General features: G+C 42.7%; 3 protein-coding genes, 1 non-coding gene and 6 pseudogenes across 21 annotated transcripts in view; 3 read left to right on the top strand and 7 right to left on the bottom strand.

Moving 5' to 3' along the window:
* The window catches only part of WDFY4 (WDFY family member 4), a 280,147-nt gene extending 256,129 nt beyond the window's left edge, over positions 1–24,018 (bottom strand). The window contains exons 1-2 of the mRNA XM_039870919.1: positions 23,716–24,018; positions 6,149–6,399 (exon numbers count right to left, since the gene is read on the bottom strand). Coding sequence (XP_039726853.1) covers positions 6,149–6,382 — 234 coding nt within the window. The 5' untranslated portion in view covers positions 6,383–6,399; positions 23,716–24,018. The remainder of the gene's footprint in view (positions 1–6,148; positions 6,400–23,715) is intronic.
* A 23,022-nt stretch (positions 24,019–47,040) lies between these two features.
* On the top strand, positions 47,041–233,834 carry ARHGAP22 (Rho GTPase activating protein 22). 13 transcript variants are annotated; one of them, XM_039872338.1, is made up of 13 exons: positions 47,042–47,362; positions 49,889–50,053; positions 50,565–50,623; positions 50,918–51,082; positions 118,205–118,404; positions 139,136–139,223; positions 202,938–203,114; positions 221,798–222,005; positions 224,649–224,781; positions 225,643–225,716; positions 226,310–226,431; positions 228,391–229,276; positions 233,284–233,834. In XM_039872338.1, the coding sequence occupies exons 4-13, from the start codon at positions 51,031–51,033 to the stop codon at positions 233,510–233,512; spliced, it is 2,169 nt and encodes a 722-aa protein (XP_039728272.1). In that variant the 5' UTR covers positions 47,042–47,362; positions 49,889–50,053; positions 50,565–50,623; positions 50,918–51,030; the 3' UTR covers positions 233,513–233,834. The 13 variants fall into 13 exon arrangements, with proteins under 13 accessions (XP_039728281.1, XP_039728272.1, XP_039728271.1 ...); XM_039872337.1 differs by lacking the exon at positions 50,565–50,623; XM_039872342.1 differs by lacking the exon at positions 50,565–50,623 and having other exon boundaries at positions 47,043–47,362; positions 202,938–203,066.
* LOC120609881 (uncharacterized) lies at positions 75,924–76,042 on the bottom strand (annotated as a pseudogene).
* Positions 113,680–113,798, bottom strand: LOC120610009 (uncharacterized; annotated as a pseudogene).
* LOC120609858 (uncharacterized) lies at positions 130,453–130,571 on the bottom strand (annotated as a pseudogene).
* LOC120609938 (5S ribosomal RNA) lies at positions 135,186–135,304 on the bottom strand. The gene has a single exon (XR_005654856.1). It is a non-coding gene; the product is annotated as a 5S ribosomal RNA (ribosomal RNA).
* LOC120610015 (uncharacterized) lies at positions 166,956–167,073 on the top strand (annotated as a pseudogene).
* LOC120609973 (uncharacterized) lies at positions 205,883–206,001 on the top strand (annotated as a pseudogene).
* A 9,238-nt stretch (positions 233,835–243,072) lies between the features above and the next one.
* Positions 243,073–288,358, bottom strand: part of MAPK8 (mitogen-activated protein kinase 8) — a 93,452-nt gene continuing 48,166 nt past the window's right edge. For 2 of the 6 annotated variants that reach the window (XM_039872332.1, XM_039872331.1), the window contains 11 exons: positions 285,390–285,557; positions 284,573–284,702; positions 279,601–279,659; positions 279,370–279,508; positions 260,605–260,770; positions 256,716–256,787; positions 255,236–255,418; positions 254,816–254,940; positions 254,214–254,277; positions 251,311–251,388; positions 243,079–247,598 (listed from right to left, as the gene is read on the bottom strand). In XM_039872332.1, coding sequence (XP_039728266.1) covers positions 247,453–247,598; positions 251,311–251,388; positions 254,214–254,277; positions 254,816–254,940; positions 255,236–255,418; positions 256,716–256,787; positions 260,605–260,770; positions 279,370–279,508; positions 279,601–279,659; positions 284,573–284,702; positions 285,390–285,511 — 1,284 coding nt within the window. In that variant the 5' untranslated portion in view covers positions 285,512–285,557 and the 3' untranslated portion in view covers positions 243,079–247,452. Of the gene's footprint in view, positions 247,604–251,310; positions 251,389–254,213; positions 254,278–254,815; positions 254,941–255,235; positions 255,419–256,715; positions 256,788–257,145; positions 257,218–260,604; positions 260,771–279,369; positions 279,509–279,600; positions 279,660–284,572; positions 284,703–285,389; positions 285,558–288,358 lie in introns of all 6 variants that reach the window. The other 4 variants (XM_039872334.1, XM_039872336.1, XM_039872333.1 and 1 more) reach the window with 4 other exon arrangements.
* Positions 274,573–274,691, bottom strand: LOC120609786 (uncharacterized; annotated as a pseudogene).

Here is a 288,358-nt window from a genome sequence, read left to right as displayed (position 1 = left end):
ATTATCTCACGTATACCCAAGTAGCATGTGCATGTCTAAGAATTTTATGGCTACCACCTGGAAATCAGCTACCATCCGGAAACTTTAATCCCTGGAAAGAAAAAGTCCTTTGGTTAGGAACTTATGTGGTAAGATTCATTTTCCTCCCCAGGAAAGAGAACTCTGCTATGATGTCTTCCCAACAAATTCCTGTGCCTCCTCCCTGCATTGGCAAACCCCTCAAAGACCAATTTGCAGGCAATTGACTCAGAAGCATCTAGATAGTCTTCATGCAGTGGGACTTCAGGAGGCACTCTACAATAAAGCAAATTGGGCCACTGTGAGCTGAACAGTAATTGTACACTCAGCTAGATCCTCCCAAGGCTCACAGTCCTTCCTGGGACCACAATAGGCACTTCTGGAGGCCACATTAACTCTTTCAGGCCACTCGGGTGCTATTTGACACACGGAGGCAATCATTTACTGAATGATACCATGGAGACCCCAAAGAGTTAAGGCAGCTTCCAAAAGGACCTAATTTTTTTCCCAAACTGGGACTTGCATGCTGGGAGAATATTGCTCAATATTTTAAAAAACTTTTATTTACTCACATTATCTAAGCTGCACTATCATGCCTGTGGCTGTCCCCTTACATGGAAGAAAGAGAAAGAAAATAATGCTCCAGTCTCCAAAGGAAAATAAGGAATAACAAAAGCTCCTGAGGAGATGGGAGAAAACCCCAGCTTTTGAATGACAGAGAGCCTGGTTGGTTTCCAAGAATGACAGCAATATTACTATTTCTCCATTATAACAGAGTTTGGTGGTTTGGTCATTAAGTAATGAGCTCAAAACATTTCAGAGACTTTACGTGAATTTCTCCTGCTAGTACAACTCAATTGAGTCTCTCCTTTGTAAATTTAAAAAAAAATGGTGCACCAAAATTTTGTTAACACACTAAAAATGTTGTTTCCTTGAGGTGGGAATAAACCACATTGCAGGACCCACTCTGAGGAGGTAGAGTCGGAGATGGACAAGGAGGGATGTTGACTCTCACCATCCCCTCTGGACTCTACGCATGGAAATAATTGTTGGTCATCTTTATTATTATATTTAAGGTTACTTATCTCTTATCCATTGTCAATTGGGTCCATGCTAGGTTTTTATGAGACTGATTGATCACACATAATGGCATGAACTCTGCACCACTGGCCAGGCACTTAGCCTAAGAGCACACAAATGCACATGCACACACACTAACTTCCGAGTGCAGTCAAGTGTTAATTTCAATCCCTCCACACTAAGAAATGAATGAATTTCTCCCCACATTATCCACTGTTCTGGTTACCTATTACTATATAACAAACCACTCCAAAATTGAGTGGCTTAAAATAACAGCAGTCATTTATTTTTCCTGGACCTGTCAATGCAGGCAGGGCTCAGCAGGAAGAGATTTCTCTGCTTCACTCAGCTCAGGCAGCTAATCGAGACTAAGAGAACTACCTCCAAGATGGCGCTCTCACATGGCCGGCAAGTTGGCGCTGTCAGCAGCAAGTGCAGCTACAAGGTCAGGGGCTTTGATTCCTCTCCACATAGGCTTTTACATAGGGCTGCTTGGTCTTCCTCACAACATGGCAGCAGGGTTCTAAGAGTGAGTATTCCCAGTGACAAGAAAAAGCTGCACGTCTCTTGAGACCTGGGCCTGGAAATGTTGCTTCTGCCTTATTCCATTAGCCAAGTCATCACAAATCCATTCAGATTCAAGGGAAGAGAACATAGATGCCACTTCTTGAAGGTAGTATTGTGAACCCATTTGCAGCATCTGTAATCTACCACATCCAAAGATCTCTTTTTTTTCCCCATGTGGTCCGAACCCCCTGGTTGTCTGACCCGGGGGATTTTACACTAATTCCTGGGAATTTCCTATATCACAGCCTGCTTTCTGTCAAAGTACATATTCTAAGAACAATATTCAACAACTACATCTATGGGTCTAGCTTCCTCCATGTCTATTATTATAAAATATCTTTAGGCAACATGAGGACCTGAAGTGGTTCCCTTTGCCTTAAAGCAAACTGAGCTGAAGGCCAGCAAGATCTGCCCATGCTTGCTAGAGGAATACCTTCTCTTGGTGTGATATCCTGTGATAAGAAGGGCTCTAGAAAGAACAAAGCCCAAGGCTCTTGGCAGAAAAATAACAAAAGTAAAGTTAATCCTTCCTGAAAACACTGCCCTGCACACTGAAGTCATTGTCTCTGTGCTGCTTCTTGTGTGATGCAATAAAACCCCTCCTTGTCAGAAACCTCCTGGAGTCAGCTATCTAAACATCACATGTGTAGGGAGAAGGATTCTTTTTGTCCCCAAAAGGAATGTAGGTACTAGCCAGGCAAAGCCATTGTCACGTGAATCATGGGGTAAGGAAAGAAACCAGATGTGCTCTATTCTACAAATCCCAGCACTTTCTGAGGGAGCCCGGTGATTAACTGCCTAGGATAAGTTCTGCTCCCACTAACAACTTAGTGACCTTGGACAAGTTATACAACATCTCTAAACCGCTCTTTCCTCATTTATAGAGCTGGGATAAAAATAACACCAATTTCACATGGTTATTGTGAGGGCTTATAAACACTAAACAAAATGCCTGGTTTAGTTAGTTAGACCTTGGTGAATATTACTAGCTATCATCAGTGAAATTGACCATTTTCTATGAACTCCTCTTTGACCAATGAAAGGGAGTGATGAAGCCTGGTGGAGGAGAAGAGCCTGAAGTTCTGGAAGAGCACTCTGTTTCTGATTCATTCCCTCAATGCAGCTCCCTGTTGGGGTTCCAATGCCCTAAGACTCCATTAGGCTCTTCTTATTAGCAAGACAGAAACCACAATGTTGAGTGGGTTTACTCCTTAAAAACCCCGGACATGAGACAATGAGGCTAGAATTTAATATAGAACCGACTAAGCCCATCTTCGTACTTGCCTAACAGTTAATGCAAATTTATGTATAAACAATGACAGGGATAAGGAAAAAGTTCATCCCTGCTATCGATTTGGAGGAGTCAGATAAGAAAGAAATCCAAAAAGGCTAAAGGGAAGTTCTTTAGGGAGAAGGTGCCAAAGAAGCAGCTCTGAGGGAGTCTGCTACACAAGACAATGCCTATCGCCAAATCTCAAAACTTGCTAGGTCAAGGCAGGTGATGGCCACTGAGGTGGGGCACACACTGCTATCAACTTTCGCTAGAACCCTGACTACAAATGAACCACCCCTTCCATGCTGGGTCTGACTGATAAAAAGTCTGATCCAGTTAGATAAGATTCCACAACCCAGGAACATAACTTTTTTCAAGCAAGGGCAACAATTTAAAATCTCTTGTGTGCATTATCTTACAACAAAGAATATTCCAGATCTTCTTAATTTTCCTTGGGCCCAAAGTGAAAAGAGACAGTTATAGAAAGTTGAGATTCACCAAACAAAGTGTTCCAGGACTCCTTTAGATGCACTCGGGAGACTCAGAGCTCAGTTGGGCCATGGTTTCCATGACAACCAATACATGCATAAAGCTTTGACATTAATAGCCACATCTATAGGACATGAAATAACTTTTTAAGTCCTGGTATTTTCAAGGGTGTTCTTTGTAGAAGACCTTGAAGAACACTCTTTTATGATTATAAAATTCAGAACAGAGTGAGCACAAGCTTGACTTCTTAAACATTCCAATGGATGTTTCCAGTCTTCGTCTACAGCTCAGATTTTATCCGCATTACACCCAGAAAAAAAAAGAACCTCCCACTTCCCCCCACCCCGTATTTCTTTTCACTTCCACCTCTTAATGACGAAGCCTGAGGCTCCGGCTCTGGTTCTAGCAGGTTTTTTAGTCAGAACTTAATAGGAACAACAGGCTTACAGACATGTAGGACTTAATTAAAAATGTAGAATTTAAGAAAGTGATTAAAAGCCTGTAATATTCCGCTTCTCCAGAGTTTATCAGACATGGAATTGATCCCTTCTCCAGGGATTCAAACATAGCAGGTTGTGTCAGTAGTTTTGGGGATCATGGTTACAGGATCTTCAACTACATATGAGCAGGTAGTATCCTGGAGGCTGATGAGAAGGTAATAAGGGCTGTGTCTGTTTTCCATGTGCCGTGGACTTTACAATTATCATCTTATCTCACCTTCACGGTCTCCCAGCAAAGTGTTATTAATTCCACTTTACAGATGATAAACTGAGGTTCAGTAATATTTAGTAACTTGCTCAAGGATCCACAGCTAATAAGCAGTGAATCCAGGGCTTAAGCCCTGATCTCTTTGACTTGGATACGTATGGACCATTAAGCATCTAATTCCCAGGGCAGTGTTTGGGGGAAAGGAAACAATATCAAGGTTCAGTTATAATAGCAAATGCTTGCTATCTATAGAGTTGCAAGCTCAGATGCTTATAGGTCAGATAACATAAATGAGTAAGGTGCCCTGTGTTAAGAATATTAGGAAGTGAGGGACTAGGGTAAACCAAGAGAAAAAGACCATCTCCTGTCTAAAAGGGGTGCCCTTAACCATCTCCATCTAATTACTAGTATTATAGCTATCAAAATTTTCAAGAGAAACTGGAAATCTGATTTTCAGGTGAAACTTTCCATTTTGAAAAATAATGGCCAATAACTCATTTTTAACCCCTACAACAAAAAATATTGTTGTAGGGGTTAAACAACAAAACAAAGCATATTCTGGGTGCTATTCAGTATCCTCTGCTCTAAACTAAACACTCTATGAGGGTGAAATCTCTGTCTTCTTTAACCTCATAGCCGCACTATTTGTACAACAAATGAAGGAATTCTCAAATCAACAACCTGGACAGAGGCGAAGAAGTACCAAGCCCTGGCTCACAGATGCAGAGTACCTTCCTCAGAGCTAGGCTGCCCAGAAGAGTGGGACAGACACAATGCAGTGGATTAACCCATACATATTCCTAGTAAATTTCAATCACGGCAGAGGGCTTCTCACATTTTGCCTTTCATTGGGCAATGTTGGTCTAAGAACTGGGTGAGACTGAGCTATTTCCTACAACCCACTGGGGTTGTCAGGGTAGGGAGGTTAGGAATGAAAAACCTGAGCTAGCTCTTGTAACCTGGATTCTCTTTTCCGGCACGTTCCCGATGCCCCAGTTATCCAATCTGTGAAAGGGGTATACAAGTCCAAAACATGGAGGAAAGTAATGAGTTAAAGAACAATAAGTTATTTGGCATTTTTTTTTTTTTACAGAAAAACATGCCCTAAGTATTCGATGCATCTTATAAATATGATCCCAAGAAGATTCTGAATTACCTTTGGAAATCCTTAAATATTTCTGGTTAGTAAGTTAGATGAAGCATTCACAAAGGGGTTTCCAGTAAAAACCTGCCTAAGTCTCCATCTGTCCTACTCTCTATTTTCAAAGTGAAAAGTATCTCATATTCTTTGTGTTTTGATTGTATATATATATTTTTTAATAATAAGCCAAAACAATATTGAAGCAAAAATTAAATCTTCACAAAAAGATGAGTTTTCAATTCTACAACTAGCCTTCAATATATTCAACTATAAGGCAGACCTCACTGTCAGAAGCTTTGTTCCAAGACAACAAAGAAAATCCCTTGTACTCATGCTGTCACCAGCTGCTACTAGCCGGAGTGTGGACCCAGTGGACAGGCTGGACTTCTCCCATATGTTTGTAACCAGGGTAGGGAGCACTATTTGGTGTGTCTCACTGATTATACCTCAGTTTGCATTATTGATACATTTTGATGTCCTGGCTCTTCTAGGCCTTGGTTTTGGCATGTCTGGTGTTTGAGTCACAGCCATCCCTGTGACTCATGTCTCAAGACACACACTCCTTTTTTAGATCCCAAAGGAGCTTGTCTCTTCTCTAGCTTCCAAGCTGGGATTGTGGCTGAACAATATAACTTTTTTAGCTAAAGAGACAGTATTACTCAAGAGCCAGCTGTCCATCCATTCTAAGCCCTTCCTCATCCTGGAGATGAGCCTTGCTTACCATCTTTATTAAATAGCAATGCACTCTCCTCTAAGCCACCAGAGACCTCTTGTGATTATATTAAAACTACCAACTCAAGCTTCCAATCATTCCAGAAGTGTCCCCAGAGCACTATATCATCTTCTTACAGTTTCAAAAATAAGATACCAACCTTTAGGAAAAGTGGGAGAACACTCAACAGGCTCTTCTGATGTTCAGCAGGGCTCATACAAGCCAACTGCTGATATTCCAGAAACTTCCTTTCTAGCGTCTCCCAGAGAGCTGTGGGGGACTGGCACTCCCCTCCACATGGGAAGTCAGGCTGGGCAACATCAGACTGGCCTTCATTTTTGGAACCTGGGTCCTCGGCTCTGTCTTCAGCCTTTGAAACATCTTCTGCCTCCATGCCTTAGCAAAGCAGATCTGAATTCAGAACAAAAAACAAAAATGAAAAGTCCTGTCACAGCAGTTCCTGATGAAGCCAGTTGTGGAACAAGATACTGTACTCGCTCCGTACAGTTCCAATTGAAGATGGTTCCTCTAAGAATCTGAAACTGACTAAAATAGGAAGGCTTTTTAAAAAAGAGATTCAGATTTATAGTAATGCATACATATTGACAATCCAACATGTGCCGGCCTTTTTACACAGACTCTCTTACAGAAGAAATGGATGTTTTGATTTTCTCTATATAGTAAGGAAAACAATTTGGCCAAAGGCATACAGCAGCCAGATGTCCAGGTGAAATATAAACCTTTAACACTAAAGCCTGTTTTCTTATTACTTGATGCTGCTCCCCCTTTAAGAGGCTGAGTAAATAGAAGAGACATATGTAAATGTCTTACCAATATTCGTAGAAGCATGTAATTCTGTATCTTCAATTCTAATGTCCTTCTGCTCTACAAGTCAAAGCATATAGGCTCTTCATCCTCAGCATTATTTAGTTCACACCATTTTTAGAGGACTTTGTCCTCAAAATGACTTCATAAACCCCACGCTAACCTAAAAGTGCTTCTCTATTACTGCAAACAGGAGCTATCTGTGTACACCAAAGATCTCAGGTCAGTAGGTGTAAAGACAATAACTCATGCGATAAAAGTAGACAATTATTGATTTACCATATAGGTAATCTCAGGAAGGTACCTTTATCTGTGTCCTTGACTTTTCCATTGCCATACTTTTCAGGTGAGTCATGACTGACTCAGCATAGAAAAAAAAGGTTTGCTTGTTGTTGTTGTTTAATTATCAAGAGTGGAAGAAGCTCCAAGTAGGAACCAGACTGTCCAGGCCCCCTGCAAGAAGCCGCCAACCAAACCACAATGTCACCATGTAAGATTTCATCCTAGAATCTGGCCAGCAACAAACCACCACCAACCCAGAGTAGCAACCAGATAGAAGAACACACAGAGTGGGTCTACCAGTGTTTTGCTCAGGGCATGAGCAGCTGAGGGCCTACATCACACTTTGTTTTCAGCCCAAACACACATCCCTTATAGGCTGGAGTGGGAATTAACTAAGGATCCTGTGGCCAGACTAACCACTCCTATTTGAAACTTCCTCACTCTCTATGTACAAAACTCCATGTGTCCCTGGATCTTCTTTTATCACACATGCTTATTACTCTCAGACTTCGTTTTCAGGGATCGTTTTCCCTTTACAAATGCCATGTAAGTTCAGTGGCAAAAATTGGGAAGGAATAAAATATCCAAAAGAATATCAAGCTTGCCCATACTCAGATTATCTATGAAAATATAGTTTAATAAAAACACACTAATAATATTGTTGAGGAAAACTTTTTATTTGTATTTTTGCTTTTGTTGGTTGGTTGGGCTGGAGGTTAGTGGGATTTTGCTTCCTTCTTAGGACTGCTCCTCAGGAACAGGTGGTGGGTGCCTCACATTCCTCTGTCCCAGCACAGTCTCTTCTCTGATCTCGGCCAGGCTCTTTTTTGGCTTTGTTAGTTTATTTGTTTATTCCTTGGACCCCTGTTCCCCACTCCCATTCTCTTCTTTCCCACCCTGTCCACCGCACCTGCTTGATAGTATGGGTCCTCATAAAACATGGTACAGGTGCAAGATTTCTGAATGTTTGCGTTTAAAGTTCCCCAAATGATCTTCTGTATCTTTCTTGCAGCTCACTTTTTCACTCAGCATTATGCTTTTAGACCTAACCATGTGACTCTATGTTTGTCAACTTCATTTCCTGTAACTTCTGCCCCGTGTTACAAAGTGGGAATCATGTGCCTATTTACTTGTTCGCTCTGCAGTGATAAAGCACAGATTGCCCATGACTTCCCATATTGCACTCGATCCTGTCCTGGACATTCCATGCAGGTCTTCTCATGGGCTGCACGTGATTAGCTCTGAGTATGAACACCAGAGCAGGAGTACTGAGTCAAAGGTATATATCTACTCAATGAACTACATACCAGTAGCCAATATGCCTCCAGAAAGCTGGCAGTAGACCATACTCTCCGAACAGAGCACTTGAAGGCTCTTCTATCATCTCATCCACACCCCTGCTTTCTAATGTTTGCCAATCTGACTGAGGTCAAGTGATCTCTCATTGTCATTTTAATTTGCATTCCTCTAACCTACTAATGAGTCTGAGCATCTCTATAAGCCTGTTAGACTTTTAGATGTCCTCTTCTACAAACTGACTATTCATAACCTCTCTTTATTTTTTCTTGTCTGTCTTTTCCTTATTGCTTTGTAAGTTTATTCTAAAAACTGATCTTTTGTTGGTTTTTAAAATCGCAAATATCTTCCCTCAATCTGTTCTGTTTTTCTTATAAATTAGTTCATACATTTATTTTTTGTCAAAAAACATAATGTGAATATTTTCCATGTTGTTAAAGATCCTCTGCGTCTTCATTCATAATGGCTATGTGGTGGCTGTAGAGCCATATCGTTTGTTAATTTAACTAATCCTCTACACTTAGGCATTGAAGTGGTTTCCAATTATTCATTACTATAAACAACACTGTAATGACAGGCTTGTGTCTAAGCCTTTCCATATATTCATGATTAAACAACAGATTGTAATACATTCCTAAATTCCTAAAAGGAAATAGCTGGACCTAAAGGCAGGCAAAATTTTCAGGTTCTTGACACACATTTATTTCCAAACAGCCTCTCCCAAAACACCATATCAATGTATAGTCCTCCTATTGACAGTGTATGAGAGTTTACATTCCTTAGTTACCTTTTCTTTTTTTTTTTTAACCTTGCTAATCTGTATATTTTACTGTAATATGAGGAGTTGAGTGTGTTTCTGTCTGCCTAATCTCCTTTAGGACTCCCTGCAGTGGCTTTCTGGAGTCAAACTCTACCTGACTCCATGAGTTCCCTAGAGGAAATCTCAGCTACTTTCCATGGCTTTCATTGCCACTGAAAGCCACATATTGACTAAATGTTAGCCCTTTAAAAAAAGCCTATTGTGCCCATATCAGGAGAAGGCACAGTGTAGATGCTCAATAAAATGCAACTGAATAAATGAATCTCTCTACCCAAATTTCCTTCTCTGTAGCCCAGACCCCTCTTCTGAACAAGTTTTTTTTCCTCACTCTAAAATTTCTACTTGAATTTCCTTCAGACTCTTAAAGTCACTATGTCCCAATGAAACCATTATTCTCATTACCCACAGAACCAGCTCCAAGTCAGACATGGACATCTCAACTTACAGGATGGCTACTAGAGCCAAACTAAGTGTTGTCTCCATCATATAAAAATCATTTTGTGGCCAAATCTGTGATGTTACCAACTGATTCTTTCAATGAAATGTGTCTGAGGCCTTGCCAACACACACATTTTTAGGATAAGCAGGTGAAAAGACAAAGTCAACATCAGGTCAGAATGTGAAAATGTGGTCCTGGGGAGCACAGCTGGATATCAGGGAAATAATAGAAACAGCCTCAGATCTCTTCTGAAATTAAGAAAACTTGTTTACTGAAGTGAAACATTGAATCAAGTTCCCTTGAATAGACTGAGATTTTGGAGAAACAAGAATTTCCATGAAATCCCCTGGAGAAGTTATCTGACTCTAATGTCAAGCTGTGTTCTCCTCCTGTTTCTCTGCCCATCATCCTAGGCCTGCTTTAGTTTTATTTGTAAAAGGAAGAAAACAGGGAATAGCCTGTCAGAACTGTGTGAAGAACAAGAAGAAATCATTATAATCCACTTCATTGTCAAAAGTGCCCTCTGTAAGTGGCAGTACTTTCTTATCCAGAGCAAACAGGGTCAAGTCGGAGGTGAAGATCACTAGGGGTCCAGGGTAGGGCTGGGATTAGGGTGAGACAAGTAAGACACTCACCTTCGGCACAGATTTAAGTCGGGGAGGGTTCCAAAAATCTCAATAGCCAAGTTAAATAACATTTTAATGCAATATTTTTGAAAACAAAAATTAACACCAAAAAATTGCACGATGAAGAAAATATCAAAATTTTAAATGCCACCTTCAGGCTTGGACTTCTGCAGATTCTACTCTAATACACAGTGTAGTTGCCACGAACACGGCCTCAGGAGCCAGGCTACTCCGGTTCAACTCTAATGAAATCAGACCATTCGACCAAGTGACAAAACTCATGCCTGTCTCAGTGTCCTCATTTGTAAATTGAACAATAACAGGACCCTCACAGGGTGCTGTGCAGATTGAGTGAATGTTCAACACATGTCATTGCTAGGATTGGGAGATCGGCATTTATTGGTTCCTCCTTGATGAGACATTTGCATATGCCACTTCACTTAATCTTCCTATCACCCAACAATATCAAAGCTAATGGCCTTCATCAGATGGTACCGAGATTTGGAGCAGAGAAACAACCTACGCAGCATCCTATTGCCAGTCAGCAGCTGAAGCAGAGTCCACTTCATTATGTCAGCAGCTTTGGTTTTGCTGTCCCAGAGCATAACCTGCAATACACAACAGAGGCTGAGCTCGCCTGGGGCCCAGGGTGGAGAGAGGGGCTTCAGACCTGCTTGGCCAGGTAACATGGGCCGAGGGAAGGCTTACCACCCCAGAACGTTTTATTGGAGAGGGGGGTGGAAGAGAAGGTAGCCTTGGCAGAACCAAGAACTAGAGGCTGTGGTGAGGTCTTAAGGCCTCCAAAAGAACACAAAACCTTCCTCTTTGCCAGCAAGCTGTTTCCCAGTTTGGGCCAGGCTCGAGGCATATGACACACAGCCCAGGCAGACTAGAAGCCCCGCTTTCATGCTGCCTGCATGAGGGAGCGAGAGGCAACTGTGCAAGAACCTGCTCACTCATACAGCCTCCAGGCAGAGGGGAGCCACGAGACAAAGTCCAGTCCTCACTTGCATCATCAGAGCTCTGTTTCATAATGTTTCAGAAGCAGAGCACCCAGGGCATCCTGCTCAAAGCTGCCACTCTGGAGGGTGACATCTGGAGCCTGAAGAAATGGCTGTGTTGCTGAAACTGGGCTGCTGAGCCAACATTCCAATTGATTGTTTCATCCCTGACTTTCTATCGAGCTGGGACCTGGTGACAGATTTTCTATAATAAAAGTCAAGATGAAAGTCTCCTCCTCCTTTCTTGTCAGCATGTGTGGATTTTCCCTTTTCTGGATAGTATGTCTCAGGTGCAGATGCAGATCTGTTTGCCATCTACATCATGGGCAGTGGCCCCCAGGCGCCAGGGCTGGAGGAGCCTCTATACTAGATGATACAGAACAGAACAGCAACTTCCTCTGTTTCCCTTTCCATTCAAAAGCCAGTGCCTCATTGCATGTCAGCAGATCCAAACTCTGTTGCTCCTGTCTCAACCTGGAGCATTCAGGAAAAAAAAGGAAAAAAAAAAGCATTCTTGTTCCAAAAACATGTGCAGGGTGGATTAGGCCTTTCTTCTCCACTTAAATGTGTTACCTAAAGTAGTCAAATTCATCTAGGCAGAAGTCGAATGGTGATTACAAGGAGCTGGAGGGAGGGAAGAATAAGGAATTAATGTTTAATGGGGACAGATTTCCAGTTTTGCCTCTCCAGTTTTGTAGATGGATGATGGTGATGGTTACACGGCAATATAAATGCACATAATGCCACTGAACTGCACACTTAAAAGTGGGTAAAATGGTAAATTTTGTTATGTATATTTTACCACAAATAAATAGATGATAGATAGTAGATAGATAGATAGATAGATAGATAGATAGATAGATAGATAGATAGAAGATAGATAAATGTTAAAAGAAGAGGGTATAATTCCTCCAGTTTGATGACTATAATAAAATAATAACAATAATAGTATCTATTGAATTTGTACTCCACACTGGGCCCTGTGTCGAGTGCTTCACATACATAACTTATTTAATTATCCTTGAGGCTCCTGGCATGGGGCTACAGGGACTGTTCTGATCTCCCTTAGAGATGAGGAAACAGAGTTATCATTGAGTTTCAGCAGCATCCCTAGCATAACACACCTGGTGTCTTCAAAGAGGGGACAGGAATTCTCCTTTGACCCAAGACTTTGGTCAATGTTTGCTACACACACAGTTGTGTTGGAAGGACAAGGATGAATCAATTATGGAGGTTCTGTGTCCACACCTGGGTTAACTCTGGAAAGAGAGGGCAGACATAGGATATAAGGGAAGAGGCAAATGAGAGCAATGAAATCAGAGGAAATAGGAGATACAAGTGGCTTGGACAACATAGACCCAGAAAGCTCGGACACGTAGCTCTAGGGCAAGGACCAAGGCTTGGCCAGAAATCTCCTTGGTGCTGCCCCTCCAGTCATTCAGCGTCCCCACCGCCTACATCCACCAGGGGCTAAGGGTGCCTGCAGGCAAAGAACAGCCAAGCCCAGGTCTCTACATCCTGTTTCAAACGGCTCAAGAGAGAGAGAGACAGCTCAGGTTGTTTCCAGAAGTTTAGGGATTCCCCTGAGGACTGAGATGGGGACTACAATTGTCAGGAACCAGGCAGGTTGAGCAACATCTTTCGTGGCCCTCAACACTTCCTTTTTCTGATTCCAGTTCATGCACTCCTGGCCAGCACACACCTCTGTGGTTTTTGCAAAAGTAACAGAATATAGGAACTCAAAATATCCTGCGGAAGAGGCCCAGTTTTGTATCTCAGTATGTGTACTGACTTCCACATTGCCAAAAATGTCCAGGGAACAGTTCCTCTGGGCAGACCCTAGAAGCTTAGCTGCAACTGACCTATCACTTCAACACAAAGACATGGACTGGTGATAGCACAGATAACAAAAAGCCCAGCCCCCATAACCTGGAGCCTTTCCAATGTGGGAGCTAATCCATGGCTCAGTCTCCACTGGAATGTAAGGAAATGATGCTTAAGTCAGAATGGCCATAACTGAATGAGCGTCTACTAACAGAGTCATCTATGTTCTCTAATCTTAGAAAACTTGTAAGGTAGGCATTATTATTCTCGTTATACAGATGGGAAAGCAAGACTCCGAGAAATTGAGATTCAGAGAAAATAGTTTATCTGGAATCAAACAGTTAATATGCATCAGAATCAAGGTCAAATCCAGACTTTTCTGACCCTACAGCCCCCTACCCTCAAATAAACCCCATATAATAGCTCGAAACTCTTACAGCCAGCAGCAGTGCAGGGGGCCCTGGCTGGACTTGCAAAATTGTTGCTGACTCCTGGCCATAGGAGGTTTAGAGGCAGGCCTGCTATCTGGCCCCAGTTCACACTACAAACAAGGAGGCATAGGACAGGCCCCTGTGGTCTCACCATTTCCTCAGGGAAGAGCTGATCCTTGGGTGCCACCAGGCCAAGGGTTTGCTAAGCCCGGGCACAAGGTAAACAGCAGCTGGCTAGTCACTCCCTGGGCTGACACTAGCTGCACATCCAGTGTTAGTCACCCTCCAGGGTAAGTCACCAGAGCTATAGCTTTACTTGGCTTTCTTTGAGTGGTGAGTCTTTTTATTTATTAAATGTGTAAGCAGCAGAATTGCCCCTGATTCACACCCTGGACTTGAAAGCTCACAGTCAGGGGAGCAGGGGGACCAACAAGGAAGCAGAAGTGGGGTAGGTGTTGAGTAGAGATGTGCCTGGCTGTGAGGCACAGAGGAAGCTCGTGGCCCAGCCTGGGAAGGGGTGTGGTGGTCTCAGTATGTGTACTGACTTCCACATTGCCAAAAATGTGGGATGGCCTCTCAAAAAAGATGGTGCCCATAATGGGCACGGAAAGAAGAGAAGGAGATGCTCTTAAAGTCAAGAGGAGAGAGACTGTAGGCAACGTGGGTGTTCAGGGATGTGGGTGGAGTTCAAAGACAGGAAAGCACTAGAAGGACGGTATACTTAGTGAAAGGACCATGGATGACAGTACCAGACATGACCCTGTTTCATGCAGTGGTCCTGGGAGTCACTGCGGGGCTCTCAACAGGAAGTGACATGGATGGTGAACAGTGGCCCCCTGCTAGATACTGGGCATTCCCAGAGGGTCCAACCCTTGCCCCGGGTGCTTATAGCCTGCAGGGAGAGGGGCAGGAAAAGAGTTGCTGCAATACAGTGCCTGCCAGAGCAAGAATCCAGCACTAAGGGGACAAAGGGAAGGAGTTGATTATTGAGGGTGAGATGGGGGTGGTGGTGAGAGTGAGAATGGTAAGAGGGGCTTCACAGAAGCAGGGTTTTTGGAGAGGGAGCCTGCGGGGAGGATATGAAATAAGCCCCTGAACAGATTAGAGAGAAGTGTTCCCAGTAGAAGGATACGCAAGAGGTAAGAGAGGTGAGGTGGGTACGCATGTGGCTTTGAGCCACTGTGAGGGATGTGAGTGCCAGTAGGGTGGAGAGCCTGGGCAGAGGCTAGGTCACAAAGTTCTCCAGATGTTGAGCCACTTGCAAACCATTCTTCGCCCTTCCATCCCAGGAGGATGAAAACCATCAGGAACTTTGCATCATCCTTTATACTTCTCAGGCTATTTGTTAAGGTGCAAGAAATAAAAAGATTTTCAGCATTGCTTAGTTGACACAATCATCCTGGTTAGCTTATTAAATTTCACTATGATTTAGTCAGAAAATGTGCACAAAAATCATAAAACTTTCAAATGCATCTGGAACTATGCATTCCTGGCTTGCAGGGAATTAAATACCCCTTAATTCTCATGGAATTAATTACTAAATTTAAAAACTAATTTAAAAATTTATTCTTGATTCTCACGGATGAAAAAAAAGAAAAAGAAAACATCAGAGCAAAGGCACAAACCACCTACATCACACATAGAGTTAATAGTTTTCTTGGAAAAGGAGCCCTCATACACTGCTGGTAAGACTGCAAATTGGTACAGCCACTATGGAAAACAGTATGGAGGTTCCTCAAAAAAAAACGAAGAATTGATCTACCATATGATCCAGCAATTCCCGAAAGACTTGAAAACCCATATCTGAAAAGATATTTGCACACCGATGTTCATAGCAGCACTATTCACAGTGGCCAGGACATGGAAGTAACTGAAGTGTCCTATGATAATGATTGGGTAAAGAAGCTGTGGTACATATATACAATGGAATATTACTCAGCCATAAGAAGAGATGAAATACTGTCATTTGCAACAACATGGGTGGACCTTGAGATAATCATGCTAAGCGAAATAAGCCAGACAGAAAAAGCTGAAAATCGCATGATATCACTTATATATGGGATATAAACCTAAAAGCAACAAATTAACAGGACAAACAGAGACTCAGGGACATGGATAATGGACTAGTGGTTACCTGAGGGTAGAGGATGGGGGAGGAAGGGTAGGTAGATGGAATAAAGGGGGTCAAATATAGGAGGGTTGGGGGAGGGTGATGTGGGTAAAGGGGATCAAATATATGGTAGCTAAAGGAAACTGGACTCTGAGTGCTAATCATACAATAGATTATATAGATGTCAAATTATAATGTACACCTGAAAATTATATAATTGTACTAACCAATGTTACTCCAATAAACTTTTTAATAAATAAATAAATAAATAAATAAATAAATAAATAAATAAATAAATAAAAATAAAATAGTTTTCCTGGGCTTCTTGTCCTATACTATGCTAGGCAGAACTAGATCCAGAAAACTTCTTTTGGGTTAATGTAAAAAGAGACCCTTTCAAGTGCAACTTTGCACATGATGCTTTTTCACTGAAGTGCAGAGGAAAGAAACACAGTGCTGGCAGTGAGGAGACAGGATCATTAGCCCCTTGGCTGAGTCTCTTTGTCTCTCCCTGACTCAGTTTCCACCTGTAACATGAGGTTTCTTAAGGATCTATCCATCAATGAAGGTCTACTTTTCAAATGAGCCTCATATTCAGAGCCTTCAAATTTCTTCTCTGAGACCTGTTTAACCAGAATGAGTCTCCTACATACTGGCAAACTTCTCGATGTGTCATGAATATATTTAACCCAGACCTTAATTCTTCTACGTGCCCAGAAGATGGGAATATGGCACCTAAAGATACTCAAAAGGAGTCAAGGAACCTCAGAATGCTACACAGTGAGTGAGACAGGTTCTCAGGGTGACTGCCCTCTATGAGGCTTCTCCTAGTAGCCTAGTCATCCCCCACTGCTTCTTCATCTCTCTACCAGCCTTCCCACAGCAGGCTTCTCTGCTTCCAGTCTTCACTGCCTCCCACCCCACCCCCACATTGTCAGACTTGGCAGCACAGCTCCATCATATCACATCCTTGGTCAAATGTTCTTCAATGGCTCCCATGTTCTTCCCAAGCTCTTGGCCCTTGATAATAAGGTCCCACCTCCTCTTCTGCTTAATTTCCCACTATACCCCAGTAGGGTCTGGTTGAACGAACTGTTCACTCAATCTCTGACCCTTTGCCTTTATTCGGGTGACTCTTCTGCCTAAGATGCCTCTCCTTTGATTACACATGTCCAAATCCTGCTGCCTTCCAAACACAGCTCCTGGCTGCCTGCTAGGCGCAGGCTCTCATGATGCCCCAATCAAAAACAACCCTTCTCTCTCAAACTTCCAAACTCCTGCTGCCATCATGGGGCTAACTGGTGATTAGAAAGCAGCCACTACCAGCACATGACAGCACTTTGCAGTTTTCAATGCTGCATCCACACAAGATCTCACTTAGTAATTATACCAGAATGTGCAGGGTTATGATCATCTACTCACCCCGCCCCGCTCCCCGCCCCCCACCCCATAGGAGTGAAAGTCACTTGCCTGTGGAGTCAGGCAGAGTAAAAGTAAGAATTTTGTAATTCCTAAATTTGTCATTTTCCTCCAGTAACTACTGCCTATAAAGTGAAGTGCTCATCACTTTCTTCCTTATGTTATCATTATTCATGTATATGCTTTAACTTTCTCATTCCTGTATTTCCTCAATTCTAAGTTTTGATCAATTATAAAATGTTACAGTTATTTAACAAATTTTCGTTCTGGAGAGGATCACCACATTAAACACACATGTCAAAAATAAGACTGTTCTGACACTTTAAATTGGGTGAGTAAAGAAGTACGTTTTGAAACGAAGGTGATATTTTAGAGTAATGATGGTGGAAGCATCCTTTCCCGAAAAGGGAAGCAGTAGAATGACTCTGAGTAGTAACTGCCCCTCGCTTACCCCTGTCCCAAGACTAAGCTATTGTCCCATTTCAGTTACCCTGAAAAAGTAAATGTGTCATTTACATAATGAAATGTTTCCTGGAGACAGGTGCATGAAAGTAAAAACTAAAATAAACTAAGATTCTGGGTGCTTTGGGATTTCAAGGTATTGCCCCTGGTTTGTTGGTTTGTTGGTTTGTTGGTTTGTTTGTTTGTTTGTTTTCTTTTGAATATCTGGACATTTGCCCATCCTGATTCTTCTGGCTCTTTTCTCATCCTTGCACTCAGAAACTGTGGCCCCAGACCTGCGCAGTTACTACGCATGCGCTGGATGCAGTGCACCCTGGTGGGAGCGTCCAGCACGCTGTTGCTCACTGCTCCCCATCTCGTGCGGTAGCACAGTCTTCGTCGCTACCCTTCTCCGGCTCCTGAAGGACCTGTGCTCTCAAGGCAGACACGAGACAAAGAGCTGCAGAGTTATTCAGCCCTGCCTTTGTTAAACACATCTCTCTGCCCACTGCTTTCTGCAGGAGAGGCCACTCTCTGCTTGATCTGGTCCACACTCAGAGACCCAGGGAAAAGCTCTGTGAGCTCGCTGTAGCCTGTTTCAATGTTACTAACTCCAATATGCTTTGACCAACTTCTTCAAATAACACAATTTCTTTAGGTGTACATATTTTTATTCATCTTTAACTGTATCTCATATTTTGTGCATATTCTTTAAAAAGCTGATATTGGAGTGCTATTTGGGCAATTTTATTATTATATCAAAAACATAAAAATAAAGTATTCCCTTCTTTTTTTGCATACTACTTTTCATATTCAAGCATATTTTACTTATAAGTGATATGTAGATAATTAATTGCATTAATCATCCATCATCATATCATAAACATTTTGTTTGTAACTTTTTTTCTTAAATTATCAGATTTGATGACCATGAAACATCCTCTTGATCAGTCTCCCATAATTGACTCACTCACTCCCTAATAACTGGACGCTGAGGTTGTCTCCATTGCTATTACAGGCAATGCTGGAGGAAAGGACAAACACAATCATTTAGCTTCCTGTGAATCATCTGTGAAGATGAATTCTCAAAAGAAGGACTAAGCATTGAGCCCAAAGGGAAAAGCAGTTTTCATACTTAGGCCAAATGTTGACTATTGCTGTCCAGAAGTATTTCAATTCTTTAGTGGTAGCGTTGCCAAGTGCAAAGTGCACGGCCTTTAACGCCAGGTGCAACTAGGTTGAAATCCCAGCTCAGTTACTTACTGTCTGAGGAAAGAAAGGCCTTACCTCTCTGAGCCTCCATTTTCTCGTCTGTAAAATGGGAGTAATGAATCTGATTTTACTGTGGAGATTAAATGAGATTCCAAATATTGTAACTGTGCAAATCTTCACTTCTTTAAAATGACTTTTCTCTTCTCTTTCTCTTTGATTCAAACTGGCCTTGGACTCACTTGCTTCTTTTTTCCTTCTCTTTCTGCCTACTGCATGACCACTCCCTTAATCATTAAACCCATAGATCAGCATCAAACAAAACCTCAGATGTGCTGACCACAGAAACAGAATTTCAGTCAAACTAAAGATAGTATCTTGCAGTTTCAAACCCGTGAAGGCAGAAGGACCCCATTGGCAACCCCTAGAAACCAGACAGAACTACACCATGACTGACATCAGGACCTGATGCAATGAAGCTGCCTCCTACCCTAGCCCCAACCAATTAGTAGAGCCCATGACCCCAAATCCTTTAGCTACCATAACTAATGAGGTTTCCCCTATGTAACCTATCCCTTAGAGGCCATCAGAGAGCCAGGTCTTTGAGAGCTACCTCACCTGTGTCTCCAGGCTTGGCACCATTTCCTTAAATAAACCTTTACTTTCTTTGCTGCAAACTCCTGTTCATGTCTCTTTTTGTTTTGATTTGTGTAGGCAAAACAAGTTTGATAACAACAGAAGTGCCCTACCCAGTTCCTGGTTTATTGTAGGGGCTAAATCCATTCTTCTTACCTCTGTACTTTCTTTCTCCTTGAAATTATTTGAGACAAGAGGCTTTTCACTTCCCTAACTTCCCATCCTTCTTGAACTTTGTTCCCCCCAAAAGCCTCTGGCCATGAAACAAGACATATCTTACTCTGAAGAGTGCTGCCCAACCAAAAAAATTAAAGCTGCATGTGTAATTTGAAATTTTCCAATAGCCACATTTAATAAGTAAAATTAAATAGGCTAAATTAATCAAATCTATTTATTTAAATATATTTTAAAATATATTTTATTTAACTCAATACATCCAAAATATTATATTTTCAATATGCAATCAGCATTTTTAAAGATATTTTATATCTTAAATAAGATATTTTATATTTCTTTGTATTGTTTATTTGTAATATCTTTGAAATCCAATGCACACTTTACACTTACAGCACACTCAATTCAGACTAATCACATTTCAGGTTGGGCTACAGGCTACTGTATTGGGTAGCCCAGGTCTAGACTTTAAGAATTAGCTTTTAACAGGTGTGTAGATGCTTCAAATGGGACCATCAGCCAAGGATTTGAGAATGTTGCCCTCAGGATGCAATTTCAGATGCAAAATGCAGGTGCATTTTGATGGTTTGCATCACTTGGAGAAATATAATAAATGCAAGGCCCCAGTTGTAAACAAAATGGGTAGCACCTCTATGGCATGGCTCAAGGAACTCTTGAGGAGCTCATCTTCCCCTTCCCCTTCCCCTTCCCCTTCTGTACAAGACATCTCCCCTCTCTCCCCCAGGTGGTCAAGCCGTCTTGCTTTTCCACCATTAAGGACCCTTAGGGGCACAGGGAGCCAATATTTCATTTCTCCACTTAATGTCTAGTAGGCATCTCCACCTTTATATGTTCAAACCTATATTCTGGAATAACTATCGCCTTGCAAATATGCCTTTGAACCAGCTCAGTAAATGACAACTCCATTCTCCCTGTTGCTCTAGAGTCATCTTCAGCTTCTCTTCCCATGTCTTACACTTAAAACATCATCATAACCGGTTCTCAGAAAGTATGTAGAATCTTACCTCTCATTATCACTACTACTATCACTTTGAAGCAAGCCACCATTACCTCTAGCCTAGATTATTACAACAACCTCTTAACTCATAGTCTTGCTTCTTCCTTTGCTCTCCATAGAAAAACTAAAATTATTCTTTTTAAAAATGAAAACATACATCAGCAATAGTAAAAAATAAAATATTTAATGACGATTGAAACGATATAAAAATAAACTACTTAAGAATAAATCTAGGCAAAATATGCACTACTTTTATGAAGAAAACTATAAAATTTTATTTAAATACTTTAGAGAAGACTTAAATAAATGAGAAGACAAAACACATTCATGAACTAAAGGAGTCATTTTTATAAAGATATAACCTCTCTACAAATTACATTTCCAATAAAATCTGAACATAACTTTTTTGTGAAGCCTGAAAAGTTGATTCTAAAATTTATATGAAAGAAGAAAGTAAAAAATGTCCAGACATAAGGAAAGAAGGAAAAAAGAGGAGACTCTTCCCAGGTATCAAAATTTATTATAAGCCTATAGTTACCAATATTATATAGTATTGGCAAAAGGATAAACAAATTGACAGAATAAACAGATTCTGTCACATATATTTACAATTTGATTTACAACAGAATTACTGTAGATTAGTGGATAAAGAATGACCTTTTTAATAAATGGAGCTAAGACTCTTGGTTATCTACACGGGAAAAACAAAATAAAATAGAATCCTCCCCCTATCTCACACCATACGGAAAAATCATTCCTAGGTGAGAATGAAAAATGTGAAAATCAAAATTATTTAAAAATTTTTTAAATCATGTAAGACAGCAGTCCCCAACCTTTTTGGCACCTGGGACTGGTGCTCTTATAAGAATCTGATGCCTGATGATCTGAGGTGAAGCTGAGGCAGTGATGCTGACACTGAGGAGCAGCTGCAAATACACGTGAAGCTTCACTGGCTCCCCCACCACCCACCTCTTGCTGTGTGGCCCAGTTCGTAACAGGCCACGGACTGGTACTGGGCCATGGCCCAGGAGTTGGGGACACTTGATAGAGAATAATTTTATAACTTTACAGTGAAGAATTTCTTAAAATACATAACAAGAAGTGTAAACTGTAAAAGAACATATGGATAAATTAAGCTCATTTAGAATTAAGAAATTTGGTCATTAATAAGAATCACAAAGAACATAAGGAGACAAAGCACAAACAAGAGAAAAATATTTACAACATACACAAATGACAAAGGATTAATATCTGAATATGTACTGAATTACAGCAAATCAATAGGACAAAAGACAGATGACCCCATAGAGAAATGCGCAAAAGATCTGAACAGGAAAAGGAATACAGAATGACCAATAAACATATAAAAAGATGCCCAACCTTAGTAACTGAGGAATGCAATTTAAAACATAGTTTGATTATTTCTCATTTTCACTGGATTGGCAAAAATTAAAACTTTGACAACATCAAATGTTGGTGAAATGTGGAGCAATGGAAATTTTACACATTGCTGATGGGTGGAGAAAATGATACAATTACACTGGTTTTATCCAGTGAGGCTGAGATACAGACCCTGTGACCCACCAATTCCACTTCTAGGGTATACATGCTAGGGAATTCTTGCACACATGCCCCAGGACACATATGCAGAGAGTCCTAGCAGTGCACACAAGTGCTAGAGCCCCTAGCAGCTTATAATAGGAAAAACGAAAACCAAGAAATATCCTAAGTGCCCATTAGCAGTAGAGAAGTATATTGAGATATATTCCTATATAGCAGAATACTATACAGCAGTAAACATGCATGAATTAGAGGCACATGCAACAATATAAAGGAATTTCAGAAACTAATTTTGAGCAAATTAAGCAAGTCTTAAAAGAATATTTAATTCCTATATACAAGGTTCAAAAATATGGAAAATTAACGCATAAATAGCAATTTAAATATACAAGGTAAAACTATAAAGACAATCAAGGAAACAGTAAGCCATAAATTCAGGACAATAGTTTTCTCTGATAAGAGTGAGAGAAGGACAAGCACATGGAAGACTTCAAAGATGCTAATGATCTCTAAAACACCAAGGTAGCAGCACGCATGTTTATTCCTTATACTCTACACACTTTTTCTAAATTTTCTTTGTTATCTAATCAGTATTTAAAAGCCTCCTGAGTCAGGGGAAGAACAGCCCAAGTTGTCACACTGGATAGGAAAGCCCTCCTTGACTTTACCCCACCCATCTCTCTCTGGCTAGTCACCTGCACACCTACACCTCTCACTGCTACACTGGCCTCCGCCAGGCCTCCACCTCTGCACTTTGGCCTTCTCCATCCTCCTGCCAAGATCACTTCCCAGAAACCCACAGAGCTTGGGCCTTCCCTTCCTTCAGGTCTCTATGCAGAAAGCAAGTACATTCTCAGCCTTCTGGCCCCCATACCCCACCTCCAGTTCTCCATCCCACTTCAGCCCGTAGCACCAAGCACCACTGACCCCTGTTCTCTGATCATGTCACCTTTAACAGTGCCTGGCAGTAGCTTTCAATATATGTTTGTTGAATAATTAAATGTATGACTATGCAGAATGTCGTATTAAAATTGAAATGTTCCATGGAAAGGATAATACATGAAATCCTTGGTTACCAGATTAGCTCCTCATCACTTTAGAGAAGTTGAGACAGAGGATTGATTCAGCATTCTCTAAGGTGGGATTTCAAGAGGAGAGTAGGAGAGTCAATGAATCAGGTGGTCCTGCTTATTCAGAAAAAAATTTCTAAAGTTTAAAGTGGTAATTCAGATGAAGAAAGAGAGGTCCAAAGAGGCACCTACTTACCAGACCCCCAGGAGTGACCACAGGGCCAGCTCTCTCAGTGACCAGTCTGAAGTGGCCCCCACTGCTTGCCACTTTTCAGAGTCTTATGTGGGGCTGGGCAGGGGAGCCTCACAGCCAGCCCCCTCTCTTCATTTCTGAGCAATTGGCACAGACAGGCCCAGTCCAGCTTCCCTAGGCATGGCAAGTCACTGTCTTTAAGCAGAACTGTGAGAAAGGGCTTGACCTGAAGCAAGAGGTTGAGCAGTGGTGCTGATGCCTGGCCTGGCTCGGCAAACTCCAGCAACGGCATCAGAGTGGCCTTGACCACGTGCACCGCCCACCCTGCACATACTTCCTGCTCATCGGCTTACCTCCTCTCCCACATCCACAAACCCAGATCAGGCACTGATGGTCACATGTGCTCCCACGCTTAGTTTTCCAGGAAGCAGCCAGAAGGTTCCGTCCTGACAGACAGGACTCTAATGCCCACCTCTGGGCTGGCCTGGTGTGGCCAAGACCAAGGTAACCTACCCAGAGGTATGTCGGTCAGGGCCTGCAGAAGTCAGGTGGCATAGGCACCCTCATACCCAGCCACAGCCCCTCAGGCTTAGGGGAAGAGGACCGGCCTACCATCACCAGCCTTTAACGGCGTTTCACTATGAATCACTCGAGCTGGGTCTCTGCTCATTTCCTGGAGAAAGCAGAAGTGGAGAGTCTGCAGATGCCTGATTCTGCCCACTCTCCAGCCATCAACAGAGCTGCCTGAGTTCTAGTGGGTGACTCGGGATCTGCAATAAGGCCCCTTAGGGCAGTAGCTGAGTGGTTAGTCAGTGCTAGGAGTCAATGCTAAGGACAAAGAGGAAAGGCTTATGAGTATTGGACATAGACTTCAGCTATTGGACTGGACTTCTCTTTTTCTAAGCCCTACCTAGCTTCTCTGAGCCTCCAGTAAAATAAGGATAATGATGGTGTTTGGGTGAATTTAACTAAAGGTGTGCATCCGTAGACATTGCATGGGCTCATCACCCCATTCTTTGCCAGCCCAGAAAGAGTTTTTCAGTTAGATCCCTTTCTGCTGCATCCTCAGACCTAACAGGTACCGCCAATGATGGGAGTCCTCTAAGATCAGATAGCCAACCATGAGTAACAGTGAAACAATGATGAAAGAAAAGTTTAAATAATACAATAAAGTTCTCGAACTCAGTATCGAGATTCTTGTTCCTTTGGGTTTATTAGGTTGAATCATTTCATATCACATATCTATAATATCATCCATGTCAGACCAGCCAGCGTGTCTTTTCAAATGTAATACCTCTTTATGCCACATGAGCAAGAGCAGTCATTGGCATACTTGCCTGATCCTTAGAGCTAGCTCCTCACCTGTTTCTAGCTTACAACCAAATGACAATCTATAAATAACTATTAGCAAAAGGCAACATCGCCTGTCATGGGAGGCAAAAAGGCTCTGTGATTGGTTCAAATATGAAGACAACATTTGTAATGAAACCTCAGCTCTCATCAATGCAAACTTGCCAGTAAACAGCAGCAAAAATAGAAGACTTGTCCAGCCTAAGACCTGGGCCACCTGGGTCACCATGGTGACCCCTTGTGCATTCCCCAACAGAAGTCAGCAGTTCCAACATTTCTGCTCAAGTTTCCATTTGTCTTTCCACTGTTCATGGGTAAAAAGGAAGTGAGAATGGAAGATGGAAGGGTACAGAGTACAGTATGGCATTACAAAGCACCCTGAGGCATGCAGTGGGTGTATGCAGCAGCACAAGTATTACCTTGTCAAGCCAGAAGAGGCTCCAAAATGTTTTTAAGAAACAAATTAAAACCCATGGTTATACTATTTCCAAGACCCACTGTGCTATAGTGTGTACCATTATAGGAGAAAATATTAATTTTTTTGGCAGGTGGTACAAGACTATTCTTTAGGGAGACACCCGCTTTTGTTGACTAAAGAAGATAGGTTAGTAGAGGCTGGGACCTTGGGTTGAAAATCTGGGTTGAAATTCTCATTACTACATTGAGACAATTAACATCTTTAAGTCTGTTTCTTATACGTGGAATGGGACTAATGTGATGTTGTAAGGAACAAAAAAATCAATGTTTGCAAGAGGATTTTTAAAATTAAAAAGAGCTATATAATGTCAGTTATTATTGAGAGAGTTACTCATGCTAAGACACTAAAACAGCCAGGGCAACTATGAACTGCTGTGTAAACATGTTTTTTTTTTTTTTGAGCGGAAATGTGAGATTCTGTGATATTTTTTTTAATGTCCAAAAATAACAATTTTACTTCTGCTTCCAGTTACACCCTCCCACTGAAAGCAACTCTAAAATAGAACAAACATGTGAGACAACTGTTTTCAGGCATTGAATAGTAGGCAGCATAAGACTATGATCTTTAAGACAAGAAAAACATACAACTGCTCTGGCTTTCTTCCTATGGGTGCTTTTCTGCCATGGTACAAGAAGGTAAACACCCAAGGGCAATTATCTCCCAGAACTAAAAAGGTATAAGTCAAATAGTTTCAGGTTTCTGAAGGGGCTGAAATTCTCAGGGCAGGGTCCTAAAAAAGTGTGTTTTGTGCAAATTCATTGTGTGTGTTTTTAGCCAAGGGTTGCTTGTACATGCATGGGGTGAGACTCCAAGGGGCCCAGGAGAGATCACCTGCCCCAAGGCTGAGAACTGAATGGAGGTAACAGAAATTAGGCAGCATTAGGAATGTTGGAGCTCCATCTCGTACATAGTGGAAAGACTTCATTGGGCATCTTAGGATTTCATTTTATACCCCCAGAAAAGCTACACATAAGAGCTACTACAGGTCAGAACCCCAGGTGTCGAGCAGTAGACTTGAAGAAATAAAGAAGCTGCCTCTCAAAGCCGCAGGAGCTACCTGTAGGAGGAGCGGGAGGGGAGAAAGTGCAGTGAGTTCCCTGAACAGCCCCACCTGGGAGAGTTGTGAGTTCCACGCATCTGGTAGCAGGGTCCAGTCATCAGGGCAGAAAGCAGAGAAGCGGGACAGCAGAAAAACAACAGTTGATTTTTACTGGCCAGTGTTGCAAAACCGAGGCTGAGCTGCAGCCTCAAACTCCCAACTCAGAGGGCCCCTCCCCTCATACACTCCGAGACTGAACACCACAGAGCCCCAGGGAAATCTGAGCAAACGCTACCGAAACTGTTACTAATACTGACAGGGACTGAAACTGAGGATACTGAACGTAATTAAATATTTATCAGAAAATAAAAGGCATTTTTAAGGCTTTATGTAAAGCAGGGATCCAAGAGACTTAGATGCCACCTACTGGAAACCAAACGAAAAGCACCATCCTTGCAGCAGGCTAAAGAGAAAACTTTATACAATAAATCTTTCAGGAAAAAAAAGCAGAATACATTTCCATTAATGCCCAGGCGGAGAAATAGTCCATTAAACACCATGAACAGCCAAGGTGACAAGGCATCTCAGAAAGAAAGAGAAAAATCTCCAGAAAATAAGCATACAGACAAAAATATGCGACTAAAATGACAGAGAATTCAGGATGGTACTTCTGAAAAAACTCAGTGAGTTTCGAAATGAGTCATATCAACAATTTCAGGAATTGAAAAAACACTTAGATGAGCAGAGCGAGGAGATTAAAACCCTCAAAAAGAACCAACTAGAACTTCTAGAGATGAAGAACACACTGCAAGGGTTGAAAAATGAAATAGCGAGCTTGGGAAATAGAGTCAACCAAATGGAGGAAAGGATCAGAGATATCAAAAGCAGAAATCTAGAAATAAATTAGAAGGAAGAAGAGAAAAACCAAAGAATGAAAAATAATGAAAAAGAAATTCAAGAACTAGCTGATACCATCAGGAGAGGAAACATAAGAATAATGGGCAATATCGAAGGTGAGGAAAAGAAGCAGGGACTAGAAAGCATTTTCAGACAAATATTTGACGAGAAATCTAAGAATGAGCTGGAGCTTGGAATTCAAGAAGTCAACAGAACATCCATTTATCTCAACCTACAAAGGCCTTCAACAAGACATTTATTAAAATTTTCAAAAATCAATGACAAAGACAGAATTCTTAGGGCAACCAGGGAGAAGAAAACAGTAACTTATAAAGGAAAATCCATTCGATTTCCCTTGGACTTCTCAGCACAAACCTTACAAGCAAGAAAGGAATGGAATCAAATATTTAACTATTAAGTGAAAGGAACTACCAGCCTAGAATAATGTATCCAGCTACACTCTCCTTTAGATATGAAAAAGAATTAAGACCTTTCCAGACATACAAAAATTGAGGGAATTCTCCACTATGAGGCCTGCTCTACAGGAAATACTGAAAGGGGTCAGCTCACCTAAAACAAAATAACAACAAAAAAAATACATAATTAGGAGTAAAGTGACTATCAGGTAAATAGAAGCAGAGGAGTGCAACCCTTATTAAGAACAGAGCATTATCTTGCTATAGCAAGATAGTAATGAATGTTCAGCATACCTAAGGACAGATTGAGACAACAATGACTGAAAAGGGACATTGAGACAACAACAAGACAACATTGAGACAACAATGACTTCAAAGATCCAAATTTGCAAAGGGGGATGGAAATAAGGCATCTGCAGAAGAAAATGGATGACTGTATATACACAACTATCCTTTACATATTCATAATGGTAACCACACACCAAAGATTCAGAATTGAAGTATATAACATAAAACAAAAAGAACCAGAGGCAAAACCCACAAAAGCCAACCAAAATAAAGAAAACAAAAACACAAAGACAAGAAAGCAATTGAAGCATCAAACTACCAGAAAACAAAAGATGAAATGGCTATAAGATCTCTTATTTTAATAATCGCTCTAAATGTAAATGATCTGAACTCACCAATCTGCACAGAGTTGCACATTGGACCAAAAAAACAAAACCCAGCCATATGCTGCCTCCAGGAGACACATCTCAGCTCCAAAGACAAATAGAGACTCAAAGGGAAAAGGTGGAAAATAATATTTTGAGCAAATGGCATTCAGAGAAAAGCAGGACTAGTGTCACTAATTTCAGACAAAATAGACTTCAAAATAAAAAATGTAAAGAAAGATACTGAAGGACATTTCATAATGATAAATGGAATTATGCACCAAGAAGACATAACACTTATTAATATCTATGCTCCCAATCAGGGAGCCCCAAAATATGTAAAGCAATTACTCGCAGAACTAAAGGGAGAAAAAGACCAAAACACTATTGCATATGGACAGATCATCCAAACAGAAAATAAATAAGGAAATAACATCCTTAAATGACACATTAGAACAACTGGGCATAATTGACATTTACAAGCCTTCCATCCCAAAACAACTGCTTATACATTCTTCTCTAGTGCACATGGAACATTATCAAGAATCGACCACATACTGAGACACAGAGATAGCGTCAACAAATATAAGAGGGTGGAAATCATACCAATCATATTCTGATCGTAATACCTTGAAACTGGAGATCAACTGCAAAAAGAAATCAGTAAGAACCACAAATACATGGAGATTAAACAACACACTACTGAAGAATAACTGGGTCGGATAAGAAATAAAAAGAGAGATCAAGAGATACATAGAAATGAATGATAAGGATAGTACAACATATCAAAACTTTTGGGACATGGCAAAAGCGATTGTAAGAGGAAAGTTCATATCATTACAAGCCTGCCTCCAAAAACAAAAACAAGAATGAGCCCAAATAAACAACCTAATGCTTTATCTTAAAAAACTAGAAAAGGAAGAACAAATGAAGCCTAAAGTCAGCAGACGGAAGTAAATCATCAAAATTAGAGCAGAAATAAATGAAATTAAAACAAACAAACAACAACAACAACAACAAAAACAATAGAAAAGTAAATTCAACAAAAAGCTGGTTTTTTGACAAGGTTAATAAAATTGACAAACCCCTGGCTAGACTTACTAAAGAAAAAAGAGAGGGCACAAATAAACAAGGGATGAAAGAGGGGAAACTACGACTGACATAGCAGAAATACAAAGGATCATACAAGAATACTATGAAAAAGTATATAACGCCAAATTTAATAACCTAGAAGAAATGGACCAGTACTTAGAAAAATACAATTTTCCTAGACTTAATCAAGAAAAACTGGAAAATCTAAATAGTCTGATCAGCAGTATGGAAATTGAAATTATCATAAAAAACCTACCAAAAAGTAAAAATCCAGGACCAGATGGCTTCACCATTGAATTCTACCAAACATGGAAAGAAGATTTAATATCTATTCTCCTCAAACACTTCCAAAAAATCAAAGTTGGGAAGGCAATACTTCCCAACTCATTTTATGAGGCCAATATTACTCTGATACAAAAACCTGGTAAGGATAACACAAAAAAAGAAAACTACAGACCAATATCCCTCATGATCACAGATGCAAAAATTCTAAATAAGATACTGGCAAACCGAACACAGCAACATATTAAAAAGATTATATACCACAATCAAGTGGCCTTCATCCCAGGAGCACAGGGATGGTTCAACATATGCAAATTGATTAATGTGATATACCACATAAACAAATTAAAAAATAAGAAGAATATGATAATATCAATAGATACAGAAAAAACCTTCAACAAGATACAGCAAACATTTATGATCAAAACACTTAACAAAATCAGTATAGAAGGAAAGTACCTTAACGTAATAAAGGCCATATATGACAAACCTTCAGCCAACATTATACTTAATGGTGAAAAACTAAAAACATTCCCTGTAAGATCAAGAACAAGGCAAGGCTGTCCACTATTGCCACTGTTATTCAACACAACATTGGAGGTCCAAAAGAGTGCAATTGGACAAGAGAAAGATATAAAAGGCATCCAAATAGGAAACAAAGAAGTCAAACTGTCACTATTTGCAGATGACAAATAGAAAACCCTAAAGACTCCACAAGAACACTATTAGAAACAATAAGCAAATAGAGTAAAGTTTCTGGATACAAAATCAATGTTCAAAAATCTCTAATGTTCCTATACTCTAATAATGAAGTGTCAGAAAAAGAAGTGGAAAAAATAATTTCTTTTGCGATTATAACAAAAAGAATAAAATACCTAGAAATAAATTTAACAAAACATGTGAAGGACCTATATAATGAAAACTATAAGACCCTATTAAAAGAAATCGAATAAGACACAAAGAAATGGAAAGATATTCTGTGTCCTTGAGTTGGAAGAATCAACATAGTTAAAATGATCATATAACTTAAAGTATTATACAGAGTTAATGGAATCTCCATCAAAATTTCATCAGCATGTTTTAAAGAAACAGAACAAAAAATTATCAGATTTGTATGAAAGCACAAAAGACCCCGAATTGCCAAAGCCAGCCTGAGAAAAAAGAACGAGGCTAGAGACATCACTCTGCCTGACTTCAAATTATACTACAAAGCAACAGTAATCAAAATGGCATGGTGTTAGTCGCAAAACAAACACATGGACCAGTAGAACAGAATCAAGAGTCCAGAAGTAGCCCAAATTTATATGGGCAAATAATTTTCTACAAAAAAGCCAAAAATATAAGTGGAGAAAGGAAAGCCTCTTCAATAAATGGTGCTGGGGAAACTGGAAAGCCGCCTGCAAATGAATGAAACTAGACTGTTGTCTATCACTACACACCAAAATTAACTCAAAATGGATTATGGACCTGAATATAAGACCTGAAACAATAAAATGCATAGAAGAAAACATAGGAACTAAACCCAAGGACCTTGGATTTAAAGAGGATTTTATGAACTTGACCTCAAAGGCAAGGGAAGTAAAAGCTAAAATAAATTAATGGGACTGCATCAAACTAAAAAGCCTCTGCACAGCAAAAGAAATCATCAACAAGGTAAAGAGACAACCATCCGAATGGGAAAATATATTTGCAAGCAACACCTTTAATAGAGGCCTAATATCCATAATATACAAAGAACTCATATAACTCAATAACAAAACAAACAAACAAACAAATGATCCAATCAAAAAATGGGCAGATACCTGAACTGATACTTCTCCCTAGAGTACATATAAATGGCCAACAAATATTTGAAAAGATGCTCAACATCACTAGCTATTAGGGAAATGCAAATCAAAACCACAGTGAGATACCATCTCACACCTATTAGAATATCTATAATCAACAGGACAAGTAATAACAAATGCTGGAGAGGATGCAGAGAAAAAGGAACCCTGATACACTACTGGTAGGACTGCAAATTGGTACAGCCACTATGGAAAACAGTATGGAGGTTCCTCAGAAAACTAAGAATTGATCTACCATATGATCCAGCAATCCCCCAAAGACTTGAAAACCCATATCCGAAAAGGTATTTGCACACCAATGTTCATAGCAGCATAATTCACAGTGGCCAGGACATGGAAGCAACTGAAGTGTCCTATGATAGATGATTGGATAAAGAAGCTGTGGTACATATATATAATGGAATATTACTCAGCCATAAGAAGAGATGAAATACTGCCATTTGCAACAACATGGATGGACCTTGACATAATCATGCTAAGCGAAATAAGCCAAACAGAAAAGGCTGAAAATCACATGATATCACTTATATATGGGATATAAACCTAAAAGCAACAAATGAACAGGACAAACAAACAGAGACTCAAGGGCATGGACTATAGACTAGTGGTTACCAGAGGGTAGGGGATGAGGGAGAAGGAGGTAGGTATATGGTTAAAGGAGGTCAAATATAGGGTTTAAAGGGAGGGTGAAGTGGGTAAAAGGAATCAAATATTTGGTAGCCAAAGGAAACTGGACTTTGGGTGGTAAAAACACAATAGAATATACAGATGTCAAATTATAATGTACACCTGAAAATTATATAATTGTATTAACCAATGTTACCCCAATAAACTTAATTTAAAAAAAATAGAGAAAGGAAATATATATAGGGGAACAAATGTTTTATTAGAAACAATGGAAGTCATAAGACAATGGAAAGTTATCTTTAACATACTAAAAGAAAAAAAGAAAAAATTGTTAACCCATAATGCTTTAGCCAGTGATATCCTTGAAAAAATGAAGATGAAATAAAGTTATTTTCAGATAATAGCAGCTGAAATCATTCATCTCCAGAAGACTTGTACTACAGGATATTCTAAAGAAAGTATTTGTGGTTGAAGGGAAAAACACCAGATGAAAACTTGGCTCCCCAAAAAGGTAAGATCACTGTTAATGGCAAATGTGTAAGTAACCAGAAAAAAAACTATGCACTTTTTCCTATCTTAATTTCTTTAAAAAGACTATTTAAAGTGAAATTTGTAACACTGTATTTTGGAGTTTATTCCATATGTATATGAAATATATATGACAACAATTGCACCAAAGATGAGGGATTTGATGGAAGCATATTGTTGTAAGCTTCTCACCTTTTACTTGGAATATACTATTTTACTAACTCTAAGTAATAATAAAATTGTGATAAATTAAATATACATGTTTTATGTATAGCTTTGTGTCAAAGACATAAGGAAAGTCAAAGTTCAGTTCTAATCAACAAACCCACACTAAGCATCTATTCTATGCCAAATCCCAGCTAGACTCCAGAGAAGCAGATGAATAAAGCAAATTCTCACTTTGGGTTATTTCCTACAATTCAAGTGGGCAGGTGGTTCTCCCTCATATAGTGATTTAGAAACACAGCTTCTTTGTGCCTTAGAGTTTTGTTGTCATCTGCATCCAGTCAGCAAAAGGAGAAAGAGAGCAGACAAGGCAGACCTCCACTCATAAAAGCCCAGCCTATAAGTGACATGTATCACTTCAATTTACATCGCATTGTAATTGCATGGCCATATCTAATGTCAAGGAAGAATGGAAGTTCAGTGCAGCCTTGTGCCATCCGTAATCCTGCAATTAGGAGAGAATGCACTGTTGTAGGATATTAGTCTGTGCTGTACTCTCTTCCAAACACTCAAAAGTCACAAAGGAAGTCACAAAGGTCACTTCAGAAGTCACAAAGGAACTTTCTGAGGTGACAAAAATATTTCATGTCTTGATAAAAGTTTGGATTACACAGGTAGAACAACTTTTTAATCATGCAGTTAAGATTTGTGCATTTAAATATACATAAAATTTTACATTAAAAAGCTATAAAAATAAGTGGGGAATGGGTGGAGGCATAAATGAAACAAAAATGGCAAAATGTTGATCAAGGTTGAAGTTAGACCTTTTAGCACATGGGTTCATTATATTATTATGTTTACTTTATATATGCTCAAATTTCTTTCATAATAAAACATTTTTAAAAGGAAAATGAGAGCTAGAACAAAAAAGGAAGGTTAAGTTTACCAGAAATTAAAATATATTCTAAATCTTCTGTCATGGAAACAGTGTTCACATGAATAAACTGAACAATGAAACAGAGTAGAATATCAAGAAATAGACTCAATTACATATGCATATTTATTATACTCAAAGATGACATCTCAAATCAGTGAGAAAAGATGGACTATTAATAAGTATTCAGATAATTGGATATATACATATACATATATAAATAAAATTAGATCTGTTCTCATAACTCAATAAAAGCCAAATGGATTCTTTATTTACACATAAAAATCAAAATTGAACAAATACTAAAGAAAAAGTAAAGAGAATTCATGCATCTTTAAATGGTACTAGTAGGGACATAGTTCTGGAGAAGTGGCCACCAAGTGGATCAGTCCCAAGGAGATTCCAGGCTCACATCTAGGGAGCCAGACCATGAGTGAGAGCTTGAGGATGGGTCAGTGTGGAGAGCTACAGGCTGGGGTGGTTCCAGCAGGAGCAGACAGAGCTGAACAGTGGGGCATATGGCAATAGAGGCTCCTCACAGCCTTGGGGCAACCATATTAAACCATGAGTACGGTTCACAGGTTCATAGGGCTTTGCCATGGAAGGATAGGACTGATCACCCACCAAACCCAGTTTACCGCAATTACAGCAGCTGCTTAGTGAGGGGTGAGGAGGAAGGAAGGAGAGAGTGGGCAGAAGGAGAAGAGCATACTGCATGTATAGTGCCCCATGGCAGGCCCCAACAGAGTCTTGGACAAAGATAGCAGCAGAAGTTTGCCACGGCAAAGCCACAGGAAAGAGGGATCAAGATCTTTAAATGGTGGCCCTTCTAAAATTATTCCTAATCTGGGAGAAGCTGCTTTTCCATTTCCAAAGGCCATATTCAGCACTTAATAGGTACAGAGACTTTCCTCACAGGGAGGACCTGAGAAAAATTTATTTCTGAATGGAAGAAAGAAAACACCAATAGCATCAAGCACTTTGAAGACAGTTGGCAACACCTTCCCGCATCCCAGAGAGGATGGAGAGTGCTGAGAGATGGCTCTGAAGGAACACAGGAAAGATGGACAGGAAAACATCCTGAGGGAGCTGTGCTGGAGGCCGGCCTAGAATATGCAGGCAAGCTCAGACAGGACACAGAATGTACTGGATGGTGCTGTGCTCAGCTTTCCCGGGTTGTAACTAGGAAGATAAAGTAGAAAAAATGCACGCAAGAGCCTGATATACACCCTCAGAGGTCTGGCTGGAAGTTACAACTGACTCCCTGGTCGAGCAGCGAATAGGCACACCTACAGGAGGTGCTGTTCCTCTTGTCCCCAAATCTAACTGTCCGCGTCATTTCATGTGTCAGACTCTTCCAGCTCCTTCCTGGTTCACGACAGCACTCATGGCAGAACACGGCCAGCCTGGATCCTGAGAGTCATCTCTCATATGAGGTCTAGCCTCCTGAGAGAGATGCTCTCTACTCTCACAGCACCATTTGGACCAGTGAACACCTGGACCAACCAAATGTGGCCTGAATGGTACCTAAGAAGTGACTGTAATTGGGTCACTGTGGGTAAGTATGGGTTGGCCCCCCCAATCAGAACAATCACTGGTGGCAGGGATGCCCACCAGACTCACACTGAGTGAAGCCAGCTCTTTTGGCTGCAACCCCATGGGGGGCTGGGAGAGGAGGGGACACAAGGAAGGTGGTCTCATCCATATATCTTACATCTGACCTGGCTCATGCTCCAAAGAGGTAACCTTGCAGTGGTCATTGACAGACCACTAAGCATGTCCTCTTCTTGAGCCAAAGGAGAAAAAAAGGAATGAGGGTATGTTGAGTGAGATGCTTGACTCTGGAGGAGGGCAGAGGGAACCAAAGTCCAAGGAGCCTATGACTGGTGAGTTCAAAGAGCTACATGGGTTTAGTAGGCCTCCCCAGGAACCACACAGAGAGGCAGGGTGCTGGAGCAGAAAGAACAAAGCAGCTTGGCTTCTGTTCTTGGATGTGCGAGTGAGTTTGGTCAAGGTTAGTTGCCTCTCGGTGGAGGAACTTCCCTTTCAGCTCCTGTCAAGATGAAATGAGATGCTGTAAAGAAAGGGAATCACCTTTCTCCTTGTCCCTGGGCCGTTCACAGGTGCAGGCTCCCCCATAGCCATCCTGGGGGCCTCTTTGCTTTCACACAATCTCTTCCACATGGTGGCTTTTAGTTGACAGGGAAAGCAAGGGATCACTGCAGGTGAGCCAGCTCCACGCTTCAGTAGCCACCTTGCCAGCTGGCTGGTGGCCCCTGAGGGTCTCCATTCAGGCATGGCTCCCAGACACGCCCTGCTGAAAGAGACAGTGTCAGAGGTCAATGTGAGAAGTCCAAACATCAACAGAGCAGGGTTACCACGGTTCCCACCAGAGGCACTGAGCCCATGTGGTCAGAAAGGCACTACTGGATCCTGCCATCCTCCCTGCCAAAAGCACCGTTCCCGGTAACCTTGAAGCCTGACAAAGGAAGGAACAGCTAGAGGACCAGCCACACCTTGCTGGTGTGCAGGTTCAGGGGACAAGTGGTGGGGCAAGCAGAAGGGAAAGGGTGATCTCGGGCACATTACTTAACTGCAAGAAGACTGTTTTCTCATCTGAAAATGAAGAAAATTACAGCCATTTCACAGGGATTTTGTTTTAACAAAAATTAAATAGATTAAGTGTCTAAATCTGGCAGGTCAGGGTACCCTCCCCTTCTCACTACAGCCTTGCTTGGAAGCACATCAGTGACTTTCTGCAGTTTGAGGTCCCTCAAGGGACAGACAAGAGGGAGAGGCCTCCCCGCCCTACACTGCACCTGAACCGCTGGGAAGGAAACTCCCTCTGCAACCTGAAGACTTCCCCATCCCCCATGAGGGGCATGTGAGATATGAGGTTATCTAAAGTGGGAGCCTTAGGCACTGACTTCCTCTTCGAGGACACCACATTTCCTTGGGGCAGCGGGGAGATGATGCTCTGGCAAATATTGCTTTATCTTAATTCTTTGCTGCAGAGAACAAAATCTGCCCGGTTAAGCCACTAAACTATAAGAGTCTGAGTTTGTCATCTAGCCTGGCTGAGCCTAACATAAATTTAGGATAATGAGGATCAAATAATAAGAAGGTGTCATATGACCAAGTACAATGTTTAGTCCACGTAAATGTTTGTGATATAGACAAGCACAAAATATGACCATTCCCAATGTAACTGGAGAATTCTCCTGACTTTCAGAGGGAAGGAAGAAAGTCATGAGAACTGGAAACAGGGATTTAAATGTGACTTTCAGGACATTTACACATGTGGTAGAAAGCAAAATATACTGTAAAAAGGATTACTGCAAAGTATATGGGGTCTGGGTTGAAGGAAGCAGACGTTTTTAATAGTAGTTATTTTTTTCTTAACTAATACAACATTATACCTGTACATGGATGCAAAATTCAGTGTGTAAGAACATAAAAAATAGCTTCCCTTTTGGCCATGACCATTTCCTCTTTGGCCAAATAATCACTAAGAGTGACTGCTTTTAGATTTTCTGGTGGTTATCATTACAACTTTAACTAAATCTTCTATTTGAGGATTGAAGAGGAATTTTCCACTCAAATGGCCAACCTTGTAATGAGCTCTTTGTTCTGCTTCTGTAGACATGCCTGCCGCATAGGCCGAAGGGCCGGGTGACCTCGAGATCAACTGAAGACTCACCCTCCCCTTTGCTTGTTCTGTCTAGATGACAGATGTATCTCCTTTGCTTGTTCGCAGGTAAGCCCTATAAAAGTAAGGTTACCCCTGAGCTTGGGGCCCAGATCTTCAGAGTGCTAGCTCTTCTGGGACCATTGGCGTAATAAACCTGAGTTCTCCAACTCTCCAAGTGGTGCTTGGTTTCTCGCCAGTCTGATTTTTCTGCAATAGGATTAATTTGAGACAGTAACTTTAGACCTTCAGACAAGAAAAATAAGAAAATTATTGTTTACACTATTTTCTTCTTTCTCTCCCAAATTCCTTGATTTGTAATTTTATTTTATTCTTTTAAATGTTGCCTTTCGAACTTTGTTCATTATATTTTTATGTTCCCTTCTAGTAATTGCTTTCATGACTTTTAATAGTATATTTGCTGAACTATGTGCTAAATTAAAATATTACTTGTTGCTATGAAAGATGAGGATACTAGTGTAGTTATCCTTTCTCTTCCCCATCTTTGTTTTTTAAATTATTGTTTTCACATCATCATGGTTTAAAATATTGGTGTTAGCAAGTAAGAGACGGCAAGTCTCTTACTTGCTTTGTCAATAGGTTAACTCTAAAAACAGAAAACTAATAAACAGCATTGACAATATTGTGGTCTCAAAGATAATATCCACTGCAGAACCAAGAAAAATGACCTAGAGAGAAGAAAAATACTCCTGTGTCATTAAAACTTTTAAATTATATAAACTTATCTTTAAATAAATTATATTAAAAACAAAGTAATAAATACTAAAAAATTACTCGTTACTTTGCTACATTTACTCTTGTGCTCTTCAGGTTACTAACACCTGTTGTGTCTGTGTGGTGGAAACACTACATACTGATGTACATCTCCCAGCTGAGTTTAGTGCGGACATGTTGGTAGTTTAAAATTGGCCATGTCAAAATTGGTGGGAGAATTTACACTGTGGAAAATAGAAAATGCTACAAACAAGAGCTTGATTGATTGTTTTGTCGATTATACTTAAAGTGTTGAAAATATTTATATTGTAGATTAAATTTAAATTGTGCTGTGTCTACAGCCATTACATTGTGAGTAGCACGAAACACTGAGTAAATATTTTCCAGTGTTTGAAAACAATAATCCAATTCGACAGAGTCACTCACACCATTGAAAACCAAGTAAAGTTCTAACACACATGGTGAGAAAACTGAAAATGATTTCAGTTTAATGAATATAATCTGTATAAAGATGAGAAACAGTTTAGCAATAGATTATATATTAGATTTAATAACTATAAATTATTGGGTAAAGTATTATAGGTCAGGATGCAACTCCATTTGTTAAATCATGGTTAAATTGAGACTACAGGTTGACTACACATTCAAGAGTTCGGCTAAAGGTAAGGAAAACATTCTGTAAGAATCGATTGGCTGCATGGAATTGCACGTTTTATTATTATTTGAAAATTATGTGCTACACACTCTTTATATAAGTAAAATTTATAATAAACCTACATACATAGGTGGAACGAAGGAAGGGAGGGGGGAAGAGAGGAAGGGAGGGTACATTTTTGAGAGTCAGTTGTTAATCATTCACCAACACACCATTGTCTGAGAGGCAGGCTGACCTTACCATCACATCACATAAGGGATTAGGAGAAGATGAGGGAAAACATCTTTCTCCTCTCTTGTTCCAGGGCCACTATGGTCCCAAGGACTACGGGACTCATTAGGTGGATAATTAGGACTCATCAACCAGAAAGTGGAAGCAACAGCTGGGAAACAGTATGGCTGACAGGGTAGGTCACTCCTTAGAGCCTTCCTACACACATCTTTATAAAGGGGCTACTGATCCCTCCTCTAGCCCCAGCTTCATGAAGCAGTTGTGAGACTCAAGACCATATTATGGCTACAGGCCCAGTGTCAATACTTGCTCTATAAGAGAGGTGACCCCGTCCCTACCACCGATTACCAACAGAACCATTGCTCAGACAACCCATGGTCACCCACTACCAGGCTTACACAGAGCCCCTGGAAGCTGCTAGCACAGGAGCCATTGCAGGGACTGGCCCAACTCCGAAGTTGGGGAAAGGGCAGAGAAGCAAAGCCACTTCTGCTTTCTGCTCACACTGCGGAGGTACCAGCCCAGGGAGCACATTTGAATCCTCAAACCTCAGCCACAGGTTCACTTCAAGTTTTGAGGGAAAATGTATGAGCAGTTTCGTTATAACTCACTATGTCTAAATCCTCTGCAGAAGTACTTCTCTGTGTTTCCAGAGAACTACTACATGTGGGAATAATTGCTCTAAAAATGGGTGGATGTGACTATCACCCACAGAGATTGAGTGCCTCTTTGTTCCAGACATTTCTTGCAGAAAACCACTAGGGGGCAGTTTGTGACATTTCATAATAATAAACAGCATTGGGTCACTGGGTGGAGGAACTGGGGGAGATGTCTCTCCTGGTTCTTGCCTTTCTGGGGTACACTCTCTCTCCACCTCCCTTACTGCTCATCCACATGCAAACCGCTCTGTTAGAGTTGCCTCCTTGAAACTGTGAGCTCTTGAGCCAAGGACCACTTTCTTCTTTATTTCTGTAGCCCCAGCCCCCAGCACAGAACCTAAACAGTAGGCGCTCAGTCAAACATCTGATTGTCAAAATTTTCAAGTTTTATTGGAGAGTGTTGTGGATATCTACTGCTTTATAACAAAATACAGTGATTTAAAATAGCACCAGTTATTGTTTCTCATGGTTCTGTGGGACGGGAAGCAGACAGGGCTCGAGTAGGCTGCTTCCCATAGTATGGGCTGGGGGCTAGAAGCTGCATTCCCTTGGAGACTGGTGCCTGGGAGGGTCCCCACATAGCCTTTTGTAATTCCTTAGATTCTCACAGGCCTTTAACAACATGGCGGTTGACTTTCAGAGAGAGAAGCTGCCAAACTTCATAAAGGCTGGTGCAGAACTGTCACAGATCGCGTCCACCTCATGTGAGGAAGGGCACATGTGCACAGGGAATGGAGAAATTTGGAGGACTATCTTTGGAGCATCTGATATTGATGGGGTGAAAAAAAGAAGAAAATACATGTTTTTAAAGTAACTCTAAGCTGGTCTGGAGAAGCATTAGTGGAGATTTTTGCTGTTTCTTTTCCAAGTGCATTGAGTCCCAAGCATAACTGCAGCAGCAACTCCCTAACCAGGAGCAGCAATCTCAGAAGTCTCCCTTCAGGTGGCTGTGCTCTACTTCATAGCAAGTGACCACAGAGTTGGGCACTCAGTGGGCCCTTGGAGAAACCTACCCAGCTTGTTGCCCCCAAAGCTCCTGAGCCACAGCACTTGTGTGCCATGTCCTGGGCAGGGGAGACTGAGGTCAGCTGGGCAGCCTCTAAGCCCTGTGACAGCCAGTCTCTGCTGGAGGAGGAGGGACCCTGATAACTCCTTGCCACTGAGACACCAGCATTTATGTGCTCCATGAGTGCTGACAGAAAGCACTACATGTTCAGAAGGAGGGGGGCCCTGCCTTGGGCCCCATGCTTTGAGGGCCCACAATATCCCAAAGATACACAATCTACATGTATTAAAGGATACATGGGCACCTCAGTGCTGGCCTAGTGAAACCCACAGCCCTGACCCTACATATCTGCTCACTGATAGAGATGAGCTCCATGTAGATATGAATGTAGCACTGTCTAGGAGCTATACCTCTTGCCTGTATCCTCAAAAGAAAAAGCAACTGAACTGAATGTCATGATTCAGTTTTTGTAGGTTCAGGTTTAGGTTTAGAGATTGTGCCGTCGCCAACATGGACACAGCTGTAGCATATAGGGAGGAATTGAGTTTGGAAACAACAGAAAACATTTAATTATCTTTTCAAATCCTCTCTCTCAGATCACTTGAAAGTAGAAGACTCTCCATAGCAAAATCTCATTTCCCCATAGTACCAAGAATCCATTTTCTAGCTTCTCTTAGAGTTCAAATTCATAGTCCCATAGGTACTTGTACATCAGTGCGATACTCACAATGGTTCTACATAGCAGCTTGGAAATGTTTTATAATGTTAAACAATTCGCTTACTCTTAAATGCATATATGTAATCTAGATACAACATTCACAAAGTCTGACATCGATCCTTCACACTGACCACTAGAAGAAAATGGACACCAGAATTGCCAATAGTTTAATTTCTATATTCATATTATATTTTTTAAATCACAATAAAAAATTAGTTTTGTTCAAATTTTTTTAAATTACTATATTCATTAATTATCATATACATTTTGCCTTTTGATCTTTTAGAGAAATCTTTAAAAGTGTAATAAGAATATATATTAGTATAGCCTCAACATCCTAAGAAGATTTTTCTATATGTATACATAATAGATTCAGAATGTATATAGTTGCTATTACTGAGTATTCACTAGCTTATATTCTATGTTTTAAATTTTTCATTTTGAAGTTATTATAGATTTCCAGAAAGTTGCAAAAATGGTAGAAAAAGTTACCCTTTACCCAGTTTCCTCCAATGGCTACATCTTAAGTAGCAATAGTGCAATATCAAAACCAGGAAAAACTGACATTGGTACAATGTGTATCATTCTATAAGTTTTATCACATAGATAGATTTCTGTAGCCACCAAGTTACAGAATTATTTCATCACTACAAAGATCTCTGTCATGCTACCCCTTTATAATCACACCCATCTCCTGACCCCTTGGTCCCTAACCTCTGGCAACCACTAATCAGCTTTCCATGTACACAATCTTGTTACTTTAAGAATATTACGTAAATAGATATATGACCTTTTAAGACTGGCTTTTTTCTCTCAGTTAGAAATTGTGTAGAGTATGGACGACCCACTTCCCAACCCTCTTGAAAGCTAAACTTGGAATGAAAAAAATCTATCATCACATCCTACCTTATTGTTAATGCCTTTAGTTGATGCTTAGTTAATCTGCAACCTTTTTTGTTTTCTAATATACACATTTAATGTCATAAATTTCCTTTGAGGTACCATGTTAGCTACATGTAAGTCTTGAAGTGTGTTGTTTGTATTGCTTTCAATTCTAAATATTTTGTAATTTCTATTCTAATATCTCCTTTGAGACATAAATTAACAATTTGTTTTTCAATGTTTAGATGTATGTCCTTTATTTTTAGCTGTCTTTTTTGTTATTGATATTTAATTTTATTGCCTTGAGGATAAAAAACTCTAAAGAATATTGAATCTTTAGTGTTTATTTGTTGAACCTTCCTTTGTGAAGTGGTACACGCTCAATTTCTATAAGCATTCCAGTGGTAAAGGCTTTTATGTATATCTATAATATCAGTTGCTTATTGTGTTATTCAAAATTTTTACTTCTCTACTAATTTTAAGTTGTTCCACTTATTTACAAGTTTTGGGAATGTTGTCATAAAATTTCCACTAAGGTTATGAATTTGTCAAATTCTCCACATTACGTCACAGATTTGTGTTTGCTTATTTTCTTCTTTTCGAACTTTGTCATTGGGTATTTACAGGTTCAAGACTTTTATATCTCTGAAAATTGTTCCTTTTATTATCTTGTAACAATCATTATCCTCAGTAAAATCTTTTCCTTAGTCTATCTCATTTCATATTAATATAACTACAGCAATTTTCTTTTAGCTACTATTTAGCTGGTATATCATTTTTGATATTTCTGTGTTCTTGTAATTTAGATATACTGGCAAACAGTTATAATTTGATTTTTTAATCCAACCTAAGTACCTCTGTCTTTTAATATGTGAGCTTCATCTATTAAGATTTACTATGATTACTGTTATACATATTTTTTACCTTCTCTTTTGTGTTTCTATTTACCATGATTTTTCTTTTAATTTTTTTCCTCCTTTTCTTCATTATGTTGAATTTATTAAGTACTTTGTTTTGGTCTTTATCTCCCTCTACTGGTTTGGAAGTTTTACATTCTCTATCTATTCTTTACTTGTTACTTTTAAATTTTAACATGAGTACTTGACTTTAAAAAGTCTAGTGCTGTACTATGCAGTATAGTAGGGCTACTAGCCATCTGTGGCATTTGATCATTTGAAATAAGATCAAGGGAACAATTAGGTTTTTTATTTTCATTAATTTTTATTTTAACTTAAAAATTGATACACAATACAGTTGTCGAAAAGTTTTTACATATGTTTGGAACAATTTGGGTAGGTAAATTATCTTTTTCAACTCTAAATTTTGTGAAATCTAAATAGAGATGAAATATTTCCAATGGAAATTTAGCATCTAAATGGAGATGTACTATAAATGTAAAACACACACCAGATTTGGAAGACTTAATATAAAAAGAATATAAAATGTTTTCATAATAATATTTCTATTGATTATAAGTTTCATATAATGAATCGAATAAAATATACTGTTAAAATTATTTCTTCTTTAATGTGGATCCTAAAAAATTTTTATTTACTTATGTGGCTCACATTATATCTCTACTAGTCAGTGCTCATCTAGAGTTAAATCTTCAAATACCCAGCAGTGTGGATGCTCTATGTCTCCTAACTCTTCTCTTTCATGTTATTATATTCAGTATTTAATTATTATGTCATATGCAGCATTACTTTCACCTTGTTCTCCATGACCCCACCTTAATTCATTACTCTCATTTCTTTTATACATGATGATGTTTTAGATTTACCACCCGTACACCTGGCATCCCATGCCTTCTTCGCAGTTCAGCTCTTTCGTCCTGCTTCCAGGCCACGCTGCAGACTGTGTTGGCTCTCTCAATGTCACTAGTGATACAGAGGACCCAGTTCCTGAGCAGAGACCCACCTGTGCAGGTGCAAGGGCCTCTATGCCTCTGTTACAGTACAGCTGCTCCACTGTTCCACTGGGACCCCCTCTACCTCAGTGGAAGCTACCATGTGCAGGAGCCACAAATGCCTGGGGGAGCCCGAGCTGCAGACAGGAGAAAGGCCTCCAGGGTGGCACTCTGCTCTGGTGTCACATGTTACTGGCTTCTCTGTGGCTGGTCACCACGCTCACACTCACTTCTGACTCAGAGTGGGATTGAGGATGGGGCCATTCCCTTCCTCCTCGGTCCATTCCCTTTAATCTCTTCCCAGAAAGTTCTTTTGCTTCTCCTGGCCACATACTCTAGGGCAGATGAGGGGCCTTACTGCCTCTGCTATGTGAGCCGTACCTGACTAGGGCTATGGTCAAAGCATCTTCCTTTCTCCCAAAGCCTCAGGGGGACATTCCCCAATGTCCCTGCTATTTTTCACAGACACATCCCAGCCCAGTAGCCCAGGGCCTGGACTAGGTGAGGACTAGGTCCGTGCATTGCCTCCTTAAAATTTACACCGTAGATGCCTCACTTGCCGCACCCTCGTAGCAGCCTTGAATCTCCCAGACGTATGTGTTTCCCATGAGTGCCATGCAGGTGACTCCTCTGAGCCCCCTGAGACCAACAGAGCCACTTCTCATAAGAGCTTCATCAGACTAGTTACAATGCACAGCTGGAAAAACAACGCCAAAGTAGTATGCTGAGTTCGCCATCTTGTGGTCATAATTGCCAATTACAGTCAGGGATTGCTCAGTACCTGTATTAGTTCAGTGTTTTTTTATGTGAGAATGTAGAATAATGGAAAGCCCTCTTCAAAAGAAGGGGGAAACGATTCTTGGGCTCCAGAATCAACTTAAATATTTACACACATAAAAGAATACCTAACCTTCCAATGCTTATAACAACTGGAAAAAACAAAACTTTTCTGTGTAAAAACAAAAAGTCCCCTGTGAATTCAATTAAATGTGATCTACAGTGTGGTTCTGGCTGAATTTGTGACTGCTGGGGTTCAGGGGCTCATTGAACAGAGGCCTCCAGAGGGTTGTTGTGACCATCCCAATTTCTGGGGGCTTCTAAGCTGCTTGAGCCCATAATTTCAGGGAAGCCAGTGAGCCCATTGATGGTGACAGGCTCCTGGCTAGGGTTGAGGATTCCCACCTAGTCACCTGGGAGGCCCCAGACAAGGCCCAAGAGGTAGCCACTAACTGGCTGCCAGCTCCCCCAGAGACTCACTGTGCCAGGGCCCAACATATTAAACATTAAAGACAGACTTTTACTCTATGACTTGCTGCCAATTCAATTTTAAATACAAATGCAAATTCAGGTACAAACACTACCTAGAAGCATGTGATTATAAGGTAGTTATCTGACCTTATAAAAATGGTTTACTCTTTAACTTATCACTAAGTTAAATGCAGAATTTATAGAAATGTGCAGGAAACCCAGTTTGAGAACCAAACACCACTGCCCTAGCTAACGTTGCTGCTAATGATGGGAGAAGGTGGAGGAACAGGCACTTCCTAAGCCATGAGAACAAGTACAAAGTATTTAGCTAATTTCTTTGCACAACTTACCTTACTCAATCCTCACAGCAGATCCCAGGAGTCAGCAGTATTATTATCCTCATTGTACGGGTGGGGAAAGGAGCACAGAGAGGTGGTGTGATTTACCCAATGACCCAGCTAAGAAGTGACCAGAGCAAGTGTCGAACTCAATGTGGCCTGACTCCAATGCCCTCATTCTTTCTGCTGCAGTTTTCACCGCCTCCCCCGCAAGACTGGGTGGAGAGTTCACCTTCCTTGGTGCATGCACAGGGAAGGCCTAGTTCGCTGCTTTCTAATCAAGTCCACAGTTGGAGTGGGGACTGACAGGGTCTAAAAACAGCACACTACACTTTGTTTCTTAGAAGCTCTGTGTTCTGGCCCTACAGCAGGATTGTGCCCCCTTATCTTTTCAAGCGATTCCTCTCCACCACAGCCAGCCCCGCCCCACTCCCAGGGGCCTCCAAGGGCTGGTGAGAGGTTACTACAGTGCTTAAGGTGGATAATTGGCCCTGTCTCTGCCATCATCATTTCCTTGAGGTTGGACTGATGGAGTCTCCATCCCAGCCCCCATTCTGCTCAGATGCCAAATCAGGCTTTTCAAGGCTAACAGTCCACAGCCAGCCATGCCTACCTATGTCAGGGAGGACAACAGCAAGGGGCCGCACTGAGCCCAGGTGAGAGGGAGGCCCACCCACCCTCGGAAAAGGGGGCTCTCTGCCCAATAGAGCCCCACTGGAAGCCCAGGTCAATGGGGCCACCTGCCTGCTTCTTTCCTTGGCCTTGGCTTTCAAGAGCTTTTCAATCAGCTTCCCTTGGTTTCAGATCTCAGCAATATCACTTGTAATTTGTCCCGTTGGGGAATTCGCTGAACCTTTCTGACCTCAGTTTCCCAATCCACAAGTGGCTCAGAGATCCACTCTGTAAAGTGGCTCAGATCCCTACTCTGTACCGTGAGAGCTCCTCCCATGCTGATGACTTCTTCAGCTCCATCTTACTCCCCATACTGAAAGCCCATTACTGGGCCAAGGGTGAGGATTCAGCTGCTCTGAGGAAGACTCTAGAAATACCCAGGAATCCCACAAACCCTACCAGGCACACGTGGTCCCAGGGAAGGTGAGGCTACAGGGGAGGGTGGCAAGCCAGAGCTTGTGGATCTGGAGGCTGGGAGGACGCGAAGATGGGGCTGCGAGGGAGGCAATGAGAGGCGGCGCCTGGTGGTGCCCGCCAGGCGGCGCTCTGCACCAAGTCAAACTCTAGGCCGGCGTCTGGGAGCGGCCCTGTCCCGGCCCTTCCTGGCAGAGGTCAGCTTCAACCGGGAAACATTTCCTGAGCCGAGGCTGCTTCAGGCTTTTAGCAAGCCAAGGACAACGGCCATCAACTCATCATCCCCAGAGGCACCGAGGAGCCAGGGAGCCTGCATCTGACTAATGATGGTCAGCCTGGGGCAGCTTCCTCCTGGTCCTGCCTGCCTCCCCTGCCCACTGGTCGGTCACATGGGGGACTTGGGGGCAGGGCCAAGGCCATGGCCACCGAGTGGGAAGAAGGGGTAGGGAGCCCGAGCGCTCCTTCCAGGCAGTGCCCTAAGAAGGATCCTTGAGCAGGCTCCAGGTGGCGGAGAAGGTGTCCGGCTCCCCGTACCAGGTGAGCATACCCCGGTGGGGCAACACCCAGGCAGCTTTCCTGGGTGCCGGGCCCACCCATGCTTGCCACGGTCCAGATACCCACCCTGTGATGGGGTGCTTATCACCCCTGCTCACCCAGGGCGCAGCTGGGGCCCCTGTAGGAGATTAATAAGGAGCTATAGTGTAAACACGTGGCTAGGCCAATCCAAGACAACCGGGGCCATCTTCCCACACTTCAGGGATGAGGTGGCAGTGAATAGAGCAACTTGGGTTTGAATCCCCACTCGCACCATGTTAAACTGGGTGACTTGACGTGGCTCACAATTCCACAGTAATACTCACCTCAGGGTACTTTTAGGTGTATGTGTTTGGTCCATGGTCAGCACCTACTAAGTGCTAGCTGTCAGTATTGATAAGGTCTGTGGTGGGGTGATACCCGTTTCAGGGCATCCTGGCCTGAGTTCAGGAAGACCTAGTGTTCCGGGAAGTGCCCCTATGGTGAGCCGGTCCTATTAGCTGTGATTCTAGTGCCTGCCAGAGCTGCTCCTGGCTGAGTCATCCCAGCTTGCTCTCCATGCTGCTCTGCAAGCCTGGGAATTTTGCTCCAGTTGTGCTGAGCTTAGGTAGGATATGGTCGGCCCTTAAATACCTCTGCAAAGAAAGGTGGGTGAGGGCAAGGTAAGGGCTGCCGTTTTCTTGTTCCCTGTTTCTGAGGTTGCTGTCTCCTAGCTTGTGAGCAGAGCCTACCATACCTATCCTTCCACCCATGTTCTCCCCAAAGTAGATGCCCACGCCCTGGAGCCTTCTCATCCTCACTACAGGCTGAGGTCAGCGAAAGTCACTGGTCCAACCAGAACCCTCCCAGAACAATCATGCCCCCCCTACACACACACACACACACACACACACACACACACATATACACCCTGCCCCTCCCCCACAATGTAGTGGGGCCAGTGAGGGGCGAGGACCTGCCCAAGGCACACACAAACAGCACAGCCAGGACAGAGGCCCAGCTCACTGTCTCCCAGGGAGGCCTCTTTGCTCTAAAGCTGAGCTTGTATTGTTGACCTGGCCAGGAAAAGAATAGGGGCTGGGAAAGAAAGTAAGGTCAGTCAACGTGTCCAAGGGGAGGAACTAACATTGTTACCACACACACAGCACACACACACACACACACACACCTGGAGGTCAGTCTCCTTTATCTTACCCTTAGAGCAACCTGCAGTGGGCATTGTATTTTTGGAGCCCTTCTCCCCTCCCCTTCATCATAGTGCCCTGGCATCTATTCAAGTATCTACCTCTTACGTATACCAGCCCAGATGCCTGCAGAAGCCAATTCCACCCAGTTCCTGAGACAAAACCAGATTACTTTAGTTAATCAGCACATCTTAATACCCAGCCATCGGGGATGGTTCAGGGAGAGATTGGTTTTCCAGCCAAGGCCACAATCCAAGAGATGTTGGGAGAGTAGAGAGGGAAAGCGTCCCACCCCTTCTAAGAGAGACAGAAGATATGTTCTTCCTTACTGTTAGACATGAAGGAGGAAGTATTAGCTCCTGAAGCTGGTGTCTAGGATTTTTTAATAATAAGGCAGCCTTATTAGGATGAAACAGACACCCCAGGAAGCAAACAGAACTAGGGGGGCAAAATAAACTTGGTTAACTTCATCAAGCTACTGGATCCAGCCATTCCTGAGGTCCATATTATGAGGATTTTTCTTACTAAAGAGCCAATAAATCTCCCCTTATGTTTGAAGCCAATTTTAATTGTCTTTTTTGTTTCAAAAAACTGAAAGTTCTTACCTGATTATCCTCTTTGACCAAAGGTAAAATGGATACCCAGTATATGACTGCCAGATAAAATACAAGACTCCCAGTTAAATCTGAATCTCAGATCAACAATAAGTATCTTTATACTGGATGTTATGTCTGTGCAGTATTTGGAACATACTTATACTAAAATGATAACTGGGCATGGTGTATTTTGATTTGCTAAATCTGGTGATCCTGTTTCAGAAGCATGTCCAAAATTTACACTACTAGAAAAAAGAAAAACCTGGATATGGATGCATAGTTTTTAGTTCTAAAGCTCCTACTATACCAGGTCATTTGACAGGCTCCTTCCTCTCATTCTCCATTCCCTTTCATAGCTCTCCCATTTCCATGTGCTTAATAAACACAGAGAAATGTCACTCTGGGTCCTAATGATCCCCAAGTTCTGTTCCAACTCTGTTCCAAGGTTCTTGGGCTCGATGTTCCATTTCTCCTCCTTTTTTTTTCCCCCCCTGGCTCTGGCCCCATCTCTGCTCTGTACTTCAGGGATCCACCTCTTTTCACTTTGCACTTTGCACTGGCTTTCCTTTGCAAGCCAAACCACTGTTCACTCGGGGCCCAAGGACATAGCAGCATCTCTGGTTTGGGGCTTTGCTGTTCTCTTCAAGCAGTTAGGCTCTTACCCTCAGGCTTCTTCTGCTCCCAGCTGCTCCAGGTGACTCTTTAGAGGCACAGTTTAGCCCCTCCTCTGTACTCTCTGCTCCCCTTAGAGAACACCAGCAGCAGGGGCTGTCCACTGATTGCCAAGGCCTGGAGCAAGATGACGCTATATCCACACAGCCTACTGACACTGCTGTCCAGCAACCTGTGGCAGTGACAGCCTGAATCCTGCTTTCCTGCAGACCACAGCCAGATGGTGAAAGGATCCGACCACCGTGAGTGTTCACTATGCTTGTTTTATCTGAATAACAGTGGTTGGTTCTGTAATCACAAATGTGGTACAAGTTCAATCCAGCAGAGGCAGGGGAGCAAAGGAGACAAGGGAGGTGGGCGAAAGAACATTCTGGTGATGTCTTTCCAACAGCTGTCCCTCCACCTCTATAAACTCCATATGTACATGTTTAAATGGGATAACACTGTCCCCCTGAAGTTGCCTTTCCCTTCAATTGCCACAACCACGATGTCAATGATGGTGATGGCTGCAGAAATGTCACTTGGCTGTTTCATAATTGGGATTTTTCTTTTTTTGGTTTTCCACAACTGTAAAATGATGCTGCATTTCCAGAAATGGAACAAGAAGCCAAGCCATTAGCAGCCAGTGGACCAGACAGCATGAGGCACTGCTGCTGGCTGCTGCTGGGGCTTTGTCTCCCCACTAACAGGATGGCAGTACACGCCAGATGAGGGTCGTGTATGACATCTGAAGATCATGCTGTTGATTTGCAGGTCGCTGTTTGTGCCAGTTTTCGAGGCCTTCCGGAAAACACAGCTCCTTCCAAATCCAGGTCAGCTGATTGAAAAGATGGAACATAGTACCTGACATGTGTGGAGGGCTTGGCATTTTAACCCCCACCACCTCATTGATCCTCCATTCCCTCCAAGAGGTCATTGTCATCATTGTTCCCATTTCACAGATTTGAGGAACTGATACCCAGAGGCCCCGTGACTTGCCCAAGGCCTTTCCAAGATCTCTGGGTGCACTTGCATTTAAGGGACTAATTCCTCACAGTGAAGCTTCTTGTTTGAAATCAAAGAAAACACCAGATAAAGGGCATTCTAAATATATTTCTTTTCTATAGATGCTGATCTCCTATTACTGGAAAACAGGAATTAGCTTGTCTGCTTGAGGATGTGGTTGGGTCTTTATAAAAACGATACACAAGAAAGTTGTACATAGACTGCTAGCTTCATCATGCTGCCGACAGCCTCCAGCAAAAGAAGAACGTTTGCATCCAAATATTTTGGTAAGAATTTTATTTTATTCTGTGTGGAGTGTGATTACCTTTGTTCTTGGCTTCTTATTTGAGGAAATGAGAGGCCACCCAAAGGAGCTATCATGGTTTTGTGGGCTGAGAGCACCTAGGGGCATCTGTGGTCGGGGCCCAGGCACTGGCTGATGGCACAGCCCTCACCCCTGAATTAGGCGGCTGTTCCGTGTCTGCCTGAAAAAGAGACTTCAGTGTGACCACTATTGTTGCAGCCTGTGCTCCAGTGATTCAGGGCTCTGAGGACATTCAGAATCTGTAAGGACCTCCATGTCCATGGACCGCGATTGCCTGAGGCAAGGCCTTTGGGGGTGGGATGGGGGTAGGGAGGCTGTGCCTCCTAAGGCTGCTCTGCACCTGGCTTGGAAACTATCCAGCCAGGCACTTAATTCAGAAACAGTGAGGATGGGTCAGTAGCTCCCAGCATAGTAGCCCAAGCGGTAACTTCAACAAAGTGGGACAACTCTCTGTGGGTCCCATGAAGGTGCTGGCTGTCTGGGTGGTACAGGTGTTGGCTGGTTGGTTGTGCCATCATGTTTCGTATTCTATGGATCTGGGCACCTTCTGGTGATGATCAAAATTCCAGATACTAGTGGAAGAACCGCAATCAGTGATCCTCAACCTGGCTGTGCATTAGAATCATAAAGGAGCTTTTTTAAATCCTGAGGTGCTTTTATACTGGAAATTTGGGTTAATTGGTCTGGATGGGTCCCAGACATCAGCATATTTTTTAATTCCCGGGTGAACCTAATGTTCTGCCAGGGCTGGGAACCACCAGACAGAGCCCAGAGCAGCCTCAAACTGGATACTGCAGCCTTTCCTAGGGTCTGAGTAAGTATTTGTCGTGGTGAGGAGCCAAGCTCTATGTTCACAAGCCAGGTCGTCTGAATCTGACTCTAGGCTGAACAATTCTCAGGGCGTTAAACCTCTCTGTACCTCCTTTTCTGTGGTAGGGAGTGGGGAGTAGCTAAGATTGGCCTTTATCTCTGTTTAGTCTTAATGTATTGGGTGTCTGCAAAATCTCTAGGCATTTTCCTCTGAGCTGGGTTTATAGCATCATCTGGTTTGAAAGGAAAACTCACTTGCTTTTGTGGAAGGCTCCAGCCACCAGATTTCCATGCCCCCTGGCTTCAGGGTACAAATGCTAATTCTTTAAGAAGACAAATGAGATATTGCACAAGATACCTGAATTTAAAGAATTTGATTAGATTAATTTTTATTGTAGTGAAATTCACATAACAAAATTAACCATTTAAAGTGAACAGTTAATTCAGTGGCAATTCGTACACTCATTGTTCTGCAGCCACCACCTCTCTCCAGTTCCTAGTGTTTTCATCACCCCAAAAGAAAAGCCTGTACCCATCAAGCAGTTGCTCCTAAACTCCCCGCACCATGGCACCCACTAATCTTTCTGTCTCTAGGGACTTCCCTATTCTGGTATTTTATATAAATGAAATCGTACATGTGTCTTTTTGTGACTGACTTCTTTGACTTAGAGTAATACTATCTTTAAGGTTCATCCACACTGTAACATGCGTTAGTACTTCATTACTTTGGACTGAGTTTTTAAATCATTAGCTGACCACAAACAGCTTAGCAGCTTTGTAGAAAAGAGCCATCAGTGCTGTTCTGTGGAAGGAAACGGGAGAGTCAGCACAGGAGAAGCGACTTCTCCTCCCACCCCAGCCCTCCCTCTCTTCTCCCTCTCTCTCCCTTTCTGTTTCCCTCTGTCTCTTTGTCTGTCCCTGTCTCTGTCTGACTGTCTCTGTCCCTGTCTGACTGTCTCTGTCCCTTCCTCCCTCCCTCCTTCCTCCCTCTCCCTTCCTCTCTCTTCCTCTCTCCCCATAGATTATGGAGGTTATTGAGGAAATTGAGTGTGTTTTTAACTGAAATTTTCAGGGAATTAGGGCAAATAGAAGATTCTTTGGAGTAAATTGTGCTGCCATACTTCACTGTGCTCAAAATTTTGTCAAGCCCAGGACCTTGCAGCAGGAAGCCCGAGGCCAGTCAGTACAGGTCTGGGTCTCTCATTCAGAAGGCTTGTGCTGAATCTCTTACCCAGCCATGGGCACCCTTGACTCCAGCTCTTGTAGGCTTTTCCTGTGGCACTATCCTGCCTGTTCAGACCAGCTATGCTCTCTTTGCTCACCAGCTTCCCAAACTTCTGCTCACCGGCCTGCCTAACTCTCTCCCAAGGGCTGGTGGCTTCTCCCTGTAGCTGACCCTCCCGGGCTCTCCCCACCCTGAGTAGCCACTGCACATCTGAATCATAGTGGGAAGAAAGATGGTGGCCTCTGCCCCTGCCTGGCCAGAGTGTCCAGAATGAAGGAAAAAGCAGCTCTGAATTTAGCCATTCCTACAGGTCCCCAACTTCCTGGACCACAAGCTAACCCTTCAGGACCAAGGCCAGGGGGCAGCTTGGAAAGGGCATCCTCCATCAAACCCCTCCCTTATGCCTTCCAATGCTGTGGCTTTTCACTTGGCCTTTCTCTGGAACATACCCCCTCCCTCCCTGCTGTGAGTGGCAGGGATGTGAGGGGACCACGAGAACCCAGGTAGGGTGGCAAGAGTATGTCCTGGGAGAATAGAAGACTCAGAGAAGGGAATTGAGGTAGTAGGAAGAGGGGTGGAAGTTGACAAGAGTGGAAAGGTAGGTTGATGTCATGTGGAGAAACTTGGACTCTTTCCCGTGAGCAGTAGGAGCTGTTGAAAATTGTAAGCATAGGACTGATCAAGTCAGAATTGCTTTTTTATAGGAAGAATGACTGGCAGCAGAGTATGAAGTCAGCTATCACCTCTTCGTTGGTCTTGCTGCTCCCAGGGCCCTTCCAGCCCTGCTGGAACAAGGTTTTAAAATCTAAAACTGATTAAATCCATCACTGGTTGAACACATCCCAGTGGATTCCCATGTCACTCCTCTATCCAAACCACCATTACCCATCACATCATCTTGTACATCCCCCACTACTTGGCACAACAACACAAGCCTCCTTGCTATTCCTCAGATGTGCCAGGTCTTTGCCTGTGCTCTGTCCTCCCTCTAGAGCACCCTCCCACAGATATCCACATAGCTCGCAAACTCGCCTCCTTCAGACTTTTACCTTTTTTGTCACCTTCTTTTGAGGCTTTCACTGATGCCTTTTTGCATCACAATGGGATAGATAGTGATTGCACAGTAATGAGTCCCAGGTAACCTGCCCATCACAGTGACTCAAAGACCCAGGCTGATGGAACAACCATTATTTCAAGTGGAGCTGGTGGCCAGGATAGATAGCAAAGGGAGAGATTGAGCTCTAGAAGGGTCTCACATCAACAATGAAATCCTTGGCCTGAAAGTCACACTCCACTTGCAGCTCATTGTCCCAATGACCCACCAGAGGTCCAGGAAATACAGCCCTACCACATGCCTAGAAGAAAAAGATTGAAAGTATATAGCAAACTGTACGAATGACTGCACTAATTGCAATGCCACCCCAACATCCCTATCCTTCTTTCTTGCTTTATTTTACTTCATAGCACTTGTTATTACCTCATATATTTACACATTTAATAGCTTTATTGAGGTGTAAGTTACGTATGATGAAATTCACCCATTCTAAAGGTACGATTCAATGATTTTTTAGTAAATTTATAGAGTTGTACAATCATCACCATATCCAGTTTTAGGACATTTAAATCACCCAGGAGTGTCCCCTCATGCCATCGCCATTAATGCCCAGCCAACGTGCAGCCCAAGGAAAGCACTGATTTGCCACTTGTGTCTACACATTTGCTTTTTATGGACATTTTCTATAAACGGAATCACATGCTATGTACTCTTTTGCATCAGGGTTCTTTCATTTAGCATAAAGTTTCTTTTGTGTTCTCATGTATATCAGTAATTTGTTCCATTTTAGCAGAATAATACTCCATCATATGGATGTTTATCCATTCACCAGTTGATTTACAATTTTATGGCCTAGTATATGGTCTATCCTGAAGAATGGTCCATGTGTACATGAAAATAATGTATATTCTGCAGTCATCATAAGAAATGTCCTATACATATCAGTTAGATCAAATTGGTTGATAGTGTTGTCCAAGCATTTTATGTTGTTGCTGATAGTCTGCCTAGTTCTATCAATTATTGAGATTGGGATATTGAACTCTCTAACTCTTATTATCTGCTGGCAGTTTTTGCTTCATGTATTTTGAAGCTATCTTGTTAACTCTGTGTATACTTATAATTGTTATCACTTCCTAATATATTCACTCTTCATCATTGTGAAATATACCTCTTTGTTGTAATGTTTCATTTCTTTTTTTTTTTTACATTGGATAATTCAATGATTTTTTTTCAATTATAGTTGGCATACAATAATATATTAGTTTCAATTGTATAGCATGGTAATTAGAGATATGTATAACTCACAAAGTGATCATCCCTAGTACCCCTCTTCTCCCTTACATATTTATTACAACATTATTAACTATTTTCCTTATGCTACACTTTATATCTCCATGTCTATTTTGTAATTATCCATTTGTACTTCTTAATCCCTTTGCCCTTTTTCGCTGTCTTCCACAAATCCCCTCCCAATATTCAAAATATTCTCTGTATCTATGAGTTTATTTCCATTTTAGTTGTGGTTGTTTATTTTGTTCTTTAGATTCCACATGTACATGAAATCATGTGATATTTGTCTTTCTCTATTTGACTTATTTCATTCAGCATTATTCCCTCTAGGTCCATCAAGGCAATATCTTTTACCATCCTCTTCCTTTTAGTCTGTGTGGATCTTATAATCTGAAGTAAGTCTCTTGTAGGCAACAGATGTAGGGGTCTTGTTTTCTTATCCATTCAGCCACTCTATCTTTTGGTTGGAGCACTTAATTATCTTCCTGTTGAGGTACTTGTTGATAGGAATGTAGTTATTACCATTTTTTATTCATGTTTTTGATACTTCTTTTCTTCTTAAAGATGTCCTTCCAATAGTTCCTGTAATACTGGCTTGGTGTTGATAAATTCCTTTATCTTATTTTTGTCTGGGAAGCTCTTTATCTGTTCTTTGACTAAATGATAGCTTTGCTAGATAAAGTATTCTTGGTTATAGATCCTGGGTTTTCATCACATTAAATATTTTGTTCCAAGCCCTTCTGTCCTGCATAGTTTCTTTTGAGGAATTAGCTGCAAGTCTTATAGCCTAGTATATGGTCTATTCTGAAGTCTTATAGGTGCTCCCTTGTAGGTAAAATAACTACCTGTCTCTTGCTGCTTTTAAGATTCTCTCTTTGTATTTAACCTTTAGCATTTTAATTATAATGTGTTTTGGTGTGAGTCTTTTTGGGTTCATCTTTTTTGAAACTCTTTGAGCTTCCTGCGGCTGTATATCTATTTCCTTCACCAGGTTAGAGAAGTTTTCCATCATTATTTCTTCAAATAGCTGTTTGACATCTTGCTTTCCTTCAGGTACCCCAATGATATGGGCTTTTTTACATTTAATTGTGTACCATTGTCTCCTTCAATTATTATTACAGTCTTGGCTTCTTTTTTCTTGCTGTTCTGATTGCGTGTCCTTGACTTCCCCATCCTCTACATTGGCTATTCAATCCTCTTCTTTATCTATGCTGTTTACGCCCTCTAATATACTCTTCATCTCAAATAATGTGGTCTTCATTTCTGACTGGTTCCTTTTTATAATTTCCATTTCCATTTTTATGTTGTTTTTTTTTTAATATGGTGACATTGGTTAATGAAATCCAGTAATTTTCAGGCATACAATTCAATAGTAAGGCATATATATACATTGCATTGTGCTTTCACTGCGCATAGTTAGATTTCTTTCTGTCACCACATATTTGATTCCTTTTACCCCATCTACCTGCCCCCTCACTCCCACCCTCTGGTAACTACTAATCTATTGTCTGTGTCCATGAGTCTCTTGCCTGTTTGTCCTGTTCATTTGTTGCTTTTAGGTTTACATCCTACATATAAGTGATATCATGTGGTTTTCAACTTCTTCTGTCTGACTTATTTTGCTTAGAATTATTATCTTGAGGTCCATCCATGTGGCAAATGGCAGTATTTCATCTCTTTTTATGGCTGAGTAATATTCCATTGTACAAATGTATCACAGCCTCTTTATCCAATCATCTGTTGTAGGACACTTTGGTTGTTTCCATATCCTGGCCACCATGAATAATGCTGCTACGAACATCAGTATGCAAATATCTTTTCAGATACGGGTTTCAAGTCTTTGGGGTAAATACCCAATAGAGGGATTGCTGGATCATATGGCACATCACATCTTAGTTCTTTGAGAAGCCACCATACTGTTTTCCATAGTGGCTGTACCAATTTGCAGTCCCACCAGCAGTGTAAAGAACCTTCTCTCTGCATCCTCTCCAACACTTGTTATTACTTGTCCTGTTGATAACAGCTATTCTAACAGATATGAGATGGTATCTCATTGTGCTTTCAATTTGCATTTCCCTAATAGCTAGTGATGTTGAGCATCTTTTCATATAAATATATGAAAAGACATTTGTATGTCTCCTCAGGAGAAGTGTCAGTTCAGGTATCTGCCCATTTTTTGATTGGATCATTTTTTTATTATTATTATTGAGTCGTATGAGTTCTTTGTATATTTTGGATATTAAGCCCTTATTGGAAGCATTGCTTGCAAATATATTTTACCATTCAGATGGTTGTCTCTTTACCTTGTTGATGATTTCTTTTGCTGAGCAGAAGCTTTTTAGTTTGATGTAGTCCCATTAATTTATTTTTGCTTTTACTTCCCTTCCTTTGAGGTCAAGTTCATAAAATCCTCTTTAAATCCAAGGTCCTTGGGTTTAGTTCCTATGTTTTCTTCTATGCATTTTATTGTTTCAGGTCTTATATTCAGGTCCATAATCCATTTTGAGTTAATTTTGGTGTGTAGTGATAGACAACAGTCTAGTTTCATTCTTTTGCAGGCAGCTTTCCAGTTTTCCCGGCACCATTTATTGAAGAGGCTTTCCTTTCTCCACTTATATTTTTGGCTTTTTTGTAGAAAATTATTTGCCCATATAAATTTGGGCTACTTCTGGACTCTTGATTCTGTTCTACTGGTCCATGTGTTTGTTTTGCGGCTAACACCATGCCATTTTGATTACTGTTGCTTTGTAGTATAATTTGAAGTCAGGCAGAGTGATGTCTCTAGCCTCGTTCTTTTTTCTCAGGCTGGCTTTGGCAATTCGGGGTCTTTTGTGCTTTCATACAAATCTGATAATTTTAGAGTTGGCAAGAGTTTGAGAGTACCCCAAGCCCTTTATGGTCTTCATTGCACATGCATGCAGCCTATGCCAGAAACATGTTTGTGCCCAAAATGACTGTAGTCTCAGACAGAACATCAGTTCTCTCCATTTACCTGCTGCCAAGATTGGCTATTCCACTGTCAATGTCTCTGAATGTGAGCATCGCCCACCACTCAAAATTTAATGAGCCATTTTTGACTTTGTTAGCAAATTTGCTGGTCCTCATGGTGTGCCCTACCCTGGTAGAAGCTTTGTGATGCCTGAGCTGGGGAAAGTAGGATAGAAGCATCTTTAGGCAAGAACAACAAACTCCCACTGTTCTTACCTAAAGTACCCCAGTTTTTCAAGCATAATTGCTTTTCAGATTATTCCATACCTTTGGTCAACTTCCAGAGAATGAAATGGTTATTTTTGTCAAGTTTCCCCAGTGCAACTATAAGTCTAGTTGCACTGGGGAAGATGAATTGCTGACCTCATCAGTCAGGCATAGCTAGAAGTCCTGCCTCCTTATTTATTTCATCTATTATCTGTCTCCCCTTTGCTCTTTAGGTATAGGCTCTATTCTGCAGGCTTTATTGCCACTACCTTTTTAGTCACTATTCAAGCACCATTTAGATGGGAAGGCGAAGATTAAGGTTAGACATGGTTTCACAGTGTCTAAAATGATGCCTGACACATAGTATATGTTTAATAAATGTTTTTTGAGTGAATGAATGAATAAATAGCATGGAGAAAGGCCTGATAGAGGTCAAGTGGCCTTACTGAGGACTCTAGTACATAAGAATATAGAGGGGACAGTAGGTTCAAGAGATATTAGGGAGAAAATATGGACAGTGCTTTTAGTGTTAGATAAGAGAGGCATTGAAGATGTCTGGGATTTCCAGCTGGGTAACAGGATGGAAGTACAGAGTAGTCTTGCAGAAACCAGGTTCTTCATCACAGAGCTGAACACACACATACCTGGCCCAGGAGTCAGAGAAACTGAAAGAGGCTCCATGGGAAGATGGAGCAATGGTAAGCATAGCTGCTCCTTCACACCAACGATGTAAATCATCTGATCAGTGACAATGTGTGTGTGCTATAAAATGGCCTCTGTTTCTCTTCCATCTCCCAAGTCTTTTAAGAATCTCTCTGTGGCCCAGCCTAAAGGGAGTCACTGAAACTGTCCTTCAGCCTAACTAAGTTGCATTGTAAAGACATCATAAGTCCTTATTCTCTGGTTTGGGTTATGGGAAGCCAGTGAAAGCTGTGAGGCCATTCTAAGATTCCAGCAGAATAGCTCTGAGAAGGGTAGCTGATGGGCAGGAGGGAAGTTGGTGCAAAGAAATCAATGAGGTAGGAGGTCATTTCAACAGTCCAGGGAAGGACTAATGAGAAGCTGGGGCATAATAGTGGCGATAGAATACTCTAAGAAAGTGGAGCATAGAACTTGCTGACTGGCTGCATGTGGAAGGGAAGGGAAGAAGGAGGTCTAGCCTCTGGCTTGGGCAGCTAAGAGGGTGGAGATAGATTATTGGGAGAGGGTACAGAGGAATGGACAGGTATGGGGAAGACTGCTTGGTGCCCTTGCTGACCGACCCTTCCAGTATGCTGTCCTCTCACTTTTTCATCTCACCAACTCCAACACTATCCACCCATCTATCTATATATCATGTATCCTCTGTGAGCTGCTCAGAGCAACAGCTCTGTGAGTAAAGGGTGACGCCCACTGCCCAGCTTCACACAAATAACTATCCATGGCACTTGCCTCCCACCCCACACCATAGATATACTCTTCATCTGCAGCCTCAGAACTGATGGATACTCAGAGCAGGGGACTCTTGGCAACATTCATCTAGAGGCCTGGGGGTGGGTCAGCTTCTTGGGGACTGATCTGGTAGGGATGGTGGCAAAGTATGTGTAGAAGACAGCTTTTCTGACTGTCCTACTCACTCACTCTGGTCTTTAATACTGGAGGAGCTCTCAGAATTAAGCAAAAGTCCCAGACAACATGAGGAAGCCCCTTAGACCCTTGCCTACCCTGACACTCAATCTCAGCATTTTGCTTTTTACTTTTATATCCTAACTCTGTGAGCAGCTCTGTCCCTGTTTTGCCCCTTCTGACTTCCCTCCCAGTGCTCTGGGCTTTGTGTGCCAGCCTAAGTTTGGCTTTACCTGCCCACTCCACTAACCTCTTAACCAGTTACATTGAATGAGGACTCCCTGCTTGCTTCCCACTGTACCACTAGGCATGACTACAAAGCTGCACCACACACTCTGAGAGTTCATCCCAGCTCATCCCCAGGCTTCCTGCACAAGCACCAAGCCCAACCTTCATTCAGGCCCACGGACAATACCAAAGTAGTCTGGGCTGGAAAGATCCAGCCACCCCGGTGTCTCCTCCATGCAGTGTCCTCTCGGCTAGCATGCCTTTATTGAAGTCCATTGATAAACGCTGATGCTGTTTGGGGAAGGAAAGGGGAAGGAGGAGGAGTGTCAACTCCTTAGCACCCATTTCTCCCCAAGGATGTTTACCTGCACCTGGTTGCACAGGGCCCCTAAGAAATGAGATGAAAGGTAAGGGTTTTTTTCTTCTCCTTTTCCTTCTTTTTTTAAATGAAAAAAAAGCAATGGAGGAAGGACCTAATGCTTCAAGATGGTCCTAAAACTAAAAATGATAAGTAATAGCATTGAGATCATCTTATACAGTTTACAACTCACTTCAACATGACAATCTCATTTAACTCTTGTAGCCAGACTGTGAGATATTAATATCTTCATTTTACAGATGAACAAATTATTTCATCCTGCTCCCCTAGTCAGGAATGGTGAAGCTATATCCAAGTTTTGGTTCCCCAAAAGCAGAGCCCAAGACAAAGGCTTGGATACAGGTGGCTTATTTGGGAGGTGATGCCATGAAGCAGGAATGAGGGGGCACAAGAGTAAGACAGGGAAGGAGAGAAGGCCAGTGTAAGAGGCATTGTCCAGGCCACTGCTGTCAGCAACAGCAGCTTCTGTACCAGTTTTGAGAGGAATGTGAAATGCCCCCCAGATGATCCCGGAAGGATAAAGGCTCAAGAGTTCTCCTGCTCCCTTCTGTCTCAGTGGAAGACTGCCCCAGAGGTGTGGATATCCAGCACTTTTAGACTTCATGTATTTGCATGGAGGCTATGGGACCCCTATGGCTTCAGAGAAGGCCCTCAAAGCTGAGAGCCTAGAGTGGGAACCTATCAGTGGGCAGGAACTTTTTATAACCTCTGTGACTGAAATCAGAGCTGGCCACAGTAATGGGACATGGGGCACCCGAAGCTATGCTACAAGATATATCTGATGTCCCCGATACTTCTTCCAAGCTAGAGGCAGTGTGTGAGCTGGACAGGCCTGGGGACACACGGAGTCGGAGCTCTGGGAAACCAAGTACATAGATGGAGGGGTGGAAATGGGGGCAGTAAAGAAGAGAGGGGACCAGAAACAAGATAAAGCATCCTACTTCATGGTCCCAGAGGGGTCCTTGACCCCAAGGCCCCCCATGGGAGCTGGAATTCTCAGTTACAGTGAGAAGGAAAGACAGGTTTATTAGTCCACTCACCCTGCCATAACAAAGTACCACATATTGAGTGGCTTAAACAACAAATTTATGTTCTTATAATTCTAAGGCTAAAAGTCTAAGCCTAAGGTCTAGGCCAAGTTTGTTTCTTCCAAGGCCTGTCTCCTTGGCCCATAGATGGCTTCCTTCTCCCTGTGTACTCACATGGACTTCCCTCTGTGTCGTGTCCTAATCTCCCCTTCTTATAAGAACACTAGTCAATTTGAATTAGTACCCACTCTAATGACTTCACTTTAACTTAATTACCTCTTTAAAGACCCTATGTCCAAATACAATCATATTCTGAGGTACTAGGGGTCAGGACTTCAACATGTTAATTGGGCCTGGGCACACGATTCAGCCCACAACAACAGAGAGAGCTCTCTTGCTTTCCTGGGTTCTGAGCTGTTAGCCATGAGGTGTCTGTGCCCGAGGAACAATGAGGCCAGGGACAGGCTTGGCAGAGCCCTCAGCCAGTGTCTAGACAGAAGCTTTGCCAGACACACTGTCCTCTGGGGAGCCAAGCGGAAACCCACACTTATCCACCCCCAACAACTGAACCAAATAGGGACTGAGTCAGGGGCTTTCCTTAGGGAACCGTTTTCCTGTGATGATTTCTGTTTCTGCACATCTTGGAGAATGACTTGGCCCTGAGAGTGGTTGCAAAATGGCAAACTGCAGTAAGGGCTCACGGTCCTGCATGCTGCAGTTTTCTCACCCATGCAGTCTCCTCTAGTGCTGCCCAGCTCTGAGAGGTGGAGGGGCTCTCCCCTTGGCCAGATAAGGAAGTTGAGATTCAGGAAGTTAATTAACTCCCAAGAGCAAATAGCTAGTGAGCAACTGAAATAGGACTCAAACCAGATTTGGACTGACCCATTTCTACTGCTTGTGTGTTGCTGTAACTACGCCTTTAGGGACATTGACTGCATCCCTTGGGCATCATCTTCCCTACCTGAATCAAACGTACCCATCAGGCTCCCCATAGTATGACTGGGCTAGTGGTACAAACTGGCTTCTCTCAACATGTTATATGGCTGGCAGGTTAAGACCACCAGCCTGTTACCCTAGAAACAAGGGTGGGAGGAAGCAATATCCTGGTGGCCTGGAAGGAAGGTAAGGATGAACATGGGAACATAGATGCCCATGGTGCTGATTTTCAGATACCTGCCCTAAACATCATCCAATCAGGGCGTCCTGAAGACCAGCTCAGCCCAGTGTTCAGTTAAGAAATGGTCCCTCTCCTCTGCCGAGATCTCTGCTCTCTTCTCCTCTTAGTCCCATGGCATGATCCAATTCCTGTCAACTTTTGAGTGCACAGGGAAAGTCAACCCTCCTGCACTGCCATTGACATTATAAGGGTTATATATCTAATAAAAACTGAAATTCAAGGAAGGGCACAGGGTAATTCCTGAATGAATAGGAATTCCCTTCCAGACAAACCATGGGTCCTGCTGTTAATCTCTGGCTGTGAATCATTGCCTTTAGGATTATTTTTTGGAAAAAAAAAATAGTGAAATGATCAGTTTGTTCTGATAAAGCCTCTTTGTAGGGACACTGGGACCTTATACTTGGAGGCAGGCACCAAGTCTTACTTCTCCAGTATCCCAAGGAATGCAAACTCATGACCAGACAACTGAGGGTACCAGAGGAAGGTGGGCTATTGTAGAGACGAGAGCTAGCTGGGTCTATTAAAGGTGGATAGGCCTGGGAAGATGACTCAGTGGTTCCTTAATGAAGGATTGAACATTCATTTGGTCACTTAGCACACATTTATTTTGCCAGGCACTGTTCTAGGCACTGTGGTACAGCAGGTAACAGACCTGGAGCTCACATTCATTGCTTGTTATGATCCAGCAAAAGCATCTGAAGGAAGCTGTTCTCTGAAGTTCCAAGTGGGTCATAGGCCTCTGGGCAGTGAAGCAGGATCTTCCGGGGGTGGGGACAGGTGGTACAGTAGGAATTTTTTGAAAAAGAATAGTCATTATATACAGAAGTTGTAAAAATTTAAACTCCCCGGCTTTCGGTTCCATCTTTGACATGTAAAAAAGCTTAGAAATTATTGTTCCTGCCCTTACAACAAGGGAAAAGCTTAATAAACTTTAAATCAATGACTTTTCTTAGGCCCATCAGAGGACTGAGGTCACAGGGCAAATCTAGAGATGTAGAGAAATTCAGAAAACAACAGCCAGGAGCAGCTTCCTAAAGCAGAAGCCACTGAAGCCATAAACTGGTCAGAACACTTGGTAAATTGACTACTTGCTGGAGGCTGATTGTAGATTATTTTGAGGAGAAATTCCTGGGACCCATATTAGTGAGGAGGCCTCCCACATTTCTGTGGGTTTTCCCTCTAGGAACTCCACCAGATTCTCAAGATGGAGAATCAAGAAAAATCCCCCTGTATTTTGGGCAGGCGGGAGAGGAAAAGTAACAATTTTGAAATAGGATCAGAGCGTTCTCAATAACAAAGTCCTGCTCTCCAAGTTAAACAACTTACCAGATTCGTAGCTACCTGACATAAGGGCAGTTAGCCAACTCCAGCTTCCTCTAGACTTCTTTCTTACCTAAAAGGAGAAGAAAAAAAGCTGTGTAATACTCCTGAAACTAATATAAAATAAAAATTTTATAAGAAGCTATATAATACTTCTGAAGGTCATAGCCCAGGAACTCAGGCCCACAAAAAGAATGATAATTGGTCATAAGACTATGAAATGATTCCCCTCCTCACATCCACAGGGCTTTACTATAGCAGTACAACTGAAAATGCTGCAAGGCACAGACTCTGTTTAAGGAGTTCTTAGGGAAACCCATAAACAACAGAAGAGGGAGAAAAAAGAATACTAGAGAAAACTGAAGCCTCTGGCACTTACAGATACAATAAACATTAATCACAGCACAGCTCCTAGCAAGACTAACATAAAACCTCAAAGTCCTATTCACTCTAGTTCCTATTATCCGATACATTATGTATGGCTTCCAACAAAAAAAATTACAAAACATGAAGGCAAGAAAAACACAACCTGAAGAAGTAAACTAAGCATTAGATCAGCGGTCCCCAACATTTTTGGCTCCAGGGACCAGTGCTCCTATGAGAATCTAATGCCTGATGATCTGAGGTAGAGCTGATGCTAGTGCTGGAGAGTGGCTGTAAATACAGATGAAGCTTCTCTGGCTTGCCTGCCGCTCAACTCCTACTGTGCCACCCTGTTCCTAACAGGCCACAGACTGCTACCGGTCTGCAGCATGGGGTTTGGGAACCCCTGCATTAGACAGTTCCACATATAAGAAGTTTAGAAGTCATCTCTCTGTCTTAACAACAAGTAAAGAGCTGAACAGACTGAAAAGTAAATTCTTCTAGAATCCATTAGAGAGGAGAGCACACAGGACAAACTGCTGCCCCCAAAATTAGAGACAGGTAAATACAGGCAGCCATGACTTACTGGAGCAGAGACTCATGAGTGGAAACCACTATGGGAATGAAAGACAGGTAGAAAAATCCGAGCTGCAATTGATTAATTGCTGGAGAATTAAAGTGGACAACACTGAGAGTTAAAAACTCCAGGGGACCGAGTCATAGGCAGGCCCCACAATATTGTGAGATTTACCTCCAGGAGCTTGACCAAGTTCTCACAGTAAGTATCAGAGAAAAATCCCCTTGTGCTTCTGGCAGAGGGAGGGGACGAAGAACAATTTTGAAATAAGCCAGAGAATGCTCTTCTTCTCAACAAACCCTGAACTTAGGGGAAACTAGTTAACCAGAGCCTAACATGCTGGGGTTATTGGAGCTTGAATGATCTGGGGAAGGGAAATACCCAACTTCAGTCAGTTCTAGCTTTTCATGTGGGAGAAGAGAAATCCCCAACTCCAGCCCACACTAGCAAAGCATCAGAACCAGACTCAGATATAATGGGGGTTTTAGAACTATCAGATAATTTAAAATAACTATGATTCATATGTTAAGGACTCTAATAGAAAAAGTAGATGACATGCAAGAACAGATGGCTAATGTAAGCAGAGAGATGGTAACTCTAAGAAAGAATCAAAAGAAATGTTGGAAATCAGGCACACCATAACAGAATGAAAAATGCCTTTGATGGGCTCATCAGTAAGGAAAGAAGATACACCATTAAAAAATTCCAAACTGAAATACAAAGAGAAAAAAAAGAACCAAAAAACAGAATATCCAAGAACCGTGAGGTAATTTCAAAATGTGTAATAAATGTACAATTGGAGTACCAGAGGAGAAAAAAAGAGTGAAAAGAACAGAAGAAATATTTGAAGTAATAATGACTGAGAATTTTCCAAAATTAGTGACTACGTGGTAGAGAATTTAACCTTACATGAAAAGAGAGCCAGTCTTCACCCCTGAGTCCTTTCATAATCTCTGTAATATCTAATACGAGTGTCTTCATTTAGGGCAAATGCTGGCTATACCAGACCTTAGAGGGTTGCCAAGCGCACCTGATAATCTTAGCATAGAAGCTGCCCAAGCCAGAAAGACCAACTGTGTGATTTCAGGTGAAAGCTTTGAGTCATGAGGTATCAGTCAACCTGGAGGCTGGAGATCACCCAAGTGGACAGTCAATCAATCAAGCCTATGTAATAGATCTCAAATAAAATCTCTGAAAACTGAGGCTCAGGCAAGCTTTCTGGTTAGCAATACTCCATGCATGTTGTCACATACTGATGCTGGATGGGTAATATAGCCTGACTCCACAGGAGAGAACAAGGGAAGTTTCACATTTAGAACTTTCCCAGACTCTGCTCTATACATCTCTTCTTGGCTGATTTTAATTTGTATCCTTTCCAGGCAATAAACATGACAGTGAGTATAATAGTTTTCAGTGAGTTCTGTGAGTCTTCCAGCAAATTATTGAACCTGAGAGTTTTTGGGGAATATCCCCAAACTTGCAGTTAGTTCAGAAGTGTAGGACTTGATAATTGACTGTAAACTTTGCGGTTTAACCAACTCCAGGCAGTGACAGTCAACAAACCACAGATCCAGGAAGCTCAGAGAATACCAGCTAGGATAAAATTTTATCCATACTTCTTTAGAATCATCACTATAGACATTATGGCATGCTAAAGGAAAGCATTTAAACATTATAGAAAAGTGTAAAGCAGAAAGCAAATACTCTAAACTTCCATTTCTACTCTGTAGAGATAACTCCCGTTAGCTCAAAAATATTTTGACACCTACATGCCTCTTTCCTTTTGCGGACGCAGATAGAATTAGAACATGCATACAGTTTACGACAACCAGCTCTTAAGCTGTATAATGTCCACTTTATGACTACACCGTTAGTTATTTCACAATACATAGTGGAGTCAGGATACAGGACTGAGCAAAGGGAGAAGATGGACTGCAATGCAGGCACAACAGTGTCCTCAGTTGACTCTACACTTAGCTGAGGCTCGGGTAGGCTTTCAAAGCTGTGCTCCATGGGTCAAGGAGGCCAGGCCTTTATACCCCGAGAATCACCAACCTTTGGTGTCACTGCCCTCAGAAAGGGAGTGTACCCTAGGAAAGGAAATATCCAGTTGAGGTGGAGGCTGAGGGCTACGTGTCAGCAGCTGGGAGACCAGACCCTTTAGTCCTGGAGTCATCTGGGTGGCACAACAGAGCCCACTCCAGGTTGTCTCTAGAATTTTGCTGTTACAAACAAGGCTGTGAATGCACCTAACTCTGCAAGGTACTGTATCTGCAAGATACACTTCCAGGAACGGACAGGGGGTGTGCATTGCATTCCTCCCTTAGTTGTGGTGCATTAGGGGGTGTGCATTGCATTCCTCCCTTAGTTGTGGTAGCGGCTGCCCCATCATCAGGCCACAGCTGCCTCTCAAGCATGGTGTTCCCCTTTCTGCTCAGGCTCCTTGAGATGATATACAGGAAAGCATGCTTTTTCACCTCCTTTTGAAACAGGTCACCGTTGCCCCTCATCCTACCTGCACCAAAGAAAGTAACTACAAGAGGATGTGTGGAGAATGGAAAGGGATTTAGGCCCATTTGTGATGAAATCCTTTTGGTCATGATGTGCTTTAATATATATTACTGAGGCCATGACTCGACAACTTTCAAAAAGTCTTTATCCTTTAAATCTGCTAATGGGTTATGAGGAGGAATCAAATGCCTTGAAAGCAGATTTCTGGACCTATCAGTGCTTTGGGGGCCTTGCGGGTAGAAGGAGCAGCTAAAAGAACAGAGATACCATAGGATAGACCCCCTCACTCTAGAAATGGATGGGATCACCTGGTGTTACAAACTCTAGCAGGCTGGGGTTGAAATGCCAGCTTAGCCTATGCTAGCTGGTGAACTAGCACACATCACTCATTACCCCTGAGCCTCACTTTCCTCTTAAAACAGAACAAAACATCTTTGAGTGATGATATACATGGACCATAATATCTGAGCGTGGCACATGGTGTGTGTTCAGCAAATGGTAACTGGTAAAATAACAATTGCGACAATTGCACTAAGAGGAGATGCTGCCACCAGGCACAGTATGCTCCTTGCCACATCAGGAATGTTTCTTAGATTACATGAGTGCAGGGCTGGGAAGGCAAGGCCATCCTGAACAGAGAGGTGGCTGGTCAGGCACCCTGGGGAGCCCCAACGCCTGATTCATGTGCCCACTGCAAGGAAGAGAAATAGGCCTGATGTTAGTCCCCATGCTGCCATCTCTGGCCATTGCTCCCCTGCTTTTGAAGCCCAGAGTACTGTGTTCAAGCCTTTTCTTTGGATTAATTCTCCAGGCAACTCACAGTGCAGGGCCAGAGTCTAGACAATGCCTTTCTGCAAATAACAAAGGTGTTTCTTCTTTCAGAGTGAGCCAGCCCCAGGCCCAGACCTATGGCTTGTCAAGCAGAGCACCACCTAAATGAAGCCAGCCCTCCACCACCCCATGCCTCTTTGGCCACGCATACAGTGGGTAGGGCCCAAACTGCCCAGGCCTACCCACAAGCCCTCATAGTGTATGTCTAAATTTTTAATGTTGAGATCTTTCATAAATCCCTTAAGATAGTAAAAAAGGACTAAAATTCAAAATTGAAAATTTGGAAAGAGAAGGAGCTTCTCCCCGTTGCCCTGCCCTGGCACAGATCAGGACCCTACACAGTCCCTTGTTCCCTGCTCTCTCCCACGAGCCCAGAAGGAAATGTGACAGGCCCTGCTCTTAGGGCTCACACCTAAAGGCAGGACAGACAGCCTCGGATATCTGCCTTAACATCTCTGTTTCTCTGACCCAACTAAGTATCCCACAATTCCATTTGATTTAATTCTGACACCGACCATCCAGAATTAAGGCAGACCATTCAGGTTAAGGGCTCAGTCCCAGAAGACTGCCCTCACTTCAGACACCAGTTGCAAATGTGGTGCCTAGGTCACCTGCACTTCTGCACTTCTTGACTACAAAGTCAGAGGTTCTCATGACCTTTTCCTCAGTTTTGATAATTCACTAGAATGGCTCACAGAATTTAGGAAAACACTTTACTTAATATTACTGGTTTATTATAAAGGATACAACTTAGGAACAATAAAATGGAAAAAATGCATAGAGCCAGGTATAGGGTGGAAGTGAAGGTGTAGGGTGCGGAGCTTCCATGCCCTCTCTCGGTGTTCCACCCTCCTACCATCTCTACCTGTTTACCAAACCAGAAGTTCTCTGAATCCCATCATTCGGTGTTTTTATGGAGGTTTCATTATGTAGGCATGATTGATCAAATTGTTGGTCATTGGTGACCAACAGGACATCAACCTCTGTTCCTTCTCTCCTCCCTTGAAGGTGGGGAGTGGAAGTAAGGAGCGGGGCTGAAAGCTCTAGCCCTCTAATCATGCCTCAGCCTCTCTGGAGGCCAGCCTCCATCCTGAAGCTCTCCAGAGGCCTACCAAGAGTCACCTTAGTAGCATAAACTCAGGTTTGGTTGAAAGGGACTCTTTATGAATAATAAAAGATGCTCTATTACTCAGAAAACTCCAAGAATTTTAGGAGCTCTGTGCCAGGAACCAGGAACAAAGAACAAGCATATATTTCCCAATACACACACCCTCCATACGATGGTCCTAGAGATGAGGATTATGTCTCTCCCACACTGGGTCCTTGCAGTGCTCAGTGCTGGGGTTTGGGTATCATTGATTATTAACAAATATGTATAGAGATGAAGGAATCAAATATCTGCCACCTTCCATGAAGCCCCAGCGATGTTGCCATGGAATAGAGCTTTAATTCTAAAGGTAAAAACTTAACAAATGTCATGTAGCACCTCCTAGCAGCCACCATTTATTGAAAACCTACTCAGTTTCAGGACCATTTAGAGGAAAGAGTCATGAGAACCACATCTATTTCACCAGTCTTCACAATGGCTGTTAGTGGGTGATATCACTAGTCCTGATGAGGTCCTATGAGGCTAAGACGAGGGGTGTCAAGATTCAAACCCAGCTTTTTTTTTTTTTTTTTTTTTTTTTTGCCAACTCTTTGTGGAGTCTCCATGCTGGGCTTCTGGGCTGGAATCAGGACACAAGAAAGACAGAACCAAAAGCCTGGCTGGGTGAGTCTGTTATAATTGGATTTGGGGGTGGGGTGAGGTTGACTACTGCAGTGTAACACATCACTGTCAAACTCAGTGGCTTCAAATGATGAGTAATTACTCTTACTGATGAGTCTGTCAGTCAAGCTTTCCTGGGCTCACGTAGTCTTCTACACTCAGCCAGCTGCTGAGGATGGCCTCACTCAGCATTTGTGATGTTGCTGGCTGTCAGGATGGACAACCACAGGGTTGATGGAGCTACATGTCTCTCATGGATTCAGAGAAGCGTGAAGAATTTAGGAGATCCTTGCAGTCTATCACAGGAGGGTCATGGCAGCTTTTAAGAATTGGAGGCTCATTTGCCCAGGTCTCTCTCAGGGCTAGATTTTCTGCTGGTGAGCTAAGCATTTGGAAACACACTTCCTGTTTTAGGTGACACACTGTGTACATATAAATCGCTCCTTTGCTACAATCACAGGGTGGTTGAGTGTGAATGGGTGTGCAGCATAGGTGGGAGACTATGACATGAGAACTCATGTTTCTCAGAGTTGGCTCAAAATAGTGATCTGTTACCTAGTCATGTTCTCTCAGGTTTGAAAGATGCCATGAAAGTTATCTAGTCTTATTCCCAATTTTTCAAAAAAGAAAGCTGTTCTGTAGAGGGGAATTGCCTTGGCTGATTGGAGCAGAACACTGAGCTGGAGCCTAAATTTCAGGAACCAGGTGTTTAATGGCTACATCTTCCTGGTGTGCCTAAAGAGATGTGCATATATCCTCTCATTTAATCCTCTCAACAACCCTTGCCAGATGATATTCATGTCCCCATTTTAAAGAAGAGGAAACAGATGTGAAGACATCAACTGATTTGTCCAGGGTCAAGCTCCTCATCAGTGGCTGAGCTGTCTTTGAAAACCAAGTGTGACTGCACAAAGACGCTGATTCAAGAAAACTGACTGAAGTATACATATGCCTACCCCAATGTTAGGGAATTTTATTTCACATGGAGAAAAAAACATTAACCACAAGTTGTTTCAAGAAGTGGTATTTTGCAATCAGTTTGGCTTCCTCTTAAGAAATGTGAGAGCAAATGATTCACAGTGACCCTCTGCGCCAGGTTCCTCTTTTTGGGATGTGCCCCCAAAACACTCTCATTGTGGCAGTTTCCATGTCAACCCCAGGACCAGGAACTTGGTGGTGGGTTCAGGTTTCTTTAATGTCAGGGCCACCCCTTTGTTCTGAAGGGTCCTGAAGGGATAGAATTGTCCCTTGAGCTGGATGAGTGGTCTAGTAGACTGTCTGTCACTCAGTCCATTTTATTGTGTTTGGAGCCTAAGTGATGCACCCTCTTTGCACAACCACTCCCTATCCCAACCTTCCGCCAAGGCACCATTGCAGATGTGCCCAAGATAGCTCAATCATTCATCCAACAGAATTATTAAGGTCCCTGGAGACACAAAGCTGTACAAGGGATGGTGTGTTTTCTGGAAGAATCAGTAGGAGAGTTAAAACATAAAGAGCTAGAATTAAAGCTGTTACCATGCAGCTTCCCCTCACATTGCCACACAGAGACCCTAGGCTGCTCTGGCCAGTGCTGGGTGACCAGCTGGGGGCAGCAGTGGGTACTTCTAAGGCCCTTGAGCAGAAGTGGCCAGGGAGGTCTCCACTGGCTGGTTGAGGGCAGGAGGGGAAGGCAAAGCTCATCATAAGAGGACTAGACAGGACTAGGCAGACTCCAGAGGTGGCCAGGCTAGGTTGGTGGGCTGGTAGTCCCTGGGGGTTGGGGGACACAGAGGCACAGAATGTTTGAGCCTCTTACAGAAGGCAGTGACATGCTGACTAGACTTTATTATTGACCAGAATAAAATATTATGAGAATAAACATTGAATATGGGGAAGAGCAGGGAGATATGCCACCGGTAGTGATGAGGAGCTCACCCCCAGCTGGTACAGCTCCCATGCTGGGCAGCAGCAGACAGTGATGGAGGAATAGGGCTGCAGGCAGCAGGGCTAGAGCATTTTTCCAGGATTCCAGGCCTGTGACTCTGCGACGATGAGCATATTTGTGGGAGGGGAGCTGGTGAGTATGTGGCATTCTGCACGTACATATGCATGTGTGAGTGATACAGTCAAGCTCGTGGGGGAATATGAGCCTATGTCTGAACCTGAGTGTGATCATGTGCCTGGGATAGTGCGTGTATGTGTGTGAGAGTGTGTTTGTGACTTGTGAATGTGTGCGAGTGGAGTGTTAGCAGTCTCATATGTCTACCTTCCCTCTCTCACTAGATAATAGGCTCTTAGAGCAGTAGCCCCACTTCTCCAGTTATCTGTTTACTCACTGGCATAAAAGAAGCCACATACCTATATTTTGTGGAGAGTCAAATATATACCAAGCATATGCTGTTTTAATTCCCCATCTCATTTAATCTCCATAGCAATCTTAGCAGGTAGCTCTGACTGTCCCCATTTCGCAGGTGAGGTGACTGAGGCACCAAGAGAGGAAGAGGCTTGTCCAGTCCACTCAGCTAATGCATGTTGGTGCCAGATTTTGATCCCAAAGCCCAGGTTCTGTTCGTGACACCACACCACCTCCCATACTATGACAAACAGAAACCAAGAAAGCAAAAAGTTCATCAGATGGTGGAAGCTAATCAGAATGTTTGTATCTGCAGAAGACTGATGGGAGCTGTGACCCTGGGTGCTAGTGTCTTGTGTATTCTAAAATGTACTGGCTGCATGTTATGAGCAGTGGGCACAGCAAGTGTTCCTGCCATCTCACTTCCTAAGAAGCCATCTCCCCAATCTGCTCCCCATTATATTCACACCAAGAGACTGCCTAGTGAGCTATGCAAAGCTATAAATAGAAAAGTAATGTTTGGAGAGGCTTGAAATTATTAACCAAAATGCAAATCTCACATGCCAAAGGGAGCAAAACAAATTGTAAGCTAGTGAGCAAACTCTTCTTGCGTGCCGGACAATTAAGTGTGTTACCTCCATCAGTGAGAACATAGATTGCATTGCAGTTGTGCCTGAGGAGATGTAATATTGCAGGACTATCTCTTTACCTAAGGTATGAAAATACTGCTTTCTGGGCCAAAATCTTGGACAAGAATGAACCAGTGGTGGGTCTTCCCAGAGTTTATTGGGTTGTCAATGCTCAGCTGGTTCTTGCCATGGAATTTTATGCTTATGCACACTCTCGTACATGTCCTTATATAGTGTTTGGCAGTTTGCAAAGAGCTTTGACATATGCAGCTTTCCTACCTTAGCATTGCCCATTTGGGATAAGTAGGGCAGAAATTATCATCTCCATTTGGTAGATGGAATAACAGGCTTAGGGATGTTAAGGGACTTGCTCAAGGGAACTCAGATCCAGGAGTCAGACCCAGGTTTCTTGTTCCTCATCTATTCAGCTCCCCACTGTGAGATGATCCGGGGCTCTTTTCACTTGGCCATCGAAAGCATTTCCATTTTGCTTTAGTTGAGGCCTTAATCATCTCTTGTCTAGACCATCCCAAACCTCCTGCTTGATTCTCAGCCTCTAGTACCCTCAACAGATCCACCTTGCACTGCTCAGAAGCCTCCCAGGGGCATGAGCTAGGCTCTAGGGTAGACCGCTACACTGGGGCTTGATGGCCAGGTGACATGTTTTAGCTATTCTAGGTCCCTTACAATTCCATATAAATTTTAGAATCAGCTTGTCAGTTTCTACAAGAAGATCATCTGGGATTCTGATGGGGATTGTGTTAAATCTGTAGATCATTTGGGGGAGTACTACCATTTTAACAATGTTAAATCTTTTAATCCAAGAGCAAAGGATGTTTTTCTACTTACTTAATCTTTTTAAATCTCTTTCAACAATGTTTTATAGTTCTCAGATTATAAATTTACACTTGTTTTATTAAATTTATCCCTGTATATTTTACTCTAATGTTGTTGTAAATGGAATTGTTTTCTTTTTTATTTCATTTTCAGATTATTCATAGCAAGTATATAAAAAATGAAATTGATTTTTGCATATTGATCTTGTACCCTACAACCTTGCTGAACTCATTTATTAATTCTAAAAGTTTTTTAGTGGATTCCTTGGAATTTTCTATATATGAGATCATATCATTTGTGAACAGAGACAGTTTTACTTCTTTCTTTCCAATCTGGATGACTTTATTTATTTTTCTTGACTAGTTGTCCTGGCTAGAACATCCTGTACAATATTTACTACACGTGATGAGACCAGATATCCTAATAAGTCTGCTGAGATTTTTTTGTGTGGCCTACTGTTTGGCCTGTCCTGGAGTATGTTCTGTGTGCACTTGAGAAGAATATATATTCTGCTGTTGTCGGGTGGGGTGTTCTACAGATGTTTGTTAACTTCAGTTGGTTTATACTATTGTTCAAGTCTTCTATTTCCTTATTGATATTTTATCTATTATTGAAAATATGATATTGAATTTTGCAATTATATTGTTCACTGTCTATTTCTCTCTTAAATCTATTTTTGCATCATGGACTTTGATGCTCCGTTATTAGGTGAATATGTTTAAAATTGCTATATCTTCTTGATGGATTGACCCTTTTATTAATATATAGTCCTTTCTCTCTTGCAATAATTTTATCATAAAATTATTTTGTCTGATTTCAGTGCAGTCATGCCAGCTCTTTTGATTATTGTTCATGTGTAATATCTTTTTTCAATCCTTTCACTTTCAACCTGTTTATGGCTTTGAATTTTAAATCTCTAGACAGTATGTTATTGGATCTTGTTTTTTAATCCATTCTGCCCACCTTTGCCTTTTAATTGGAGAGTTTAATCTATTTACATTTAATGTAATTACTGATAAGAAAGGGCTTACATTATTTTGCTATTTTTTTCTAAATGTCATTATTTTTTGTTGTTCCTCAAATCTTTAATTACTACTTCTTTTGTGTTAAATAGATATTTTCTGGCATACTCTTTTAATTCCTTTGTCATTTTTGATTGTGTATTTTTGGGTATTTCCTCAGTGGGTGCTTTGGGGAGCACATCTTAATTTATACCAATCTCGTCTGGATTAATACCAAGTTAATATCAATAGTATATAAAAATTTTTCTTATATATCTCCATTATCCCCTTTCCACTTAAGTTGTTATCATCACCTGTTACATCTTTATATGTTGTGTGCTCATCAACTAGATTTATCGTGTCATTTTATGCAGTTACTTTTTATATCGGATAAGAAAAAAGAGAAGTTACAAAGAAAAATACATTAATAGTGTTTTAAATGTTTACATATATCACTATTTTTACTGGTTCTTTATTTCTCTGTGTGGATTTGAGTTACTGTTTAGTGTCCTTTTATTTCAGCCTGAAGGACTTGCTTTAATAGTTCTTGTTGGGCAGGTCTGTTTTTATCTGGCAATGTGTTAATTGGTCCTTTGTGGGTTTTTTGTTTTGTTTTCTTTTCTTTTCTTTTTTTTTTTTACGCCTACAACACCTCGTCTTCCTAGGTGGTCTCCCATCCAAGTACTAACCAGGCCTGACCCTGCTTAGCTTCCGAGATCAGACGGGATGAGGCATGTTCAGGGTAGCATGGCCGTAGACGGTCCTTTGTTTTTGAAGAATAGTTTTACTAGATGTTGAATTCTTGGTTTACAGTGTTTCATTCAGCACTTTGAATATGTCATTCCACTGCAAACTGAAGTAAGACAGTGTGTACGTATCACATACTCACAAATGGCAGAGGTGACACCCAGGCAAGAGTTGGACTTTGAAATAAATGAGGACGAAGTAAAGGTTAAGAGGAAAGGATTGTTTGAAAGCAGAAGGGCCTCATCTAGCCCCACCTTCTGAGTGAGCTGAGATTACTTTCAACCATGGCCAACATGAGCCTCACCCAGGAAATATGATAACAGGCTGTAGAAGAACGGAGCCATGGTCTGGAAGGATCGCCTGTGGTTTCCAGTCTGAAATATACAGTAATTAGTGGCATAACTGGGGAAATAAGGAAGGAAATGCCATCTGTGAGAAAATGGACAAGTGGAAGACTGTACCATCTGTGCTGAGTTAGATGTACCATCTGTACTGAGTTAGAATGATTAGGAAGTGAGAGAGAACAGGAATTTGAAAACATTGACTGAAGATGTGATATAGGCATCAGAATTTTATGGATTGAAGCAACCCAAATCAGCTAAAGCCAGAAAAGAGAATTTATTGGGAGTTTATTGGGGATTTACAAAATCCTTTGGGAGCTGGGGAACCAGGCTTGGAAAATGGACGAGAATGATTGTAGTTCCAGAGGGCCTATAAACAAGAGATGCAAGGATCATCTAGAAAATGCATGGTCAGGACACCCCTGTGGATGCCTCCACCTTGCCTGAAGGCACCATCATCACTGCTGGACATTGTCACTGCTGCTAATTCTTTAAAGTCTAATCTAACCATCTCTCAGTCTTTTCATGACACTATCAGATTAGATCAAATCCAGGCAGGAGCATCTAATGGGTTGAGCCTGGATCACACGGCCACATCAGACTGCCTGCAAGGACAGAGCTGATCTGTTCATTATGGCTTCCAAAGAGGGAGATGGTGGCAGATTGCTCCAAAATAGGAAGCAGCTAGGTATTTAACAGCCCAAAAGCAAGTTCTGTTCCACTATACAGATGAGATGAAAGGAAGGTGTAGTTTTGAGCACAGGGGACACTAACATGTGTTTGTCAACTTGGAAAAGAGAACCAGTAAGAGAGGGAGGGATTAAAGATGTAGAAGGAAGAGAAATGATTGGAAGAACAGATGGAGGCCATGTGCCCACAGAGGGCTGATTTCTCCAAAGGAGAGGAACAGGAGAAGAATCTTGACCTTGGAGAGAGGTATGAGTTGAGAGAGAAGGCACCTGGGAAATTTACATTTTTTCCATCTGTTCTAGACCCTGTCTTTCCACAACAAGCAGGTGTTTTCACAAGGGAGAAGATTTGTTTTTCAATAATGCAAAACTGACCAAAGTGATGATTCATCATTTTCTAAAATCTGACTCTTTGGGATAGAGGAAATCATTTCAGACCTGCTTCCTTGTTGGACCTGTGTGAGGACAGAGGTTGCCATTTGAGCCTGGCAGGCTGATGCTGACCGTAACCTGGGTCACCCAACCGCTGCTTTGGGGGAAGGGTGGCAGCTCCTTGGAACTTCAGTACATCATATTCCCAGGACCCAGAAACCCACTAGTGAGGTCATATTTATCTCTGTCCTCTCAGCCTCTGACTGCCAGAAGTAGGAACTCAGAAGGGGACCCTTCCTAGCCCAGGGTGTCAGGCCTCATAGGCTGAAATCCTTCCTGCCACCTCCCACAGTTCCCTGAGCAAATCCCACACACTCATGGCATGGCCTATACCACTGCCTGTTCCACACACTCTCTAATAGAAGCTTTCCCTTCTGAGAAACCCACAGTGAGACTTCACAGCAAAATAAAATCTTTATCTGAAAGCTGCCCAGTTAAATGTAAAGTCTAGACAGTTGTCCAAGTACAGCAAAGATTCTTAAGTGAATAGTATTTATCTGAACCCAACATTTACAGAGGCTTAAAAATTAAGCTTATGTACTCTGTAGAATCCCTGTGTGGTACACACAACTGAGCTGCTCAGAGCTTCCTTCAAGAAAAAACTCACTGCCCAGCTGCAAGGAGTGGGGTCAGCCACCAACTTTCAAGCCAACTTCATGCTTTTCCTGGGTGGCCCCCAGCCAACGACTTACGCAAGGCAGTAGTGGCTAAGGTCATTCTCCCTCCCCAGCCAATGACTGTGAAAGGCAGTAGTACACAGGCCTAACCACCTCTCATCAAAGCCAGACCCCTCTTCTGAGCCATCTGCTTCAGAGTTCCCAGGTATGCTGGCAGAGACACTATCAGGTTTATACAGCACTCTGACACTCCCCTCCCACCCTGCTCTTACTTCCGCCCCTTTCACGAACAGGTGTTAATCCCTAATAAAACTCTCATCTCATCATCTGCCACCAGAAACCCAGCTGGGACCCCACTCATTCATCCATTCAACACAAAGTAAGTATGTCCTAGACTTCAGCTGCCTGGACACTAGCTGTCGCAAAGTTAAAAGTGGTATGTGACAAGTGCTAAAATGGAGGTTAGAACAAAGGTTATGGTATCTGAAACAACTCGGGACCCCTAAGCCACCTCCCTCCCACCCCCAGACTAGGGCTGCAGGAAGGAGTCTAAAATACATGCCTGAGACTACAGGTCATGGTTCAGGGACTTTCCAAACAAAGCCTGCATATTATGGTCTGAACTCTCAAAGCCCAATCCTATATTCTGCATCTTTGTCCTTCTGACTCTCTGCCCAGGATCCCAAGACACAAAAGACCCTAAAAAGGAGTCCAGGGCTCCTCTTTTCTGGGGGCCTGGGCTACGTATGAGAGGGTAGATTGTACTGTGTGGACAAAACTAAAATTAAAAGCTAAGCTAAGCATCTGGAGGAGGAATTGGGCAAAAGGACAGAAACAGACTTTAGGCCTAAGGCAGTAGGATTGAGGCCAGGAGAGCAGCCCTGTCCTCTGGAACACAGCAACTTGTAGTACCCAAGGGCCCAAAGGTGAAACCAAGGATATGCTCAGTACTGGCAAGGCAAGGCCACCAAAAGAGCAGAAAAGTTCACCTTTGATGAATCCCACACATTTTACAATTTAAAAATCTAGAAAGAATATTTTAAGTTCAGCATACTATTAAGTTTTGTTCATAGTTTATATTAAATTAAGGGCTGTAATATTTAAATTATGGGTTAACTTTTAAGTTATGGGTTAATTATGGGTAATTTAAATTTTATATATTTAAATTATGGGTAAAGTCTTAATTGGGTTTGGAAGGAGAACTTTTAGAAGGTCCCTGTGGCCTCAGGCAAGAAGGAAGGTATTAAAGGTGCCAAACTCTAACCATGGGGTACTGAGCAAGGAGGTGATGTTAAAACAGGGTCCAGAGGCTGCATCAAAGTTTGGTAGGTGAAGAAGGGCAGGCAAGTGTTTATCTGGAGGGAAGGTTAGCTATAGTAACAAAGAAGACCAAATATCTAATGGCTCTCCCTCTCATAAACAACTTGAGATGTTTCCAGGTTGACAATGGGGGCTCGACTCCATTCAATCATTCAGGGACCCTGACTATGGGGCCTCTGTCATCTTCTCCATGGGACTTCCAAGGTAGTCCCATTCTAGTCCCCTAGAAAAGGGAGACACTCATGGAAAAGTGTTGAGGAGGAGTCCTGTGGGCCAGGCCTGGCCAGGACACGTCACACCAGTCTGCAAGGAGGCTAGGAAATGTTGAGCATCTAGATGTGCCAAGGATGAAGGAGAGAACACATTTAGGTGGAGAGCTAGCACTGTCTGCCCACAGCAGGGAGTCAGCAGTGACTGGAGCACACAGATAATGTGGTAGGGAATGACCAGGGGCATGCTGGCAAATTTCTAACAACCAGATCTCCAGAGGAAAAAAAATTCAAGTTCTGATTGATAGCATTTTTCTATCTTCTTGGTGTACATACCCTCATTGCTATCAATTTCAAACCACCAGAATGACCACTGAACAAGGAGTTGGGAAGAGATGCGCAGTAGCAGCCTGATATATAGTTATATTAGGGTTCTTTAGAGAAACAGAACCAATAGGAGATAGATGTAGATGATATAGATATAGATATATAGATAAATATAGATATATCTTTATATATGTATGTGTGTGCATGTATGGAATTGGCTTACATGATTATTGAGGCTGAGAAGTCCTGAGATCTGAGGTTCACAAGCTGGAGACCTAAGAGAGGCAATGGTGTAGTTCTAGTCCAGAGGCCAGCAGGCTCAAGATCCAGGAAAAGCAGGTATTCAGTTCAAGTCCAAAGGCAGAAACAAAACTATGTCCTAGCTCAAGGCAACCAAACACTTCTGCTCAGGGGAAGGTCAGCCTTTTTGTTCTATTCAGACCCCAACTGACTGGATGAGGCCCACCCACATCAGGAAAGGCAATCTGCTTTATTCAGTCTACTGATTCAAATGTTAATTTCATCCAAAACACCCTCGTAGACAACCCAAGAATAATGATCAACATAATGTCTAGGCACCCCATGGCCTAGTCAAGATGACATCACAAATAGTATTTTCACCATATAGATATGAATAACCTAAGAATCTAAACAATAGAAAAATTAAGTAAAATAATTAGGAAGTAATGTGTGTTGAGCATGTATTACCTTTGTTTTTTAATATAATTTAATTATAAGTTTATATAATTAAATTGTTGATGATGGCTGTGTTAAACAACTGACTTGCAAAGCACTTGAAAATTTAATAATCAGCTTTTACATCTGTTGGTACCAGCCAGCTGATTCAGCCTACCACTAAAATGAACAGAAGTGACACCCTAAGGAGCTGGAACATCAGCTGCTTGGCAGTAGAGACAGCACTCTAATTAGGAAGTCAGGGTACATTGGTGATGGTGACCACTGGGTAGGCATTTCAGAGTTAGGATAGCAATGTTTTCTCCCTCTGCCTCTTAAAGAGCTCACTCTGTCCTCCCTGCAGCTTCTGAAACAAGGAAGCAGGCTCTGCTATCTCTATGGCACCTTGGTAAAAATCAGAGAAAGACTCACTCTTTTGGTGGCAGATCCCCCTTACTAAGCTAGAACATATGGCAAAATGACAGAACCCAAACCCAGCCCTACTCCCCCTCTACTGGACAGTGTATGTATTGCCAGACTACCCCGCAGTACCTGTGGCTCTACATGGAATAGAGCTGTTTCCTGTAGTCTTGAGATAAATACCCCTTAGCACTTTCTAACCAGAGACTGATTGGCCAGTGTGCACCTCCCTAGAGAGGACAATAGGCAAAGACTTCCTGGTGGCCCCAGGCTCAAGGACATGCAGTTATCTTCTAAAGTAGTGGTTCCCAGTCATGGCCTCACTTTGGATCACCTGAGGAGCTTTTATAACTCCCAATGACCATTTTACATGCCCGACTAGTTAAACCAGAGCTGTTGGGAGTGGGACGCAGCAATTAGTTTTCAAAGCTCCCCAATATGCAGCCAAGATTGAGAATCACTGTTAATGTAAGAACGTCCAAACCTGTAGAGAATTTTTATAAAAATTTTATTTGAGCCAAACAGAGGATATGCCTAGAAGCAAGATCTCAACAGACTGAGATAAATGCCTCCAAGAAATGAGTTTGTAGCTTCTTTTAAAGAGGGAACATAAGGAAGATGACATGAAGGTGGAAGAAAGCAAAGTGGAAATCGGATTGCAGGATAATTAACAAGATTATATGCTCTCTTGACAGAGTCGCCCTTTAGAAGAAGGGGTCTGAAAAGGGGCATTTCAAAGTTGTGTTAACCCAGATGCACTGAAACAATGGACAGAGCTGGCTTAAGGCAAAGATAAGCCTTTTACTAAAGAAGTTATACTCCTGGGGCGTGACTATGCCCCATGACCTGTCCAGTTAGGCATTTATGATCAGATCACCTTGTGAGGTTACTTTTTGTAGGATCCCTTTTTTGTCCGCACACTGATGTGAAATCATCCTGACTCTGAACCAACAATATAGGTGGGTGAACATCCCACCAAGATGTGTGTGTTTCGGCAGATGCCTTCTAGAGAGTTCTGCCCACCAATCTTCTCTACTCACCCTTCAGTGCCTAGCGGTGCCTGGCACAGAGCAGCCCTTAGAAATTGCTGAAATGATGCAAGGCAAGAAACAGTGAGGGGCCCAGGACCACTGCCGGAAGGGGCAGTGCTGTGCAGCAGACACAGGACAGTGGGAAAGGAGGCCATCTCTCTGTCTCTACTGCTAAGTGACACCTTTATCTTCTCTCCGTGGCCTCAGTTTCCTGCCTTTAAGTGACAGGAGTGGGGCAATTCCTTCAAACAAACGCTTATGCAGGAGGCCATCATTTTAAACAGATTCTCTCACTCTGCTCTTGTCTCACCCCACCTGCCCTCCTGCCAGCCTCAGAGGGACCTGGAGAGCTCTCAGAGTCCTGCGGAGCAGGGTTTGTAAACTTCAGGAAGGAGGGGACTCTAATGGCCCTCCCAGCTGAGACCCCATGGATCCCCCCATGCAGAGAAGTACTAGGAACGTGGTCTGAGGGCAGAGAGAAGCAAAGAGCTTCTTTGCTCCCCATCCCCATCCCCCACCATTCTCGAGTGCAGTCTGAACTGGCTCCTGACCTTTTCCCAGCTTTACTTCTGGGTTTAAGCCCAGAGCCTCTGTGGTTTTGTCCAATTCCAATGCTGATCCCCAGAAAAACAGGCGAAGTGACTTAATGTCATGGCGGGGGCGGAGGAGGGGGCGGACAGCTGCACAGAAAAAGCGCCTGAGGGAGGGGTAGAAGGGGTGATTTCTTAACCAAAATAAGTGTGAGTGGACCTAAACTAAATCTTCAGGGCATTTTCCTGCCTCTGGTTTGGAGGAAGTGGTCCAGGCTGCATTACTCACAGGACTTCATGATTGCTCAAGATCTTGTCAATGGCCACAGGACCTCACCTTGTGACCCTGATATCTATGTGAGATTTTCCAGCTCCAAATCCTCCCCACTCCTGAGCGGCCCCTGTTTCAGCCTGACCTAGCCTCAACCTGGCCCAAGAGGAAAGGAGCACAATTCTGTCATTCAGTGGTGTCTTGGATATACCCATCAAGTCAGTATTCCTCGTGAGGCTCCTGGCCTGAGTCTGGCCTGGGGCTCAGGACTGGGAGTGCAGGAGGGGCATTGGGCAGTCTAAGGGATACAGATAAGAGCCCTGGGGAAGTGCTTAGTGGCTCTTTCTGGTGTCAGGATCAGCACAGTTTCACAGAGGACTGGCTTGGCATGATCAGGCTTATGTAGTTCCAACAGAGTGGGAAAGGGAATTTAATAGAGAGGGAAGTACACATGCAATGGCACAGGAACACAGGAATGGGGTCTGTGCATGCATATATATAGTTGTATCTAGCATTAACAAGAATTAGCTCACAGAGGCAGACATTGAATGTTATGTCAAGATACTTATTCAAACCTTCTGAGGAATGGCTGAGGGCCAGAATAAGTGACTTGATGCTGAGTAAGACAGCTTTGTCACCATGGACTCTCTCCCTTCAGCTTGGTCATTTTATCCACCACATCCTGGTGAGTCCTTAATCTCTCCAATCCTCCCTTGCTCTCCATTGTCCAGACCCTGTCATCTCTAGCAAGGACTGCTTCAGTGGGCTCCCAGTGGACCCGCAGCCTATGGAACCTCTTCCCCTCCAGCTGCTAGAATTCATTACACATCAATATGACATTCGGGGATCAGTGGACGTAGGAGCACTATGAGAATTAGGGAGGGATCATAGTTGTTAAAAGCAGAGAGATTTTTGTTCACACGTTTTGTCTTCCAACTAAGATGATCCCACAGGACCCAGGCACAAAATCCCAGCCCCAGGCGCAAATGCCTAACAGGGCACATAGGTGATTTTCAGAGGCACAAAGGTTGGTTCTCACCATCTGATGCATTCATTGAGGGCTCTCAAGCCAGGAACTGTTCGTGTGATGGTTGAAATTTGGGTATTTAGAAAGACGTCATGGAAGAGCATGAGCTGTAGACACAGAGCCTTGGCTTTAGATCCCCACCTTGAAAATATTGTATGACTTTGGGCAAGTTATTTAACTTTTATGTGCATTATTTTCTTCCTCTGAAAAGCCATGATAATAGCACTTGACTCCAGGAATTTGAGAATTAAATGAGATATTAAATATAAAGCACCAATCTCAACCCTGAACACATAGTAGGCACCTAATAAATGGTAACAATTGCTGTGATTGCATTTCTGAGGCAATTTTTAGGATCTTGAGGCTAATCCCCGTAAAAGCTCAATTATACATTCACACTTTAGAATTATGCTAGTATGAAACAACTATGTCAAATAGCAGAGATTTACTACTCAGTGAACAGTTTTTGATTTTCTGTGTGCAGGCCCTGAACATTCTTATTCCTGTCACCTTATTAAAGCAGCAGAGAAAGTTAACATCCCTATCAAGCCTCTGTCTCCCTACTGATCCAGTCCCCTGAGGATCTGAAAACTGCGGAGGCTGTGCGGTCCTTCTAAAACACACCTGTCTTTCAGCAGTTGGAATCGTGAGCTCATCAACTGCCTCTTGAGCCCTTCTGGAGGGAATATCAGGCAGAGCAGAAGTCCCATTGGACAGGCTCTGGAGGGGTGCTTTGCCTGGTGGAGTCTCGGCCCGCCTCTCACCAAGTGCGCTGTCTCCCCAGGGCCTTGACAAGGCAGATCCGCCACTGAAGTCCTTGCTTTCCCTGCAGCCTCGTGGCGTGTCCTGCGCACCCCGACGAGCCCTCCCCAAGCAGAGGGCGGATCCGAGCCCGGGAACCGCCCACCCTCCGCCCCACCCTCCTCGCAGACCTCCTGCCTGCTGCGGGTGTGGGAGGAGAGACCAGCATGTCCGCTGGACTCGGATAGGGGACTGACAGCACCACGTGCACTCTGACCCAGCAGAGGGACAGCCAGGCCGCCCCCCACCCTCCCACTCCCGGCCCAGTGATTGATCAGCAGCCGTTACTGAGACTCTTAATGGTTCGCTTGGATGGGAATTAATTCTGGAATGGATAAATAATGCATTGAGGTTTATGTAGTCCAAGGCAAGCCAGCAGTCCGGAGCCAGGACGGAGCCCAGGGAGCCTCACGAGTGACGCCAGTGGCCATGGGAGCCCTTGCGGGGCATAAGGGGCAACTGATTGAGAAGAAGAAAAAAGGGAAGTGGATGACAGCATGATCGGCCCAGCAACACTGGTGGGGTGGCTGCAGGACCATGCTGAGCCCAAAGATCAGGCAAGCCAGGCGGGGTAAGTCCAACTTCGTAGGGAGAAACTGGGCATTGTGTGAGTAGGTCTCTTGGCCAATGTGTGTGTACACCTAGCCAGGTGCCATGCTGGGGTTTAGATGGGGCAGGACTGATGTCTCTTCCTAGTGAGGATTCTGGAGTCAGTAAGGTCATACCTGAAACTACAAAGGGACGATGGCCATCTTTGGGCCCTAGGAGGTGTGCAGGCTTTATACCCCATAGTCTGTTTCTGGGTGGCTCAAAGTGACCAGGTGACAACTTTGGGGAAATTTTGTTCCTTTACTAAAAAGGAAATGCTCGATGCTCAAGATGTGTCTTAGCAGCCAAGATAAAAGTGTTCTTCACTAGGGAAGCAATGCCCTAGCTTCTGGAGACAGCTGGGTCCAAGTGAGGGTCCTCATTCCAGTGGCCCAGGTGGCTCTGCAGAGCCTACAGTAGCTGCCACCGCTGGGTACAGGCAGCTGGGAGGCAGGCAAAAGCTCCTCTAGAGAACTCCCAGGAAGCTGCCAGGCCTGGAGATGAGGATGCCTGTGGAGGGAGCAGATGCAGAGAAAGTAAGAGGTGAGACTCAGAGAGCCTTTGCAGGAGAGTGATCCTGCAGTACTGAGCTAGTGCCCTGGCCACCCTGTGTCCCTGCAGAGTGTCCTGGAGACTGAGGACAAGTCCCAGGGCTAGGGACAGCCTCTTTCTGGACAGCAACTTCTTTGCTAGAGCAAGTGTCATTTTAGATGAGAACATCTGTCTCTTAAGAAAATAGAATGTCTTTTCAGGTGGTCAGTGTCTGTGGAGGGCTGAGCTTCCTTGTGAGCAATGAGCATGAGAATGGTAGTTTGAAGGTGGGGGGAACATCTGCCTGGAGAGCTTGGAAACAGTGCGAGTCTCACCTAGAGGAGGACCCTCCAGCCTCCTGTAAACTCACAAGGAGCACACACATCTCATCAGCATGTCGCAGACACATGGATGACTTTGGAGGGGAAGTTGGCCCTCCAGAATGTGGTCAGAGCCATTAGGACTTCTGCTTGGGGTGCTTGGGATAGAATGTAACCTATGGGCACCAATGGACAAAAGAGGGCCATGCATGGCTCTGCTGAGGGGTTGGGGGGCAATGTGGTGACCACCCAAAGGGTGGGCCAGGCCAAGCTCTCTGAGAGAACTTAGGTCAATCCTCCCACTCCTGTCTAATACACTAGCCACTGGCCACATGTGGCTATTGAGCACTTGTTATGTGGCTAGTCTAAATTAAGAAAAATATACACTAGAGTTTGATGACTTGCAAAAAAAATGCAAACTATCTCATTAATAATTATGTTATATTGATTACATGCTAAAATGACAATATTTTGTATATATTGAGTTAAATCAAATATATTATTAAAATTTTTTCACCTGTTTTTTCTTTTACTTTCTTTTAATGTAGCTACTAGAACTACTTATGTGGCTCACATGATATTTCTATTGGACAGTGGCAATCTAGAAAGAGATCAGTGCTTCAGTGAAGGGCTCTCAGGATACTTGCCTTTGAAAACCCAAACTTCTTATAAGCAATTGTTCTAAGTCATTGGTTCTCAATCAGGAATGATTTGCCCTCAAGGGACATTAGGCATTGTCTGGAGACATTCTTGGTGATACTGGCATCTAGTTGGTAGAGGCCAGAGATGCTGCTAAACATCCCACAATGCAGAGGACAGCCCTACGACAAAGAATTATCCGGCCTAAAATGTCATGAATGCAAGTGTTGAGAAACCCTTCTACTAGATGATATTATCTTGTAAGATATGTTAAAAGATGAAGTTTATGGTACTATTCATCAGATAGTAATAATATATATAATCACTTACCCACAAAAATGTATGATCGTAAACCATGACAAGAAGCATTATAAGAGCATAGACTGCAAATGAACGACAAGAGGAAGTAAGTGGTTCTTGAGCTGTAAGCTGAAGGCAAAGCTTGGTGGAGGGACGAGTCCACCTTCCAGGCAAAGAACAGCATGTGTAAGTACCATTGGAAGAGAGGGGCACAGGAGGCTGGAGCTGGGGGCAGGAAAGGGCAGAGGACACAGCACGAGGCTGGAGAACAGATCAAGAGTTGGATCACACAGGGTCAGGTTTGCAGCTTGTTAGGAAATAACTCTACCTAGGGACATTTCAGAAGAAATACAACCTAAATTATATATATGTGCCTTAAAGAAATTAGGCTCTGGCAGAAAGAACTTTCATTAAAATTCATCCTCCATTGAATCTTTTAGAAATTGGTCAGGATATGTGTTTTAAATATAGCAAGTTATACTTTGCAAATTCCAGTATCCGTTATCCAGACACTGCCTTGTCTAGACTGTTCCAGACAATACATATTCAATATACATTTCCAGGCTACACCACTGTGTGGATACAGTTGCTTTCTTGGATAGTTAATGAAATCTGCCCCAGTCAGCCAGCTCAGAAGCCTCTGTGGTCTGGCCAAAAGGCCACTCTGCAGATAGGGCTTCCCAGGGACCCTTTCCCAGGTCATGTTAGCTGTTAGCTTCCTGGCAGGTCCCCATTCAGCCCTGAATGAGCACACAATGGCTGCCATCACTCTAAAAGCCATCCTTGTGTCTCCTTCCCATGGAGGGGGAGATACCAGGATTGAGAATCTCCCAGGGAAAACCCTAATGTCACTTACCTGCATATAGAACTAAGGTTGATCAACTGTTGTATCCTGGCTGGGTTCAACCTCCAAAAGGAGTTAGAGGCAGATGTTGTCAACACACACACAGACAGACTCTCTCTTTCTCTCTCTCTTTCTCTCTCTCTCGATGACCAACTAATTCAAAAAAGTAGGAAGGCACCTAAACCAGCTAGAAATGGCTCAGAAATAGATCAGTAAATTCAAATAGTGTGCTTGGGTTTAAGTGTATGACACAATTTAAATTGATTTCAGGAAAGTGGTCTAGATTGGTTTACACCAGCTCAAACTGGTCATTAATACTGTAGATGTTTGTAGCTTGGCATTGCCTCCTTGGAACCAGTACAAACCACCCTAGCTATTCATGGCCAATTGATGCCAGGCCAAGCCATTTGGAACCAGGCATGGCTGGCCCTGCCCTACTCAGCTCCCACCTGGCTCAGAGGGTCCTTTCCTCACACCACCACCACCACCCACAACCCTTCTGCACACTCTTCCTCCACTGAGCTCCATTGCTTTATTTTCAGAATGGGAGCAAAGAGATAGCTCACCACTGCCCGTGCCAATTTTCCCAGAAGAAAAATAGAATAAATTCATTAAAGCTTCATGAATTTATTCCATATACAGTAGAGAATCACCAGTCTATATGCTCTGTGACACTCTAAAAGTTGCAATTTATTTTTCAAGATAGAAAATAAAAACAGAAGATAAGTGCCTTCTCTCCTGGGAGCAGTGTGTGTAGTTCTCCAGGGTGAGCAAGGGCAGTGAAGCCCCAGGCCACACCCTGAGCCCGCCACCACCACCCACCCTCCATGAGCCATCCTCTCTGCTCACTCCACCCCTAGGGGCACCTGATTCATCCCTGTTTCTCCAGGCCATATCAGAACAGAGCCCCCAAATACTTGACCCTGTTGCTACCCCAGCCAGATGGGACTGCTCCCCTTTCTGAAATCCCATTCTCACAGGAGGGGGAGATTTTTTTTTCCCCAAAGATTTATGTATTTCCCCAATCTTTTTTATTATTTTTTAAGTTACATGTGACATTCAATATATATTCCTAACAGTCTTGACTGAGGCCTCCTCTGTGCCCATTAGGACCACCCAGAATAAAGTTTTATTGCTCCGACCTTGCCCTCCTCCTCAAGGATGAAGTATGGGAGGCAGCCCTGTCTCTTTACTTCTCAAAGAGCTCTTGCCTCTGCCTTTGTCACTCATCCTCATGTCATCATTGTACTCAAGCCAGTATCATCTCTAACCTAGACTATGGAAGTAGGACTCTGCCACACCCCACCTACACCATCTATTCTCCAATCCAAAGCCAGAGCTATCTTTTCAAATGTAAATCCAGCCATGCACCCACCTTCAACCTCAACTGGGAATTCTTCAGTGACTTCCTCAGTACTCTTTGTGTTAAAATTCAAAGCTCTTACCATGGCCCATGAGGCCCCTCATACAGTCCAGCCACTGGCCAAATGGCCAAATCTCTCACTTCCTCTCCTTCTTCAAGCCCCAGCCACACTGGCCTTCTTTCTGTTGCTCAACTGTTGCATAGACCTCCTTCCACAGAGCCTTAGCTCACTTTCCTTCCCTTGCCTGAAATATCTCTCTCTCTCTCTCTCTCTCTCTCTCTCTCTCTCACACACACACACACACACTCCTTAATTTTGACTCACCCTCCAGTTCTCAGCTCAGATGTTATCAGCCGAGGAAGCCCTCCCACACACCTCAGCCTAAACTGGGTCCTCAGTTCCCTGCTTTCTTTTTCTTAATAGCATTTACCTTGGATTAATTATAGTGGTACGCTCTTAAGTGGATTTATCTGGTGAATATCTGTCACTCCACTGGACTGTGAGCTCCATGAGGGCAGGGACTTCAATGCCAGGCATCTGGTGGGCACTCAATACATACATTTTAAATGAATGAATAGTAGAAAAGTATTAGCCTGAGAGACTGAAGCACTGTCTCTCCCCTAACTTGCCCAGGTCTTTAGGAAAGTTGGCCCCTTCCTTGACTGATTTACATGTTACGAATATTTCCCCAATTTCTTGCTTGCCTTTTACTTTTATGTTAGAGTTTTTTCCCCCCAGATACATATAAGCTTTTAATTTCTATGTCGTCAATCTATCAGTATTTTCTTTTAGAGTTTCTACCCTTGTTTAAAATATTTCAAGATAAAATTGATCTTTGCTCTTAAGGAATCTCCTGCATTTAGAGGAAATTATTAGACTGATGAGCAAAGCTGTAGCAGCTTTAGTTCTCTTCCTTAGCAGGAATATCAATGCCTTGGAAGCCTTAATGAATGTGCAGAGGCTGGTCCATACTTTGGAATAGAGGAGAAAGCTCTATGAGTGAGATAAAGTACTTTTGGTGGCCTTATTGTTCTTGATTTTCCCACAAGAAAGTAAACCAATATTTATTGTGTGCTGTCCTCCATGCTCCAGGCATTTCCATTGTACTTATTTAATTCTCATAACTACTGTATGATGAGGCATCAGTATTCCCATTTTAACAGATGTGGAGGGGGAATCATGGGTGACCTGCCAACAAGTGGTGGAATTTATATTCATGTCTGTCTTATGCTGAGACCTTTGAGCTCTCTCCCTAACCCAACACAGAGATTCACACTATCCAAAGACTGTTGCACATGGCCTGCATGTCTCCAGGGAGCTATAGGTTCTCTGAGTAATAAGATGCAGTGATATTTTTAAGAAAGTGCCCATCACCTATGAACACATGGAGATCAGGTTTAGACAACTGTTAGAATATTTAAGGTTGAATTATTAATATGTAGTAGGAAATTAAGCAAATGAAAAAACAAGGCAATTATGAACTCCAAGGGAAACAAAAAGTGATCCATGAATGGAAAAATTATTATAGTACACTATATGGCTCAACTGGGACTAGCAATTACATAGTACTAATAATGCAAATTATGCATATTGATCAAGCTAAAATTACAATATAACTATATTGAGAGGGTGGGGAGGGTGCTTATGTATGGTGGAGGCAGGGGAGTAAAATAAATAAAATCCTCACCTTCCATAGTGAAAAGTCAAACAGGTAATACTTAAAAGGGAATAATCAAGAAGGGATGTGGCATAAAAACAGACATATAGATCAATGAAACAGAATACAAAGCCCAGAAATAAAACCATACATATATGGTCAAATAATTTATGACAAAAGAGCGAAGAATATACAATGAGGAAAGGATAGTCTCTTCAATAAATGGTGTTGGGAAAACTGGGCGACCGCATGCAATAGAATGAAGCTGGATCCTTTTCTTATACTATACACAAAAATCAACTCAAAATTAATTAAAGACTTGAATGTAAGACCTGAAACTATAAAACTCCTAAAAGAAAACATAGGGAATGAGCTTCTTGAAATCAGTCTTAGTGATGATGATCTTTTTGAATTTAACACCAAAAGCAAAGGCAACAAAAGCAAAAATAAACAAGTGGGACTGCATCAAACTAAAAACCTGCACAATAAAGGAAACCATCAACAAAATGAAAAGAAAACCTATCAAATAGGAGAAAATATTTGCAAATCATATATCTGATAAGGAATTAATATCCAAAATATATAAAGAACTCACACGACACAACTTAATAGCCACCCCCCACAAAGTCCAACTTAAAAATAGACAGAGGAACTGAACAGACAGTTTTCAAAGAAGAAATGGCCAACAGGTACATGAAAAGGTGCTCAACATCACTAATCATCGAGGAAATGCAAATTAACCACATGTGATATCACCTCACACCCGTTAGAATGGCTATCATCAAAAAGAGAAGGGAAAACAAATGTTGGCTAAGATGTGGAGAAAAGGAATCCTGGTGCACTATTGATGGGATTACAAATTGGTGCAACCACTATGGAAAACAGTGGAAAGCCACTATGGACCTATCATATGATTCGGCAATCCCACTTCTGGGTCTACATCCAAAGAAAATGAAAACATTATATCAAAGGGATAGCTGCACTCCCATGGTCACTGCACCATCATTCACAATAACCATGATCTGGGAACAACCTAAATGTCCATCGGTGGATAAATGGATAAAGAAGATATGGTATATATTACATAGTGTGTGTGTATAACATTTATACAATAATATACATTAATATGTAGTATATATTTTATATATAGATAATATACAGTTGAGCCTTGAACAACAGAAGGAGTTTGGGGCACTGACCACCCCCCTGCAAAGTTGAAAATTTGTGTATAACTTTTGACTTCCCAAAACCTTAACTGTTAATATCCTACTGTTGACTGGCAGCCTTATTGATAATATAAAGTTAATTAACACATATTTTATATGTTATATGTATTTTATACGGTATTTTTACAATAATAAACTAGAAAAGAGAAAACGTTATTTAGAAAATCACAAAGAATACACTGACAGTACTGTATGTATGTATTGAAAAAAATCTGCATATAACTGCACCCATGCAATTCAAACCTGTGTTGTTCAAGGGTCAACTGTATATATATTATATAATATGTTTTTTTATATATGCACAATGGAATCTTATTCATCCATGAGGAAGAAGTAAATCCTGCCATTTGTGACAGACAGCATGGATGGGCCTTGAGGGCATTATGCTAAATGAAATAAGCCAAACAGAGAAAGACAAATACTGTATGGTATCATTTACACAGGGAATCTAAAAACAAAATGAAAGGCAAACTCATGGAAATGGAGAGTAGAAAAGTTGTTATCTGGGAACGGGGCAGGGGTTCGGGGGGCAGGGGGAGAATAGGGAACATTTGGTAAAAGGGTACAAACTTTCAGCTATAAGATGAATAAGGTCTGAGGATCTAATGATGTAAAACTGGTGACATATTTGATGACATTGTGTTGTATAAATGAAATTTGCTAAGAGAGTAGAATTTAAATGTTCTCGGAAAAAAAGACAAATATGTGAGATGATGAATGTGTTAATTGACTAGATGGTAAGGAATCAAGAAGGAAAAAAGTAGCAATAAATAAATACTATTTAGAAATGTGGAGGTAAATAGCAAAGGAACCAACTAAAATGGTTGAAAGTGGCTGCCTTTGGAGATGAGGAATGAAGCAGGTAAAAGGACAGGAGACTGCCAGGTTTCACCCCAGGGCTTGCAGGACTACTTGAGATGTGGTTGAGGAGTGATAGCCTAGAGCTCATGTAACCTGTTGCCAGTTCAAACTGGAAGATTGTTCAGAAGGAAGTTTCTGCTCTTAAGGAGTGACAGAGGGGTTCACAGACCTCCTTTGACTGCTGAGTTCTAAATGGTATGGCCTTCTAGGATATGCCCATGCTGCCCCTGCCCAGGCTTGCTGGGTACTCTGAGGGCTCCCTAAGACGGGCCACCTCCAGGGCCCGGAGAGAGGAATAGCAAAGGAACAGTAACCTACTTAGTTGATACAGCATCTGACTTTGCCTAAAATTCAGAGAGAGAATCCCGGGCTCGGAGATGGGTTAGTGAGGTATGCCAGGTGGGTGGTGGTCCCCTTATTTCAGGTCAGACATGGCTCCACTGCTCAGAGCTGATACCTTCCCAGGGGGCTCCAGTCCCCAAGTCTGGATGTCCTCTGTCACTTGCCGGGCCTTCTACTCCACACAGACAACTGAGCTCTCTCCTCTCTCTCCCTTTCAGAACTGAAATGAAATTGCAGAGGTCCTCAGATAACCAAAATATCTAGGACAAGTCCCAGGGACCTGATTAGAGGAAATAAAAATTCGTGATTCGGGGATCTCTGAACAACAGGGGCCTCACAGAACGATGCACCTTGATTTTTTAAATACTGTTTATTCTAGGATTTCATTGTTTATTTCTAATATATTTTTTTATTTTTTAATAGAAGCATAATTTACATAGAGTAGAAGACACAAATCAATGACTCCCCCTAGATCAAGAATTAGAGCATTTCCTTTAACTCCAGAAAGTTCCCTCCTGTCTCTCCCCAGCCCCTCCTCCAACCAAACTCTCAGACTTCTGATTTCCGTCACTGTAGAGTAGTGTTGCCTGATCTTCAGTTTCATATGAATGGAATCATATGGTATGACTCTCACTGCTAACATTCTACAGAGAAGGAAGAACAGTGAGAAGGTAGCTAGTGAGTGTTTAGGATGTGCTGGATGTGTGCTGGACACTATTTACATGCCTATATCCAGTTTTAATCCTTATACCAATACTGAGACAAGGCAGAAAGTGGAGGCAGAATAATTTATGTAAAATGCTCAAAATCACACTACTAAGATCAGAAGCAGCTTAAACACAGGACACAGGTCTGAGAAGCTTTTATCCTCAAATATAGACCTGTCCAGAGGCCGGAGGAGGCCACTTGGTGTCACTGAGCAGCTTAGGCCCCAGTGATACAAGATGTCTGATTCCTCACAAGCACCTCTTTCTATGGGCAGGTGTTCACAACACTGTCACCAGATTCAGGGACAGAAACAAAAGGTGGGGTTATGTCACCCACTCTGTCCTGGTTCACCTCAGATTTGTTCATCTGAAAGTCAGCCAGGCCAAGCAGCAGGTTAGTGGGAGAGGAGGGGGGAGTCAGGATTAGATGGGATGAAAAGGGTGGACAGCTGTGCAGGTGTCCTCATTAGGGGGTGCCTACAGTGTTGGCCCTTGGTGCCAAGGTGTGTAGTGGGCCTAGCCTCATCTACCTGGTGATACTGAGGAATCTCAGCTTTGGCTGCTGTTTTATTTCAACCTGCTGCATTTCTGACACAATTAGTCATCTTGAACTGCAGACTTAAGATATCTTCATCTCCTGCTTGCATTTAGAGTCAGACACATATATAATCACTTATGAACTGATCAGATATGTAATAATAGCAGTAACCATAGCTTATGCCTATTGAACTTAGGTAACCATGTTTTAGAACAAACACAGCTCATGAAGTAACTTTATTTGTGCCCTCTACTGTGCCAGGGGCCGGACCTTCCCCTGTCCCTGCCTAGCAAGGCTCTGTGACAACCCCAGGCACTCTTATATAATGAAATGCCCTAGAGTTGCTTTCATTTACAAAATACAAGACTAGTTCAATATTTCTACATCCATCCTAAGGCCTCATAAGTGATTTTTACCTGCCTCTTTGAAAGTGTGCTTCTTGCTCTGGCTCTCACTTCAGAATGTCACATCTCTGTCTTGGTGCTGTGTTGGAGCTTCCGTTTTCGTGTCCCATTATACATGTGTATAATCTCCTTTAATTCTCAAAAGACCCCTGTTGAGAAAGTGAACACTGTTGCCCATTTTCAGATGGAAAAACTAAGTCCCAGAGAGATTAAAGAACTTGCCGGCCAGGAACAGTGTCCAGCTAGGAGTGGCGGTGCTGGGATTTAAAACCCAAAGGTTGTTGAACATCATTGTGCACTTCCTTGTTCACACACCAGGCCCTATCTAGGCATCAGGAGAGGAAAACCATTGCAAGGGAGAAAGTCTCATGAGTCAAGACCCAGAGGCACATATGCAAGGGATACTGTTAGCCCCTGGGTGTGGCTGCAATGCAAGAAGACACTGGTGGGGAAAAGGTGATGCGGCAAGGGGAACAGACCCAGCCCACATCTAAGTAGGGCTTTAAGCAGGGGAGTGGCATGGCTATACAGAGCGTTAGACAATGATGCTTGCCACAAGGTGGGCAGCGGGTCTGCAGGGGGTGACAGGTCAGAGAGAGAGCGGACGTGCTGTGGGAGTGATGGTGTTTCCCATCTACCATCCACAGAGGGCATGAGGGGACAAGGGGACATCATCAGAGCACATCTCCTGGGAGCTTTCAGTGGCTGCCAGCCAGGTTCTCCTGCCTCTGGACATTTCCCCCGTCCCTAGACTGCCAGTCAATCTGCTGCTGCCTGAGGCCCATGTACCAGGAGATGAAGGTGGCAGTTTGTGTCCTGGAGAAATGCACTGAGGACCCAAACCTCCTCCCTCCTCCTGCCTCTACTCTCAGATACCAGCTGATGGAAAAACTGAGTTCTTTCCATGGAAGATGCCCAAAGTTCATAACACCAGCACTCTTAGACACTTGGGACATAAAGCACTACCAGGTGCTGGACCAGAAGAGCCCAGGCTGAACTACCAGCCACAAAGAAGTGGAGAATTAGCCATGATGTTATTGTTTGAAGATGGGAATAAATGACTTATTTGCAAGACAGGCTTGAACTGGGTTAGGCCTGGGCCAGGAGGCTGCTTTGAGCTCCCTCAGCAAGACAGTCAGAGACCTGCCCTGACTCTGCCAAAACATCAACAGCCTCAATGATTACTTAACTAAGAGTGGAGAATGTATTGATCAAAGCTAATGGCTCGTAGGCAGGCAGAAATGAAATTTATCATCGATATTGAATTACATCAACTCCACCAATCCGAGGCTCCTGGTGAATAGCCTGCTAATCTGAACAGGAGCAGAGGCGGCAAGCTGGGAGCCAGCTGCTTCTGGACAAGGTCCAGTAGAGCCTAGAAGTGGGGAGAGGGGCTTCCAAGGGGCTCAGCCTGCAGCAACAAGAAGCAGAACTAACCACCATCCATTTGGTGCTGCTCCATTTACCAAAGCACTTTCAAAGTGTCATTCATTTCATCTTCACTATAGGCTAGGAAGTAGGTAGAGTTTGTGTTTTGCTCTCATTTTACACGGAAACCTGGAGCTCCAGGATAAAGGGCCTCAGGCCTCCAAATCCTGTGCCGCTTCCTTGACCTCACACGGCCTCTCCGTCCGTACCCACTGCCATACTAGGAAAAAATTTAACTACAGTTCTGTGTTTTGAGTCTTCTGCCAGTCACTTCTCTGCTACAAGAACAGAAACAGTGATCTTGTGCCCTCGAGCCTTTTTATCATGCAGAAACAGGCCATGGGTGGGAGAAATCCTGGAGGCAGATTTCTTCCAAACCCAGATTACCTACAGAGGTGCAGGTCTCTTAGATTTGGTCTTTCCCATCTTCTTAGAGATTCCTGTCTCACGTTCCTTCATTTTCGGCAAACATTTATTGAGAGGCTTTGTACTACATTCTAGGGATTCAAGAGTGAGGAGGGCACCTTCTAGGGCCATAACAAGAGCATAAATCAGTACAGCATATAGAGGCTCACTTCCAGCCAGAGGTGAGTGCACAGTTACAGGGGCGGCATAAAGGATGGAAGTCAACTCTTCTGCTTGGGAACCTGCTGGAGGAGCCTTCATACCATAGGAAACAGCTAAGCTGATGCTTAAGGCTCATCAGTCTAGCAAGCACAGAAATGCAGGTGTATGGCACAAAATGGCCCATGTGGGGACCAGTTGTGATTTGGAAAGAGTGAGGTGTGTGGTATGAGTGGGAAATTAAGCTGGAGACCTGGCCGCACACAGGCTCACAGAGGCCTCCTCGTCCTTCGACTTCATACCCATGTCAGTGATGGCTAGAGCTGTCTTTGCCCTAAAAAAGGGCACAGTTTCTTCCAGTTAGATGCAACAAGAGGGACCCCACCGTGGGATGATGGTTGGAGGTCTAGCCTGTGAATAGAAGTTAGAGGAAGTCCATCAGCTTTTCTTTCTCAGAAGAAGGGGCTTTTCATTAGTTTTGTTGGGGAGGGGTCAGGATATGATCTGTTCTAGGGCCGGGAGAGTTAGGGTTAAGGGCCTGGGTGCCAGACTTCCTGGCTTTGACCCCACGCTCTCGCACCCTGCACAGTCTTCCTATAACCCCTGCTGGGCAAACCCCTTCTCTACCTAATCTTTCACTGTGAGAAGAAGAAAGCTTTTCCTCTCCCTTCTTAAGTCTTGAGCCTGAGGCCTGCAAATTAAATTTATAAAACACAGATTAACAGAAAGATATATCAATTTTATTGATTTTGGGGCAGGGGAGACTACAGAAAAGGGATAAAACCCCAAAGAGTCAGTTAAAGCTGGAGGCAGCAAATTGTAGGAAGGTGATCAGGAAATATTTGGTAAATAGGAGTGGTTTAGTAAAGTTTGTTATGCAGACTCAATTCTGACTCCAATAATATGAATGTGTCCTCTTCCTGGTACAGGAGTAGGAGGTACCTTTACAAAGGGAAATTTATACCCTACTTTTAGGAAGAAGGAGGAAGGGAAGAGAACTCCTCCTGTATTTGCTGTTTCTCAATTGCCAGCAGCTAAAAATAATCAATATACCAAAGTCACATATTTTGGAGTGGCATAACTTGATCCGTCTAATGGCTCACTCCATTCTTTCATCCAGCTTCAGCTTCACCACTGACCTCCCAGTCTCCCTGCCTGACTTTCTTGCTGCTGTCTTCACGCTGCCATTTCCCCCTTATACTTGCCGTGATTACGGTCTCTTGTATTTGGGTGTCTCTGTTCCCTTTTTACCTCTGCTAGGGTAGGCATGTGCCTTTCATCTCCATACCCCAGTGGCTAGCACATGGTGGATGCACAAGAGGCCCCTTAAACTCCATGAGTAAATAAATGAACTCTAGATCCAGTCAAATTTGGAGGTGTTCACTGCATGGAAGTACAGTTCGGGTGTCTGTACCCTCTTGCAGAAGACCAGTACCAGCTGAGCCAGGAGGCAGACCTAGGAAGAGCCAATAAAAATAACTCTTAAGAATGTGATATTTTATAATAATATTTTTAAATCTCTAAAATAATCATTATGAAAAAATACCAAAGTTTCTAGACTACCTTACCATTATTTTAGAATTAGTACTTTTTCTTATGGTTGTGCCCTTATTGTCTTTCATCCTAAAGGCCCTAAAGTGAGACCCAGTAGGAGGGCCTGGCTGGTTACCCTTCAGATGGGGCACCCAGCACAAAACAAATCGCCAAGTGGAGCACAGAAAGAAGCTAAGTAACAAGTTAAAATATATATAAATATAAAAGGTAGAGGGCACTGAGGAACCATCATGTAATAAATCATCTGAGGCTCGTACAGTATTCCCAGGACAACATGGGAACCTGACCAGGCCCCCTCGTCCTCGGCTGCAAATTGCATTAAGTTGATGAAACCATTTTGTCCACATACAACCCCCGCCCCCCCAGAGTGCCCCTTCCATTACCTCACCTCTTTCTTCTCAATCAATCTTTCAGCCTCAATACTTACCCTTTAAATCAATTCAGCTCTGAGAGCCATCTTGCTATTTCCCAGCCCAGCTTTCAAATCCCATTGACTTTTATAAATCAATTGTGTTTTAGTCCATGCACAGCCTCTCCTCTGTGCTCTGGGGCTGCACTTACAGAGCTGCTGATGGAAAAACACCCCTGGCCTGCTGCAGGGTGCCTAACCCCAGTATGCACTGTGCCCGGCCAGACACCCCAGTGGCTTCCCAAGGCCAGTGATGCCACAACCTATTCAACAGGCCCTGAAAACAACTAGGTATGTTAGGTGGGGTTCTCCTAAGTAGACTCTGAGATAAGGATTTTCATGCAATAATTTCTTAAAGAGGTGCCCCCCACGGGATACCGATAAGGAGTTGGAGGAGCTGGACAGAAGAAGAGAGCCAAGCTGGGGTTCAAAGCCTGATAAAGAGAACTTTGAAGTGTGACTTCCACCTCTTTACCCCTATGAGTAGTTTCTGACTGGAAATCAGGCTGCAGGGGCTTTCAGGTTCCCACACCCAGGAGTCTTGGCCAAGGGCTAAGGGATAGGGGAGGCATGTAAATTTCCAGGCACTTCCAGTTCTCTCAGTGCCTACTCAAAATGGGCTCCAATAGCCCACGGACAGTCTTTCAAATCACCCAGCAGTCCTGAAAAACCACCCAGGGTAAGCTGTTCAAAGTAAAAGGGGACTGGGAAAGGGGCATAAAAACAAGAAAAAGGAATTTAAGGGTATTTGGGCAGAGCTCAATTCACTGTGTAAGGTGTCTGTGAGTGTTCTCAGCAATTTCTAAGCTAAAGCAGCTCCAGGTCCTCTCATTGCACACTGGGTGAGTGAGTGACTGCATACCCTCACTGTGCCCCCTCCTTATTCGAGATGTGGTAGAGTAGACAAGCTAAAGTGGACCCAGGTCCACCGGAGAGGCTCATCTACAGAGAGGGGCTCCCTGACCTGGTCCCTCCGGAAGGGCCATGGGTGGGCTTAGGCCATGCTTCCATGAAGCATCATCTGTTCAGCCTGGAAGCTCTGAGCAGGCAGAGGCTGCTTTGTGTTGCGGTCCACAGCCTAGTGTGGTGCTTGACGCAGATTATTACCTACAAACATTTATCAAACTTCTGATATTTTAATTGCTACTTTAGATCTCCTAAGGGATCCAGCACGATTCCCTTTTAAAGTTTTTATTTTGACTTACATAAGTAACACTGCATTTCCTCCCTGTAAAAAATGCTCTATACTACAGCTCAGTCCTCCCCTTTATGAATGTCACCACCGTTACAGTTGTGACATGTTCCTTCTGTGCGAATACACGTCCCACTGAAAATGCATGATGACATTTTTTGTTTAGGTGTTGTCTTTTTCTTCCTTTTTTATATAGTTTTATATTTTGTGCATTGTTCTGCAGCTCGCTTTTTTCCACCACTATAATAGAATTGATGTAAATGTTAAAGCAGCAAAAGAGAGATGGGAGGGTTTGGGGTACATCTTTAAAAAGGTAGCGAGGAAAGGCCTCACTGAGAAAATGGCATTTGAGTGGAGAACGAAGAGGCTGAGAGGAAGTGTTGCAGGGCAGGGGACAAGAGCAGGTGCAGAGCCAGGTGGCGGATGCATGGCTGTCCTGTTTGAGGGACTGCAGGGACCAGCGTGGCCAGGACTGGGGAAGCATGAGGAGATCCAAGAGGTCACATTAATGTAGGAAGAAGGCAAGAGAACTAAAATGTCAAATCAAGCTATATTCAGAGACTGCAATGTGCTGATCAGCCCTACAGATGGACCACAAGGAAACCTGTAGAACAAAGGAAAATTTCTGCTGGGTTTGCTAAGAAACCGAAATGGAGTCTTTAAGTCAGCCTTACATAAAATAAAATCATTCATTCCCTAGGGCTAAAATAATGGGGAATTTAGGGATCAAAGGCTGGGAACTGCCAGCAGGCCTTTCATGCTATATACTCTTAACTTTTTCACTACATATTGTAATCCTTTCTCACTGTATGCCCATATCATCAAAGGAAAATGGGTAAACTGAGTCTTTAAACTATAATTCACAGAAACTGAGAATGATGTATAAACTGGCTTCCCCAGCACTCCCTGCTCTTTTTTTCTGTTTTGGCTTTTTGTCTTTGCTTTCTTTCGTCTTTGCTTTTTATTCTATAGAGTGTTGTCCCTTCTCTAATAAACTTTCCTTTTGACTCTGACTCCGGCGTGCATTTGAATTCTTTCTTTCTTACTCTCAGCCAAGAACTCTCTCGATGCAGTCCTTGAGTTCCCCCTACTCAGAGGAATTTCCCCTGTCCTGCATCATGTTGGCCCAGTCCTGAGGACCCTTGTAGACTGTAGTAATGGCCCTGATGTTTATGCAGAGGCAAGAAAGGGAGTCCTGCAGGAAGGAACATGATCTAACTCTCATTTTTAAGATTTTTCTCTGGCTGTCCTGTTAAGAGACTGCAGAGAAGTGGCAGAGAAGTGCAGAGAGGCTACAGCAGTGTATCAGGAGAGAAGTGATGGTGCTGGGGAATAAACCAGCCTGGGGGTGATGTTTCCACTGACAGATGGGGTAGCAGATTTCAGGGCAGGGAAAGACCAGGAGTTCAGCTTTGGACTTGTGGGTCTCTGGTTCAGGGTTGAGCTCTGCACAGGTGCCTTCTGCACATTGAGGGCGTTTAAAGCCATGAGATAGGAGATCACGGAGACAGTGAGTGTAGATAGAAGTGGCACCCAGGACCAGTCAAGAGGTGGGGAAGACGAGGAGACAGAGTGGCAGCCAGTGAAAGGGAGAGGCAGCAGAGAGTGGTCTTGGAACTCAAGGGTAGAAATGGTACTGGAGGAGGGAGGGACCAACTCGGTCAATGTTGTGAGGGGTCAAGGAACAGGAGGACTGATGTGACCCTTGGATTGAGCAGCGTGAGGGTCATTGGTGGCCTTGATAAGAGCAGTTTCAATGGAACAGAGGTAGGGGAAGCCCGACCAGGTGAGGTCAAAAGAGAGCAGGAAGCGTCCGGGATGACGAAAAGTTCTAGAGGTAGATGGTAGCAATGGTTACATAGCAATGTGAATTTACGGAATGCCACTGAACTCTACATTTAAAAATGTTTAAAATGGTAAATTTCAGGTCATGTGTATTTCACTACCGAAAGAAAGGAATAGGAGATGAATTGGAAAATGGAAGTGAAGACACCTTTTCTGAGGTGTTTGTTACTAAAGGGAGCTAACCATGTTAGTATGTACATTCATCTCATTCTCTTTTTAACTTTTGCAAAGAATCCTATCGTGTGAATACAGCACAGTTTATTTAGTTATTTCCCTACTGTTGGTATTTGGGTTTTTCCTTATTTTAGGGATCATGCAGAGTGCTCCCAGGGCATCCTTGTGTATGACTACCTATGCCCTTATGGTTCTTTCTGGAGGAGAGAGGTAAGAAGCAGAATTACTGGGTTGTAGAGTAGGCATGTTTTTAATTTTAATAAATACAGCTCAATTACCCTCTCCATTGTGGCATATAATTACTCACAAACTCATCAACACATGATACAAAACTTTAAAAATGTATCTATCTAAAGGGTACAGAGTGCTGTATCATATTATAGCTAAAATTTGTATTTCCCCAGTTACAACTGAAGTTCAGCATCTCTACACATCTTTTTGGCCGCCTGTACTTTCCCTTCTGTACATTGCCTATTCACTTTTTTGATTTCTTCCACTCTGAGAAACAAAAGATCCCTACTTCCTTGATAGGAAATGGCATGAATCAGTAACTCCTCTGTTGGCCCTGAAACTCATGTTGCCTTGGCAACACCTTGGTGCTACACTGCCCTTTGCCCTTTTCTAATAATGAATGAACCTTTGGGTACTTGAATTCTATTTCATCCACCCTGGGTTCTGACTTCTTGAGTTTGAATTGACTTGTGTTTTCATCCAGGGCAGCCCTTGGGCAGACAGAAACCAAGCTGTCATCTCGCCCACACATGAGAACTCTCCTGTTTAAACTGTTTTTTCCTTCCCTCCCTGGCTCCATTGACTTGAAGCACTTAGGGGCCACTCAGGCTCAGTTCTACTTGGGAAGAATTACAGCATCTGTAGTGATCAGGACTGACTGGGTTTGAGTCCTGCCTCCACCATATAACACTGGTATTTGTGACCTTGAGTAAGTTTCTTTCTTCTGAGTCTCAATCAGAACATCTGAGAAATCAGGGTTATTCTGAGGAATAAGTGAAATTACTAATGTCAGCCACCTGGCCGCATTTCCACCTCTGGCCTTCGCAGGCACTTGTGCATGTTCATCCTGTCCACTGCCCACACACCCCACCCTCATCCTGTCCATGCATCGAGTTTCTTCTTTCTCCCATCTTGGCCCATCTCAGGCCAGCTTTAGCGGGGCCACTGCTAATGAATGCAATGAGATCCAAGTCTACCAACACCCACTGCCTGAGAGTGCTCACATCCTCTCTCACCAGGCCACATGGCAGGGCTCAGAATGACCAGCACAGTGGGCCAGGGCACTCGAAGGTTCACGGCACCCTGGCGCAGGCACAGCTCAAGAGGAGCAGCAACACAGAGTGGTGGGGAGTGGGGGTGGAGGCACAGTCAGGACCAAGTGCAAAGAGAACAAACAGGGTGGGAGTTTGGGGTGTTTGCCACAGGTAGGCTCTCTAACTCCCAGCAGGTAGGGCCCCAGAGCAGAAGGAAGACCTTACCATCACTGAAGGACCCCTGTCCACATCCATCCATGCTCCCTGCTTCCTGCCACAGCTCAGGATGGTGTCTTGCTGATCCAGGCTAACCCCCACCACCACCTGAGCCCAGGTTCCACATCTATCAGTTACCAGATCCCTCAAGCCCCTCCCTGGCTCGTGGACCTCACAGTTCCCCACCCATAGCCTCACCTCTCCCAGTCTAAAGGCCCTTACCTGTCAGCTTTTGAACAGGCTTAGATCTCCCTGTCTTAATTAGGGGACACCCTGCCCTCCATTCCACGTTCCACTCCAGAGACCTTTCTTTTCTCCACCCTCCTTTTCAGGGACCAGTCCTGGAAGAGTTCTCCACACTCTGGCTACACACCCTCCTCCCCACTCACCCTCTGGTCCTCTTTCTGTAGGTGGTTCCTGCCCCACCCCTCCACCTGTGACCTTAACCCTTTCTCTGTCATGGGCGTGCTTTTCCCTTTCTTACAACCCTCTCTGGGTCTTCTAAGCAATTTGTCTTTGGTGGTTTTCCCATTGCTCTTGCAGCTTTGCCCAGAGTCGGTCACAGCTGCTCTGCTTTTTCCCGTCCTTAACACCAAGTTCCTAGGAGTTCTGGCTTCAATCCTCTTTTTTCCTCACTCTAGAGTCCTCCTGGGAGATCTCATAGATGTCCAGCAGTTTCATGAAGGGGTTAAGTGCACAGGCCCTGCAGGAAGGTGAATTAAAATTCAAAAACAGGCTGTGCCACTTCCTAGCAGTGTGGTAGCCTTAGGCAGCTTACTTAGCTCTTCTAACCTCAGCTTGCACATCCATAAAAGCAAGGTAATGACACTTGTGAGGACTAAATGAAATAATTCATGCAGAGCATTCAGTCCAGTACATAGCATATAGTGTCCAAGCTCTCAGTGAATAGTAACTCCTGTTACTGTTATTACTGTCATAAAACAAGCCCTTATTTGAGGCTTCCTCTGTGCCAGACACTGATCTAGCCACCTCTCTCCTGAGTCCAGCTCTCTCTCCCATACTCCAGAGTCCACATCTGACTTCCTCCAGGACTTATACCCTTGGATGTCAGAAAGACTCCAAAATCCAATGTGGGCAAGTTGAACTCTTTATTGCCCTGCACTGTCCTTCTCCTCTTTGACCATTGTCCTGCCCCACTCCTATTCTCCAACTTCCCCATGTAGCCACAATCATTAGCCCCCTCCTCCTAAAATGTCTCTCAGGTGCTCCCTGCTCTCTGTCCTCCCAGAGATGCACCCTCATCCTCTACTGTCTGTCTTTCCTCTCCTAGCTTTGTCCCATCAGCTTCCCCAGTTTCTCAATAGCCTGGCTTCCATACAAGTTTCCCAGGCCTCCAAGGCTCCTGGACGAGTCTGCACGTCCTAAGCTCAGGGTCTCCCTCCTCAGAGCTGACTGCCTGGACCAAGACTCTGGATTTCAAACATAGGATTGTTTCAAACAGGTATGTACGTGCAGGTGTGCACAGACACACTTTTGCACATGTGTACTTTCAAACATACTCACACTTGTGCACACACACTCACAAACATGCTCTTGCATTCACAATCACGTACTTATGCATGTATACACTTGCATAGTCATGCATGCATACACACTCTTGCATAGTCATGCATGCATACACACATTTGCGAACATACACACACTCATGTGCACACATACACATGCACACATTTATGCATGCACATACACTCATGCATGTACACTCTCTTACACATACACTTACACATTTCAAACATACACTCATGCGTATGTACATACACATAATTCTCTCTCTCACACACATACACACACACATACACACACACACAGACAGACACACTCATACACACAGAATACCCAGGAGAGTTGGGTCCCCTGGCTTTCTACTGTCCTCAATCTTGGGAAGAGGTAGATACACACACTGTACAAATTACACAATTATATGCCAGGCTGTTATTCATGCTGTTTTAAAGGTAAAATTGAAGTGAAAGAAAGAAACTAATTTCAGTGGAGTGCCACATAAAGGTGATAAAACTGGACCCATACCTTGAATGGAAGGTAGGACTTAGACAGTGAGGATGAGCAAAAAGAAGTTTATGATGGGATGTTGTCAAGTGTGACTGGAGCCGAGGACAGTAATTATCAGAATCACTTGGGCTCCTTCAAAATCCAGATTCCAGGTCCTTCCCCCCAGAAGTTCTGATTCAAATGATCTGAAGAGTGGTATTTCTAAGGCCCCTAGGTAGTATAATATGCAAACACCTCTGGAAGCCAGGAGCTGGGCAGGTGGGAGGTATGTGGTTAAGCTGAGTGGTGTCCCATGAAAGAATCATAACTGCCAGGGCAGGGGGTGGATTTTACTCTGTGCATAGTTGATAAATATCATAACTATTTTAGAGAAAAGAAGTATAATGATTAGATCTATGTTTAGAAAGATTTCCTTGGCAGGTGTATCTCTCTTTTGGAGGCTCCTATGAAAGGCAAGAGGTAAGAGAAAGGAGTCCAGGCAAGGATGTTAAGAATTTGAATTGATTCAGTAAAAGCGAAATGAGAATGGAATAAGAGTGCAGAGAAAATCTTCAGAATTTGAAAACTACTTGACCGTAGGCCAGAGGGGAGGAATTTGTCAAAACAACTCCAAGCTGTCAAAGCATGTTGGCTGTGAGCCCTCAGTGAGGAGTTGGGGGAACACATTTGGGAGAGACAAGCCAGCATTGAATTTGGACATAAGCTTAGATGATCCTGAACTATCCCGATGGAGACATCCTGCATAAGGTATGACATGTAACCCTAAAGTTCTGGAGAAAAATCTGAGCAGAAGTAAAGACATGGGACTCAGGATGGAATGGAAGGCAGCTAGGGCATCCATGGTCAACAGCAGGACTTTCAGAGAGAACAGAAGACATGGAGGCCAGAACGGGCTGGGCAGACCATAAGAGACATGGATGGAAACTCAGGCAGCTGGGCTCTGCACAACGATAGGAAGGAATAGCTTCGAGAAGAAAATGAGGAACTTTGAACACCCAGGGGTCTCAGAACCAGACTGTTGGATTTGACCAGAGCAGTTTCAGGAGAAGAGAAACTCTCCAAATGCAAAGGGTCAGCAGGGACGGGGGGATGAGGAAGGAGAGGCTGGGAGTAAGGGCCACCATCTCGAGATGCTTGTCAGTGAGAAAAGGTGACAGTGTCAACCCGGAACATGTGCTGATTTGAGCCAAGAGGTAGCAAATGCCACACACCTTCCTTCCTCCCAAATCAGAGTCCCACCTCCCCTGATGTAGGCCCAAATTCTGGTCATCCTTCAGGGCTCAGCCTGATTGCTCCCTCCTCTGGTGGCTCTGCAGATGTCAAAAAGGTCTGCATCTACATTTAAGTGTCTGCAGCCTTTGTCTGTCCACGTGGCCTGTGGCTCTTTTACCTCTGTGAGGTTGCCTTTGTGATTTATTTCCCTGCCAGACTGGGAGTTCTGGAGGAATATGAACAACTCAGGATTCTGCACTGTACCTGGAGGAGTTCTGTAGATTTGGAAGGCTTGAGTGAGTGAATGAATGTGCTTGTGAGCAGAAGAGCCCCAACTTTGAAGTGCCCTTTGCCTTCCTCCCTGAGTGACAGACTTGCCCTGGTCCAGCTCTTCAGCCCTCTCCAGAAACTCTCAACTCTGGAGCCTTAGAATATTAGAGCTGTTTGACTTGAAACCTTGACTTAAATATTTCCAGAACTGAATAAGTTGATTCAGGAAATGCTGAGGACAGGACCAGTGGTTATTAATAAATCATAACAATGATTATTTCCCTTTTATGACACTCAGTAAAGCTTATAAGTAATATCTGTGTGATCGATCAGCAGGGGAAAAACCTGGGCTGGTTTGACAGCCTAAGTAGCATCTGTAGGAGGTGCTTCCTTGGTGAACTGAGGGGAACAGAAGACGGCCCTTCTCCCTCTCCATGGGAGCCAAGTAGATGTGGAGCAGGGCAGGCAGGGATGCTTGTAGCTGATGAAACAGAGACTGGCTGCAGCTCTCTGCTTGAGAGCTGACCCAGCGTACTTGCCCAGGGCTCCCCTTTGCCTGTTCCCTCCATGCTTGAAGCACTGAGGAGGGTGGTGCCTATGGCTTGGGTGTCAGGGAAAATATGCCACCCCTTCTTTGTCTTGCCATATTGAGAGAATTGCGGGCTAGTCATACCTATGTTTATTTATTTACTGCACAAGAGTGCTGAGCACCTACTCACTGCCAGTGTCAGTGTCCATGGTCCTGTGCTCCAAGGTCCTGGCTTCCTAAACAAGCAAACTTGAACAGAGAGCACCTCCAAAAACATGGCCCAGAGCAGGGAAAAGGGCTCCCTGGCAGTCCTTAGTGTTGGGGAATGTTAATGAGCCACCCAGTTCTTGTTGAGCTCCTGGTATGTGCCAACCTTATGCAGGATGCTGTGGATGGTGCAGAAGGAAGGGCAGGTGCATTCCTGGTCCTAGCAGCACTATGATCTTGTCAAATGAGATAGCTTCAAGCCCTGTCATAATAGAAGACAAGAGATAGACCAAGGATGTGGTGCTAGAACATTTCACGAAGCCCCAGAGGTTTGTGGAAGGATAGAGGATTCTAAGCAGCCCTTGCAGTTTCCCAGAGATGAAGCAGATGAGAATGGGAGAATAGACAATGGAGGCCTGAGTTAATCCACCCACTCTAGAGAGCCTTCACCCACAGGGGCCCAGCTTTCTCTAAGCCTAATGTTAGAAATTTCAAGTAATTAACAAAAACCTAGGCCACCTTGGTAACTTAATTTTATCATAGATTCTTGACCCATTAAAGGATTTTTTAAAAATAGGATACTGAGACCCAGAGAAGAAAACTCAGTAACCAAGGGGTTACCCCTGTCCCCTCTCCCCCCTTTGTCTTTTGTCATACTTCTTTGGAATACTGGAGTCATGATGACTCTCGTCTCATCATCATTTTCATGTCCCCAGAGCCCAACACAGGTCCAGACCCTGGAAAGAGATCTGTGAGTGTATGTTGAATCCAGCCCTGCTCCAGCCCCTTGACAGCTTGAGATGAGAGGGGCAGGTACAGCCTTAGGAGCTTAAAGGCCCCTGCTGATGCCCTTGGGTCCCAATAAGCATGACCCCCACCTGCCTGACATTGGCTCAGCCCAGCCGTACCCAGGCAGGGCGTTTCTTCCTCTAGGGCTGGCTGCTGGGTTTGCAGAGTGGCAGAGGCTGTGAGGCACAGACATTGGACACAGTGCTGCAGACACCTGGCAATGTAAAGGCGACTGACCTTTCCAGAGCTGTGAGAAAACTTCTGGGAAGGGCTGAGGCTCATGCGAGAGAGGAAGAGGGCCCAAGTGGCCTGTGGACCTACAGGGACCCCAGCTGCTCTCCACCCCCATCTAGCCTTTCCCACCTAGGATAATCAGTTAAATGGGCACAGGGAGTGAGCCAGCGCTTCCTACAGTTAGCGGAAGCCTATATGAAGATGTTCCATCTGATTAGTAGTAATTTAATAACAGGGCGAGCTAGACAATAAATAAGTGTCATTTTATACCTTCTGAATTATGGAAGAGTACTCAAATAATGATATTTCATGTTGATGTTATAGACAAAGTAGTATACTAGTATAATTTTGTGGTATAATATAGCCACACACCATTTCTAGAAGGAAGTATGTAATGGCACCTAAAGAGCCAAAAGCCATGAAAAGGTCTGTCCTTTCTGCCCCATGAGCCCACTGCTGGGAACCCATCTTTAGGAAACAGTTCTGCAAGGACACGTCCACTGCACCATTTCTATTATAATCATTATTGCCATGGTAACTCATTACTGGGCACCTTGTACGAGCCAATCACTCTGCCAGGCTTGGCCATCTATCCTCCTCCAGCTCGTCCTGCAAGATCAGGTATCGTCATCCCAAATGGGCTCAGCTTGCTGATCAACAGACTGAGGCATAGAGATTTCACAGAGCTGGCAGTGATCTGAAAACAAGCCTGTGTTTCTTCAACTGGATCCATTATTGCCTTAATTAAATAACTAACATTGGAAAGAATTTTAGTGCCTGGCAGTAGGGAATTTTTAGTTAATTCACAGGGATAGTAAACAGCCATAGAAATAAAGGAAGAAAATATAATCTCATCTGGTACACATCAATATGCTTGGAGACCAGGAGCAGCAGAAAGGTAAGGAGCAAAATTGCAGATTGGCTGGTAAATGCAAGAACAAGTGAATCTCAACCCCAAGTGCAGGGAGCTCTGAACCCCGGGTTCAGAGGCAGGCAGTTTTCCTGGAAGGAGAAGTTGGGCCATGCCACCAGACTTGACTCCATGATTGCCTTCTCTTTAGTCTCTGGGAAAAATTACTGCCCTGAGAGATCAGCAATCCCCCTTCAGTTAACTGGGGTGAAGCCTGGAAACAGTCTGCTTTCTCTCTGAACCAAAGCACAGCCAAGGCAAGGCTGGAACATTCAACAGCCAAGGATGGCAACGAGAATCAAGTCAGGGCTGGCAAGGACCTACGTGGTCTGACTTGCATGGCTGGTGGTACCCACAGAGCAGTCACAGCTGCTTGGGGTTCCAGAAAAAAAGAGATAATGCCTCCCCTTAATCCACTGCTGTCAGCGATCCAGCCCCTTCCAGAGCAGAGCCCTCAGGATGGCCTTGGTATTTTTTGCTTATGTAAAGGGGTAGATTTGGGATTATATCCCAGCCATGTGACACCGAAGGCAAAACTGACAATCACCAGACTATAGGGTCTCCTTGGATACCAGCCAAGTGTCATGTTATATTCTATGTCATGTTAAGAACCAGACACACCTAAAAATAAGAGTAAGCCTAACTAGTCTGTGACGTTTGGCAACCATGACTTGCATCTATTCCCTGCCACACATGTAGAACTGGGTAAACGTCTTGTCCTCCCATCCCCACCCCTCAATCTAGAGGGGCAGAAAGACAAAGACACAGACGTTGCCAGCCACAGGCCACATGTCCTGGTAAGGGAGGAAATGACTATCTGGAGGAGATTCAGAAGGTTCGTTCTGTGGAGTTGGATTTTGAAGGATGAGTAGGGGCACTCGAGGAAGCCAAAGCCAGGAGCTGAGTAGCAAAAGGATGGAAGAAAGATCCAGGTTAGTGTGAGAGTGTGGGCAGAAGGTAGGTCAGACTTAGGGAAATGCAGTCACTATTATAGTGGGAGGAGCTTATACACACACAAACATGGAATGAAAGATACAATACAATACCTGGGTCAGGGGACCATAGGTTCCAATCAGAAGTGAGGATCTGTGGTATAAGAATTATAAATGTGATTACATTAGGACTCAGATTTGTTCCTCCAAAGTCCATGATGGCCCCCAACGCTGCAGCAATATCCTTGATACTGAACAGAAAGAGATGAGGAGCTTCCTCCAGGACAAAGGAGAGAGAGGAAGGGGAAGGGATAGGGAGCAATGAGAGGGGCAAGAACTCAGTCATCATCACTCAGCCCTGGAAGTAGTTTCAGCTGGGAGAAGAGGGAGTCTGCAGGGCAGAAGGGCTCACAGCACTCAGAGGATTTGAGATAAGAGAGATGGCCCCTCTTACCTGCCAGGTAGTCATCAACAGATCCCCAAAAAGCTGAAGCAGAGGCCCTGCTGTCCAGGCAGGATGGTCCCATGGAAGCAGCAACGTGGCTTTGCAGGAGCTAAGCGAGAGTGCTCAGGTCTGATGCTGCCAGAGGAGGATTGCCATACAGAAACCAGGGAACAGCTCTGGATGGGGCCACCTCACTTAAGGCCTGAGTAACAAGAACCCTGCTAGAATGTAAGCTCCAGCAGGACCCAGATTTTTATGGGTTTTTTAAAATAAATTTTTATTTTTCAATTACAATGGACATAAAATATTATATTAGTCTCAGGTATACAAATTAGTTTCAGATATACATTAGATATTTTATGAAGTGATCACCCAGATAAGTCTAGTACCCATTTGACACCATCAATAGTTACTACAATATTACTGACTATATTCCCCATGCTATACTTTACATTCCCATTACTGTTTTTATAACTGGCAATTTATACTTTTTAATCTCTTCACCTTTTTCATCCAGCTCCCTAACTCCACCCCCCATCTGGCAACCATCTATTTGTTATCCGTATCTATGACTTTGTTTCTGTTTTGTTTGCTCATTTATTTTGTTTCTTAGGTTCCACATATAGGTGAAATCATATGATATTTGTCTTTCTTTCTCTGACTTATTTCACTTAGCATAATACCCTCTAGGTTCATCCATGTTGTCACAAATGCAAGCTGTCGTTCTTTTTTATGGCTGAGTAATATTCCATTGTATATATGCCACATCTTTATTCATTCATCTCTGTATGTACACTGAGGTTACTTCCATATGTTGGCTATTATAAATAACGCTGGAATGAACATAATGTATCTTTTCGAATTGATATTTTGGATTTCTTCATAGAAATACCCAGAAGTAGAATGCCTAAGTCATATGGTAGTTCTCTTTTTAATTTTTTGAGGAACCCCCATACTGTTTTCCATAGTGGCTGCACCAATTTACAATTCCACCAATAGTACATGAGGGTTCCCTTTCCTCTACATCCTCACCAATACTTGTTGTTTGTCAATTTATTGATGATAGTCATTATGACAGGTGTGAGGTGATATGGTGGTTTTAATTTGCATTTTCCTGATGATAATTGATGTTGAGCATTTTTTTCATGTGTCTGTTGGCCATATGTATGTCCTCTTTGGAGAAATGTCTATTCAGGTCCTCTGCCCATTTTTTAATCTGACTGTTTTTGGAGGGTTAAGTTTTATGAATTCCTTATGTATTTTGGATATGAACCCCTTATTGAATGTCTCATCGACAAATACTTCTCCCATTCAGTAGGTTGTCTTTTTGTCCCATTCAGTAGGTTGTCTTTTTGCAAAACCGTTTTAATTCGATGTATTTCCATTTGTAATTTTTTAAATTTTGTTTCCCTTGCTAAAAGAGACATATTCAAAAACAATATTGCTAAGAACAATGTCACAAACTTTATTACCTATGTTTTCTTCTAGGAGTTTTATGTTTTAGGATCTTTTAAGTCTTTAATCTATTTTTAATTTATTCTTGTATATGGTGTAAGAAAGTGATTCAGTGTCATTCTTTTGCATATATCTGTCCAATTTTCCTAACACCATTTATTAAATAGACTGTCTTTACCTCATGGTATATTCTTGCCTGCTTTGTCATAGATTAATTGACCATACAGGCATGGGTTTGTTTCTGTGTTCTCTATTCTGTTCCATTGATCTGTGTATTTGTTTTATGCCAGTACCATGTGGATTTTATCACTATAGCCTTGCAGGATAGTTTGATAACAGGTAGCACAATCTCTCCAACTTTCTTCTTCTTTCTCAAGATTGCTTTGACTATTCAGGGTCTTTTGTGGTTTCATTAAAAGTTTAGGCTTATTTGTTCTAGTTCTGTGAAGAATGCCATTGATACTTTGATAGGGATTGCATTAACCCTATAGATTGCTTTGTATAGTATAGACATTTTAATGATGCTTTTTCTTTCTATCCATGAGCACAATATATCCTTCCATTTATCTGTATTTTCTTAATTTCTTTTTTCAGTGTTTTATAGTTTTCCAAGTACAGATCTTTTACCTTCTTGATTAAACTTATTCCTAGATATTTTATTCTTTTTGAGGCAATTTTAAATGAGATTGTTTTAATTTCTCTTTCTGATAGTTCATTATTGGTGTATAAAAATGCAACTGATTTCTGAATATTAATTTTGTATACTGCTAATTTCTAGAAATGATAATTATTTATCAGTTCTAATAGTTTTTTGGTGGATTCTTTAGGGTTCTTTATTATAATATCATGTCATCTGCAAATAATGACAGTTTTATATCTTCCTTTCCAAATTGTTTTTTTAGGCAAGACAACCCTTAGTTGACCTCACAGATTGCAAAGACCTTGTCAGTTTACAATCCCTTATTTTTTTTTATTGTTTACACCTACAGCACCTGGTCTTCCTAGGCGGTCTCCTATCCAAGTACTAACCAGGCCCAACCCTGCTTAGCTTCCAAGATCAGACAGGTTTGGGCTTGTTGAGGGTAGCATGGCCATAGACTTCCTTTCCAATTTGGATGCCTGTTATTTCTTTTTCTTGTCTGATTGCTGTGGCTAAGACTTCCAATACTATGTTGAATAAAAGTGGTGAATGTGAATATCCTTGTCTTATTCCTGATCTTAAAGAAAAAGCTTTCAGCATTTTACTGTTGAGTATGATGTTAGCTGTGGGTTTGTCATATATAGGCTCCATTTTATTATGTTCAGGTATGTTCCCTCTATTCCCACATATTGAGAGTTTTTTTTTTTTATCATGAATGGTAATTGGATTTTGTCAAATGCTTTTTCTGCATCTATTGGTATGATCATATGACTTCTATCTTTCATTTTGTTTATGTGATGTATAACATTAATTGATTTTGTGGCTATTGAACCAATCTTGCATCCTGAAAATAAATCCCATTTAATCATGGTATATAATCTTTTATTGCTGAATTCAGTTTTCTAATATTTTGTTGAGAATTTTTGCATTTATGTTCATCAGGGATGTTGACCTATAATTTTTTTTTTTTGTAATGTCTTTGTCTGGTTTTGGTGTCAAGGTAATGCTGGCCTCATAAAATGAGTATGGGAGCCTTCCCTCCTCTTCAATTTTTTGTAATAGTTTGAGAAGGATAGGTATTAATTTTTCTCTAAATGTTTGGTAAAATTCACCTGTGAAGCCATCTGGTCCAGGAGTTGTGTTTGTTGGGAGTTTTTTGATTACTGATTTAGTTTTGTTAGTAGTTATCAGTCTATTTGCATTTTCTGTTTCTTCCTAATTCAGTCTTGCAAGAGTGTACGTTTCTATGAATGTATTCATTTCTTTCCACTTTTTGGCATAGACTTGTTTATAGTATCTCCTAATAATCCTTTGTCTTTCTGTGGTGTCGGTTATCAATTCTCTTCTTTCATTTCTGATTTCATTTATTCAGGCCCTCTTTTTTCCTGATGAATCTAACTAAAATTTTATCAATTTTGTTTAACTTTTCAAAGAATCAGCTCTTGATTTCATTGATCTTTCCTATTGTTCTCTTTAGACTACATTTTGTTGATTTCTTCTCTGATCTTTATTATTTCCTTCTTTCTATTCACTTTGGGCTTTGTTCTTGTTTTTCTAGTTCTTTAGAGTTGTTTGAGATTTTTCTTGTTTCTTGAGTAAACCTGTATTGCTATAAATTTTGCTCTTAGAACTGCTTTGGCTGTTTCTTATAGATTTTGGATTGTGGTGTTTTCATTTTCCTTTCTCTCAAGGTATCTTTTGATTTCTTCCTTGATCACAGTGTTAACTCATTCATTGTTTAGTAGCATGCTATTTAGCCTCCATGTGTTTGTGTGTTTTTCAGTTTTCTTCTTGTAATTGTTTTCTAGTTTCATATTATTTTGATTGGAGAAGATACTTGATATGATTTCACTCTTCTTTAATTTATTGAGACTTGTTGCTTAACATATGTTCTATTTTGGCTAATGTTTCATGTGCCCTTGAAATGAATGTATATTCTATTTCTTTTGAGCGGGAGGTCCTAAAAATATCAATTAAGACTATCTGGTCTAATGGGTCATTTAAGGCCACTGTTCCCTTGTTGATTTTCTGTCTGGATGATATATCCATTGATGTAATGGGATGTTAAAGTCACTAATTATTACTGTATTACTGTCTATCTCTTCATGTCTGTAAATATTTGCTTTATATATTTAGGTGCTCCTAAGTTGAATGCATAGATGTTTACTAGAGTTAAAACCTCTTGTTGGATTGATCCCTTTACCATTATGAAATGCCCTTTTCTGTGTCTTGTTACAGACCTTGTTTTAAAGTCTATTTTGTCTGATGTAAGTATTGCTACTCTAGCTTTTTTTCAGTTTCCATTTGCATCAATGTCTTTTTTCATTCCTTTACTTCAGTCTGTGTGTGTCTTTCAATCTGAAGTGGGTCTTTGTAGGTAGAATTTGGATGGGTCTTTTTTTTCAATCCATTCAGCCACCATTTAATCTATTTTTCACGTAATTATTGATAGGCATATACTTATTGCCATTTTATTGTTTTCTGATTGTTTTGTAGTCCTCTTCCTTTCCTAGTTTCTTGCTCTCGTCTCTTGTATGCCAGTGACTTTCTGTAGTGGCATGGTTGGATTCTTTCTCTTTATTTCTTTTATATCTCTCATAGAATTTTGGTTTATGGTTATCATGTGCTTCACATATACCAAGCTCTGTCTATAGCAGTCTATCTTAAGTTGATGGTCACTTAAGTTTGAATATATTCTAAAATCACTACAGTTTTTACTCACCTCCTCCGCATTTGTGTTTTGGTCATTATTTTTTACTTTTGTGTATGTGTTTGTATGTATCCCTTAACTTATTGTTTTAGTTACATATGGTCTTCCTACTTTTTTCTTTTAACCTTTGTAGTAGCTTTAGTTGATGGATTTACTGCTTTTATTAAGTGTTTGCCTTTGTTAGCGAGAATTTTTTTTTTCCTGTATTTGCTTATTCATAGTTCTGATATTTTCTTTTCTTCTTAAGGAAGTCCCTTTAACATTTCTTGTAATACTGGTTTAGTGGTGTTAAACTTCTGTAGAACTGCTTTAGCTTTTTCTCATCTGGGAAGCTCTTTATCTCTCCTTCAATTTTAAATGAGAGTCTTGCTGGATAGAGCAATCTTGGTTGTAGGTCTTTATCTTTCATCATTTTGCATATTTTGCACAATTCCCTTCTGGCCTGCAAAGTTTCTGTTGAGAAATCAGCTGACAGTCTTATGGGAGCTGCCTTGCACTTAACTAACTGCTCTCCTTTTGCTACTTTTAAGATTCTCTCTTTGTCTTTAAACTTTGGCATTTTAATTATGATGTGTTTTGCTGTGGTCTTCTTTGGGTTTATCTTGTTTGAGACTCTCTGTGCTTGCTGAATTTATATGTCTATTTCCTTCCCCATGTTAGGGAAGTTTTCCATCCTTATTTCTTCAGATAAGTTTTCAATCCCCTGCTCTCTCCCTTCTTCTTTGGGTACCCCTATGATGCAAATGTTGGTATGCTTGATGTTGTCTCAGAAGCCCCTTAAACTATCCCTATTTTTTTTTAACTCTTTTTCTTTTTAAGTTCTGATTGGGTGTTTGCTGCTACCTTATCTTCTAGTTCGCTGATTCAATCCTCTATTTCATCCAATCCAATCTTGATTCCCTCTAATGTATTCTTTATTTTAATTATTTTATTCTTCATTTCTGACTTTTTAAAATTTTTTTCTAGCTCCATTTTTGTGTTTCCTATCACTTCGTTAAAGTCCTCACTGAATTCATCTATTCTTCCCCTAAGTTTATTGAGCATCCTTATAACTAGTGTTTTGAGCTCTGCATCTAACAGATTGCTTGCCTCCATTTTGTTTGGTTATTTTTCTGGAGTTTTGTCCTGTTATTTCATTTAAGACATGTTTCTTTGTCTCCTCATTTTGGCTGACTTCCTGTGTTTGTTTTAACACATTAAGTAGATCTGCTGTACCTCCTGACCTTGGCAGAGTAGCCTTATGTAGTAGGTGTTCTGTGGAGCCCAGTAGCACAGGACTCTTGAGCTGGGTGTTCCAGGAGTGTCCTTTATGTGAGTTGTGTGTGCCCTCCTGTTGTATTTGAACCTTGATTGCTGTTCGCATGTCAGTGGGTGACCCTCAGGCTTAACAGCTATGAGAGTTGGCTATGACTATAGCAGATGAGCTGTTGTGCAGGGGCTGATCCCATGAAATGGGCGTCTCTTCAGTGGAGCTCTACTGCCAGCCGAGTTCAGCCTTCAGGTGTGTCTTTGTGGAGCTGGTTGGGTGGTGCTCTGATGTGGCCTTAAGCTGGCCACCAGGTATGTTGTTTTGGGAGCCTCTTGTGAGGAGCTGCTGTGTTGGTAAAGTTTAGCCTCCACTTGTGCATGGCCTGGGGCTGTCTGGTAGGGGCTACAAAGTGATCTGCAGTTAGTTGCCACTTATGCTGGGCTTGGAGAGGCTATTTTGTGAACTGAGGCTGGTTGCCACTGGTATCGGGCTTGGGACCCTTTGGTGGCCACCACAATGTGAACTGAGGCAAGCTGCCAGTTGTGCCACTTAATTAAGACTATGTTCTAAACCAAGACTAGTTATGCCAGACTTGGGGTTACCTGATGAGCATTACAATGCAAGTTGAGACCAGTTGCCACTTGCAACGGGCTTGGGGAAGCTAAGCAAGAGGTACAGGGCATGCTAAGGCAAGCCACTGCTTTTTAGGGATTCGTGGACCTTTGAGAGATTTTAAGAAAGTCTGCAGCACAAGATGAGGCAGGCTGCTTATATAGAGGAGTCACTGGAAGAGGTTCAGCCAGACATTCCAGTTGAGTGGGGCGAGGTATCAGAGAATCACCAGGGTGGGCAAATGGTGTTATACATGCATCCTTCCTTTTTACTGTGTATATTCTTGACTTCCAGCCCGCTCCAAAAGCCTGGTGATGGGTGAGCAGAGCCGGAGCCCCGGGCGGCTGTCCTGCCCCCAAAAGCTGGGCCCCGTGCTGAAGGCAGGCTGGCTGAAGAAGCAGAGGAGCATCATGAAAAACTGGCAGCAGCGTTGGTTCGTGCTCCGTGGGGATCAGCTTTTCTACTACAAGGACAAAGATGAGACCAAGCCCCAGGTGAGAAGCACATGGCCCGTGTTTAGTGGGCATCACTACAAGGCTCCAAGGGAAAGTTAACTATGCCCAGGAGATAGGGGAATGCAGGGAGACCCTCCCTTCGCGACCTCCACCACTCAAGCACCCAAGCCACTGACTCTGTTCAGAGTGACACTTCACCAGGATTTCTATAGTGATATTGATCCTCAGCCCCTACGTTCCTTGTGTCACAACCTGTTTTATTCAAACATATCCACAGCTTCAGTAATAAATATGTTTCCTTATGATGTTGATAGAGAACATCTGTGCACAGCTTAAGGAAATAGGTCTTTCCTGTGCTCTTTTCAGCCTCTTTGTGCTTTCAAGGAGACACAAGTGTACACATTTCATTGCTTCCATTGTCCAGGGAAATGGTAGCCAGAGAAATCTAACCTCCAACTGAAATCTGGCTCACTGTGAACCCTTCCTGTGAAATCCTCTGCCTCTCAGCAGCTGCTTCTGTTTCCTCCAGCACTATAAGATCTACCTCAGATGTTTAACATGTCTGCCTTTCCACCCAAATGACACTAAGTTTATTCATTCAGAGCTAGTCACCTCCCCCTTCCGTGGTGTGGCCTGGTCACTGTTTGTGCACATGTCATAATGAAGTGTTGCCTTCCAAGGCAGCTGGGCTTACAAAGCTTGGGCAATCTAGTCCTTGTTATAAGATTCACAGACAGAATGGACATCTGGGAGAGACCCTTATTTTTCTTGGGAAAAATGGGGAAGGGAACTTACAGGACTCATCCCAAAGGATTCATCCAGTCACTGCTCCAAGTCAGAAAAAAAGAGCTCCCTTTTCCAGGGTCAGGAGTCACAGAGCCTTGGTGGACAGGAGCCTGTGCGCATCTCAGCAGTCCCCACAGTGTGGTGGTGGGATCTGGGGTAGGAGCCAGAGAAGGATACTCATGATGGACAAGGTGAGAGAAAGGTACCTGGGCACAGCATGAATCAGGTCAACCTCACAGTGAGAAAATGCATCTAAACTTCGCCCCTCTTTCAGTTCTTCTGAGTACATCAAGGAGGAAGCATCGGTCTGGTGCTTCTTTAACACTTCTCCAACACTTGGTTGGGATCCTCCCTTGAAAAAAATTAGGGGTGGGGATGGGAAAGCAGGCCTCATCTCAGAGCCTTCTGTAGCAACAATAACGAGCTGCAAGTTAATAACTTTGTCTTCACTGTATTTATTCTAATGGTTAATTTCTGTTTATAGAAAATAATACTGGCTTCCATTCATGAGAGTGATACCATGTTTCCCTTTCTAAAATATGTTAAAAATAATATGTGTTGCACAGCAATGTGAATGTACTCAATGCCAATAAACTATATACTTAAAATGGTTAAAATGGTAAATTACGTTACATATATTTTACCACAATAAAAAATATAACAAATGACGCTGCTTAAGGAAAACTTTTACATAAATAATAGTAGAAATAAGAGGTGAGTATGGCAGAAATTAGGAAGGCAGATCTAAACTAAAGCTTAGGAAACCCTGATCTTGTCCTGCCTCCCCAGTTTTATAAGGAATAAAAACAATTCCCAGAGAATAGAACTACTAGGAACTTTGGAGTCAGAGAGATCTGAATTTGTGTGACTTGAGACAAGTCACTTAAATTTTATTTTTTAATTTAGGTTTTACCATTGCTAAAATGAAGACATTATTACCGGTCACAGAGGTACACAAAGGATTATATTACAGGACATATGCATAACCAAGCACAAATCCTAGCACATGCGGTACTTAAGTCTGGGTACTCTCATGCTCCTTCAGTCCTTCCTTTGATTTGCTTTGCTCCCCTACTCCCCTGGCCCTGACCCTGAGCCTGCTCCCCAGATGGGCACCACACCTCTGGTTTGCCCGCTGCCATTTTCCTTCTGGTCTCTATTTTTTGTGTTGAAGACCAGCCTTGGCCCTTCAATGGTGTCTTGGCTTTTCTGGCCGACCTGTTGGTGAAATGTCACTCTGATAACAATGACCAAAGTTTCTGGGGTCCCCAGCATCTCAGGATCCTACCTGTGGCTCCTACTGTCATCCCCTGCCTGGCCCAGTCCATGGCACCATCTCCTGGGACAACTGCATTGTGTTGTGGGTGAGCCAGATGAGGTCACCCAGATGGCATATAGGCCACTGGCACAGGCTTCCCCCATACTGTAGCGACCCTGAAGTGGCCCTCACGCACTAGCTGCAGCTCCATAAGGAACCTCCATCTTCCAGATTTCCTGAATCAGATACTCCTCTCCCTCACCTGATACCTTTTCCAGACTTCAATGGCTTCTGGTGGAATCACCTAATAAAATGGAGGTATTAACATCCCCAGACACCAGCCTGGACGCAGGCGAAGCCCTCAGGCCCAACCCTTACTAAACCAGGACATTTATCTCCAGGGAGGCATGGGATCCCTGAAAGGAGCAAGTATCTTCCAAAGGATGCCAGTGTCACACCCAGGGCTCCTCTTTTGGCCTCTCAGGGCCTAGCTAACACTCCCAGATCCTCTTGGAACAGTATTCCTCCCCATAATCTCCCTTCCCCAAAAAGCTTGACTGCTATGGCAGCCGCATTGCACAGGTTCCCAATCTCAAGGAGATGATTAGTCAGATAATTAGTCAGATTTAGCTTATACAATATGATTTCAAACCTGCATGTCTGCTGGCAAAATAAACCACAAACTTCTGTTTAATTGCATGAACTACATGTAATGGACTAATTCTCGATATCTGGTTCCTGGAAAAAGGTGTCCTGCTCACTGTTTACAGTGACAGAGTGCCCAGGCAGTGAGTATCCTCCTGACAGATGGCCTGTCATCTCTCTAGCAGATGTAATTGTCCAGAGGAGGGATGTCCACCTACTCTTGATGCTGTTCAGGGCTCATAATACATGATAAAGATCACTCTTAGTCCACACTCTTGTTCTCTCTCCAAAGTCCTATGTCTTCCACTCCCCTTTTCACTAGCAAGAGGGTCAGCAGAGGACATAGAACATAGAGATGGAGGAAGAGGGTGTGGCCTGCACAAGCTCAGATGGAAAGACTAGGCAAAAATACTTTAAAACAGAATCTGAAAATGTGTCCTGTCCCTTCAGCTTTTCCCAATACATGTTTCTGATAGTTTTCAGCAGACACACTTACAGTTTTACTAAGAGAGGATTCCAGGTTTTTTCATCTTAGTGATTTTAGCTTCTGCTTAAAATGTTTCTCGGGTCATGAAAACTGCCACATTATTTGTTGATCAGCCTGGTCCATTTCTATTGTTTGGGGACTCACTTTAAGTCTGGTTATCCCAATTCTTTACTTGTGAGTTTCTTGGCTCTGAATAGAAATGGAATAGAATAGAAATAGAAAGAATTACTTTCAAAACATAAGACAGAAAAAAATGTAACAAATTAAATATGACCAGTTCAACAAATGGGCAGAAAATGAGGGATGGGATAAAAAGAGAGAAAGGCAAATTGAAAATGTAAAAGAAATAATTAGATAGCAAGAAATAGGTACAAACATTTCAGTCGTCATAATAAATGTGAATAGGTCAGATTTGTCTGTCTCTTAAAAGAGAGAAAATGAAAAATTGGCTTTAAAAAGGTAAGAGCAATAAACAAAAAAGCTGAAAAAAAAACAATGGACAAAATATAAGCCAGCAAATATTAGCAAAAATAAAGTATATTTAGCAACATCCAAATCAAATAAAATAGAATTCAAAGTGATAAGAACAAAAGGGAATAAAGAAATATTTTATAAGATAAATAACAACCAGCCAAGAAAATAGAGCAGCTGTGAACATTCAGGCTCTTAATACATAGCTTTGAGTGATACATAAATGAAGAAAAAAAAAATACTCATTGTTCTTCATCTTTTCCAAATTTTTTTGATATTATAGAGACACATTCACTGCAAAAGAAAAAAAGATTCAGAAATTAAAAACAAAATGAAAGAGTGAGGGTGTCCATGCAAGAGAGAGAGAGACCTCTACAGTGGAAATAAAACACACACATTTCATAATACTCCTAAATTAATAAAATCAAAACTTAAATTCAAACTTCCAGTTAAGAATGACAGATTTTATAACCACCAAACTCCCATAAAAAGCAGTAAAGGCATGTTTTGAAGGTATAACCACACCTAGGTGGAAGGGACAGGAGGGAAAAGCAGCAGCAGCATCTGGTTGCTAGAAAACAAATGGGCCAAGGGAGCTGATTTAGCAGACCCAAGAGAGCTAAATTCCAAGCCAGCACTAGGGAGAGCACAAAATTCCAACCAGTTTGCAAAGCGGCACCCCCACCAAAGACTCAGCAATTGGCAGGACCAGATATCTCTGTAAATGAGGGCAAAAGAGGAACTAAAAACATGAGAGCTGGTTGGAAGTCAGTTTAAAAAGCAGTTAGATCTCAGATCTCCTGAACAACCTAATGCAAAGCCTTGACTGCCCTACTCCCTGGGGGGGGTAACACTGGAAATTATTCTCTGGGAAGGATTAAGAGAGAGACTTTTCAGAGTGAGGAAGCAGGCCCAGCTATTGGTGAGAGGACCATACAGAGAAGGAGAACAACAGGATTAGATGGAAGTTAGCCTTCCCAGTCTTCATCCCACATTTGGCTTGCAAACCCTCGCAGTCAGGAACAGCTAGCTCTCAAGAAGGAAACGAAGAATTTTTACTGAAGAGTTTGACAGGCCAAGAAGAAAAAAACAAAATATACTGACAATGAAACAAGCCAGGCAGATTTCTTGATTTCTCTCTCTCTCTCTCTCTCTCTCTTTCTCTTGTCCTGCTGTCCTGCCATGGAAACAGTTCCCTGCTTATCCTCATACAGTTTCCAGTGAGCTACTTAGAGAACCATTCCTCAGTAAGAGTGAAGAAAGAGCTTTGGGTCACTAGACATTTAAAGAAGGAACCTCACATGAAGGACAGACACAAACACAGGAAAGAGGGGAAAAAGCAATTTAGAGGTAACAAGAACTATACAAAGGGAAGAAAACTTTCTTATAAAACTATCTTTAACATCTCCACAGAGAGACTATAGAAATGGACAGTCAGAGAACAAACCGGCTCTCAGAATTCAGAAATAAGATAACAGAAACAAAAACTCAAAGGAAGGGTTGGATGAAACTTGACACAATCTCCCAGAAGAAGAGAACAACAGAGAGGAAAAGAGGAGAGACAACCCAATGTCTGAATAGACTGAGTTCTAGAAAGAGAGAAGAAAGGAAGGAATCCTTAGAGAAATGCTTCAATTAAATTACATTTCCCAGAATGGAATTTAAACACTGAGTCTTGCCTGACTGATACAACCAAAGTTACCTGGGAGTTCAGGAAGTCGGGGTGTGTGAGCAGGGCAAGGGTAAATAAAGCAAACTCTCAATCTTCCATGCAGGAAATTCCATAGATAATGCCTAAAAATTTAAATCAAGACATAGTAATATAAGCATATTATTAATAAAAATAAGAAATAAAAATAACAAGGAAAGCACCTCATTAAAATTGCTGAAAGTGATGACTAAAATCCAGGCAATGGTAGAAGAGAAAGAAATTGCTGCCTTATAACAAACTTTGTAGAACTCTGATTCTTTAAACTGTGTTTAGATATAACTTTAACTTTTAAAAAGGTGAAATAAAACTGAAAAATTTATTTTTGAAATTTTCAGAATACAACTCTTACAAATCAAAGCTGTAGAGTAGGGCTGTGGGGAGGGCATGTAGACTGAGGTGGTGGTCAAAAAATGTGAGATTTAACTGTGTTATTTTAATTCCTCACAGCAATACTATATTAGTTGAATTTCACATTTTAAAATACTTTTTTAATTTAAACAAGAAAAAAATTAAAACCAAAAAAAAAAAAATGAATGCAACAGGGACACAGCCCTAGAGAGTATTTTTTTTCAGGTAGCTAGAAAGGGAATCAGAGAAGGGGGCAAAGGGTTCCCTCTTCCGAACAAATCCACTGAGCCCAGCTGGCATCTGCAGAGCTGGCACTGGCACAGTGCAGGTGCTCAGAATATGTGTTTAAAATGAACTTGGGGAGACCTGTGTGTGAGAGACAGCTCATGTCCAAGGAGAGCCCAGTCTGTGATGTATAAGTGTGAGGCTCAGCGTATTATCAGGAACACAAACTGTGGACGTGGTACCAGAAGCTGATATGCAGGGGCTTAAGTGCCATACCCAGGCAGTGATGGGGAGCTATGAAGGTTTGGAGGCTCACACTTGGCCTTCAGAGCTCCAAGGTGGAAGTTATCCCACAACAGCACAGACAGGGGTTGGGAGAGGGCGGGGCTGGAGAAAGAAAGATCATTCAGGTGGGGCTTTTGTCCTAATACCTGATGTGGCTTAGAAAACTGCCATACTCTGGAATCAGGAGGTGAGAGCCTTAGAAACAGCGGAAGAGAAAGTGTGGGAGGTGATGCCTACAACCTCTGAGAGCAGAGTCTCAAATCTACGCCCCGTGTGGCTAATGCAGCAGAGAAGATTTAAAAATCACTTTGAGTGCAAGCTGGGATTTGTTTTGATTTTTTCCAGGAGAATAAGTGATGGAAGCATGGCAGTGGGAGAGAAGATTGATTTAAAGTCTAATTTAATTTAGAGTAAAAGCTTAGAATTGGGAGGAGGAAAGACATGATGGATGGGAAAGCAGATGCACTTCTAGGAGTGCACATTAATATTGGACAATCAAAAACCAGAAATCTTTAAGAAAGAAGAAACCACAGGGAGGAAGGAGAGACCACCTGACCCTAGAGCTTGCAGGTCACAGAATGTTTGAGCATGAAGCCAATCATCCATTTCCTTAGGCTGTTGTTTACCAGACTTGCACATCAAAGAAAAAACAGTGCTGTCATTAGTTGGGGTTTTTTGGTCCATATTTCTAAAGAAGGTGCCTGGATTGTCTCCATTTCTCAGATGAGGGAATTGGTACACTACCATATGCCTGAAGTTTATGAGATTGCTAGCAGACATCTCTTTATTCTGCTGCTTAACATCTACCCAAAGAACCTCACGATTTCAGCTATGTAAAACCGTACCCACCATGGCCTTTATCTCGGCGCTCTCTGGGAGCATAATTAAGACACTATCAAGCTGATCAGAGTCCATCCCGTGTGTCAGATGCTCTTTCTCATCTAGATTCAGCTGGAATTGATTTAGCAAACCCTAACTTCGTAAGTTGTAAACTTCCTCAAACCAGCCAAGAAGTCATATTATTAATTATTATTATTATTGCTATTGTTGATATTACTACTGTTATTTTATAACACTTAATGTCTATTCTCCATTTTAAACAGTAAACTTCATTAAGGCAGGTCCTCAGTCTATCTTATCATTTTTCTTTTTCCATCACCTAATGATGCCTGACACATAATTGATGCTCAGTAATATTTGATGTTTGTATGAATAATTGAATGAATGAATGAATGAATGAATGAATTGCCACATCCAGCAAGTGGTAAATCTTTCCATGTCCAGCGGGGCCCTGGAAAATAAACCTGAGTGAGAAAGGTGGGAGATAGAACAAAGAAGACAGAAAGCTGGCATCAGGGGGTCCACTGTCCACTGATGGTGAACAGTTTTATTTTTGCAAGTTGCTTTTATACAAGAACATACCATTGCTACTGGCATAAGCAGTTTCTCTAAAGCATAGCAACACTGTTTCTTCTACTTCTCCGAGGCCACATTTTCTCATGGCCTTCAGTTTATTTATCTTCCTGTGGCTACATTTGTACTGTCTTGTTCTCAGAAGGAGTTTGCAGAGGTGAGGTAACCCTTGTTTGACCTCGCAGATTTCAAGGACCTTGTCAGTTTATAATCCGCTCTCCACAATGAATATATAAAAAAATAAATAAATTAAATGAATGAGTGAACACTCTGACCCAGCCTTGTGTTAGATCCTCAGTGGAAAAATATTTTATTGTTTTTGTAAAGTGCCTGATAGTTGCCAAGGAGCTTATAGGACTGCCTTCCTCTATTAGAATGTAAGTTCATCAAGGTCAGGATTTCATCTGTTTTGTTTACCTCTGTATCTTTAGTGTCCAGAACAGTGCCTGACATGCAGTAGAAGATCAATAGATACTTGTTGATAAACATTACAATTTCCTTTGAGCTTCGCAGCAAAATTACAAGGGCAGATACAATTAATTTCCATTGTACAGATAAAGTGATAGCAAGACGGAATGAAAGCTGGCATACTATAACGGAAAAAAATAATATTTGGAATCAAAGAAACTGAGTTCAAATCTCATTTATGCCACCGATGAGCTGTAGATTTGGGCAGATCATTGAAGCCCCTCTTGCTCCCACTTTTGGCGTGGTGTTCCAGGGCTCCACTGCATTAAGGGTTAGACAAATGGAAGTTGGTTGTGGTGGTGTTATCAGTGGTGCCTAAAAACTCTCAGAGACAATATTCGTATAACCCTTAGAAAGGGATTTAAATAGAAGAGAAAAGCAGGTGACAAATTCAGAAAGCAGGGATCACCCAAACCGGAGTGGCTCCCTGAGAGCAGCCCTGCACACGGCCTGCATTGACTTTTTTGATTAGGAATCCAGGCCAGTGAGTATCAGGACTGCCATGGACAGCTGGTGTCTGGACCTCAGCAAATCGTTTTACAGTAATATCCCGCATGATAGAGGAAAATGACAGATTTCTGCATTTTGGCCTCACTGCTTACAAGCTAGTAACCAAAGAAGGTATTTCTTTCTCTGAGCTTCAGTTTCCTCTTTGTGAGATGAGAATAACTACACCTACTGTATAGGACTATCAGGACAGAAAGATTAAACATGTAGGAAGTACCCCAGTGGTATTTCCTTCTTTCCTAGGTAGAACTGTACCCAGTGAAGGTTTAGCAAATCATCCAGCTCAATCAAGCAAGAGGAGTCCAGTGGCATGGCCTTGGTCTTGGCTCTGCCTTACTTTATGGGTTTAAATCTAAATAAAAGCTAACACATGTGCATTATCAACCAGTCATGCTTCTAAGTGCTTTGCATGTATTAACTTGCTTTAATTCTCACAGCAACTCTACAAGGTATGTAATTGCCTCCAAGGATGGCTACCACCTATTCCTCCTTCGTTACCCATATACACAGCTCTCCTCTCAACAACAAGTGGAGTCTGTTTCCCCTCCTCTGAACCTGAGCTGCCCTCAACCAACAGAGTGAGACAGAAGTGATGCTATACAAGTTGCAGGTTCGGCCCTTGAGATGCCACGCAGTTTCTGCCTTTGCTCTTGGAAGCTGCCGTTATGCTGTAAGGGTGCCTGAGTGGACCACAGAATGATGAGGAGAAATGGAGAAGAGAGACCACATGGCCCAGATAGATGAGTGAGGCCTTCTTGGACCTTCTAGCCCATTCCAAACACAAGCTGAACACAGCTGAGTGAGTGACTCTGGACTATGCCAGGTGTAGAAGAACTGCCAGCTGAGCCCTGCCTAATTTTCTGGGCCACATAATCATGAAAAATAATGAAAGAAAAAAACCCCTGTTTCTTTAAGCCACTAAGTTTTGAAGTGATTTGTTACACCGCAATAGATGACTAAAACAACTTAGAAATGATTGCTATCCTCGCTTTCCAGATAAGGAAACTAAGGCACAGAAAGTTTAGGTGACTTGCTTGAGATAACAAAAAGCTAGTAAACACTAGGCCCAAGATCCAAAACTAAACAATCTGACTGCAAAATCCACTCTCTTAATCATTAGGCTACTGTGTGTTGTTTTTGACGATATTAAAAAACCAAACACGCTTAGTAAATTTACAGAGATGGTGGGACCGCAAAGGAGGAAAACAGCATTGAGACTCAAAATTTGTTTCATGGGAAAGTGTTAGGATAAAATGTAAAGCCCTCTCTTTAATTCAAAAAATTACTTGATTTCATAGAATGGAGAGACCTAGGTTTAAGAATAAGTCAAATGAGACAGAGTTAAAATTTTCAATTAGTTGAAAATTCAGTGTAGACTAACAGTGAGATGTAGTTGTTAGAAAAGCCACTGGGGACCATAGGTTGTATTGAGAAGAAATTACAAGGGAGGGAAGGTCCCACCAAGCTCTGCCACGGTCAGACGAGGTCAAAACTGGAGAACGACAGTCTCATCAAGGCACCGCATTTTCATTGTGGCAGGTTGGTGAGGGGTCTGAACTCCTCTCCACATGAGGGACAAACTGAATAAATCATCTAATGAAGAGAAATCTTGGAAAGGGCACTAGATCAAGCACTGCATCCTCATGAGAATGAGACTATATTTATTCTGTGAACCTCCAGAAGCCATAGCCAGAGCAAATGGAATTGCACTGAGGCCACCACGCCACCATATGTGAGGAGCACTCTTTCTAGTGGAGTGGTCTGCTGGGCAGGGATGAGGTCCAGTCCTGAGTGCTGGGCAAGACGAGATCAGATCATCACTTCACTAAGCAGCTTCAAGGAGAGTCGATCACTGGGTGGAAATTTGGCCAGAGAGGGTCTCTGAGTGCCCTTTCAACTCTCAAAGCCAAGAGATCAGTGAAGACCTTGTAAGGCAAGGAGGAATTGAGGAACAATAACTAGAGTTGGTCAAACCGTAGTTGTTTCTAGAAGTTCCAGTCTGAATAAGTAAGACACGAGGATGAAGAAGCAGGAGAGCTCTGGGAGTCTGGCCAGAGCAGGGCAGCTTCCCAGAATTCCTGCTGTTGGTGCCACTTGCGGTCTCAGGCGACCATTTTGTGCAGAGCTCAACTGTGGCACTTGGCAAAGGTCTTTGCGCGACACAGTTGGCTACCAGAGAGCCGATGGATACAGACCTGGATGGCACGGGTCTTTGCAGCTGTTCACATTTGGCTTAGTGAACTTGACCATGAATTCCTGAGAAGTCCTGAAGGCCTGACTTCACTTCCTCCTCTGTGTATTCCACCTGCAAATCTCTGTCTACAGAAAAGCAAGCGACTCATTACCTCCCTAGCTGCTACCAGATATTGGCAAAGCAAATTCCAATTAGTCTAGCTGCGCTCAGAAGGAACGGGCATGAATGTGAGTGAGCGGCACTGAGACACCACACAGGCCCTGCTCGCCTCCTCAGGATTCCTCAGCAGTTGTTAAGCAAGTGTTCTCCACAGCACATTAGAAATCATGATTAATCGGGGACTGATATTAACATTGGCCATTAGTGCTGCAGAATATTTATTTAATTTTAAATAAATATTATTAATTTAAAATTAAACAATAAATATTTTTTGTCTCAAATGTCTTTGGAGACAACTTCAAATGCTTCTGTTGTGAAGAATTACTCATCGAAGTCTTATAAAAAGAGAGTCATTTATTTAGGGTCAAATATCAGAATTTGTGGCTTTTTTAGAGCTTTATGTTTCTGCAGCTATTTGAGAAATATAACTCCCACTATTAAACAGATCAAATGAAAGTTCTAGTCAAGTTATTTTAAATCAAATAGAAATTTATTTACTAAATTCAAATTGGCAGTAGCAGCCAACTTGTTTTTAAACAATTTTTAAACAACATTTAGTTAAAATAGTTGTTTTGCATGTGGCATGTCAAAGAAAAATATAAGGTTGAAGTAATCATCCCAAAATATGTGTTTTAAAACTTATCTTGCACCACCCACCAGTGGTTCTGAAAGTGGGCCCCTGGCATAACAACATCAGCAATACCTTATGCATACCTATGACTTACTATTATAGCAATATTTACCGCTGTTGCAGGGAAAGAAAATCAAATTGCTAAGATGCCTGATGACACACTCAAAAATGTATAAATCACAAGAGACAAGTGTCTTAGTTGCTCCCAAATTCTTTTGCACCCAGAGTGACACTGCCTACAAAATGGATCTTCACCTTCTAAAAATGACTTCTGTTTTTCCTTCAGTGTCACTGGCTGTTCATGCAAATGTAATGAGCTTCTCTCAGAGTCTACTAATTTCAGTCAGCACGGATATCAGCTCACCATACTTAAATGTCTCCCCCTTGTTTGTTTTTTTTGTTTGTTTTTTGTTTTGTTTTTTAGGCAAGGCAACCCTTGGTTGACCTCGCAGAATGCAAGGACCTTGTCAGATTACAATCCCTTATTTTTTATTTTTTATGCCTACAGCACCTGGTTTTCCTAGGTGGTCTCCCATCCAAGTACTAACCAAGCCTGACCCTGCTTAGCTTCCGAGATCAGACGAGATTGGGCTCGTTCAGGGTGGCGTGGCCGTAGACATCTCCCAATTATAATAGATCAATCCTTTGGCTTTCAATTGAACCCAGTTAATTTACAGTAAAAGTTGAAAGACTGATCGGTAAATTACTAGTTTTATCAGTTACTAGGCAGAAAAATGAATCGAACAACATTGAAGCAGCAAGGAAAACATCTTTTATTCATTGCTTAGATGACCATAACTTACTTTTAATTATATTTGGAGAATTCTAGCTCCTTAATAGGTTAGTAGAAGACTGAGTTACTATTTATCAGCAAAACAAAGGTGATTTGGAGAGCTGCTGTAGAATACTGCCTCGCCTGATCTGCCGAGCATGATGGGTACATTTTCTGAGTGAACTGCAGCCTTTGCAGAGGATTGTGATGAGGTATATCTTCCTCGACAGAATGCAGCATGTGCCCCTCGGCAGCAGTCAGCTCAGCAGTAGTTCTGCCTGGCACAGGTCAATGCCCAAGAATCTAAACCATGTTTCTCAGACTAACCTGTTCTCAACTAAATGGCATAGTGGCCCCTTTCCCAGCAGCATCATGTAACCCAGAGCACAGCATTAGTTACATAGGGCCTCACTCATAGCATTAAGACAGAATCAAACCATTCTCAGCCTAAGGAAGGCCCCTGCCATCTAAGGTGAGCCCCCGGACCAAGCATCGACATGTCCCAATAGGAACATTCCGAGCAGGAGCAAACTTCTGAGGAAATGTGCTCTGAGGCTCAGGCCAGCCTGAGCAGGCAGGGTCAGCCTCCAGGAGGAACAGCCTGTTCATCATAGGGAAGATGGCTGGAAGCTGTGCAGCCCCAGAAACGTGGCAGGACCACTGCAAGGGAGAGCAGGACTGTGATTCAGACCTTGAGCTGTGGAGAGGACCTGCGTACCCCTGGGATCCTCATGGTGTAGTGAAGGGGCCAGGCAGTGCTGCCTACCAGGGGCTTCCAGTTCTGAAGGAACAGCAGAGGCTTCTCCAAACCAACCAGGCGGAGTCGAAAGAGCTGAGGGCAGGGGGAGTCTCAAGGTGAGAAGATATTGACATCAACATCTCCCCGAGTCCTGGGTCAGAGAACATACTGGAAAGACGTGGGTGGCCAGTGAAGACTCAAGGAAGCGCCCCTCTAGGAAGCTCAGAGCACGTGCCCTCTGATGGCTGGTTCCCTTCCGAATGCACCTGCCTTTGACTGCAGCGACTGACACAACCACCAAACTCTATGGGCGCCAGAGGGATTAGGCTTATCTCAGTTTCTCCCTTAATTCCTTTATCTGGTATTTTAAGGAGGCAAAGAGGCCTACAGATCAGTCCAGTGAGTCAGGGAAGAAAGATGGTCATTTTCACACTCCAGGACCTCCCAAGGGAGCCTAGATCAGGATCCTGGAGTGGTACAGAGTTAACTGCAGGGAAATCTAAGACCACAGGAAGAGGACTCACCCATCCTGGAGAGGGTACTCCCTTGAGGTTTGGGAGAGGCTGTTAGCTCTGAAGTCAGAGGGTTCCTGAGGACTCTGCCCAGATCCCAGGTTTAAAGCAGTAAGTCTGTCCCAGGTCTCAGGTCTCGGCTCACTCTTTGATTCCAGCTGGACTTTTTTGTGCTCTAGCCCCAATCTGAGTGGCCCTGCAGGTAAGGGATTCAGAATGTGGCCACCTGGAGCAGCGCAGGAAGCTGCAGGGAGCTGGTGCTCAGACCCTGCTTTCTGCAGGGCACGGTGATGTCTCTCCAACGCTCTGCCCCAAGGGGCATGGCTCACAAGCTGACAGGTTCTCGAGGGAGACCAGGTGTAGACTTGAGACACCATGGTAAAGCAGACACATGGAGCGCACCAAGTGCACGTGGAGGGCCTGGAGGCAGCACCACTCTAGAATCTGCTGGGAGAAGCTTCAGGACAAAGTCCTGAGCAGAAGATGAGGCTGGACAAGTGACTCATCTCAGCTCCTTAGGAAGGGAAAGTGCTTCAACCAAGAAGCAATTTGTCTTCAACATTAGACTGCCTTTTTTAATATCTGCATTTTGGACAGTAATGGACCATGGTTACAGGCTTGTGTGATAAGGAAGAGGGAGGATGTTTCTCTCCTTGGCAGTGAACTTCATTCTGATCTGTGTTATTTAAAATTTGGAGTGATTTAGTTCTTGGTTGAGTGTCAGAGGCCAAAGCTTTTTAAGATTGATCTGAGGCCACAATCAGAATTATAGGAGATAAGGAACCCTGAGTGATAGCTTTTTAAAATGTGTCTGCAATTTTCCAAGATGCTGCCAGTGGAAAATCTTAGCATGTCCTTTGCTAAGAAGCATTTCAGAAGCTAGGTCTTCAGACAGTCTCCCTCTAGACAAGGTGAAAAATGAAGATTTCCCAGAGAGCCAGACTTTGATCTGGTTGAAGAGAGAGCTGAATTAGAGCATGAAGATTTCGGAACAATCCCAAACCTCAAAACTCAAGATAGGTGGGGGAAGTACAGATGTCTCAGGCCCTATAGGAGAGCCCCACGGGATTGTCACCACAAACTAGGAAGGAGGAACCCTGCCCTATTCTAACAGATATGTAGTGGTGTCACATTATAGTTTTAATTTGCATTTCCCTAATGACTAATGATGTAAAGGATCTTTTCATGAGCTTATTTGCCATCCTTATATCTTCTACAGTAAAATATCTGTTCAAATCTTTTGCCTTTTAAAAAAAATTAGTTTGTTTCCTTGTCATTAAATTTTGAAAGTGTTTTATATATTTTGGGTACAAGTCCTATATCAGTTGTATGATTTTCAAATATTTTCTCTCAGTGTGTAATTTGTATTTTCATTCTCTTAATCATATCTTTGAAGAGCAGGGTTTTTTTTTTAATTTAAGTAAGTCAAATTATCAATTAGTTCTTTTACAAATTGTGCTTCCAATATAGTATCTAAGAAATCTTTGCCTAATCCAAAGTCATAAAGGTTTTCAACAGAAATTTTACAATCTTAAAATTTACATTTAGATATATAATTCATTTTGAGTATATTCTTGTATCTGATGTGAGGCATGGATCACAGTTCATTTTTTGTACATGAATATGGAACTGTTCCACCACCATTTGCTGAAAACACTAGCCTTCCTCCACTGAATTGTCATTGCACTTTCATCAAAAATCAGTTATCCATTTATATATGGACATATACATATGTCTAGTTCTGAACTTTGTATTCTTTTTCATTAATCTGTCTATCTTAATGCCAATATCATAATGTTTTGATTACTGTAGGTTTATGATAGGTCTTGAAATCTGGCAGTATTAGATCTTCAACTTTGTTATTCTGCTTCAGAGTTTTCTGATTATTGTAGGTCCTTTAATTTCTACATGAATTTTAGAACAGCTGGTCAATTTCTACAAAACACCCTCTGGGATTTGGGTTGGGACTGTATTGGATCTATAGATCAATTTGGAAAGAACTGACATCTTAACAATAGCAAGTCTTTTAACTAACACACTATATCTCTCCATTTATGTATATCTCCTTTCATTTCTCCCAGCAATGATTACAATCTTCAGTGCACAGATCTTTTGTTATATTTATCCCTAAGTATTTCATATTTTTGATGCAATTAAAAAGTTTTGATTTCAACATCCAATTATAGAGACGTGATTTAGTTTTGTGCATTTATCTTGTACCCTACAACCTTACCAAACTCATTTATTAGTTTGCACCCTTTATCAGATTAAAGAAGTTCTCTTCTATCCCTAGTTTGTTGAGAACTTTGATCAGGAATGGATGTTGAATTTTGTCAAATGCTTTTTCTGCATCTTTTGAGATGATCATATGTTTTCTTTCTTTTAGTTTTTTAATTTGGTGAATTACACTGATTGATTTGGGAATCTTAACCAACATTGTACAATTGAGATAAACCTCAGTTAGTCATTATTTTCCTTTTTATATATTTTTGAAATGGATTTGCTAAAATTTCACCCAGGAATTTTTGCATCTATATTCCTGAAGGATATCGGTCTGTAGTGTCCTTTTCTTGTAATGTCTTTGCCTGGTTTTATATCAAGGTAGTACTGGCCTTATAAAATGCATCGGGAGATATGCCCTCTTTTTCAGTCTTCAAGAAGAGTTCATACAGTGTTGGTATTATTTCTTCCTTAAATATTTGGTGGAATTCACCAGTGAAGCCATCTGAGCCTGGAGTTTTCTTTATGGGAAGGTTTTAGCTACAAATTCCACTTCTTTATCAGATATAGGGCTATTTAGCTATTTCTTTTTGAGTGGACTTCAGTAGTCTGTGTCTTTTGTGTCCATTTTATCTGTTGCCAAATTTACTAGCATAACATCGTTCTTAACATTACCTTATTATCCTTTTATTATCTGAAGACTCTATAGTGATGTCACCTCTCTCATTCCTGATATTGGTGATTTATCTTCTCTCTTTTTTTCCTAATTAGTCTGGTTAAAGGCTTGTCAATTTTATTGATCTCCTCAAAGAATCAGCTCTTGAATTAATTGATCTTCTTATTATTTTTTCTATTTTTTGTTTTATTTACAGCTACTCTAATCTTTATTTTTATTTTTATTTTTATTTTTTTAGGCGAGGCAACCTTTGGTTGACCTCACAGATTGTAAGGACCGTGTCAGATTACAATCCCTTATTTTTTATTTTTTACGCCTACAGCACCTGGTCTTCCTAGGTGGTCTCCCATCCAAGTACTAACCAGGCCCAACCCTGCTTAGTTTCCGAGATCAGATGGGATTGGGCTTGTTCAGAGTGGCATGGCCGTAAACTATTTTTTCTCTCTTTTACTTTGGGTTTCATTTGCTCTTCTTTGTGTAGTTTCTCAAAGTAAAAACTGAGTTCTTTTCTAATATCTGCATTTCATGCTATAATTTACTCCCTAAGTACTTCTTAAAGATATTTCACAAATTTTACGTGTTGTGTTTTCATTTTTATTCAGTTCAAAGTACTTTTTAATTTTTCTTTTTGATTTTTCTTTGACTTATAAATAATTTAGAAATGTGTTAATTGGTTTCCAAATATTGGAGAACTTCCAGAAATCTTTCTGTTATTGATTTCTAACTTAATTCCATGGTCAGAGAAACATATGTAGTATTTAAAATTTCTCCCATTTATTGAGACTTGTTTATACCATATTAGTAAAAATTTCACATTATCTATATACTTACTGATTTTTTGTCTACTTATTCTATCAATCATTGATAAGCATGTTTACATTTTTTTACTGTAATTGTTTTTTTCTTTTTCTCCTTGAAGTTCTATAGGTTTTCGTTATTTTGTAGCTCTGTTATTAGTTGTATAAACTTTTAAGATTGTTGTGTTCTCTTAATGAATCGACCCTTTTATAGTTATGAAATGATCTTTTTTATCTCTGGTAATATTCTTTGGCCTGAAATATCTCTTGTTTGATATTAATATAATCAGTCCATCTTCAGTTCTTTGTCCAGTATAGCAATCTCTGCCTTTTAATTGGAGGTGTTTAGATAATTTTCATTTAATGTGATTGTCAATATGGTTAAGTTTAAATATATAAGTTTAAATCTTGCTATTTGTTTCCTATTTGTCCTATTCCCTTTTGTCACCAGAAAAACTGGCTTTTTTTTTTTTTTTGATTAATTAAAATTTTTACTCCATTTTATCTCATTTGCTGGCTTAATTTTAACATTTTATTATTTTAGTGATGCTTTAGGGTTTTAGTATATGAATTTAACTTTTCATAGCCCACCTTCAAATGGTGTTATATCATCTTATGTATAGTAAAATAAACTTATAACAGTGTACCTACATGTATCCCTTTCCATCCTTTATGCTATTATTAATACACATATTGCTTCTATATATGTTATCAGCCTCACACTGTTCTTTTCACTTAAATAGTTGATTATATTTTAAAGAGACAAATCATAAGAGAAAATCTTATATTATACTTATTCATATTTTTACCATTCCAGTAATCTTCATTCTTTGGGTAGATTCGTATTTCCATCTAATATTATTTTTCTTTTGCCCGTTTGTCTTTAACAGTTCTTGTAGTGTGAGTCTGGTGTGATTTTCAGCTGTATTTCAGCTTTAATATACCTTAAAAGGTCTTTACTTAGACTTCATTCTTGAGGAATATTTTCAGTAGATTCAGAATACTGGGTTAACAGATTTTACTTTCAATAGTTTAAAGATATTGCTCCACTAACTTTGCTCCTCTGTACATATTACATCATTTTCTTCTGGCTACTTTTAAGAGTTTCTTTTCATAAATGAGTATGAATCATTTGGTTATGATATGCCTTCATGTACTTTTTCATGTTTCTTGTGCTTGGGGCTCATTGGACATCTTGGATCTGCGGGTTTATAATGTTGATAAATTGGGAACAGTTTCAGCCATTATTTCTTCAAATATTTTTCAGTTCCCCCTTGCAGGGGTGGGAACCACACTGGGATTCACCTGAGAGAGGGGTGAGCTATAGGTCCCAAAGTCAAAGCCTGGCTCTCCACAGAGGCTTCTTGCACACAAAGTAGCCAGTGGTTGCTGTCACAAATGTGGGAGCAAAGTGCGCAAGCATCAGACACAGTTGGGTGCACATTCCAGGTAATCTTTGCTAGCAGGAGGACACAAGGCTGGCTTCTCCATCTCTCCAGCCTCCATCTGCTCATCCAGGAAGATGGGGTTAGTAGTAGCTTAAATCCAATAATTAGACAATAAGCCAGAAATATACAAGCTCCTTAAACAAAGCTATTATTGCTTTTTCATTTAGCTGTAGTAGAAAGTAATGTCAACGTCAATATTGTTACTCCCATTTTATGGATGACAGATATTGAGGCACAGAGAAAAAAAGCAGTGCCCAGAATTACACAGAGACAGTTACTGAAACAGCAAACTCCAAAGACCTATCCCATTAGCCAGTGATGGATCTCACCCACACCCTCTAATGAGCACATTTCCCCAACCTGGTGCTGCAGTCCTAATTTATTCCCAGTAGCTCCAGGTTCCCTAGAAAGAAAGTAACTGTTAATTTAGTTATACTGATTACCAGATGGTTCTCTGGTTTATTGCTGTCATTTCTCTAAAGCAAGCATCTGTGGGTAAAGATGTCGTTCTCCCTTTATGTTGCTTAAATGAGAAAACACATTTTCATGTGTCCTTGCAGCACAAGACTCCAGCACCATGTGGAGGCTCTAGTCACCCTGTTAAAGCCAGGAATTGCCTGGAAAAGATAGAGGTGGGGAAAGGAGTGCTCTGTGAGCATGCATAGGGTTGGAGGCTAGAGGCCATGTGGATAAAGCAGGTGACCACGCCTCTCACCTGGGCAAGTGCAGACACAGGGATGCTGTTTTCCCACCCAGCGTGGAGCCCTGACACGCAATAATAGCTGAGGTTTATTTGACAAACACATAGCTTTCACTACATTCCAGGCACTGCTCTAAGGACTTCTCAAGTACTAATTTATAGTACTTTGGGAGATTGCACAGAGAAGTTAAGCCATTTGCCTGGGGTCACACAGCCAGTAAGTAGCTAAACCAGGATTTAGCTGTAGGGATGGAGTTTAAAATGGGTTTTCCATGGAGAGAATCAAAAATGTGTAGTCAGAGCCACACGCAGTCTGAGTTGGGCAAATCTGAGCATGAATGAAATGAAGAAAGGCTTCAATCACATATAGAGAAGGAGGACAAAGGCGGCCTAATCTGGTGGGTGGGAAAAGGGTAAGTCAGGGCAGTTATAACAGTACCTCATCTATAGCAGGACATCCCAAACAGGAATCTGGAGTCTCAACATCCTTGAGAAGTGGAAGTTACTGTTTCATTGTAGAGATGTAGAAACTGAGGTTCAAAGAAGTTAAGCCATCTGCCTGAGGTCACATAGCCAGGAGGTGCAGGGTTGAGACTCAAACCCAACCTTCCTGTCCCTACATGCCATGCTCTTTTCCTGCATCTTTCAGCTTTGCTACCAGATTTCGTCATTAGAGAGCAGGGTGGGAACCACCCCTGTAACGTACACACACAGACATACCAGGCATGTGGTACAATATGTGCTGGGTACCTCTCATGTGACAGCTGACTCCCATTAAACAGGTAAAGAAATGAAATCTCACCCTGCCAGGAGGGGCCAGATCTAGACTCACACAGATCTACTGATCCTTTCCCTCATGTCACCTCAGGGACATTTACATAGGAGAAGCCAGTTCCAATGTGCCAGCTTTTCTCTCCCTGACCCTCTACGGCCTAAAACCCCCTAGAAAGGCTGCAGATGGGAAGGGTTAATATGGGAGCCTTCTCCCTGCTCCAGACTCGTGTTTTAATCCTTTAACCAGGGGAGTAACAACTGTGGGCAGTGCTGGCAGTGCCTGTGGGCAGAGCTTCTCCACTGGTATGTGCAGGTGGTAGTGGCGCCCCACTTGACCATGGACCCACCCACTCAGGGCCTCAGCTGCACCTGGTACCTGCCTTGAAGAGGAAGCCTGAGCTCCTCCTGGCACCCACTTGCCCAGCCAGGACCCAGAGGGGTAGATCCCTGACCCCGAGGCTCCGCTCTCCCTCTTCAGAATCCCTGACCACAGAAATCCTTTGCCAGCCATCTCATTTCTCGTGTGTTTGTGTCTCTACTTTAGGGATTTATTTCTCTACAAGGGACGCAGGTGACTGAACTTCTTCCTGGCCCTGAGGACGTGGGGAAGCACCTCTTCGAGATCAGCCCAGGTAGGCCTGAGCACCTTGCAGCCCTGTGCTGGGGCTAACCCTGGTGGCCTCAATGGGGCTGTAACCAACTCTAGCCTGGGAAGGGCAGAGCTCTTTCATGATCCTCTAGCACTGTCTCTAAGCACGACTCAGAAATTTGGGTCAAATCTAGAGGGTATTGCAAACTTGGGAGGAAATTAGAAAATCCAATCTGGGTAATTAGCTTTTGGGTAAGAAGAAAATGTAGGTTTTTAAATTCACAATAAACACAAGATTTTTTAAAAATCCATGGATACCTTAGGGTGAAGGTCCAAACACAACAAAATTGGGTCACATGCAAATAAGTCTCTAGCACCAATTCAGAACATTAAAATAAGTTTTATCATGAATCCTAAAACAGAATTGCCATGTGGTGAGAAGAAGGGAAATAATTTAACCCAAAGAAGTGCTATCATGTTAGCAGTCACAAAACAATTTTTTAAAGTTTCTGGTTTTAAAATGTGATCATTATTGAGCTATTCACAGAGAGCTTGGGTTCTACAGTCAGGCTGTAGTGTATTTATCCTGGCCTCTCCCAGAAGCAGAGCCTGAGACAGTGTCTAAGCAGTTTATTTGCCCAAAAAGCGTGGGGAAGGGAACAGGAAGAGAGGAGAGCCAGTCAGAGTATGCTGCGAACAGCTGCTGCTGTGGCACCCAGGGCTCAGTTCCGGTGGAGCCTTGTGGAAGCTGTGGGGAACAGGCCTTAGAGGTATCTGGCCCAAGGAGCGAGGAGGCCAGGGAGGGTATACCTGCCAGTTCCCACCAGCCATTAATTGAGAGCTGCTTCTTGGGGAGCTGACACTGGCACTCCTGTCCTGCCCTGCACATGGGCCAAGCTCCCTACAGACAGAGAAGTCCTTCAGGGAGATTTGCAAGTGCTTGAGGAAGAGGCCACCGGCATGGATGGAAACAGCGTGCCGGGAATCTGGGGAAGGCAGCTCGTCATCATGTCCTATCAGTGTGCACCCGATTTTAGACTTCCTTCTGGGAAGTGGTGGCTGTGAACTGACTGTACTAGGGCTTCACTGGGGTCTATGTGCCAGTAAGTTTTCACTCTCACAGCGGCAAAGCCACCCAACCTCTCCGATGAAGTGACCTGGCTATTGGCTGTCCACCAAGGCATGGATCAGCCTAGGCTCAGGCCAGCCAAAAGTTCCTGGGAATTCCAGGAGGCACAGGCTGAAGCTGAAGTGCAGGGAGACCCTCCAACTGCATTTCCTGCATACAAACTTCCAGCACCACGGTTTTTTGGCACTTCCTACTTGGGCTTTTTATCTACTGCAAGTGCTACATAGCACATTAGAAGGTGACAACAGAGTGATCTCAGGGTAGGGAGTGGAAGATTGATGTTTGGTTGACTATAGAACAGGAGTAAAGGCTTCTGCAAAGAAAACAGAGAAGAGATGAAGGAGGGCAGTGAGGGAGACAGAATCCTGCCACCCAGGGGAAGGGTAGCCAGGCACACGGAAGGAAGGACTGGAGGAGGGGCTCCGGGCCTGGAGAATGGAAAAGTGGAAGTCAACACCCCCAGTCATAAATTCAAAAAGGTGTGTGCCCCAAGGACCAGACAAGGAAAATTACCAGTGCTCGTGCTCTTTATCTAGGTATATCAGAGCTATTTATAAGGATTTCTCGACTCTGGAGGAATGAAAGCCCATTTGCCATGTAAGGTAATAGTCATAGGTTCCAGAAATTAGGATGCAGACACCTCTATGGGGGCTCTATTTTGCCTGCCACAGTACTCAAAAGATCCATCTAAGGTAAGGGTATTGTTATGCCTATTTTATTAAAAAGGGCACTGGAGGTTAGAAAGAGTAGGAGACTTGCCCAAGGACACACAGGCTTTGGGCTTGTACCTAGGCAATTTGACTTCCAAAGCCACACATTTGAGCTGCCCTCCACCATAGGGACCTGGCACAGGTTCTAGCGTCTTTCCCACCTGGGCCCGGGAGGACTACGGATGCAGATAGAGAAAAGAAAGCTCCCTGTACCCCTTCAAGCTCTCAAGCACAGCAGCGGTATAAGCACCAGATTCCTGCCGGTCCCAAGTACTGCCACCTCTGCCCTCTTGCCTTCACTCTTGCCTGATGGCTTTGGGGTGGGGGTGCAAGCAGCTGTCACGCTGCTCAGGAAAAGCGGGCCGGGTGTGGACAGTGAGGGGTTTAGTCGGCCTTTGGGGAGCACTGAGGAGGAAAGACTCAGTAGTCTCCTCTGGACTCATCATTTTGGCTGGAGAAGATCAGGTCGGGTTGCATGCCTGCCACAACCCATACCCGAGTGGGAAAAACTTGACTCTAGGAAATATGATAGAAACCCAAGTATGATAATGCACAAGGTCAGCTATATGAATTTTAAGCTATAGTTCTACTTGTGCTCTTCAATAGCATAAAAAATTATAATTTTTCAAGACAGAATTAAATGAGAAAAGTTATACTCTGAGTGCCATCTAGTGGTAAGACCTGCCAATTCCAGGAGAAGCCATGAGTACCTCCTGCCCAGGCAACCATTTCAGTCAGGCCATACCTCTGATTCTTGCTGGGCCCCCTCAGTTACTAAGTGGCAGGGGGTGAAGGGGTGGGGGAGTCGGGTGGGGGAGCTGTAGCTTGAGCCAGCTCTAGCCACAGAGCCCCGCTCTACACTAGCACTCTGAGGCTGGCTCCGGGCAGGATGTACGTTGTCAGAAAGCTGCTGAAATTCAAGGACCCTAAGTCACCTCCCCACCTGGGCCTCTTCTCCAGCCTGGGCAGTTAGTTACCTGCTGTGATACTGTGATTTATAGTAAGAAATATATATTTGATCTTTTTCCTGGTTCCTGGCACAGAGCTCCTAAAACTCTCAGAATTTCCTTCCTGAGGAAGGTGATAGATGTTCTTTTTTTATGTTAATGAAGTGACTTTTAGAACACACCTATGGATGAAGGCTGGTTGTTAGAGGAACCAACCAGCATTAGAGGTTGGAATTTGAAACCCCAAGCCAGACGTCTGGGGAGAGGAGCGGGGCTGGAGGTTGAATCAGTCACCAGTGGCCAATATGATTTAATCAGTCATGCCTATGTAATGAAGCCTCGATAAAAACTCAAAAGAATAGGATATGGAGAGCTTTTGGATTGGTGAGCACATGAAGATTTGGGGAGAATGGCATGCTCAGAGAGGGCATGAAAGTTCTGCGACCTTTCTCACATGCCTTGCCCATACCTTCCATCTGGCCATTCCTGAGTTATATATTTGTATCATAAGTTGGTTATCTAGAAAGTAAAATGTTTCCCTCAGTTCTGTGAGTCACTCTAGCAAATTAATCGAAACTAAGGAGGGAGTCAGTGGAAGCTCCAGTCAATAGCTGGTTGGTCAGAAGTACAGGTAACTACCTACCTGGACTTGCAATTGATGTTGGGGAAGGACTGGACCCTTAACCTCTGGGATCTGATACTATCGCCAGGTAGTGTGAGAATTGAGTTAAATGTAGGACGTCCAGCTGGTGTCTGAGAATTCCTTGGTGACCACGATTTTACCTGGAAACATTGCCTACTCCCAGCCCTTTGAGAGCTGTCTTTTCGTTTCACACTTGATCCTGTTGGCCTCCCAGACCCTCACTTCTTGGCAATGCAGGTATCTGGCTCCAGGCCAAGCTTACGCCTCCCTCTCAACCCACAGGGACGCGGGGCAGGGAGTGGAGAGGCCCACTCTGACACTTTGAACAAAGAGTTGCTAACTCTATTAGATGTTTGTATTTCATGGGAAGAATCGGGTGATCAATAGAGCAGAGTAACTCATTGCTAATATCCCTCTTCCGATGTCAGCATAATGCTACCGAAGGGAGGCAGGTTGGTTTACTACAAGGATTCAAACGGAGCCCTAAGTCTTTCTGGCAAGTATCCACTCGACTATCATGTCTCCTCTATTGCTGAGCATGTTTTTCAAGAGTCCACGTTTAGGACACACACCTGCCCTTGGCGACACTAGGGTTGTGAGGAAAGGCCTATCCCTCCCATCAAGGCTCTGACAGCGATAGCAAGGAGCCCCAAAGGTACTCTAGTGCCTCCAGGAAGGGAGGGGAGGTGACAAGTGGCAGTCTCTGTCAACGTACACTGCACCAGACACAGTCTATGGTTCTGTTTCTTTCAGGCCAAGTGTCACATAGCTGGCCTTGGCACTTTCTGCAGAGCCATGCGGGGCCCCAGGGCAGGGTGCCTTTCCAGGTGCATTTCCTCCCAGGAGTGCAAGTCATCCAGCATACGGGGCTTTCAGCCCCAAGTGAGATATGCAAGGCGCCCTGAATCTCAGGGAAGAGAAGGGTGGGGAAGCACTGTCTTCTTGAGCAGGAGGACAAGAGGGTATAATGGCTGCTCTGAAGTCTGGGCCCAGTGCCCATGGCAGAGCGCCTATCTGCTTTGGGCCCCGCAGACCGTATTTCTCAAGATAAAGAGCTGGAGGCTTCAGGTGCCTGCTCTCCCATCGAGCCCCCAGGCTGCCTCCCTCCCACCAGGCTGCTGGGGCCTCCCACCCACTTCCCAGCACTAGGTGGGCACCCTGCGGGCAGTAGGCCAGGCAGGGATGGCTTTGAGGTCTTGGGGAAGTTGGCGGCTGAGGTACAGCAATGAGTTACTCTGTGGATTACCTGACTTTTCCCACCAAACGCTAGCATCTAATGGGTTTGGCAACTCTTTTTGTCCAGGTGATCAATAGCACCCTAGGGAAATCAAGGAGACGTGAGCCAGGGATGCAATGTCCCCCAGGGCAGGCTGGGTCTGCATGAAGAAAGGAAGTTTCCAGGAAGAAATTTGAAGCAAACCCAGACACCAGCTTATACCTGTTTTCTGTCAGAGTCAGGAAGAACCGGACAGAAGCCTGGCCCTGCCACCCAGGACAAGTCATTGAATGTCCTGTGCCTCTGTTTCATCATTTGTAAACTGGGAATAGTAATAGAGCCAAGTGCCTTGGGTTTGGAGAGGATGCAGTGAGATCCAGTGCCTGGCTTATATTTTTATATCCCCTCCTTCCTGCAGTCTCTCTGTTTATCATTATTCTGAATAACAACAACACAGTTACTACTTCGTTGTTACCTCCAAGTAAACAATCCCAATACTGTGTGATAATTGCTGGGACAGAGGTATCCCCAGGGTGAATGCCTAGAGTTGGGCAGGGGACTTGCCTGGGTGGTTAAAGAAGGTTTCAATCAAGCTAAGACTTGACAGAAAAGTAAAAATTATTCAGATGTACAAATAGGAAAAAGTACTCCCAGAGTGGTCCAGAATGGGAGCTAGAGTTCACAAAGGCCAGAGGCCTAGAGAAATAAGGTGTATGAGAGACTCAGGGAATAGAAGACTAAGGCGGAAAGGTTGGCAGGGGCCCGGTCACTCAGGGCCTGGGATGCTGGACAAAGAGGCTTGGACTTTAGCTGTTGAAAATCTTTGGCTGGCAGGAGGAATTGTTAAAACCAAAACCATGTGTTAGAAAGAGCACTAGGTTAGTGATGGGGGTTGCAAGGATCGGCAGGAGATGAGGGCAGGCAAACTGTCGTTCATCTTCGCCACCGTCTATGCTATGCCCCCCACCCTCACCCCAGTCAGTATCCACAGAGAAGACCTCTGTTCCACAGGAGGAACAAGATGAGAGGCCCTGTCACATTGCTTACAGGATCCTATGGGGGACGCAACTCAGAAGCCTGGCCACTCAAAGCTGAGCCATGATTCTTTCTGTGCAGTTACAAACTCATGTGCCAAGTTCTCAAGCAAGGTAGCTCTGATCACGCACAGCATCTCTGCCTTTGCAGACTGTTTAAGGGGGTTCTAGACCCAGCTCAGGGGGAATCAAATCAGATTTCCTCTCTTCTCTGGGTCTCAGTTTCCCCATCTTTAAGATAAGAGGGCTGGACTTCATTATTTCTGATTTGTCACTCAGAAAGAATGGATTACCAGAAGTTTCTTATGGCTGCACTGGGTCTTTGAAGCCATTCTTGGGCATTGAACTTGCAGCTGTCTGCCCTTATCCACTACAACTTGGAGCAGAGAGAACTCCTGCCTGCTGTCTCTGAGACCTGACCTTGAAACGGAGCCAGCACACACAGATTACTCTGTACAAGTAGACTGATATAGTGCTCCTGACATCCACAGATCATCGCTTATCTTGTTAGGCGCCTCCTGAGCGAGATGCCAATCTCAGCCTATCTCGGCACCTGGTACCAGCCAGCCTGTATATCAGCCTGACCTCACATGGCCTGGCTGAGTTTTCCTGTAGAGCACCAGATGATGGGTAATGACCACAAATGAAATTAGATGAGAAGTTCACAGAAGCTCCCCACTCCTGAGAGTGGGAGAATCGGCAAATAAATATGAGTGTCTGCTTGTACTTCCCTGCTTTGCATCTGGCCCTCCTGTCTTAATCTCACTTTTCTCAACTAAATGCAGGACCAGGTATGGGGAACTCCCACTGATGTCTCTGGATAGGAGCACACAGTTTAGCCAAAATCATGTTCGAGAACAGATCTGTTCAGTAGGGATCTAACTAACACAAGCCACCTCTGTGATAAAACTGACAACTCTGATGCTCACTTATACTAGCCACATTTCAAGTGCTCAGCAGCCATCTGTCTGGTATAACTCTGTTGCACAGCACAGGCCTGGATAAGGAGGCTCCAGAGTACTGCCTGACATAGACTCCGTGCTCCACAAGTACGCTTAGAATGAAAAGGAGGCAGACGGGGCGGAGAACGCCTAGGGGGAAAAGCCAAGGCTTTGGAATCAGACAGACCTGTAGGTTCACATTTCAATTCTGCCACTCACTAACTGCAAGAATTTGGACCAATTAACTTAAATTTTCTGAGTTTCAATTTTATCATCTGATAATAGAAATAAAACTACCTACTTGGCAAGACAGCTGTGACCATCAAGTGAACTAAGATATGTGGAAGTACAGAGGATACTTCTCCCCACCCTCTACTGCCTCATTCTTTCCCTCCCTCCCTCCTTCTCACTCTCTTTTTTTCTTCTATAGTCAAGCAAGATTTCAAATTTCTTTAGTTCTGTTGCTTAAAAAAGAAAAAAGGAATCCTAGCTCTACAGCACTTATTCTCAAACTTTCCTGAGTATCCCCTAGAGGGCTTTTTAAAACCCAGACTTTGGGTTTCATCCCCAAAGTTCCTGACACCAGAAGTCTGGGGTGAGGCCTGAGAACCTACATTTCTAACAAGCTCCTACATGATGCTGGTCCAGGAACCACATTTTGACAGGTCAAAAGAGAGGTCATGGAATAAAGAAAAAATATTTATATTTAATACCTTTAATGACACCTTTTCCTGCTTTTTAAAGCAGAGCCCGGAATTTTTATTTTGCACTGGGCCCCACAAATGATGTAGCCAATCCTGAGCACTTCCAAGTGGCAGAGTAACTACAGAAGTGAGGAACCTAGGGACTGTGTTCACAGGGACAGGAATCTACTACAATAAAGAAGATGACAGCCTGGGGCGGGATTTGATTCTGGCACTGTGCTAGGAGGGACCTGTGTAAGCAGGGCTGTCTCCAACCCGGTGAGGAGGCTGGAGCCCACCACACTTCCCTCTAGCTCCGAGCCTCTTCTCTGTAGGGGAAAGAGGACACCTAGGGGCTTGATGACGACACGAATGGATGTGAAGTGCTGCGATGCAGGAGAAGGTTTAGCTATACTTTGTGCAGGCCTAGGTGCCAAGCAGGCACAGTGTCTTTTATTTGCTAATTAAATGGTACAAATTCCCTTGGGCACAGGGATACTTGTGGGACTAGAGGAGATCCTTACAAACACCCAGGGTCCCTCAAGTTGCCACACGAACACCCAGTAGCTGCCAGGTCTCCCTCCTGCCAGCCACTGAACCCAGTAGCCGTGCCCCATTTTGAGTGAGGAAGTCAAGCCAGGCATCTTCCTTCCGCAGCATGCTGTATCCACCCTGTGCCCTGGTGCTGCCAACCAGGGCAGGGACAACCACGCTCCACATCAAGACTGAGTGCGTGCGTGACTTCAACACCAGGCCTCCCCATGCTTGTGCCTAGGCCTCTACCAGGTGCAGAGAATCAGGTCGCAGCAGTCACTGGGTGGAGATGGGGAGGAGGCTGGCGGTCTCGGGGCACCAAGAGGCAGGAGGTGTCCAGGAATCTCTAGAAACTGGAGGCTGCAGAAGGCAGGACAGTGGGAGAGCTGAGGTTCCAAGCCTCAGCACACGCTTTGCTGGCTCATGAAACTCCACATACAAAACACAAATTTAAAGACAAAGTTACTAAGAATTTCAAGACAGTAACCACAGAGCATTAAATTCCTAGCGCAGTGGTTTCTGAGTGGGGCCCTACATGCCTGCCCTGGTTACAGACCCGTGAAACTGGCCCTGACTGTGGGCTTCTGGATGTAAACGCAGACTTGACTTTCTGTTTCTTGTCTTAGGCTCCGCCCTGTGAATGCAGCCCTCTAACACCCTCTGTTGATCTCTCCCTGCAAATTCACTAGCCCTCAGAGCCTCAAGTCATAAATGAATTCAGTCCATACCTTATCAGTGTCCTTATCCCATTTATAAACTTGGCACCCAGAAAAAGGATGTGGTTTCTTCAAGGCCTGAGCACGTCTGACCCATCGCACCCCAGCCTAGTGTTCTTTCCATCTAGCATCAGGCCCTGGCCTGAAGCCACTCCTGCCCTCTGTCTTTTCCTTTCATGCCTATTGACAGAAACTCTTCTCTGCACATGCTGCAGAGACTGCTCACCTAGAGTCTTCCTCCACTTCCTGCACATGTTAATCTACTAAGGCAGATCCAAGCCATGGTCTGTGAGATAATGAAACTGAAGCCATCTCTCTTGAATGAAGCTAATCAGAAAGAGCCTTTAGAGGCCCTTCAGGTCTGCCCACCTGGGCCAGCCTGGCTTCTTGAGTTTGTAATACTGTCCTGACCCCAGTATTCTGGCTCAGCCTCACCTTGGCAGTTGTGACATTCTGCCTGACTCCCTAACCTTGCAGCCTTCTGATCTGCACAGTGAGGGACACTCCAGGAGGTGTCTTGCCTTGCATAGGTGCATGGATCTAGTTTCCAGGCTTGCTACTGTCATCCTCACCCCAGCCAGGTGAACTGCCCTTGCTTCTGTCATCATATCTTTCATACATTATTGAAAATATCTCTTGGGTTTTTACTATCTTTTCTTTTGAGGGGCAGTTATGTTTCTCTCATCAGACTTAGGGCCCTCAAGGGCAGAGTCCATGTCTGATTCATGCCTACAACTTAAGCCCAGTAACAAGTGCCTGGCCAAACGAGGAACACCGGAAGAACACACAGTTATGCAAACATCCTCGGGCTTGGGGCAGCTTGACTAACTCTGAGCCATTCAGTGTAATGCCGTATGTGCAGAGTCAGGTGTGAGGGGAATGTGGCTGGATTCTCTGGAGAGAGGATCAGCTGCGGTCAGATCCAGAAGAGCCTTGTGTATCAGGCTCAGGTGTTTGGGCAGTCTTATAAATGATAAGGAGCCACTGAAGGCCCCTAAACAGGGGAAAGATGTGGTCAGATTTAACAACAATGAGAAGACTAGACTGGGCATGAGGTAACAAAGAGAGACCAGGAGACTAGTTGGGGACTGCTTTAATAGAGCAGCAGACACCAGATGCTGACAAGCTGGAACCAAGCAAGGGCCAGGAGGATTCAGCAGGAGGTAGATGGCTGGGAGACAGGATGGCCAGAGCTGGGCGTGAAGTCCAGGATGACTGCCATGTTGCTAAACATACAGAAGGAGAAGCAATTTGGGGATAAAGTTGACTGGGTCATGTGAGGTCACAGAAGTCTCAGCTAGCAGCTGTGACAACCTGGATTCAGGTTGTCCAAGCTAGGAAGCAGGGCTTTTCCAGCCCTCAGTTCTACTTTCATGGGGTCCAATGTTCCAGCACTCCCCAACTCAAAGTGTTGCTTATTCTCCTTTCAAGACCAAGCTCAATAGTAAGTTATTCTAGGAAGCTTTTTCGGGCAACACTCCCACATGCTCCTCCAACCTCCGCCCCACAATAAGTCTCTTTAATGATGGAGTTCAAAAGCCAGACCCCACACTTACTAGCTACTTGACCATGGGCAAGTTGCTAACTTCTCTGTGCCTCAGTTGCCTGATACATACAATGAGGATAATTAGTCTCCATACCTTGGCTTAGGGATGGGATAAAGGGGTTGGATGTGACTATAAGGGAGAAGAAGAGGGAGCCTTATGATGATGGCACAGTTAGGTATCTTGACTGAGGTGATGGTTCCATGAAGCTACACGTGATACAATTGCATAGAGCACCCACACTCCACACACACACACACACACACACACCACCACACACACATGGATCCATGTAGAGCTGGTAGGATCTGAATCATCTCTGTGGACTGTAGAAGACTGGTTTTCTGGTTTAAATATTGTACTACTGTTACATAAGATGTTAACACTGGGAGGCTGGGTGAAGGATGCACGGACATCACTATACATTTCTTTACAATTTCAAAGAAATTATTTCAAAGTAAGACATTTTTTAAAAGTACCTGCCTCATAGTGTGTGACATTATGCACCTACATCAAGATAATACCTGGCCTGTGTAATGTACTCAATAAAGTGTAGCAAATATTACAACAAGGTGTCTGCTAAATCGAGAGAGGATAAACTTTAAAGAGTATATTGGTAACGTTTTCAAATAATATACTCAGTGTGCTTTTCTTCAACCACCAGACACTTTTTCAGATAAAGTGCCTCTAAATGTAAAGCAATGGGTCCAGTTGTTTATCTTTTAAAAAGTATAACAAATATGGTACTTTCTCTAAATTTCGTGACTTTTTGGACACTCTCGTGTATATATTGATTGACAACTGGGCCCATTGTTTCTTAAAGGTGTCTCACCTGAAAACACATTAAGAATATTATTTTAAAATTTGGCCAACATGCTATTTAACTCATTATTTTACATCTCCTGACTTTACAGACTCCTGTGTGTGGTACTCAGCCTTTTATTTGGCTTACCCCTCACAAGTCCCAAACCAGGTATGATATATGTTTGTTGACTGACAGAATGAAAGGCCACTCAACAAGGGAAACCTGCTAATTCCTTCAAGTGTAATTGATCATGTTCCTGGGGCAGCAGTAGAAATGAGTTCTCTGTGCTAACATTTTCTGCAGGACACAAGCAACACGAGATTCTTAAAGTGATTCGTTGAGCTTTTTTTAGAAAGGGAAATGAGAAAGGCACCCTACAATGTATGGCTCAATCTTCCTGACATCCCGGTGAGTGGACATTATGCACCTAGCACAGATAGAGAAACCGAGGCACGAAAGGGTTACTTATTCAAAGTCACACAACTAATACAAGGTGGAGTCCAAATCCATCCAGGTCTCATTCTTAAGCTACCAACAGGAGCCCAGACAGATGCTGGGCACCACAGCTCTGAGACATAGAGGGGCGCAGAGAGAAATTCCTCAGACAGAGATAGTGCACTGGACAGGAAACTCCGGAGTGATGTGCAGAGGGAAGCATGCTCGGTGCTATCTCAGAACAAAGATGTAGATAAAATTCTTTACAAGTGATATCAGCTAGACCAAATCTCTTGATAAATTAGGACTTGGGAAGGAATGTGGCAGGGTATTAGTGAGTGGGGGATTGGAAGACCCAGGTCACCTCTGAGAAACCAAGCCCAGGTACAGAGACTCTTCCAACCAGGAGCCTTCAGCTTAGGAACTTTCTTAGACACAAGGCTGTTCTTTCTATTCAAGGTGTGGTCCACGGACCAACTGCATCAGCATCACCTGGAGGATTGTTGGAACTACATACTCTAGGGTCCCTCCTGGAACTACTGAAACAGAATCTGTTATAGCAGTATGTCCTGGGTGATTTGTGTGCATATTCAAATGTGAGAAGCACTTCTTTTGAATGAAACATCAGTGCTTCCCAACCCTGGACTATGAGCTCCTGAAGGAAAGGATTACATCTGTGCACTCAGAGCTTGGTGCCTGGTTCTTAAAGGTGCTTGATAAATTAAACCAACATAGTAGCAAAAATTCAAAAGCAGGAAGAGGACTGAAAGTGATCATAAAGAGAGGCAAACAATACGAGAAACTGAGTCTAGTTCTTAGGCTGCAAACTGAACTGCAAACCAGGGCTGATGACCCCTGAGCTGATTCTAGCCCACAAGACCTATTTTATTTGGCTCATGAAATATTTTTAAAAGCAAAAGATTTTCTGGGTTATTGTGTTTACCTACAGAAAATAGAGATTTCTATAGGATAAATTTGGGCCTATTTTCTTCATTTAAACAATTAGCGGGAGCTCAATAACAGCTTCTCCCTTTTAGACAGAGCTTGAATATTCTCCAGTTGGCCAGAATCCCCATCTCTCCCTATTGCCCTACTTCACCCCAACGCGTTTTCTCAGTTCATCGTTCCTGCCTGTTCTCTCTATAAGGGTCTGAGTCTGTGAACCCTAATGTAGATAATAAAATACTCAAAATTGAAGAGGACTAGAAAATGATAGTTACTATATTGGCAGATTCATGTGACACCCCCAGTTATTTGTCCTGTGGGATTGTAATTAAGGGTGAGATGTTCAGTCACACTGTCTGAGATTCAGTTCTGGCTCAGTCTCTCCCCAGATCTGGGGTCCTGAGCGAGTTACATAATCCCTTAAATTTCAGGCTCTTCATCTGTAAAATGCCCTCAATAGATGCAGCTCCATGTGCATTAAATGCTGTGCAGGGCACATGGCTAGAGGTAGCTAATCATTAAAACATTAGTAACTGCAATTACCAGAGCAAAATAATACACAGGAATGCAAGTATTGATTCCCCGCATTTAAAAAATATTAACATTATCAATATTTTCCATAAAAAGCTATGCAGAATATATAATATTTTTGATTCAGTGAAGCTAATATTTTATATATTTCAAATTTAAAAATGTATCCATATTAAAGACAGTAAGTGAAAATATAGACCTATGAAATAAAAACATTAAAAATATTGCCCTTTTAATAGAATTATTAGCAGTTGAAATTAATAAAATGTTATTCATAAATAGCAAACCAAACCTTTTAAAATTAAGAACATTTTAATAGTAATGAACACTTAAAATAAAATAATACTATTTGATGTTATTTATGAATCATGAGCATATATTTGTGCCCATTTTTTCTAGCTGCCAAAAAATTTTTTACTCTCCACTGGTGAGAAGATTGTTCCTAGCTGAATTTCAAGCTACTCCAAATATTACCCTTTGAGTTCTTCATCTTCAAATAGTCCTATTTTTTATTTGATACTTTAGAGATTTTTTTCTTTACTCCTTTTTGTTGTTGTTGGCAGTTACTACATCTTTTAACTCATCACGAGCTTCAGGTTTATTTCAAAGAAAGAGCTTCTGGTTTGTCTTTATCTTCTCCTAGGCAGGTGGAGATCCCGATGCATCACCAGGAACATTTTCTGGGTTGTTGTGTTTAAATTCACTGGTTTGAAAAGTTTTTGAAAAAGAATAAGGACTTATGTTATGGTAGAGCCACCTGGGTTCTCTTCCTCCTCTGTGGATTATGAAGGAATAGGAAACCACTTTCTAAACAAGTTCCCTTTACTGGATCCAAACTTCTACTGCAATGTATCCTGAATGTAATTAATTTTATATATATATATAATATATATATTATATATATATAAAATTACATATATATTATATATATATAATATATATAGATAAAATATCACAGTGAAACCTGTATTTCAACATTATTTCAATATATATATATTATATATATATATAAAACTGTATTTCAATATATATATATTATATATATTGTATTTCAATATATATATATTGTATTTCAATATATATATATTATATATATATAATTATATATATATTATATATATATAATATATATATATAAAATATCACAGTGAAACCTGTATTTCAACATTTTTTAAAGCACATTTTTCTGGAATACCAGCATGTTAAAAACTGGGGTTATCATCGCTAAAATATACCAGATTTGGAAGTTCTTCTGAAGGTTGGGGACACCTTCCTGGGTTCCAAGCACACAGCTCTCCCTGATGCTTTACTGCTGACTCGAGTAGGAGGAAACAGAGCTGGGGAGGTGGCAGCTGGGAAAGAAGGGAGGTGGTTGGACTGCGTTAAATAATGTCTCCCCAAAATGGATACCACCAGGAACCTTAGAATGTGATCTTATTTGTAAATAGGATGTTTGCTTATGTAATTTGTTAATATGAGGTCATACTGGAGTAGGGTGGACTTGAAATTCAATGACTGGCATCATTATACGAAGAGGGAAATTTGGACATATAGGCGAGACCACACGGTGATGGAGGAAGATTAGAGTGATGCAGCTACAAGCCAAAGAACATCAAGGATTTCTGGGAACACCAGAAGCTGGTGGGGAGGCCTGGATCAGATCCTTCCCTAGGATCTTCAGAGGTTGGCCCTGCCAACACTTTAACTTTGGACTTCTAGCCTCCAGAACTCTGACAGAACAAATTTCTGTTGTTTCAAGCCACTTAGTTTATGGTCATCTGTTACGGCATCCTAGGAAACTAATGCAGTTGTGAAGTTGGAAGTGAAGCTGACAGAGCGACTGGCCCTTCACAGCAGGAGATGGCTTTCGCTGACCTTGGGAATCCAGCCCACAATCTTAGGGGCTGAAACCAAAAAGCCTAGCAAATTCCTACCCTCCTCCCTGGTGGGTCCTCCTACACTCCTCTGCCCAGCCCCTACACATCAGCAGGGCAGCATGCTGTTCCTGCTATGGCACATCATTCGTTCAGCATATGGCTCAGCCTAGTGACTTCCAGGTACTGCCTAGGGTCAAGTGGGAAGAACAGAGCTGCAGGAGGCTGAAAGACCCAGGAAGGAACTGGCTTTTTACTGGCTGTATATCTCGCCTGAGAAAGTTACCTCATCTTCCTGAGCCTCATTGGATGGTAACAATAATGGCTTTGATGGGCCTTGACAGGAGTGGCAGGATACGGCAGTGCCTGGTGTATAGCAGGTGCTCAATACATGTGAGTAATTCCTCTTGCCCCAGTTTAGGAATGACTGAGAATACCAGTGTCCTAGAGAGCCAGGCCTCTCCTCACAGGCTTGAGGCAGAGCTGGAACACATCCTCAGTGGGCAGCGCCTTTCCCTGAGAGGAAGATGCCTGGAGAGGGAGGTGGAAACGCTCGTCCTCATAACACATACAGAGACCCCTGGCTGAGAAGGAGCATCAGGCAGGAGGCTCCGGTATGTGGTTTTCCGTGTCTGGCACAGAGTGGCGCTCCACAAATAACTGTTGAAGGAATGACGTTGGAGGAGGAAAGAACAATCCACCAGATGTGTCAAAACGCTGTCAGACAAGCCTGCCATGAGAGAGCCTGCACTGACGGAATGTGCAGAGCACAGGGTTCTTTTCATTTTTTAATTGAGAGAAGCTGACCTTCTTTGTTCTGTGAAGAGTCACTTAAGTGGCCCTCTTGGATATGCAAATGCAAGACAAGTAAGCAGCCAGAGTCCTGGAATCAGTTTGTAACAAGACCTTTTTGTTGCTAGTGGTGGTGGGTTCTATTTTTCATTTCTGAGTGGCTTGGCAAAGAAGATTGTGCTCTTTGGTTTGCACAGACCGGGGATTTGTTGGGACAGTAGGGGAAGAGGAGAAATTGGTGGATTAATTTTTCACAAAGGGCCCAAGCTTTCTGGAAGGAGTGAGATGGACACACCAGCACAGTGTTTTTATACTTCCTTTGGCAAGAAATAAACATTACATCGCACCCCAGGACCCAGAAATAAACATTACATTGAAGCAAGGGTTTCATGAAAAGGGACTATTTCTACATGAGAAGCCCACTGGCATTTTCTAGTCTGTGTGATTCTATCTCATTTTTAAAAACACTAGCCAAGACCCACTTGATTTCATGACACCACCCCCCCGCCCCCGCAATGGGTTGGAGTCCATAGTCTAAAAAGTGCATCTTGAAAATTTGGTTTTAGGAGATCTGTTGCATGGACCAAGGCCTGGCTGCAGGAAGGATGCTGAGGCCATAAAAGTAGAGGTGTGGGGGGGTAGCAGTCCCATCTGGTACTGAAAAACAAGGGAGTGAGGAATGGTGGTCCCTGGGAGTTATCAGATGTTAGATAAAGGTCTGACAGGGCCATATGAGGCCAACTATTAAAGTAACTTTTACCCTTACAAATTGTGTGTGTGTGTGTGTGTATGTGTGTGTGTGTGTGTGTGTGTGTCATATTGTATTGTTGTATTGAAGGTAAGAGAAGAAGATGTCTCTGATAGAGTGCGGCATGAGGAACTTGTGGACCCTCTTCCCAAGCAGGAAGTCATATGCTGGAGGTGTGTGTCCCTGGAAAGACTTGATGGCCCTCTCCCTCCCCGTGGGGAATATTTCTGTGGTACCCAGCAGTTCATTCCCACACAACTATAATCTCATTACCACCAACAAGGCTAGCTTGCCCACGTCCACCATCCCGAGGTAGCCAGTACCCTGTAGGAGTGACCAGGTGAGAAAATCCACAGTCATACCCCAGATCCTGCCTTATCTGGCAGGGAATCCTTCAGACTGAGCAGAATGCTGAGGCCTGGGCAGAATTGCTTCCACAGCAAAACTCTGGACTTCACCCATCCTTGCATCTATGCTTTAGTCACAGCCAATGCCAGCTTCTGCTCAGCAGACTGCTGAGCATCAGGATGGGACAAGAGTGGCTTAGACACTTGCCCACTAGAACCAGAAATTGGAAGCTAGATCATCCTGTGTTTTCTCCTTGCACGACTAGGTGGCAGCAGCAAGCACGCGGTGGTGCTCCTGCCTTCCTGTGGACTCTGGGGTTGCACCTCTCTTCTCCTAGGGCTGAAATTCTCCCAGCCTGGAGGCTGTTGGGCACTTACTCTATTTCAGGTTCTTTTCTTGGCTTTTCTTAGTGTCCTAGTTAATCCTAATAGCACTTCAGAAACTTCAGCCACAGTCATTGTCCTTTTGAAGGACTGAGGATCTTTCGAGATGGTAAAATTGGAATTCAATTTAGACAGTTTGGGCATTGGTTTCAGTCAAGGCAATATGGTGGCAAAACACAAGTTTAGGCATAAAATGGCCCAGCTGCCCCTCACAGCACCTCGTCCTTCTGAACCCCAGAGTAGTAGCCTGTTCCTTTTTCCCATGGCCTCCTCACAGTAAGACAGGTCACATGACTGAACTCTGGACAATGGAATGTGGGTGGGAGTGTTGATGTAGGCCCAATCTTTGCCCCTAAAACTCCTTGAGATCACCCTGCTCTCTGACAAAGCAGATGGAAAGTATTCAGAAGAGGATGCTGAGGTCCTAGGAGGAGCCTGAGCCCCTGAGTGACTGTGTGGAACAGAGTCCCTTGTCTCCCCACTTTAGGTTGACTGACCTACATTAGATGGTCATAAATGAGAAAGAATCCTTATAGGGTTAAATGCTCTGAGCTTTTGCAGTTTGTTACAGCGGTAAGCATCAATTGCCTTACTATTGTGCCCATTTCCTTATCTGTGAAATGGGGTTATCAACACTCAGTCTTAGGGTTGTGGTGTCTGTGACATATAATGTGTATAAATATATGTATGTAAACCACTAAACCTGGGGGTGGCACATTGCCAACACTCAAAGACTTACTGGGTAAATAGGTCTCTCCCTTCTGCTGTCAGCAGCTGCAGGCACAATAGTGACAATAGCAAAGAAGGCTGATTAACCCTTAGTTCACACTGCCCTCACCTAAGTGGAGCAGGTGGGCCTGGCTCATGGTAGAGGGTCTCATCTGTGGCATGTGGGGATGCTGGGAGCCTTTAAAGGTGCACAGGTCCTATCTATGCAAATGCTTTGCCCATGAATTTTCTCTATATCTGCAAAAATATTGCATTAGGGCAATATTTATAAGTGGACTGCTGAGCTGTAGGGATCCCACATACTGAAAGTGAGAGGTAAGAGTCACCTTGGAGCCAGACACCTCAGTTCAAATCCTGTCTCTTCCACTTTCTGGCTGTAGGACCCTAGGTAAGTCATTCAGCACTCTGTGCCTCATTTTCCCCATCAGTAAAATAGGGATTGTAATAAGGCTCTTGTGGGAAGTAATGAATTACATGTAGAATGTTCAGAACAGTGCGTGGCACACAATTGATGCCCAATATGTGTTGCTTTTATTACTGAAGCAAGTCTTCCACTTGGAGCAGCTGAAACTGCCTCCTGCTCCTCCAGTGCATGGAAAGGCCTGATCCCACTGAAGCTGCTGGAAAGTGCCCTGTCTCCCTCCCTCCCTCTGGGAGCTACTGCTGCAGCCATCCTAGTCTCTGGCTGGCAGGAAGCAAAAGTCCTCAGGGCCATGGCTGTGGCCCCCCGCTCTTTCCCATGCTGCATTTCTCCTAGGGGTGGGGGAGGAAAGAAAGGCAGGCAGAAAGAGCAGGTGGGGGCAGGGGTGAGGAGGAGACTTTGGGAAAGGACAATGGGCTTTGTAAAATCCCTCTCTGGGCAATCTGGCCAAGTTCAATGGCTTCAGGCCACATGAACAGCAAGAAAAATGTGGCCCAGGAATTTCTCCCCAATGATTCCTCTTGTCTTTCTCTGTGGGAATTTGGAGCTGCAGACACATTCCTTCCATGAACAACGTCCACAGCAGCAGAAGACCCATTGGCCTGAGCTGGGGAACCCAGCTGGCTATGTACCTCTAGGGCATTGCCCCTAGTGCCCCCTTCCTTGAGGAGTGGACATGGCAAATGTAGGGGAGAGTGGGCTCTCACTGGCAGACCTCAGAGCCCGCTCTGTCAGAGACTGACCAACCCCTCCCAGGCACTGCATGCCCCTCTCATGAGCCAACTGTCCAGACAGTTTGTATATTTGCTTTTCACCCCAGTCTGTCACCCAGAAGCGAAACTAGACATCTTAGAGATGGGAATTTATTTTTTTTTCCTAAGCCTAGTACTTCCCAACTTAAGAGAAAACAATTTCCCAATGCTCCACATTTCTTTAAAACAGAGGGCTACAAACTATGTCAAGCCCAGAAGCCAAATCTGGCTCACTACCTGCTTTGGTAAATAAAGTTTTATTGAAACACAGACACACACATTCATTTATGTATTGTCTATGGCTGATTTCACAGTGCAAGGGCCGCGTTGGGCGGTTGACTGTATGGCGCAGAAAGCTTAAATATGTTTATTATCGGCCCCTAGAAAAAGTTTACCAACTCCTGATTTAAAATAGAATGTATTACATTCACTTATTTACTTAAACTCCTACATTACCCCACAAAGGATTTGATATGGCTGCTAATGAGAACATTTAGAATAAAATAAAAATAACAATATTAATTTAAAAAAATGAAGGACCTGAGAAAATGCAAATAAAAGTAGAAAAGCAAAATCAAGAAGCGAAGCATAAATATGAAGGCCTACTTCAGGGCCTTAGCACTTGCCAAAGCCATACTTTTCCTGAGCTTCTTGGCAGCTAAGAGAAAAAGAGAAATCAGACTTACGTCTAATTAAGAGAAAGGGAAAGTATACTGGTTCCTATGGGGTCCATAGCATAAGCAGTGTGGGCTTGTTTAAAACAGACTCTACCTTTCCCATAGTCATATACTTTATTTAAAAAAAAAAAAATGAGTGTGTAAAGCGAAGAACAACTACAATGCCATTGATGGGGAGAGGGGTGCCAGTTAACATGTTTAACCAGATACCTAAATCCACATCAGCTGGTTTTCAATGCACTGTGGCAAAGTGCACAAAACATATTTTGAGAGATGGTTGAAAGGCCTCTTTTTTGCTTATCATTTCTGTAGGTCTATTTGTTTTAGAGTGAAAACTGAAGTTGACTGGACATAGCCCCAACTTGTCACTATCTCACCTTTCAGGGCCTGACACATAGTACACCTTCAAGAAATAATTGCTGTAGAGTGGATCTAGACCCTCTGGACCTCAGATTGTGCATGAAAAATGAGGAGGTTATATTAAAATGTTTAGTCTCTTCTACTTCCAGAATGTCTATGTATCTATGGTGTTGTTCATATGGTGTATACACACTGGATTTCAGCTCTGTCTGCCAGATGCCAGGGCTCACAGGAAGCAGACAACAGAAGAGCTGACAGAGCAATGAGCTTCATGTGGCCTTCCTGCCAGATACTGTCCAACATGGCACAGGGTTGTTGTTGTTGTTGTTGTTGAACTACAAGTCTCACCTACAGCTATACCTTAGACCCATGGGACATTGAATTCATCACTAAGTTCTGTCCCTTCTGCCTCCAAAATATCTACCATAGAGTCTTTAAGGGCATAGGCTCTGAAGCAGTATGGCTGGCTCCACTCTGAGCTTGACCATTCCTTAGCTGTGTGAGCTTATGCAAATTACTTCACCTCTCTGTGCTTCAGTGTTCTCTTTAAAGTGGAAATAATGATGATACTGAATGCACAGGGTTTCTCTCAATTCTAGTGGGATGTCAAACTCAGCCTGGCAAACTGTCAGGGCCAGGTTGTATTAGCTATTAGTATTATGTATTACTCCCCATGTTTCAATTTTGTTACTGCATAACAAAACATCCCAAAGCTTAGTGACTTAAACATTTTATTTGCTCACTGTTCTGCCATGTAGGCAGGTCCAGTAAAAAAAAGCTCTGCTTCGCTCTTTGTGTATCAGCTGTAGGATCCATTTCCAGGGTAGCCTCAGTCACATGGCTGGAAGAAGTGGTTGCTGGTCTGGATCTCAGTTCTGCATGTGGTCTCTCCACATTGCTAGTTGGAGTTTCTCAAGCACAGTGGTCTCAAGACAGTCCTACTGCTCACAAGGTGGTGGCTTTCCTTGGAAAACAGCGGCAGGAGCTGCCAAGCCCAGAACTGGCTCAGCATCACTTCTGCCACCTTCTGTTTGTTAAAGCCAGTCACAGGGCAGCCCAGATTTAAGGGGACAGAACAACATGGGGCAAGAGAATTGGGGAGGTGTGAATCTCTGGGGGCCTCACAGTCTTGCCTGGTCTCCATCTCTGATCTGCTGTGTTTGAGACACATCTCTCACCTGGCTTATCCCTTTTGCTTCCTGTCTTTCTCCCTGCTCCTGGTCACCCCCTTCCAGTCCCTACTTAACTCTAGCACCAGGCTGACCAGTCAGAATCACAGGCTGCATCATATCTCTTATCCTAAATGCTTTGTGCTTTGCCTTACCCCAGAACTAAGTTCCTAAACATAACAACACTGCCCATTGGAGGACCATTCCTATGCCATCCCTCAAAGTGCTGAACTCCTCACATCTTTGTTTCAACTCTCACCTCAAAGACCTCTCCTCTGTCCTTGGAGCTCCCAGGGTGCCCTCCGGACCTCCCCGGAGCTCAGGCTCTGGGGCTTTCTTAGGTGTTCAGTTGTATTCAGTCATCATGTGGTACATGGATGAATAAATGAAAGAATGAGTGAATGATCATCATAATCCTCAAAGCTACACCTGTGACTAAGATGCCATGTTCCCATTTCTACCCTTACCCTGAGCTGCCCAGGGCTGAGCTCAAATCTTGAGATGGTACAATGAGGGTACCTTTAGTATGTCTGGGGAAGAGCTACCAGACTCCTGGAGAGGAATAACAAGGCCAGGTCCTGAGCCTCTTAAGCAAATCCCTGAATGGCCTGGGACATATCTGGAAGGGCCAGGATCCCAGCAGTAGCAGTGGCCTCCCTAGGAACAACCCTGTATCCTCACTATCAAACTTGGAGTCTCCCAGAGAAATGGAATAAAGCAGCAGTAGGTAGAGCTCTGGGTGGCTAGGGGTAGCCTTTGTCCCACACAGCCTTTGCCCTCCAAAGCTGGCATTCAGAACTCCTCTTAGAGTCCATTGCTCCCACCCATGGTTCTAGCTCTGCATTCCTGTGGCCTGCAGGATGTTGGCCTTCTACCTCAGGAAGATGTCTCAGAGGCCCCACTTTCCCAGTCACTCTTCTGGAGTAGAGTGGCTAGAGCCTTGCAGACTGATCCTGACATTTTAGCTCAATTCAAGATGCAGACTGATCCTGACATTTTAGCTCAATTCAAGATGGTTTGGGGTCATGGTCAAATTCAGGGGCAGAGCTATGTTCAGGGAGTTTGATTTTTTCAGGCAAATTCCATGCTCAGTATGTGCTTTTCTAGTTGCAGCCTATGACTCTATGCCTAACTGGGGAAATGCCATCCATCCATCTATCTATTCATCTATCAATCCACCAACCCATCTATCATCCATCCATCCATCCATCCACCAACCCACCCACCCCACCACCCACCCACTGTCCATCTTGGCTCTGCCCTTACCACTTTCTTTATCTTGGGCAAGTCTCTTTGTCTCCCTGAGTTTTAGTTGCTGCCTCTATGAATCAAATCTAATGGCATCTGCTTCAAGGGTTTGTCTATTTTGAATTGCCTGGCCTATGGTGAGGAACATAAAATGAACTTTATTTTTCTTCCCTCTTGAGGAATAGACACATAACTAGAAAACTATAAAAAGACAATGTATAATGAGGAATTAAAGACTGTGAAAGCAAAGGCAATGATAGTAGAAGCTCTTGCCTTGCTTTCTTTCTATCTCCTAAAATGCCCTGAGAGTTGATATTTAAATCCACTTTGAAAAGTCGAGTATCCCAAAATATATTTGAACAGTTCGGTAAGGGTGCTGACCCTCTATAATAGGCTCATTTGAAATGATCCTGCTTTGCTACTTCCTCTTAGAAAGATAAACAACAGCCTACAGTGACCGCTGTGATGTTTTCTTTTAAATCTTCCTTTCCAAATGTGGGACTTGGCCGTTGAACAATCACCCGGGGGCTGGCTCCCCACACAGGCTCTCCCTGAATGCAGGGAGCCTTAGCTTGGAATTCCTGGGGCCTCATTAAGCCCGTTGTGACTAAGTCATCTTGCCTGATGCTGAAACTGTTTAAAATGACTTGGCAGCAACCAGAAGTCAGGTCTCTCTGTTTTTTCTCAGTTACTCCTTCTTTGTAACCCCTGCTTGCACGTCATGAAGTGAAAACATCTCACTTTCCGGATCTAGTGCAGGACAACTCTCTCTATCCCCAAAGAAGCTTCACTCTGGTCTTTCTGGAGAGTTAAAGGAGAGGGAGGCAGAAATCTGCCTTCTGTTGTTAATCTCTTTTTTGAATAAGACTTAACTCCTGGGAAAACCTCTTCCCTACTCCAAGTCATTCTTTCCTCCCTTCCTCCCCCAATTCCATTTAACTCTTCTGCTCCATGCTGCAAGCAGCTTCTGCCTCTGACCTGGCCTTGCCTCTGCTCTGCCCCTGGACTACTGTTTTCCCGAGATGGTAAGGGAATGGGATGGAAGGGAGAAAATCCCAGTCAAGAAAAGGCTATCAGAGGTTGACCACAGCCCTGTTTTAGGGGCAGAAAGAAATCCTAGGCACTAGAGGAGTGAGAAAGAACCTAGTATTAAGAATCCTAGTCTGTGCCAGATGCAAAATAATTTCTCTCATTTGATTGCTTAATTATACAATAATATGTAAATATACCTTCCTTTTAAGAAATCAGACCTCTATATGAACACTAAAATTTCTTCATACCCACTGTCAATCCATTCTTATCACTTACTGTCTCCCCAGAGGGAACCACTCTTGGTTTCCTGTTTTCTTCCCATGTATTTTTCTAGGCCCTGGTGCCTAGAGCAGTGCCTAGCATAGAGTGAACACTATAGGAATATTTTGTGGGTGTGTGTTTTACATAAGTCCCATGAATCCATAGATCTTGAGCATTCAGCTCCAGCTCCCTCCTTTGAGATAGTATTTAATTTTATGAAAATGCTAGTGTAGTTGATAATCTCTTTACTTATGAGCAGCCTTGTACAGGTTTTCCTGAGCATATAAGCAAACATTTCTGTGGAGAACATACTGAGAAATGTAATTGCTTGGCCCCAGGGTATTATCATTTTTAGTTTTAATAAGCAGCTCACATATTATCTTCCAAAGTGATTACACTGAAACACACCCTCATGACAAAAGCACCCATTTGCCCAAATCCTCACCAACACTTGATGATGATGATAGTTCACACTTACAAAGCACTTAGCAACACTCCAGTTGTGTTCTAAGTTTTATATATATACGGTTACCCCTTGAACAAGGTGGGGGTTAGGGGCACCTACTCCCACACAGTTGAATATTTGTTTATAACTTCTGATTCCTCAAAACTTAACTAATAGCCTATTGTTGACCGAAGCCTTACCGATAACATAAAAGTTGATTAACACATATTTTGTATGATATATATATATATATATATATATATATGCTGTATTCTTACATTAAAGTAAGCTAGAGAAAAGAACATGTTATTAAGAAAAGCATAAAGAAAACACATTTACAGTACTGTATGGATTATTGAAAAAATCCATGTATAAGTGGACCCATGCAATTGTATGTATCTCAACTCATGTAATCCTCACAATTTAATGAAGCAGTTCAATTACTCTCTCGGTTTTAGAGATGTGGAAACAGAGCACAAAGTGTTTAAATAACTTGATACTACCAAACCTTTAATTTATGGTAAAGGACATCTAAAACGGTGTTGTTTCTCTCACTTTTCAGGTGAAGAAACAGCCTCAGACAGGAAGTGACTTACCCTAGGTCACATTGTCCATATGTAGCCCAGCCAGGTTTGGAGGTAGTCTGGGCACTCTATTTTTCGGCTACTGCAGAGTTGTAAAGTGAACTGGGAAAATGAGAGAAATCATCCATGAAGTCAGAGGATGGGGGAGGGGAGGCACCGCCGTTGCACAGCGAGGGCACCTTTCTTTGCGATCTCTGCGGAGAGATCCGGTCAGTGTCTCTCCTACCACTTGGTTGGCTCCCCAGGGGCAGAGGGCGCAGAGACCGCACCGTCTCGCACAGCGCCCCCTGGCAGTCCCTCACGAGCGCACAGCTCGACGCCCCCGGGGTAGCCCGCCGCGGGGAGGGCGCCCGCGAGGGCAGGGAGCCGCGCGGGGCCGCCCCGGCGCGCGGAGATAAAAGCGGACTGGCGGCGCGGCTGGCGCGATCTGCGCTTTCTCTTGTTGATTAGCACGGTCTGCCGGGAGCAGAGATGCCCGCGGCCCGGGGCCGGGACAGAGCGTGAGGGAGAGGGAAGCTGGGACGGCGGCTCCGCACTCAGTCCCGCGCCCCGCTGGGCATTGCCCGCGGGAGGACCTCCGCCGCGCCGCCCGGGGATACCCGCTGCAGGAGGCGGGGGTGCCAGCAGCAGGCGGTGCAGCTGCCATGGGGCTGTGCTGCTGCAAGGACTGGAGGGGACACCTGCGAGCTCCCAAAGGTAACTCTCGGGTGCGCATGTGTGCGTTGGGCTCGGGACCTCTACGCTACCGTGCGGGGCGGCTCGTGCCGCCCGCTCCCTCCAGCTGCGGCTGGGAGCTGCCAGCCCTTCCTTGGGGACTTCTATACCAGTTTTCCTGGGCCGCCCGACACCTGCCTCAGCCTTGGAAAAGGCTCAGTTGGAGTTTCTGAACTTTGGAGTGCGCATCCAGGGGTTCTTCTTGCTCCCGGGTCCGGGTGCCGGCTGGGGCTCGGAGCCCAGCCCAGGGCGGGAGAGGAGCGGATTGTGGGCGCCGGCTGCAGGTCCGCCAAGTTCACGGCTGGGGCGGAGGGATCCCCAACGCCCCGCCCTACCCCGCCCGCAGGTCCTCTGCAGAGGTAGCCGGACCAGCGCCCGGCACTGCCTGTGCGGCTCAACCACCCGGGAGCGGAGCCATTCATTCTCTCCCACCTCTGTCACAAACTTGGCCCCTGACCCAAACAGGGGCCCTGACTCAGAGTTTTCCAAAAGTCGCAGCGGAACCTGCGAGGGGAGCTGCTTGTGAAATGTAGCGGCTGGGAGAGGGCTCCAAGCCGAGAAACAACATAGAACTTTGGTGGCCGCCTGAGGTCCGACTTCCTCAGGCAGTGGCCCTAACGAGTTAACCCTTAACTGAAACAATCTCTGTTGATTTTCGGAAACATAGCAGGGCATCCCTATACTGCAGCGCTTCCCAAACTCGCCTGACCCTAAAACTCACCTGCCCCCTGGCCCTTGTTAAACATTCAAATCTCTGGCCCCACCCTGACTGGACAGGCTCTGGCGAAGGGCCGGTGTAGCTGTGTGTTTAAGGACTTCCCCAATTAACTTCTGTGACCAGGTGAGTTGGGAAATCATGCCTGTTAACCAAAAGGTCAGGCTTTACCAGAATGAGTGCCAGGTCCTTGTTCAAAGTATATTTTGGATATAGATAAATAAAAGGTATGAATATGTCAAGCAGCTTGAAGGGCTCTTGTCCAGGTGATAATAATGCTACCACAAATGTACAGGTTTGTTTCACAAAGGGTTTGAGGTGGCTTACAACATGTAAAATAAATATAAAAAACTAAAGAGGACCCTACATTTAAACAGGACACGTGGAGCAGAGAGAATAGAGCCCGGTTAATCTGGCCATAAGAAAGATACTGTCTGTGGTTGAGCCTCTTTGCAGCCAAAACCAAATAAGAAATGTGAATAGTTGCATGGTTCTCATTGCCCCAGAGCAACAGTTTTCTTAGCATTTGATTTAAAAAAGAAAAAAGAATTGCATGTGGGGTTTCATGTTTGGAGGAGACTGAGAGCAGGCCTGTTTGGCTGTTCTGGTAGGGACTCAGAGATCAGGATCTTGCTGAATGCTGACTGAGGGCATGTCAGAGCCCAGAGCAGAGCAGGAAGGATTTCACTGGTGGGCTGGCAGGGCTGGAGCAGCTTTTGTCTTTCCTGACCCTTCCTCAGTAAACAAGGCAGTGGGTGGAGCCTGAGTCCCAGAAGCAAGGGTGGATTTGCAAGGCCTTGGTTAGGAAGAGTACATACTCAACTTGCAGCCCAGAAGGGAGCCAGGGGCTGTGGACATCAGGTTATACTGATCCAGGTGAAGAACAGGCCTGGTGTAGGAGTGTTTCCCACTTTGCCCCCACCCTCCCACCACCTCAAGGCACAGCTGGCCACAGCAGCCTGGGAACAGAGACCCAGCCTAACGGGCTCATGAGGTCCTGCAATCTGTATAAATTAGCAGAACTGGCCAAGTCTGGGACCTGGGATTAGAGGGGTTAGGGAGCACTGTGGTGATGCCAGAGTGTGCTTACCCTGTTCAGAGCTGGCGGCCAGCCACTGCTAGTCAGGAAGAATAGTCTATGGTTCAAGGAAGGCAGCTGTTTGGTTTATTTAATGTAAAATCTCCAAATGTTTAGATATTGCCTCATTTTACAGATTTGAGCTCATGGTGGCCAGTCTGGCTAGGCAGTAGACAGTTTGGACCATTGTTCAAAATTTGTTCTGCCATAAACAGGGGAAGGAGTTCCTTGGTCAAATAACCTTAGAAATGGTGAGTTATCAAAGTTGGAAGAGTTTTTTGCTGCAGGACTTCTCAGAGCCTTTAAGAATTGATATCTTCAAGTCAGGTAAATTGTAGATACAGTCTCCAAACCTTTGCCCAGGGAGCCAGCTTTTCATAGAGCAGCTCATTTCTTGGGATGCATTTGGAAAAATGTAGCTTTAGACATTAACCTGTTCAGTTATCACAGCAGTGACACAATACGTCTGTTTCCAAGGGGCCTGTGTGTATGTGTGTTTTGTGTTTAGCAGTTACAAGCTGTATAAGGAACGTCTGACTTTCCAGACTGGGAATGTGTATATGTGTTTCATTTAAGAAAAGATCAAAAGAGAGTCCACCAGTCATTGATATAATTTAAATTTTCTCAAGGTAGTCTACTGCTATGCTACCCTGAACAAGCCCAATCCCATCTGATCTCGGAAGCTAAGCAGGGTTGGCCTGGTTAGTACTTGGATGGGAGACCACCTAGGAAGACCAGGTACTGTAGGTGTAAAAAATAAAAAAATAAGGGATTGAAATTTTCCTAAGACAATTTTTTAAATCAATTTTATTCTTAGATATTTCTGAATCAGAACTTTTACAACAGAATATTTAACTGTGTTGTCCCTATATGAAAGAATACTTGATAAAGTAGAAAAGTTCAAATAATAAATTGCAAATCTCACAAAGAAAACAGCAAAAACACATCATGTGCCAGAGTCACCACAGTGGATCTAGTCATCACCATACCTTTAAAATCCAAAGTCTGGCACTCTCTTCAAGAGACAACTGGTCCCAATAGTTGAGCAACTGCAGGTGGGCAGCATGGACCTGGGGAAGGCATGCCACAAATGCTTCTCAGTGTGCGATATACTGTGACATTACTCACACCATTGTATGCAAGACAGATGGCTGCAAATGGAGCAGTCCTGGGTCCCTGTGCCTCTGAGGAAGCCAGAAGGTCAGTGAGCAGGATTTGATGTGTGGAGAAGGGTTACACCCTCCTTAAAGCAGAGGGCAAGCATACTTGTTCTTAACTCTGAGGACACTGTCTGATTTCATTGTGTCTGGAAGATGTTTTCAGATGCTTCTGCTGTGTAGAGCTCTGTGGTGGGTCTGTTCAGTGGCAAATTTCATTTTCTTCAACTTTGCGCTGTGGCTCAGGGCTGAGACTCGGAGGAAATGGTACAGGAGTACAGCGCTGAGGCAGCTTTTGTTCAAGGCTAGGGTGGGTGCAAGGGCAGACTTGGGCCCCTAAGACCTTTGAGGAACACTGGCCCCACTTCCACTTCATCCCCAAAGTCACCCTTCGTGCTCCCTGCTGATGTCAGCATTGAGAGCCCTTCTCTGTCTTCTGGGATCTTGCTCCCTATCATGCCCTCTCCCACCAACACCCTCACCCTTCTTTCCACTGGCTCCCCATCAGCCCACAAACCTGCCTGAGTTATTTATCATAACATCTTTTTAAAAAATATCTCTTTCCTCTGTGTGCTCGCAAGCCTTGCCCATCTCTCCTTCTTTCCATCACCACTTTCCCAGGAACAGTCTGTCTGGCCCTGCCTTTCCCTTATCCTGCTCCTGCACTTATCCCTGTCACTGTGCTGGACCTGGTGACCATTCCTGGCTCTCTGACCACCTGAGAACCCACCCCCACTCCCCTGCCTTCTTTCCAGGCTGCAGGGGCTGCCCCTGCACAGGCCTTCTCCTACTTCTCCTTGGCTTGCCCCTTTCCCCCTCCCCACTCCTTCTAACCTGCCACATTTGGCTGTGAAGTCTCTTTGTTTCACCTTCTGAGCTCTGTCTAAAAGTTTCCCACAGGCATCTCCTCCAGGGTCCTGATGACTGTAATTGCCTCCAAGCACAAAGGCCCCCCAAATCCTCTGCCACGCCCATCTTTAGGCTGCCCAACCCCAGCCTGCAAATCCAGAACTCCAACTGAAGTCCTACACTCCTACCTGTCCCTTCTCTTAGTTTCCTGGCTCTCAGCCCTGCCCTTTGCTTCATTTCTCATGACCACAGTCTGATAGCTCCTGTGATCTTGCCGAGGGTAGTGTCCCTATCCCTGCCCCCAAGGCCACTGTGACAGCTGTGCAGACCTTCATCACCTCAACTGCACTGGCTTCCTAACTGGTCATCCCAAGTTCATCTTTGCCTCTTCTAGTCCACTGCCCAAGCCAGTATCCCATGCATGGCTCCTGTCACACTATGTCCTCCTCAGACTCGGTCTTGGCCCCACAGTGCCTCCAGAAAAAAGCTTAGCTTCTTAGACTTGCTGGCATTGGGTGTCCCCGCTCCCATCCCCTAAACCTCCCCGTATGACAGCCTAGACCTCGCTGGTCCCTGTACATACCACACCCTCTCACAGTACCTTCATTTTGGCCTAAGAGGTGTCAAGTCCTAGGAAAGGTGGCCTGCACCTGGAGCTTTCTGATACCTTGTCCCATGGGCCCAGTTCATTTCATTCTCTAGTGCCTGTTTGGTCTGGGTCTGTTGTCTCTAGCTGACAGTCATCTTGTCACCTTTGTGATTTGGCACCACACTCGGCAGAGAATCTGTGCCCAGTGAACATTGGTGAGAGAGCAATGGGTAGAGCAGAGACAGGGAAGATGGCCATGCTCACCTTCACTTATTCATGTCAACAGATGCCCAGGGGATCCCAGTGGCAGAGTCCAGCCCCACTCTACTGTGTACCTCTCTGCTGTGATAGAGCGAGGTGCTCGTCATGGACTCCATGCCCCTTTCTTGATGGACAAAGGGCTTGCCGGGATGCCTGGAAGCCAGAGTGCAGAGGCCAGGAGGCCAGGCAGGAATGCTGCTGCTGCTGTATCCAGTGCTCCTCGCCATCCCAGAGGGAGGCAGGGAGATGTGTGGCTATTACTGGGTGGGGATGATAGAACTGATTCCACTATGTAAATTCCTGGACAGCCTCTGAGCCTACCTTCTTGAGAAGGTTCCATTTTTCATGAAGTCTTCCAAGAATGCTAATAGGAAGGAAGCTGCCATCCAGGCTTCTGTTTGTTCATTTAACAATCATTAGTTGGGTGCCCACTCCACCGCAGGCCTCGTGCCCGGTTTCAAGATAAGAGTTGGGGAGAACTCAGCGTCTGCTCCCGCCAGGCTCAGACTGGCCAAGTGGAGACCCAGGAAACCTCAGTGACACTGCAGGCCAAGAAGAAATACAGGGAGACAAGTAAGCCTAGGTGTTCTGAGCGGACTGTGGGCTGGGTCGCACCCAGCCTGCAAGTTCAAAGAATACTCAGGCCTGCTGATGCCTGAGCTAGGTCTTAAAGGAAGAGCAGCCAGCTCTGCAGAAAAAATGGGGAAGGGCTCTCCAGGGCATCAGAGGTGTGCCAGGGCTGAGGCATCCGGGAGCTGCAATGGCTGGGCCAGCTCAGGGGGTCCTCCCTCTCTTGCTGCTCCTTAGACTTGCTGTGCTTGCTCCTAAGGACCTGCCGCTCACTCTTGCCCAACACATTCCACCCTCTTACCAGCAAACTTCAGAGTCACAGGTCATTTCCCAGTCTAGACCTTCCTTCGAGCACCAGAACCACTTGACGCCTCCATTAGCTGTCTCCTAGACTAAAAATAGGCTAAAGTTAATCAGGCTAAATCTGAACTCTTGATGTCCTTCTGCTCTGATTTGCTGTCACCAAGTCCTGCCAGTTCTATTTCCGGAATGCATCTGAATCCCCCTGCTTGTCTGTATCTCATGCCAGCAGCCTGGTCCAGCCACCAGTATGCTGCCCGATCACGGCAGTGGCCTCCTATGGGTCTTCAACTTGGAACCCCCTACTCTAGCCCATTCTCCAGCAGCAGCCCCATGACTGCTCACAAATGCTCAGTGACGCCAATGTCACTCACAGCGAACTCTTAGAGCCTCGGGCTGCAGGAACTGTGCTCAGGGGCCAGAGCACTAAGGCCTCTCTTTCTGTAGCTAAGAGTTTGCATGGATCCTACTCTGCTTCTGAGAAGTGACTGCCTTTGTTACCTCTTCCCCATTCAAGTGTCCCGGGCAGCAGTCCTGTGGGTTTTTCAAAAAGGGAACCAGCCTTAGGCAGAAGATTTGGTTCCATTTCCTAGCCAGGGGACCACAGGCCATCTGTTACCTCTCTAAGCCTCTGCATCCCCACTTATAAATGGGGACAAGCATGCCAACATCAAGGGTTGTCAGAAGGCCCAGTGACAGTACTAGCTCCACCCCTTCCTAATTGGGTTACCACTCAGAACCTCAGTTTCCTCATCTGTAAAGAAGGAACCAGTCGAGACAGATGATCTCTGTGGTCCCTGTCAGCTTGAAGTTCGGATAATTCTCTGAGGAAACTAAGAACTGCTCTGTGCTCCTAACAACAGGACATCAGAATGCCTTCTTCCAGCTGTTCAGAGAGGGGCTCAGCCAGCAGTCATCTGGCTGGGTGTGGATGGTGGGTGTGAAACAGCAAGGTCAGCAACCCCCCTTGGACAAAGTTCATGAGCAGGTCTGTTTTACCAGCACATAGTCATAGTCAACACTGCTGGCCCCAGGGGCTTGGGGCAAGGGGTTACTTATGGCCCCAGAGAGGAGCCAGTCCCAGGGAAGCCTGAAGTCCCTGACCTTGACCATTAGGGCAGCAAACCTCTCAGAGAACTCAAGTCTTGAGCTCCTGAAGGGAGGAAGAAAGAAAATGCCTGATGGGGTGTGTTCTCATCCTGTTAGTCTGTGGTCCTTGCACCTGCAAGGGGACTCTGCTTCAGGAATCCTGGGGCCAAAATGCGGAACATGGAAATGAAGTGAACCCCTGAAATAGTTCTTATCCTACCTTCCCTAACGCAGCTATGTAGCTAATGTACCATTAGCCTGAATTACATCTTTTGCTGGGCTCTTCCCACAAATACTCCATCATCAGACTCTTTTTTAAACAGCTTTATTGCAATACATTTCACAGATAATTCATCCATTTAGACTGTACCACTCAGTAGTTTTAGTATATTCACAGAGTTATGCAGCCATCACCATAATCTAATTTTAGAACATTTTATTGTCCCCAAAACAAACCTCATAGCTTTTAGCCTTCACTTCCCATTCCTGAGACAACCCTCCCCTTTGTCCTACAGCCCCGGCAGCCTCTAAACTACTTTCATATAACACATGGTCTTTTGTGATTGACTTATTTCACTTAGCATACTGTTTTCAAGGTTCATCCATGTTGTAGCACATATCAGTACTTCATTCCTTTTTATGCCTGAATATAGTCTTAGTATGAGTATACCACATTTTGTTTATCCATTCATCAATTAACGAGCTTCCAGATTGTATTTTGCTGGGTTTTTTTTTTTTTAAATAAATTTTGTGTGTGTGTTCATGAGGAATGCTGGTCTGTAGTTTTCTTGCAATGTCTTTGTTTTGTTATCAGAGGAATACTGGCTACACAGGAGTTGGGAACCTGCCTTTTCTGTTTTTTGGAAGAGTGTGAATAATTGGTGAACTGTCTGGTATTAATTTTTTTTAAATGATTGATAGAATTCCTCAGTGAAACATTTTTGGGCATGTTGAAATTGTTCAGTCTCTTGTTAAAGGTTTATTTAGATTTATATTCCTTCTTGAGTTGATTTTGGTAATTTATGCGTTCTAGAAATTTGTCTATTTCATCTATGTTATCTAATTTGTTGGCATACAGTTTTTTATGTTATTCCCTTGTAATCCTTTTTATTTCTGTATGGTTGGCAGTGATAGCTGCTCTTGCATTCCTGACTTCAATAGTTTGAGTCTCCTTTTTTTTGGTCAGTCTAGCTAAAGTTAGTTAAATGTAGTGACCTTTCCAAAGAACCAACTTCTGTTTTTATTGATTTTCTCTATTGTTTTTCTAGTCTTTATTTTGTTTATTTTCACTCTAATCTTAATTATTTCCTTCCATCTATTTGATTTAGTTTTTTTTCTAGTTTCTTAAAGTGTAAGGTCAGTTTATTGATTTGAGATCTTTCTTCTTTCATAATGTAGGCATTTATGGCTATAAGTTTTCCTCTAAGAACACTGCATCCCATAAGTTTTGATACATTGTGTTTTCATTTTCTTTCCGTTGTGATTTTTTCCTTTTGTTTTTTAGGACTGAACTGTTTAATTTTCACATATTTATACATTCTCAAATTTTTTTCTAATTGATTTCTAATTTCATTCCTCTGTAGTTGGTGAATATACTTTCATATTTTGTTTCGATCAGTTCTTTTAAATGTTTAAGGCTTGCTTTATGATCTAGCATATGGTCTATACTGGAAAATGGTCCATATGCGCTTGAGAAGAATGTGTATTATGCTGTTAATGGGTGGAGTATCCTATAGATGTTAGGCCTACTTGGTTCCTTGGGTTGTTCAAGTCTTCTGTTTCCTTATTTTCTGTGTAATTGTTCTATCATTGAAAGTGGGCTACTGAAGTCTCCAGTTATTATTGGTGAATCTCACTTTAATTCTGTCTATTTTTACTTAATAAATTATGGAGTTTTGTTGTTAGGGGCATATTTTTATAAGTACTATATCTTCCTCTTGGATTGACCCTTTTATCATTATAAAATGCTCCTCTTTGTTTCCAGTAATATTTCGTCTTAAAGTTTATTTTGTCTGATATTTGTATAGCCACTCCAGCTTTCTTTTGGGTTTTGTTTCCATGGTATATCTTTTTCCATCATTTCACTTTCAACCTATTTGAGTTTTTAAATCTAAATATGTCTCTTATAGAAAGAATTTAGTTTGTTTTTTAAATCCATATATTAATCTTTGCCATTTGTTGGAGTGCTCAATGCATTTACAATTAATGTAATTACTGATAAAGTTTATTTATGTCAGCCATTTTGCTATTTGTTTCCTATAAGTCTCTATTTTTTTAAAATTATTCCTCCCTTACTGCCTTCTTTTTGTGTTAGATATTTTTTATTGTGCCATTTTAATTTCCTTATGGGTTTTTTTTTAGTTATTTCCTCAGTAGTTGTTCTTAGGATTATAATTAGCTTCTTAATTTAACACAGTCTAGTTCAGATTAATACTACCTTAAGTTTAATAGTAGAAATTTTTTCTCTCCAATATAGCTCTGTTCCCTTTTCCTCATTTGTGTCATTACTTACATACTAATTACATTTTTAATTACTTACATACTAATTACATCTTTATGCATTATAAGGCCATCAATACAGTTTTATAAGTATTGCTTCATGCAGTTGTCTTTTAAATCAGGTAGAAGGAAAGAGCTAGAAAAATACATTTATGTTGTCTTTTATATTTAACTATATGGTTATATTTATTGGTGTTCTCTATTTTTTTCGTGTGGATTTGAGTGACCATGTAATGTTCTTTTATTGCGCATGAGGGACTCCCTTTAGAATTTCTTATAGTACAGGTCTGTTAGGATAAAAAACTGAATACTCTCTTTTTATTATCTGAGAATGTCTTAATTACTTCTTTGTTTTTGAAGGATGGTTTTTTTGGACATAGAATTCTTGGTTGACAGTCTTTTCCCAGCTTTTGAAAATGTCATCCTACTGCCTTCTGACTTTCATGGTTTTTGATGAAAGTCAACTGTTAATTTTATTGAGAATGCTTTTTTCTTTTGTTTCTTTCAAGATTCTGTGTCTTTGGATAATTTGATTATGATATGTCTAAGTGTGAATTTCTTTGAGTTTCTCATATGTGGAGTTCATTGAGATTCTTGGATACAAACTATTTTCAACAAATTATTCCTTCAACAATTTTTATTGCAGATATTCCTTTAACAACTATTCCTTCAGATATTCTTCCCATTCCTTTTTCTCTCTCCTCTCCTTCTAGAACTCCCACAGGGTATATGATGGTACACTTGATGGTGTCTCACTAGTCTCTAGGCTCTGCTCATTTTTTCTTTATTTTTTTCTTTTGCTCCTCAGATTGGATTATCTCAGCTGACCTATCTTTAAGTTTACCAATTCTTTCATCTGCCAGCTAGTGAGTTCCCAAAGTGAATTTTTCATTGCAGTTATTGTACTTTTAAACTCCGTAATTTTTTATTTGTTTCTTTTGATAATTTCTATTCCTTTATTGATGTTCTGTTTGAGATATTAGTACCATACCTAGCTTTAATTCTTTAGACATGGTTTTCTTTAGTTATTTAAACATCTATATAATAACCAATTTGAAGTCTTTGCCTAATAATTCTAACATCTGGATCAAGGTAGTTTCTATTGACTGTTTTTTAATTTGTGTATGGGCCATACTTGTTTCTTTGTGTTTCTTTTAATCTTTTGTTGAAAAGTGGATATTGTAGATAATATAGTGTAGCAATTCTGAAAATCATCATCTCCTTTTTCACCAGGTGGTGATGGTGTTAGAGCTGTTTAATGATTTTCTCAAACTAAATCTGTAAATCTATATGGGGGAGGGTGTGTGTGTGTGTGTGTGTGTGTGTGTGTGTGTGTGTGTGTGTTGGAGCACACCTTCTGTGCTTAGGTAGTTTATGACTCTGCCTTACCATCACTTCCTGCTGGTGCATGGACTCAAAAGTCAGCCAGAGATGAAACATTGGGGACCTCTTGGGTCTTTCTTGCTCGTGTGCACAGCTCATGGCCTTGTAGAGCCCTAGAAATGTGTCAGAGCATTTCAAAACCCCTGATAGATTTCTCCTTTCCCAGATTTTCATTTTGGCCAGCTTTGTTTGCCCCAATTAGTATCACAACTTTAGGCAGCTGTAATGTTAAAGAATTACCACTAATGGTTTTTGACAAATGCCCTAGAGCTAGTTAGGGCTTTTCCACAGAGTGAGTCAGGTCAAATAATGACAATGCTCTGTAAATGGGGCTTTTTCAAGGAGTGGCAAGACAGATCAAGTTGTGACAATACTCTGGGATTTGGACTTTCTGAGGTGCTTTCTGAGGTGCTACCAAGGTATGTGGGCAGGTAATTAGGTCTTCTCTGGTCTAAGCCTTGTCCTAAATTTTACCTAGATGCTAAGTGGTGACTTGGATATGAGTTTAGGTGCCTGAGGGCTTGGTCTCAAGGAGGCAGTGTGAAATGCTGGAAGCTCACGAAGCTGGGGAGTTGGGCAGGTATGGTTCTGAATTCTGGTTCTGTCACCTACTTTCTGTGCAGCCTTGGGTACAAGTTACTTCTCTGAGCCAAAGAGGGATGCCTTTATCTGGAAATTAGGATACCAGCAACCTCACCAGGTATGTCGACAGAATTAAATGGGTCTCTCTATGTAAGGTTGCTGGTACACAAAAACATGCCCAATAATAGAAATAATTATTTCACTTGAGACTTAGGGTAAGACTCCAGAAAATGATGAGGCCAGGGTTGTTTTGTTGCAATAAAAGCACTTCCAACATATCTAACCCTCACTATATGCCAAGCCCTGTCCTAAGCACTTTATATATAGGACTTAATTTAATCTTCACAATAACCCCCTAGTGGATTTTATTATTAGTCTCATGTTAGAGAGGAGGAAACTCTAAATGGAGTTTCCTGCCCCAGAATTGGGATTTTAATGCAGTTGTCTGGTACCAGCATCTGCACTCCTAATCTGCACTCTGTGTTCACTTCATTTTAATACCACACAACTCAGCCAGGTGTTCACTTGGACAACTAGCAGTGGAGAACACTAAATTGGGAGTAAAATGAAAAGCCACTATATGCCCTTTACTAAATGAAACTCGGAACAAAAGGACTGGATACTTCCTAGTCAATATCCAATTTAGAAAGAGTCAAAGGTTAGTCACAAACCAGCAGCTTCTCCTTTGTGGCTTTTGCTAGGGTCAGGCTTCTCTCCGAGGATCAGCCTTCCCCTACCCTCTCATCAGAGTTCCTCTTGAGGTCGGAGGGAGTGGTTCTTGCAGTCTGTCCTTGGAGCTGGGTGCTGCCCTAAGCACAGCCTCTTCCTGAGCCTGCTCAGACTGTCACAGACTGCAGGCTGAACACTCACCCTCCCAGCCAGGTCCCCATGCAGATGCCCAGGAGCCTGCAGCACCAGCAGTGGGGAGATGTTTAATAACTTGGCACTTACCTTGACACACCAAGGCCATGCAGGAACAAGCACTTCTGTGGGTTCATTTCAGTCTTTTATGACTCAAATGCACCCTATCACAATCAGTGATGTCACAGTGGCTACTGCCCACTGTGTGACTGTCTCTGTAAGTGGAGAGCACAAGGTATGTGTCAGGAGCAGGTATGGGGCCCTCTTCACCTGCCTTCTAGCCTCAGACCTCCCCAAAGGAGGACCCTAAACCAGCAAGCCAGGCTCTCAGATACCTTCTTGCCCAGGAGGTCTGCAGCTGTGGTGGATATTCAAATGGCACTCACCCAAATGGGTAGGAGGTTTGTAAGATGCTGAAATACTTCTATACCAGTTAATAAATTGTCATTACCCCCAGCCTTCCTGGAGCCCCTCAGCCACCCCACCTATGACTGGGGGCTTATGGTTCACTTTTGTTCTGATTGGTCTCCAATCTCTGCAGAGCCATTTTTTTTTAGGCTTTCAAACACCATCCAGTATGCTGTAGCAACTTCTGGAGTCAGAGAGCCTTTGAACTTGGGACCAAGGAAAGATCTTTGAGGTTAGGTAGTTTTTACTTCCTCAGTTTACTGATGAAGAGAGTCAGATGGAGAGAGGCCTGTTTCACTCTCCAAGAGTACAGGCTCATTTGGATAGAGCATTAGTCTCTTGTAGGTTGGGAGTACAGAGTAGGAGAATAGCATGAATAGCCTTGGAGTCAGGTCACCTTAGTTTCAAACACTGACACCCCTGCTTTGATCTGCTATGTCTCTGGGCCTCCTCAGGGCTGGGGGAGCCCTGCCTCACTGGCTGCCTCTATGCAGTGAGGGTGTGGAGGAAGAGAACTTGCATAGGAAAAGTGCCCACCAAGACCAAACACTATCTTCCCCATGACAGCTGGGGCTACTGAGGTCCTCTGGGAGACACCAGCACCTTCTAACTTAGCAAGGCCCAGCAGCCATGTCCAGGGCCACCTGCCTGCAAACAGGCCACTACCTCACCCCAGTCCAATTTGGGGAACAAGCAAACTTTTTTCTAGTAAAACCCTCCTAGAGAAGGGTTAAGGAAAGCACTCAAATTCTGAGTTCCATCTTGATAATGAGCAAATCAGTGATACTTACAGATGTAAGATGCAGGCTCAGAGGGAGTGAGCTAAGAGGTCCTCAGAGATTACCTAGCTGGAACTTCTCATTTTCCAAATGAGTTTTTTTTAAAGCCCCCAAAGAGGAAGTGACTTGCCTAAGGTGAAATAGCATGTAAGTGGCCCAGCAGAGATTTGTTACCCAGAATCCCTTGACTCTGTGCTCTTGACTCTGACAAAGATGCCTAACTTTGTTCTAGCTTAGTCCATATGAACTGAGAGCAGTTCTGTGCACAGAACTGTGCTGGGCCAGTTATAGAGTTAGGTATTGCACCTTCCTTATTCCAAAACATTTAATAGAGGAATGAAGCAGGATATATAAGAGTTAGTCAAAGAAAGGATGAAGGTTGAGGGGAGGGAGATAATCGGTGTAGGGAACCACACTTTCATGCCACCTCTGACAGCTGGGTGGGTGCAGTCAGCCCCTTGGTCGTAGCCCCTTCTCTGAATGTGCTCTATCAAAAATGATCCTTCCGCTATTATGTCAACATTTTCAAAGTACCAGAAGAGACAAATGGGGCTTAGACTTAAGCCTCTCTACTTTGCCACAGGCCCAGGCCCCCTCTGTTGCCCTGTCTTGCTCATTTGTATTGACTCCACAGTCTTAATATCTTTGCAGATTCACAGGGTCAACAGGGGTCCCCTTAATGTTCACCAGATTTCTCAACTATAGTTCATAAACATTTTATACATGGAATGCATTAAATAAACTGGCTTCGCTTGGGAAGGAAGAGAGGCTAACATTTGTTGAGTGCTTACTGTGCTTGGCACAGTGCATGCTGATTTTAAGATTTCTCAACCTTCCTGTTTAGGAGGGTACAATACTGTTGGTTTTAGAGATGAAGACATTGAGGCTCTGAGAGGTAAATAACTTGTCCTAGGCCACTCAGATGTCACTGGTTCAGCTCAATTTAAATCTAGTTCTGAGCGACTCCAAAATCCGCGTCCTTTTTCTCTTCCCTTTGCTGTCTTTCCAGTCTCAAGAATTGACTTTTCTGGAAAGATTCCGGTTAATAATCCTTAGCTGCTAGGACTATAGATCTTTGAGGTTTCTCTGGCTACCTAATAAAGTGATTTCTGAAGAAAACGTAAGGACATCCTTCCTTCCTGTGCCCCCTGATCTGTGACCCACAGGACATAGGCAGAGCTTGGAAATCCCTGGAAATCCGGGAGTAGCAGGTGCCAAAAGGATGTTGCAGCCCTCTCCCTTTCAGAGAGGCTGGGGAGCTGCTCCTTCCCAATAAACTCTGGGAGTGGGGGGGTGAGTCTGGGAGAAATGAGGCCACGGGGCCCTGGAAAAGGCCTGGGTCACCCGACATCCTGCCCTGTGAGGCCCCATTGTCCTGGCTTGAGCTCCCAGGCTGGCCGCCCTCGCCACTGAACATTCATGAGCAGGCTCTAAGGCCCATTCTGAGTTAGTGCTATTTGTAGAATCTTCTTAAAATACCACAACAGTGCCATTCACAGAGTGTCTGCACAGCGATCGATGGCGGAGATTGGAACAAAGCTCTGCTGTGCTCAGCATCCACTTCTGGCCTCTGCCAGAGGATACCCCCTCTACCTCAATGATGGGATGCTGGTGCTCTCCCTGTCCTGGACGTGCTCTAGTGAGGTCCTACGGGTTCTGCTCTCCCATGCTGGGCTGGAGCGGCCCTGGACCAAGCTGGCCAGCAAGGGAGTGCAGAAAGGCATTCAGCTGTCTGTAGAGGAGATGAGGCCCTTCATGTGGCCCACTCCACTAAGGCAGGCTCTCCATCCTCCCACTCTCAGCCCATCATCAGGCCACACACAGGTTTGCTTAATTATAGCTAGATTGCAGGACAAGAACAAAGAATCAGTAGGGAATCATCAGAGAGGGACCCAGGAAGATAAAGCCTTTCTTGTCCAGAATCAAAAACTCTGGCATTCTCATTTCTTTGTTTTTTAAGTACTCAGTTTCATCAGGGTCCTCACCAAGTGTATTTCTCTTCCCCAACCTTGGCAGTACCCACAGTGCATTCTCAGGAACACTTACTCTTAGGATGTTAATAGATGTCACCGTTAACTGCATTTTGTGGTATCTGGGAGGTGCTGAGCAGAGTTCTTTTCTTCTCTGGTGGACCTCAAGGAGCCTTTACCATGCTAATAAGCCATGCACTGGGCAGTGATTCCTCACAGAGCTGCCAGCTGGGCAGTGATGCTCTGGTAGGACTTTTGTGTGTCCCTTCAGGATGTGGGTGTGGCTGGAGCCCCAAGCAGTGTGCCCATTCATTCAAAGGGTTTGACGACTTCCCAGTTTTCATCGTCTATCATTGGTACCTAACCATGTGCTGCATACAAAAATCAGATGTCCCTCCAAAAGGACCAGCTCATAGTTGAGGCCAGGAACCTGCAGTGGGCCTTACCTTGTGCCAGGCAGGATAGCGCCCTCCCCTCACTGTGGAAAGGCTTGGCAGCCAAGACCTAGCAGCTCCCTCACTGAGCAGCAATGACAGAAGCCAAGACTGATGTCCAGGCCCCTGTGGTTGGTTTTGAAACTTTAACAGGTCCCCGAAAGACAAGTCCCTGGTAACAGCTAGTCATGAAGGACACTGGGCCATTCCCTGACTAGTGGTGGGGTCACTGTACACAACTACAGCACAATATGTAACTTTTGACAAGGGCTCTGCCTGGTAGTGCAAATCTGGCATGAGGGCCAGGTGAATATCCCCCGGACGGTTTTGGGTTCTTAAGGCACTACCATGTAAAGAACAACACCTGCCTCAGTGTTCGAGCCCTGGCAGTTGAACTGGAATATGACCATCCTGGTGGCAGGCAGGATCACCCCAGGAAGCACGCTCTCTGAGACAAGGAGGCCCATGTCATTCACCAGCTACAGGACTTGGTATTTCTGTGCCTTGGTTTCCCCATCAGTAAAATGGGATCCATAAGGCCTAGTTTGTGGATTGCTATGAGGAAGAAGAGCTGATGTAATAACCGCACCTGGCTGAGCAGGACCCCCCTAAGGACAGTCGGCATCCTATCCTTAAGTGAATCACCAAAGAAGTGGGAGGTATAGCAATTTCTATGGTCTACCCTCATCCGCACTTGGGGCTGTGAGCTCCCTGCAGACAGGAATGGCTGCTTACCACTCTGGTGTCCTCTGCACATCTATACATGCATAGATGGCTATCCTAAAAGGACATGTAAGAAGCTGGTCAGAGTTACTGCTCTGTGGGGAAGGTGGGTGTCTGGCGCACAAAACACTGAGCTAGGATGGAAACCAACTTTTCATGATATATAAGTTTGAACAGCTGATTTTGTTGATGATGTTTATCCTTTGCCCCCCAAAAGGCCAATATTTCTGAATTCTGAATTTTCATGTCTACTGTTTCTTTTCTTGCCATCACTTGTCACTTCCTGATGCTGTCCATATGGCTGCCTGTATTAGCTTTCCCAATTCTTTTTTAACTACCTGTTCCAATCCAGTGGATACCATGGAGCCAGGGAACACAAATGTTAGAAATGTGTAAAACAAGAGTTTTAAGACCTTGAGGGTCAGTTGTTTGGCTCCTAAAGCCTGTTTTGGCTTCCCATTCATCATTTCATTTGTCCCTGGACTCTAGATGGATGGGGTTGCCAGATAAGTGATTTCTTGATAAACGAGGTGATTCTGTAATGCCCCATGTGTGGGAGGGTCGGGCAATTACCTGAGTCTGGCTGTTTTTCTTGCTGTGCAAGTTAGACTGTTCAAAAGATGAAAGCAAAGCTGATGTATATTCTAGCGAACAAAGTATTTTCCAAGGTCTATCTCACAAGTGGGACTGAGGAGGCAGGAGGCCCTGAGAGACTGAAGGAATTGGGGTTTTGCTTCCTGGCCCTGCCAGCTCTGTTGAGGGGGAAAGCACTGAACATAAAATGTCAGCTCTGGCCCTCTGGCTGAGAGTCCTTGAGCAATTTTCTTCTGTAGAAAATGGAAAGATAGGAACTTTGCCAATGTTCTATTGAGGCTTACATGTGAAAATATATAGGCCACCATGTTGCATAACTTCAGGAGGAGGGGATTCACATAAGCTACAATGAGAATCAATGCCACCAGAGGGTGCCATTTTTTAGACTACAGTGAGAATGTCTGCCTTGCGGGGAGGTGCCAGTCACTTAGACTATAATGTCGCCTCCTGGAGTTGTGCTAGGAAGTGGTGTTCATTAACAGTGAAGTATAACAATGCAGTATCTATATGCCTTAGTGTTAAATTGTACCCCTGAAACTTACTGGATTTTGTAAACCAATGAACCATAAATAAAATGATAATAATAATAATAATAAATAAATAAAACCCTGAGTGCTTTAAAACATAATAATAATTAAAAAAAGTGAAACAAAAAGGAAAAAAAAAACAATAGTGAAGTATAGTATACTTACATCATGACACTAAGAAGACTTCTTACCTGTCTGGTTGTTTAAACCTGGCCTCCAGGAAGGAGGCAGCTTATAAAAATAGTATGTTGTTTTTTAAGAACCTGAAAAATTGGGGTGAAAAAGAATGTGGGGAGGACATTAGCTAAGCCCTGAGGTCCCACGCATCTGCTGGATGTGAGCCCACTGGCTTGACCTTACTAAGACCCAGGCAAAGAGGAACGGAGCATCAGCAAGAGATCCATGGTATCCATTTCAAATTAAGGGAATTTCTAATGTTGCCCAACATAGATTCTGTGGCTCAACGAATGTCCACGTGACTGGCTAGAGGAGGCAGAAAGGAACTGAGGAGATGGGTTCAGTGTGCTGGCTAAAACATTGGTGTGGAGTCCCATGGGCCCCAGACATTTCTCTGCCTTTCAAGAAGTCACTTTCCAGAGCCTCAGCCTCTGTATTCCATCCATCCTTCTCTCCTCTCCTTACAGGCAGGCCTCTTTGGCTACATCTGCCACCTGCCACCTGCCACCTCCAGGCAGCCCTCTGGACCGCCCTTCTCTCTGTCCCAGCCTGGGAAAGGAGGCTGAACTCGCCTCTAGGGGAGGTGGAAATCAAAATGGGTTTCCCTAGGAATTCCTCCTCCCCCACTCTTCCTGGCTGCTATCAGGACCCAGCTGCCAGCTCCCTCTCCCACCAGGAGGAGTGAAACTGAGGTTTTGTAATGCAGAGCTGGGGAAGGGGCTTACAATCATCTCCATAAAAAAGAGCAGACTGGCCGGGAAGGCCTTTCACATCCGCATCCTCCCAGCCCCTGCAGTGAAGAGTAGATGTTTTTGTTGTTGCCAGTTTGGCTTCCTAAGTTGCTTCCCGTCTTTGGCTGAACCTGCTCACCCTTGGCTCTTTGTGGACCAGGGCAAGTCTGCTTCATTTTCATGCCTCCAGGTCCCAGCATGGTGCCTGACTGAGGTCACATGACAATAAGATCAGGGATTCAGTGCACCTGTCCTGGGGGCTGTATCTAGCCACCTGGAAGCAAATAAGAACTTGCCCCTGATAAAAGGAGAAATAGAGATGTAGGCCCTGGGCTAGCTGATATTCTCACTGGTGTCAGTAAGAATCTGGTTAGGTCCTTGGGTGGCAGTCAGCCCCACCCCATACCCCAGGCCTTTCCCCGTGATGTCAGGCTGAGGGTGGGGCTGGGCACAGAGAGCCCTTAGCCAGAAAAGGGAATCAGGGCAGGGATTCCTGAGTCTGTTCTTTTCAAGAAGCTGGGCTTAAGCCCGAGGCGGGTATCATTTGGGAGATGGGTAAGAGGGGACACCACCAGCACATTTTAAATGGGTACTTATAATTACAAAGTGATTTTTATTTATTTTGTCTGAAATGGGCAGTTTCTGGAATCATAGTGAGCAGATGTGGTGGGACTTAGGGTAACCCCTCCTCCCACAAGTATTGGGCCCAGGACCTGCCTTGGCTCTACTCATTTGTGGTGAGGAGTGATTGAGAGCCCTGAAGACTGATTCTTGTACTTCTTCTGGATCACCACCAGGACCCTTGCTACCCCAATCCCACCCACCCACCTCTAAAATTTATGAGCAAACTCTGTTGGATCACAGATTAAGACAGATCCTGCACTTGTCACCTCTTCCATTCCTCCCTGACTGGGTTATGCCACCACTTCTCCCCGCTGGACATCTGCCAGAACCTCCTATCTCCTGATCCCCTCACATCTTTCCAGGTGCACTGAGCCACACGAAGGCCCTCAGGACTTTTCCTTCCTCTGGGCCCTTGCAACTACTGCCCTTCCTCCTCCGCCAACCCTCTAAGCCAGGACCAGATCTGTGCAAGATAACCAGCCCCTCTAGTCACTTAGTCCTCAGCTCACGGGTCCCCTCTTCAGATGGGCCTTTCCTGGCCCCTGCTTAAGTAACAACCCTACCCTATCCCTGCTGCAGTCACCCTATCTGAGCTCACCTCCCTCCTTTGTCCATTTCTCCCCAGGAGAAACTCCAGGAGGATGGGGCCTTGCCTCTCTTGTTCACCCATGTACCCCACTCCACCCCTTTGCCAAGCACGGTGCTGGCACATAGTAGGGTCTCAAAGAGCATTCTCAAGGAGTATCTGTTTCCTCGTTGAAAGAGGCTCCCTACATATGAAGCTAGGCCAGGCCCAGTGTGCACTGGCCAAGCCCTTCTGAGCAGATTGGGAGAAGACGGGGCATTTAAAGCTCCTGGATGCAGGACAGAGCAAATTCCCCCTAGTGGTGGGTGGAACCCAAGCCCACACTGAGAGAGAAGACAGTTCTAGGTGGAATGTAAGAAAGCATTCAGACACCAAAGTTAGAGTCAAAAGGGAAATTTATTAGAGAAGGGGTAACACTCCATAGACAGAGTGTGGTCTCCTCAGAGGTAGAGAGAGCCTGAGAGAGCCTGAGAGAGACTCAGAGGGACAGAGATAATAGGGACGAGGGTAGTGAGAGAGACAGAGTAAAGGCACTGAGAGGGACCCAGAGAAGGAAACAGAGAGACCCTGAGTGTTCTGGGGAATTCAGTTTATATATCATTATTTAGTTCCTGTGAGTTACAGTTTTAAGACTTTGTCTACCCATTTCCTTTGATATGGATATACAGTGGGAAGTATATGAGCATGTAGCATGTAAGGCCTACCGGCAATTCCCAGCCTGTTATCCTTAAGTTCTCCATGGTTTTAGCCATAGGGAATGAACAATTTTATTTTGTGTAGGGCACCACTTAAAGACTGTTTTTCCTGTTTTCTCTTCATGGTTCCACGGTGTGGGGAAATGGGTTGTTAGCATTCCCAGCAGCAATCTTCCTTTGTCCTGCAGGTTTCCTATGGTCTGGCTGCAGGGCTGATCAGTACATTGCAGTCTCTGAATAGTGCTTTATTTAACACTTTAGTTCTCTTGCCTCCTCTCTACATTACCAGGACCACTCTTGACCAGGACTGGCAATTCTGATACATATTTCATAAGGCTGCATAGACCATGCCAGCAGGAGGGAGCCCCCAGACTCTCAAAGCAGCGACCAACTCAGTCCAGCATCCCGGTGGGCTCTCCCTCCTTCCCTAGTTCATTCCTTGTCCTGCACAGCTCCCTGGGGTAACTACAAAGTGTATTTTCCCAAACCCGTGACCTGTACACGAGCCTTTGGTTTGGGGGAATCCAGGCTAAGACACGAGGTGCTATTGGGGAAAAAAAATCTCAGTTGCATCCCGAAGTAGCCAAAGGCACCAGTTACTTGCATTCTTTACACTCTCTGTGAGCAGACAATGCTTTAGCCATTCATTTAACAGATGTCGATAAAGCACCCACCTGGAGCAAAGCACTCTGTTAGGTGTTAGGAGAGAGAAGCACAGAAATGCTTCTCATACTCCAAGAAGCCTAGGGGGCTGGACCTCGGGAGAGAGGGGACTGGGTGATGGTTGGGCATGGACTGAGGTGGGGCACTGGGTGTACATCAAGCCTTCATCATTCAGTAGATCCTGAGCTAGGGAAACTTATCCACGGACTTCTGCTTATCCTGTGCGCAGCATGAATGGTAATATGTCATAGCTCCTACTTAGTGGAGTTGCTGGGAAGAGTGAAATGCAGTTGGTGAGAAGAGTGAAGTGCTTAGCAGAACACTAGTTAGTGTGGGGGTGGCAGGAATAGCAAAGGCAGCAGCTGTGGGGCCTGTTACCTCTTTGCAGCTGCCATGGTTTGTAACATTGTGGAAATAAATTCCCCTGCAGGGAGTCACTGGAGAGGCCGAATCTCAACTTGTAGGGAAGCTGGCGCTGAGAAGGCACTTCACAAATGTTAGGCCCTTTTCTTTCCTTAGAAAAATGAATTAAACCATTATTCCTTCCAGGTTGGTCAGCATAAATCACATTTTTTCGTTTCTGAGTGCCAGGCCCACCCCTCCTCCCCCACATTCCCCGACCCTGGAACATTTCAGAACCAGGTCTTCATCTGACAATTGGCATTTTCCATTTTAATATGTTGCTATTTTTAACTTATTTTTTTACACAAAAGTTACTTTTAACGTTGGGGTGGGGAGGGGGCGGAGAGGGGTAGAGGCACTGGCCTTCCATCAGTGGCTTTTCCATGTTACTGCTGCTGCCTGGATTCCTGGCCTCCCTGGGAGGTCAGGAGACAAAACAGACTACCTGGCCAGATCCAGATCTGTCAGCATGCAGATCTCAAAGTGTGGCCTCAGCCCCCTCTCCCCTCCCCAGACCTCTTCGTCCTTCCTAGCACTTGCAGTTGCAATTTTGCATTTGTTTGTGATAATGGTTAAGGCCTGCCTCCGCCACCAGGCTGCATCCTCCAAGAGGTAAGGGACTCTTGGTTTTGTCACTGCTGAGTTACCATCACATTGCACAGTGCCTGGCATATGGTAGACCTTTAATAAATATTTGTGAGAGGGAGAATGGGATAAGGAAAACTGGGAGTGGGTGAGGGGAGAACAGATAAGGAAGAGGGAGAAGGAGAAGGGATATTTAAGGTGGGTCCTGATGAGTAAAAGATTTCTAGATGGACCAAGTGGGAAAGGCATCTCAAGAAGAGGGAACAAACAGCATGTGCAAAGGCAGCAAGGCATGAAGTGATATATCCCAGGAATAAGAAGTAAGGCAGAGTGTCTGGAGTGTTTGGTGAGATGCGGGAGTAGCCGGCTGGGCTAGAAAGGTACTCTCAGCTGATCAGATGAGCCCCAGTGGGAAGCAGTGAACTGAGATGTCTCCTGAAAGCAGAGGAAAGGGAGGGAAAGGTCGGACTTGCATTCAGATAGCCTTCAGGCATTCCCCAGCCTGTCCCACCCTTTCTTCACTTCTGCAATTGTCCCTATGAGAACAATCCCAGCCCTAGTTCTCTCACGGGTGCTGCCCGTGGCTAGGTCTACATAGGTTCCCTAAAAACCCAAACATCCCCAGCACCACAAGAGATTTCCCAGGGAGATGCTCATTTTGAGAAATGAAACTGCTATGGGGATGGGCTGGCAAAAGGGGAATTTGGAGCTCAAACCATTTGGAAGACATCTGGGGCATTTTCCTACATTAAAAGCAGTCAAAGCGCATGACTTCTGCAGGGTAAGCACATGAGCTGCCACCTCTCTTAATAGTGAAAAGAAACAGTCTTTATTCAAGAAAGTAATCTGTGCCCATGATGACACACTCAGACACGTCAGAGAATACGTAGTGAGAAGTAAGTCTTGTGTTTCTGAGCTCCTCGCTTGCTCTCCCGAAGCAAGCACAGGTCCCCCTGCCCCACTTGTCCTTTCAGAAATAGGCAATGAACAGCCACACCCTTGTGGGTACATGTTGCTCTTATACAAATGCCAGCATATTCTTTACATTGTGTTTTGCTTTTTTCCACATAATGTATTGTCCCATCATGTGTTATCACATTTTTTTTGATGTATATAATTTATTTAACCAGCACATTATTTATTATTTAAGTTGAAGGACAGTTAAGTTGTCCCTAGTTTGGTCTTACTGCCCCTATGCAGGTGTGTAAATTTATCTGAAAAGTAAAGAACTTGGAATGGATAGTCATTTAAAATTTTGATAGGTATTGTCAAATTATTTCACAAAACGAGGTTATGCAAAATTTACTTTATACTAAGGGTCTGCCCACTTTCCTCACAGTCCCTCTCAGGTGGTGCCTCCACCAGGTTCTGAGTGACTCCCAGGTGCCAATATGCTCACCAGGCCTATACCTGCCCCTAACTCTGTGCTGTCTGCAAACCTACCACTCACTGCCTCACTACCCATGCATGATGTAAGAAGATGTCTTTCACTCATCACTTTATATTAAATTCTGTTTTCATTTACTTTTTTAAATAGGTAGCATAGTTCAAATATCAATAGACAAAATTCTAGCCTTCCTGCACCCTTCTCCTTTAGCTACCCATTTTCCTCCCTAGAACCACTGCTCCCAATGTCGTCTTTCTCATCCAGAGATATTTTGGACATATTCAAACAAATAAGTATGTCTTCTGTTCTTCCTCGTACCTTCCCTTCCTTTGCAAAACACAATAGCATGTGATTGCTTTTTTCACTTAACAGTACTAACAGAACATTTCAAATCTGAATAGATATTCCTCCCATCTCCTTTTACCAGTTGTCTTTATATATATTATATACATATATATATGTGTGTGTGTGTATATATATATATATTATTTTTTTTTTGCCACGCAAATGTTTTTAACTTTTATGTAGTGAAATTTTGTTGTGTCTGTTTTTTGTGTCATATTCAGATAGACCTTTCGTACTTCAAGAGCATACAAGATTTCTTCCACGGTTGATCCTGGTTCTTTGATCATTTCATTTTTCATCTTTAAATCCTGAACCATTTTGAATTCTTATTTTGTTATAAGATGTGATATAGGGTCCAACTTGGTAATTTTTAATCCAGTCGTCCTATTTCAGTTATTAAATAATCCATCTTATACTTGCCTGTTTGAAATAACTCCTTAATTTTATTCTGCACCCCCGTATGTGTTTGAGCCTATCTCTGCTTATATTGGGCAGTACCATGCTGTGTTCATTATTGTAGCTGTATACTTCATTTTGATAATTAGTAGGGCTGCTCTGACTTCATTATTCTTTTTTACAAAAATACACATGCTATTTTTGTTTATGAACATTATAGCCATCTTTTCTAATTAAAAAAATACTGTTAGTATTTTATTGTGTTAAATTTACAGACTAAATTAGGAGGAACTGGCATTTTTGTTGAGTTGTCTTCTGTATATGATTGTATGCATTTGTTTCTTTTAATTACAAATAGATTGTGATTTCTGTATATTAAGTTTGTGTCTAGCTACCTTACTGAATTCTTATTGCTTGTAATGGTTTTCAGTTCATGGACTTAGGTTTTCCTCACATATAAATAGATAACTGAAAAATAATAACACCATGTTCTTCCCTCCAGTTTTTATGGTTTTATGTTCTTTCTCTCATCTATTGCACTGGTGAATAGTTTCAGGAAAATGTTATATAACAGTGGTGATAGTGGATATTCTTGTATTTTCCCTGGCTTCGACGGGAATGCTACCATTGTCTCTCGACTAAACACTGTTGACTTTGGGTTTATCCATGTTGAAGAAGGATCTATCCCTATTCAATAGAGACTTTTTATCAAAATGGATGTTAAATGTTGTCAAGTGCCTTCCAAGGTTTCTCCTTAGACCTGGCTACAGGAAGTAGAAGAGCCCACCTAACTGGTTCAAATAAAAGGACATAAGTTATTCTCACAGACTAACTGTGAAACTCAGATAGGCAGCTCCTGGGTCAGCATTTCAGGTGCTCAGCCAAGTGAGGGAGGGTGTGGGCTCTTTCTCCTTCACCTCTGCCCTCCTTGGCCTGTTGGCTTTGATCACTGGCTGGTCAGTGTGGTCACAAGATGGCCACCAAGCATCCCACAGGAAGGGAGGTCATACCCCTGATGAAGAGGATCTTTTGATAGGTCCTTATGTTGCAGAAAAGTCGCAAAAATCAGAGCAGTGAGAAACCAACCAGCACTCAGAGCGTAGGAGAACTCGGGTTTCTTATGCAGGTCGTCCCAGAGGAGTTAGCACTCTGAAGATCTGGGCCCCAGAGCTCAGTTGCAACATTGCTAAAATAGAACCTATTTGGCATGGGCTGATTGGTTAATTTGTCCTCAGATAGTTATAAAGCACAGAGAGTTGCTATGGGTTTCTGGCAGTTACAAAGTTACAAAGTATGGGAGTTGCTAGGGGGTACAGGCAGTTACATTTAGTTACATTTGTTGCTTAAACAGAACAAGCAAAAGGGAAGATGAGTCTTTAGTTAATTTCAAGTAAGGCCTATGCAGCAAGCATATCTACAGAAGCAGAACAAAGAGCTGATTAGCCTTTTGAGTGAAAATTCCTCTTCACTTAGAAGTCAGGTTGCCTTTCTCACAAGCTCCTACAGGAACCCTGTGTCTCAGAGGCTGTACTCCAGTTTTAGGGTGGCCTGTAAAGTGCGACTATTTTTCATTTCTTTAAAAAGTGAATGTAATATCCTTTAAGTGCTCATTTTTAATGGCTATGTATGATTCCACCACATTTCTGTATCCCTTTTACTAAGCCATTCCCCTATTTTGGACATTACATGGCTTCTGAGATTGTGCTAGGTTTTGTTGTTGCTGGCCTGGGCGATTTTGAGTTTTGGAACACTCAGTAGCACTCTGTGGCCACTGCCTTTCTCTGGCCAACAATAATTTCACTTTTAATTCCAGCTTATCAAGAGATTCAATTGACAACCCAGAGTAGGTGCGAGAACCCTACAAAGGACAGGGTACAGTGCGGCTGTGGGGGGCTGCAGTGGGTCCATTGCACACTGACTGCTGGGGCTCTAACCCTTTGCCCTGGAACCAGAAAAATGTTGGAACACATTTTTTTCGATGTGTCTGATTTTCTTTACTGTCCTGGCCCTAAGGGAAGGGGATTCAGTGAGGGCCTTCCTGTGGACTCAGGGTCCTGGCATACTCTGTTCAGGAGACTTTACTGTTTCCCTAGAGATAAAAGAAGTCTCAGCATATCTCAAGGAGGAGAGGGGCTGACATAACACACATGCCCAGTGTAGTGACATTAGGTGCAATCTATGCTGGCCTCCTCACATCCCTGGCTGTATGCTGCTGCAGTGGAGGGGACACAAGACACAAGCCATTGTCTTTTTGTAACTTAATCTCATAATTGACACCCTGTCACTTTTTGCCATGTTCTTCTATTCATTGAAAGCAAATTACTAGATCTAGCTCGCCTTTACAGGTGATTATACAGGGCGTGAATAGCAGGAAGCAGGGTTCATTGGGTGCCATCTTAGAGTTTGCCCACCACTGGGATAGACCCAGGAAGGCAGACTACAGCCAGACTGCATGGGTCGAGATCCTCAATTCTTAAGAGTAGGTTGTGAGTGGCAAGCACTTTAGAAGACCAGTTGGCAAGTAATTTTCTGTTGATAACCAGGGCCACCTGGGAAGCTCCACTTTAATTAGCCATGTGGCCTCAGATGAATTTCTCTCTCTTCTTGTTTTCTTGTCTGTAAAATGGGTGCCATAACTGCACCACCTTATGGGGTTATTGTAAGGATATTGAGTTAAGATATTCAAAGCCCAGCATATGGTAAACATCCAATAAAACTTGGATATTTTTTAAAGAGAGATTCCCTGCCACTTCCACAGAGCCCTCCATGTGTACCCCCAATGACCACTGTTATTTATTGAACTCCTACCCTTTTCTAGGTACTGGACTAGTCCCTAGGGATACCAGGGAGACCAAAGGAGGCAAGATCTGCTGTCATGAAACTTATGTTCCTTTAGCAGAGACACAGTAAACAAAGATACAAATAAATAAGCTAATTTCCAATAGTGCTGTGTTGTGTAAAGGAGTATAAGAATCACTGGGCAGGAGGAGCAGTTACTTGACAAAGGTCTCACCTAGGGAAGCTTTCTCTAATGGATGCTTGAGTTGAGGGCTGAAGGTGAGAGGGAGGCAGCCCTACAAACAGCTGAGAGAGTAACAGAGCACCTAGAAGTGCCGAGGTTCTAGTTGGAAGAGGATGAGCTTGAGGAAGAGAAAGGAGACCAGAAAGGTGGATGGCAATAAGGGTAGGCAAGTGGGAGGAGATGTGGTCAGGGGACCCGGAAGCCCAAGGTCACATCAGAGTTGGGTTTTATTCCAAGACAGTAGGCCCTCTGAAGAGTTTTAAGCAGATGTGTCCCATGGTCCAGGTTCCTGATGCTGTGTCCTAGGAGGAGTGGGTGATGATAGAGGAGTCCACCAGGCTGGGCAAGGGGGCTGGCTTGGGCTCCCTTGGAGTGATGGAGACACCGTTAGGGTGGCAGCTGATTTCATGGAGAGAATCTAAAACTGCTGAGTTCAAATCTTGGCTGTGCCATTTCTCAGCTGGGTGGCCCTGGGCCACTGGAAGCTCTTGGAGTTCCCACTTCCTAGTCCATAACACAAAGATGACAGTGAATGTAGGGGGTATGAATGCACACATAGCCCAGCCTATGATTTCCTCACCAGAACCTCATGAGATGAGTTTAGTTACTCACTTCTCATTGATGAAAAGATGGAAACATAGAAAGATTATGTGGCCAGTAAGCACATTTATGTATCAGACTTCTCACATGGAGAGGAAAACCCCAAGGCAGAAAACCGGTGGGGCTGGGGTCCAGCCCCTTACCTGCTGTGGGAACGAGATGGACTGGACCCAGTGGTTGCCAGACTGCACTTCCCATACTCTGGTCCAAGAATGCAGGGGAGGAAGTGTGCAAGGTGGAAAGCGCAAGGGATCTGGGTTGGGATTTCCCTTGTAGGAAATGCAGGCAGCCCCCTGTACCAGCGGGGAGCACCGCAGGACTGGCTTGTCCTCCTAGCCCCACCCTGGACAGTCCCTGCTGGGACGCTGAGAAGTACAGAAGTTCCTGGGGAGACAAAAAGGGCCTGGTCCGGCACCTGTGGGCAGAGCAGAGTACGAAGGCAGCCCACAGCTGCAGTCTTTCCTACAAGTTCCCGAGCTGCCTGCCTTTGCACCTGGGTCAGTCCTTGGCCTGACAAGTGCCTGACAGCCCTGCCTCCTACCACAGCCTCACCACTTCCTGCACCATGCCCTTCTGCCCCAACAGGCATCTGAAGAGAAGCAGGCATCTGCCCAGGGGTAAGTGGATAGCTACGGTCAAGAGTAGGCTTCGGGATACCAGACTAAGGGATGGTTAACCCTTGAAGAGCAAGTGTTTGGTGGCTCCAGGTAGGTTAAGAGAAATGAGTGAAGACAGTAGGACACATGGGCGGCTTGGACCCCTGCTCAGGTTTGGAGCCTGGTACAACCTGGCAGAGGTGGGCAGGAGAGGCTGCCCTGGAGACTACAGGAAAACCCAGTCTCCATAGGTGTTGCCCAAAGCTGGTACCACACACATGGGCAGTCTCAGGAGGTCTGACGGTGGTCTTTCTTCCCTTCCACTCCAGCTTAATCAAGGTTGTCTAAAAGCCATCTAAGCCTGTAGCCACCGGCCAAGTATGGCTATTGAGTACCTGAAATGTAGGTAGTCCCAATTAAGAGGATGTATTGGGATAAAAGTTATTATTCAGAATAATTTTACCTATTATCTTTTTACTTTTTAATGTAGCTACTTAAACATTTAAAATCATAGATGTGGCTTGAATTATATTTCTACTGGACTACACTGCTCCAGACAGCTAGCTGTGTCCCCATACTTGGTCTTTACCTGTGGGAATCCAGCTGTTTAGGGCCATCCTTTGAGCTCCCTGCTCCCCTGAGCAGCCAGTAGAATGATAGTGGGCCCTGTGAAAAATCATACACTGTAGCCGGTGTCATCTTTAAATAGTGACTTCTTTTATCTTTTTACAGATTTTCTGTAAATCCTGGTAGGGGCAGACTAATCCAGATATCATTTGATTAATTACATCAGACTAATAGCGTTTTCACTTGACTGTCATAGCATGAGTCCCATGGGCTACAGTGGTTTACAAAATGCTTTCACATATATCATTTACTCTTTTTTCTTTTATTGTAAAAATTTTTAAATAGTAAAGTTGAAAGATAAGAGTTCTTGTCCTGGAACCCCTGCTGGAATCTGTTCCATTTTGGAGTCACCACCTCTCCCGCAAAGTCATTTCTGTGGATGGAAAAAGAGACTCACAAAAGAAAGTTCTTAAATTCAGGAATTCATAGTGGAAGAAAGCCCAGCTAGGAAAAGCTGGGTTGTGGTCCTGGCTGTCACCGGGGGGCTGGTCCACTTGAACAAGCTGAAGTAGATGAGGGTGGAATCAGGACGGAAGCCAGACTGCCTGGGGTCATAGTTCACTGTTTGTACAGTTCAGGCTTGTTTCTAAACATCTCTGAGCCTCAGTTTCCTTTCCTTTATTATTTTTTTATTGAGATATAATTGACTCAAACATATTAGTTTCAGGTATTCAACATAGTGATTCCATATTGGTATATATTGTCAAATAATCATTTTAAGTCTAGGTAACATTCATCATCATACATAGTTACAGAATTTTTTTCTTATGATGAGAATTTTTAAGATCTACTCTCTTAGCAACTTTCAAAATGCAATATAGTATTATTAACTATAGTTGCCATGTTGTACATTACAGTTCCATGACTTATGTATTTTATAACTTATTTATTTATTTATTTTATAAGTTATTTTATAACTTACTTATTTTATAACATGACTTATTTATTTTATAACTGAAAGTTTGTGCCTTTTGACTCTCCACCCATTTTGCCTATCTCCCTCCCTCGCCCCCCCAAGCAACCAACAATCTGTTCTCTGAGCTTGGATGTTTGTTTGTTTGTTTGTTTTTAGATTCCACATAAAAGTGAGAACCTACTGTATCTGTCTTTCTCTGTCTGACTTATTTCACTTAGCATAATGCCCTCAAGCTCCATCCATGTTGCAAATGGTAAGATTACATTATTTTTTTATGGCCGAATAATATTTCATTGGATATATACATTTTCTTTGGACACTGAGGTTGTTCTCACATATTGGCTATCATGAATAGTTCTGCAGTAAACATGGGGGTACATATGAATTTTTGAGTTAGTATTTTCGCCTTCTTCAGATAAATACCCAGGTGTTGAATTGTGAGATGATATAGTAGTTATATTTTTAATTTTTTAAGAAACCTCAATACTGCTTTCCATAGTAGCTATACCAATTTACATTCCCACCAACAGTGAACAAGGGTTCCCTTTATTCTACATCCTTACCAGCACTTGTTGTCTCTTGTCTTTTTCATGATAGCCATTCTAAAAGGTGTAAGGTAGTTTCTCATTGCAGTTCCCTGATGATTAATGATGTTGAGCATCTTTTCACATACCTGTTGTCTGTTTGTATATAGCTTTGGAAAAATGTCTCTTCAGATCCTCTGTCCATTTTTGTGTGTGTGTGAGTTGTATAAGTACTTTATATATTTTGAATATTAACCCCTTATTAGATATATGATTTGCAAATATTTCCTCCATCCTTTTCTTTAAAATAGGGATAATGACACTGCTTCCCTCGTGAATGCTCAAACTTCTAAGGCTCATCAATTCATTAATATCATGCCTACCTTAGAGTGAGTATTTTGTGTATGTCAGCTACCTAGCTTCTTCTGCTGCTGTTATTAATCTTTCATTTATCACAGATTCTGTGCATACCCTCCCATGCCAGGCACTGCTCAGCTTGCTGAAGTTGCTTATAAAACTGACATAGTGGGAGTGGGTCAAAAATAAAAAGTATAAATAAGTAAGTCATGTAAACACATAAAATATATGTGTATTGGATTGTGATAAGTGCTATGGAAAAATTATAGTCAGGAATGGGTGTGGGATGTGATGGGTGTTGCAGAGTGAAGTTTAAATAGAGTGACCAGGAAAGATTCCCCAGGGAAGTGATATTTGAGGAAAGACCTGGGGAGGTAAGGGAGAAAGTCGTGCCAGTGTCTGGGAGAACAGCTTTCCAGGCAACAGTAAGGGCAAAGGGAATGCAGGTGCAAAGGCCCTAGCACAGGGGTGTGCCTGGTTGTTCAAGGAATGGCAATGAGCAAAGAGGAGAGCAGAAATGAAGTCCGAAGAGTAGCAAATGAGGGTTTGGGGGGTTTGGAAGACCATTGCAAGGACTTTGCTGAGAAAGGGGCCATTGCAGGATTTTGAACAGAGGGTATGAGCAGCATTGGACAGGTCACTGATTTACTCTTTATCTAAAACAATGCCAGAAAAGGACAATGTATAAGAAACATGGATTTCAAGATACTTGACATCAGGCAATGAAGGACTATGGTCCCCCAAGAGATGGGAAACAAATGACATTAGCCCTGCATATGCCCCAATTTATTGCCCTGAGAAAGTTCCTATCTAGGCTGTGATGCAGGAAGGGGAAACTCAGGTGGAGACAGAGCTTAGAGACCTGGGAGACAAAAGCAGCCAGAGTTTTCAGGATAGGATATCAAGGAGCAAAGAGTTGCTAAGAGAGAAAACTCCCTTGAGAACTCATCACCCCGTGCACTTGAGGAAATTTCTGATTTTATTAATCGAAAAAAAAAACCCAGCTTTTTTTTTTTTTTTTCTTTTGACTTTGTTTTTCTGGTTAGCAAAATTTTTTAAAGAGCTAGATAGTAAATATTTTAGGTTTTAAGGTCATATGGCCTGTGCCTCAACTGTCCACCCTGCTGTTGTAAGCGTCTTGCAAGACTAATCAGGGAAGAAAAAAGAGATTATCAGTATCAGAAATGAGAGCGGTGACATCACTAGAGATTCTTCAAATACTAAAAGGATAATAAAGAAATATTATGACCAACTTTATACCAACAAATTCTATGACTTAAATGAAACACTTTCCTTAAAAGATATGAATTATCAAAGCTCACTCAAGAAGACATATGTGTGTGTGTGTGTGTGTGTGTGTGTGTGTGTGTGTGTGTGTGTGTGTAAATTGAATTTGTTCATTAAAAAAAAACTTTCCCCAAAAGAAAAGTCCATCTCTAGGTGGCTTCGCTGGCGAATTCTACGAAGCATTAAAGAAATAGTAGCAACTCTATACAAACTCTTCCAAAAATATTGAAAAGAAAGGAATACTTACCAACTTATTCTGTGAGGCCAGCATTACCCAGATACTAAAACCAGACAAAGACATTATAAGAAAAGAAAATGGCAAACCAGTATTCTTCATGAAATAAGTTGAAAAATTCTCAACAGAATTTTAGCAAATTAAATCTTACAACATATAAAAAGGATAATACATCATGACCAATTGGGATTCCTCTAAGAATGTAAGGTTGGTTTAAGATCAGAAAATCTATCTCTAGTTCTGGTCAAGATGGCAGAGTAGGTAAATGCTGTGCTTGCCTCCTCTCACACCCACATCAAAATTACAGCTACAGAATATCCATTATTAGAAGTCACCTGAAGTCCAGCTGAACAAGAGTCCTACAACTGGGGACACACAGATGAGGCCGCCTCAAGACTGGTAGGAGAGGCAGAGACACAAAATGGGCAGGCCATACCTACATGTGGTAGTTGAGAGTCAGGAGAAATATCTCAGCTGCAAAGGTACCCCTGGAAGAGTGATGGATCCCAGCACCACACTGGGCTCCCCAGCCTAGGGTTCCAGTGCTGGGGAGAGAAGTCCCCACAACTTCTGGCTATGAAAACCAGTGGAGATTGTGGCTGAGCGAGATGAAGGGCTGAGAGAGTCGCAGACATGCCTTTTAATGAGCCCGCATGCAGACCTACTCAGTGACAGACTCACTTGCTCTGAGCTCTAGGGCCTTAAAAGGTGCCAGGGACATACGAAGAGGAACTTAGTTGTCTTGCTTCAAGACAAGGGCTGGAAGGGCAGCTTTCTCCCAGACAGAAGTGCTGGCAGAGGGTGTTATTTCTTTGTTGAGCCCTCTTCTGCCTGGCTTGCAGACCCACACAGGTGCCATATCTGAGCCTCTATCAACATAGCTAATACTAGTTGCCCCACCCTAGTGATTCCCCGAGATCCTGTCCTTCCCAGTGTGTGAGCCCACCAAAGCCGCTTCCAGTAGATTTTCCATACAAATGGCCTGTCTTGGCTTATGCTGTAGACTTTTCTGAAATCTCTCAAAGGTTCTCAAAACCTAAACAAGCAACATCTTGCCTTGGCATGCCCGTACCTCTTGCTGAGCAGCCCTAAGCCTGGCACTAGTGGTAGCTGGCTTCAGTTTGCAGCTTGGCCTCTTGAGGCACATCCAAGCCAAGCATGGATGGTGCCCATCTGCAGATTGCTTGGTGGCTCATGCCAGGTGGCCCCAGGCAGGGACCAGGCTGTAGGTGAACTTGGCCTGTGGCATGGCCCTGGCCTGCACACCCAGTGGTGGGGTTTGGTCTGAGCCAAGCACCACCCAGGGCACCACCCACGTCTGAGGATTACACACCCAAAGGACAGACAAGGCAGGCACCAGAGACCCGCTAAAGTGAATACTGCTGTGTACTGTCAGTGCCTGCACAACAGCTCCTTCATTGATCATGACCAGTCATCACAATCAGTGTGAGGGTCAATCCTTCTCCTTGATGAGCCAATAGCAACCAAGGCTCAACTATAACAAGAGAACACACACACACCATACAAGGGATATACCTGGAACACCTGTTTCAGGTGATGAGGGAAGGCTGTACCCCTGAGACCCATAGCATACATACTATATAAGGCCACTTAACTAAGACCAGGAGACATAGCAGCCCTACCTAATACATAGAAACAAACAAAAGTAGGCAACCAAAATTGGGCAACAAAGGGACATGTTTCAAATGAAAGAAGAGAACAACGCTCCAGAAAAAGAACTAAACAAAATGGAGATAAGTGATCTACCAGATGCAGAGTTCAAAACATTGGTTATAAGGATACTCAGTGAATGTAGAGGGAGAGTAGATGAACTCAGTGAGAACTTTAACAAAGAGATAGAAAACATCAAAAAGAACCAGTCAGAAATGAAGACTAAAATAACTAAAATGAAGAATGCCTTAGGAGGAATTAACAGTAGGTTAGATGAAGCAGAGGATAGAATCAGCGATTTAGAAGATAAGGTAACAGAAAACACCCAATTAGAACAGTAACAAGAAAAAAGAATCCAAAAAGAAATGAAGATAGTTTAAGGGGCCTCTGGGACAACATCAGGTGTACCAACATTCACATCATAGGGATACCAGGAGGAGGAGGAGAGAGAGCAAGGAATTGAAAACTTATTTGAAGAAATAATGACAGAAAACTTCCCTAACCTGGTGAAGGAAATAGACATACAAACCCAGGAAGCACAGAGAGTCCCAAACAAGATGAACCCAAAGAGGTCTGCACCAAGATACATAATTATTAAAATGCCAAAGGTTAAAGATGAAGAGAGAATCTTAAAAAGCAGCAAGAGAAAAGCAGTTAGTTACCTTCAAGGGAGCTTCCATAACACTGTCCGCTGATTTCTCAACAGAAACTTCGCAAGCCAGAAGGGATTGGCAGGAAATATTAAAAGTGACAAAAAGCAGGAGCCTACAACCAAGGTGACTCTACCCAGCAAAGCTATCATTTAGAATCAAAGGACAGATAAAGAGATTCTCAGATGAGAAAAAACTAAAGGAGTTCATCGACACCAAACCAGTATTACAGGAAATGTCAGAGAGACTTCTTTAAGAAAAAGAAGGAAAAAGAAAAAAAGATTAAAAAAAATGAATAAAATGGCAATAACTACATATCAAGAAACAGTTACTTTAAATGCAAGTGGATTAAACGCTCCAGTCAAAAGATAGAGTTGCTAAGTGGATAAGAAAACAAGACCCCTACATATACTGCCTGTAAGAAGCTCACTTCAGATCGAAAGACACACAGAAACAAAAAAAATTTTAAGAAGAGAAAGACACAGAAACTGAAAGTAAAGGGATTTAAAAAGATGTTTCATGAAAATTCAAACAAACAAAAAATATTTGGGGTAGCAATAGTCATACCAGGCAAAATAGACTTTAAAACAAAGGCTATAACTAGAGAACAAACAAACAAACAAACAAAAACCCCAGTTATCCTACTTCTGGGTATTTATCTGAAGAAACCCAAAACAATACTTTGAAGGGACATGTTCCCTCGTATGTTCATTTTAGCATTATTTATAGTAGTCAAGATATGGAGGCATCCTGGATGTCCATCAATGGATGAATGGATAAAGAAGAGGTGGTCCATATATACAATGGATATTACTCAGCCATAAAAAAAGAATGAGATCTTGCCATCTGCAACAACATGGATGGACCTAGAGGGTATTGTGCTGAGCAGAGTAAGTCAGACAGAGAAAGATAAATGTCATGTGGAACATGACATTTCCACATGACAGAACAGGATAAAAAGTCAAACAACAGAAACAAGGTCATAGATATAGAGAGCATTTTGATGGTTGTCAGATTGGGAGGTGAGGGGAGAGGTAATGGTGGGAGGGGATTAAGAAGTACAAATTGGTAGTTACAAAATAGTCATGGGGATGTAGAGTATAGCATGAGGAATATAGTCAGCAGTATTGTAATAACTATGTATGGTGTCAGATGGGTACTGGACTTATTGGGGTGACCACTTCATAAGTTATATGTCTAATCACTGTGTTGTACACCTGAAACTAATATAATATTGTATGTTAACTCTAATTAAAAAAATAAAAATAGAAAAATTAAAAAAGGAAGAAAATCTGTCAATATAATTCATATTAACTAAAAAAAATCATGTTATATCTCAATAGATACAGAAAAGACTTTTGACAAAATCCAACATTTATTTCTGATAAAAATTCTCAGTAAACTAGAAATAGAAGAGAACTTCCTCAACCTGAGAAAGGATGTCAACAGACTTAAGAGGTCTTAAATACAAATTCAGAAGCCCACTCAATAAAAGGAAAAAATTGATAAATTAGGCTTAATCAAAATTTTAAACTTCTGCCTTTGGAAATACACATTAATAGAATGAAAAGAAAAGGCACAGACTGAGAAAAATATTTGCAAAGCATATATCTGATAAAGGACTTGTATCCAGACTATGTAAAGAGCAGTCAAAACTTAATGTTGAAAAAATGAACAACCCATTTAAAAAATGGACAAAAGATTTCAACAGATATTTTACCAAAGAAGATACACAGATAGCAATTAAGTACATAAAAAGATATCTAACATCATTAGTCATTTGGGTCATGCAAATTTAAACACAATGTTGTACTGCTACACACCCATTAGAATGGCTAAAAGTAAAAAGGCTCACCACACCAAGTGTTAGCAAGGAAGTGGAGGAACTGGAATGCCTATGCACTGCTGGTGGGAATGTAAAGTGGTACGATCACTTGGAAAACAGTTTGTGGTAGTTGCTTAAAAAGTTAAACATACATATAAAAAATATGTACATAGATTAAACTTACATGCATGAAAAATACATTAAAAGTTAAACACAAAGATTTAGAGCTGGATCCTGCGCAGGGGCATAGCTGGACCTTAGAGTGTCTGTCAACATCTGGGCAGGGCAGATCCAAGTTTTGTAGACGAAGTTTATATGAAACTTATGTGATCGGGGTGGTCCTCTTTAGGAAAAATAATTGAAAAATGAGAAATTCATATTAGGTACAAACCTGTGTATTCATTTTAGATGAACAGGAAACCACAACAAGTTCTTGCAGCCATGGACCTCCAGGTCCCTTCCCTTTCTTCTGAGTCATCTTGAGACCCTTTTCCAGAAAAGCTTATGCAAAAAAGTTTCCTGTTAGCATCAGCTCCCCCTCCCACCAGGAACACTCAGTCATCCCAGCTCTCATAGTCCATGTGGTGTGGGGACCTAAAGATGCACATCCACTGTCTGTGCCCCCATGAATGACCCTTGCAGCCGGCTGAGCTGTAGGTGCAGTCTTTCCTTTCGACAGGTCCACACTGCCTCTTGGGATTCTGCTGTCTCTGCTTCTGCCCCAAGCATACTTCCTTGCCACCTCTGCAGCTCTGCTGACCAGTAGCTTCATGGACTCAAAGGAACAGGGCTGTATGTGTAGTGGAGGACTCCAGAAGGCAACCTAGGGCCCTGGCAGTCTTATCTTCATGTTCACCACCCTCCTGAGCTTTGGGCCCTATGGGCCTCTCCAGCCTGCTTCCCCACTACAGCCGCAGGCCTTGCTTCTAGTGTCCCCTCAGCAAGGATGCACTCCTTCCCATGCCCCAGCCCTCAGAGCAGCCTCATTTGTGTCTCTAGTCCTTAGCTACCTTTCTGTGAACATTATCAGCCCAACTCCTCATTTGTAGGAGATGGCAGGAGTGTGGGGTGAGTCAGCCCAGAGCTAGAGACTGAATCCCTGACTGTACTATATATTAGCTATGTGAGTTCAGACATGTTCTTTAATCACTCTGTGCTTCAGTTTCCTCATCTGTAAAATGCAGATAGTAACAGTACCTCCCTCAGAGTCACTGTGAAGATTAAAGAATCCTAAGAGGGCAAATGTATCTCAGCTTTGTTCATTTAAGTGTCTGCAGCTTCTAGAAGAGTCCCAGGCATGTACCAAGCACTCAGTAAGCCCTTGCTCCTGTCTGGTCTCCATCCTGGGCTTGTGGGCTCTAGCAAGAACCATCTTGGGTATCACAGTTCTCACCATTGCCATCCTGTCCCCTTGGGAACATGGGTTCCTGGGACTCACCCCACTGGCAGACTGTCCTAGTTAGGGTCTGAGGCCCTGGGACCTTAGGCAAGTACATAGGCAAGTTACATATTACGGGATTTTTGGGGGGGTGCCATAAAGACAAGATCATTCTTGAAAATTTCTTAAATTACCTATGAACTTTAGTGTAAATGGTCTATACACATAAAGAATAGTTCATTTACATGTGAAAGATTAATTCATTTACACATGAAAACATGAGAACCATTGGAACTCCTTAGGGAAAAAGTCAGTTTGCAAACAGCTGTCTGAGCTTCCCCATCCACATTCCTTTAGCTAAGGATCTAATGTCTAGCTGTAGCAGAGGCAGGTGCGAACTTCTGGAATGGTTACTCTGGGTATGAACTTTTCTAAGCTGGCCTCAAATCTGAATGCTTTTTTTCTAATAGTGCCCTAGGATGATTTTAATGATTTCAGATTTATATGGAAAAATAAGACTAAGGGAGAAAAGAGGAATCTAAAAGTTCCCCAAAGACAGATGAGTGAGGTGTGAGGGACGGGCTGCAAAATTAGAACCCAAAGCGTGGCCGTTGCTGAAAGGTGTTGGAGAGAGGGCTTTCTTGCAGCCCAGGTGGATAAAAACGAACCCGTGCCTGGGCTGAAGAGAGTGCTGTTGGGAAGGGCGCCCGGTATCTGCCCAGGGGTCCCTGCAGTAAGCCTGTGTCTCCCTGTCTTGCAGGTGGTGCCGGGGAGCGGGAGAAGGTGCCGGCCAACCCTGAGGCGCTCCTGCTCATGGCCAGCTCCCAGCGTGACATGGAGGACTGGGTGCAGGCCATCCGCCGGGTCATCTGGGCCCCGTTTGGTGGAGGTACTGCCCGTAGCCCGCATGCTCACCCTCTAGAACCCTTGCCTCCAGGTAATCATGCCCTTTGCCTCCCACTGGGCCTGCAGGACTCTGCTCGCTCAGGACTCCCTGGCTGTGCCCATGCTTCTTCTGGCATGTAGGCAGTGTCATCCTCTTCTGCTGCAGGCCCCTAAGAGCTCCTCGTCAGGTGCACCAAGAAAGCCCTGGCAGGGGAAATCAGGGCCACTTTTCAAAGACACGCCCTCCTCCAACCAGATAGTCCTATAGCTTTTGCGTACTTGCCTCTCTGCATCAGACCCCTGCAGGACACTGGGAGTGTGTGAGGTGGTCTGCACATAGTCCAGAAGTGGACGCTCACGGGGTCATATCAGATGCCTAAGTACAGCTTCCTTCTTGCTGAGCCATGTGGGGCTCTTGCACTGCCTACAGAACTCACCCCCTAATATGAAAGCTGCAGTTCCCATTTACTCACTTCCTCCTTTATTCATTCAAAACACTTACTGAATGCCTAAAATGTACTGGGTTGCATTCTAGATACTGGGAATTTAGTGGTAAACAAAGTAGATGATGCCTCCACCCTCCCATCACCTCCTTTGTCCCGTGGGAGACAGATGGTAGGCATATAAACATGTCCCATGATGTCTAGTAGTGAGAAACCCAATGAGCAAAGTAAAGCTAAGTGGGAGGACAGATAGTATGTGTTAGAGGTTGTAGCCCACCAGGGGAATGCTGAGGGAAGAGCATTCAAGCAGAGGGACCAGCAAGTGAAAAGGCCCTGAGGTAGGGTTGAGTGATGGGTACACAGGAATCTCAGGAAGGCCAGGTGGTCTGAGGGAGTGAGGATAAGAAAGTGGAGGACCTCTGAGGTGACAGAGGTTGCCGAGACCTTGGGGACATGACGGGGATTACAGATTTTGTTCTAAATTGATGGGGCATCAGGAAGGGCTCTGAGCAAGAGACAGATACTACCTGACATAGATTTATAAAAAGAGCCCTCTTGGCTGCTGCCATGTAAGGGATAGAACATAGAGAGACAAGAGCGGATGCAACATGCTGGGACAGTCATGAGACAAGGGTCACAGGGGCATGGGATGGCGTGGGAGTGGAGAAGACAGTGAAGAATGGTCAGCTGTATATGGGTTCTGAAGGTAGAGCTGCTAGGTTTTGCTGATGGTCTGGAAATGGGGTAGAAGAGAAAGGAAAGATGACTCCCAGCTGTGGAGTTGCTGTCTCTGTAGGTTGGTGTCTCTATGAAGTCATCACGAAAAGAGCTTTTAGAAGGGGTTACCATGCCAGGTAGACTAGGATCACTGATTCTCTGCTGAATGTGGAGACCAGGGCCTTCAGGCTGGCTGCGTTCTGACCATGAGCCATGGATGCCCTCTCTCTCCCCACACAGTATTTAATTGGTGCCACGTCCAGGCAAAGAGAGAAACTTATTTTTAGGGGCTCACAGCTCATCTGCATATCCTGCATGCCCTGTAGACTGAGCCTCTTCCTTCACTCCTCACCTCACCAGTTCTCCTCTTTCATTCCTGGCTACGGAATTCGCGAACTTTTCATAGAACCACAAATCTCTCATGCAGAAGAGTCATTATGACTTTGAAAGTCAAAGTTTTCTCCTTGGCTTCATAAATGGCCTCACACTGTTAGCCATGGCCTCCCTGCCCTCTGATGATTGCAGCAAATATGACCCATAGCCCCAGTTTAATTGGCCTGGCAGAGCCCAAGCCCACCCAGGGATTTCTGCAGCCTCTATGGGCCTCCTGTGGTGCAAGGTGGTTGAAAGTGAACTGGTGGATCAGAAGAGAGACCAGAAGCAGACTTCCATGCAGCTAGACTTTGCTTTATGACAGGTGACACCTCTGAGTACTAGGAAAAGAGAATATCATCATGATCTTGTGGCAGAGAAAGATTTTTTAAAAATGAGTTACAAAAAGCATTAATCTTTTAGGAAAATATAGACAAATTGTGCCACATAAAATGAAGAGCATCTGTTCTTTAAAACATAGATTTAAAAAATGAAAAGACAAGCTATAGGTTAAGAGAAGGTATTTGCGACATGTACAACCATCAAATGACTTATATCTCAAATTTGACTTACAAACCAATAAGGAAAAGACAGACAAGCCTGTGGAAACACACTCAAGAGACTTGTACAGGCACTTCGCAAAAGAAGAAATCCTCATGACCAAAGAACATAGTCAATGGTGTTCAACTTTATTAGTAATCAGGGAAATGCAGATTTAACCACAGTGTGATTCTTCTACTCACCCACCAGCATGACTGAATGAAAAAGATGACAGATTCCAAGCAGTGATGAAGATAGTGAACTATAGACACTTGCATATTCTGATAGGAAAGTAGTTTGGCAATATCTGCAAAAGTCAGCACTATGCACACCTGTCAGCGATTGCACTGCTAGGCATGTCCCAAAGTCAGCGATTGCACTGCTAGGCATGTCCCAAAGAGGAATATGTGCACGGGTATGCCAGGAGACTTGTACGTGTCACATGTTCACAGCAGCCATATTTGTGACAGACTGATGCCAACCGAGTGTTTAACAACAATATAATGGATAAATTAATACATTTCATTCTTAGAAAACTCATAACAGTGAGTTTAACTACAGCTCAATCCAATAAGCCTGAATCCTAAAAACATAATGTGGAACTAGGGAAGCCCAATAACGAGCTTTATGATTCAATTTATAAAAAGTTGAAAAACAAGGCAGAAGTATACTATATTATTTATGGATGGATAAATAGGCAGCAAAAATGTAGAGAAGCAAAGAAATGAATGACATAAAAGTCAGGATGGTCTATGGCCATGCCATCCTGAACATGCCTGATCTCATCTGATCTTGGAAGCTAAGCAGTGTTGGGCCTGGTTAGTACTTGTATGGGAGACCACCTAGGAAGACCAGGTGCTGCTGGCGTTTTAAAAAAAAAAAAGTAAGGATGGTAGTCATAGTTACACAGATGTTTATTTTGCAATATTGTGCTAATCTGTACACATACACTATAAGTACTTTTCTGGATATTTGCATATTTCACTATAGAAATAATAAAAGATAAATCAAAGAATGAAAGAAGAGAAACTGCAGGTCGAAGAGTCTAAGTAATTTGCTGAAGACAACACAGCTAGTCAGGGAGCAGAGCTGAAAAATGAAGTCTGATGTTCTGAGCCCAAAGGCCATGCTTTGTCCCAATCCATGCAGGACAATATCATGCATGGTTTACCTGCACTCAGTGTGCTGGCTCCCCTGCCCAAGCATTTTTCTTTCTCTCTCTGTCTCTATCTCTGTCTCTCTCCCTACATCTCTGTGTTTGCTCAGAATAAGGACCCTCTGCAGAAACCCATGTAGAACCCAGATTCACCTCTCCTCCAGGCTCCCCAGCATCGATCAAACTTCTCAGGCTGTGCTAAGTGCTGAAGAACTTGCAAGAATTATAATAGGAACCTTCATCAAAGGCGCTTATCTCCTTTCTACCAGAAATAGAGAGGAAATGCAGAAATCCCAGGGGTTAGTGATGGCAGACATGTCTGGGCAAGCATGGGCACTCACAGGTGGGCTCAGCCAGCTTCTGGAGGTTTCCTGGCAAAGCTGTTATTAGCCTGAGTTCCCCTGGAAAGGAGGCTTAGAGGATCAGTGCTTCTTTCACTGTTTAATAACGGAGCCCAGGAGCCCTTTCAAGCATGTTTGTTCTGGCAGAGAGTGGGCTGCCTCTGACAGACACGAATGGGCAGCGTTCCTGCAGCAGTTAAGGGAGAGCCCGGGCATCCCCACAGAGAAAACTGGGGCAGGCCAGTGGGTCGGGGGAGCCTGTTACTGCTGATGGCCTGCCAAGGGTGGCCCTGACTGGAGTGTGTTTTGTCTGGCCATTCATTGATTCATTCCTTCATTCAGCCAGTTAGTCATTCACTGGGGCATATATTCTAGGGGCTGGGGATACAGCAATGAGCAGGAAAGATAAAGACTGTCCATGTTGGAAAAGTAGCAAAGAGGCCAGGTGGCTGGAGCAGAGTCTGTGAAAAGGGAGAGAGGAGGAAACAGGTCAGAGAAGTAATCAGTAGGTGGTAAATCAGTAGGGCCTTGTGGTCATAAAGGTGACTCTGGCTTTTCCTCGGAGTGAGGTGCCATTGGTAGGTTTTGAACAAAGGAGTGGCAGAGCCTGACTCAGGTTCTAACAGGATCCCTCTGGCTGCCATGTTGAGAATAGATGAAAGAAGGCAATGATGAAATAGAAAGTCCAGTTAGGAGCTTATTACATAATCACGTAGGTGAGAGATGATGGCAGCTTGGCCCAGCATGGTGTTGGTGATGAGAAGTAATTGATATATTTTGAAGGGAGAGCCAATAGTACTTCCCTGTTGGAATGGAAGAAAAGTGTAAGAGAATAAGAGAAGTCAAGGGTAACTCCAAGATATTTTGATCGAAGCAACTGGAAGGATGGATTAGCTATTAACCGAGATGAGATAGACCACAGAAGTATATTTGTTTGGGAAGAGGATCAAGATTTCACTTTGGGCCTTAGTCTGAGATACCTGTGAGAGTTTCAAGTTTAGACATCAAGCAGGCAGTTAGACATTTAAGTCTAGAGATTTAGGAGAGAGGACTGTGTTGGAGAGCAAATGTAGGGTGCCATTGATACATAGATGGGGTTTGAAACCATGAGGATGGTTGAGATAGCAAGAAAGTTTAAGGAGAACAGAACCAGGGCTGAGTCATGCTCCCTGGTAAGAAGTCAGGGAGCAGAGGAGAAGCCAGCAGAAGGGGCTGGCAAGGAGGGCCAGTGAGGGAGGGCAGCTGGGAGTGAGTACGATCCCTGAGCTGAATGAAGAGAGTTTCTAAGGAAGGAGGAGGAGTCATCAGCTGCAGCACGCACTGCTAATACATCAATCAGAAGAGAATGGATATTGAAAATAGTTCACTGGTGACTTGGACAAGGGTGGTTTTGGTGGAGAGCTGGAGATAAAGCCTGAAAATAGTGAGTGTAAGAAAGGATAAGAGGAGGGGAATTGGAGTGTGAGGATAGCTAACTCAAGAAATTTGCTGTAAAGGGAAAAAGAGAAATGAGACAGCTGGAGGGGAAAGTCAGGTGGAGGGTTCTGTTTTATTTTGTTTAAATTGGGAGACAAAACAGCAATGCAAAAGACTGATGGTGCAACAGAGGGAGAGGAAAATTGCTGCAGCACCATTATCTCTTGTGGATATAGATGCAAAAATGCTCAACAAAATACTTACAAATTGAATCCAGCAATATATGAAAGGATTATACACCATGACCAAATGAGATTTATCTCAGGAATGCCAGGATGGTTTAACACCTGCAAATCAGTCAGTGTACTACATCAGTAGAATAAAGGGCAAAAGCCACATGATCATATCCATAGACTCAGAAAAAGCATTTGATAAAATTTGGCACATTTTCATGATGAGAATACCCAGTGGTTTAGGGATAGAAAGGAACTTTCTCACCCTGCCAGAGGGCACCTACAAAAATTCACAGATAATATCATACTTTATGGAGAAAGACTGGATGCTTTTCCTCTAAGACCAGGAACAAGACAAGGATTCTTACTTTCACCATTTCTATTCAGCATTGTACTGGAAGTCACGGTCAGAGCGATTAGTCAAGAAATTGAAATAAAATTCATTAAAATTCAATTAGATTGAAAAGAAAGAAAGAAGTATCTCTATTTGAAAATCTTAATAAATCCACTAGAAAACTATTAGAATTATAAAAATTCTGCAAGACAATATATACAAATCATTGTATTTCTATACAGTAGCAGTGAGTGAGCAAACTGAAAATAAAATTAAAACTTATAGCATCCAAAAGAATAAAATACTTATGAATAAATTTAAAAGAAATACAAAGTTTAATACTCTCAAAAGGACAAAACGTTGTTGAAAGAAATTAAAACCCAAATAATGGAAAGACGTTTCATGTTCATGGATCAGAAGGCTAGATATTGTGAAGAGGGCAACACTCCCCAGTGGATCTCAGGACTTCTGTGCCCCCCTCCAGGAACGAGGTCCCAGGAGGCCCCATCAGGCAGCACCTCCCAGCTAGCTCTCTGTGAGAGGGGAAAGAAGAGAGTCACAGTGCACCCAGGGCTGCCCAGCTTACATGGGCGATCCTTGCCTGGTTATCTGGAGAGAGCCTGCAAACCCTTGAAAGTGGGTCTTATGTATATAGGAAGGTGCTTAGCAAAGCCAGTTGCATTGAAGTGTGAAATAGGGCAGAATGAGCACAGATTTTAGCACCAGGCTGTGGTCTGGCTGTAATCTGGTTCTTCTCCTTGTTTGTGTGACCTGGGGCATACCACTTAATCCTTTCTCTGTGTCCTTGTTTGCAAAATGGGAATAAGAATATCTTCTTTGCAGGATTGTCATGAGAATCAGAAGAGAAAGAGGGTACAAAATGCTCGGCACTCTTTTAGTACTAAGTAGTCCTCATCTATTCAACACAGATCATCTGCCATGTACAGGCAGGGGACATGACAGGGAAGAAGAGATCAGACAAAGCTTCCACCCTACTCCCCAAGATGGACAATGACAAGGACAGCACATCACATGGCATAAAGCAGTGGTTTCCAAATGTTAGCTAGCATCAGAATCACTCAGAGGAAGGTTTGTGAAAATAGACTGCTGGCTCCACCCACAGAGTTTCCAACTCACTTGGGTGAGGCCCTAGAGTTTGTATTTCTAAGTACTGCTGGTCTGGGGCCCACATTTTACTACTGTATTTTAGAAGGTGGTGAGTTCTATTAAAAGGAAAAAAATAGAGCAGTTTTAAATAACAGTGGTGAGTATGAGCCTAATGAAAGAGTGGTTTTCACACAAAGTCTTGAAGAAGGTGAGATAGTGGGCCAAAAGGATGATGCTGGAAGTGTGCTGGTCCATGGCAACAGCTTAGGCAAGAGCAGCAAACATCTGATGTGGTCTTGAACCAGCACCAAGGCAGGTAGGTAGGAGGGAGTGAGGGATGGGGCCAGATGGGTAGAGACCTGATGGCTGAGGCCTTGTGGGCCTGTGTAAGGAGGTAAGCTTTTACTCCTAAGTGAAATGGGAAAGGAAGCACTGAAATGGGAAAGGAAGGCTTTGAGCTGAGGAATGATGTAATCTGATATATAATTTTAAAGGACCACTTTGACTGCTGACTGGAGAGGTACAAGGGATAGCTGGAGACATATATGTAGTAATCCAGGCACAAGACAGCTCCTCTCTCTATGGTGGGTTGTGGTGAAAGTGATCAGATTCCAACTCTGTTTCAAAAACAGGACCCACAAGATCTGGATGCGGGTGTGAGGGAAAGGGAACAGTGAAGGTGGACTCCAGGGGGCCTGGCTGAGAGCTGGAAGGATGGAGTTGTTATCAACAACCAATAGGGGAAGATTCAGTGTAGAGCAGATTTGGGAGGTCATAGCAAGGCCATAGCTCCATTTGAACACTTTTGAGTTTGAGATGCCTTTGAATACTTAAACCCGTCAGAGATGCTGAGTGGGCAGTTGGATGCAAGAGTGTGGGGGATCAGCATTAGCGTTCAATAATCAGTATGGCATGGTAACTATCCCACCTACAGGCTAGCCAGTACTACCAAGCAAAGCCCAGAAGCTTTTTGTCCCAGCCTCACAAGCAGCAGCATGGAGTGATAGTCCTGGAGCAGGGAGGCTGGCCTGGGAATGGTGTCCCTGACTGGAGTGACCACTTTGTGTGGGGAGGGGCATGAGGGGCCAGGCAGCAGGCCTGTAGTGGCCATCAGAGCCTCACTACCCCAGCCCAGCTGTGTGGCTCCAAACCTCTGCAGACTTTCCTCTGACCTGCCAGAGCCAATTTTTCTGCCCTCAGCTTCTTCACAAATCATGGGGGAGAGGATGGAGTGCACACAGATGCAGCTCCCAGAGGCCACAGGGCAGGACACTTGACATGGAGAAAATCCTAGCCTCAGGACAACTTGGAGGGACACAAAGCAACCTTTTTAATCCAGCTAGTAGTGGTTTTAATTTGCTGGAATGACATCTCTAAACGGAAGACTTCAAGGCACAATCAGGTCAGAACACAAGGTCACTGGCCCCAGCCTAGGCTGGCAATGGTGGAGCCCGAGATCCTAGTGGATCATTTCTTCCCAGTGCTGCTTCACCATAACCCAACTCTTCTGAAAATTCAAGAAAAAGGAGTCTTATTTCCAGTTCTCCTGAATGTAACCTGGCAAGCCAGGAAGGCTTGGGCCTTTCCTGGCATTCCTTCCTAAAGGGAAAAGAAAGGACTGTTGCTGACCTGGGCTGGGCTTTGGGTCACTAAGCCAGCAGAAGGAGCACTTGAGCCTCATTCTGGTGCCCTTGGCCCAATGTAGTAGGCTCTGAGGGTCCACATGCTAGGTGGAGGATGCGATATCCTACAAGTCTTGGACTCTGTCTGGGCCTCAGGCTCATATAGGGCAGATAGGGCCTCTTCTGAGCATAGGGGTTGGCTCACAGTAGCCTTGGGCCTCCTTCCCTGCACTGCTCCAGGAGCCTGTATACTTGAATCCCCAAGGCAGGGGAAACAGCCCCAGCCACAGTCCCCACTGACAGGAAGGCCAGGAAGCCTGGAGCTGTTTACCAGGAGAACAGAGGCTGAGAAATAGTGCCTTATCTTGAGAGAGCCTGGCAAGGCAATGAGAGTGATTTACAGAGAGTCGCTCTTGGGGGCAGGACGCTAACTGTTCAACTGCCTTTTACCAACTTTGCTGGATCCTTTCATCCTTCTTCCTTCCCAGCAGCTGTGATGGGAATGCCCTGTCAGCTTGACTTGCCAGGATTCAGTGTGTACCAAGGAGAGCCTAGACCACAGGCCAGAAAAGAGTGCATCATGGTCACTTGGCCAGTGCAGGGTGTTGTGCCAGCCATGCACAATGCATCAGCAACCCAGCCACAAGTGGAGAGGTTGGGCACAGAGAGGTAGCCACTAGCCAGGACAGCTAACGTTTATTCAGAATGTCCTTGTGCTGAATAAGTTCTGCATCTCTGACCCTCACAACAGCCCAATAACAGAAACTGGTCCTGTTATAGCCCCTTTACAGGTGAGGAAACTGAGCAGCAGGGAGGTGCAAGTGATCTGTCCAGGTCACAAAGAAGTAGGTGGGAAGCTGGCGTTCTAACCCAGTTCTGATAGAGCTCAGAGCCCTGGTGCTGGATGCCTGCTCTAGAGAATAGGATGCCTGGAGACCTTCCGGCGTCCTATGGTCCAGTTCTCTGGCCCTCAGCTTCTTCCAGGCAGCCTTGGTCCTCCACATCAGGCTAAGGAAAGAGTGAGGGATCTCATGCTTGCCATGCGTTACTCTTGCCAGGGGTTATTGTATCAAATTACATTGTAGAAGGAAGCAGAGAGGCCCAGAAAGGTTCAATAGTTTGCCAAATTGCAGCCCGCCACCAGAGTGAGCACGTCCATGGGTTCTCTATTGCTAGGCAAGCTTCAGAGCGCCTGAGCCTCTGGATCTGAGCGGTCTTGATAGTGTGATAGGGGTCATGGGGAGGCAGTCATGACTGAGGACTGAATCAGTCCCTGAAGTCTTGGACACAGGTCCTGTAGGACACATAGCTCGGAAACAAGGGCCACCTCAGCTGAAGAGGTCACCTGTGACCAGGTGCTTGTGTGAGAGGACAGACCCTCAGCCTGTTTCCTGCCCCTGCCCCCAAGAGGGCAATTTCATGACTACCTCTGTACACCCACTTCCAACAGATCCCATGGTTTAAAACGACCCCCAAGGTGGGGTGGGTGTTGTCCTGGCCAGAGCATAACCTAGAGCTCATTACGACAGTGCATGTCAGACTCCAGAGCCTTCTAAATGTGAGGCAGCTACAGATGTCCATCCATAGGTGGATCTAGGTGAAGGGGGAGTATGGAACGAATTCCGCAGAGGTCAGCAGGTCTAATTCAGTGACAACACAGGTGGGAAAACCAAGGCTGGAGAGGAGAAAGCAAGTCAGCACCAGGGCCCACATAGGTACCCACCTGGGAGAGTCCTACTCTCCAGAATAAGTTCCTCCACTGAGCCTGAGCACCCTTCTCTTTAATGTAGACAGAGCTGGTCAGACCCTGTGGGTCCCTGGGCCATGGGAGCCCCCAGGCTTTTCTGGTAGGTTTAGGGCAGGGCATTCCTAGGCTTGTGGCCCCCCTGGCACCATGAACTGCCCTTCTATCTTCATATTTATCTGAACTCTGGAAGGGGAGAACACTGAGGTTCCCCCCAACAAAACACACGCACCTAGGGCTTGGGAGGACTTCAGCCCCCATGCCACACTAGTATGAGGGTCAGGACTGGAGAGCCTCATTAGTCTGGGGCACAAAATTTAAGAGGGCACAAAAAAACTCAGTAATTAGTAAATATTTTACTCTCATCATTTTTAAAACGCAAACTAGTGCTCCTCAAATCTATTGTTAGTCTTTTATTGTTGCTGCTCTAACAAATTGCCACAAATTTAGCAGCTTGAAACAGCACAAACTTATTCCTTCACAATTCTGGATATCAGAAACCAGAACTTAGTCTTAGGAGGCTAAAATCAAGGTGTCAGCAAGGATGGTTCCTTCTGAGGACTTCAGGGGAGAGTCTGTTCCTTGCCTCTTCCATCTTCTAAGGGCTGCCCACATTCCTTGATGTGGCTTCATCATTCCAGTCTGCTTCCCTCATCATGTTGCCTCCTCTTCTACAGTTAAAGCTTAAACAGTGTGGGGATTAAGGGCACTGACTTCCAGGCAGTAGAAAATCTGCATATAATTTTTCGCTCCCACAAAACTTAACTACTAATAGCCTTACTGATAACATAAATAATCGAGTAACACAGGATTCCCCTAAACCCTTCCCTACAGTATATATATATTATATACTGTAGTCTTAAAATAAAGCAATCTAGCGAAAAGAAAATGTTAAGAAAATCATTAGGAAAATACATTTACAGTATTTATTGAAAAAAATCTGTGTATAAGTGGACTCGTACGGCTCAAGTTATATTGTTTAAGGGTCAACTGTATAGTCAAATTTCCTTCTTCCTCCCTCTTATAAAGCCCACCTGGATAATCCAGTATAATCTCTCCATCCTTAATTTAATCATATCTACAAAGTAAGCTAACATAGCCACAGGTTTCGGGGATTAGGATGTGGACACTTTGGGAGCCTTTACTCAGCCTACCACATTCATGATAAACAAAATTTTAAATAAAGACAGGATCTATGAGTGGGATTAGTCTATACAAGTACGGGGTCAGATCCTGTCTTTATTTAAAATACTGACATTTTGTTCACCATGGATATATATATATATATATATATATTTTTTTTTTGCATTAACTTGTATTTTTAAAAATATTGCAGAAAATATCTTGATCACTGAAGTTTTGGGCATCCTCTTAAATTTTGCACCTGTGGTGAGTGCCTCATTTGCTTCACCTTAGTCCAGGCCCTGCATAATGAGAGCAAGAGTGACCCTGCCCTGCACACTCAGCTTTCAGATCAACCCCCACCCCTTTTAGACCTAGGGTTTCTCTAAACCCCTCCCTTACAGAATTCTGTCCACAGGACCTCTATCCTTACTGTCTGGTGTTGCATAGGCCGAGGCTTTGCTTCTCTTTCCACCTGCCCTCCTGGTGTATGCCTGAGGCTGTGTACCCATCACAGTCATCACACTTTGAAAGTATGGGATTTTTATCAGGACAGAATCCTGCCATGGGAAGATCATAGACTTTGCAGAAAGATCATTTGGTTTTGAATTAAAGATCTGTCTCTTACCAGCTGTGTGACCTTAGCAAAATTACACAACCTCTCTGCGCTTCAGCTGCATCTTCTGCAAAATGAGGACATTGATTCTTATCTTTCAAGGCTGCACAAGACACCTTCTGTTAAGTGGAGCTGGGGCGCTGGCTCCAGGCCTGGCAGAGGATTGGAGCCCTGAGCGCCAGCTCTGAAGCCGGCAGCCCAGCTTTAGATGTGGCCTTAGCCCTCTTCTAGCGAGCGCGACCCAGACCTAGTTACCTGACCTTCCTGAGCCTCCATTGCCCGACCTGGAACACCTGCCCTCCCAGCTTTCGGGGAATGGGAGCTCCTAAAGCCAGTCCTTGGCAAGGAAGGAGGGACCCATCAATGGGAGTTGCTAGTATTCCTAGGGTGCGTAATAACATGGGGTATTAAGAGAAGGGGAGCAGATGTTCAAAACCGCAGGTCTTCCTTGGTTTCAGCTTCAGGCGTGGCATTTCAGGCACTCCCAAGTCCCGGGCCTTTCCTCCCTCCCTCCAGGGTCCCGGCCCCGGGCGGGCGGCAGGCAAGCCGCTACCTGCGCGCGTGCCGGGCATTCCTGCCGCCGCCGCGCCGCCGCGCCCGGGCCGCCATGGGCCTGATGCCGGCCGCGCGGGCCTTCTCCGGGCGCCGCGCCTGCCCGCGGCCGCCCTGCCGCCTGCCTGCCTGCTGTGCGCCCGCCGCCCCAGGTAGGGCGGGACGGGTGCGGGTGCCCCGCGGGGGAAGCGGCGTCCTGAGCCCAGAGCGCTCTCGAACCTGGGACTGGCGCGGCGGGCTTGGGGAGCACTACGCATGCGCGTTGCGGGGCCAGACCGGGAGCCGGGGGAGTGCAGGGCTGCATGCGCGGGACCTTGAGTCGCACTGGGGGAGCGGGACGCTAGAGTGTCTGGGGACAGAGACCGAGGCCAGGCGCCTCCTCCTGGAGTGGGCACCCCGTGTGCGGAGGTGGGGAAGCTGAGGCAGGCAGGGAGCGAGGGCTTGCAAAGGACACCCCTCCCCCCCACCACTGAGGAGACCAAGCGGGATGCGCACCCTGGGCTACTGACCCCAAGCCTACGGCTCGCCCACTTTTGCCTCCCTAGGCCTCAGACAGGCCACTGTGCGGGGCGTGAAGCTGGCCTCCACTGGGAGGGCGGGCGGGATCACCTCTACCCTGGGGCTTGCTCTGGACCCCGCAAGATGATGTTTACCTATGGCAGTTTTCTCTCTTGTGCAGCCTTCAGCCTCTTGGTTGGCAAGGGCTGGATGGGCAGGAGGAGGCAGGGAAGGGTTTTCAGCAGAGCTGGAGGGACTGGTGGGTTTAGGGTTTTTACAGCCACCAGGGCAACCCTGAGGCTCTCTAGCACCTAGAGCAGACCTGGCAAATGGGCACAAGTGTGGGAGTGATGGAAGTGTGATTTTACAAACCATGAGGTGGAAGCAGGGAGAATGGGGCTTGTCTTGGAAAGAGAGGAAATGATAGTAAGAAGGGATTACCCCAAGTCTGGATCTCTGGAGAGAATTTTAGATTTTCTTCATTGTGTCTTCTCAGCGGTCCCCAACCTTTTTGACACCAGGGACTGGCACTTGTATGAGAATCTAATGCCTGATGAACTGAGGTGGAGCTGAGGCGGTGATGCTAGCGCTGGGGAGCTGCTGCAAATACAGATGAAGCTTCACTGGCTAGCCCACTGCTCACTTCCTGCTGAGAGGCCTGGCTTCTAACAGGCCACAGACCAGTACTGGTCCATGGCCCCGAGGTTCGAGGACCCCTGTTCTACCTGACTGTGGTCTCCCTGTCCCCACAACTGGAGAGAGCCCTACTATCTTTAAAGCAGGCCTGAGGTTTTTCTGCTCCGGGATTAGCTCCAAGAGGGAATCCCATCTGCCTTTCCTGCTGGAGGCTCCCCTCCCCCAGACCTCTGGGTCAGGATAAGGCCATGTTTATCAAGTACCTGCTTTAGGGTGGCAGATGTGGTAGGCTTTCCTATGGCTGCTCACAGCTCCATTAAGTGGCAGTGACAAGGCTCAAAGAGGCTGAGGTCACTCAGGACAGGAATCTGAGCCAGCTGACCTCTCTGCCTGTAGAATTCCTGCTCCTGCGTGGGATTCCAGGGAAAGGGGAGTGAGGGCCAAGCTTTGCCAGAGAGCTGGCATAAGAGAGCCCTGGCTCAGTTCTGAGCCTGTCAGCAGGTTCATCCAGAGGAAAAGCAGCTTCTGCCAGTTTCCTCTCTGGTGGCAAAGCCTGTGCTTTGTGAAGAGCGTGGGCTGGGACCTCGAGGAACCTGCATGCTGGCTGGGTTTCCAGGGATCTGACAAACCTACTGGAACTGGCTCTTGGCAAGGCTCCCCCTTGAAGATGTGCCAAGAGGGCTGAAGGAGTTCAATGTGGCTTTCCAGGCCCTGCCAGGCTCTGCCAAAGAGACCCTGGCAAGGAGAGTGGCAGGCAAGGCCCCTGGGTGAGGGAGGCCAGGCCCTGTAGCTTGAGCACAGGGTGCCTCCAGTAAGAGGATACTTGGGAAGGAAGTCTGGAAGGCTGAGCTGGAGTGAGGCTTTCTCATGGGACTCCCCAAGGCATCTTCCCTCAAAGAGTGGCTTAGATGAGAAGCCTGCACAAAGTCTCATGAAAGGCTCTACATGGCGGTGCTGGGAATGTGGGCTTAATGCCATGGCTTGATAGGTTGGGGGTAGGGGGTAGGGTCTCAGGGCAGCCTCTAAAGACTGGTGTGATCATCTCCATTTTATAGATAGAAAAACTGGCACCAAGCAGAGGCTGGATGGAATTACCCAAAGTTTGTGGCTCTCTGGAGAGAATTTTAGAATTCATTTCCTCAGCATCTCTCTCCTTTGACTGGCCGTAGTCACCTGTGAGCTAAGGGTGGGGAGCCGAACACATTAATGAGATTGGAGACTGTCCGGGGCTGTGTGTTCAACCTTCACTCAGTGCTCCTCAACTTCTGCTCCAAGCTCAGCACTAATTCAGATGAGAGAGGGAGGTGGTCCCTGGGAAGGGACCAGGCAGAAGTGACTGTCTTTGCATTGGCTGTGATAGAGGCCTAAGGAGAATGAAAACACTGTGGTTGTGCTAGAGGGAGGGTCTGAGACAGCTCACATAGGAGAGGACATCTGAACTGTCTCCAAGGGCTAATAAGAAATTTGCACAGACCAAAGAGGAAAGAGGCCTTCAGGTAGAGTAACCTCTGCTCTAAACCCAGGCCAGGCAGCAGGAAAGCAGACATATTCAGGACGCTCAAGTGGTGGGGAAAGCTGAGGTGAAAAGGGTATGTGCATGAGCTGGAAGGTGGGCACGGAAGGTGCAATGCCAGGCTAGCGCCCTCCCTTCTTGGAGACCCTCTGCTCATGGGAAGTTACTCCTGTATGTCCTCTGTCTGCTCATTTAAGGCCCTAGCAGATGCCTCTGGTCATGATAGGCATAACTGCCCATTTCAACCCTCTGTGGGTCAGGATACCTCTTCTAGTTTATCCTGGCCCCAGTGTCCTTGGGGGATATCTGTGGCCAAAACAGAAGAGGTGAATACCTGGCAAAGCCACATGAGTGAAGTGTGAGGTGGGTGTGGTGGGGACTGCAGAGGATGAGCAAGTACACAGACTATCAAAGGGCACAGATGTCATTGAACTCTGCCAGTGTTGCTATTGGGAATTTGGGCCTGTGTCACCAGATCTGTGGATTTTTCAAAAGAAGCTGGGGATCCAGATTTTTATATGAAATCTCTTTAATTAACCTCTATTAATTAAATAACTAATTTGACAATGTTTCAAACACCATAATAGCTAAACAAGAGCATCTTGGATTCATATGGCCCATTGTTGAGCATAGGTGATTGAGCCCTGAGTGAAACAAGAGGGAGCAGTGGCTCAGTGTATCCAGGACCAGCCTAGGCCACTCTTGGGCTTGTCAGAGAGGCCTGGACATTGTTAGTGGTGGGCCCTGGGGACTCCTTGTGCAAGCTTCTCACGCCAGAGGCAGCCACCACGCCAGTTTGTGGCAGCATCAGCCCCTGTGCTCAGGGCTGTTGACAGGTCCCTCTCCCCCTCTGGTCCCATCCCCGTGGGCAGAGGCAGCTGGTCTCTCTCACCAAGTCCCAGAAGGCTTGTAGCTTTTCCTTTCTTGTCAGTACTGTAGTCTCTACTGCCTGTTGCCCAATGACTGCATCTTTAGGAATTAACTGCTAGTAAGGAAAGACCAAAGAAACACAGGAACTAGGCTGTGGGTGGATAGTATCACACAGGTGTCCATGCACCAGCATTCTGAAGAGCAGCACTGTGGCCTAGAACATTTTCTGAACCTGGAACCAGATTGTACGGGTCTGAACCTTGACTCTGCCACATGCTGAGTGAACTTGGGCGTGTCCTTAAACTCCTGTCTCTCAGTTTATTGATCTGAAATATCAGGATGATGACGATGATGGTGATGATGGCGATGATAATAGTGGTAATAGTCCCTAAGTTATCAAGCTGTGTGAAGATTAAGCGTATTGATATATGTAAAGTGCTTAGAACAGCACCTGCTACCAGAAGTGCCGTATGTTAGCTATTTTCAGCACTTTTCTCATACACACAAGCATGCGCGCATTCATGCACACACAAATGCACATATGCACACACAAGTTCACACTTGCATGCATGTATACACACACATACTTCTTCCTAAAGCTTTGATGGCATCACTGGGTGTGTTCTATGTGAGCATATTTTCTAGAAGGGTGTGTCTTCTTCCCCCAAATTCTGGGTACTTTGTCTTTGGTTGGGCAAGGTGAGAAGGTACATTCACCAAGCCCTACTCTGTGCCAGGCAGAATAGGGACTGTTGTATCCTATTGCAAAATAGCCATTGTGCATGGGGAGCCAAGTAGGCTCCCTGATTCCTGCCATTGCTCAGCGCCAGGGAAGGGATTGAACCTCTTACCTGCTGGCTCACTATCCAGGTCTCAGGATTCCACCTGCCTAGGCTGCATCTTTCATGGACCACAGAACTGCCTGGACAGAATGGAGCTGTGACACCATGTCCCTGACACACCCCCGAGGCCGTCCTGTAGGGAAGGTCTCTGCATTGTGGAGAGGATGTCGGGCACTCCAAAGTCCTTGTAGAGCTTAGGGCTGGGAGAAGGCTGTGTCTCCTGTTACTCTCACTGTGAGATGGAGAGCTTTATGGATCTCAACTCCTACTCTTTGCCTGAACCAGGAACTTCTTAGTCCAGTTGCATGTTTAGTTGTCGCAGGTTTTCTCAGCCAAAAGTTCCTCTACCTCTTCCTCTTTCCCTCTATCCTTCATTTACTTTCTTGTCCTGTATTAAATATTTGGGGTCTTTTGCTTCCTGATTTTTTTTTTCTTGCAAATATAACATCAGAAAAATGTACTAATATCACAAGTGTACCATTTAATGACTTTTCTCAAAGTGGACAGAACTGGGTAAGTAGTGCCTAAGTCTGGAATCCGAGCACTACTATTGCCTCAGAAGTCCCTCAGGCCCCTTCTGGTCACTGACTCACCGAGGTAACCACATCCTGACCTAGTTTTGCATTTTGTATAAATGGAGTCATGAAGCGCGTGCTCTGGATTTGGCTTCAGTTTTGTTTTTTTTGTTGTTTTTTTTTTTAATATGTTGCTTTTTCTTAAATTAAAAAAAAATTTTGATGAAGTAGAGCTAACATAAAGCATACTATCTTAACCATTTTTAAGTGTACAATTAAGTATATTTGTAATGTGCAACCATCACCACCACCATCCATCTCGAGAACTCTTCCCATCTTGTAAAATTAAAACTCTGTCCTCATGAAACAATAACTCCCCATCTCCCACTGGTAACCACTGTCCTACTTTCTGTTTCTATGATTTTGATTATTCCAAGTACTTCATATCAGTGGAATCATGTAGTATTTGTCTTTTTGTGACTGGCATATTTCACTCGGTATAATGTCCTCAAGGATCATCCATGTCGTAGCAGGTGTCAGAATTTCTTTCTTTTTTAAGGCTGAATACTATTCCTTTGTATGTATACACTACATTTTGTGTGTCCATTCATCGATGGATAGACATTTGGGTTGCTTAATCCTTTTGGCTATTGTGAATTATGCTGCTCTGAACATAGGTGTATAAATATATGATTAAGTCTGCTTTCATTTCTTTTGGGTTTATGTCTAGCAGTGAAATTGCTGGGTCATATGATAATTATGTTTTAAAATTTTTCAGGAACTTCCATACTGTTTTCCACAGTGGCTGCACCATTTTACATTCTTACCAACAGTGCACAAGGGTTCCAATTTCTCCACACCCTTGCCAACATTTGTTTTGTTTTTGTTTTTGTTTTTAATAGTAGCCATTCTAATGGGTGTGTGGTGGTATCTCATTGTGGTTTTGATTTGTGTTTCCTTGATGATCAGTAATGTTGAGTCATGATTATGTTTTTACACGAATCCATCATCAGTCTTGTTGCATGAGCTGTGTGCATGCAATAGTGGTAACAGTCCCTGTTCTCCTTGCTGTCTGGTGTTCCATGGTGTGAGCAGACCATGAGTGTCTGCTCATTCTACTGCTGATGGGCTTTGGATGGTTTCCCATTTGGTGAGGGAATGCAAGAAGTGTTGCTAAGAACATGCTGTCTTGGTGGACATAGTTCTGAGTTTTCAAATGTAAGCTGCTGCTCTTTGGAGGTTATTATATAAACAAATCAATAAAATGTGTAACGCATGTTCCCATTAAAGATTTCTCAGGCTTGAACAAGTTCTATAGGACAGGACAGGCCACCTGTTCTCTGTGCCCTCCTGCTTTTTGGCCCAGGTGGCCCAGAGTCCATCCACCCAGTGTGTGTCCTCTTAGTTTCTAATTTGCTCCCTCAGGAGCAGCCACCTTTGGCCTTAATAGCACCTCTGCCCTAATAGCACCTCTACCCTCCCAAACACCCACCCCCACTGCTGAACTGGATAGCTGAGGGTGTGACCAGGTCCTCTCTGTATCCAGGGATCTTTGGGCAGCGCCTGGAGGACACAGTTCACCAGGAGCGGAAATATGGCCCCCGCCTGGCTCCCCTGCTGGTGGAGCAGTGTGTGGACTTCATCCGGGAGCGTGGGCTCACCGAGGAAGGGCTCTTCCGCATGCCGGGCCAGGCCAACCTGGTGAGGGACCTGCAGGATTCCTTCGACTGTGGGGAGAAGCCACTGTTTGACAGGTGAGCTCCAGGGCAGGGGTGAAGATGGGACCACCTCCTCATTCTCCCCATGCTGGGGCTTCTCCCAGGCCACCAGCTCCTGTGGCAGGGGTGGGCCAGTGCCCAGGAAGCCTGGCAGCAGGATGGTGGGCAAGATGATTCCTCACGTTGGTGCATGTGTGCCAAACCAGCCCTCTTCAGTGGGCAGAACACAGGGCCCAAAATCACTGCAGCAGCCCTGGGTCCCCTCTCAGACAAGTCCTGCCACAGGCCAGTCACATCCATGCAGGCCTTTTCCATTGTAGATGCCCCCAAACGGGAGAAAAGAAGGGCCTATCTCTGGGCTCTGCTTTCTCAGGGTGACCAAGATGGAGCAGCAGCTGTGGTCCCACATCCTCTCAGGTTTTGGGATAGGGAGTCTCCTCCACCTATCCTGGGCCAGTACCTCTTCTAAGCCATCACTGGATTTACCAGGTCCTGGGCTCCAACCTCTGGGTGGAGCCAACCTTACTAAGAGTCCAAGGGCTAAGACATGGGGAGATGGGGTTGTTTGGGGGCCTCTTTTTGACAGGACCCTACCCATTTGAAGCAGCTTTTCATAGGTTCTTTCTGCATCAGGCCTACCCAGGCTTCCATGGAGCTTCTGCCCTTCTTATCAAATCTACTCTCACATTTGAGGCCCCCTCTGCCCAAAGTGGGCTCATGGTAGCCTTGGTCTAACCAGGTCTCCTCTCTGGGCAGAATACCTTCAGTCCCTCCAACTTCTGCCCAGACTCATTATCATAGCCAAGAGAGTCTGTCAGACAGTTTCTTTCTTTAAATGTAGAGCCTGAGACTGACCACTGTTCCCCAGAGGAAGTCTGCCCAGAAGGACACAGGTGTCCCTTTTATCTGGAGCCTCATGAACCTCTATCCTCATACTCTGAGCTTGCTGTCCAGAATTTATAATCTCAATGAGCTTGTGGTCCATTCTGAACCATTGCCAGCCAGGCATCTTCCATCCTGTGCCTTTGTGGCCAAGGGTTAAGGTTGTTTCTTCTGTGTTTCCCAGAAACTCACTCTTGATATTGGGGTCTGGATGCTTTCCCTTCTAGAAACTGCTCCCTGGGGTATCTGATACCATTCCTTTCCACTTTCCATCATCTCCATGGTGGTCTTCTGGCCCTGCATTTATACTCATCCCCTAATACAGGGATCCCAAGGCTTCTGTCCTCATTCACACCCAAACAGGGAGGGGTCTTGGGGCTACTCTCCTTACCTTCTTGCAGGCAGAAGCATTCCAGGGTAGTCGTACTCCCTGGGTGCAGACCACACTCTGCACTACAGGGAATCCAGCCTCAAGCCCTGGGCTCCCTCCTCCATAAAGAGCCCCATCAGCCTGAAAGCCTCAGTCACCAAAGTTATCCCTTCCCACCACCCTGGCCTGTGGGCCTTTTGCAGCTCTCCCAGCCCTGTCCACATTGTTACCACCAAGCACCGAGCATGGAGAAAGCTCTCCCTGGAGGCTTTTTTGACTCAACAGCCGTTTCTTACTTCACTCAACTTACTTTACCCATCCACTGAGTGAGAGCACCCTGCAGGTATGGAGGTGTAGCCATAAACAAGACAGATAAGGTCCTGCTCTCAAGGGGCCAGAACAGATGGCAAACAAGTAAATGCACACAGGGAACCCAGCACATGCTCCAATTGCCATGCCAGACAAGCTTGGAGGAGGTGCCAAGACTGAGGTCCAGGACCCAATCACAGAGCCTGAACCCAGAGCCCAGGGTCACTGTTCTCCATGGGAGCCCACCTCAGCCTAGGCAGCTCTGAGCTGGGAGCTGGACACTGTGGTCTTGGACTGGACACATTGGGCATTAGGGTACTGGAAATAGAGTAAGGAGCACAGAAGCCCAGGCATTCATTGTGTGATAGGAACCTAGAGGCCAGAGGAAAGTGTCTGACCTCTGACCTACCCCACCCCTAGTGGCCAGTGCCCTGGGACCTCTTTGACATGGCGCCTCCACTTCCATCAGGGGGTAGGTGGGGGTTGGGAGCAAACTCTCGCTTGGGCAAGAACAGCTGTGTCCCTGGCTCCCTGCTCCTCTTCCCCGCAGGAGCTTTGCAGCTTCCAAGTCACCCTTCAGAGGATGCTGGGGCCACCAACAGGCCCACAGAAGGGAACTTCTCACTCCCACTGGTTCCGTGGCAGGCTGTCACAGGGCCCCTCCTCTGTGAGCTGGCCAGGACTATGAGTGATTCTTCCCACCTAGAGCAGCCACTCTGTGGGGAGCAACTGTGCCCTGCAGGGCCCTGTGGCTTTTGCAGCAGTGGAGAGTCCCATACTGTCTGTGAGGGAGAGACTGCCAGCCCTGAGGACTGACTCAGACCTGAGGCACAGGGGTTCTGAGCAGAGGCCTGGGCTGTGGGTTGTCTCTGAGCTGGAGCTCTAGCAGTCCCTGCCCGCTGGGGACCTCTGTGCATGGCTCCTGGAAGCAGTCTGGGCCTTTCCTTGACCAGGGGCAGTGAATGCAGATAACAGTGTCCACTCCTCTGTGTCTCTCTCTTCCTTGTGCTCCCATGAGAGCAGAGGCTGCCCCTGGGGGCGGGGAGGGGCTTGGCAAGGTCCCGGTCACTCCTGCAGTTCCCGGCACCCATGCCTCAAGTGTGTCCCCCTACTGGCAGCACAACCGATGTGCACACAGTGGCCTCCCTGCTGAAGCTCTACCTGCGGGAGCTCCCTGAGCCTGTGGTCCCGTTCGCCAGATATGAGGACTTCCTCAGCTGTGCCCAGCTGCTCACCAAGGACGAGGGGGAGGTTAGTGGCTCCTGGGGACCCATCCTGGGAGGTAGGCCTATCAGGTGGAGGGGGGCAGGGCGAGCAGTGGAATCAGGACATAACTCTGACTTTCATTATTTTTTGTGGCCCTTAGATTCTGCTCTGCAGCCTGCTCTGTGTGTTTGGGGTGGAAGGGGGGTGCTGTTGTATCCTGCTATGTGGTGGGGGGGGTGGCTGGAGCATCCCCTCTGTGTAGGGCCTTCCCTGTGTGAGGCCTTGGTCCATGGGAGGGGCAGGTACCTCCTAAATCAGTCTGTGATCTGGTCATGCCCAGGTACACCACACAGTAGGCACTTCTACTCTACCACCTACCTACTCCTACACCCACCTCAGGCTACCCAGGCTGCCACAGGGTTCAGAAACAACCAGACCTTTCATCTGTTTATATCCCTACCTCCTCCCCAAAGAATTTGAGACAGGACAGAGGCTCCCACCCCCACCCCGCAGGTGCCTGGCTGGGGAAGGAGTGTTTGCCCTCTCTATGGCCATGTGGGAGATGAGGGGTCTTTATCTGGCAAATATTTGTGTCTCGATAAGTGAGCTGAGCACTGGCCCTGACATTCCTCTGTGGCCCTGCAGAGGCACACCCCTCACACCAGTCCCCCAAAGTAAATCTGCCCACCTAGGAGGTCACAGGCCTGGCTCAGAAATGGAGGTGGTGGTATCCTCTGCTCATTTGGGGCCAGGCTGAATGGGTGGCTGAAGGTCTGGCCTCTGGTGCCTGCCACCCCCATCCCCAGACTACCTCCTTCCTCCTTGCCTACCCCCCTGACCCCCCCTCAGTAAGAGAAAGACCAGTTGCTGGTCTCTGAAATGCTGTTTTTCTCTTTCAATACCAAGGGGACTCTGGAGTTGGCTAAACAAGTGAGCAGCCTTCCCCTGGCTAATTACAACCTGCTCAGATATATCTGCAAGTAAGTAGCTGGGGGGCTGGGTCATTCTCCCACTCCACGCTGCTCCCTGAGTGTCAATCAATCAGCCAGTGGGGAATATAAAAGAACACAATCCCTGCAAGCACATAGCTTGCAGTCACCATGAGTAAGCAGCGTTAAAGTCCTCTGTGGATCGTTCTGGGAGGAAAGCGACATACACACCCATGTCCTTTCTGCCTCCTCTGGGTGCCTCCCACTGTCCCCTCCCCCAGGGGTCTGCCTCCTGACCACGACCTCGGCTCAGGCACTGGGAGAGGGTGTGCAGGGCAGCCCTCACCCCGTCCCAGGCTGGGGTGTCTGGGCCTTCCTGGACACCTGCCCCCACTGCAGGCAGGACAGTTGTGTTTCTTTCTTCCATGCTGACAGTGGGCCCATGGCCCACTGGCCTTTGCTTCTGCTGGCCATTCTGGATTCCAGAAGAAGCTCTGCCCTCTTCTTAGCTGGCAGGAACAGCTGGCTGTGCCCAGTGGCTATGGGAATGTGTGGGTGTGGCTGGGTGTGGGCGCCAGTCAGCTCCCAGCAGAGCTGGCATCAGGATTTGCTTTTCTGCCAACTGCCTCTTCCTTACTTGGCAGGTTTCTGGATGAAGTTCAGTCTCACTCAAATGTTAACAAGATGAGTGTCCAGAACCTGGCAACTGTTTTTGGACCTAATATACTTCGGCCACAGATAGAAGACCCAGTGACCATCATGGAAGGTAATGGGGGCGTGTGCAATGTGCTGGGTGCCACTGGGGTCTGGGCTGACTTTGGTCCTGGGCCGGTCATCAGAACCATCACCCCAGGTCAGCTGGAGGGGTGGCTCTACCCCCTGGGGGCCTCCTAACGGGCTCTACCAACTCTCCTGCCCCCATGGGGTCTAGCTATAAAAACAATAAACTTTGCCCCATGGATGGTAACAGTAGGTCATCAGTGCAATTAGAATAGCAGGAGAAGCTGAGGCATGGAAAAGGTCCGCGCCCTTGCCCTTGAATACACACAGATGTTTTTGCTTTACTTAAGTAATTTTCAATTAAGTAATTGTCACAGGCTGCTTCTGGATGTCAGAGCTTTGCAAACACTGGGGAGTATCTGTACTATAGTAAACAATAACAGTAAAATGATAAAAATAGAAGCTGCTTTCAATATGCCAGGGCCTCTACTAAGTGCTTTACTTGTATCACCTCATTTTAATCTTCACAAGCAGCCTAGACTGCAGTTACTGCCCCCATTTCACAGATGAGGCTAGGAGAGGCGAGGTGAGTCCGTCAGCGAGACTTATTAAAGGGCACAGGTGCAGGCTGGCCTGGAAATGAGAGCGCATGCTCAGAGGCCCCATGGAAGACTGCCCTACAGGAGTTAGTGTGAGTCTTGCCACTCATAGACAGAAAACTGACAACCAGTCTTGACTAAGGAGAGCAGAGGCTGAGCAAAACTCATGCAGGACAGATGCCAACTAGAGCCCACTACCCCTGGCACTAGGCGAGCTGAGGGCAGAGTTACCATTCCTTGCTGAGCATGACCTGGGGGAGATGTGGGGATGTAGGGGTGGGCTGTGGAGCTATTCTGGGCCCCCCAAGCTGAGGGAGTGTTCCCTGGGGGTGTGGTACTCTGTTCAGATCCCCCAGTCCTTAGCCTACCTGGCTGGGTTTCCCTCCCCAGGCCCCCAAGCTCCTGCCTGCCAGGTTACACAAATGCCCAAGGGTGAAAAATCACCCCATTACTTTGCTGAGTTCCTGCTTCACCCAGTTTGCTGGCCTGCAGATTCCTTTATTTTTTCCAGGATTCTTAGGTACCTCTAGTGGGAGGGTCTGCCCAAGCACTCCACTCTCCTTATCACCTAGAGACCTCTAGGTCTCTGGTCTTTCATTGAGGAGGGGATGGGGCAGGTGACAGATATCGTGGTCCCCCACTGCCCACTTTTGCTGCTGACCCCACCTACAGCCTCAGGAACCAAGTGCTCTACAGACTCCACAGGCTGCATCTCAGGGGCAGTGGCCTAGAGAAGGAGGATCATGTGTGACTATGAGACTGTGACGGGGGCGGAGTGGGGGGGTCATACATATTGGGGGAGCTGTGTTTATATGCGTGTGTATGATTGTGTGTAGGTGTGTGTGTGTGCCCTCATGTACTTATAAAGCATCTGTGTTTCCGGTCCCAGAGCCTTGTGCCTCTGAGAGTGTGGACAGTCAGGTACAGATATCATCAGTGGTATAGAGAGGTGACATGGGGCAGCCAAGAGGGCTTTGACACCCAGATGCTGGTTTGGGGCAGTCCCAGCTTGCCCCTTGCTCACCCCACAGCCTTAACTGTGCCTGCTTCCTCCCCGACCGAGCTGAACGGAGTGGGCTGGGAGGCACTGTACCTCTTCTGCGCTCCACGCTTCACATTTGTCCAAGGAATGGGATTCTTGGGCAAGAGCTTTCTGTCTTTGCCTTGATTTGAAGGGTGTAGTGGTCATCCTTTCCTTCAGGGTGGCTGATGACATGCTGTTGTTGAATCCTCTCTTGGGAGGCAGGCTGGTTCTGAGCTGCAGGCAGAGCCAGGCACCATGGGTCAGGCTGGTTCTGAGCTGCAGGCAGAGCCAGGCACCAAGCTGTGGCGCCCCCTGACTGGTCTGCAGAGCCTGGACTAGAGACATCCACAGCCAGATCTTTCTCGTTCCATCTTCTTGGCAGGAACTTCCCTTGTCCAGCACCTGATGACAGTCCTGATCCGCAGACATGGCCAGCTCTTCACTGCGAGGGCCACGGAAGGGCCAGCCTCCCCTCATGGCGGCACCCCTTGCACGGTGGGATGGGGCTCTGAGGAGGTCACAAGGGACAGCCAGGCAGAGCCCAGCAGCCCTGGCACCCCTGGCCTGCCCTCGCACAGGACCTCTTCTCTGGATGGGGCCACTGTGGCAGCACTCTCTAGAAACTCTCCCCTCGGCCCTGCCACCAGCAGCTCTGGGAAGAGGATGCAGACTCTGCCTAACTGGAAGTCTTCTTTCCGGCAGTCAGGGTCCCGGTCAGGGAGCCTGAAGGTGGGCAGCTCGTCCCTGGAGGTGCCCATTATCTCCTCTGGCGGGAACTGGCTTATGAATGGGCTGTCCTCCCTGCGTGGCCACCGCCGGGCCTCATCGGGAGACCGGCTCAAGGACTCAGGCTCCTCGCAGAGACTCTCCACCTATGACAACGTGCCTCCACCCAGCCTCTTCCCCAGCACTCCCAGCGTGGCCAGCATGGCATGGTCCGGGGCCTCTTCCTGCGAGGCCTCCGCCAGGGGCTCCATCCGCAGCTGCACAGCCTGCCGAGCCAGCGACTCCTCTGCCTGCAGCTCCCTGCACACCGAGGCAGGCCTGGAGCCCTCTCCCTTACCCAGCAGCAGCGAGGACCGCAGATCCCCTGATCTGGGCCACAGCCAGGACGAGGTGGGCACCTGCCTCAGTAGCAGTGAGCCCAGCAACCCGGGAAGCCCAGCCCAGGATCATGCCCGTCGCTCTGAGGCTCTCCAGGGCCTGGTCACAGAGCTCAGGGCGGAGCTGTGCCGGCAGAGGACTGAGTACGAGACAAGTGTGAAAAGGTAAAGGGCTGCCGCCGCTTGGCCAGTGTGAGGCCGCCACCCGCTCGGCCGAGCAGAACCTTGTGGCCAGCAGCTCACCGGGCACTGGCCTCAGAAAGTCAGCCCCCAGAAGCCACCTTTCTGAGAGAATGCTCCCAGGACAGGTTGGGGATGGAGGGGTAGGGGTCCTTATGTCTGGGAAACCTCCCGAGCAGCTGTCAGAGCTCCATGCATAGCTGCTGAAGGAATGAGTCAGAGTCACTGCCTGAGCTGCTCAGAGCACCTTTGATGGAGGGGCTCAGATTGGGGGTCCCTGTGTTGTTCTCAGGGAGGAGGCAGGTCCCCTGGGTATGCATGAGTACAGTCCTGTAGCTCTGGGCCTGGGGATGTGCCCATGTGTAATGCACATGGCTGGCTGACCATGGTCAAGCTTGACGTGGATTGAGGGCTCTTTCCCAGATGGGAATCCGATTTACTCTGAGGAGGGAGCTGACCATGCTGAGCCGAGCCGTCCCACCTGCCCTGGCCACAGGTGGAGGCTTTATGCCACATTCCGAGCCCTGCGAGCTTGCTCACAGATGGCCAGAGTTTGAGTCTCCCAGCCTCCCTCTGAGGACGGTGTTTCCAGCTCAGAGGGACTGGATTCTCCAATTAAGGTCACCAGCAGAGTTTGCACTGGACAGCATGCAGTGCTTCCATCAGCATCTCGGACTCCTTAACCCCTCTTGCCCAGCTGTCTGACCTATGAACCCAGTTTCCACCCACTCAGAGAGGGCTCGGTGGGTTCTCAGGGCTTCCCTTCTCCATCAGAGACAGTGGAGGTAGGAGTCTTGCTTCTAATTGTGAGCCTGGGATTTCCACAGGGAACTGGAATGGCAGTGTTTGGCCCTTTTGTTCTGGTGGCTGCCATGTTCTGGACACCCAGGGAGTGTCATACATAGGGAGGCAATGTGTCAGGAGAAGGGCTTTAAAGGCAGAGGTCCCTGACATGAGGGAGGTCAGAGCAGGCAAAGTCTGAGCCAGGACTGGAAGAGCCAATAGGGTCAAATTGAGCAAGGAGGAGAAAGGACACAGCATGAGGAAACCCCAAGGTACAAGATTGTGGAGAAACCTCATAGATGTAAGCTCCAGGTTTACTAGGCAGAGGTACAGAGGAAGGTGATTACTGCTGGAGCTAAGTGCCCAGACAAAAGCTATAGAATGCATGGGCAGCATTATCGTGGGGAGGCTGGCCTCAGCCTCACAGGATCTCGGAGTCAGCTTCACACTTGAGCTTCTAGTTCTTTCACCTTCTCAGAGGCTTAGTTTCTCTGAGTAAATGCAATGTCGTTTCGTGGTGGGCTCCAGGTCAGACTCTCTGTGTTCGAGTCCCTGCCCCACCATGTATTAACCAAGTGTCAGGCAGGCTCTCTGACCCCATTATGTATTGACTGAGTGTCCATCTGGGCAGGCTCCCTGAGCCTTGGTGACCTCTTACATTTGCCATGAGGATTAAGTGACAGAAGGAGTGGTGATGTTCAGCACATAGCCTGCCACATGCAGAGTGCTCAGGAAGCCTTCACTGCTCTTATTACCTTCTGCTTGGTGGGTTGGAGGTAAGATGTGGCCCCAGAGGCAAAGGGACAGCAGCAACAGCCCCTGTAGTACTCTCCCTGGCAGAGTGGTGCCAACCATCATCCTGGTTGGAGGGGTGGTCTAGAGTGAGGAAGGTCTCTGAGCACAGGAGAAGGAATGGGGCCCCATTCAATGGGCCTTTGGGGAATATGTTTATACATATGGAATCAGCACTGGGTCTGGCCTGGGGCGGGGGCAGGGAGACCAGCTTATTGCCTTGTCTCCCTTGCTCCCTTATTCCTGCATTTTCAAAAGAAACACATGGAGTGTCTGTGATGTGTCAGACACTGTGCTAGATGCTGGGAACACAGCTATGACCCAAACTCATCAAAGTCTCTGCCCTCATTCTTATTTGGTGGTGATTGGGGGCACAAAGAGACCATAAACAAGGTAGATTTTAAAATGCATGTAGTATATCAGAGGGTGAGATAAAGAACAATAAAACTGTGTGGAGGGAAGAGAGCGGGGGATGGGGGCATTGAGGGGAGGAGAGGGTTGGAAGCTACTGCTTAAGGGAGAGGAGAACCAGAATCAGTGCTTCAGGCAGAGGGGAGAGCCAGAGCCACGCGAGGGGTTGCAGTGGGGAGGGGCAGGAGCTGAGTGGGCAGGTGGAAGAAAGAGTGGGGGCAGGCAGAGTGGAGTATGAGAAGGGGAGGCCATAGGGTGGGGTCTTTTGGTCAGAGCCGTGCTCTGGATTTGATTCCCAGTGAGATTCTAAGTGGCCTGAGGGCCTTGAGCACTTGGGTCCCTTTGACAGGAGTACCTGGCTGCTGTGCTAAGGACAGCTTAACCAGTTAGGAGGCCACAGGAGCCCAGGCCAAACTGGGTGGCATGGGCCTAAGGGACAGCAGTTGAGATGGAGATAAGAGCAAGATTCTAAGCATATTTGGAAGGTTTTTTTAGTTGATTAGATGTCGGGGGTGGGGGTGTGAGAAAAAGAACTGACTGAAGGGCCAACGTTTTTATTTTGGCCGAGTAACTGAAAGGTGTTCACTGAGAGAGGAGATCAGTGCTCAGGAGTGGTGGCTGGGAGAAGAAGGATCAGGAGCTCGGCTGGGGGCCTGTGAAGTTGGAGATGCTCATTCAGTTTCTGAGTGGAGTCGAGGGAGATACAGGCTAAGGGTTGTTAGCATGTAGATGGTTCTTCGAGCCTGGAAACTGGGCAGGGTCACTCAAGGAGTGGCATGGAGAGGAGGAGAGGAGGCCCAGGCCCTGAGCTCAAGAGAACCAAGGGTGTGGGGAGGACCTGGCAAAGAGAGGCCTGGGACTGGAGGAGAAGCAGTGATGTGAGTCGTAGGGGCCGCTGCCATCTGCCTTGGGGGCCTTCTTTCTGACAGCATGCCTTGTGTTCCCTAGACGGAAGACGGGTGGAGGGGGGTTTTTCCCTTCTCTGTGCTTTGTGTTCAGTGACTGAGATAGAAGCCTAGCCTTGTCCTGGCTGGAGAAGGGAGTTGAAATTTGCTCCATATACACCGTGTGCCAGGCATCGATGGGTGCACATGTGGTCTTTGTCCATGGTAGCTGGAGTGCTCAAGGGAGATTGTCCCCTGCATTTTTCAGAAGAGGACACACTAGGTCTCAGGGGAGTTTGTGTCTTATTCATAGTCATGTGCCCTGTAAGTAGCTAGGCTGGTCCCCAGGGGCTGGGCTCGGCGCATCCTTATAGGAGCTGGTCATCTGGTTGGAAAGGTCGATATGTCAGCATTTACCCTCCACAGAAGTGCATGTTGTGGCTCTGGTAGCATAAAGGAGCAATAATGTGATCTGCTGGGGAGGATCAAGAGAAGTTTCACAGAGGGTGAGACATTGAGCTGGGGCATGAAGGATGAGTAGGTATGAAAGTGACAACTGAATGGAGTTTCCATAGTTGCTATGTCTGGCTGGGACATGGGGTGGGGATGCAGTGGCAGGGGGATGTCAGGGGCAGGGGCGGTCAGCAGGAGAGATGCTAAAGCTCAAGAGTTCTCATAGCAGAGTGGAGGCAAGGGGACAATTTCCTGTTTTCCTCTCTGTGTGGGAACTGGTCCTGCTCTTTTCCGGCGGGGCAGTCCATCCCTCCACAGAACAGTTCACCGGGCCAGAGAACGTGGTCTTTATAGTTTAGCAAGGACTCAGGGAGCCCCAGCCTCGAGTGCTGAAGGCCCAAATCCTCACACTGGTGTTTCTGAATCACAGTCTAGGCCAGGTCTTCTGGGGGTGAAGTACTAGGGTCTTGTAAAGAGTAGACGAGGCCTGTACAGCTTCACCGAGAGCCCGACCTGAGTCCGCACACGTCCTGACTCTCCAGGCCCAGCCTGACTAGACCCTTCCCCCTATCATGGGTGCAGTAGGCGTGCATCTTCCAAAAATGGAACTTGTTTGGTAAATCCAGTGAGCCAAAGTTTAAAACAGGGTCGTTTTTCTTGTTTTTTAAGACTTGAGGAGGCTTCTGCTGACCTGAAGAAACGAATGTCATGGTTAGAGGAAGAACTGGATCAGGAAAAGAAGAAGTACACAATGCTGGAAATAAAGCTGAGGAACTCGGAGCGGGCACGGGAGGATGCTGAGAAGAGGAACCAGTTGCTGCAGAAGGAAATGGAAGAGTTTTTTTCAACCCTGGGAAGTCTGACTGTTGGGGCAAAAGGTGCTGGAGCCCCAAAGTAAAGGAGTGGAAGCGCTCACTTCTGCTGTGCTGCTTGCCTTCCCCTCAGCAGAAATGGCCCCTGGCCATGTGAGGAGCCAGAGGCCTGTGGCTTGGACCTAGGCCTCAGCAGTGCCAGGAGCTCTGGAGCCAGCTGGAGAGAGAAGTCCTGACATCCGGGGTGAGAGGGGTGGTACTGCTGGAAGCCTGAGCCACCTACGGGGTCTAGATGCTGCTGTAACTGTGCAGAGCCTGGCAGGTGTCAGAGAGGGCAGTCCCTCAGCCATTAAAACAGAGGCACCTGGGAACCTTTTGCATTCTTTATTAAATTTGCTCTGAAAGCATGATGCCTGACTCCTTCTTTATGGTCATGCAAAATGGAGGTTACCGAGTAACATCTACTATTTTTCCATCAGGGTTGGGAGTCCTGAAGGTATCCCATGATTGGAATGCCATGGGGCCTTCAGTAGTGGGATGTGAAGTGACGCTCCCTGAGGAGCACCCAGAGGTTGTCATGGTCACTGAAGCTGGATTTATGCAAATCTGTGTGCTTTCAGCTCCATCATCCCTGTGCTCAAGGCAGGATGATTTTCCTCTCCTTTCCCCTTCTGAGCCACCTGGGCCTCTGCATCTGGCGTCTGTCCTGAAATTCCTCAGGCCTTCCACCATAACCTGCTTTCCTTTGCTTGGCCCTAGCTCTGCTCTCTGGCCAGAACCTATGAGAGCTTAGCATGGGGGCAGAACCTCTGCTTCTGCAACTTGGGCCTGTGCAGGGCGGCAAGGCATGTGTCTGAAGAAGAGGTGAGCCAGGGTGCTGGGAAGTGCCTTCCAGGTGCCCACGCCTCAGGCTGTGCCCATCTCCCAGGCAGACTTCCCTTGAGCTAGTGCTAATCCCTCTCCTATGCCCATTCAACTTCCTACTTCAGTTCATCCTCAGACTTCAAAGCTCCAACTAGGGGAGATCTCTCGAGAAAGCTTTTCCCTGGCCACCACTACACAGTCCAGGCCTGTGCCAGACCTCAGGATGGGCTACTGGGGGCACCAAAGAAGTTGTCTCTGAGCAGAAGGGACTGGTCTCTGTGGCATAGGCAATGCCAGCATCAGTGCCCCTTGCTCCTGCTCAGTGTCCTTACATAGCGCCTCTCATTACCTGGAGCAGTAACCTGCAGTGGTTTTTTGCGGGGAGTGAGGGTCACTCAAATGCCCTAATTTCTGAGTGATATTTCTGGAGAAGTCATTGAGGCCCAACCACCCATCTACCTAGAGTCAGGTATAAACTACTGCACCAATGCTTTGAATGCCAGGGTCTCGGTGCTCCTGAGAAGTGTGGGCATCAGTGGTCAGAGTTCACTCTGGAAGCTCTGTGGAGGGGTTCAGTGGAAAACACCTACTCTCAGGCCCACGGCCATCACATCAGGGAATCTGGGTAACCAGATTTCCCAGAAGGTGAAATATTGCTCTCCCCTCTATCTCAAGGAAAAATATGAGGTGACTGATTTTTTCCAACAACCTAGTAAGGTAGGAATTGGCTCCACACGTCCCATTCAGAGGAAAAACAGGCTAACAGAAGGTAGGTGGGAACACTAGTGTATTTTTATGGTCCTGAGTCCCTTCACCACAGTCCTGGAATTCTGCTAACTTTGACCTGGAGATAAAATGCTACCAGGCTATCAAAGGAACAAAAGACTAAAGAGGTCTAACATAATGAAAGGGAGGTCATCTATTCTCTCTTAGCCACTAATACTGTCAAAGGCTCAGCTTATGGCCAAGTCCTTGGCCCAAACCAGCTCATGAGCCACATCTGCCACCTGCTGGCAAAGCTAGGATCAGCAAATGAGATTTTTCACTAAAAATTAATTGGCAATATTCAACAGATGTTCTATCCTCCAATTTCCATTTAACCAACACTCTCCATTCTGTCTGTAAAACATTCTGACTTCTGCTTGTGAAGCATGCTGAGCACTGAGGCTAATACCCCGTCCTCATCCACTTTGGTTCTCCCCAACTGAGTCACATGGACAAAACCTGTTCCCAAACCTGTGGATTCAAATTATAATTATTGTGTTGACATCAGTATTGACCTATTGTAATGAAATCATGTAATATTAAGTAAGTCAATGAATTATGAATGTGAAAAAGACGGGGAATTAATTTCTTAAAAACCTACCTGAATGCTTTAGAAAGACTCTGTAAAGGCAAGTTGCTAAAAATAATTGTCACATTAAGTATGGAATAATTGACTGTGCAATACTAAAAAACTGGTAAAAATCTAGGACTCTGATCTCAGATTACTTCAAAAGTGCTTTAACATTTATGTTTGACCTTTTTTTTTTTTTTAACCCATTTCCTGACCTTCCCCTCTGCCCACGTGTGTAGCTGCCCAGGATCCCAGAGCGCAGACTCTGTGCGGCTCTGCAGCTAACCTGTGTGCACCCACCAGCCCTACGTGAGCCAATGAAATGAGCGTTCTGCATTTGCCCTTGCTCATTCGTCAGGTTCTTATTCCTACGTTGTCTTTCTCCTGTTGTATCCTCAAGTCCTGGTTCCCCTGGGACTTCAGTATTCACAGTTCTCAGTTGCCACTTGTGCCGTCAGTGTCCTTTACAGCAAAACATATTTTTATTGGTTCAGAATCCAATCCAGGATCCAGCGTTGCATTTAGTGGCCACTATTCATTAGCCTCCTCCTATCTGTGACCGTCCTCCAGGCTTTGTCTTTCATGACCTTGACATTTTTTGAATCTGTTTTTGTTGAATGTCCCTCGATTCAGATGTATCCGATGTTCTTGTCTGGATTTGGTGATGCATTTGTGCAGGGACCCCACAGAAGTGGTGCTGTGCCCCTCTTAGAGCTGATGACAAGCTTCATATGGTGTCTAATTGTCCCATTCCTGATGATGTAAACTTGACACTTGGTTTAGGTGAAGAAGTCTGCCAGGTTTCTTCATTGCATAGTTACTATTTTTCCTTTTAATTAATAACTTAAGGAGTTACTTTTATTGTATTTAAAAACTTATATATTATCAATTATTTGCCCAAAACTATTTTTGGCATCTTTGAATTTTTTTTCCTTTTTTCAAAAAATTATTTTTCTGGGGTTATTAGGGGTGAATTGCTTCCTTGCCTCTTCCCACTTCCTTGGCTGTTTTACTCTAATCTCTGCAAAATTTGTGTTTGACTTTAAAGAACAAACTGGAAATTATAAGTCTCATACCAAAAACAAACAAAAAAGGAGTTGGTTTATATTAAAAGACTGATAAATGAAGTACATTTTTAAAGAAATCAGAATACATTTTTAAGGGTGTGTGTGTGTGTGTGTGTGTGTGTGTGTGTGTGTGTGTGTGTAGAGAGAGAGAGACAGAGAGACAGACAGAGACAGAAACAGACAGACACAAAGATATTTCTTGTTTACGGGGCCGGCGAACTGAGTTCACTCCACATTGTGAAAGGACTTCAGAATGGAGTCCATGTGTCCACATTCCCTGGCCTGTGCGTAATGATGGAGCCAGTGACAATCACAACATATTTCACTGACTCCCCCTTTTTTCAAGCTGGATCTCAGTCCCCTGGAGAGTTCTCCCAATATCCCAAGTAATTCTGTCACAAAGGGACTTGTATAATATGAGCTCATAGCTTAGTAGATATGACAAGTTACCCACACCACTGCTGCCACATCTCCATACTCTTGTATCCACTAAGAACCACCACCTTTGCCAGAAATCACTGTCCTTCCTACCAGGTGTATCATTACTATTGCCATGGCTCACAAGCCCTAAAACAGTAGAGCCCATGAGGTGCCAAACTGTGTTGTGATCTGTGAGGAAACAGGAAGATAAAGCTGTAGAAAGCTTTTTGACATAGAGCAAAGTACTTGGGCTAGGGCCACAGCAGCTGTAAGACCTTGGGGAAATTAAGCTCTGTGGGTCTCAGTTCCGTGTCGAAAATGAGGATAACCCTGTGGAGTGGTGGTGGTCGTGCCACCGGTTCTAAGCGCCTTGCATGTATATCTTGGGTAGTCCTTAGGGTGTCAGTGACATGATTCTCTGCACTTTATAGCCAAGAATTTGGAAACATAGCGAAGTTAAAGGACCTGGCCTACAATTATATACAGTCAGTAGAGGAGTCAAACTTCTGTACCAGGGAGTCTAACTTAAGAGTCTATATTCTTAGATACTAGTCCACATTGAAGACAGACTGGCTTGGTATTTTGAAAACATTACCCCAATCATGCTCTGATGGAGGTTATGCAAAGATGAAAAATAAATGCTATCAGAGACCTCTAAATCAGAGGGCAGGGGAAAGGGAAGGCTCCCTGACAGAAGTGACACCTGAACACAGTTTTGTATGCTAATGTCTGTAGCTAGAGCAAAAAAAGGTGTGTATATTTGCAGGGTGCGGGGTTGGAGGGCTAGAGAAGGAGGCAACGATCCAGTCCTGGTGGGTGGGACATATGCTATTAACCTTTATGCTTTCAAACAGCACTTCCCCACTGCATATGATATCCACTGTAGAGATTCACAGGCTCTCCATTCATGTGGGGATAGAGAAGAACAAGACCATAGGTCATGGCTTACATTCTAGTGGAGGAAGAAAAATCATAAAGAAGTGTTAAAAACAAGACAAGAGTTAATTACAGTTTCAGCTCTCCTAGAAATGGAGTCTTAAACCAGTCAACCAGGAATCACCCAATCAGCACTAGTGAGGTAATCTGCCTGCTGGACCCTTGTATCCCCTAAAGGAAAGTGGCCTTGCAATGATCGAGCCTTTTTTCGCCAGTATAATTTCCTTGCTTCAGCTCCCATTCCCTGAGTCTTTCATTTTGTACAGCTCCTCAGAGCTCCTTTCTATCCGATTGGATACTCCTTGATTCATGAATCACTGAATAAACCAATAGGATCCTTAAAATGTACTGTATTCAGCTGAATTGTATTAAAAAAAGAAGTAAACATAGACAAGATACACTCAGATTGTAATAAGTGCTCTGAAAAAGGTGATCTCAGGGGGCGTATTTTAGACAAGTTGGGCAGGAAGTCCTCTCTGAGGTGACATTTGAACTGAGACTGACAGGCAAGATGGCAGCCATGCAACCAGACAGCTGCAGGCAGAAAGGGAAGAGCTATAGAAGTCTGCATGAGTGCCAGGTTCCTTGTTGGATGGTGAGAGATGGACAGGGCTGGAGCCAGGCAGGAGCCAGGCCCTGTAGGGCCTCTCACCCATGGTAAGAAGTTATTTGTATTCTAAGGTATAGAGGGAAGCATTCAAGGGCTTTAAATCAACAGACATTAACTGAAATTGGCATTTCAACAAGGCTCCTTTGCCCACTAGTGAAGAGTGGAAAAATTGGGGCTGGGGTGGTGGTAGGGAATAAAGCAGCTGCAGGGAAACTAGTCAGGGAGCATATTGCTAGTGTAGCAGAGTAACAGGCCAGAAACTAGACAGGAATAGACCAAAGACTTCTGAAGGGTGAAGATGGGAGGACATCATGCCCAGACCAATCTTTCCAGAAGTTCCAGTGTGAATGGGAGCAGAGAAATAGGGTGATAACATGGAAGAGGCCAAGGGAGAGCTTTTTATACAGGTGAGAATTACTAGAGCATGTTTGTGTGCTAAGAATGATCCAGTAGAGAGGGGGAGACTAGTGATTAAAAAGAAAAAAAAAAAAAGAGTGCTTATAATAATGAGAGAAGTCTGAAAAAAGACAAGGAAGAGCTGGCTTCTGAGAAGTGGGAAGACAGAGACAGATACACAGTTGCAGGTGAGTTTATGGAAATGCATATTAAAGTCTTTGAGAAGTCCTGAAAAATGAACAGGCTTACCTTTGTAGCAGCCCCAAAGCTTGTGTGAACGCAAAATCCTTTTTTTACATAAAACTTTTCAGGCAATAGAGTATAGTGGTTACAAAGTGAAGACTGGAGCCAGATTCACAACTTGGCCCCACCGTGTGTTGGTCCTGTAGCCCTGAGTTACTCAGCATCTCTGTTCCTCAGAGGTTTGATGACAAGATAAGAAAGGAGAGTAACAGTTCCTACCTCATAAAGTTGTAAAAACTCTGAGCTCATACAGTCAAAGCACTTAGTGCCTGGCATAGAGTGTTTTCAATATTATTACTAATTCAACACAGAACTATGTAACAAACTTGGAGAATTGCTTCTAGGTTTTGAGTCGTTGAAGGGTTTTAGGAAGAGCAAGGACATGATAATCACTCTGGCTGTAACGTGTGCCCCTCCTCCATTTCCTCATCCATGCCCTGCCTCCATTAGGGGTCTCCTGGTATCTTCCTTGTTCACTTCTCTCTTAGTAACAACCTGGAGCATGGCCTACCTCAATATTTGATGTACCCTGCCCCCCATTCGTCACCGCTCTCAGCAGAGAGTTGGGTATTTAGTTTTCTAAAGTAGCTGATGAGGAGGGGGCATGTCAAAATCATCTTGGGAAGCTTGTAAGAAGCCTATTCCCCTTGTGGTTCTAATTCTGTATCAGAAATCACCTTTTCCCTCTAACCCCTCCTGAGAAAACAGAGCCACAGTTTAGGCAACTAGTGTGAAGTGAAGATTCTATTTTAGGTATCTGGTAACAGAGCCCAGGCTCACAGTACAATAATTTCATAGTGCTGTATGAAAGTTCCTTGGACCATATTTTGAGGGCCTTGAACACTGGCATTTCACAGGATAGAAACAGTGTAAAAGGTAGGTCCTCGTCATTAGTTCACCAGCCTAATATTTATTGAATGCCTATTTCCCAGGTGCTGTTAACCAGGAGTAATGACAGTTTCTTTTATTCAAGGATTCCACAGGGAAGCATCAGTAGAAGATAAGCACACAAGATGCCCTCACAGACAACATAAAGAAGCAGCCAACACTTTGCTGTCTTGCCTGTGAAACAAAGTGAGGAGTGAGTGAACAAAACAATGAAGTGAGCAAGCAAGCATGCAATGTACGGTATGTGAAAAAGAGTCACTGCAGAAAAGGTTATCAGAGGAGAAATTACTTGAACTGGGCCGTAAACAATGAGGATTTAAAACAGGCAAATGTGGAGTAAACCACCAAAGTATGTGCGCAAAGATGTACAGAACATGTTATAGAGATTCAGCTGGAACGAGCTGAATGGCAGGAATGACATGTGAAATCGACCCCAAACAAAATGTTTAACTGTTCTAATTCAATACTGACTTCGAGACATTTCTCTCCAGTGAGGAATCATTCTTACCAACCATATAAAGATTGGAACTATTGGGGATAGAGAAGATGATTTGGGGGTCAGAGTCTCTTAAGTGAGAACACACAGAATTTCTCATGTTCTCTTCAACATTTCTCCAAATCATAAACATCTATTCCTTTGCAAGGCAAAAATCAGCAATTACATTTGCTTTACTGATTATTTTTTTTAAAATACATGAAATCAATCATTACAGCAGCCCTGTGAGAGACTATCTGGCACCCTCAAATGACAGATGAAGCAGGACCAGGCTCCACAAAGTTGAAACTTGTCTGATTACGCAAACTCTCCATCTGGAGCTCAAGCTAACCTGGATCCATAGGATTCAGTAGATCCCTCTCTAGGACCTTGTCTCTCAAGGAACATGTGCTTTTAGTTCTCCCTTAATCTTTCTGATCCTGGTCTCCCCTCGTTTTTTCTCAAGACGTTATCATAATTCTTTGTATTTCCTGCCAATGTTTAGGAAGTACTTTTTACTACTGCTTCACCACTCACTCAATCCTTAGCAATCCAAACTATGCCCCCACCTGTCCAGGTAGCTCTCTTAAAGTCTTACATATGTTATACCCAGCAGGAATCCCCTTATCTTTTTCCTCTGTCCACAAAATGACACTAAAGAAAATAGTGCAAGGGGCATACCAGTAGATGTCGCAAACCTCACAGAGAAGAGACAAGACTGAAGTTGACAGGCTGTTAGGGAGCAATTATTCCTTTCCCTCCACCTGAAAGATTAAGAGGCAAGCTGATGCCATATCTGACGTGTGTTGTCATGGACTTTTCAAACTGGGATGCACAAACTGGAAAATACATCCGATATATTTTCTGTGCGAACCTTCCCTCAGCTCCAAATGCTAATATTGGCAACTTTGCTCATTATGCAAAAAGGACCTCAACTCTCTCAACTGAGTCTCTGTGGCTTCCGAGTCACCAATCTCCACACTTCTAGTCTAACCAAACTCACTCCCACTGTCAACGACCCTCCTAAAAGTCTGGTCACAGTACTTCTTTCTCACAAACTACAATTTCCTACCACCTTTAAAATGAAGACAATTCCTCCAAAATGTTTCAATTCTAATCAACTCTTTAGTGTTATTTCCCATTACATTCTCTCTTCACATGCCCAGGCTGATGCCAGGCCATTCTTTATTCCTTGCCGATGTACACATTTTTAAAACTCCTTGCCTCTTAACCTAGAAATGTCCTTCCTCTCCAAATCCTCCTCCAAAAGGAAGCTCAGAAAATGCCTCCTTTGCAAAACCATCATTTCCTCTAACCCTCTGTATGCATCCCTTTAGCATGGTTCTTGCTCCTCTACAAAACACGTATTTCAATCAGGCTGACCAGATTCTGAGTGTCAACCATTTGTGTGTCTTTCCTCACTCCCGGCTTCCAACACAGGGTCTTAAGATATATACACATTCATTAACTGGTGAAATAAAATGTTAGAAGCCTAACATTTACAAAAAATATTTGCAGTTTAAGTTTCATATATAGTCCAGAGACATATTGGTGTATTAACTGTAAAAGCTAAAAGTTTTGTTTTAAACCACAAAATCAGTACAATTTATTTTTTATTCAAAGTTAATGGACCTTTTAGGGAATAATACTAAAATAAATACAGTATCTAGATTAACAAGGACGAATTACTCTTATTTGGTGTCGCTGCGGGGGTTATGACTGGGTGGAAATGAACATTCTGACATCTGCTTTTGTCACCATCTCTCACCGGAGGCCTCTCCAATGATTTTATGAAGCAGAGTGCACCATGCCAGCAACCACATTGTCTGATGGAGCAGGAGTGGTAAGGCAAATACCTGCCCCTGTCCTGTCCTTTCCTCAGAGCAGAGAAATGTGTGAAGACGAGGGTGGGGACAACACGGATATGAGGATTATCTGAAGCAAGAGTTGAGCAAGATGGAGGAGTACAGAGGTGGACTACATGTGGAGAGTGACCCCGATACACACAGAGCAGCCTGCCCAATGCAGGCAGAGAATGTATGCATGGCAAAAGCTGGACACACACTCAAAGCTCAAAGCCTGGGTTTTGAAAGAGATCCTTTTTAAATACTTATTTTTGCCACATGTCCATGATGGCTGCTCTCTCAAATGGTTACCAAGAACTAGGTTAAGGGCATTGAAGCAAATTCCATTTTTTAGATAGTTTCTCCAGTAATTTCACACACCAGAAGAGCAAGACTAGATAAACCAGAAAATCAGGGTAATAGTTTAGACTCCTTACAAACTGTAGAAAAACCAAATCTAAAAAACTTGCCCTAGTATTATCCCATTTATCCCAATGCACAAGATATCTTAAAATTGCCTGGAAAAACTTTTATCTAAATATTTAGATTTTTAATGAAAACTCTTAATTTCAGTTTCATACCACTTTTTTTTTGTTTTTTATTTAAAATATTATAACCAATGAACATACTAGATAACATTGTTTACATTCCAGTGGTGCATATTTAATGACTAGGGCATGAATGATTAAAAACCACAATAATTATCTCAGCATTCCCTACAAAGTGCCCCATTTTGTTTTGTCTAGAGGAGAGGAGAGGGAATGGAACACAGGGAAGAAAGTGGAACAAAGAAGGAATGGCATCATATAGGGAGAAAAGCAAATGTTACATCATTATCACACTTAGGTTTTCAGGTTTTAAAACCTGTTGAACAGGATAAACTGTAATGAGAAAATAGATGTCACAGTCCAGGTAGACAGCTATTTCAATTTAACTTCATCATTCGACTAAAAGATTAAGAGCTTCTCAAAAATATACCAAATATCAGGCCTACAAAAGTAATTTATTTCTTCGTAAAATTTACTAAGATTTATTCCTTTTGTAAAATGTAAAGAATGGACTGATATTACGAGCAGGTTTCTACTTACAAAACAGACAGTAATAATGTCCGACAAGCACATCTAACACAATTTTCCAAGATATACAGTCAAAGATTTTACACGTGATTCTCTCTTACTTATGGAAGGTATATATTTTACATACTTACTGGTATTGTGTCGACATTGGCTATAAAGTATTTAACATACATTTATAATTCACACTCAGTAAAGATCTAACAGTAAGGGCAACAGCTTACTTGGGAAAGCATAGAAAATTAGTGTGAGGTAGTTCAATAAAAATCTAGTTTAATTTGTAAGTTATTGTGAGAATAGAACATTGTGCAAAACTAATCCACAGGTAATATTTCTCAAAAGTTTCAGTAATGAAGAGAATCTAAACCAGGAATGGCCAGAAAGTGTTACTCTTACTAGACTCTCCCTAAGAGCACTTAACTAAGAGCAGTTAGTTTGAAATTAGGACTTGTTTTCCTTACTAGTTTTGTAATCATACCCCAAACTATACATTTCTGCTTCAATGCCCTTTACCTCTTCATCTTTCTTGCTATTAAGGAAAAATCCATTTCCTCTAATTCAGGAAAAACCTAAGAGAGATCAGTAGAAACACAATGTATACTAAAATGTAAAGGATAAGGAAGCAACATTTAAGAGGGCTGCTAATGAGAGAATGGTGGTGTTTGGTTTTTCTACCGGTAAGAGAGGTTTACTGGGGTCATGGGGCTTCATGCATTCACTCTATAGCTAATGTGACCAATGAACAACACTCACAAACTACAACAGTATTTTTGAAAATGGACTATGTTTTTACCTCAGAATCTGCAGGCTTGTGCCTAGGCAACACTGAGTAATTAAGTGATCAGATGTGTAGCACATACTGGCCTATAGTGTAAACCAAATCTTATCTGTAACCCCCAAACAGCTTCACTTGCCTGCAGCTGATTTTACTATCAGACATTGATGTCTTCTTCACCTTCACCTTTTAGACAACACAGCTGGATTAGCATGGAACAGAATAACAAAGGCTTAAAGAAAGTTTGCTGCTTTACATACAACTGAGTTTCTTGGTATTGTTAAGGGGGTTGTGTGGTAGCCTCCTAATTTAAGAGGCTGGCATTTCTCTTGGAAGTGTGGTGTGAATGCACTGTGCTTTTACCAACTTAGAAGAGTGTATACCAGGTACAATTCAGCAGCCTTGGGTGTGTGACAAAATGAGGACTATTATCAGCAAACAGTATGAAAGAGTTGAGATGCTCTATGTATGTATATGATAATTAAGCAATCCCAACAATACAATAATTTTATAAATGGTCAGTATACATTAAAGGGTAACAGAATAACCAGGAAGAAATATGTGGAAAAAATCAGAATTGGTGCCTCTTTCCTAGCCTATAAGGTTGAATAATAGATCTTGATCAAAATAATTTTCTGACAGTAAGATGATAGGTATATTAAGTATATAAAGTTGAAAAGCCAAAGTTATAAGCAAGGTGGCTTTACATAAGTACTGTCTGACGGAAGTCTTATTTGTAATTTCTCTTAAAAAAAACCACAAATGTTTACGATATTTTAAAGGTTTGAAAAGCTTTTAAAATAAAATGAACAAGTATATCTTTAGCTTAACAGATTTAAAAGGGAAAGTTGTCTTTAGATACTGCATTTTAAAAACCTAGGGCACACAACATTTAACAAACAGACTTTGTTTTCTGGATATAATTTAAGTATTTCAGTCTACATTAACTAATAAGAGTTAATTTTCTCTGAAGCAACTGCAATATACTGGTTGGCAAGTGGGAGCTGGCATTTACAATAAATGATACAGTAAGAACACCTGGTTTTCCTTGCTTAACCAAAATCTGTATCAAAAGAGATGGCTTATTAGCAATCAAACATAAAATATGGGAATCAGCTGAAAGCATGTCAGTTGTTAAAGTGCAATAGTGAAATGATCTAGCTTAGAAAATAGAGCTAATTAACTGTCACAGTAATATAAACTAAGAACAAACTCATGCTCAAATTTCTCCGTAAATCCAATCCTGTCTATAATTCAAGGTGTTACAGCCTCAAAACTCTAATTTGCGTAATAAAATTAATGCACCATGTTGTATGAGTAGAAAATGGATAAAAAGGCAGACAACTTCAAGAGATCGGAAATCATGACTTTAAAACATCAAAAACAAACTTGCTATTTCAAAGCATATAAAAAGGCTAATGTATTTTAATCCTAAATATTGCACATTAACAATGATCTAAAATATCTTACTCAAAAGGAAATTTGCACTAAATATGCAAATAACATGCCAAGCGAACTTTCAGACACTGCATGTTGAGCTGCACCAGTTCTTGCTCCTCTTAGTCATTAATTCCAATGGGCTTTCTGCTTAAAACCTTGTCACTTATTTAAGTATGCATTTCCCAGTTCATTCCATGAAATCCCTCCTGTTCCAAATACAACAAAAGGTGCCTAGGGGCATTGGAGACAATGTATTTCATAGAGGAGACTTCAATGACATTTTACTTAAAAAAAAATTCAGTTATAGAGAAATAATTCTGCAGATATAAAATGTAAACAGTTAACATACACTTGTCAGGAGCAGCACCATTCTTACACTACTCAACATCCACATTGTATGTTTTATTGAAAATCAGGTATAAAAAAATGAAAGACTCAGACTAAATAATCACCACTTATGCCTGCTCTGCTCAGTGTGAAGAAACAGTCCTTAGAAAATGATATTCTATATATGGCTGTGTGCTACTATTTTCAGATGAACGGTACATATATTGCTCATTTGATACATCACCTACAGAAGTCTAAGTAGGTTTTGGAACCTCCCGACAGTTAGTATAAATATGATTATGCTACAGGTAGAATCAAATGGCCAGAAAAACCAGAACTGGTGCTCGACTGACACTCTAATAGGAAACCAGAAAGGTCCAAGGGCCCAAGGCTGCAGGAAAGGGAAAGACCAGACTCTAGACCATCACTAAGACTTCCAGCCTGAGTAGATGAACTCAGTGTATACAGTAACAGGCTCATAGCTAGAAGTGAACCATCTGTTTATTTGCATTGAAATGTATTATTCATGAAGTATCCTCTTGACTTTATGTGATCATAAGCTTTGAGCACGCCACAATTTGCAGAATTTTTACTTTACTTTTGTTGGGTGAGGTGGGAAGATAGGAAGGTGGTGGTAGACACTCAGCGTCTTCAAAGACATGCTCTGAATTATTCTGCCATTTAAATGATGGGGCTTTTGCCAAAACTCATGTAGGATTACCTGCCAACTGCTGTAACTAAATTAGGATTGGTAAGTAGCAAAAATTGGGGGGTATTTTTTTTTTTTAACACGTTCATCACTTACAGTAGTTATTCCTGAATATAACTGGCTACAGGTTATGTTCTCTCACTCCTCTGGGTTATTTCATTGATAAGCACATAACCCTGAAGAACAGCATCATGAACAAAACATTTGAAATAAATTCTAATAAAAAAAACTATAAAAACCTTAAATAATTCATGATATAGGCAAGTCACCACATAATAGTTGCTTTGATAAACAAAATCTTACAAATTCAGTAAAAAAAATCAGCAGCATAAGATAAAGCAAATATGCAAAAATTTTAAACCATGATAAAATAATTAGGTTTATATTATACAGTTAATTACAGCAAAAATACAATACGGTTTTGTTGCTGTTTTAAAACACAACTTAAGTTTTAAATTACATCACTTGAAATTAAAAAAAATAAACTACTTTACTACAAAATGAATTCTACATTTTTGAAAAATCACTCAAAAATAAGACCACTGAATTGTTTTCAAAGTAGTTCTATCAATGACTAAACGACTCCACATCCCTCCCCCCCACCCGCCCCAAGGCCCAAGTAGTCATCTACAGCAGCCCAGAGGTCCAGCTGATGCTTCTAGACTGCTGTCTGTATCCGAGGCCAAAGTCGGGTCTGTTGACATTGAAGATACATCATTGACAGATGACGATGACGATGGATGCTGAGAGCCATTGATCACTGCTGCACCTGTGCTATGAGAAACAAAACAGCAAATCAGTTGCAGACAGAGTTGCAGACCGAGCTACTTGTACTGTACTGGCTAGCTCCAGTGGTCAGTAATTTTTCTCTTGGCTTTAAAATAATCACAAGTGATATTCAACACAACACTAATTTATAAACTCTCTTCACTTGTAAGCTATGAGGCAAGAACTCTGAAAACATCTGGAAACCCTGAGTCCTGTCCTTCCTACCAATTTTTTTTTTTAGTTCAAGACAAGAATTAAGTCCAAGCCACATTTAGAAATGGCCCTACAGCAAGTTTCATAAATTGGGTTCAGGCTGTGTGTGAATAATATTGATAACATATGAAAAACTCTATTATATTTTGTTGGAGAGAGGATCTATGATGTATGATGGAAAAAGGTAAAAACTACTATCCTAATTAAAAATGATTTAGGATATCTTCTCGCTGTAAAGTCCAAACAATACTTTTGGTACATCTTGTTTTAAAGTAAAAGCCAAGTCTGAAATCATTTTAAGTGCAAAGGTCTTTAGTTCGACTGCCCAGGTTTACATGAGGTTACATGATTTACCAGGGTCACTTGAGTGCCCCAGTTAGGTAAACTCAGGTCTTATTAATTTCTATTCAAATAAATACTTGATAAATGCAAATATGGATTAAATAGGTAAAGCTGGGTAAGATTTTCCTTAACTAAAAGTATAGCCTAACAAGCATTTTCTGGATTTTAAAAAGCAATAGGAAAACAGGCATGCCTTTTTATTTTGCTTTATTGTGCTTTAAGAGTGTTTTCTTTTTTCCTTCCACAAACTGAAGGCAAGACCCTCCACCAGCAAAAAGATTACAACCAGCCTCATTGTGATACTTGCTTTGTTTCAGTGGTATGGACCCAAACCCTCAGTATGTCTGAGGTATGCCTGTACTTAACCTATAGAGAAATCTTCTTAAGGTCAAACAGGGGAGGGAATAACATAGCAGAGTGGGGAATATGTTAAAGATGATCCACGCACTAGTTAAGTACTTTTGAACTTCATGATCACTAAATAAGGGTCATTCCAAATTTGAATATATTAAATAATGCAAGTTATACAAAAGTTCTTAAGAACACATTTATAAATACAAGAAATGGTTTCTAAGATGAGAAATAAGAAGAATTTCTAGGGGTGAGTTTCTGGCACCGAACGATGTTAAAACTAAGCAGGTTGAAAACCAGTGCTCCAGAACCCAGTATTCTCAGTATTTGAAATTAATCCTCCATTCTGTCTAATTATGAGTAATAAAACACTTAAATACAAAAGTTCCTCTGAAAGCTTGTCTTCAAATGCAACAAGGAAATAGCCAGAAGAGTAGAAATAGGCAAATCTCTAGGGAACTGGGGAGGGGACTGGGAGACAGAAAGGAATGAAACCACAGGGACAGAGCAGGTAACTGGCGATGCACTGGGAAAGGAAAGCAGACTGAGTACTTCAGGCCTTGATAGGAGAAAGGAAAAGGAGAAATGTGATAACCTTTAGACCTAAGAGAGGTCCATTAGGTTCCCAGCCAGAGTGAAATGAAGATATTAAACATTTTTAAAAGTTCAGTTCATACAACAGTATAGGATGTGCCTGTTCTGATTCAAGAGTATACAATACTAAGGTTAATTTCAAAGACTTGTACTGAAACCTTCAATTCATAAAAGAATATACGAATTTTATATATACATTATCATGCCTCTATATTTTTATCCAAATTTCCTAATCTGATAAAGATTAACTTTTTGAACTTTAAAGCAGTATAGTAAATTCTCAAATATCTGAATGGCACTAATATGGAAAATCTTTCATTTCAGCTATCTGGGTCATTTCTCTCTCATGTGAGTCTCTACACTCAAATGAATGCAAACTCATTTTAATATTGGCCAAACCAAATAAAGATAAGAAGGCAATACAGTGGGGAAAAATGATGTTTCATTTTTTAAAATCAACTAGAAATGATATTATGATTACCTAATATTTTGATGTCAAAGGCTCTTCCTTCTATTTTTGCATATAGTCAAGAACTGACCATTTTTATAACAGCTCTAGTAACATTCTTCTTTGCAAGCTAAGAGAATCCAGAAAATGTTAGAAACCTGCAGCCCTGTCCTTTCCATTGACTTATTCTGCAACCATAGTCAAGTGCTGTCTAGGATCCAAAATTTTCACTTATAAATTAAGAACAAATACAACTGCTCTCTTTATTTCATGATTTTCAGTTTACTCAAACATTCAACACTTAGGATGTACCACTTACTAGGATAGTATTGTACAGTATAAAATTCTTCCAGATAAAGAACTTTTCAAATTCCATTTGAGCCTTCATCATGAGCATTTAATTATACTATAACTGTTTATCAATATAAAGCTAATTAACTCTGCTATTAAAACATTTATAATATAGCTTTTGTTACAACTAAATTCTAGGTAAAAGCTATTGAAATCAATTTATATTTTCAACAGGAAATAGTCTGGAAGATGGCATACCTGATCAAGGATTTAAAAAACAAAAATTAAAATAAAAAAACAAAACTCTAAAATATAACCAAAAATGTTGTAGGCGGCTACAAAAATTCTTCAAACAAATATGTTTATAGTTCAACAAAATAGGCATCAGAAATTATAGTTAAAATTCTTACCCATAATCGGATTTGTATCTGTTTATCTAATATCCAATTTTTTTCTTAGAATGTAGAAGAGTTTTCAAGGAATAACTAAAATGGCATAATTTTACTCAAACTCAAGACCTATCTGTTGAAACACTACTTGACCTTCAAGGCTCGGCTCAGATTTCATCTCTTCTATAAAACTGGCCTAACCTCTAAAGCCGTTAAGTCTCTTCTCCCAGCCAGAAGTCATATAGGATGCTGAGAAAACCATGCCCTCTGAAATTACTGATAAACATGGCTTCAAGTATTAGCTTTTCTGAGTAATAGATTTGTAATCCTTATGTCATTTATTTTTTCTGAATTTTTTGTCCCCTCATCTGTAAAGTGTGCATAACAACCTTCCTTCGGGGTCTTGAGGGCTGAATGAAATTAAGTACATAAACCACCAGTGTCTGTCATGTAGTATATACTTAATATATACATGCTGCCTGTCATTTAACTTTTCCCCTCAATTCCCTATGCTTTTACAAATACTAAAATTAAATATAAGATGAGCTTATGTTAAAAGATAATGTTTAACTCTTGCAAACCAGTTTTCTTCTTAGAGACAGAACACTTTCTGGTGGTAGTTTTAATATCACTGCCTTAGTTCGACAAATCAAAAGTACCAAAAGGAAAAAGATGGTAACTTGGTATTACATGTACCAAATTTTGTAAAGAAGCTTTAGCTAATTTATGCAAAGCAAAGACTGTTAAAGTCATAGAAAGTTTAAGTATACTGAATTGTGAGAAATTTCTTGTTTAAAAAAAGACAACAATGCCAACAAAAAAAATTCTGTTCTTCAATAGAAGGTCAGTATCATAGAAAAAGATATGCATTTGATGAATTAAGTTACTAATATATTAGTATGATGCATTGGTATGACAGCATACCAATGTTTTCCAATTTAACAACCCAAATTGTATTCCTTATACTTATTAAACTTTGAATAATAATGGTAGCAACTATAGAAAGAACTGCAGGTTTCAGGCCACTGAAGATTACAACACAAGAAGTAAACTGTAATCTTAACCAAGCTTCTATTGTAACCAACCTAAAGGAGAGGGCTGTCCTCGTATAACTCCATTCTTGGTTCTCTCCTCCAAGTCCATAACTTCCTTGTATATCAATTCTGAAAAAGAGAAGAACATAAACAAACTTTTCAAAGTCTGAGAGCCAATTTCATAAGACATGTATGTTTTAAGTAAACAATTTTTACACACATTAAGTACTTTGAACAATGTCTTCCAGTGGCAAAGGGTCTGTGTCAACCTAAGAGTCAAAGGTGTTAAAAACAATTTCTTGATCCTCAACCACAAATTATGTTGAAAAGAACAAAAATCTGTCTTAACTAATGTTCCTAAAGTTGGATTAGGATAGAGCTGGGATTAGAAGCTTTATCTTTTTTACTCCACCAGCACTTTGTACTATACTGTATCATATCACATATCATTCTGTACTAAAAGTGCTTATTTAATTCTCAGTGAGGGCTCGAATCACTTGTCTTATAACTTCTATTTCCTGAGCCCTGGCATAGTATCTGATATATGTATGGGCTTACTCAGATACTTGTTAAAAGATTTAAAAGACAGAGTATGTGCAAGCCTTTTTAACAGATGGAATATAAATACATTTTATTAAAGAAAAAGAAACAGGTAGCTATACTTCAATATATGAGCTGAAGCATGGCATGTTATCACTGTCAAGATTTCTCCATGGGAATCTTGTTCTTTTTCTGGGATTCTGGACAGTGAGTGGACTGCTGTGAAGACTGCTCCAACTAAAGAGTGATACCAGATGCTGCCCTGTTGGTGCATGTGGCTCTTGTCCTGTATTCTTTTAAGTGATCCCCATGTCAAGTGTGATGTGTCTTGAGACTCTGAACGTCTACTTAAGAAGAAACTTCTGGTGGATGCTACAAAGCCATTATTCATCATCTTTTCTGGGTCATGGAATCCTTTGAAGAATTGCATAAAAGCTATAAACCCTCTTCTGAGAAAAATGTGCAAGCAAAAAACATTGCACAGAATTTTAAGGAGTCTATAATTCTTTAAATTCAACTTCTGATAAAGAATCTCTGATCATAGGGTATGATAATGTTTATGTTGGTAATAAGGTAAAACAAGAGCTCGACACACCTAAATTTGCTGGCCATGGTAACCATATTGGACTTGGAAAGAGAAAAATAGAAGTCTTGATAGAGGAAAGAATGGGAGATGATTTTCTTCAAAGAAACAAAAAAGAATGATAAGCATTCCTGAAAAGAGAACTTTTTTTTTAAAGAGAAAATGGCACCCCTTTGTGAAAGGGGTTAAGGTAGAAAAACCAAAGCTAATTAGGAGTACTAACTAGGCAAAGCAATCTGTAGTTAATGGCTATGGCAATGGCTTTTTCTTTGTGTTATGATGCTAAAACTCTTTGGCAGATCTTGAAAAAGGCAGTTTGTAGGTAATGATTAAACTGCACTTGGGGCTAGGAGAATAAGATACAGAATAAAGTAAACATGTTTAGAGTAATCAAAAATCTCAGATATATACTTATACAAACAAAAACACTATATTTCACTGATTTTATGGTATACTTTTTAACAGTTTAATACCTCTGAAATTGGGTTGTATCTTATAACCAATGTGTTATAAGATACAACTGGCAATGTTTTCTCTTTCTTAGTGATACATTATGGTGTGCTTTACAACTGGTAGCCTATTAAGTGTCCATGAGGTACCGATAAATGTCTACTGTAAATGTAATGATATATAAAAAATCAGGTTAGATATTTTAATACAGTTAAATCTTTGTATATTACTTATTACATATATAGATGCACTAGGTTCTACTCAATTCCATCATTCTGATGGGCTCTACAGAGTCTAACTATATGTCTCCTGAAGACTACTCAGACAAAACTAATATCTGGTTATTCTTAAAAAGGAAGAATCAAATTCTTCCCTCATAAATAAATCGATGAATAACCTGTTCAGGTTTATACCTCTCCACTACCTTTTGCCTTCCCAGTATTTAGGTACTTAGTTCTTAACAACAGGTCTTCTGTATCCATTTTAAGATTAGGTTAAAAAAAGGGTGTCAACTGACTTGTCTAAAGTCATGTAGCTATAAAAGTGGTCCAAACACTAAATGACAACACAAATGAGGTAAATAGGATCTAAAAATTATATGGCCTAAATGTCCCAGGGAATCTTTTAAAATAAGAAATAGTTTAACATTTCCATGACTATCAAAGCATTATTAATGTCCAATCACATTCATAAAACAAAACTACATGAGATTGCTGGCAAAGATTAAAAATTAACTCACTTTGTTGGCGAAGGTGGGGGTAAAATAGACATTCCTATATAGTGCTGATGAAGTGTAAACTGCTACAATTTCTTTGGAGAGAATTCTGGAAATAACTGAAAAATATCCTTTGCCCAGCAAATCTTGTAGGATTTTTCTTATTGGCATGTTCTCACATGTGCAAAAGAATACTAGAGTTGTTTGTAACAATGACAGACTGGATAACTCGAGTTGAATATAGAAACTGTGACACAACTGACAGCAGAATACTACCTATTTAAGCAAATGAGCCAGATATGTGAAGCAAGAGAGAATAATCTCTAAAATATATGATTACATCAATAAAGCCAAGTATGCACAGTATACAACCATTTGAGATTAAAACAGGGTGGGAGATGAGGAGGAGGAGGGGGACATCAAATACACAAGCTTGTATATTTGTAGGCTATGGAAGAACAAAAAATTCCAGAAAGCATTAATGTCTCTGTGGTGGGGGAAATGAGAGATAAGGATTAAGTCAGGGAGGGAAATATTAATAATCATATTAACAAATGTGAACTATAAATAATAAAATATTTTTAATTTTCCCAGGATGAAGAATAAAACAACATAAAAGGCCAGAAGTTCTCTCAGCTTCATCTCTAAGAATCTGGTGAATGTTACCTTTCCACTCTTCTATTGTGTGTTCCCTTTCATCTAATTGCTTGTCAGGTATCTTTGGTGGTGGCTGCAAAACATAAGGCAACAATAATTCAGTTTATTGGGAATATATAAATTCTTTATAATTATTTGAAATATTAGCCAGACAGAAATGGTTTATAAAAATACAACAGATCAAGACTGATCACTCATCAACAACCTTTGTATGCAGAGAGCCTAGTTTTGGAACACTCCTTTATGACAGGAAAAAGGATGCTTAACCATCTTTATCTTCCAACTTTTGAAATGGTTCACACATTTTATTTATATCACAGAATTTGTTATGCTTTGAATATAGTAATTTGTTTTATAACTAAGTTAGGATGGTCTCCCAAATATTCTAGCTCATCAGATCAGGTATCAAGGCAAGAAACAGTGAGAAGTAACTTTATTTTGTGTAGGAGGTGCTTGGATATGCTTGTTAAGTTACTTTTAATACAGAAACAGAAAAACATCATCTATTATCTCTTATATTATTTAAAATTAAAATGTCTCCTCCAAACCTAACTTTTTAATTCTAACTATAAGAGGCAATATATTCTTTAAACATTAAGAAAAGAACTTACAGCTTCTGCTTCAGAAGGATCATACCAGACATTGATATATGGATGCTGGAGAGCTTCATCTACAGAGATCCTTTTAGATGCATCAATAACCAGCATTTTAGATAACAAATCCCTTGCCTGACTGGCTGCAAAAATAATAATATTAATGTACATATATCTCATATGTTTTTAAAAAATTATCAGTACATTTCAGAAACTTGAAATTATCATTTATTAAAAAGTATATGTTTTAAAAATAATAGATTTTACTATAAAATCAGGTTATACATATGATAACTAAACCCTTGCTTTGCTACATCATCCAAAGTTATTCTTGGGCTATGTCCCATAATCAAATGGAAACACACGCACGCACACGCACGCACACGCACACGCACACATACACAACGGGATTAAATATATATATTTATTTAAAAGTACCTTTAAGTTTGTTGTGTTCCGAATCAGCTGGGAAAAGTACATCGGGGAAGAGTTTCTCAAAGCTATATCCAGCATATTTAGGTCTGTTTTCAACATAAGTCCTTACTGTTGGTTGTAGTTTCTTCATGAATTCGGGACATGGTGTTCCAAGCTGTTCAATAACTTTATTCCACTGATCAATATCTAATATCAAGTAGCTAAGAAAAATACTCTGTGTATCTAATGTTCAACACGATCCACACATTAACATAACAAGAAAATAACAATTTAAAAAACCCTAAGAAAGAATGTGGCAGTTATAAAGTTTACAGCCACCTTGCAAAAGGCAATGCTTATAGGTGGATGGAAAGGATCAATAAACCAGCTTTGTTAACCTTATTGCGAGAGAGTGTGTGTATGTGTGTGTATGTGTCTAATACCAATTTTATCATAAAAATGGAAGCTTAAACTAACAAATTCTAAATACAAATGACTCAAAGAATTTTAAACTGTACATAATTTTAGAATATAAAATTTGCCATTTTCTTCTAGCTTATCAGAAAAATGTGAATGCCTACCCTAGAGGCTAATATTTCTTATTATTTGTCTTCTTTTTTTTGAGTTGTCTATACTAACAGAAAAAACTACTAGCAATAAAAATGATGGCTTTGATAAAAATGGCATTTTCTTTATTTATTTAGCTTATGTTAATAAAGTTTTTTTTAAAGCTCTGAAACTTATGAAAATGAATCAGTATCTCAGTAAGTTGTAAGGTTATAATTCCCTAGTCTCTTCACCTGTCTTTACACCCCAAGTCTCACCTGCAGACTAAGACCTAAAGCTTTCTTATTGTAACCCAGTGCATGTGGCTTTTCCCATCTTTCTTCCTAAAATAATTATAAGTGTTTCCAGCTGATAAACACATAACAGATTACTCACTGGTAATAAAAAAAGTACTCAGATGAACCAAAAGCATGAATCCAAATCTACTCATCATCATTTAAACTATTACTGCTGAAATTCTCAGATGAAAAGATCAGTATGTTGAGAAATTAAACAACCAAAAGACATAAAAGGCATAGAAAATTAACAAAAAATGAGGTGGGGGTGGGGGACAAAACAAAAAGATGACCAGAAGCAAGAGACAATTCTAAAATTCATATTAAAGTCCTTAAAAGCACTTCTATACTTACTCAGGTGTATAGTTACTAGAAAATTTTAATGCGAGCAATGATTTTTGATTTAGGTTAAATAAATCAACTCAAAGCCAGCAAGTAATAGTGGATAATTAACTTGAGCAGTTCTCAAAATTAACATATGAAACAATCAATAAATGAGGGAAAGGAAAGTCTACGTCAAATAGCAGGTGGTATTTTTAAAGAGTAGAGCAATTTAACAATATTATTAGGGAGAGACAAAATACATTATGCTTGACCAAGTTGAAATGCTGCCATACATTTTGACCTTTAGAAATTACATTTTAGGCCAAAGATAAGGATACGATCTGTACCTGGGAACAAAACACCACCTTTGATCATTTCTCCCATGATGCACCCAACTGACCAAATGTCAACTGAAAACAAAATGCAATGACATTAACATAAAAATTTTGGTTAAAATAAAAAAAATATAAACATATTAAAAAAAATCACGCACACCATGTATACTTTAAAATTATAGAAAGCAGTATAAAATAAAAATGAGTGACAGTGAATGTGCTCTAACTACCAGCAGAGACTGTATGTCTTACTGCCAGATGCAGTCTACAAATATTTCAGCTTCTTGTCTCAACGATTTTTGAACTATAACAGCCACAAACTTTGTCTGTTTAAAAAACCCACATATATGAATGTACAATATTCATTTTCATTAAAGAACATAAGGAAGTTCATCACCTAACTAATTAAACTGCTGCAGCAGCACAAGGATACAGTCCCTTCCTGGAAAGAGGATTTTGTGGCAAACCATTTCTCCCATAATGCACCCCACAGACCATAAATCCACTATATGTTTGCAGCACAAAAGAAGGAAAAGCAAAGCAAAAGGTCATTAAAATCAAAGAAGCATAATATGACTGCATTATATAAAAAACTACAAAACATCACAAAAAGAAAAAAGTGATTTTAATTTTAGCTAATGGAATAATTAAAAACAAAATATTTTTCAAAAGGCTTTGAATCACAAAAGCAAACATGAAGTGTTGCTTTTTAACTACATATCTAATTTTAAAGTGAGAGCTATGCACAGAAATCACATGATTAAAAATTCTATATATTTCATCACTGAAAATTTGTTCATAAAATATGAAATAGAACCAAACACAAACTTTGTTAAAAAGGCTGAAAAAGTACACGAGGTAGTAAATTTAAAAAAATAAAATCTTGATATTATTTTGAGGTTCAACTGTGCATTATGCTCTCTCTTTAAGTCAAACAAAAGAAAAAAGCATGAGCAGAAAAAATCTAGTATATTAAAACATTTAACAGAAAAAATGTTTTTTATGAACAATTATAGTTTAAAATTTAATATAAAGTTCTTTAGAAATTTTCAAACTGGATTTTGTATATTTATTTGAGAAGTGCTATGTTTATTCTAAATTAGAAGTCATTTGTTTTCTTGGCAACGTCATGCTATATTTACCCTAGTATCCCAAAAGGAACAAGTGCACAGAGAATGAACAAATGATTAAGAAAACTTAATAGAAGTATATTTTACGTTTTCCACTTAAAGTTTTTAAACTGTTTTTGATTTCAGAAGTTAGTTTTGGCTAAATACAGTATGAAAGTTCCCACTTTAAATGGGAGCTCTAATCAATGCTGAAAAAAAATTTGCTGAACACAGAAATGGGTAATTTGAGGATCTCTACCAGTTTCATTAAAACTAACAACACACTCTGATATTTTATATCTTTGGGTTTGAAAATCTAGAGTAAGTACTTGCAGTTTAATAGGAGAAGGGGAAGAATGAGCCATTTAAAAAGAAAGCCTTAGAAACTGGCAATTATTTTTGAAGTCGGAAGGTCTAAATTCTATAAGAACAAAAGAAGAAAAGGATAGAAATGGATGTTATGGATGTTAGAGTAAGATACACCCTTTATCCATGTTGGAGGACTTAGGAAATCAAAGTGTACTTTTTTTTTTTTTTTTTTTTTCGTAGGTGGCAAGTTTAATAAGCAAGGACACTTACATATGGGGTGACCACAAGACTAGCAGTTTTCCACACCCACCTATCAAATCTTAAAAGTTTACATAGAGGCCTTAACTGGGGTCAGTCACATACACAGGAAGCCCTAACTGGGTTCAGTCACATACACAGTAAAGACAGTCTCACTACCTCACTACCACATTTCCATATCAAGGCTGTATCCTTGGAGCAGCTTCTGGGAGCGGGGAAGGCAAGCGGAAAACATACATTCCAAGCTCAGTGGAGGGAGTAGGGAATCTCCAATTGCCTAGGTCCAGCTTGTGTGTCAAACCAGTGGTCATGTCTTCTTGATAAAGTGTACTTTCTAATAAGGAAACTACCAATTCATTACAGAATCATAGGAGCTAAACTGGAAATAAATTTTGGAAATCCTGTGGAACTTAAGTTTCTCTAAAATTTCATTTTAAAATACGTACAAATGTTTTAATATTTATGGTATGTGATTCAACTTTCAAGGACAAAATTTTAGAGGAAAGTTAATATTCATAAATCAGCTCAGAGAATAATTTCTTCTAGGGTTTTCATTTTAGGCAAAAATCTATTATAATACATTTTATAGAAAATGGCAAACTTCAGTTAAATATCCAGGACACAAATGACGTAGGTAACTTAAAGAAAGTATTTTTAAACAGATTTTGAAAGCTGCAAGTACAGAGGTTATTGTCTGGGTCAGCAAAAACTTTCTCAGAACATGATAAACCTGGTTCACAAACAAAACTAGTTTTAAAGTGTCTAACTACTAAGCCTATTAGGAAGTTTGAATATATTCCATTATTTCATACTTTGCAAAAAAGCTTTGAGGTAGCTTGCAATAAAAGACAGTTGTTAAAACAGGTGGGGTAGGTAGGTAGGAAGGGAAGTGTCACTAAAAGAAGGAAATTCTCATGTTTAAACTTGCTGGATAATGTAGTTATCAAAATTAAGCATTATACCTGACTCAGTTTCCTGAGACAAAAAAAAAAGCAAAGTAATCTTATCTAAGACAGGAAAGTGTGTCAATTCTTTAAACATTTTTTCTTGGTGCTAATTTCTGGTAGGGAACTATCTTCCAAGATCTACATTTCCAGGACACTGACACATTACACAATATCTGTGACAATCAATGGTTTCATAGCAAATGCAAAAGCAATCTTTATGTTGGTCATTTGAAGTATCAATTCTCAAAAAAAAAAAAAAAAAAAAGAGTCATCCTAAATCCAAGTCGCTTGATTATACAGAGTATAAGAATTTGGGGTACAGAGTAAGAAAACAAAACAGCATGTTTAAGAACAAAAAAAAGGTATATATTTAAAGTATTTGTTTTTAATTAGCTCAGAAAAGGAAATTAAGCTAAAATCCTCAGTTTGATGCTACCTTTTATAATAAAGAATCCTGAAGACTGACTTAATAGCTTCCTGGCTGTTCCAGATTCCTTGCTAGAAAAAAACATCTAGGTTCTATTTCAGGGAGTATTTTAAATAAAGTTACCACATTAAAAAAGTTAAAGTTTAAAGTCAATAAAATCCTGTGCAGATGTACTCATCTCCTAAATGTCTGGGACTCATTAAAATTTATTCTTAAATATAAATGTGTATATATTTTTAAAAAAAAATTCATGAGCTTCATGAAGATAATTTTCTTCAATCTTGATTCTAATGTTAATAAATATAATTCAATATATCCACACATAGTAATGCTATTTTTTTTAAGGGTTTTGATGAAACAGCTTCCTGCAAAAGGTCCCATTAATTATCCATCAGCTTTGCAGAACCGCTTTACTGTACCTCTTAAAAGTTTACACTAAGTGCTATTGCTATTAACTTTAGTTTCAGGGGAATGGAAATATGAGCAAATATCACTAACAGCCCACCAGGATTACAATTAAAGATGAACTGTTAGTCTACTTGAGTCCATCTTACAAATACTCATTTTCAAGTTATAGAAAAGTAAATGGCATATATTGTTTCAGGGGCCATGACAATAAATTCTTTTTCCAATGGTAGTGTTGATGGTTATGTATTTGTATTTAAATAAACAAGGGCCCCAAGTTTTTCCAAACAAAATTTATAGTTACTTTCAAACTCCTGATAAATATATCAAACAGTGTCATACATTTAACTCTAGGCGCCTTGGCTTAAATATTTACATAAGAAATCAAACAAAAGCAAACAAATCAGAATAGTATTTCAAGTAAAGTGTTTGCTGACCGTTTTCTTTGTAGCCCATTCCTAAGATGACTTCTGGTGCTCTGTAGTAGCGAGTCACTACGTAAGGTGTCATCATAAAACTAGTTCCAGCAGTCCTGGCCAGTCCAAAGTCAAGAATCTTCAAAGTGCAGTCTGATTTTACTACTATATTACTGGGCTTTAAGTCCTTCAAAAAATAAAAATAAAAAATTACTGCTATGATATATACAAATACTTTGCCATTCACAAGTTATCAGACCACTAGTAAAACAATTCATGCTAATTATTTCTCTCACCATAATTGATATTATTGGAGAGATTCATCATAATAGGCAAATTTTAGAAATTAGTTTGATGGCATTTTAATTTTTGAATACATAGTTATTAGAGAAGTAATGTTTTATTTGCTGGGAATTTTGATTAGCTGGCAATTTTTGATCAAGTAGAGTAAAAGTGATTTGGAGAGGCTTCTAAAAGCTCTTGTAAGAACTATTATGAAAAAAGAAAGAGAATCATCAGTTAGCATTTATATTTGCTGATATACTAAATTACCGGCATTTTAACAAATCTCATTTTAAAGTCACAATAAATTTTATATAGATATCACAAATCAACAATGGATCATTCTATGTCAATTTAAGCAATTTTCGTTTGACCTTTCAAACTGGCAGGTAGGTGTTCAATTCTAAAGAACTAAAATAGTCATTAGCAGTCTTTCTGTCACTGATTTCCCACCCCAAATCACACAAATTTGTTCATAAAACTTTTGTCTGCTTACAGAGGTAGGACAGCATTGTCTAGGTGCCAGTAATCTATAAAATTACTTGCTGTTGATGCTACTAAATAATACTTTGTTAAGAATTTTCCATGTGACCCCAGGAATTCTGTGCTATGATCACTAGAAAGAAGGCAGCAGCATAAACACTCAAGGCTTCAAGTTTGACACATTTTGCCTATTAGTACCAATGAATCCTATTATGAACCAAGAGAACAAGGAAAGCAAGCATATATCCACAAACACATTTCATTATTGGTACTGACATGCAGTACATACACTGAATAACAGTGATTAATGGAATAGAAAAAAAAATGCTGGCTCAAAAGGCAATGATTACTTTTGTAATGTCTATATCCAGAATAACATGTATGTAGTCTTTAACATATTTTGATAGGCAATCATGGATGAACTTTAAAGATATGTAAACTAAGGGCTTTATCAAATTAAAAAAAAAAGATCAAGAGGCTTAGTGAAACAAAAGATTAAAATTTTCATTATTGCTATTCTGTAAATATACTGCTGCCACTATTTCCAAAATACAATATCTCAGCAAAGTAAAACTGCACGTTCAAGAATAAATATTACAAGCTTTGATATCACTTCCACATCTACTACGATAAAGATTAATGACTCTTCATACACTCTAGTCTAGAAATAAAATTCTAACCTTAAACACTTTATTTTGGAAAACTTAAGAGCAAAATACACCTTTTTAAAAAATAGATATTTAAAAAGTCAAAAAAATGCCTCAGAGAACAGTACCTGAAATTCATCATTGTATGTCAATATGTACTTTTTTACAGATGTTAGAACCATTGCCAACTACATGAGAAAAATCACTGAATTTGTATGCATTTGTGGCAGAGGCAGTAAAACTAACCTAGTAATATTCAATCTTTTCTCTAACGTATTTCCAGCCTCTTCAAGTTACATGCGTAGTTAGTTAGGCAAGCCTGTTCTAGTCGATGGAATGTGAGCAGGAGTAAAAAACAGAGGGCATCCTGATGTTCCCTTGTTTTGGTGATTAGTAGCATTCCAGATAAGGAACCCTCTGTTAACCTGGGTTGCTGAGCATCTATGTAAAGCAGAGTCTTCAGCCATCATGACCTGCAGTGGACATGCAGTGTGGGAAATAAACCGTAGTTGTGTTAAGCCACTGAGAATTCAGGGTTTATTTGTTACCTCTGCATAGTCTACTTGTGACATTATGATTTGTAATAAGAAATATATATTTGGTCTTTGCCTCAGTGACTGGCTCTTAAAACCTTTAAAATTTCCTAAGTGGTGAGAGCAATAAAGGTGAAGAGTGCTTTTTGTTATTCATAATAGGACCCTTCAACTAACCCTAAGTTTATGTTAATGAGGTCACTTTTGGAAAGCCCAAATTGATGGAGGATGGTTGCCAGGTGAACCAACAATGTGATCAGATGTTAGAACTTTCGGCCCCACCCCCAGACCTCCTTCAAGCAGAGAAAGGCTAGAGATTAAGTTCAATCACCGATGGCCAATGATTTAATCAATCATGCCCATGTAATTAAGCCTGCATAAAAACCCAAAAGGACAGGATTCAGAGAGCTTCTGGTGAAAACTCGGAGATTTGGGGAGAATGACACCCAGAGAGATCATGGAAGCTCCACACCCCTTCCCACATAACTTGCTCTGTGCATCTCTCAATCTGTCTATTCTTGAATTATGTACTTTCTAACAAACTGGAAATCTAGTAAGTAAAATGTTTTCCTGAGTTCTGTGAGCCACTCTAGCAAATTAATTGAACTTGAAAAAGGGGTCGTGGGAAGCTCCAAATTATAGAGTAGGTCAGAAGCACAGAAACAACCTAGGCTTCTGATTGGCATCTGAAGTAGGGGCAGTCTTGTGGTACTAAGCCCTTAACCTCTGGGATCTGATGCTATCTCCAGGTAGATAGTGTCGGAATTGAGTTAAATTGAAGGACACCGAGCTGCTGTCCAGAGAATCTGAGAATTGTTTGGTATAGGAAAAACTACCAAACATCTGGTGTCAGAAGTAGTACTACAGTACAGTAAACACACAGGACTGTTTTTCCGTTACACTAGTCTATTCTGACTAACACTGAAATTGGTGCCAGGAGTGGGGTGTTACTATTACATAAACACAGGATCATAGCTTAGCAGCAGGGAAACTAATAATAAGAAAACTAATAATCCAGGTTATATAGTAGCAGTACATTTCATGACACTGTCACCTGCAATAACCTGGAAAAGCACAGCACTTGCATAATAAACTTGGAGCTCTAGAATAGAAATTGGCAAATTAAGGCCTGCTTGTTTTTGTAAAGAAAGTTTTATTGGAACACAGCCATACTCATTCAATTACTTATTGTCTATGGCTGTTTTCTGTTACAATGGCAAAGTTGAGCAGCTATAACAGAGACTGTGTATCATTTGCAAAGCCTAAAATATTTACTATCTGGCTTCGCCCTTACAGAAAAAGCTTGCTGACTCTGCTTTAGAAGATATTGGAAAGCAAAACTTTAGTAGTGTATGTTGGTGGCTATCGGCTACATTTGAAAGAATTAGCCACTTTAAAAAGAGAAATGAAAGAGAAGAATGGGTCTAGAATTTCAGGGCCTTGCCATTCTGGAAAAGCTAAATGCCATCAAACACTTCAAAAACAAAAAAAGGGCAGATTGTTCAAACATCTCCCCCTCTCAACCCAGGTATATTTTTTTATCTTATTGATGGGCCTAGTCAGATGACTTGTTTCAGCCAATGGAGTGCGAAGGAATGTGATGGTCATCAAATCTAAAGAGAAGTTTTAAATGTGCTTGCTTGATTTAGCTTGGCTCCTGCTCTTCTATCTTTCACCATGAGAAAAAAAAAATGTGCCCCAGGAAGGTACTCCTTTAGCCTGGATGCTGAAACCTTATCATGTAACAGACTCTGAACCTGACTGACCCCATGATCTGGAACAGTGCCACACAGCCAACCTACAGATCTGAGTAAGCAATAAATGCTGCTTTAAGTCACTGATACCTTGGATCTGTTTCTGAAACATCATTTTCACAAAACAATTCTAAAAGCCTTTGAGAGAAAAAGACATAAAATCTTTCAACTGATGAAACTACTTCAGACTTGCCAACAGAAGCCTGAAAGCTTAAAGTTAGACATTAAGTCCAGTGACCTAACAAATGTGCTCTGAAAAGAACTGTAATTAAAAAGATAAAAAGCCTCCTAAGTTTCAGAGAGAGAGCTATACTATCATAAAAACTTGACAATTCTGTGGCTATTCTAACCTTAAAACGGTGGTTCTCAATTCAGGACAATTTTGACCCCAAGGGATATGTGGCACTATCTGGAGACATCTTTGGTTGTCACACTAGGAAGTACTACTGGAATCTAGAGAGCAGAGGCCAGGAATACTGCTAAACATTTTACAATTTACAGGACAGTCCCTCAAAAGAAATAATCATTTATCCAAAATATCAATAGTATCTAGAGAGAAGGGCTGCCTTAAAGTGACATTTGACCTCTCATATTTTACAGACAGGAAGCTGAGAAGCTGAGCAGCCCCCAAGAAGAGCACATTTCCTAATACCCACTTCATATATATTCAAGGAGAACAGTGGAAAAGAAAGGCTTTCCACAAGATGGAAACAGGTACCACAGAGAACAGTGGACATAGCACGCCTCACAAAGATCAGAGTCAGGACCTAATCAAGGAATATTCCCTGCCCCAGGGCAAGGGACACTCACAATGTGTGCCCAAGAAAATTTCATATCACAAAGAGCCAATATTGCATTTTTAAAATTCCCAAATGGGACTGTTTACTGTGGTTACTTGGCCCTGTTTGACCATCACATCTAGGAGATGGCGCAGGGGAAGGGAATGGCCAGATAATTTGGTCATTTTAGTTTCAATGTTTTTGGACCAAAAAGAGCCATATCTAGATTAGATGTAGACGTTACCAAGTATCACCTGGAACTAAATGCCTTGATGGAATAGGACTTTGGGTTATCTTGTCTAAGGAGGGGATAACTGTGGAATAAAGGGAGCAAAGGAATTTTTCATAACCAGAAGGGTAGACTGTGGCAGACACTGGTACTCACCACCATTCTGAAGTCTGCCTCTCCACGTTTCCCATTCCCTTACAACTGGGCAGGTCCTTATGACTAGTTCTGACAATGGGCTTAGAGAAGTGATGTGTTCATTTCCAGGCTAAAACACAGAAGAGCCAGCACACACCACCTGGCTTTCTTTTCCCCTGACATAGTGACCAGCACCTATCTAGATGGTGGAGCCTCAATCAGCTTTGGTCTCTGAGTGACTATGTAGAACCCCATCTCCCACCCTGACTTATATTAAACCTCTAAAGGATGAAAGTTCAGGTTATTTTACTGAATAAACAATCTCAGATTAGCAGAGATATTAGCTAAGGGTAAGAGGAATTTGAATAAGTTAGAGCAGAAAAATGAGTACCAATTGTGGCCTCAAGACCAGCTGCAGAAGTGGGTACAGTAGTTTATCCCACTAAAGTTCTTCTTATAAGTTACTCAAGGAGCAAATATCAAATAAAATCATAGAGGAATGGTTTCCAGAACTTACTGTATGAACAAAGTAGGAACAAGTGGCACCAGGGGTGGTCTACAGTGGGTGCTGTTATGTCTGCTCTGATTCCTGTTTCAGGACTGAGGCACTCATTCTTTCAGATGCTGGCAGTATTGGTTGCTGAGTTTTCAACAACTCTCTCCAGGAACTGCCCTCAGCCACAGAGTGCTACCTTTTCCAAGGTCATGCTGCTCCCCAGGCCAAAGGTCCAGTTAAGTTACCAGCTGAGGCCTCTGGAGCAATTGTACCCGATTCAATTTCTCACTCTGTGAACTTTTAATTCCTTTACTCCCCCCACAGACACTGATCCTGAGGGGACATCCTAATAAACTTCTTATACATGTATCTCCACCCTAGAGTTTGGTTGTCAGATAGCCTGACCTAAGATAAAGGCATATTCTTCATCATAGGTAAACCACAGTATGCTTTCCATTAGCTTAAATTTATTATGTAAATTTTCTAAGCTTATACTGTGTTTTTAACACTTTAACTACACTAGGGGAGTATGTTAGAATATCCCAATACTATTGCGTTTGTGCAGTTATTCTATTTTCTACAATTTAAGCTTTGTGCAATGTAACTCCACTCCATGTATCAAGTTTCTTGACAGTTATTTATCTAAATATGTGTATTATACCCTTCATCCTTATACAGTGACTCTTTCTCCCCACCATATTAAACTCCACCTGTTTAGTCATCCTAGTTTTCATGTTTGCATTTTCTAGGTACATCTTTGCCAACACCTTTGCTTTCAGTCTTTGGAAGTTAGCTACAACTGTTCTCATTATAGAAAAACATTGTTGTTGTTGGTGTATGTGTGTGTGTCAAAATTTGACCTTTCTTCATTTAGGAGTTTATCTCATTTATACATGACGTTATATATTGGTCTTCAGTAATCTAATGTTTCTTTTTTATGTTTCTTGCTTTTTCTTTGTTTTCTACCTCCTATCATTTCTGTTCTACTGACCTGCAGCCTCCATTAATCTAGAAATTTTCTATATTTCTAGATTAACTTAACTTCAAATTAACATCCCTGCTGGCAGATTACTGTCCTGATCCACTGGACAAAGAAAACCCAGAAGTTTAACTCATTTGCTCTACCTCATATAATATATGAGTATGAGAGTAGGATAATAATATACTCTCTCATTTAAAAAGAGTTCTCTTATGTTGCTTCAAGATAGCATTAGACATATTATAGCAACTGCATATATAATATAAAAAGCAATCAGTTAGACTAACTAAAGATAAACCTGAATATCTGAGATATATAATTGTCTTAAAATAGTTATTTTGAGCACAAATATATGTACTTATTATGAGTTATTTGATACAAAGTAGCTCAGAAGGAAGATATAATTCCACTGAATTAAATAAATTTTAAAGAAATTACTCTCAAATTAGAGGCACAACTTTTCAAACAATAGCTAGATTTAAAACTAAAATACAAAAACATATGTCCACAGAAAAACTTGTACACAAATGTTTATGTCAGCATTATTCATAACAACTAAAAAATAGTAACAGCCCAAATGTCCCTCAAGTGCTGAATGGAGAAACAAAATGTGGTATATCCGTACAGTGAAATACTATCTGGCACTAAAAAGAAATAAAGTACAGACAGATCATACATGTATGGATGATACTTGAAAACATTATGTAAAAGAAGCCACCACAAAAGACCACATACTATATAATTCCATTTACAGATGAACCTTGAATGACACAGGCTGGCTGGGACTGCACAGGTCCACTTGGAAGTTTTTCAATAAATACTCTTATGATTTTCTTAATACCCTGGATGACACGTATCACTTCTTCTCTAAGGCCACTGGCAGAATTAGTCATAAGGGCCTGCCCAGTTGTAAGGGAACTGGGAAATGTGGGGAGGCAGACTTCAGAATGGTGGTGAGCACCAGTCTCTGCCAAAGCCTACCCTCTGGTTATCAAAAATTCCTTTTCTCCCTTTATTCCACAGTATATTCTCTTCCTTATGATTTTCTTAACATTTTCTTTTTTATAGCTTACTTTGTTATAAGAATATAACATATAATACATATAACATACAACAAAATATGTGTTAATCAACAATATTATCAGTAAGGTTGACAGTAGGCTATTAGTAGTTAAGTTTTGGGGAGTCAAAACTATAAGCAAATATTTAACTGCACAGGGTGGAGGTCAGTGACCTTAACCTCCATGCCATTCAAGGGTCAACTGTGTATGAAATGTTCAGAAGAAGCAAATATAAGGAGAAAGTGGATTAGTGGTTGCTTAGGGCTGGGGGAGAACATGACAGGGAAGAATGAGAATTGAAAGCTAATCGGTTCATAATGAGATCTGAACGCTAATGGGTGTAGGGCTTCTTTAAGGAGGGAAAAAATGTTCTAATAGCATGGTGATGGTTGCAAGACCTTTGAATAAAAAATGAATTGTACACTTAAGTGGGCAGTGAATTATATCTCAATAAAGAAGTTAAAAAACAGGATACAAATATATAAAATGTTTTTGAATACATATAAGAAACACAACTGGTGAATACTCAAATTTTATATAACTGATAGGAATAGCAGGATATTTTATATACTGCTTAATTTTAGAGCAAAAATAACTCTATATTGCTCCATATAAATTAGCAAAATACATGTTCCAAGAATATGATAAAAGGCTGTGATGTCAGTAAAAATGGCAGAGTAGATAGTTCCACAGAAACACCAAAAAGCGGAGCAAAAATAATCAAAATAAACTTTGGAAATATGGAAAATAGTCAAAGGTATACAACCAAGTGAATACAGAATCAAGAAAGGCAATTTAAAAAGAGGTCCCTCTCAGTTCCTTTACTCTTTCTCTTTCACTGTCCTCATCTATTGTCACTGTCCTTCTCACTGTCCCTCCCTCTGCCTCTGAGAGGAGACCACATTCTGTCTGTGGAGTGTTACCTATTTTCTAGTAAACTTTCCTTTTGACTCTAATTTTCGCATGTGTGTTGAATCCTTTCTACATTCTCCACCTAAAGACCTTCTTTTTCTCTCAGTCCAGGGCTTGGTCTCCCCGCAACTTGGGAAAATTTGCCCTGTCCATGAAAAGATCAAAGAACATAAACTCATCCCACCCAAGTTCGCCATTGCTCTTCTCATCTGAGGGTGGCTGGGATTCATTTCCCTATGCCGTGAAGATCAACTGGCCTTGGGCAAATGGTTGATGCTGTTTCTAAGAAGCTGGTGAGAGACTTGTCATCTAATGGAGCAGGAGTCCACTGGTCCTGTCTACTTTTCTTACTTTTCTTCCTCTAACTTCCCTGACTCGGTGTCACCAGCGGAATTGCAGAGAAGACCTACTGAGGGACCCTGTCCAAATTCCAAATTAAAAGACTGTGCAGCACCTTTCGGCCACAACAGGATGGGTAAGCCTCTGTGGGAATCTTCTGTTCCCTCCTCTTGGCCCCTTGCTTTCATTTTGGCTGGGGTCTTGCAACCCGGGAAGCAGTGGGCTACAGAAGCATGCGGGGGCATACTCCAGATCTTGCCCTTTAGCCTTTCCCTCCTTCCCTGTTCCTCCAGCAGGAACTCTAATGGGGAAGAGGCTGGGTCGCGGTAGCAGCTCCACTGAACTTTTCTAACTCGTCCCAATCTATCCTGTCCTCATTTCTGAATTAGTTCCAGGACTCCAGAGCAATTTCAGAGAGGGTCCAAACAGTTCAGAGCTGAGTGCCCCGAATGCATCGGGTTCCCTGGCCTGCATCCCCTACAGTGCAGGACTTCAAGGAAATATGCCCCCCCCACCCCGAAAAGCTAGCCTTCTGTTGCTATCCCTGAATTTCTGTGTGTCTCTGTTTCTCTCCCTTGGAGCCACAGGTAAATCCCTGCAAATGCTCAGGGCAGCGGCCAACCCAGACTGGTGCTGTCATTCCCCCTCTGACAATGGGGAGCCCAGGACCCACCGCCTACATTCTGGTTGTAGGAGCCACAGGTAAATCCCTGTGCACACTCCTAGCAGTAGTGGGCCAGACACGTGCTACCATTCCCCCACCTTCTGCCTTTCCAGGCAGCACTTCGCCACAGAGCCTCTGGAGCTCTGTGCTTTCAGATTCAGGTTCAGCTAGGATTGTGTTCTCAGGTATCTTAAGGGTTAAGGTTCAGGGTACCCAGGTTTAATTTCCCCTAAGGGAAGAATATATTTTCTCCTTCTTCTACAGCGGCACAGGCACTTTCCAGCTTGCAGCCCCACGCCCAGCTGTCAGCAGTGAGGACCCAGAGAGGCCCCTCCTCCTTCCAAACTAATGATGGGAGGGGGATCAAGAAGTTTGGTCTATAAATGGTTCCCTAAACTACATACTCTCCCACAATTAGATCTATTTTGCAAGAAAGAGAAAAGTGGGAAGAAGTTCCCTATGTACGAGCTTCTATGCATCTTTACCAAGACCCAGATTTACTAGATGGCCCAATCACAGGAGCGCCTTCCAGGAGATCTCAACATAATCAGGAATTTTCTTCTCCCCCTTTACCCTCACACTCAGGGGAAATTGAGTTCTCTGGTAACCTCATCTACTTCATCGCCCCCAGAGAAAATGAAATATGCACCCTCAGGGAAGTTACAAATACTGACGATGGGGAAATAATGTGCATGACCTCTGATCTGTATTTGTCAGTATTATATATATATAATATGATAGAGTTAAGAATTCTAATTATGATAGAAAGGAAAATGTATGTTTTTGCTAACAGAAGGTATAAAGTAAGGACATATATTTTGAAGGAAACTGAAGGAAAGGTGTTTGTCTTAAAGTCGGTTATTTCTGAATGAGTGAAAAGAGGCAAACTGAAGGAATAAGGGAAGTTGTAGGTTTGTGAAGAGAAATCCTGAGAGGAAATTTTATGTGATTAAGCTAAACAAGGCTGGAAATTTAAATGTCAAAAGTAAGCTAGAGTTGCTTTTAATGTTTCTTAGACTATTGTTCTGCTGCTGATGTTATGGAAAAGTTTTCTGAGTAGAAAACAAGGATTCTGTGCTTCATCAAAGTAATTTTGTGTTTTATGTTGCCTTAACCAGTTTTCTGAGGCTTTTAGAGAATATACTAACATTGGCCCAAAGTCTGAGGGCCAGACACTCCTGGCTATACATTTCATAACTCAGGCTGTGCCCAATATTATAAAGGAAGCTCCAAAAGATGGGGCCTAGACCTCAACCCTGTAGGCTGCCTTGGTGCCAGAGATCTTTAAGATGTCCAAAAACTGGGAATGGGCAGAGAAAGAAGCAGAGCGCAAAAAGGCGCAAATTTTATCTGCCATAATACAGGGACCACCATCTCGAGGTGACCCGAGGCAAAAACAAAAAACAAAACAACTCTTTCAGGACTGGAGACCCTCAACCTTGGTTGGTCATGGCTGGCATCGTTGGGACTGGGTATAATAAATGCGCTAACTGCAAGAAAGAAGGGTACTAGAAGAGCGAGTATCCATCTAGCCCTGGAAAGCTGGGGAGCGGTGAACCTCATAAGCCCTCTCCCTTTATAGCAAGCGTCTCATGAGAAGCCCTCTCCCCTTATAGCAAGCCTCTCATGAGAGAGCTGCTCTCCTGCAACAACAGAGGCCCAAGCAACTTGCCGGCTTGTTCTAGAGAAATCATTGCAATCACAACAGGCGAGTCTCAGGTCACCCTAGACATGGCAGGGAGGAAAACTGACCTTTTACTAGATACTAGGGCTACCTACTCTGTCCTGACCCATCCCATGGGCCTCTCCAATGCTAACGGCACAGTGACAGGAAAAATAGCCAGCCTAAAATAACGTAAGATAACTTACTTTTCCCATTGTAAGACTGGGACTGTTGCAGAAATGTTGCAAAATCAGACCGGTGAGAAACCAAGCACCACTCGGAGAGTTGGAGAACTCATGTTTATTACGCCGGCGGTCCCAGAAGATCTGGGTGCCGAGCTCAGGGGCAATTTTGCTTTTGTAGGATTTATTTGGCATGGGCCGATTGGTTAATTTGTCCTCAGACAGTTACAGACTGTAGGAGTAGCTATGCGGTATGGGCAGTTACAGAGTATGAGATCTTCAGAAAGGAAATTAGGCAATACATCTGTTATCTAGACAGAACAATCAAAGGGGATGGTGAGTCTTCAGCTGATCTCCAGATCACTCTGCTCTTTGGCCCATGTAGCAAGTATGTCTACAGAAGCAGAACAAAGAGCTGATTCCAAGGTCAGCTATTTAAGTGGAAAATTCCTCTTCTGGACTAGCAGTAAAATTTCTCACCACATGTCAGGACCAGGGTCTGGTGTAGAAAGCCCTTCATTCCAGGAAATGGGGCACAGCCAAAAAAGGGGGCAGCCCTCTTGCCCATCACACAATACACATTTGTGGGGAACCTGGTGTTAAACCATTCATAGATGACTGGCTTCTATTTCAGGGTTTCCAGTAGAGTAGAGCAGCTCCTTCCCTGTGATCTATTGAAAGTCAGCCCTCAACTCAAACAGAAAGAGCCCTATCAAGTTTTGTTAAGTTTTGCAACTGCTGTCAAATTACAAGGAATCAACAGCTGGGTATATCTGTCTTGGATTAAACCAGTCTCTTATGAGCCCTTATAGTTTCCTCCAGAAAATGAAACAGTAAGTGCAACCTATTCATATGAACTTGTGGAAGATTGTAAGCTTTTGTTCCAAAAATAGATAAGTCCACAAATCCCAAGGAATCAGGGGACTTTTCTGAATAATTATTCTTTTAGCCCGGTGTCTCTGCCACTATTCTCTTCAAAATGATTCAATTTCCTTTCACTAGATATCTTCACCTTGAATTAACAAACTGCCATGAAAATGTAACTTTACTGTCAATTACCTCTACTATTAATTTTGACTTTCGTCTTTTCAATCTTTTTGCTAAGTTCTAGGCTGCAAGGTTTCCTACCACTTCTGCATGCTGGAAAACCTCATGTTCTCTGCTTCAGGGCCCTTATGATAGGCTTCTAGAGATTTTTGTTCCCTAGTGGGCAGGGTCTACAGCCTTTTCTCAGTTTTGAAGAAGTTACAGAAGACAGACCTTCATCTCTCAACATCCCTTTAAGAATAAAGGAATAAAATCTCTGAGGGGGGAATTAAGTAGGTGGGAGGCAAGAGAATTAAAATGTTAATCAAGCTACATTCAGAGACTGCAATATGCTGATCAGCCCTGTAGCCAGGCCAGGAGGACACCTTTAGAACAAAGGAAGATTTCTGCTAGGATTGCTAACAACCCATTCCCCATACCAGTGAAGAGGAAATAGGAACCAACAGTCATTCCCCATGGCTAAAACCGTGGAGAACCTAAGGATAAAAGGCTGGGAAGTACCAGCCAGCCAGCAGGCTTTTAGCACTACAAACTCTTCCCCTTCTTCACTATATGTCCATATCAAAGGAAAGGGGAACTAAAGAATGACATATAAACTGAATTCCCTGAACACTCAGGGCCTCTCTCAGTGCCTTTACTCTGTCTTACTCACTGTCCTTGTCTCTCTCTATAGTCACTGTCTCTCTCTCTGCCTCTGCGAGGAGACCACAATCTGGAGTGTTATCCCTTTCCTAACAAACTTTCCTTTTGGCTCTAAAAACAAAACAAACAAAATAAAACAACAGAAAAGATTTACAGTGGTTTTATTAGTCCTTGCTCTACCCATTTCCATGGCTGGGAAGCGGGTCTTGAAGAAAGCAGCCTGCATTCTTAGTGTGGGACACTGGTCCTGGACTAGAGAGAGGGTATTTCTTTAAAACATTGTAAGGAAAATGAAGAACCCACTATGCCTGGGACAAAACATTAAGGTTGAGGAAAACAGGACATGAAATGCTATTACATAACATACACACAATAGGAGTCCTTAAAGGAGAGAAAAACAGGCAGAAAAATATTTTTTAAAATAATGAAAACTTTCAAAATTTAATGAAAGGCATTCATCTACACATCCAAACTGATCAATAAATTACAAGGCTAAAAGCAAAAAAATCTGCAAACTCATTAAAATCAAACCATTAAAAGCCAAAAACAAAAGAATTCTGAGAGCATTGACAGAGATACAACTTGTCACTTATAAGCGATCCTCAATGATATTAACAGCTAGTATAAAAAAAAAAAAATCATGGAGGCCAAAGGCAGTGAAATGACACATTTAAAACACTGAAAGAAAAACATGCCAAACAAAAATTCTATATCCAGAAAAACTATCCTTCAACAATGAAGCAGAAATTAAGATATTTTGAGATAAATAAAAGCTAAGGGAGACTGTCATTAGTACACCTATCCTATAAGAAATGCTAGAGTCCTCCAGGTAGAAATAAAAGAACACTGGACAGTAACCTGAAGTTATATAAAGAAATAAAGAATACTAGTAAAGGTAAATGCAAATGCCAGTATTACTGTATTCTAAGTTTCTATTTTCCAATATGGTTTAAAAGACAAATGCAGTAAACAGTAATTATAAGTCTATCTTCATAGGCACACCATGTATGAATATGTAATCTGTGACAATAATATAAAGGGGAAAAGAGACTGTATAGGAGCAGAATTCTTTTTTTTTTTTAGATGAGGCAATCCTTGGTTGACTTCAAAGATTGCAAGGACCTTGTCAGCTACAATCCCTTATTTTTTATTTTTTACCAGGTGTCTACAGCACCTGGTATTCCTAGGTGGTCTCCCATTCAAGTACTAACCAGGCCTAACTTTGCTTAGCTTCCGAGATCAGATGGGATCGAGCTTGTTCAAGGTGGCATGGCCACAGACCAGAATTCTTATATACTATTAAAGTGGTAATAATTCAAAATAAATTGTTATAAATTGAATAGGTTAATTGTAAACCCCAAGGTAATCTTTAAGAAAAAAATTGAAAAATAACACAGAAAAGGAAATGAGAAAAGAATTAAATGGTAAGTAACAAAAAAGTAATTACACAAAAAAGCAGTAATGAAGGAAGTAAGGAACAAAAAGATGTGATACAGAAAACAAATAGTACAATGGCCAAGTAACTTATTCCTTATCAGTAATTATTTTACATGCTGATGAAGTAAACTCTCCAACTAACAGCCAGAGAATGGCAGAGGGATAAAAGAAACTTGATCCTACTGTAGGCTATCTACTAGAGACTCCCTTCAGATTCAAAGGCACAAATAAGCTGAAATTGAAAAATGGGAAAAAGATGTTGTATCCAAATAAAATCAAAAGAGAGGTAGAATAGTTATACTAATATCAGGCAAAACAGACATAAGTCAAAAACTGTTACGTGGGACAAAGGACAATATGTATTGGTAAATGGGTCAATCCAGCAAGAATATATGTATACATACATAACAAAGCCCCAGAATACATGAGGCAAAAACTGACATAACTGAAGGGAGAAATTGACAATTATATAATAATAGTTGAAGATTTCTATACTTTACTTTCATTAATGGACAAAACAAGTAGACAGAAGATCAAAAAAGAAATAGAGAATGTGACAACACTATAAACCAACTAGACATAACAGACATATGTAAAATATTCTCTCCAAAAATAGCAGAATACATATTTTTCTCAAGTACACATGGAAACATTATTCAGGACAGACTATACGTTAGGCCACAGGACAAGTCTCAAAACATTTAAAACACTGAACTCATACAAAGTGTCTTCTCTTATCCAATGGAATGAACTAGAAATCAAGAAAATAGAAAAGTGGAAAATTCCTAGACTTATGTAAATTAACATACTCTTAATGGGTCAAAAAACAATTCACAAGGGAAATTAGCAATACTTCAAAATCAATGAAAATGAAAACACAACATACCAAAATTGATGGAATGCTGAAAATCAGAGCTCAGGGGCAATTTTATAGCTTTTAACACCCATATTAAAAACAACAACAATGACAAAAAAAACCCCTTAAATCAATAACCTAATATTCGACCTTAAGAAATTAGAAAGAGCAAACTAATCCCAAAGCAAGAAGGTGCCAGAAAATAATAAAGTAGAGAATAACAAAATTACAGATCAGAAAAATAGAGAAAATCAACAAAATCAAAAGTTGGTTCTTCAAAAAGAGCAACAAAATTGAAAAACCTTTACCTAGACTAAGGAAAAAAATGGAAGATGTAAATTACTAATATCATAAGCGAAGTGGGGACATTACTACTGACTTTATGGAAACAAAATGGAGTATAAAAGAATACTATGAGCAACTGTACACCAACAAATTAGATAACTTAGATAAAATGAACAAGTTCCTGGAAACACACGATATTACCAAATCTGACTCAAGAAACAGAAAATCTGAACATTTCCATAAGAAGTGAAGAGAGTGAATCAGTAATCAAATCTCACAAAAAAGAAAAGCTCAGGACCAAATAGCTTTACTAGCAAATTGTACTGGTTATAAACCTTAGGAAGAGTTGGAGACTAAAGGCCAGGCAGGGAGTATGTGACTGAGCAGCAAGAAAAGTTTTGGATACCAAAGGCTTGGGTGAGCTTTCCTGGTTGGCAATACTCTGTATTTTTATACTTTGTAGCTGGGAAGAGAGAATGACTGACTAAAATCGCCATGTTTGGACTTTTCTCAGATTCTGCCCTATGCATCTCCCCCTTTAGTTGGTTCTAACTTGTATTCTTTTGCTGCAATAAAACTGTAATCATAAGTATAGTACTTTTCAGAGTTCTGTGAGTCATGCTAGTGAATTATTGAACCTAAGAGTGGTTGTGGAAGCCCCAAATTTGCAGTGGTTGTGGAAGCCCCAAATTTGCAGATCTGAAGTGAAGATAGTCTTAGAAACCTTGTGGTTGGTATCTGAATTGAAGGCAGTTTTGTGAAGTCTGTACCCTCAGTACACTGTGACTAACTCCAATGCAAAATGGAACTTCTTCAAATAGATAAGAACATTTATGAAAACTCCATGGCTAATATCATACTTAATGGCGAAAGACTAGAAGTCTTTCTCCTAAGATCAAGAATCAGACAAAGATGCCCACTTTTGCCACTTCTATTCAACATTTTACAGGAGGTTTTAGCTAGAGCAACTAGGCAAAAAAAAACCAAAAGGCACCCAAATTGGAAAGGAAGAAGTAAAACTATTATGCAAATGACACGATCTTATAAAGAGAAAATTATATAACAAAAAAATCCAAACAAAATCCCTATTAGGACAAGTTGAGCAAAGCTGCATGATATAACAACAGCATGCAAAAATCAATTGTTTCTATACACTAACAATGAACAATATGAAAAAGAAATTAAGAAAACAATTCCATTTGTAATTAACTTTGAAAAGAATAAAATATCCAAGAAAAAAATTTAATAAAGGAGGTGAAAGATGTGTACACTGAAAACTATAAAATATTGCTGAAAAAAATTTAAAAAGATTTATGTTATAGACTGCATTTTGTGTCTCCCAACCATTGAAGACCTAACCCCTAATGTGGCTGTATTTGGAAATAGGGCCATTATGGAGGTAATTAAAGTTAAATAAAATCATAAGGACAGGATCCTAATCCAAAGAATTAGTGTCTTTGTAAGAGGAAGAGATACCAAGACAAACATGAGCTTGTCCTCTACCTCACCCTCGCCCTCCCATCTCCACTCCGCCAATGAAGACATAGCGAGAAGGTGACTGTCTGCAAGCCAGGAAGAGAGGTCTCACCAAAATCTGAATTTGCTGGCACACGATCGTGGACTTGTAGCCTCCAAAACTGTGAGAAAATAAATTTCTGTTGTTTAAGTCACCCAGTCTACGGTATTTTGTTACGGCGGCTCAAGCAGACTAATACAACCTAAATAATTGGAAAGACATCCTGTGTTCATGAATTGGAATACTAAGTATAGTTAAGATGGCAAAACTACCTAAGCAATCTACAGATTCAATGAAATCCTTATAAAAAATGGCCTTTAAAAAAAATGGAAAAGCTGATACTCAGATTCATATAAAATCACAAGGGGCCCTGAATAGTCAAAATGATGTTGAAAAAGAAGAATGAAGTTGAAGGACTCACATTTTCCCATTTCAAAACTTACTACGAAGTTACAGTGATCAAAAATACAGTGGTAGTGGTGTAAGGACAAACATGGATCAATGGAATAGAACTAAGTGTCCAAAAATAAAACAATACATCTATGGCCAATTGATTTTTAACAAGGGGGCCAAGACCATTCAATTGGGAAACAACAGTCTCTTTAATAAAATGGTGCTGGGACAACTGGATTTCCACAAGCAAAAGAATGAAGTTAGATCATTACCTTACACTACATACAAAAATTAAAAATGGGTCAAGGACATAAACATAAGAGCTAAAACTATAAAATTCTGAAAAAAACACAACATCTTAATGACCTTGGATTTGACAACGGATTCTTAGATATGACAGTAAAAGCACAAGCAACCAAAGAAAAAATAAATTGTATTTCATGAAAATGAAAAACTTTTGTATAAAGGCTAACAAGTAAAAGAAAAAAATAAGATACAAAATAGAAGAAAATATTTACAAATCACAAATATAAAGTTCCAGCACCTTAAATATATAAAGAACATTTATAACTCAACAACAAAAAAACAACCTAATTAAATATGGACCAAAGACTTGAATAAAAATTTCTCCCAAGAAGATATGCAAACAGCCAACATGCATATGAAAAGATGCTCAACATCATTAGTCATTAGGGAAATGCAAATGAAAACCACAATGAGAAACCATTTCATATTCACTAGGATGGCTGGAATAAAAAAGTCAATACATACTGGCAAAGATTTAGAGAAATTGGATTCTCAGTCATAAATTGCTACTGGGAATGTAAAATGGCATAGCCCCTATGAAAAACTATTTGGTGGTTCCTCAAAAAGTTAAATATGTAATTACCATATGAACCAGCAATTCCACTCCACGGTAGATACCCAAAAGAATTTAAAACAGGAACTCAAACAAACACCTGTACATGAATGGTCATAGCAACACTACCTATAAAAGCTAACAGGTAGAAATAACCCAAGAGTCTATCAACAGACAAATGGATAAACAAAATATGGTAAATACATACAATAGAGTATTTTCAGTCATAAGAACTAACTATTGATACATGTTACAACATGGTTGAATTTGAGAACATTATTCTAAGTTAAAGAAGTGAGACACAAAAGGCTACATATTGTATGATTTCATTTATGTGAAATATCCAGAATAGGTAAATCCACACACACAGAAAGCAGACCAGTATGATGCAAGGGGCTTAGGTCAGAGGGAGAATGGGGAGTGACTGCTTAATGGGTATGAGGTTATCTTTTGAGGCAATGAAAATATTCTGAAATTTGATATTGGTGGTGGTTGCCCATGTTGTGAATATTCTAAATGTTACTGAATTGTACACTTTAAAATGGTTAATGTTGTTATGTGAATACCACCTCAATCATTAAAAAAAATTATGATGATAGTATTTTCTACTAACCCGATGAATAATTCCAGCAGAGTGAAGGTGCTTGATTCCACACAGCATCTGATAGAGAAGGTAGGACATTCTTTCATGATCTAGTTCCATCTGAATCACTTGGCAAAGATTTGCATCCATGAGCTCCATGACTATGTAACTTCATGGGTGAAAAAAGATGACAGCTAAAGTGTACAGCAACAATCTAAGAATAATGTACTAACATAATAAAATTTTAATTATCACACTTACACATCTTGAAATTCTTCTAGGGATTTCTGTGGTGTGAAAACATTCAACAGGCCAATTATCTGTGGCAAAAGCAAAGAGGATGAAAAATTAGAAACTACTTCATATTACTTTTATTCGGGTACTGCGAATACATGGGCTAAAAAAATCCACCATTAGTTTAAAATGTTTCAAATCTTATGTTCTAAGCTCAAGTAATCTCTTTTACATATTAAAACTTTATGGCCAAGTGATGGGGATAGGGAGGGAATCAGAGCACAGAGGATCTTTAGGACACTGGAAATACTATTCTGTGTGATACTGTAATAGTAGATAATGTCATTATACATTTGTCCAAACCCACAGAATATACACACCAAGAGTGAATTCAAATGCAAACTGTGGACTTTGGATGATATGGATGTGTCAGTGCAGGTGTAACAAATGCACCACTTTGGTGGGGGATGTTCACAATGGGGGAGGCTATGCATGAGTGGGGGCAGGGGGTATATGGGAAATTTCTGTACCTTCTTCTCAATTTTGCTGAGGCTTAAAACTGCTAAAAAAAAAAAAGCCTTAAAAAATTATATCAACAGAAGAGCTCTATGTAATCCATTCTGCTAATAAAGGCTTAATATCAAGAACCTACATCCTCTACATAATTGGAAGGCAAATGTAAAATACCTTCTGCCCACTCTTATCCAACTCAATATCTTTATATTATCTCAGCACTTCCTCTTGCGGTTTTTCATAATACTGCACACTTTCCCAGTTTCCCTCATTCCCAGTCTATTCCACTGGTCTATCCAACAGATATGTCTTCTTTCTGACTATTCTGTCTTTAATTATTCTCTTTGCTATATCTGTAGCCTTTCCCTGGGTGTCTTCTTCTCTAAACATCTCTATGTGGATAATTTGCAAATATGAATTAAAAGTCCTTGCTTATAAGTCTCAGATATACATATTCATTGCCACTTCAAAAGGAAGTCTCACAAATAAGATAAAATTGAACTCATCATTTGTACCCAAAGGCCTTAGTTTTTCAGAGTGCCTTTTCTTTTACAACAGAAGACTCAGAGTGATTTTTTTACTCCTTTTTCAGCATTTGTACTGTAATAAATATTTTAAAAAATGTTATCCATTCTACTGTCAATCTGAACTTCAATCTATACTTCCTATTCCCTGTGCTACTTATATAGGTTGGAGATTCTAACATCTCATCTCAAATGTTTATGCTATGACTTCTAACACTAGTTTCCCTAAGAATGGTTTTCTGTAAATCTAGCTACCATTTTATTGCCTATAATATGGTAAAAGAAAGATCTGATCATATTATTCACCTCTTCGAAAACTTAATGCCAACAAATAAATTCCAAAACTCCCCTGCAGAATATTCAAAGTCTTCAATGACAGGACATCAACGCACTTCACCTCTTAATAAGCCCTTTATTAAACTTGATAATTAAGTCATACTAAAATTAAATTTTTAAAAACTCTCAATGCCTTTAAATATACTGTTTCCTATGTTTGTCACTTACCTACTGAACTTAGTTATCCCTTCAAGATAGACCTCTTTGGTAGAGTATGACAACCCCTAGTCCTTGACAGAGCTGAATATTTTCTCTACTTTTTCTCCACAGTATCTTATATGCTATTATGGCATTTAACACACTATACTATAATCTAATTTTCACAATACCCTTGTCCCAACCACACTAGGATCATTGTTAGAAACAATTGTGCCTTGTTCCCTTTTACAGTCCTGGCAAAGAGGAAGATACCTGACACACATTTTTAAAATGTTTGCCGAAAATTATACTTAGGGATGGGAATATTCTTCTAGACATAAACTTCATTATGGCAGAATCTATGTTATTCATCTAAGCATAAAACTTTGCTTATAGAAGGCATTCAAATATTTGTTCAGTGAATACATTCAGAATAGTAATTTTCAGACCAGAAAGGGTAAAACATTTATTTTTTAAAATAGAAGCAGTGATAATAAGAAAGCATCTAGCTGCTCTAAATGAAACCAAGTTTCCTAACCAGTTAAACTGCACACTTGGAGACTTAAGAGAAACAGTAAAACTGTTCTCATTAATATCTGAGAAATCCTAGAGTAGAAGAGAAATGTTAAGATGAAAGGCACAAAGAGACAGAAAGGAGACTAGTGGTTGCTTAGGGCTGAGGGAAATAGAAATGAGGAATGAGAGCTATATGATACAGGATATCTTTTTGAGGTGATGAAAATGTTCTAGAACTCACCAGGTGATGGTCACATATATCTCTGAATATATTAAAAACCACTGACTTGTACAAATTAAATGGAAGAGTAGTATGCTGTATAAACTGTATCTCGATAAAGCTCTTATAAAAAAAGAGTGAAACAGCTGTCTTATTTTTCAAAAAGAATAATAAAAAAATTCTATCGATCATAGACTAGACAGACAAAAGTCAAAGACTGATTGGGTGGCATATAACTACTTTGAAAGAAATAACAATTACTAGGTTCAGGTAAAAATTCATTGAGAAACTTAATTTTCTTCTATGAATAAAAACAATAACAATAAAGAACAACAGCAATAACTCAGAGAAATGCAACCAGATATAGCACATGAAGATTTCAAGAAGGTATTTTTTAAAAATGTCTCTAATAAGAACATTAATGTGAATAAAATGAAGAACTGGGAAGAGCTGGATAATTTTTACAGTATACCCAAAGGCTGCTAATGAACTAATCCAGATATTATGAAGGCATCCTGAGAAAAACAAGGAAGTGAAGCCAACAAATGAAAAGTCAGAGCAAAGAAGAAAAAAACAACCCCTAACAGTCCAGTAAGAAGAAACAAATTCACATGTGAAATTTAATAGAAAGAAATAGAAAGTACTATATACTTGTTCTTCAAAACCAAAAGAAAAAAGGATGGGAGAGATGTGACTTATTAGCAGGGCAGTGACAAAGAATAACTTGCTTAGACAATGATTTCCAAACAGGATTATAACGTCCACAGTTAAGAGAAGATGACATACTTCAGTTCCTCTCAGAGGGTTCGATCAGACATGCAGTATTGTGTGCTAGGTGAGATATCAAAGTGTGTTTAATGATAAGCGAGTAAGTTGAAAAACTTAAAATCATCTATGAAAAGAGTGGGAAATGCACAGTAATAGGAATGTACTTAATATCACTGTACTGTACACTTAAAAATTGGTTAAGATAGTACATTTTATGTTATGTGTATTTTACCACAATAAAGAATAAAAAAGAAGAGAGTGGGAAAAACCAGAGAAGTTTAGACCAATAAAGATCTGTGCAGAACATGAAAATGTAGAAAAGGCAAGACATTACAAAAACATACATCATGGAGTAAAAAATTCCTTTGCCATTCCTCCTTTCCTTATATTTACTTTTATATTCATTCACTGAACAAATATTTTGAGCACCTACTCTGTGCCAACATCCTTCTAGGTGGCAAGGTTATTGCCTGGATGGATCTGTGCCACCCCCACTAGAGGGTTAATCATGAGAAACAAACTTTCCATGCCCTCCATTTAGTTGATGGAACCATCTTTCTTTGCAGTCACCCAGGCTCAGGATGTAGGAAGCTATCGGTCATCTTAATGTGAAACTAAGGCAATACCATCACCACCACTGCCACAAAAACAGGCTACAAGGGGCACGAGTAGCTCTGAGCGCAGGAGACTACCAGCAAAACCCTGACAAGCAATACATCTGGTTCCCACCTAGAACAATATTGGCAAACACGACTTCCTCCCCATCACTAGCTGACTTTAATCTTTATCTCTGAGCTTTTTTTTAATGCTACTTTTCCTTTCTGGGAGGCCTTCTTCCTTAAATACTCCAATTTTTACCCCATCTTTAAGAATTAGTGTAGGTTTACTCTTCCCCAAAGATTTTCCATTTCATTAAGGCTTGAAGCACAATCTTCTCTCAGCACTTATTTTTCATCCACCATGATTTGACAATTAAACTGCTATTGCTTTATCACATTTGATAATTACCTCTTTATGTATTTGTTTTGTCTTCAAGATAACCCTGTAAGCTCCCCAAATATGGAGCCTAATCCCTAACTTCCATAAATATTTCCCCTCATGACTAATATAGTAATTTCAATACACAGAGGTTTGCACATAGTTAAATTATCAGCAACCAGAAAGTACTGAGCTCATTATATTTTATAAACTTCTTTATACAAACACTACAAAATGTCTCCAGTCAGATACTTTCAGTTTAGCACTTCATAAAACTGTCCCTTGCACAATTCACTCCCAGTTTATTTCTTCTCAATCTGGAGTCATCGTTCCATTAAAATAATCATAGAACTATCAGTATGCTTAATGCAAGCTTTAAAAAGTTTAACAACTCTCAAAATGAGTGAAAGTTATAAGTTTAAGTCTTTATAATCATTAGGAAGTAGAATCAGAATGTTTTTCTAATTTCATCTAAATATTTTTTAAAGTTTCTGCTAAGCTTCTTTATAACCACTGGCTATCCTCAACATAAAATGACCAGTGAGTATTGGCACTACTTAGAGAGAAGAAAGTAGAGTAGGGAGAAATGATTTGAACTTATATCCAATATTATTAAAGTTCTGGTGTCAAAGTATAATAGAAACAATCTCTATACTAAGGCTCCAGTTTTCTGAAATGTCAGCCAGACAGAAAACAAAAAGTAGAAGATGAGATGAAGCCAAAAATAAAGTTCTTTAAAAACATCTACCTCTTTAAAAGTCTTCTTGCACATTTAATGTCAGAAAATTATACAATTTAAATTTCAGGAGCCATTTTTCTTTTGATATAATTTAATGAAGTTGAGAAAAAAATTCATACTGTAGATATATAAACCTCTTAAACAATATTTCAATCCAGAAGAACAATTTAAAGCACCTAATATTTTAAAAGTTTTTGCTATTCTTGTAGTTATGAACAAATCTTTATTTCATCTATACTTAAGAAATTTTCTAAAATGTTCACTTACATTTTTGTGATTAACACATTTCATAAGAACTAGTTCTCTGTAAGCCCGCTTAGCATGAGTCTGATTCTGAAATGGCCGGCTTAGCTTCTTGATTGCAACATTTCTTTCAAGAATGGCATCATAAGCTGCACTGTAATAAGAAATTCAAAAAACAATTATAAATGGTGCTGGAAAGAAGAGCCCTATGTATTTCTCTTTGTATACATTGCAAGAGTTTTTCTGGAACCTGGGAGAACTACAGGGTCGTAAACATATAAACTTTTCAATAAATTCCTAAACAAATCTGGTTCAAGAAGAAGTAATAAAGGCCTTTTGTAGGAATTAGTTTGTAAATCAATTTTAAAGATACTTATGAGTTTTAAACACAGATGATATAGCTGACTTGATTCTCCAGTGTAAAATAAGATTTCTGAAATTCCAGAGTTTCATTACAGTGTGAAAGTGATGAATTAAGTGAAGCTTCTTATTAAACAACTAACTATGGGAATGGATATAGACATAGAATTAACAAGCATGTCACTTATTCTTTCTTGATACATATATCTGTCTCTACATGGCTTATGACCAAGTATTTAATCATAATTTATACTTAAAGATGGCAGTACTGACTTATAGATTTGTTTTGTGAATAAAAATACGAAACACCATTAATCCCTGAACAAAACAACTCACTGTTATAGCTTTAACTTAAATTTTATAGTTTTAATTGAATTTCTTGAGACAAATTAAATATTTACACCAAGATATCTATATTATGAGAGGAGAAAATAACAGCAGTTAATAATCTTTTGCCTAATTTCTGAAAGTAAAAACTTACCATACTATTCCTTGAGCTCCTGAGCCTATAGGTTTTAAATTCTGATATCGTTTCAGGACTGTGAATGTAGAATCACCAATCTCTACACTATAAAAATTGCTGTCACGCTTACTTCTGCTCATGATGGCAAGCAATTAATTTAATGGCTTCATCCAAAATTTCACCAAGCTGCAAAACAGAACAAAATGGCTCACAAAATGAATTTGGGTAATCCTAAAATTCACTAATAGTTAACACAGGCTGCTAGATCATGTTAAAAGAGCTGCTTTATTATAAAACACAATTAGAAAGAAAAAAATATCAGCCTGTTTAGCATCTGCTACATTTAAGGAAACAATTGGCAGTTTTAAAAAAACAAAAAACTTCTGCTAGAATAAAGTTTCTCCAACCTAGAGGTCACCAGTATTAATATGCATAAATGTCTTAACTTACCGGAAAAATATAAAGCACATAATTATAACTAATCATATTTTCAAGGTCACTTCCACAGTTTAAATTTAAAACCAGACCTTTTTTCTATTTAAAAACCTTAATTTTTGTAAGAAACTGATAAACTTTCATTAAAAAATAATTCACAATCTCATTTAGTGTGACATGGGAGGAACGACAAATTTATAGGCTAGTAAGCTGGTTAGCACACATCACCCCGACCTAACAAATACAGAGCAGCATAGTGCTTGTCACTATAACAGAGCCCCTGATCCCCAAAAGCAATATCTGGGTATAATGCATATGCTGAAGGCATAATGGTTAAAAGAATGAGAAGCAGGAAAGAAAATATAAGGTAAAAGAAGATATAATATTATTTTAAGAATGAGAAAATATATGAGAGAAAGGCATTGAGTGTGTGTGTAGTTATGAGACAATGCTAACAAGACAAAAACAAAATCCTGATAATAATTACAAGGCAAATAATTCGACAAATATAAAGTGCCTACCATGTGCTAGGCACTGTGCTATGCCTTCCATGTATAGGCTCATGAACTGGATTGTAATAACTACCAAATTGTCTTGAGTTTAGGAGTATACATTAAGTCTTAAAATCAAGTAGTATGACTCCTCCAAATTTGTTATTCTTATACAAAATTGTTTCCAGTTACTTTATCTTTCCATATAAATTTTAGAATAAACTTGTTTATGTCTACAAAAAATACTGTTAGGATTTTAACAGGAATTGTGTTAATAGTGACTTTTGAAGAGCCACTTTTGAAGATCAAACATTTTAAATTTGGGTAGAGTTCAACTGATCTTTTTTTTCTTTTATAGTTTGGCTTTGCATGTCTTATTTAAGAAATCATTTCTTGCCTACTCTAAGGTGACAAAGATATTTTCCCATGCTTTCTTCTAAGAGTTTTAGCTCTTATATTTAATATAAATCTATGATCCATTTCAAGTTAATTTTTGTGAATGATGTAAGGTAAAGGATAAGGTTTGTTGTTTTTGTTTATGGGTGTTTGATTGTCTTAGAATCATTTGTCAAAAACACTACTGTTTCTTCCATTGAATTACGTTAGCATTTGTGCCAAAAATCAGTGAACATATGTATGTGGGTCTATTTCTGGACTATATTCTATTCCATTAATCTATATGTCTATCCTTACACCAAACCCACACTGTCTTGATTAATGTAACTTTATAGTAAATCTATAAAATCTGGCAATGTAAGTCATTCAACTTCGTTCTTTTTCAAAATTCTTTAAGCTAATCTAGGGCCTTTTGCATTTTCATATAAATTTCAGAAATAGCTTATCAATTTCCACAAAATAGCCTGTGAAGATACTGACTGGAATTGTACTGAGCAGTTTGTTACAATTTGGGGGAGAAACGATATTATAAGAATTTTGAGTTTTCTGATCCATGAACATAGTATTCATCTCCATTTATTTGGTTCTCCTTTAAGTTCTCTCAGCAATGTTTTATAGTTTATAATACAAAGGCCTTGCAGAATTTTGTTTAACTTCTGTAATACTGATATTCTAGATGCTATTATAAATGTTTTCATGTTAATTTATTTTTAAATTTTCAATTGTTTAATGCCAGTACACAGAAATACAATTAACTTTTTTGTATAATAACTTTGTACTAAGCTCACTTATTAGTCTCACTAGCTTTTTTTGTAAATTCTAATTTGGGTGCCTTTGAATTCCCTTTCTCACCCCCCACTGCACTAGCTATAATTTTCACACAATCTTGAATAGAAGTGGTAAGAGCAAACATCATTCCCTTGTTTCTGATCTTAGAAGAAAGCATTTAGTCTTTCAGCACTAAGTGTGATATAAATTATAGGCTTTTCCTAGATGCCCTTTAACAGGCTGAGAAAGTTCTCTTTAAGTCCTAGTTTATTGACAGTTTTTATCATTAATGAGTATTGAATTGTGTGAAATGAATTTTTTCAATCTATTCAGATAATCAAATAGTTTTTTCTTAGTTGGTTCATATGATGAATTACACTGATATTCAACCTTGCAGTCAATTCCTGTAATGAATTCCATTTGGTCAAAGTATCAGCCTTTTTATATACTACTTGATTTGGTTGGCTAAAATTTTGTTGAAGGTTTTTCCATCTATTGCAGTTTTCTTTCATGTTAGGGTAATGTTGACCTCATAAAATGAGTTGGGAAGTGTTCCCTCCTTTAATTTTCTGAAAGATTTTGTGTAGAACTGATAATGTTTCATCTTAAGTGTTTGATAGAATGCCTCAGTGAAGTCTTCTAGGACAAGAGTTTTTTTGAGGGAAGGTTTTAACTGCAAGTTGAAAAAATATTATATAGGGATGTTTAGATTATTTCCTCTTAAATGAGCTTTGGTACTTTGTGTTTTTCAATTTGCTCTTTTAAGTTGACCAATTTAATGTCTACAATATCTGAAGTCATGTGTCCTCTTTCATTCTTGTTATTGTAATTTGTGTCCTTTCTTTTTTTCCTGATTAGTCTGGCTGGAATTTCATTATTGATCTTAAAAAAAGCTAG

Source organism: Pteropus medius, unplaced genomic scaffold (assembly GCF_902729225.1).
Source record: "Pteropus medius unplaced genomic scaffold, Ma_sr-lr_union100, whole genome shotgun sequence".
Classification (NCBI taxonomy): domain Eukaryota; kingdom Metazoa; phylum Chordata; class Mammalia; order Chiroptera; family Pteropodidae; genus Pteropus; species Pteropus medius.
Note: the sequence above shows the minus strand (reverse complement) of the source record. Positions and strands in the feature narration are given on the sequence as shown.

What these genes read in the sequence shown, in the direction of transcription:
- ARHGAP22 (XM_039872337.1), top strand. Translation starts at nt 51,031, where the DNA reads ATGCTGCCGACAGCCTCCAGCAAAAGAAGAACGTTTGCATCCAAATAT. An exon ending in CCTCTTCGAGATCAGCCCAG is followed by an intron (nt 139,224 to 202,937) that starts GTAGGCCTGAGC and finishes CCTGTCTTGCAG; the next exon opens with GTGGTGCCGGGGAGCGGGAG. An exon ending in CTGCTCAGATATATCTGCAA is followed by an intron (nt 225,717 to 226,309) that starts GTAAGTAGCTGG and finishes CTTACTTGGCAG; the next exon opens with GTTTCTGGATGAAGTTCAGT.